At 39.7% G+C, this 261,166-nt stretch overlaps 2 protein-coding genes, 4 non-coding genes and 1 pseudogene across 11 annotated transcripts in view; 4 read left to right on the forward strand and 3 right to left on the reverse strand.

Annotated features, from left to right (window-relative positions):
- CA4 (carbonic anhydrase 4) overlaps nucleotides 1-5,100 on the forward strand; it is an 8,182-nt gene extending 3,082 nt beyond the window's left edge. The window contains exons 2-8 of the mRNA XM_053570201.1: nucleotides 1,320-1,373; nucleotides 2,366-2,521; nucleotides 3,046-3,191; nucleotides 3,308-3,406; nucleotides 3,652-3,718; nucleotides 3,885-4,048; nucleotides 4,773-5,100. Of these exons, the coding sequence (XP_053426176.1) occupies nucleotides 1,320-1,373; nucleotides 2,366-2,521; nucleotides 3,046-3,191; nucleotides 3,308-3,406; nucleotides 3,652-3,718; nucleotides 3,885-4,048; nucleotides 4,773-4,976 (890 nt within the window). The 3' untranslated portion in view covers nucleotides 4,977-5,100. The remainder of the gene's footprint in view (nucleotides 1-1,319; nucleotides 1,374-2,365; nucleotides 2,522-3,045; nucleotides 3,192-3,307; nucleotides 3,407-3,651; nucleotides 3,719-3,884; nucleotides 4,049-4,772) is intronic.
- Nucleotides 5,101-20,517: 15,417 nt separating this feature from the next.
- On the reverse strand, nucleotides 20,518-236,548 carry USP32 (ubiquitin specific peptidase 32). 6 transcript variants are annotated; one of them, XM_053570185.1, is made up of 34 exons: nucleotides 236,207-236,548; nucleotides 176,199-176,326; nucleotides 138,528-138,633; nucleotides 133,939-134,057; nucleotides 127,144-127,303; nucleotides 99,691-99,822; nucleotides 97,611-97,718; nucleotides 96,099-96,214; nucleotides 95,710-95,772; nucleotides 85,942-86,025; nucleotides 81,140-81,201; nucleotides 78,419-78,521; nucleotides 69,756-69,948; nucleotides 68,041-68,216; nucleotides 65,972-66,112; nucleotides 59,673-59,790; nucleotides 55,097-55,251; nucleotides 53,859-53,940; nucleotides 52,347-52,421; nucleotides 51,607-51,745; nucleotides 51,239-51,344; nucleotides 49,527-49,700; nucleotides 48,407-48,581; nucleotides 47,801-47,952; nucleotides 46,717-46,828; nucleotides 44,918-45,129; nucleotides 41,377-41,561; nucleotides 34,646-34,732; nucleotides 33,610-33,730; nucleotides 27,061-27,252; nucleotides 25,527-25,815; nucleotides 24,036-24,460; nucleotides 23,374-23,466; nucleotides 20,518-22,792 (listed from the first exon to the last, which is right to left on the reverse strand). In XM_053570185.1, the coding sequence occupies exons 1-34, from the start codon at nucleotides 236,262-236,264 to the stop codon at nucleotides 22,619-22,621; spliced, it is 4,815 nt and encodes a 1,604-aa protein (XP_053426160.1). In that variant the 5' UTR covers nucleotides 236,265-236,548; the 3' UTR covers nucleotides 20,518-22,618. The 6 variants fall into 6 exon arrangements, with proteins under 6 accessions (XP_053426160.1, XP_053426159.1, XP_053426161.1 ...); XM_053570184.1 differs by having other exon boundaries at nucleotides 59,631-59,790; XM_053570186.1 differs by lacking the exon at nucleotides 236,207-236,548 and adding an exon at nucleotides 193,831-193,893 and having other exon boundaries at nucleotides 59,631-59,790.
- Nucleotides 60,780-60,936, reverse strand: LOC128571485 (U1 spliceosomal RNA). The gene has a single exon (XR_008375891.1). It is a non-coding gene; the product is annotated as a U1 spliceosomal RNA (small nuclear RNA).
- LOC128571419 (small nucleolar RNA SNORD113/SNORD114 family) lies at nucleotides 70,592-70,663 on the forward strand. Its single transcript, XR_008375836.1, has one exon. It is a non-coding gene; the product is annotated as a small nucleolar RNA SNORD113/SNORD114 family (small nucleolar RNA).
- On the forward strand, nucleotides 131,238-131,787 carry LOC128570763 (60S ribosomal protein L27a-like; annotated as a pseudogene).
- LOC128571433 (small nucleolar RNA SNORD74) lies at nucleotides 212,109-212,176 on the forward strand. The gene has a single exon (XR_008375848.1). It is a non-coding gene; the product is annotated as a small nucleolar RNA SNORD74 (small nucleolar RNA).
- Nucleotides 217,315-217,472, reverse strand: LOC128571507 (U1 spliceosomal RNA). Its single transcript, XR_008375907.1, has one exon. It is a non-coding gene; the product is annotated as a U1 spliceosomal RNA (small nuclear RNA).
- Nucleotides 236,549-261,166: the final 24,618 nt, after the last annotated feature.

Here is a 261,166-nt window from a genome sequence, read left to right on the forward strand (position 1 = left end):
GACTGCCAGTGGGATTTTTAAAAGTGCCAGGCTGCCTGGAAGCTCCGTGCATCCCTCATTTAATCTTCCCCACAGCCCTATGAGGTGGGTATGTCGGTCCCATTTTAGAGATGTTACAACCGAGGCTCAGAGAGATTAAAGGCCTTGCCCTCAAACCCACTCAAGTCCCCTAAGTGTCTGGGCCAGAAATTCTAGCTCTGGATGAAATGCTCTGTTCATTCTGCTGGTGCTGCCTTTTTTTGTTTGTTTGTTTGCTTTGTTTTTTTGCCTTTTCTTTTTCTTTTTTTTTTTTAGACAGTCTCACTATGTCGCGCTTGGTAGAGTGCTGTGGCATCACAGCTCACAGCAACCTCAAACTCTTGGGCTTAAGCAATTCTCTTGCCTCAGCGTCCCTAGTAGCTGGGACTACAGGCGCCCACCACAACACCTGGCTAATTTTTTGTTGCAGTTGTCATTGTTGCAGCCCCAGGTCATGTTCAAACCCGCCACTGTCAGTGCATGTGGCTGGCGCCTTAACGACTATGCTACGGGTGCAGCGCCTGCCTTTTCAAAAATGTAATGGACTCTATTTTTAGAGAAATTTTATGTTTACAGAAATCTTGAGCAGAAAGCACAGAGGAAGGTTCCCCTATGCCCTCTCTGCCCCTACACACAGCTTCCCCCATTATTAACATCTTGCATTAGTGCCACACTTGTGGGCAGCCTCCTTTCAGAGATGCTGGGCTCTACTGTCCTGCGGCAGAGCCAAGATTAGAACCCTGAGTCTGTAGTGGTGGGGCAGGGGAAAGGCCTGGCTGTTTTCCTGACTGTGGAGCTATGAAGGTTTAGGTAGGGCGTTCTGGGGAGGGGCCAGCCTAATATGCTCCAGCAACTCAGATCTGCCAGGAAAGCTGCCAAGCTGGACCTAACTCTGTGGTCCTGGGAGGGGAGGCTGGGCCATAATGCTCCCCTTCCCCTCTCCCCAAAGCCTTCCTTCCTGGTCTGGGATGAGGGATGGAAGCAGGGAGGGGGAGGCTGATGACCAGGCTAGCCCATGTTGGAGGGGTCCCCTGGAAGGCTGGTGGCTGCTTTGCTCAGCCCTTCTGAGGAAGCCTCTCATTAGGCAAGCTGACCAGCTGATCAGCTCATGGGTTGTTTTCTTATTAACTATCCTAAGTCCCACACCCTAGGGATACCCTTTCCCAACCCAAGGGAGGGCTCCAAGCCAGGGCTATGCCAGCCCCTGATTCACTGCATACATGTGCTCACAGAGATGCCTGTGCACACAGACATGCAGACACACTGACATGTGGTCTCACGGCCTTGTTCTCTTCCTCCAGAATCACACTGGTGCTACGAGATTCAAGCCAAAGCCCCCAACCAACACTGCTTGGGTGAGTACAGGCAGTCTCGGGGACTGGCCTTTCTTCATGGTGGGAACCATCCAGGAGGACACCCAGGAGCGTGGGAGGCATGAAGGATGATGGTAGTCCCCAAGTCAGAGATCTGGGAACAGGGAACATAGAGTGACTTGGGTTTTCACCAGCATCTCCTGTCACCAAAATGGTGATTTCCCTGTGGAGTAAATCAGCAGCGGCTTTAAAAGGGGGAAGACATTTTGTTATTTCTCTTAGCAAAATGGAGAGTTGTTTCTATTCCAAGGACAGCCCTTACAGGTGGAGCTGAGAGATGCTGCTTCACATTTTCATTCAAATGCAGACCAATTTCCCTACAGTCTGCTTTCTCCCTGCCTCTGAGTTTTGGGGACTGGGCAGTGCCACCCCAGTCTTGACCCCTGACCACCTGGGGGTTGGCATTACCAGGGTGCATGGCTCCTCCATGGTTACTCCCCTGTTTCCATTCGTCAGGAAGAGAAACGTCAGTGTCCGCTACAGTTTCCACAGCTCTGTCCCATTCACCCCTAAACTTCATAGCATCCCTGGAAAGCCGGCGATCATTGTGGTCCCCATTTTGCAGTTGAGAAAATCAGGGCTCAGAGAGGTTTCCCGTGCACACCATCACCTCATTGTCCATTCCCCAGACCTCACAGCCACCAAATGGCAGCCCTGCTTCCACGCTGTTCCACATCATTGCCAGACTCACTGGCTTTGCATGTGTGTGTCTGTGGAGGAGGGACGAGGAAGGGCAGGGGGAGGAAGAGGAGGAGGGAGAGGAGGGGGAGCCAGAAAGGGCAGGGAGGCGGAGGAGGAGGAAGAGGAGAAGGAAGGCCCCGGGAGGGTGAAGACAGAGTTCTGAGTGGAGTATCCCTGAGTACAGCCTCCAGCATCCCAAGACCTTGCTGAGTGTGAGCTGGCTGTCTGGGGCTGACTTTAGGGGGATGGAGGAGGCTCTCCTGACTCTGAGGCCATCCTCCTTCCCTGCTCAGGGCCAAGTAACTGGACTGGAAGTTGCCAGAAGAACCGCCAGTCCCCCATCAACATCGTTACCCACAAGGCGAAGGAGGACCAAAACCTGGGTCACTTCCTCTTCTCTGGCTATGATAAGAAGCAAAAACGGACCGTGCAAAACAATGGACACTCAGGTGGGCTAGAGGACACCTGGGTAGGCATGGGCACCTTGAGTTCCCCAACACACCAGGCCTAGGTCCACCTTTGTCCTGAGGAGGGGCTGGAAACGCCAGTGATTTCAATACTTCCATCAGACCAGTCTCGGGGGTGGGGGAGGGGAAACATTCCCGGATGAAGGAATGGCATGTGCAAAGGCACAGCGGGGTGGAGCTGCGAGCTCAACTGTTCTGTGTGGATGGAGGACAGAGAGTGAAGGAAGGCCTGGGTCCAGCTGGGCTGGGACCCAGGGGCAGGCCACCCAGGGTGACGAGTTCCCACATTACTCCAAGGACATCAGGGCACCACAGAGTTAGAGCAGAGGAGGGACCAGGGTAGGGTTGTGGTTTGGGGCCTTGGGCACTGTACAGGAGAGGGGAGGCAGGCAGGGAAGGGGCCTAGGAAAGGCTGGGGTAGCCCAGGAAGGGTGGGAGCTGGGATGGGGGGCTGGGAGAAGCTCCGGGGAAGCTGGTTTGAGTACCTGTCCCCTCCTGTGCCCCAGTGATGGTGTCGCTGGAGAAGGAGATCACAATTACTGGAGGAGGGCTGCCTACCCAGTACCAGGCCACGCAGTTGCACCTGCACTGGTCCAGTCGGATGAATAATGGCTCAGAGCACAGCATTGATGGGGAGCATTTTGCCATGGAGGTGAGGGCCCCTCTGGATCAGTGTCCTGGCTGGACTCCCGGTGTGTACACACCTTGGGCGAGGAGACTGTTCCAGCCCCCTCACAGGACCTCTCCATCCCTCCCATCTCCTACCAGATGCACATCGTACATACGAAAGTGACAGGGACATCCAGGAATACAAAAGAGGCCCAGAACACTGGAGATGACATCGCGGTGTTGGCCTTCCTGGTGAAGGTAAGACTCCCACCATCCAACTCTTGGGGAACAGGGTCCAGAGACCTCAGGCAAGTCAGGAGGGGGCTGGAGAAGCTTTGATTTCCCCTCAGTGACTTGTACGCCCCTTGGCCAGGTGAGGAGCCCAGAGCCTTGATCCCAGAAGCTGCCTCCCCACCCTCCCCAACCCCACATCAGGAGAACAAACTGGCTGTGACAATCAGCTCCCCACAGACCTTCTCAAAGCCCCTCCCCACCCGTTCCAGGATGGACCTAACATGAATGATGGCTTCCGGCCGCTGGTGGAGGCGCTGTCTCATATCCCCAAACCCAGTGAGTTGGGATGAGGAAGAGGCCGCAGTGTGATGAGGGGGCGTCTCCCCACAAAGAAAGGGGCAAGGGTAGGGGGGCAGCTGGGCTCTTGGAAGTAGCAGTGTGAGGGTCTTATACCACTCCTTACCCCACCCCACTGACAGCATCCTCTGTCCCTCTACCCCAGACATGAATACCGTAATGGGAGAGTTCAGACTGTTGGACATGCTCCCCAAGGAGGAGAAATTGAGGCATTACTTCCGCTACCAGGGCTCACTCACCACACCAAACTGCGACGAGACGGTTGTCTGGACTGTGTTCCAGGAGCCCATTGAGCTCCACAAAGACCAGGTGTGCAGGGCCTGGGGCAGGTTGCAGCCCCCACTGCCTGGCTCCCCAAACATCATCCCTCTGGGGCCCCAAGAGGTCCCGGTTGTGGGCGGGGAGTCCCAGGGAGCTGAAGTCCATTGGTTCTATCCACAGACATTCAGGGCAGGCTGACAGAAAAGTGAGGGCTGTTTCTCTGGGGGCTGAGGTTGTTAGCATGTGGGTAGGCGTTTGGACAGGAGGTGCTCAGAGGCAGTAGAAAGTATTTCCTTCGCTCAGCAAATGGTACTCGAGCTTCTACAGTATACTAGGCGTGGGGGAAACGGCAGTAATTCCAAAGGGCCAAAATCCCTGCCCCGTGCACTTTCATTTCACAGCTGTGATTCTCGAAGTGTGGTCACTGGGCCAGTGGTGTCAACATCATCACCCGTGGGAATTTACTAGAAATGCAAATCCTCAGGCCTAACCCCAGAACTACTGAATCAGAAACTCCGGGGGTGGGACTCAAGCTTCTGGGGCCCAACAAGCCCGCTGAGGCTGATGTACTGTAGCAACAGTGACAATAGTAGCAGTCATCATGGGCCCACCGCACTGCGAGTTAAGGGAAACCCAGGGAAATTTGGGCTCACCATACAAGCACTTCACGCCCCTTATTCCCGTCATCTTCATATCGGCCTTCGGGGGGCGCTACAGAGCCCCTCTGGCCTGAGCGTCTCCTGCTGCACTGCTGAGCCTCTGCCTTCTGCAGATCCTGGCGTTCTCCCAGAAGCTGTGGTACGACGCAGAAGAAAGAATAGAGATGACAGACAATGTCCGGCCCTTGCAGAGCCTCGGGCAGCGCACAGTGTTCAAGTCGTTCAAGTCGCGGGCCCCAGGCCAGCTGCTGCCCCTGCCTCTGCCTGCCCTGCTGGTCCCCACACTCACCTACCTGGCGGCTAGCTTTCTCCGGTGACCACTCACTCCTGCACATGGGACCTCTGGCCTCAGTCCTTAGAGGCTGGGGCTTCCTTCCGCTCCTTAGGTGTCCCAGGTTGGACTTTAGGCATGATTAAAATATGTGTGTATTTTTGGAGAAACCCTTCCCAAGTCTGTTTTTAGCTGTTGCCCGACTCTGTTCCCTTCAACTCACCCCTGCTCCAGGGCAGGAGTCTCAAGGCCTGGAGGTTTCTTCCAGGCAGGTACCACCAGGTCCCCACCCCCTGCCTTTGCAAATGCCTACACTCGGAATCTTGGAGCTCCAACACAATGAAAGCCAGAAGAACGCTAACCGCATCCAGTCTCTCCTTCCATAGTGGTGGAAACTGAGGTGCTGCTGGAAGAGGTCCCATACTGAGCCTATGGCACAGCCCTGTGCTTTCTTCTCTGTAGTCGGGGTGTGACGGGGGTTGTGTGTGGGTATAGCCCAGGCAAGTGGGCAACAGAGTTCGTTTGCTCAGCTTTTTCTTTTTCTTTTCATTTCTTTTTTCTTTTCTTTTTTTTTTTTGAGACAGAGTCTCACTTTGTTGCCCTCGGTAGAATGCCGAGGTGTGATAGCTCATAGCAATCTCAAACTCTTGGGTTCCAGTGATTCTCTTGCCTTAGTCTCCCAAGTAGCTGGGACTACAGGCACCTGCCAAAGCAATGCTATTTTTACAGGCAGGGTCTCGAACCTGTGAGCTCAGGCAACACCTGCCTCAGCCTCCCAGAGTGATAGGATTACAAACATGAGCTACTGTGCCCGGCCTGCTAAGCTATTTCTAGAACATCTATGTTCTAGGCACCCAGGGTGTGGCAAGGAATAAAACAGACAAAAATGGGCTTGGTGCCTGTGGCTCAAGTGGCTAAGGCACCAGCCACATACACCTGAGATGGTGGGTTCAAATCCAGCCCAGGCTCACCAAACAACCATGATGGCTGCAACCAAAAAATAGCCGGGCGTTGTGGCAGGCACCTGTAGTACCGGCTACTTGGGAGGCAGAGATAGGAGAATCACTTCAGCCCAGGAGTTGGAGGTTGCTGTGACCTGTGATGCCACGGCACTCTACCCAGGGTGACAGCTTGAGGCTCTATCTCAAAAAAAAAAAAAAAAAAAACAGACAAAGATGCCTGCCCTCCTGGAGTTCATGATCCAGAGGAGAGACGGACTATAAATAAAATAGACACATTGTCTAATGTATCAGAAAACAATAAGTGCAAGGAAGAAGGGGGTCAGGGAGGGAAGCTGCAGTTTACGTGGGCGGTCAGGGAAGGCTGTTGAAGGGGCATCCGGAAGACAGAAGGCAGCCATGTGGGGACAGCAAGTGTTTGCAGTGAAGGAACAGCAGGGAAGCCAGCCCAGAGTGCAGAGGGAGGGAAGGAGAGAGGGAGAGCTCAGGGAGGCAGTGGGCAGTGTTGGTCTGAGCAGAGAGAGGAGATGTAAGGGCTGTCAGGGGGAGCAGAACAAGGGACAGCTTGGAAGCCACTGCAGTCATCCAGGAGCAGAGTCTGTCATGGGTCAGCAATGAGATGTCAGAGGAGGAAGAGTCAAGGGTGAATTAAGGGTCTGGGTCTGAGCCCTCTGGACTGGCCTGGGATGGTTCCCACCTCCATCATGGTTATGTCTCCAGAGGTTTTTTTCCTTTCTGGGACTAGAAGAAGAAGTAAAGAGAGAAAAATTAGGAGGCTGCAGGAGGGGAAAGGAGGGGCCAGAGCCCCATGGAGAAAGGGAAAGAAGAATCCCCCCAGCCAGTCCCCCCCAAACCAGGTCAGGCTCCTGGCGCCAGGAAAGAGGGGCCCCAAGCTCTGAGACCTCACTGACCAGGGCAGTGCTGGGTTTTGAAGGGGTGTGAGCCTTGTGAAGCAGGGAAGAGAACAGCCTTGCTGGGTGAGGCAGACCCCAGCAGCCGGGGCTGGTGCCAAGGCCAAGGCCAAGGCCAGGGTCAGTTGCTGTGGCTTGGTGTGAGGGCAACCCCTCCAACAGGCTGGAGGTGGTGAGCTTCCCCGTGGGCAAGTATAGATGCCATGAGTGCACGTGGGGGGCTCCATCACCCACTTCTGGAAGGCTCACTGCCTATTAGTTAGAGGCAGTGACCTCTAAGCTTTCTCCTACCTCTTACCTCTGGATGAGGACCAACCAGCTAAGCCTGGAGAGGGAAAAAGGCTGTTCTCCCTCCCTCCCTCCCACCCATCCCTTCCCTCCTTCCTTCTGTGACCAAAAATAAGTACCCCCCTCCCTCCCCTGGTGACCACACAGCTTGGGGGGATGTTGGTACTGCGGTTGTCATGGCGACAGCAGGCAGCCTGTGTCAGCAGGGGGTGTGTGGACGCTGGACCTGTTCTTCAGTATAATTCCCATGCAGACTGCAGGGGAGCTAAGCTACCCCCCCCTCAAGGCTCGGGGCTCTGAGGGCAGAACTCCCCAACTACTGCCCCCTCCATTCCTGCCCTCAAGGCAAACTTCAGTGAATAATGTGGCAGCAGGACCAGAAAGTCCTGGCCTTTCCTCCCCTAGGCAGAAAAACATGACCTTCCCCTGGCCCCTGGCCCCATAGTAATAAACCTGATCAGCAGAAGCCAGATTGAGCACAGCTATGCAGTAGTGCCCAGGGCTTGGGTCACCTCCCCATGTCTGGCCTGTCGTCCCTGAGGCTAGAGCAGGTGCTGTAGCAAAGTCATTTCTGGCCAGCCTTCCCAGGAGTGGTCAGTTTGGCCCTCACACCCTAGAGCAGGGGTCCTCAAACTGTGGCCCACGGGCCACATGAGGCGGTATGAATTGTATTTGTTCCCGTTTTGTTTTTTACTTCAAAATAAGATATGTGCAGTATGCATAGGAATTTGTTCATATATATATATATTTTTTTAAACTATAGTCTGGCCCTCCAATGGTCTGAGGGACAGTGAATTGGCCCCCTGTTTAAAAAGTTTGAGGACGCCTGCCCTAGAGCCTGAGGCCGGTGCCATGCCTGTGTTGAGTGCCCAGGTTCTTGAAGAACTCCCTTTTGTGAGTGAATTCTCCCCCTCTCTGCTGCCCCACGCATCCCAGAAGGCCCTGCCCTGGAGAAATTGACTGTGAGTTCCTTGTGCCCAGCCAGGCCTGGCCCCTGAGACAGTTCTCTTAGAGGCTACCAACAACCTCCTTATTCACAGAAAGGACCTAGCCGGGACCCTCTCCTCACCCCTACTTTCATTCACCTCCACTGCCCATTGGTGCTGCATAACGTGTGCACATACACGTACAAACACACACACACGCACACGTGACACTTGTTTGCAGTTGGCCAGGCCTGGGGGAGGCTCACAGGCTTACAGTTTTGGCCACAACCTGACCTTTCTGAGAGCCACTGACTCGTTCACACAGGCTCACAGCACAGAACATGAACCACATTTGTTGATTGCCTCCTCTGTGCTGGTCATGGGCCTTGCTGTGATCCTCTCAGAGTGGCGGGGTTTCTTCTACTGCATGGATGGGGAAACTGAGGCATGGGGAGTGGGGAACCTGTCAGAACCTGCGGTTACTGCTCTGCACCAGCTCCCAAGGCCAGCTTTCTTCTTCAGCAGAGTCATCTCTGCAGACTGGGGTCTGCAGCACCCTGTCCTACCCTGTCTCTGCCAGTTGTCCTCTATCCCCAGTGGGCTGTCTCTCTGGTCCCCTGTTTAGATTTCGTGTCCGGGTGGGAGCCAGTGACTAAAAATACTCCCTGTGTGTTTAGATGATTCTTGGAAAATAAACTTCCCCATCTTGGCCCTCGGTTTGCACACTTGCTGGCCCTGCTTCCTGTGGCTCTGATCTGACAATGTGGGGGGAGCCGGGGGACAGTAGAAGGGTCTACAGGGGGCCCAAAGCCAGGGGGCGTGTGTGTGTGTGATTTTGTATTTGTACAGGCTGCCGTGTCACAAAGCTCCTGGGAAGCCTGTTCAGGAACCACATTGTGAATGGCGCCACCAGTGTGGTGTGACCCTGAAGCCCTAGGCTTATGCGTGTCTTGGGTGGGAAAAGGCAGGGGAGGGGGAGGCCCTGCTGGCACAGGGGCATGGCTCCCTGCCCTGGGCCTCGATTTATCCATCTGAAAAAGGGGCTAAGCATGGTCCTTTTATCTAGCTGGGCCCTGGCTGTCCTCAGGCGCCTGCTGGTGACCTGGAGAGGAAGGCCAGGCCTATCTCCGTGGTTAAGGCACTCCTCCTGCACCTCACATTACACACGTCCTAAGGGTTCTGTTTGTTTATCTGAGTAGGGACAAAGGCATCGCTTCCTCTAGGGACGAAGGACCTTGTTCCAGGGCCCAGGGAGGGGCTTCCTTTGAAGCAGAGCTTCAGGACAGACAAGTCACAAGCTGGTTCCTTCCGCAGAGCACGAGCCTCAGCTGAATCTGGACACGTGGAGGCTGCTCAGGTTGTTCCAAGAGTGTGGCTGAAAGGCCTGGAAGAACAGGAAGAGGGGCAGAGGAGCAGGACACAGGAAAGGCATAAGGGCACATTTTGGGAACCAGATTTGGTCTTTCTACAAGATTAGTCTTTCAACAAACACTGTTGTTTCCTCTGTGCCAGTTTGGCCCCTTCCTCTAAGACTCCCAATCAGAGGGCGGCTGCTCAGGCACACGAGGGCATGTATATGACACATGGGTCTGGAGAAGGCACAGACACACTGGAGCAGGGGCCCCGGAGTCACACAGACCTGGGATTGAACTCCCTTCTACTGCTGACCAGCTAGGTAATCTTGGTAATTTAATTCACTTTCTAAGCCTCAGTTTCCTCATCTATCAAATGGGAACAATGACAGTGTTCACTTCACAGCGTTGCTGTAAAGATGAAACAAGATGCCTAGTCAAGAGGGTATGGTATTCAGTAAAGTGTAGTTATTACTGATTCTTTTTACTAGCGAGGCCATTGAAGGAGGGGGTAAGACTACAGGTGGGGAGTGGGTCACTGGGAGGAGGCTGAGACTCTGGGGAATGACACTCTGACTCAGCTCTGCAGTAAGCAGCAGATGGGGGGTTCACGGCAGTTCTCTCCTGCCCAAGGGAGAAACCACAAGACCGCTGGTGAGGCCAACTGTCTGCTAAAGACACTTCGGGACTCCTTTGGCACTCTGTCCCAACCATACACATGCAGTGGGACAGTCCACTGATCTTGCCTAAGGTCACCCAGAACAACAGAGGGAGAGAAGGGGCCCAGTGAGGCCCGGGGTCCCAGTCTTGTTCTGTGGAGGTCAGGGTTGGAGTCCAGCAGAGCCCACATCCCTAGCCCCCAGGTCCTATTTGCTTTCCTGCCATAGGGACTGGTCGGGCAGGGAACCAGTTTCCCAGTTTCCTATCTCACTTTCCTCTACCCCTTCCCAAGGAGCCACAGGATTCCTGAGCGTGCCCTCTGCTGTGCCTGCCTTTCCATCCCTGGCTCTGTCCTGGCTGTCTGCCTAGAGGCCTGTCCCCATCTATACAAAATGCAGGATGCCCAGTTAAATTGGAATTTCAGATAAATAACAAATAAATATATTTTTTAGTGTATCCCCAAAAACACATGAGACATACTAAAACATTACTCGTGGTCTTTCTGAAATTTAAATTTAGCTGGCTGTCCTGTATTTTCATCTGCTAGGTGACCTACCTATGACCATTTCACCTACCTCAGGAAACTGAGGCCAAGAGAGATGGGTGGACAAGAGCAGGGACTTGGCTGCCTGAGCCTCACCTCCCTTTCCTCCTCTGGTCGCTGTCCCCTTCCTCCAGCTGGCTACACTGACCTTTCCAGGAACCAAGAATAGGGGTTTTCCCTCCTGAGTGATTCCAGTATTGGCGTTTCTGGGGGGGGGCAGCTGGGCGTATTTCAGAGAGGGTGTCAAGGCAGGTCCGTGTGCCCACGGATATCCTGCCCACAGCTTTCCAACACTTTGGGGGAGCCCAGAGCCAAGGAAACCTCATTCCTTATCCTTTGGTGTCTGCCTGACTCCCACTTGCCTGGCTGAGTTTTCCTGCCGCCCAGTTTTCCTGGCACCCCCAGCCACCCATCGTCCCAGCCACCTCTTGCAGAAAGGACCCATCTGCAGCACCTTGTGCCATCCCCAGATGGCCTGAGAAGGGGCCTGATGCCAGAGTTTTATTTACAAACTGAAGAAAGACTCAAGAAGCAAAGGACCTTGGGGCTGGAGCTCCCTATTCAAAGCATAGCCTGGAATGCAGGAAGGGTGGGATCCAGACATCAGCAGGGAGCTGAGCCCCCTGTCCAAATTACAAGTCTTTCTTCCCATTCCTTTCCCCTCGCATCCCCCGATCTAGCTCCCTATCTTTAGCTGTCATTATTTGCACGCCCACTACGATATGCCAGGCCCTCTGCAAGGTACTTCATGCTTGTTATCTCACCCACTCCCGACAGCAAGCTTTAGAACATAGTTCCCACTGCAGCAGCCTGTCGGGGACAGCAAGGATTTTTGCCTGTTTACTGCTGTAAGGGACACTGTGACATGCTGCTCAGTGGCCCCTACAGGGATTCATTTCAGCTGCCATCAGGGTGCAGGTGCTCCCCCAAGAATGGTTCCTCTTGGGGCGGCGCCTGTGGCTCAGTCGGTAAGGCACCGGCCCCATATATGGAGGGTGGCAGGTTCAAACCCAGCCCCAGCTGAACTGCAACCAAAAAAATAGCCGGGCGTTGTGGTGGGCGCCTGTAGTCCCAGCTGCTCGGGAGGCTGAGGCAAGAGAATCGCTTAAGCCCAGGAGTTGGAGGTTGCTGTGAGCTGTGTGAGGCCACGGCACTCTACCCAGGGCCATAAATTGAGACTCTGTCTCTACAAAAGAAAAAAAAAAGAATGGTTCCTCTTGTGACTTCCACACATCAGCCAAGCCTTAGCTTTAAAGTTGCCTCCTTTGTGAAGCCTTCCCTGATCCCTGCTGCCCTTCCCCACCCCTGGCAAAACTCCCTGAGGGAAGCGGTGGGGATCAAGTCTCAGCCATCAGAGTTTGGGAGTGCGCAAAGGTTGGCCACACAGTGGGGGGCAGGCAGCAAATGTTTGCAGGATGAATGAATAAAAGGACAAATGATAGCAAAGAAAGAACCACAGTCCCCATTCTAGGGCTGGGACTAAATATTTACCTTGCCCATTGGGCAATTCTGAGATAAGCTTGGTTTCCAGCTCTCTTTATGCCAGCTTTCCTTCAATGGCTGACACGATCAACCTGGTTTTGTTACAGTTTGAACAGCTGTTTCCACATGTGAGGTCTGTGTGTACTAGGTGCTTGATCCTCAGCTTCCGCTGTTCCCCAGGGAATCTTCATCCCAGTCCTTGAGCCCTAGGTGGCTTTCACCTCCATTCTGTGGGCCTGGTCTGTCTACAGTCTCCATGAGGCTGGGGTCAAATCGAGGTCCCCCTCTGGCATAAGCTCCAAGACAAGCCACAAGATTAAGCCACATTGGAAGCTGCGTGGTTTGTAACAGGAGAGATGTGCCCGGGTCTACTGCCTGGAAGTCACCTTTCTATGTGAGTAGGGGTGGGTGTGACAAACTGGATCCAGGTGAAGATTCAGAGACAGTGGAGGGGCAGCTCGGGGCTCAGCGTGGCACCTATCACTCTGCCTCTGGGAGTCACACTGGAGTCACGCAGAGAACGGACGTTGTACAGGAAAACAAAAGAGTGACTTCACCAAAACTCTAATATGTGGGGGATAAGCAGCTCTGGCTTGGGAACACTCTAGTAAGGGACCAAGGGGTGACTCTGGACCCTGGTGTCCAGTCTGTGAGGTGAAGCCTGGAAGAGGCAGCAGTGGAGATGTTGGAAGAGGGGAACTCAGACAACAGGGCAGTCCTGTCACATGGCAGCTGAAAGGACTAGTTTAAGAGCACATTCGAGAGCCCCTCTGGAGGCTGCCATCAATACTTAGAGGGAGAGTGGGACTTCTCTGGTGGGTCAGAGTGAGACCCAGTGAAACCTGAGTCATTGCAGTGAGTGACCTTTCATTGAGCACAAGGCTGCTGTGGCCAGGACAACACAGTGGCAAAGAAGCAGATTCACGGAGACACTACTGCTTGGAATTTGGTGATGCGTCAGGTACCGGGGCTGAAGCCGGCATCAATGCAAACACAATACCCGATGGAATGTTTCATCCAAGCCTTTGCAGGCCTGGTGCCGATGCCCCTCTTCCAGAGAGGGTATTTTCTGTGCAGTGTAGCGAGCCCTGGACTCCAACATTTCTTCTCAAGTCAGTTAAGGAGTTTGGATTTTTCTCCACCTTTACACTGGCTGTTTCCCTAGAGTCCAAATTAGGCATGATTGGCTTCTCTTTTCCTCTTTTTTGGACATATATCAGTGTTGGGTGGAGGCCCAGCATTCCCATTACCATCAAAGCGGACAGATGGGAAAATCGAAGTTGGGCTCATTAACCCAGGGGAAGAGACAATGGGCTACAGGACTGAACGGACGTAGGAGAGAAGCAGGCAGCTGGGGAGTCTGCCTGTTGTGTGATGGGCCTGCCACCATGGCCGGATGGACACGTGGAGTTTGGTTCAGAGCCCACGCTACCGGGGCGCGAACACCTGGAAATAAATGGTCAGACTCAATTGTTCTCTCTCCTTTCCCAGGAAAGGCCAGGAAGGAAAAGGCTCCAGTTTAAAAGAGGAGGCATTGTCCTCGGTGGGTAAATGTAGTCAGGTAGCTGGGTTTGGCCGGGGGCCGGGGAGCAGCACAGGAGTCTCATGGTGGCTGCCTTGCCAAGAGTAGTAGTAGTCTTTCCCGTCCCGCCTAACTACCACATCCCTGTGAACTCTCTGATAAGATACTATCTATCAGACACTCCAAAGTCCGGTTTGGGGATAAAGATCTTGCTTGATCCAACCCAGAGTCCCTTCTCTCTCCCTGCGTACCTTCATCTCCCCCTTCATCCCTCTGTCCACCCTACCAGAGGCAAGGAGAACAAACCTAGGACGTTGGTCTGTGTCAGTAGTCACAGTCACTGCATGGCCATTTGCAACAGAGACTTTCTCATCTTCCAGGAACAGGAGGAGGAGCTGCTTTCAGGACACTCTCTTCCCTTCCTTAAGTAATAACACTCCGCATTTGCACAAGTGTTACTGGTTGCAAAGGGTTTCACATTCGCTTTATCGGTGCTTAACAGAACACTCTAGGGCAGTGAGGGTCATGGTGACTCCCATTCTCCCCCAAAGATGAGGTCACTAAAGCTCAGGGTGATGCCGACTTGCAGGAGGTCCTAAGTGGTGCATCACCAGACCTCAGCTCTGGGGAAGTGGGGTGGTATAGGAGCAGTTTGATTGACCTGGGTTTGAATCCAGCTCAGAAACCTTCCACCTGTGTGACACTTTGGGCAAGGGACTTAACCTAACTGCTTCCTCTATAAAAAGGCCCATACACACCCCTTACAGATCCGTGGTTTGCTTTACGTAGTGGATGACTCAGGCATGGCACGGGGTCTGGCAGATAGAAGTCCAGTAAATGTCTAAGTGCCCTCTCCAGCTTTCCCTCCAGTCCCAAGCTCAAGACTGTCCTTTACGTCACGTCGTATACATTGATGAATGAGTAATAAACTCAGCCCTTTCCCTTTCCCCATCTCTGTCAAAGTGAGAGAACGTTTATTTGCAGCTCTAAGCTGCAGGGAGCTCTGCAAACAAGGAGTGGCAGCAGGAACTTTCTCCAGCTGGCACAAAAATTAAAGGACACAGGCCCTGGGGCTGGGTCCCTACAGATGCCCAGTCCTTAGGACAGAGGTCAGGCACCCCCCCCGACCTTCACCCTAGTTGGCTGGCTTTGCTCCCCTGTCCACTGTACTGAGAGAAGCATAATGGGCTTTGCAAATTATCCACCCTGTTGCTACGATGATTTCCAGCAGACTACGAACGCTGTCCTGGGAGTGCTACTAAGTGCGCTTGCTGGGGACAGTTTGCTGGGAGCTCCTCAGGCACTGCCGGAACACCATACAACTGACTTTCCGAACGCTTACAGGTGAAAGGTGCTTTGGCAGGTGGTGTACTCAGTCAGAGCCCACAGAGGCTGCTCAGGCAGCACCCCACCCCTCCCTCACTGCAACCTGAGTGGCTCCAACCTCTGTGCTTTAGCTATGGGTCCTTCAGGTAAAATGTAGTTTGAGGAAAGGGTCTGGGTGTCCCAGAATAAAAGCTGAAGACCTCTGACCTAATGCGACCTCATTACTCACACAGGGGACTGAGGCATGGAGGAGGCAAATGACCTGCCAAAGCCATACAATTCTCCAAGGTGCAGAGCAAACACCACCAACCGGACTTCTGGTCTATTTCTTTTCATGGCATCAACTAAGATGACTGCTCTAACTTGGGGTTACAGCAGACTAAAGGTGACCATAGGCATCCACATTCCATCCTGGGAGTCCCCCTTTCCCTGCCTGATCTGTAATCCCAGTGGGCACTGGGAGTTAGCCACCAGCAACGGAGGATCCTGCTGAACTCAAGGGTGGAAAGCCACCCATCGTATCAGCAGGGAAGCCTCACCCTCTCCCTTCCAAGTGCCCTTGGAGGCACATTCTCCTTCCTGGGCCACACTCAGCTATGATTGGGTTCTTCTCTCTGGCACGGCTTCTCCCTTTCCAAAACGCTTCCAGTTTTTCTCTTCCTCCTGCCTAAACCCTTTTTCCTTTCTCCTCCACTTACTTGGGTCTTCTCGGAGCCTGGAATCCATGTGTGAGTTCCTCTTGGGCTTCTGGTAAGATCTAAATCTCATTACCAAGTGAAATTCTAGCAAAAGTAGATTGTGTGCATGAAAAAGAGAAAGTGAAGATTAAAGCAAATGAACCGTATGTTATGCTGGTGCCTGTAGTCCCAGTTACTCAGGAGGCTGAGGCAAGATTGCTTAAGAGGATTGCTTGAGCCCAGGAGTTTGCTGTGAGCTGTATTTTTATTTATTTATTTATTTTAAAGACAGAGTCTCACTCTGTCACTCTCGGTAGAATGCTGTGGCATCACAGCTCACAGCTACCTCAAACTCTTGGGCTCAAGTAACCCTCCTGCCTCAGCCTCCCGAGTAGCTGGGACTACAGGTGCCCACCACACGCCTGGCTATTTTTAGAGACAGGGGCTTGCTCTCTTGCTCAGACTGGTCTTGAACTCCTGAGCTCAAGCAATCCACCCACCTTGGCCTCCCAGAGTGCCAGGTTACTGTGACCTGTGATGCCACGGCACTCTAGCCTGGGGCAACAGAGTAAAACTCAGTCCCAGAAAAAAAAAAAAAGAAACATATGTTTACAATAAAATGTTCTAAAATCAATTCATATGTGCTGCCACATGAAAATGTTTTGCAACCACACCAAAATACTTGACAATGTGAAACACTTTTAACTGGAGGAACTTGAAAAGCCTTCAGAACATGGTTCTGGTTCTTTTTTTTTGAGATAGGGTTTTATTATGTCACCCCTCGGCAGAGTGCCAAGGTGTCACAACTCACAGTACCCTCAAACTCTTGGGCATAAGCGATTCTCTTGCCTCAGCGTCCCAAGTAGCTGGGACTACAGGCACAGGACCACAACACCCGGCTATTTTTTATTGCAGTTGTCATTGTTGTTTAGCTGGACCGGGCTGGGTTTGAACCTGCCAGCCTCGATGTATGTGGGCTGGCGCTATAACCACTGTGCTACGGTTCTGGTCTTTTTGTTATCTCCCACTATGCTCCTCATGCACTTTTTTTTTTTTTTGCAGTTTTTGGCTCAGGCTGGGTTTGAGCCCGCCACCTCCGGTATTTGGGACCGGCGCCCTCCTCATGCACTTTTAACTCAGCACAAACAGGCCTTCATTGCCTCAGGAAGGTACCACCTGGATCCTCCTTCTGTTCCCTTGTCTTTTTAGACTGTTCTCCTCACCTATGACAACATAATCCTGATCTCTGCGGTGCTCCCCACTCCTCTTTTCCACTGAGTTTCCCCTACGTACCTTATCAACAGCTCATCTAGTGTCCTCAGTCAGCACTTTACCAGGGACAATGATGTCTAGGGAGCTTTTGGTTAATGACTATCACTCCTCCTGACACATGTGCATATTCACATCATCTTTCCCTAATTAGACTGGAAATGATTCATTCCCTGGAGCAGCGGTTTCCATAAATGTCCAATCTTCAGACCAATGCAAACTGGCTGCAAAAGAACCTCTTCTAAGGAACTCATTAAAATGCAGATTCTTAGACTGCATGGGAGAGGATGATCTCATAAATCTGGATGTAAATAGGCACAAAATAGAGGTGTAATATCAGTGGGCCTCTGGAATCAGCATATTCAAAAGCTGTTAAGTTGATTCTGAGGATGGTGACATATTGCCAGGTTGGGAAGCACTGCCCCAGAGAACCTAGCACAGAGCTCTGTACACAGTAGGCGCTCACTCACATGTTAAGCTATGTGCCTGGTGGGTGGCAAACCTGAGCATAACATGACTGTTGTATTACTCCTGTAGTTTCCCTAAGTGGGAGAAGAATAATTTTAAGTGTCTAATAGATGTCAAGCTTCTGTGCCTATTTAAGCATGATCTACTCTTTTAAATAACTTTTTGAAATAAAGTATTTTCACTGGGCATGAAAAATCAGAGGGTCTGAGGAACTTGACTTTTACTTCACAGCTATTGTAACAGCAGTGGTAAAATCTGACTTCTGATACAATGGGCTCAAAGTCTATGGTGTCTCTAATACTTACCAGAAAGCATGAACTGGTGGCTTGTACCTGGCTTGCAGGTAGTTTTTGTTTGGTCAGTATAATGTTTAAAATTTTAAAAAATGACCATTTCCAAATAGCATATTTTGTATTAATATCTGGATTTCTGATTTCTCTTTAGGGGAAACAAAAAAGATTTGGTTTCCTGCATGGTCTGATGGGGCCTTCGGATGGACATGTGCCTAGAACTCACTACAGTCCCCATCACTCCCTGTTCTCATCTGTGGTTGGACCAACTCTCTTGTGTTCTATCCCCAACCCGCCCCTATAAGCCTGAGTTTGTGACTGCTGCATTCTCATCTATTGTCTTGCTTCCCACTGGTCAGGAAGCCTTTTCCTTTTCTTTTTCTGATACAGTCTTAAGCTGTTGCCCTCAGTAGAGTGCTGTGGCATCACAGCTCACAGCAACCTCCAACTCTTGGGCTTAGGCGATTCTCTTGCCTCAGCCTCCCAAGTAGCTGGGACTACAGGCGCCCATTACAACACCCAGATATTTTTTGGTTGTAGTTGTCATTGTTGTTTGGCAGGCCCAGGCTGGATTCGAACCCACCAGCTCTGGTGTATATGGCTGGCGCCTTAGCCCCTTGAGCTACAGGCACGGAGCCAGGAAGCCCTTTTTTGTTGTTCCATCCTGTATGAGATCCTAGAGGTATGTGCATTTCTGACTTTTTGCGATTTCAACACTAAGGAACACCGGGGTCCCTGCTCCCCAAGTTACAGATTCTGGCTTGTTCTAGAAACTACATATGAACAACCTTAAAAATAGCTGGGGAAGGGGCGGCACCTGTGAATCAGTCGGTAGGGCGCCGGCTCCATATGCCGAGGGTGGCGGGTTCAAACCCGGCCCTGGCCAAACCGCAACAAAAAAACAGCCGGGCTTTGTGGCAGGTGCCTGTAGTCCCAGCTACTCGGGAGGCTGAGGCAAGAGAATCGCCTAAACCCTGGAGTTGGAGGTTGCTGTGAGCTGAGACGTCACGCACTCTACTACGATAAAGTGAGACTCTGTTTCTACAAAAAAAAAAAAAAAAGCTGGGGAAAATGCTGTATATCATTAGAAAGAAGTCACAGTGAGCAATGCCACCAAGTGGTGGAGAGACACCATGTGGAATCACCGTGCTCAGCCAGAGAGGCCAGGATGCTGAAGATCTCCTATCTATGAGGGCCATTCAGGAACTAGAAACAAAATGCTTGCCAGTCTCCATAAGCTGGTCCTGCCAAGGCTTTTTTTTCTTTTTTTTGAGACAGAGTCTCAAGCTGTTGCCTTAGGTAGAGTGCCGTGGTGTCATAGCTTACAGTAACCACCAACTCTTGGGTTCAAGCAATCCTTCTGCCTCATTTTTCTATTTTTAGTAGAGATGGGGGTAGGATGGGGTGGGGTCTTGCTTTTGCTCTGACTGGTCTCGAACTCCTGAGCTCAAGCAATCCACCCACCTTGGCCTCCCAGAGTGCTAAGATTACAGGCAGGAGCCACTGCGCCCAGCCCCAAGGCTATAAGCCTTGCACTTCAAGAGCTGTGCTTCATTTATGGGCTTTTTGGATTCATGTTCTGTTTGTTCTTCCCCTTAAACAAGCTGCCACTGCCATTGATGCACCATATTTCATTTTGTACATTTTTTTTTTTGTTTGTGTGTGTGTTTTTTTTTGGCCGGGGCTGGGTTTGAACCCGCCACCTCCGGCATATGGGACTGGCGCCCTACTCCTTGAGCCACAGGCGCCGCCCATTCATTTTGTACATTTTTAACATGTCTTCCTGTTTCTGGAGAACATGAACAGAGAGCTGTTGAACTCTGTTAGCGTCAGTATAACAAGCGGGTAAAAAAGAAAACCTCTTTGTAAAACAGAGGATAGGATTTCATGTGCATTGAGCACTTAGCAAAAAACTGTGCCAGGAACTTACGTACTTTATTGACTTCTTAGAAGCCTTAGTGTTAAGTATTCTAATTTTATAGGTAAACAGAGCTGTGGGGAAAGGATCAATGGCTGTAAAATCATCTCTTCTCAATATTGCCGAATCCTTCCTTGAGACTGCCCCAAAAGTCAACCAGGGACATTCCTGTTTGGTGATGCACCCTAGAAACCTAGGGTCATTCTAAGGCATTATACATGTAAGTTTTCCTTCTCTTCACCTTACCTACCAATCTGCCATGAAAATTACTGTAGGACACTTGTACTAGACTGTTTATTGCAGCTCAATTTACAATCGCCAAAATGTGGAAACAGCCTAAATGCCCACCAACCCAGGAATGGATTAACAAGCTGTGGTATATGTATACCATGGAATACTATTCAGCCATTAAAAAAAATGGAGACTTTACATCCTTCGTATTAACCTGGATGGAAGTGGAAGACATTATTCTTAGTAAAGCATCACAAGAATGGAGAAGCATGAATCCTATGTACTCAATCTTGATATGAGGACAATTAATGACAATTAAGGTTATGGGGGGGGAAGCAGAAAGAGAGAGGGAGGGAGTGGGGTGGGGCCTTAGTGTGTGTCACACTTTATGGGGGCAGGACATGATTGCAAGAGGGACTTTACCTAGCAATTGCAATCAGTGTAACTGGCTTATTGTACCCTCAATGAATCCCCAACAATAAAAAAAAAAAGAAAAAAAAAAAAAAAAAAAGAAAATTACTGTAGGACCTCCTCCACCAGATCTCCAATTCACCACTGGCTCACTAGCCTTTTCCCCACCCACCCTGTGAATAATTTTCTAAAAGGGATATGAGCCACATTTAAACAAAATTCACCTGGTCAATGCAGATACCTTATTCCATCCTCAACACAATTTCCATTCCCTCATAGATGAAGCATCTCCTCTATGAGTCAGATAAACTTTATTTGGGTAGGAGAATTAAAACAAGATCAGAGAGAAAGGCTGAAGAATTTGACTTTTTGTGTTTACTTGTCTGAGGAAAAACAGCACATAGAGGCATCCACAGTATTTAATTTTTTTGGATAATAGTTACAGATAAACAGGTACACTCCATATACAATTACCAATACTTTTTATACAGTTCATATTTCAGTACATCAACACTATTTTATTTACACTCTATTTATGTACATTAACATCTTTCTAAAGTCAGTGCATTGTCAACAAGTTTTATACAGTAATTTACAAGGTGAATGTAGTTAATAGTTAATTTAATAAATTTTCTGCTAGTTCATGAATTTAAAAAATTAATTACAACCAATATAACAAACACAGATCAAACAACATTAGTAGATTGGCTACCTGCTTAAATAAAATATATGTAAGGAAATTATTTAAAATCTTCCATTTTTAATGAGACATGTCTAGGTAGAAATGGACAGATTTCATATACTGAAAATCTCGAAACTATAAAGTATATATTTTATCTGACTTCACTACATTATACAATTTAGGCCTCTCCTTCCTACTTGCAATTATATTCTTCTGAAGAGAATTTCAGCTTAGGTAGCCATTTTAGATACCTTTCCAAATCCTCTAAGAAAAACTAGATAGTTACTGGCCTCAGATATCAGAACATAAATGCTTCATTACATTGGTAATTATTACCTATGATGAAGGAAGGATAATGAAATCTGACAACTAATGAGAATCAACTTGCAGTGCCTAAATGAATAAACAGAGACCCCAAATAAGATGAAACATTGCTTTCCAATATATGTTTAAAAACACAGGAAAAAAAATGCTACCTGAAATAAATAACATTTATACTTTTGTTCCAGTCTTGAATAATTGGAGGAAAAAAATGAAGCAAAGAAACTTACTTTTTGCGACTACTGTAAAATTTAACAAAAAAGACAAATATCAAATAAAAAAGTTAATAGACATGCAAACAAAACAAAAGTTTACTTCTTAAAATCTTCGATTTTATTAAAAATACTATTAATGTTTGGGATGTGTTTTGTTTTCAAATTTAATATGATGAGGGAAAATACCCCAATTGAGTTATTTTATAGCCCTTAGAGCCGTCAAATACAAACAGTAAATTTTTTTACATGTACTCTCTCGTTTTAAAAGTGCAAAACAAACACAGAAAAAAACAACCACTAATTGTGAAACACTATCTAGCTTTGATGCCGATCACCTTCCCAGAAGCTCTTTGTGCAACATGTGCATGTGAAGATGGTGCAATTATTGGCAACTACCACGCCCCATTCAGCAGTATGGGAGTACACATTTTAGAGGACACTTAAGTATCCTAAAAGCAACATGCCTCTATCGGGAGGGCCATGTCAGCTGGATTTCCCAGGATGCTTATTCTTTCCACAGGGTATACCAACCACAGCCCTGGGTAGAAGGCACATAGCTAAGAGATTCTCCATTTCAGACTGACCACTATATATATGCCTCAGCTACCAATGACTGGCTGTGTCTCAAACACAAACACAACAACAAAAACAAGAAGGAAGAAAGACATACAAAGAGTAGGGAAATGGTTTAAAAAATAAATTAGAAAATCTGTGTCCATGCCGTAAGAATCATTTGCACGTCTTCATGATCTTGCTTTCCCATCTTGTCAATATAATGGAATAAAACTTCAGGAAAAAGGAGGTAGCATATCATGTCGTCCCTAGACAACACTACAGTTGTTTTGTTTTTTACTTTGACTCCAAGGAAATCCTTTAGTATTTTGTTATGGTTATTGGTAAACTCCATACTCACTAAATGTTTGTTCATAGCTGGACAAGCACAACTTTATTCTTATTTGGTCCCAGGTGGCTGGTGCCAAACCCTTCTGATTACAGGCCAATGGTGGGATCTGCCTGAAAGTTCTCTCCTGGAGAGCTTGTATGAGACTTCCAAACAAAATTATTACTACTCTTAAAGTTAACTGTTATTTTAATTAGGATTTTTATCTTGTGCTTCAGGGTCACAGGATAAAATAACTACATTTAGTTTGCCTTTCAGCAATGCTTTTGCCAAATGTCAGCTACACGGAGTCATCTCCCTCACCACCAGGCTGTCTAGCAGCTGGAGTGGCAGCTTTACTGCAACACACAGTACTTTTTGTAATCAGATTCAAAGTCTTCATCCATGCTGCTTGTGTCTGCCATCTTTTTGCCATCGATCTTTGGCAGAAATTGTGCATAGTCTATCTCCTGCTGCTCATAGAAAAGAATGTAGGCAGAGTCGGTGTCAATTTCATCAGGGTGAAGTTCCTGAAGGGGCAAGAAAAGCCTTTAACAAAAAGCCATCACTATGCTAGCTCTTACGCCTTGCCAGGGACGGGAAGACCAATGTTCTCTAATTACTAAAACTAACTGCTTCCAATAAGCTTATATTTCGATTGTTTCCCACTTGCCCATAAAATGAGCCCCACTATTTCCAATTTTGTTTTGAGAAAAATATTTTGACCGAAGTCAAAAGAATGACTAAAACCCCATCAAATTCTAATCATCCTAAAGATAGGAACTTTTTCTTTCTTTCTTTTTCTTTTTTTTGCAGTTTTTGGCCGTGGTCGGGTTTGAACTCGCCACCTCTGGTACTTGGGGCCGGCACCCTACTCCTTTGAGCCACAGGTGCCATCCGAGATAGGAACTTTTTCTAATTAATGTCTCTTTTTCCTAATTAGGTTTCATTCGCCACTCTGTGTACCACATTTGTTCCCTTAACACTGATAGTATCTATACACTGATTCTAAAAGAAACATTGATTTCCTATTCAGGAGATAGTCAACATATGTTTCCTAGATCTGCGGTGTTCTGTTTCTAACTTCTATTCAAAGACTGAGAATGTTTACCTTACAGCTGCTATCATTGTAACAGTACCACTTGCAATTTGGGTTTTTGGCATAAGTGACGTAGTGGCCCCCACCTAGAATTCCTGAATGGCACTGTAAGAGAGAAGAGAGTAGGGGTATGTTAGTAGCTAACTATAACCGTAGCCAGGGCATAGCACCGGGATCTGAGCAGGAGAACACTGACCATACAGTGGTTAAGAACAGATACTTTGGAACCCTTTAATTTTTTCCAAACAAAATAAACCAAAAGCAACAAAATTCAAAAGTCCTAAGTTCGAAATCTTGTGTAGATAAACACTTTATAATTTTAATCACTTTTTCAGAAAGTAACACTTTTTTAGAGCACATAATTATGAATGACTTGAAATCGTGACTTCATTTATAATAATTACATGGCTATCCCCATCCCCAATCACACTGTGAGTTCCTTGGAATCTATCCAGAAGGCCATGATTTCTATGTTAACTTTGTCTATCACCAAGTTCAATGCCTAGCAAATAAGCAGGACCTAAAAGAATTACTCGTTGATGAATAAACGAACACAAGTAAAAAAATTTTCACTGAAAAGTTGAGACCACTCTTAGAAACCCACACAATAGTCTACGGCCATACCACCACAATCATGCTCGATTCATCTGAAAACCATATAATAAACTACTTACCGAAATTGCATATAGATTATAAATAGGCTTAATACGGGTATCTTCTCTTTGGTCATCAGTGCTGTCTTCTTCACTATGGTTTCCAAGCTGACCGTTGCTATGGCCATTGCCACATGCCTCATGCTCATAGAGGAATCCATTGGCCAAAGCTACCTCCTGGTCCTGAGGGGTGACCAGCTCAGGTTGGCTGCCCCCCAGCATATGCCCTCGGCTCAAGGCATCAGCCAGCTCACACATCTGCCCAGCCCCATTTTCTTTGCTGGCATCCAAGTTCTCCTTACTATTTGACAGTTTATTTTTGCTGCCAATCTGGGGAAGCCGGAGCCTCCCTTTGCTTCTCCCCAAAGTCCGTGGGCTGCTGTTAGGGCTGCTAGTTTTGCTGGAGGGACAGCTGGTTCCACTTTTCCTCGATGAAGAAGGCGAACCTATGAAAGGGAGAGTAAGAAGATTCATAAACCCAATGCCATAGTTTAAACCAGCCACCAAATGTTGACTTTGAAGCCAGCCTCACAAATGTACACATACAGGTAAAGACAGGGATCCTGACTCACTACTACCCTTTAGTTCCTATTATGTAGCCAATGAGTTACATTTTTGTCTTTTTCAATGCCAAGTTTCTATAAGGCAACAATGTCCTGAACATGTAAAGTATTAATATGTTGCAGGGACTTTGAAAATAGCAGAAAAGTGATTTATACAAGATTCAGTTCAAATAGCATAATTATTAGACTAAGGAGTTTCACAAATACATGTTCTTGTTTGTAAAATCTGACAAAAAGAATAAGACCACCATTTGTTAAACTGCTAGGCATGATTCTGGGAACTCTCTATTTTCTCTACCTCTCACAAAAGTCCTTCAAGGCAGCGGGTCTTATTGACTTTTTGAACACAGACCCCCCCACCCAGGCTCTTTTATACCCTTAAAAATTGAGGACCTATAGAACTTTGATGTGGCTTTTATCTATCAGTATTTCTCATATTAGAAATTAAAACTGAGGAATTTAAAGTGATAATTCCATTTCATATTGTCTATGATTCCCCTCTACTTTTGTGAGAGAATAAAAGTGTAAAGGTACATATTGTCTTAGCATTTTCATGAAAATAGTTTTGATCCTCCAGACCTGAAAGGGTCTCAAAGACCCCTAAGGGTTCCCAGACTAGACTTTGAGAAACTGCTGTAAGAGAACAAAGACAACAGCTACCACTCATGCTCACCATATATACCAGGTATTATGCAAAGTGTTCATTCTTAATATATCAGATCCTCCATACCCTATAAACTTGGTATCTCCATTTTATAGATGAGAAAATATTTAGGGAGGCTACATCTCTTGTTAAAGGTCACGTACATCAAATATAGGTTAAGCCTGATTCCAGATAGGTACTTTTTACCCTACCACACTGATGGTCCAGAACAGAGGACAGATGGAGATATGCAGTCTATAGGGGCCTTAAGAAAGCCCTCCACCAGGTCTCCCCCAGCTTCCTCACCTTTCGGGCTACTGATGATGTTTGCACTGAGTGAGGAAGGGCTCTTGCTCAGAAGCACATCCTCTTCCCCAGCTGAGCTCTGAGCATCCACTTTCTTCACCTCTCCTGCCAGAACCCTTGGCTCAGAGAGGTCATCCCCCTGGGGTGTGAGTGGTTTACGTTGGCAGAGAGCTGGGTCTCTTGGTACCAAGAAAGCACTAGGGTCAAAATTTTCCCGAGGAAATTTAACAATTTTCTGTGATTTTATCCATCGGCCATTTACAAATTGAAATCGTTTAAGGTGAATAATCTGGAGAAGAGAAGGTAGAAAAACATTTGCATTGAAGAGTTTTAAAGATACAAAATTTATATTAAAAAATGTCAAATGTTTGGGAATATGTAATGTATTCTATGTAATGTAATAATATGTATTATTACATATGTAATGTATTAAATATAACCTTTACTCTTCATTATTCTTTAAAGCCCTCAAAAGAAATTTATTTTATTTTTTTGAAGACAAGGTCTCACTGTTTTTTGGATTAGAGTGCAGTGACATGATCATAGCTTGCTGCATTCTCAACTCCTCAACTCAGGGGATCCTTCTGCCTCAGCTTCCTGAGTAGCTGGGAATACAGGTGTGTGGCACCATGCCCAGGTAATAAAAATATGGTTTTCATAAAGTCCTCTAGTCCTCATAATATTTTATGTCATGAGTATACTATTTACACAAGTACATTATTATCAAAATGCATCAAATTGGGCATTTAAAATCTATGCATTTGATTAAATTATACCTCAATTTATAAAAAGCCTCCCCCCTCCGCCCCACCTACCTTGTCCCCAAGCCTGCCCCTGCCCTTTTATTCCCTTCCCCCGTTCCCATCTGTAGAAATAGCTAATCAATATTATTAATTTCTTGGGCATCATTCCTTGGGAAGCTGTTCTGGTCTACGGAAAGAAAAACCTACAGTTTCACAAGAGTAGTAGGATAAAGATACAAATAAGAAAATACACACAATGTCTGGTTCAAAAATACTAGTACCTTACAATTAGTTACATTCATCTTAAATGAATAGGAAGACTTGCCACTATAAACTCTGCTGACAATCAACAGGAAAGCCGCCTAATCTATGAATGGTAAGGGCGTAAATAAATCAAACCTAAAGGAACACACAAGCCCCAGTGTGCCTGCACACACACATTAACTCACCAGTGTGCCCTGGGCACATGACAGAGTACAGTACAGTGGGCACTTGGGGCTCCCAGTGTAGCTGCCTTCTACAGCTACCAAGGGCTAATCTAAAACTTCCTCTCTCTATAGAGCCCTGAGTGCTTCACTCTCTCCTAAAGTTCAGATTCGCCAGGCTGAATTGCAGTTACTGATCTACAAGACTTCTCTCTCCTTCTAGGCTACCTGCTCTGTAGGAACAGTAACTACCAAATATTTGTAGAGCAATTAATCTCTTCACTCAACATAAAGCTGGCTGGGAAGGGACTTATTCTCCAAAATAACATAAATTCTTGCGCTCCCAGAGACAAGGCTGTAACATACCAGGATTGGGGGAAGCCTCCAGAGATCCAGCTTCTTGGTGGCCAAGCAGTGGGTCTTACACTTGGAGCAGTAGTACATCTCATTTTCCCCCAGCTCCTCCTCACTGGTGAAAGCACGGAGACAGTTGTCCAGGTTGATGGGCTCAGCTTGTGCTCGCCGACTCTGCTCCACACTCTCATGCTCATCTACAACCTGCAGGTGGAGGGACAGAAGGAATAGGGGTTGTGGGGGCGGGGGGAGCATTTAAAGTGGTTATCTAGCTATGCATCATTCTCATGGTCACTCACCATTATCTTATTCTACATGAGGAAAAAGAAAACACAATCTTAAACTGGAGTCTTTGAACAAATACAGCATTTACACATTTATTCGCAAATATCACATCAGTCTTATAAAATTTCTATTTACATGACTATAGCTATTCTTTTTTTTTTTGCAGTTTTGGCAGGGGCCGGGCTTGTACCTGCTACCACTGGAATATGGAGCCGGCACCCTACTCCTTGAGCCACAGGCGCCACCCCCTGACTATAGCTATTCTTAAAAACATTCTGAATGCTTCAAAATGACAAAATCAAAACAAACAAGGAATTGACTATTTCACAATTTTGGAATCCTAAAATGGTTTACATGTGAGATGGCCCTCAAGCTAGGGATACTGAGAGTATGCCATTTATTTTAAATCAGAAAGACAAAGCATTATTAGTATGTTGCAGAATTTACAGAGGCTAAGGGAAATAATATCACTGAAACACAGATGCAGAGCTGGATGAAATAAAAGGGTACAGAAAAGCTCATCATGAGAAGACAACACCAGAGCATTAAACCCTACAGGATACAACTAATTTGCATATCGACATGGGTAACACAGTTATCAGAATACCACGTGTGTTATTATCTGTCTTCTGCCTCATGGGGCCTTTTTATTATATCTGAAATAGAACAAAAGAAAGAGCAGGCTGCTTTTGTTGAAAAATATCCACCCAAATCTTTGGAGTCCTGTTGACCAGCATGCTAGGCTTTGGAGTAAGGAGGAGAAAGGAGAGAGAGCAAAGGAGGAGTAGGCTGTAGAGATATGTGTTGGGGGGTGGTGAAAGATGAGGGGGAGAGGGAGAGGGAAAGATCTAGAATGCAACAGAAAAGGAAGACTTTTCCCATTCCCATTCCTGGCTGCCACCTGACAAGCAATCAAAGAGCACAGAGCTGGAACCTTCTATTTGTCTTTGATGGGAAGGTGGGTGAGGTACACAATCAGGACTATATGCTGCCATGAGACTTCCACAATAGATATTTGTGTCCCAAAGCAGAGCCCAGACACATATGTCCCCGACCCCACTTATTGCTCCTGGATCTCTTTGCCTATGGCTATTAACTCTATGTTTCCCTTAGTGAAATTCATGATGGGAACACTGTGCTGCCTGGATTATTACCAATTGGCAGAGCTCAGGACATTCTGTTTACAACAGATTTTCTGGTGAGTTTTTTTTCCCCTATAGCAAAAGATGGTTGAGTCATAGGCTATTTAATGCCCCTATAAACTATTAAGGTTGATGTTGATCATGCAATTAAGGTTTTAGCACTGTACCACCATCCAGTTTAAAGAACTCATTTGAAAAGGTGAACTTGAAGGAATTTTCTTTTCCTTTTTCTTTCTTTTTTTTTGAGACAGTCTCACTTTGTCACCCTTGGTAGAGTGCCATTGCATCATAGCTCATAGCAACCTCAAACTCTTAGGCTTAAGCGATTCTCTTGTCCCAGCCTCCCAAGTAGCTGGGACTACAGGCACCTGTCACAATGTCCGGCTATTTTTAGAGATGAGGTCTCAATCTAGCTCAGGCTAGTCTTGAACCTGTGAACTCAGACAATCCACCACTTCTGCCTCCCAAGTGCTGGGATTACAGGCAAGAGTCACTGTGCCTGGCCCTGAATTTTCTTTTCATTTCTTTTCTTTTAAAAGGAAGTCTGGTTTGACCTTGGGTCACTGACTTCTTTTTTGAGCATAAATTCTGTAGTACCAAGATACAAACTAACTCTCATCTCTTGAGCTGGTCACTCAAGGAAAAACTAACAAGCTTCCAAAGGAAACATGCTGTATCTTGGTTGTTGGAATGAGTAGAAAAAGAAGAGTATCAAATACAGCAGGGTTTCTTTTCTTATAGTCAAATATTCTATTATCACTACCAGGGATGCTATACAGTCAATCACAAATTACAGTAAGATAATAAAGACTGTTTATTTTATTTTATATATATAATTTTTTTTAAAAAACAAGATCTTGCTCTGTTGCCCAGGCTAGAGTGCAATAGCACGATCACTGCAACCTTGAACTCCTAGGCTCAAGAAATCCTCTTGCTCCAGCCTCCTATAGCTAGGACTACAAGCACATGCCACTATGCCTGGATAATTTTTCTACTTTCTGTAAAGATGAGGTCTTGCTTTGTTGCTCAGGCTGGTTTGGAACTCTTGGCCTCAAGTGAGCCTCCCTCCTCTCAGCCTCCCAAAATGCGAGGTGCCTAGCTTTATTGACTATATTTTACTGTGGAACACAGGCTATAGAACTAAATGGAGACAGGAGAAAAGAAGGCTGATTACATAAATATGTTTGTGGACTAATAGTAAGTTCTACTTATCAATATAATTTCCCTAAATGACAAAGACTCCCTCAACCTCTTGGGATGCATGCTCAGTACCTCTATTTTTGTTCAAAAAAGTTTTAATTACTTGTAGACACTATTTTCTTTTTTTTTCTTCCTAGGTTGCTTTAAAGCTCATCTTTAGGAGAGGAAGGGGAAAATGGGTGGAGGGAGGGTAATTGGTGGGACCACATCTATGGTGCATCTTACAAGGGTACATGTGAAACTTACTAAATGTAGAATATAAATGTCTTAACACAATAACTTAGAAAAAGCCAGGAAGGCAATGTTAACCAGTATGATGAAAATTTGTCAAATGATATATAAAACCAGTATATGGTGAAAAAAAAATAAAAAATAAAAAATAAAGCTCATCTTTAATACAAAACACAGGAAATGAAATAATAGCCGTTATACATTATAAGATTTAAAAATGAGATCAATCCAAGAAATTATCTAGTTTAATTTTCTGTTGAGGAATATGAGGTCCAAACTGGGGAAAAATACAAAAAAGTACACTTGCCTCTCTGTTTTTTCTGATTACCAAATACAATATTTATGTAGAACTTTTAGAAAACAGAGAAAAATATAAAGTGACAGAGAAACTTCTTGTATTCTTTTTTTTTTTTGCAGTTTTTGGCCGGGGCTGGGTTTGAATCCACCACCTCTGGCATATGGGGCCAGCGCCCTACTCCTTTGAGCCACAGGTGCCACCCTTCTTTTTTTTTTTGACAGAATTTTAAGCTGTTGCCCTAGGTAGAATGCTATTGAGTCATAGATCACAGAAACCTCCAACTCTTGGGCTCAAGTGATCCTCTTGCCTCAATTTTTCTATTTTTAGTAGAGACGGGATTTCGCTCTTGCTTAGGCTGGTCTGGAACTTGTGTGCCCAAGGCTATCCACCTGCCCTTAGCCTCCCAGAGTGCTGGGATTACAGGTGTGAGCCACCGTGCCTAGCCTTACATTCTTTTTTTTTTTTTTTTTTTGGCCTGGGCTGGGTTTGAACCCACCACCTCTGGCATATGGGACCAGTGCCTTACCCTTTTGAGCCACAGGCGCTGCCCCTAGCCTTACATTCTTAAAGTAAAGGCATATGATGTCAAAGTATGGGCTGATTTTCTTTTGTCCTTTTCCTAAACAGTATATATTTTTTAATACTGAAGAGATTTTTTATTGTATATGTAATTTTATATCTTGCTTCTTTTTTTGCAGTTTTTGGCCGGGGCTGGGTTTGAACCCACCACCTCCGGCATATGGGGCTGAAGCCCTTACTCCTTTGAGCCACAGGTGCTGCCCTATATCTTGCTTTGTTAAAAAATATAATATTATACCATAAGTATCTTTCTATAAATGTCAGTAACAATTCCTGGTAAATATCATTTTCAGTGATTACCTTATACACATATATATTCCAGATATATTTTTTAGACAGTCTCACTCTGTTGCCCTGAGTAGAGTACAGTAGCACCATCATAACTTACTGCAACCTCAAACTCCTGGGCTTAAGTGATTCTCCTGCCCTAGCCTCCCAAGTATCTAGGACTATAAAATTTTACAAAGAGGTGGTGACCAAATGTAGAGAATATTTTGTAGATATTCTGTAAAATTCTGTAATGAGTATTTTGTAAATAAAGGTACATTCAGGTACAAGTTCCCCTTTTCCCTATGTATGATGACTTTAGGGCAATTTTTGGAATACCCCCCTTTTTTTACAACAAATATAACATGTTTTCCTAAAATGTGAGACAAATACTGAGTTGCTTCTAATTTTTTCTATCCTGAACAATGCTATAACGAATATTTTTCTGCAAATTACCAAGTAATTGCAGAGTATCCTATTTCCCTAGGATAAATTCCTAGAAGGGAGATCATTGGAATGAAAAATATAAAGTATACAGGCAATAATCTCAATTTTGAACCATGGCATCTTCTTTGTCTACATGATTTCCTAAGTACATGTGGAAACCACATGTGGGAAGAGTCCAGATTAGTCATAAGGCTCCACTCCCCGGCAAGACAGGGTATCTCAATAGCTCCTCGTTACCATGGTATCCTAAGTGCATCACTGAAAGTGGAAGTAGGGTGAAATTTAACAGGTCACGTAGGTCCATCTTCCTGTAAGTGGGATGTCTTCCAGAGTTTTTAAGAGTGAACACTGGGCTTGTTAAAAGGAGAAGAGATTTACAGAGCTAAATAATTTATCATCATTGACAGAAGTATCTTTTTAGAATAATATCCTGCCATATTTTGTACTGACAAAGATTTAGGTATCTTTCTATCAATTACTAAAATTATCTCTCTTCAAAAGAATCATGACTGAGGTTATTGAATTACCTTGTTACAATGAGCATGATCTAGAACATCAGCTTCATTTCAGCTTTCTTTAAAGCCCAATGACCTTTTATACAGCAAGTATTCATAAATTATACTTACCCTTGGCTAGAAAGAGCTTGCAGGGCCTCGGAATGTGTAAGAGAATATTTAGGGATCCATATAGGGAAGTGGGTCAAGACTTGGTAGTTTCCCTATTCCTCAACAGCATAAGAAGTCAGAAAAGTCAATTTCCATTACTAACTTATCCAAAGGGAATGCTTCAAGAAATAGTGAAGAAAATACTCTGAACAATCAAGAGCCATAAACATGCAAAAGCCACTACAGTTCCTCAGGTGACTTTGGAAATTCCTTTGATTCTGTTGCTTTTATCACTCCCAGCAAACAGTACGTAGTTGATTAAAAGTATGGAGTTAGAATTCTTTCTGAAGTAACATTTTCAAAGTTTAAAAATTGTTCTGGCCAGAGAATGGCAACACAAAAATGCAAAGTGTGAAGAAGAGCTACTGGGTTGTGTATCCAATCCTGAAACATTTCATCCTTTCTCTATTTTTTTCCTGATCACTATGCCCATTAAAGGGAGCAGCTATAACCCTGAGTTGCATTTGAGCTAAGTAACTGTGGTTATCAAATGCTGCAGCTTCAATAATATATATATATTTTTTTTTTGTGGGTTTTGGCCAGGGCTGGGTGTGAACCTGCCGCCTTTGGCATATGGGACCGGCGCCCTACCACTTTGAGCCACAGGGGCCGCCCTTCAATAATATTTAACAAAAAAAATTTTTTTTGAGACAGAGTCTTACTCTGTTACCCAGGCTAGAGTGCTGTGTGGCCTTGCCCTAGCTCACAGCAACCTCAAACTCAAATGATTCTCTTGTCTCAGCCTCCTGAGTAGGTAGGACTACAGGCGCCTGCAGTAATGCCTGGCTAGTTACTTTTCTAGAGATGGGATTTCGCTATTGCCCAGCCTGGTCTCAAATGCCTGAGCTCAAGGGATCTGGGGATCTGCCTGCCTTGGCCTCCCAGAATGCTAGAATTATAGTTGTGAGCCACCATGCCTGGCTTTAACACTGCATCCCTCATGAATAGCTTGGTGCTGTTCTAATGGTAGTTCTAATGGTATCCTTCTGATAATTTCATTCCCACAAGAGTGGGTTGTTTAAAGTGAGGTTCCTCCTCTTGCTTGGCCCTCCCTCTTCACACGTGTCTGCTTCTCCTTTGCCCTTGTTTACAATATTATGATGCAGCACAGAAGCCCTCACCAGAAACCAGGGCCATGCCCTTCAACTTCCTAGCCTGCAGAACTGTGAGCTAAATAAAAAACTTTTTTCTTTATAAATTACCCAGCCTTAAGTATTCTGTAATAGCAACACAAAAATAGACTAAGACCATGCCCTGATACACTTCACTCTAGAAGTTGAAAAATGAAAAAACCCAATCGTATCAATATTAAGTGCCATACAGAATGCCAATAAGTGTTATCCTGGTTGTATTTGAATTGTTTAAGACAGAAATGGTATAACTCAGTCAGACTAGGGAAATTTCCCCATACAAAAACCACCACCTTATGGTGGCCCTAAGTACTTACCCTTTCCTGTGATGTTTGATAGCGAAGGTGAAGGGCTGTGGGGTCCCAATCCACAGCAATATAGGCATTCCCAATGAAAGCTTTGTCTTCCCCACAATCAATTTTACAGCCTCTACAAAATCTAATGTGGGAAAAAGAATCCACAGAAGAAGAATTAACTATGAAGGAATCTAAATTTTCTTAATCACAAATATTCCCTGTTTTTCTATTTTCTTCTTAGGCTTCACAATTTGTCATGACTTTAATTTCAGACTCCAATAAATGTAGGACTATTTACTAATAATAATTCAGCAAATTATTATTATTGTGTTTATTACTTCTCAAGCCTTTGGTTTTACAGAGCCCTGGAAAACCATTTGTTAATACACAGGAGATGTGAGCTTGATGGCAAATAAGTGATATGGGAATTGACTATTTGAGATAATACAGCTCTCAAGAAATTCTGAATTCTGTTATCTAATGCTCTGAAGACAATTTATCTGGTATAACAATACCTATCACTTTATTTGTAAAATGGCATGTTAAATAAATGTTTATAAAAATTTACAAAGTTGACAGGGGAGGTGGGAGGACGTTGTAAAGCCTAAATTGGACTCAGTATGCTAAGTCTATTACAGTTCTCTAAAGGCTGACTTCAGGATTGTCAGGCACTTTCTCTTCTGTCACAGCAATGATCAATCAATCTCCATAACTCTTTAAAAACCCCAAACAGACTTTCAGCAAGACCTAGTAAGCGTACTATGTTCTACTGGCTCAGAATTGCCAAAGTAATTTACAGTTAGGGAGCAGAAGGCATAGAATAATAAATTTTGACCATAAGCTGTGAATTTTGTGTGGACTGTAGAGTTTATAAAACCAGTTAAATCTCAAAAGCAAACTTAGCTATCGATCTCACAAAGAAGAGATGAGTGAACAATCATCATTTTAAGCTTCTTATTATTTACTAGTATTTCTCAAAACTGGCAATTTTATGAAAATGGGATAGTTTCTAAAGGTGAAATGCTATTAAAATTTTTCTTTTGGCAGGTTACTTTACCTATACCATGGGCACCAAGCACAGGAGTTCCCATCTTTCTGCACAACTCGTAGAGTAAATGGATACTGATAGCCCATACTGTCATCACTGAAACAGAAAAGAACATAAACCAAAGAGTATAATAAGCATTTCTGATTTGAAATCCAACTCTTTTTCATTGTCCTTTGAAATAATCCTAGGAAGGGGTATTTGCCATAGCAATATAAGGGCTGTCCAGGAATTATCTAGCCATGTAATAAGAAAAATAATAACAATGGCTGAATATGTTCGGAACAGTCCTTGTATGCTCATGTCGATGGCTAAATGCAGTTTTATCCTAATCTATTACTTGCAGCCCCATACCAACTACAATCTGGACTCTTTTGCCGTATTCTTTTTTTTTAGACGGAGTCTCATTATGTTGCCCTTAGTACAGTAACATGGCGTCACAGCTCATAGCAACCTCAAACTCTTGGGCTCAAGTGATTCTCTTGCCTCAGCCTCCAAGGTAGCTGGGACTACAGGCGCGTGCCACAATGCCCGGCTATTTTTTTGTTGCAGTTGTCATTGTTGTTTAGCTGGCCTGGGCTGGGATTGAACCCACCAGCCTTGGTGTATGTGGCTGGTGCCATAACCACTGTGCTACGGGCGCCGAGCCACCTTTGCTGTATTCTTGTTTACAGAAAGGTAAGACATATTAGATTGCCAGATGTCTCCAAGAAAGTCCATGTGGTACATGAAATTTTTACAACGAGCTAATCATGAAATCAAGTGCTCATTATCCTTCAGTCCTAATTCTATTTAATTCGCATTAAACTAAAATAATTAGGTCTTTTCATGATAAGAACACTGACATATCACAGAAGGCTGTGTATATTCAGAAGTCTTCTTTAATTAGAATCCCTGATGTGGAACATGCCAGGTACTTTACCTGGTGTAGCTACTCAAATACATAAGTTATATACTATTCTTGAAGTAACTTAACTGGCAACAATAGTGTCAAGATAGCCCTGTGAGTTCTTCAACTTTTAAAAGAATCTACTCATCCTTGTCCTAACAAGAAACAATGAAACAATATATATATATATATATATATATACACACACATATATATCAAAACATGCAATTCCTCTTTGTCAATTATAATTCAGTAAAGCTAGGGGAGAGGGAGAAGCAAGGAAAGGAATATGATGTAAAAGTATCCTTTACAATTTGGCAATTGGTAGCAACTATTACATGGCTGCGGAAGGTGACGAAATCATGATAAAGTATCACTGTAAGGGCAAAAGTGACTATCATGTCTGGCACATGAGTTCCTACCTTTTGGCATAACTTGTCCAGTGAATGATTGTCAATAGCCTACACTGTCTGACACGGTGTCCAAATCAGGTCAACAGTAAGTGAGGAATCAAAAAAAGATAAAGGGACACAATAATAAAGTGACACTCTCATTGGGAACTGCGCAACACCTCTCTTCTGAAGATACTCTTCACCTTTTTGCTCTAACTGAATGAAGCCTGGCTTTCTTGAGAATCTTGCTTCCTGTACAGACTCTTTAGTGCTGTTTATTCTTATACATCCCACAACTTGGAAGTAATGTGAATTTCTTCCTCGCTCCTCTTTGCCACTTCTAGATGATTTCTCCTTTTTTCCTTTTCTTAAAAGAAGTCCAGCCTCTTCATAGCATATGAATTACATCATCTACTATTCCTCTTTGGAAGGTGCATCTCTTCTTTATTCACTAAAGATTTTAGCATCTGGTTCACTGTTTCTCTTCCACCATTTCGCTTGTTATTATTCTTGATGACAACAACATCAATATAATTAACCCAACAATACCCTGGCCTTCTATCTTCCAAGAATGATGTCTACACCATAGGATACAACCTCTCCAATTACCATAGTTTAAACTTTACTACCAATACTAACTTTACTACCTCCAAATTCTCAATCCCAAGTATCCTACTTTGCAATCACCATGCTTTTAGGTCACTTATTCAAATATTCCTACTCTAACATTTCTTTGACCCAACAGAAAGCTCCAATCACAACCCTCCAGTCCTCTTTCCACCTACTGTCCCTCAAAATAACCATTCTTCTGCTTAGGTCCTTAATTATAGGATTTGTTCATTTAATCTGATTTTTAAACTTACTGACATAAACACTGACAACAATTAGAGAACTGTACAACTGAACCCCAATGTATTTTACCACATTCATCTAGATAAGGGTTTTTCCTAGGGTTTGCAAGTGAATCAGATGTGGAGTATAAGGGAAAGAGGAGTCTAGGTAGGGTTTTTAGTCTGAACAATTGTTTGTGAATAACAGTACCATTTGAGGAAAATTGGAAGAGCAAGTTTTGGCAAGAAATGACAGGAACCCAGTTAAACTCAAGATGTATATATTTGAGTGAGAAATTCACTTGGGTGTTTTTTGCGGCAGATATATATAGATGTCCTCAACAGATAGTTAATATTTAAAACCCTGAGACCAGATGATATAACCTATAAGATGTAAGAATTAAACAGAGAAGATGCCCAGGATTTAATTCCTGATGCATTCCAACATTAATCTTACAGGTTAAAAAGGGAAAGAAAAGGCAACGAAGGAGATTGAGAAGGAGCAGCCAGTAACATTAAGGAGAAAGACAGAGTGAGCAAGTAAAGCTTGAATTAAAAAAGGACTAGGAATTGCTTGCTGGATATGGTAAAATAGCAGTCTTCAGTGACCTTTGTGAGAGCTCTTATAGTGGAGGGGTACAAAGGCATGAAGTGAGTTAAAGATAGAATGGTCTTTTAGACATTAAAAAGATAAGAACAGCTTATCTTTTCGAAATATACACTGAAATATATATGAATGAAATGAAAATATGCCTCTGAATTCCATCAAAAGAAGCTACTGGGTCACAACGGTCAAAAGATAGAAACAACCCAAGTGTCCATCAACAGAGGAATGGATAAACAAAATGTGCTATAAACATATAATGGAGTATGATTCAGCCATTAAAAAGGAATTAAGTTTTGGTATATATCACAACATGGATGCACCTGGGAAACATTACACTAAATGGAATAAGCCAGACACAAAAAGATAAGTGTTGTGTATGATTTACTTTTATGAAGTATCTACAATACGAAAATTCACAGATGCAGAAAACAGAGTAGAAACCAGTGTCTGCAGAGACATGCAGGGGGACTGCTTAGTGCTTTAGAGCTTCTGTTTGAGAAGATGAAAAAGTTCTGGAGATGATGGTTGTGATGGTTGTATACCATTGTGAATGTACTTAACAGCACTGAATTTTTAACTTAAAAATGATTAAAATGGTAAATTTAATGTTACATATATCTTACCACAATATTATAAAATGAGGGTCAGTAAGGGTATGGATGAAAGAAGAGTGGTCAAGAGTTGATGATTGTACTTCAATTCTAAATTATATCATCTGGTTTCAGGGTTTTATTTTATTTTATTTATTTATTTATTTTTTGAGACAGAGTTTCACTTTGTCCCCTCTGTAGAGTGTCATGACATCATAGCTCACAGCAACCTCAAACTCTTGGGCTCAAGAGATCCTCTTGCCTCAGCCTCCTGAGTAGCTGGGCCTATAGGTGCCCACCACAATGCCTGACTATTTTTAGAGATTGGGGGGGTCTCACTCTGGCTCAAGCAATCCATCCGCCTGGGCTTCCCAATGTGCTAGGATTACAGGTGTGAGCCCCTGTGCCTGGCCTTGGTCTCAGGGTTTTAAATACCAACTATTTTTATGTTGAGGAGATCTGTAGTTACATCTCCAGCAAAAAACACTCAAGTGAAATTTCTTACTTAAACACATTATAGATACCTCGAATTTAACTTGGTTCCTGTATTTTCTTACCAAAACTTGTCCTTCTCCAGTTTTCCTCTTTTCCTTACACGGTACTACCATTCACAAACAATTGTTCAGGCTGAAAACTCCGCCTAGACTCCTCTTTTCCTTATACTCCATATGTAATTCACTTGCAAATCCTAGAAAAAGTCCTCATCTAGAAGCCCTTTAATTAAATTAGACTTTCACTTCAAATTTACTCTTGCCCAACTGTGATTTTTACTGAACACAACATTCGTCAACTAAATTGCACATTACTGTCAGTTTTTCTTTTAACATTTATTTACCTTAAGCACTACTGCTAATCATTAAAAAAAAAATCACATAACAAATAAGCAAAGAGAAATTCTTCCCTCAGTTACTACAGAACCTTCATTTGGACCACAACAGCAAGAAAATGATCTGCAATTTAACTGAGATATAAATAAGGCATCACAATCCTATAATTATTAAAAGTAAATGCATTCACTAATTCAACAGAACAGTGGAAGGAGGAAAGGAAAGAAACCAGAAAATATTTATTATCTTTACCTAGATTTAGAAAATTATTCCATGTTAAAATGACATGGTGTGTGATATAGCTTGGACGTTTTTTTTTTTTTTTTTTTGAGACGGAGTCTCACTCTGTCACCCTTGGTAGAGTGCCATGGGGTCATAGCTCCCAGCAACTTCAAACTCTTGGGCTCTTGTCACAGTTTTTCATTTGTAGTAGTGACAGTCTCACTCTGTCTTAGTCTGGTCTCAAACCCATGAGCTCAAGTGATCTACCTGCCTCAGCCTCCCAGAGTGCTAGGATTACAGGTGTGAGCCACCATGCCAGTGGATGTTTGATCCCTCCAAATCTCATGTTACGCTGTGAATCCTAGTGTTAGAGGTGGGACCTGGTGGGAGGTATCTGGGTCACCCACCATGCCAGAGAGCACAATCCTTAAGCCTTGGCAGGTTGGCTTCCATGGTGTTAATTCTGTAGGAACACAGAATATAAGAGTGATGGAGGTAGGCTTGGCAGCTTCAGAGGATATATGGAAAACCCTGAGTGCTCAGGCAGAAGACCACTGCAGGAGTAGACCCCTGCAGAGAGACTCTACTGAGGCAGTGCAGAGGAAAATGTGAGGTTTGAACCCCTAAAGGGAGTCCCCACTGGGACACTGCCTAGTAGAACTGTGGGAATGGGGCCACTGCCCTCCAGAGTGTACCCTGAGCCTGGAAAAGCCACAGACGTCAGATTCCAACATGTGAGAGCAGTCATATATGTGGGCTTTGCCCAGAAAAGCTATGGAGTTGGGGCTGACCAAGCCCTAGGGAGCCCACCCCTCTCATAATATACTCAGGATGTGGAACAATGGAGTAAACAGAGACCACATTGGGAGTTTTAAAATATAATGTAGGCCCTGCTGGGTTTCAGTCCTACAAAGACCACATTGGGAGTTTTAAAATGTAATGGAGGCCCTGCTGGGTTTTTGCATGAGGCCTGTTGCCCCTTTCTTCTGGCCTATCTTTCTCTTTTTGAATGGGAATGTTTACCCAATGCCTGTATTACTATTACATCCTGGAAGTAAATAACTTATTTTTGATCTTACAGGCTCATAGCTAGAAGGAACTTGGCTCTGTCTATTGTCTTTCAGTCAAAATAACAATAACAAAAAAGAAAGAACTTGGTTTGAGTCTCAGAAGAGACCTTGAACATTTGTGTTGATAATGGAAAGAGTTAAGACTTTGGGATTTTGGGGATGAGATGATTATATTTTGCAGTTTGAGTACATGAGACTTAGGGTGGGGGCAGGGCAGAATAATAAGCCTCGAATGTTTGGCCTCCACAAATCACATGTTCAAATGTGAGCCCCAGTATTGGAGGTGTTTTAAGTCATGGGGATAGATTCCCTCGTGAATGGACTGGTGCCCGCCCCATGATAATGAGCGAATTCTCACTTTATTAGTTCACATAAAAGCTGGTTGTTTAAAAGAATCTGGTATTAACCTCTCCCTTTCTTGCTCTTCTCTTGCCACTGTTCCTTCTTCACTTTCTGCCTTGATTGGAAAGTCCCTGAAGGTCTTACTAGAAACAGTCCTTTACAGCGTCCTTTATAGCAAAGCAAATGGACTAACACAATATGGAAACAACCCAAGTGAATCATCTGTTATGGTGTGAGACTTTTTCAAAGTTCATGTACAGACATGCGCACTAGCACTCTCATTCTGAATTTCAAATTATACAAATGTCATGGTCAATTCATACTCTATTTTTGTAACAACAGAATACTAGGATATTACCTGAAGCATTAGCAGGACAAATTTAGGTAAGAGATTAGAGAATGGAAGAATTATCAGACACTAGAACTTTTAGGTGACAAAAGGAAGCTGCATAGTATCTCTTACATTAAATATTAAACTAAATGGTTGATAAGTCCTCTGAATGGTTCTTTTTTTTTTTTTTTTTTTAATTTGGCCGGGGCTGGGTTTGAACCCGCCACCTCCGGCATATGGGACCGGCGCCCTACCCACTGAGCCACAGGCGCCGCCCTGAATGGTTCTTTTAGGAATGATTAACCTGACATGGTAGGTCCTATAAATTACACAGAACTCACATAAATTATTATTATTATTATTGTTATTTTTTTTGCCCTGGGTAGAGTACCGTGGCATCATAGCTTATAACAACCTCCAACTCTTGGGCTCAAGCGATCCTCTTGCCTCAGTTTTTCTATTTTTAGTAGAGACAGGGTCTCAGTTTTTTGCTCAGGCTGGTCTCAAACTTGTAAGCTCAAGCTATCCACCCGCCTTGGCCTCGCGGAATGCTAGGATTACAGGCGTGAGCCACCATGCCTGGCCATAAATTATTCTTTTGTAGTTTAGAAACCAGAAGTCTAGGCTGATCCCCTGAACTCACCAATCCTGAGCATGGTTACTAGCTTCCTGAGGTGGGAGTGGGCTGGCTAATCGAGACACTTGAATCCAAACTGCATCATATAGGTCTTTCTTCCGGGTATGCACAGTACATGGAACGATCAATGGCATTCCAAAGAGGCTGGGGCGATTCTTCTGAGATGAGAGGAAATACAGTTCTGTCCTCATCTATGTGCACAAATAAGAGAATAGAGAACTGAGAAGACAAGGCTCAGGTTCCTTCCTTTCATTCTTCTATCGGCCATTATCAGGCATTACCACCATTTTCAAATGTGTCACCATCACATTATTCTCTTTATTTACTAAACCATAAAGAGAATGCTATTTAAATTGAAATTATTGAAAAACTGAAGTACTGCCAATTTCAGAATTGTTGCCCACCTATCACACTTAAATTTCAGCAATCAATATATTTGAACTACAGTTTTCTGTAATAAATATTCTTCACACATACTGAATCACATGTAAAAACTAGTAATAATGTCATAGCTCAAGGCTTTTAAACAATTAATTCTTTCTCTAGAAAATACTCCAGTAGAGCCGTGGGAAGGACACTCCAGACCCCAGTACAGCAGACACACCAGCACTTTGTTTTTTTTTTTCTTTTGAGACTGAGTCTCGCTTTGTCCCTTCATAGCTCCAATTCTTGGGTTCAAGCAATTCTGTTGCCTCAGCCTCCTTAGTAGCTGGGACTACAGGTGCCTGCCACAACATCTAGCTATTTTTACAGATGGGGTCTTGCTCTTACTGAGGCTGGTCTCAAACCTATGAGCTCAGGGAAACCACCTGCCTCGGCCTCTCAGAGTGCTAGGATTACAGGCAAGAGCCACCACACCCAGCCATCCCACCAGCACTTTGGGAGGCTAAGATAGGAGAGAATTGCTTAAGCCCAGTTGTTCAGTTCAAAATCAGCCTGGGCAATATAGCAAGAACCTGTCTCTACAAAAAATAGAAAAATTATCTTGGTGTGGTGGTGCGTGCCTGTACTCTCAGCTACTTGGGAGGCTGAGCCAGGAGGATTGTTTGAGCCCAAGTGTTTGAGGTTATAGTGAGCTGTGTTCCTACCACTGCACTCCGGCATGGGTCAGAGTGAGATACTGTCTCCAAAATAATAAAAAAAGCCATTAAGCAAAAAATCTCCCCTCAAAAATGCAATTTTTATTTCTCTCTCTCTCTTACAAACAGAAGTTATTATAGGTATAATAGGTAAATAAGTGTGCCATTCTCTCAAAATGCAATTTTTCTTATCTCTCTCTCTTACAAACAGAGGTTATTATAGGTATAATAGGTAAATAAGTGTGCTGTTCCAACTTATATACGAATTCAACTTAAGAACAAACCTATAGAACCTGTCTAGTTTGTAACCCAGGAGGACTGCCTGTATAGACATACTGCACAGAATTAGCTTGGAAATGGCTGCTCACTAAACCAAAAGTTCAGTATAATAGAATGATTGGTCGGAATTCAAGATCACTCAAAAGTTTGAACATTTAATTCTCTCTCTCTCTCTTTTTTTTTTTTTGTAGAGACAGAGTCTCACTTTATGGCCCTCGGTAGAGTGCCATGGCATCACACAGCTCACAGCAACCTCCAACTCCTGGGCTTAAGCGATTCTCTTGCCTCAGCCTCCCGAGTAGCTGGGACTACAGGCGCCCGCCACAACGCCTGGCTATTTTTTGGTTGCAGTTTGGCCGGGCCGGGTTTGAACCTGCCATCCTCGGTATATGGGGCCGGCGCCCCACCGACTGAGCCGCAGGTGCCGCCCTTTTTTTTTTTGTTTGTTTTGAGATAGAGCCTCAAGCTGTTGACCTGGGTAGAGGGCCATGGTGTCACAGCTCATAGCAACCTCAAACTCTTGGGCTTAAGTGATTCTCCTGCCTCTGCCTCCCAAGTAGCTGGGTCTATAGGCCCTCGGCACAACACCTGGCCATTTTTTTGGTTGCAGCCGTCATTGTTGTTTGGCGGGCCCAGGCTGGATTCGAACCCGCCAGCTCAGGTGTATGTGGCTGGCGCCTTAGCTGCTTGAGCCACAGGCGCTGAGCCGAACATTTACTTCTTTAAGAAGTCTAGCTGGGGGCTGGGGTTGGTGGCTCACGCCTGTAATCCCGGCACTCTGGGAGGCCATGGCTGGTAGATCGCCTGAGCTCAGGAATTCAAGACTAACCTGAGCCAGAGTGAGAGGCCCATCTCTAAAAACGGCCGGGTGTTGTGGCAGGTGCTTGTAGCCCCAGCTCCTTGGGAGGCTGAGGCAAGAGGACTGCTTGAGCCCAAGAGTATGAGGTTGCTGTGAGCTATAATGCCATGGTCTTGCTATGTTCCCAAGGCTGATTCTGAACAACTGGGCTCAGCTAGGATTACAGGCCACCAAGAGTGACAAAGTGAGACTCTGTCTCAAGAAAAAAAAAAAAAAAAAAAGGAAGTTTGGTTAGTAACTTAAAATTTAACTAAGTAACCTAAAATTTAACTAAGAAAAGCTAAATCAATAATTTATAAACTCACTAGGGGTTAGCTAGTTTCTGAGTAAAAAGGCCATTCTTTATTTCAGATTCTCAAAGCATTTTATTTTGCCATTATTTATTTAAACTTAGTTAAATACACAATTTTAAGACTCTATGTCCTGTACAGATATTTTATAAAATTTAAAAACTAAGCTAAATCTACACAAATTTTCTTTCTCTTAGTAACTTCTCCCAGTGCTCTCAGTCCCACATACCTGCTCAGTTCCTCAAGGCAAAAAAAAAAAACTCTATTCCTTATTCTGTTGCACCAGAATTCTCTTTTTGTCCTTTCCTAACAACTTTTTCTTTCATCTAAAAAAATCTCAACTTGTTCTAACTGTGCTAAGTTCTTGTCCTATTTTTTTTTTTGGACACAGTCTCACTTGGTCAGCCTTGGCAGAGTGCTGTGGCATCTTAGCTCATTATACACCTCAAACTCTTGGGCTCAGGTGATCTTCTTGCCTTAGTCTCCTGAGTAGCTGGACTATAGGCACCTGCCACAATGCCCGACTATTTTTTTTTTTTTTTAGAGACATGGGGCTACCCTGGCTCAGGCTAGTCTTGAACCTGTAAGCTCAGGCAATCCACTTGCCTCAGCTTCCCAAGTGCTAGGATTACAGGCATTGAGTCACCACATCCAGCCATTGTCCTATTTCAAAACATTGCCAAACTCTTTTCAGCTAGGGTTATAGGCCACTGTGCCTGGTGGTACTTAATTTTTTTTTTAATACTATGACAAATGATATCTGTAGTGGTTTGAATGGTGGCCCCTAAATATATCCATATTCTAACTCCTGAAACTGGTGAATGTGACCTTATTTGGCAAAAGGGTTTTTGCAAATAAAGTTGAGGATGTCAAAATTAGATTTTCCTGGATTATCTGGGTTGGCCCCAAATTCAATGAGAAGTATCCTTATAAGAGAAAAAAATGAAAAAGAGAAAAAGCATTCAATGAAGAAGTTGCAAAGACAGAAAAGAACTATGTTTCACAAATGTCACTGGCAAGTAACCTAAAATTTAACTAACCATTTTTCTGTGGATTGCAATGATGTAGCCTGCAAAGGGGTTGTCAGGAAGAGATGGCATATGACCATTCACCAATCCATTTGTGAAGTTCTTCTCAGTTCCACATGGCACAACAGTGTTTGGCATTCCATTGGGGATAAATATTGGTCGGGGCAGGTCCCCATTGGTAGTTAGGGTGAATACTCCATTTGTAGACGGGGAAGAGGAGAAATCTATAAATTCAAACATAAATAAAGCATCATAAGCTTGTAGTACCTTCATCTTTGCTCTTCTCTCATGTATTCTGAGGATCTAGACCATTGACAGTACAACCTCTTAACACAGGACAGAGAAAAATCACAATTCAAATAACAAGTCTAGATTTACTGGAAGATTTTAATTTCTTATTTTATTTCCATAACTTACAATTATGAATAAATGGTAAAGCAAGAGAAACTACTGGAACCTGTTAAGTAGAATGTTAAAAAACCCTTTATCAGCACCATACTGTGGCATACAAACTGTTCTATAATTGATTTTCTTTTTCCTCTTCTCTAAAAATGCATTTCTCTATTCCTCTAAAAATATTTTGTCCAATACAATAGCTTCTAGTCAGATATTGGTTTTTAAATTTAAATTTAAAACATTCCTACAGTCTCACATTTCAAGTGCTCAATAGCCCATGTGACTAGTAGATAACGTATTGAATGGCAAAGATCATAAAAAACTTCCGTCATTGCAGAATTCTATTGGACAAGTGATATTTTTTTTTTTTTTGTAGAGACAGAGTCTCACTGTACCGCCCTCGGGTAGAGTGCCGTGGCGTCACATGGCTCACAGCAACCTCTAACTCTTGGGCTTACGCAATTCTCTTGCCTCAGCCTCCCGAGTAGCTGGGACTACAGGCGCCTGCCACAATGCCCGGCTATTTTTTCTTTTTGTTGCAGTTTTTGGCCGGGGCCAGGTTTGAACCCGCCACCCTCGGCATATGGGGCCGGTGCCCTACTCACTGAGCCACAGGCACCGCCCAGGACAAGTGATATTGTAAACAAAAAAAGCAACATTAAATCATCTACCAATTCACCATCAGTACTGTCTTACAGGGGTCCTCAAACTTTTTAAACAGGGGGCCAGTTCACTGTCCCTCAGACCGTTAGCGGGCCAGACTATAGTTAAAAAAAAAAAACAAAAAAAAAACTATGAATAAATTCCTACACACACTGCGCATACCTTATTTTGAAGTAAAAAACAAAACGGGAACAAATACAATCACATGGTCTCATGTGGCCCGCGGGCCATAGTTTGAGGACCTCTGGTCTAGCATGTGCCAATTAGAGGAGCTTCATATAGTAGGGGAATTAACTACAGTATAAACAGTATAAAGTATTAAGTATACTTAATTAACTTAAGTATAAACAGGCAAAGCACACTAACGACCAAAAGAACTCAGTGAGTGACCATACTAAATCACATACAATATTGGATAAACAGATTCCTTTCTACCTGTATTTACAATTTATATTTTCTGGTAGTATGTTTTTCTCACACCCATCAGTTGCCATATCAATATTAGATATAAATTAAAAGAGATCTGAATTCCAAAGGTATATTAGCTAATAATTACCTAACTTAATAACTTAGGTTCTCTAAATTTTAGAGTCCTCAAATACAAAACGAGGAATCATCAGTAAGGTTTTCTTTAGGTTCCAAAATTCTCTTGCTTTAACATCCTCAGCACAAACTAATATAAAAAAGATGACAATTTATAGGCCAATATTTAAAGCTTCAGATTAAGAGAAGGGGCTCTGGCGCTACCTTACCTGTCTGTGTTGGACTAGAAGATGAAACTGGAGATGCAGGGACGGGAATTTCAAATGCACACAAAAATCCACTTACTGAAAGTCGCACTTTTTGGTTGTCCTGAGGGAAGTTCTACAGAAAAAGCAGTAAGATGAGAAGTGAGTGATGTTTCAGATAAAATGAAAAAATTATGTGTCTGATATATTTGAAGAGAATGTCTTAGATGCTTTCATCAGTAAAATAAACAAGATGATTGAATAATTTTTCTCAACTTAGTAAAGAATAAATGCTTAATAGAATAACTGAAAACTTATCTCGCTCCAAAGAAAACTGTTCTCTTTTTATAGGAAATATGTTGTGTGAGACTGATTTCTTAAGTTTCATTCTTCATTTCAAGCATTCGCCCCAAACCCTTGCTTTTACATTTCATATTAAGAAAATGTCAATGAGGTGGAAGCATGTTCAGTATCCCCACAGATAAATGTACATGATATCAATGACAGGAGCTTAAATCAGACTAGGCAATATATTTATTAGATTTATTTCCCTAACTGGTATGCAGGAATACATGACGGGTGTTAATTTGTCTTTACTCTCTAATTTCTGAATACAGTGAAAGGCCAAGTTTATGGCACCATAAATAAATATTTAAACAGGCATTCATAAATATATAAAATACTTTAACCTAGGAAGAATTCTAGTGACAGTGATAATACAGAAGAGATGTCAAGTGTATCAGCAGCAGTATCTGGAAGAAACCTATACTATAAGAACATAACTAGATCACTCCACATAAGCAACATTACATATTTCTCTTTAACAATGCCACCATAATTATCATTCCTTTATCTCTCCTTTTTCTTCTTTTGGAGACAGGGTTTCACTCTGTCATCCAGGGTTTAGTTCAGTATTTTCTCTTTTTAAGTTTCTAGGTTGAAAAACTTAATACTTTTTTTTGTTCAGTTTTTATGTTTGAGTATCTCTCTCAGCCATTTAACATAACAATTGATAATTGAGAGAGCTGTGATCTTTCAAGGATAGAATCAAAGGACAAAATAAAAAAAATGTACTCTTCCTGTAAAGAGTAGTTAGTATTTTATATACCTTTATGTTGGAACCATGTACTTCTGCGAGAAGGATTTGTTCTGAATAAAGTCCACAGAGATCACTTAGCTGTTTTTTTAAACCTGTGTATTTTTCATCCATATTCAGTCTTAGTCCATATCGTACAGGGGTAGTACCATCTAACTTGATTACTAGTAAAGAGAAAAGATCATCAGTAAAATGCAGGTTTCACTGAAAGTCTGATACGCTAAATACAGATATAGCTGACTTGCAAATAGCAAGCATTTCAGCCTATATTTTTTATTTTATATGTAAAGGCTCAAACAGATTATACTTAGGCATACTACTGAGTGAAATTAAGATTTTTTTTTTATGTTCCTCTGATACAGAAGTGTGAATGACTTTGCAAGGCTTTAAAGAGAGCTTCTGGCATGCCTGGAATTAAAAATCAACCTATAGCCACAAAATTGGGCCTATGGTCTGAACCTTTTAAATCTCAAATCATGTCAAAAGCTAGATTGTAATACGCTGACTACCAATCATGAGAACACACTATGAACAAATAACTACACTTAGAAATTTAGGCTGTTTAAATTAGGTACAAGAAAACAGAGTCAAGTAGTTTTTCAGAACTTTGCAACCCACCTGTTATTTCTAAGTGCATATAACTGTCCATTGGTAGTGGCAAAGACAAAAAATTGAAAGGGTCAAATCGAACACTTATATGCCCACATGTCTTGCATTTGACTTGAGATCTTAGCTGCCCGTGGAACAAATCCACAACAATTGATCTATTTCTTCTCAGATGGTTGTCCCAGGCCTATTAATGAAAAGGATTATGGGATAAGCATTTCTAGACAATTCCAAAAAACTGGTTAAATATATTGTATGTAAGCAAATGTCAAGAACAAAAATCTACAATCTTTATTTAAAATACAAGCTTTCTGCTTATAAATTTATAATTCATACATGTAATTTGAGAAGTACTGCCTACTGAACATAGAAAACTAGCTATTGAATAGAATGTGGTTCTTTCTGCATAACCTATAAAATATTAAGTTCAGAGGGAAAATCCTATTTTTCATTTGTTCTCACTATGTATAATGGTAACTATTAAAGTTCTTTATCCATTAAAAAGCAGATAAAACATGCCTATAGGTCACTGTATATACTATTTTAACAATTACAGGGCTTCCTTAAACTCCTAATTATTCCTACATTCAGTTGCATGAAGTTTACAATGTGAAATGGCAACAACTTTTTTATTTTCATTAAAGGGGCTTCCCCCCACCCTCACCCCCCAAAGGTGCTTTTATTTTGGTACTACTGCATAAGAATTAAGCAGAAAAAGAGAAATTTCTTTGTTTTCACAGCAAAATTCTGAATATAGAATAGTTTGCTTTGCATTTCAGTTGTGCTATATATACCTGTGGCCAGACATTTTATCTACTGCTTACGTTAGAAACTCAAAAGTGACAAACCTCAGGGTGGTGCCTGTGGCTCAGTGGGTAGGGCGCTGGCCGCCATCCCATATACCGAGGGTGGCGGGTTTCAACCCAACCCTGGCCAAACTGCAACAAAAAAATAGCCGGGTGTTGTGGTGGGCGCCTGTAGTCCCAGCTACTTGGGAGGCTGAGGCAAGAAAATCACCTGCGCCCAAGAGCTGGAGGTTGCTGTGAGCTATGATGCCATAGCACTCCACCAAGGGTGACAAAGTGAGACTGTGCCTCTTAAAAAAAAAAAAAAAAAAAAAAAAGTGACAAACCTCTGCAGCTACTTCCCAGTCTGGTCGCCCATCACTGTCCTTTAGTTCCACATATGGCTTCTCATGGACTCGGTTGAGATCTTCATGAAGACCATCCAAGAGAAATGCCAGAAGTTCTTGGGAGTCTTGTTGCTGAAACCCATTAAACCTGGGAGCATATTTTGCAATGGTCCACTATAAACACAAGGAGTCACAGTCATTATTTCCTACCTCGTAAAATTAGGAATGAACATGCCCCATAATTCAAACAGTGGTTTTATAAGAAAGTAAATAGTACGGTATTTAGCCTGCCTGTCTTTCAGCAAATATATTTGGAGAATCATAAAATCTTCATTAGTCTCAAATGAACAAAAAGAGAAGCATTTTGGCCAGTACTGTGTCCCAGTTCTGTATCACATAAGCAAACTGAGTTCTTTAAGCACATAGATGTTACTTAAGACATTAAGTAATATTAAGAGAGCATTTGCTATATTCAAAGACTTCCTGTTCTATAATGTCTTATACATTCTTATATATATATATATATATATAAAATAAGCATATTTTACAAATATATAACATAATATACCTATGCTATTTTTATAATGTTATGTTTTCTTTCACAGTTACATTTCCTGGTTTTGTTGCACCCACCCTTTATTATTAGAGGCAGAATAGCATAGAGTTTAACTATGAGGTCTTACTACTTTATAACCTCGGGCTAACTATTTTATCACCCTGAGCCTTAGTTTGCTAAGCTATAAAATGGGGATTACATTATAGGACTATTGGATCATTATTGAGTTAATACACATAAAAGTAATTACAACTGCCTGGCAAGTGGAAAGTAGTCAAATCTTCAGATATTATGCTTATTTTTAATCTAAAAGGCTTTGCCTTGTTTTATTTAAATAAAGATAATAAATAATCCTAACTTCCCTAAAATGTACTACATATGGTATAAACATAAAACTTGTATCCATTAGTTACTTTCTTACATTCTGCTACTTTTTAGATTCTACAGAGAGAACTAGTCCTATTGAAAATGTTATCCTATTATCTTAGTCCTATTGAAAATGTTATCCTATTATCTTAGTCCTATTGAAAATGTTGGTCAGGCATGTGGTGGCTCATGCCTGTAATCCCAGCACTCTGAGAGGCTGAGGCTGGCAGATGGCTTAAGCTTAGGAGTTTGAGACCAGCCTGACCAAAAGTGAGACTCCATCTTTACTAAAAATAGAAACATTAGCAGAAACATTAGCTAGGCAGTGTGGCAGGTGCCTGAAGTCCCAGCTACTCAGGAGGCTGAGGCAGGAGGAGTTTGAGGTTGCTGTCAGCTAGGCTGACATCATGACACACTAGCCTGGGGCAATAGAGTGAGACTCTGTCTCAAAAAAAAAATTGGTTATAATTAATTAGATTCTGAGATAGAATATTGCTAAGAATAACAGATTACCAAGAAAAGGTCTACTTGTCATAAAAATAAGACATTTAATACATTAGTAAAATGAATGACATTCCAAATTTAGACCGTGCCTTTGATCTTTTCCTTCCCACTACATATATAGTAGTATTGTGTACCTATTTAAACAAGCATTTAACATCTGGTTTATGCCTAGTGAAGAATCCAAAAATATTTACTAAACTAAAAAGCTAAACATATAAAGAAGTAGAGAAAAATAACTACAACTGTTTAGAGATAAAATAGTTTTATATTATTTTAACTTGCTTACCCGAAGCTTTAATGGGGCAACATTCTTCTGGGTTCCACTCCAAAGTTCCTGTACTAAATCACCATAGCATTTAGCCATATGTCCTTTCATACCAATGGGATTTGTCCTAGAAGTTTGAGAGGAAAAATTGTTGCCAAAGATTCTCATAAATCACAATCACATGAGCACAGAAATACCTAGCTTCTCACATCAAAATATCTTTTCTTTTTGAAAAAAGAGAAGCACCCCATAGCCCTTATTTCATGCTAAACAGGGCAAATAAGATATGATCTTTCTCCCGTAGGCTGAAAAAAGAGGAGATTTAGGTGATAAAGGGTTGTATCGAAATCACAGAAGGCCAGGAGGCCAATTGACTCAAGAAAAATTACCTGTTGAGTTCATAAAGATGTCTCCCTGAGATAAAATACTGCGTCAGTGGTTGTGTGTTACTAACACACTGGATGCTTGAGTTCATGAAGCATGTGTTTCCCAGGTTGCTCAGACCTGTGGCTCCCTTTTCTGTGGGAACTGGAACAAACAATATGAAAACCAAAGCTTAGTTATAGTAATATGCCGTAGGACAGTTACCTGTATTTAACAGTTATTTTTATAACTCTTTTTATCAGCTAAATTTTTCTCTAGCAAGTCTTCTAAATACTAAAGGTCAGAAGGTTTTTCATGGAGAATCTGGTAATCATGATGATCCATGCTTATTTGTAACCTAGAAACACCAATTATTTTCTTTAATCTTTAATCGTGATGATGTTTTTTAAAGAATTCAAACAATTCTTCTAGCAAGTCTTTAAAATACATAAATTATTTCATTGCAGAGTTAGAAAGAAATTTAGAAAATAATTTGATGCTGGGTTTACTAACATCAAGTGCTGGTTCAGGAAAAACAAAAGAAGTGGAGGCCTAATTTACTTTTGAACTAGAAAACCAAAAGTTATTAGCACTTTTTAGTAGTTGAGAGAAGAATAAAAAAGAATATATTTAAAATCATTTATGATGATTAAGTGATTTAATGATAAAAGGATTTAATCTAATGGTCAAGGGATATAATGATCAAATGATATGATTAAATGATTTAATCATCTCATACATTTAAAACAAGACATTGGAGACTTACCCTTGTGTCTATCTATTTTACTACTATTTGCTATAAAAGACATCTCCTCGGGCCAACTCATATCTTTGTTGCGAACTGGAAAGACAGACAGGAATGTGTTAATTTCTTACCTGTCCAATTCATACCCACTCAATTTTTTCTGCTTAAAAAATAATAATTCTTATTTTTACATGAGAAGATAAAAAAAAAAAATCAAGTCAATTTTACTATATATGTCTCTTAATGATGGAGAAACATTTTGAGAGATGCATCGTTACGTGATTTTATCTCCCTGCAAACATCACACAGTGCCCTTACAGAAACCTAGGCTATATGGTACTTATAGCTATTGCTCGTTGGCTACAAACCTGTACAGCATGTACTGTACTGAATACTGTAGGCAATTGTAACACAATGGTAGAAGTGTTTGTGTATCTCACCATACCTAAATATAGAAAAAACGTAGTAAAAAGAAATGGTATAATCTCATGGGACACTGCTGTATATGTGGTCCTTTGTTGATCAAAACATCTTTATGTGGTGCTTGACTGCAACTAGCTTTGAACCCATTCCTACACTTTATATTCTGGGGACTTCAGTCTCTTTGTTAGAATACACTATTCCTTCAATTACCTCCTTGAAGAAGAATTATACTCAATTATCTCTAGAAGTAATTAAAACTCAAAAACAATGGAATTTCTTAAAAACTTAAATAATTAGAAATACTATAATTCTTTCTTCAATTATAACAACTATCAGAGAAATCTATGCATTTTATTACAAAGGTAGCTGTCAGAATTCCCATAAATCTTAAAGGGAAAAGATACTTAAGTTTTCAATGACATGTGCATGTAAGTGTGTAAATCGATGTGTGAATATACAATTAGCTCTGCCAGTAAGCTGCCAGTTTTGATGACTAATAAAAGCCTGGGCTAATAACTAGTCAAATTCAAAGGGGTAGCCTGAAAATCTGAAAAGACTTTGTAAACTGGTAAGTGAATTCACTTGTTTTTACCCAATATTCTCACCCTATTCCAGCAAATGACTGTAAACAAAATATTTTTCTTCTGAAGTAATCTAAATATTATGGTAGAGTTACCTAGGAGGTTAATGAGTTTTCTTTACCATAAAATAACCTATGGGTGGTACCTGTAGCTTAGTAAGTAGGGTGCTGGCCCCATATACCGAGGGTGGCGGGTTCAAACCCGGCCCCGGCCAAACTGCATCAAAAACATAGCCGGGCATTGTGGCGGGCACCTGTAGTCCCAGCTACTTGGGAGGCTGAGGCAAAAGAATCGCCTAATAGCCCAAGAGCTGGAGGTTGCTGTGAGCTGTGACGCCATAGCACTCTACTGAGGGTGACAAAATGAGACTCTATCTCAAAAGAAAAAAGAAAAAATCCAACCCTTCCCCAAAACTCCTAATAGTCAAATAATACTTACCATGGGGAAAACTATGTAATGGATTATTAGTGAGTAATTCTTAAATTATTCCCCTAAAAATCTAATATAAATACATGCTCCCATCTTGTACCTTCAATTACCAGGTGCTGCTCATCCTGGATTTTCAAATATTCCAATCTATGATCTTCATCATCCAAAAGAGTAAGGTAATTCTATGTAAGAAGGAGAAAACATTTTTGTTAATTTGGTTAGTAAATTTGAGACAAATACAGAAATAAAAATGAATGACAATTTAAAACTTTCTTGTAGTTACATAATCAAGGTACAGATATTTAGCATATCATACTTATTTACAAATATTTATAATTTAAGTGCAAAATCAGGGAAAGACAATGCATACTTCATATATACTCTCTACTTCTTAAAACAAAATTATATATAATTTTTGGGGGGCCCTGGAGAAGATCTATGGCATATTATACCAAAGTTCACCAAGACCTAAATTTTCTGAGAAGTTTGCAATAAAGTAATTTTCTTTAGTACTTAGTATGAAATTCAGTAAGTGTGCTAAATGGAACTTACTTACTTACCAGGAACTGAAAATGTAAAGCCAAAAGCCATACAGTAGAATTATACATTTTTGTTTTATGTTCGTTTTGTCTAAAATGCTTACAAAATGAGTTCTTTTAATTCTTGCAACAACCCTGAGGGAGATACTATTATTTCCTGATTTCACTTATGAGAAAACTGAGAGAGTTAAGTGACTTGCCCTTAATTACACAAATAAAACATGGCAAAGCCAGGATTTAATTCTGGGCAGTGTGGCTCCAGGAGCTATGCTCTTAACTACTGTATGATACTGCCTCTCAATGGTGATCAAAGGAGGATTTAAGAAAGAACACACCAGGGAAGAGAAAACTGGTTAAAACACAGTCATGACCCACTTTCAGAGTATTCTCCATATTGACTATATCAAGAATATATATGCAATTAACAGCATTGCCTCTGAGGAAAGCAGAAGACGGGGGTCAGAGGGAAAAAAGGAATTTTCACTATATATTTCTGTATTGTTTGAAAATTTAAACATATGTATAACTTACCTTAATATAAATCTAAAATAGTTTATTTAGTAAATGAGAAGAAATAAGATATTTGCTATTAACTTTACAACAATAATCTTTCTAACATAATACTGTCCATGGGTGATCAACTGGATCTCTAGTGACAAATGCTTACATGTATGTATAATAATTTAAAAAATAAAGTTTTCACTGAGACCCTAGACATGGCTTTTAGAATAGTTACTACGGTAAAAAATTCTACATTCATGAAATATCAGACTCTTCTTGAATGTGAGATGCCTCTTACCTCGCTGTTATATAGCCACAGACGCATATCTTCCTCTTTAATGCGCAGCCTTTGAGATAGATATTCATGAATTTCCTTGATGGTTTGCATTCGACTAAAACAGCCTGTATAGGCTAATACCCGCTTTAAAGGTGCATTCGGAGAAGGTACATTTCCTATGGTTATAGTAATCACAATAAAGAAAAAGGCAGATGTAAAATAAAGCACTCTTTCCAGCAATGGGAACCATACTATTTTAAGAAATAATAAGAAATGAGAATTATAGGTTTAAGAGTTTTATAGATGGGGTGGCGCCTGTGGCACAAAGGAGTAGGGCGCTGGCCCCATATGCCAGAGGTGGCGGGTTCAAACCCAGCCCTGGCCAAAAACTGCAAAAAAAAAAAGTTTTATAGATGAAGAATACTATAAAGCTTTAAAATGAAGACTGGAGATTTAAGTGTCTTAAAGTGAATTTGAAAAAAAAAAAAAAAAGCCCTTAGGCCCAAATAATTGGCAAAATTTGGATTCTAAGAAGAGTGGGAAATGCTAAAAAAATACCTGGCAGTGGGATCTGGCTGTCCTCAGCTGAATCACTTCAATAGCAAAATGAAATAAAACTCAGTGCAAGAGTGGAGGGTATAAAATGGGACTGGATTTGAATGCCACAGATAGATAATTGGATTCACCTGATTCACTTTCTAAAACTTTTTTCCAATTTCTAATCCCATCACTCTCAGTCATTAAATAGCCCAATTACCTGACACATTGGTACAATTAAGTAAGAAAAGAAAATTTATGTACAAATTAAAAAAAAGACAATTTTACTTAAATTTCTAAATAGTTATAGACTCTATGTCTGTAAATGAAGCCAAGAAGCAAGCCCATGACCAAATAAATAAACAATTGCCCTACGTGGCTCGGCGCCTGTAGCTCATGCGGCTAAGGTGCCAGCCACATACATTAGAGCTGGCGGGTTCAAATCCAGCCCAGGCCTGCCAAACAACGACGGCTGCAACCAAAATATAGCCGGGCATTCTGGCAGGCGCCTGTAGTCCCAGCTACTTGGAAGGCTAAGGCAAGAGAATTGCTTAAGTCAGGAGTTTGAGGTTGCTGTGAGCTGTGATGCTACAGCACTCTACCCAGGGCGACAGCTTGAGGCTCTGTCTCAAAAAAATAAATAAATAAATAAAAAATAAATAAATAAAATACAAAATAAATAATAATAATAGCCCTACTGAAAAGTGGAAATCCTATCATCTGCTCATCTAATAAGATGACAGTAGACATTTACCTTGAATTGCTACAGGGCTTTAGGGAATATAGGGAAAAAGTGAAGAAAGAATATATCAAATCTAAACACATACTTCAAAAGAGGAGGGGAATGGGGCGGTGCCTGTGGCTCAGTGAGTAGGGCGCCGGCCCCATATGCCGAGGGTGGCGGGTTCAAACCCAGCCCCGGCCAAACTGCAACAAAAAAATAGCTGGGAGTTGTGGCAGGCGCCTGTAGTCCCAGCTACTCGGGAGGCTGAGGCAAGAGAATCGCGTAAGCCCAGGAGTTGGAGGTTGCTGTGAGCCGTGTGACGCCACGGCACTCTACCTGAGGGCAGTACAGTGAGACTCTGTCTCTACAAAAAAAAAAAAAAGAAGAGGGGAATGAAATGACAAGAGATTATGGAAATCAAATAAGTTGCTACAAAAACGTGCTAAACTCTTATTAACTATCAGCCCAAAATCCAGACAAAAGCTGTACCTTAAAATGGTCAAAAATGATCAGCTCTGTCTATGGGAGGCTGTATTTTATTGAGCAACTGAAAAAACAAAAATACAAATGTAACATAACTCTTCTAGAGTACCTCTGGAGTACATGTATAAATTCCAGGCAGGTTTTATTTTTGGAGACAGAGTCTTGCCCTGTTGCCAGGCTAGAGTGCCATGGTCTCAACCTAGCTAACAGCAACCTTAAATTCCTGAGCTCAAGCTATCCTCCAGCCTGGCCTCCCAGAATGCTAGGATTATGGGTGTTAGCCCCTACACCCAGACTATTCCAGGTAGTTTTTTACCCATTTAATAATGACTTAGCATTTCTTCTCCCATTAAATGTGTTTTTAGTGAGTCGTCACTGCTAAACAAAGTGAGAAAAATATTGGCATAATCTGCTTTTATTTATTTATTTTTGAGACAGAGTATCATTATGTTGCTCTCAGTAGAGTGCTGTGGCGTCACAGCTCACAGCAACCTCAAACTCTTGGGCTTAAGCGATTCTCTTGCCTCAGTCTCCCAAGTAGCTGGTCCTAAGGTGCCTGCCACAACACCTGGCTATTTTTTTGTTGCAGTTGCCATTGTTGTTTAGCTGGCCCTGGACTGGGCTTGAACCCACTAGCCTTGAGGCATGTGGCCAGGGCCATAACCACTGTACTATGGGCGCCGAGCCATCATCTGCTTTTTTAGAACTCTCAGAAAGAATTCACTCACCCAAGATATACTATAAAACCCACCTAAGAAATAATGACTTCTGTGGCCTTACTGGTAGAAAAGGCTATATTTAAAGCTACTGTTAACTGTGGCAAGGTTTGAATACTTGTCATTTTATAAGGAATAAAAAAAGACTAGAAAACAGCTATGTAGGGCAGCGCCTGTGGCTCAGTCGGTAAGGCACCGGCCCCATATACCGAGGGTGGCAGGTTCAAACCCAGCCCCAGCTGAACTGCAACCAAAAAATAGCTGGGCGTTGTGGCTGGCGCCTGTAGTCCCAGCTACTCGGGAGGCTGAGGCAAGAGAATCACTTAAGCCCAGGAGTTGGAGGTTGCTGTGAGCTGTGTGATGCCATGGCACTCTACCGAGGGCCATAAAGTGAGACTCTGTCTCTACAAAAAAAAAAAAAAAGAAAACAGCTATGTAAGTTGAGTATTTGAAAAAGGTGACTATTATGTCGTGGCAGAATAAAATCTAATGGTGATCAATTTTTAAACACATAGCAAAGCAAATCTTTTACTATTAGTGAACAAACAATAATCTCTGGAAGAAAAACAAAAGAGCAAATTTCTCCAAATATACATCAGGGGATTAGTCATAAGATTACAGCAAGAAAGCATATTTTATAAATTTCAAAATGATTAATGATTGATTTCACAGCTAATTAGTAAAGAATGCAATTTCAAATTATAAACAAATTTGGAGCATCCGAACTACGCAGTTCTAGGATTCAAAAGCATATGCAAAAGTATAGCGTCCAAGTCAATCTCTATTGTCCAAGCCACAATATGAAAATTTGAGTTCTATAAGTTTTTATAGCATAGCTCATTAAGCAGGCAGCCACTTATTAAACATAATTTTGTGTTTTTGAATAGCACCAAATCTAGGGTAATTTATAGAAGCAGCAAAAAATCTAGGATCAGCACAAGAGTTATAAAGAATACTTACTAAAAGCGTAACAACACATCTTGCCTCTCATGTTATCTTTCAAAGAGAATTGAAAAAGACATGTGCTGTGGGTGCCATGAAAGCAAGGCTAACACTTCCATTCAGCAGGAAATTAAACCAAGAATGTTTCATAATGATTCTATTTTACTGTTTCTTGATTTTGATGTTTGGTTAGGCAGAAGCCATTGCTTTGCTATAATGCTTACCAAACGATACTGAACAATTCTTCATATGTTATGTGGATATAACCTTTAATTAAGACATAAAATTAACCCTATTCAATTTCCAAGGAGAGCTAGTACTTATATAAGGTTGGTCTGGCTCTAGAGGTACTTCTTATATACTAAGTTATATCAATTATAACAAAATTCTGGTATTGTTAATACAAAGTCTGAGACTTTGTATAAATGAATGCTTATTATTTCTTTACTGCTAAAGAACAATTTAAATATTTGAAGGCACAATTTTATTTGTCCACCAATAAAATTTTAACCTCATAGAGAAGTCAAAGGAGAATTTTTTGTATGTTATACATTAAAGTATAAACTCATTTATATGTCATTTTAATAGGCTTGGTGTTTTTCAAAGTAAACATGTTACTTTCTTTTCTAAAAATATTCCCTTTGCTCTGTATTATCTGTCTCTTATAAAGCCTCTTTAGATCTACCATGGGAAATGTATTTCATTTGCCCTATAAAACAACCCCCCTGCAAAAAAACCGTAAAAAGCAAACACAAAAGATGACAGTATAAAAGAAATTACTTCTTACAAATATGAGTGGATTTAAAAAGACCAGTCAATGACTGGCAGATTACGACTAAATCTAGTAACAATTTATGAAGCCTTGTATCTCAAAGTAATAAAATACGTAAAATATTTCTATTTATTATCTCCATGTCTATAAACTAGAAAAAGAAATATTCTTCCTTCGTTTACTGCTGGGATTTTGCCTCCCCCGTCCAGTCTTGCGCATGACCATAGATCTGAACCCCACAGTGATTTACTGATTCTGTATGTATGAAAGCAGATAGGAATGTATGTTAACACAGTGGCACCAGACTCTGAGCAGCTTGGTTTTCTTTCTTTCTTTTTTTTAAAGGAAATGCATGATATTCTTGCTGCATTCTTAAGTTACCTCTCGGCAAATGCTGAGGAAACATTCTCAGGCTCATCATACCCATATTCACCCAGATGTTAGACTGCTGTGTCCGAGAAGCAGGCTGTTGTCTCAGGAAGAGAAGATAGCGAGGAAATAATTCCAGTTCTGGGATGTCTGTTTTGCTATTCTTGATCACCTGTGGTTTTGAAAGATAAAAAGTGAGCACTTAGAACAAAGAACCAGAACTTGCATTTTAATCTAACTTCTGATATATATTTTATTTATTTATTTATTTTTGAGACAGAGCCTCAAGCTGTCACCATGGGTAGAGTGCTGTGGCATCACAGTTCACAGCAACTTCCAATTCCTGGGCTTACGTGATTCTCTTGCCTCAGCCTCCCAAGTAACTAGGACCACAGGCGCCCGCCACAACGCCCAGCTATTTTTTGGTTGCAGTTGTCATTGTTGGCAGACCCGGTCTGGATTCAAACCCACCAGCTCTGGTGTTATGTGACTGGTGCCTTAGCCACTTGAGTTACAGGCGCTGAGCCCTCATATATATTTTAAAATGTTTGAAAAAAAAATCACTATTTGTATTTTAGTAGATTACTGAAACCTATATATTATAGTTATATGGGCTAAAATACTTTCAAGCTCCTGCTCCTATATCTATTTTTTAAGATTAGAACTCCTGTGCTTGTTTTCTCTCATGTAAAAGGAAGTTACAATCAAATTAAGGGAAAAACTCTTAAATATTACATGTATCCATAATTCTGCTACCCTGACACCATAATTCCTTTCATTTTTATGCTTTTCATGTATGTAAATAACATTTTAAAGACAAATTCATAAAACTGAAGCTAAAAGTCAGAAACTACGACAGTAACTGAAATCATTAACTACATGATTGCCACCTAAAGCTTAGTAACTTAAACTATTCCCAATTATCCCACAAAACTTTATCACTGGACATCATTTAAAAACCACCTCCATTTCTCTAATACATATAAAGAGTATTATAAATTACTTAAAATTATATTTTTTGTATTAGTAGTAAGGACAAAATTGTTTCCACATAAATATTTGCAATGTTCTATTTGTATAACCAGTCTGTACGTATATTTTTTGCCTATCACTTAAACAAAAAAATTGGATGTACAAAACTGAGGTTTCAAGTTATTGGAATAGGATTTTTTTTCCACCCACTACCACAAATTATGCTGTTGAGTTTCCCACATTTGGGTAAATTGCAGGGCTCAGCACATCCGGAGTGCAATGGATAAGCCTCGCCTTGGCAAAACCACCTTTTTGATCATGGTATTTCCCTGGCCAGGTTAAGTATGGAATAGTATTAGTAAGCAGCTCTAATCTGATTATCAGCCCACATACACAGGAAAACATTTATTATTAAAAATATTGTTTTATGAGGTTTCTTTAAAAAATTTTGAGACAGAGTCTCTCTTTTTTTTTTTTTTTTTTGTAGAGACAGAGTCTCACTGTACCACCCTCAGGTAGAGTGCCGTGGCGTCACACAGCTCACAGCAACCTCTAACTCTTGGGCTTACACGATTCTCTTGCCTCAGCCTCCCGAGCAGCTGGGACTACAGGCGCCCGCCACAACGCCCGGCTATTTTTTTGTTGCAGTTTGGCCGGGGCTGGGTTGAACCCGCCACCCTCGGCATATGGGACCGGCGCCCTACTCACTGAGCCACAGGTGCCGCCCCAAGTCTCTCTCTCTTATCCTGGGTAGAGTGTTAAGGTGTTATAGCTCACAGCAACCTTAAACTCTTAGACTTCAGCAATCTTCTTGCTTCAGCCTCCTGAGTACCTGGGACTACAGGGACCCACCCACAATGCCTGGCTAGTTTTATTATTTTGAGTAGAGACAGGGTCTTGCTCTTGCTCAGGCTCGTCTCAAACTTCTGATCTCAAGTGATCTATGCCTCAGCCTCAGCCTTCGGGAGAGCTAGGAGTATAGACATGAGCCACTACCCCCACCCCCACCCTGCATGTTCTATGAGTTTTAAGAGAAGCATATTATCAATTTTATGTTCTAAAAGGAACACTAGGGTAAAACTTAAAGTCTTTCAAGAAAAATATCCTATAGAATCTGTAGTTTATAGTTTCAGGTGATCAGGCTGTATTTTATTTTTCTTTATTCTAGTAACCAATACCTTATGCAATAGAACATTATTTTATTATCAAAAGGAGGCAATAAATTAAATAAAAAAAATTACAAACCAGACTTTAGGACTATTTCTTAAATGTATTCTGCATGTTATGATATGCTATAATATGGCACTTGAAAGAGTCCATTTTGGAGCTTTTCAACTCCTTTTTAAATATGTGTAGTAAGCAGTAAAAGGAGCCTTCCCTGACACTCCTCTGAGACCACCAAAAGAAATAAAACCTATCCACCTTGCCTAGACAGGCCCTGACAGCTGCAAAGCCAACCATCATTACTTATCATTTCAGTTTAAGTGTGCTTTTCAGAAAGATTAATAATTCAGCATCTGTAGTCAGACAACATAAAAATATACCTCTGGCAAAATCTTAACTAATAGTGGAGTAGTTTTTATACTATATATCTTGCTTTTCAAGGTATCAAGTGATTTTTGTGAGCAAGTTACAGTTTAACAAATTCTCACACAGATATTTACGCATTAATTTACGTTTTAATTGTCTTTACGCACTTGTTAAACTGCAGTGTCACCTAACAAATAACAAATGCAATATAATCTCTTCATCTAAAAACTAGTTGAGGTATAATCTTTAAAATAAAGGAGTACACAACTTGTATTAAAATATAAAATGTGTGTATTTTTTGATATATCAATTCTATTTATAGTAATTTAAAATTAAAGAGATCATCACCCTCAATGCAGTTAGAAAGAGAATGGTTACAGAAAATTACTTTTTATTGGAGACAGAATCTCATTTTGTTACCCTTGGTAGAGTGCTGTGGTGTCATAGCTCACGACAACCTTAAACTCCTGGGCTCAAGCGATTCTCTTGCCTCAACCTCCTGAGTAGCTGGGACTACAGGCGCCTGCCACAATGCCCACCTACTTTTAGAGACGGGGTCCCGCTCTTGCTGAGGGTGGTCTCGAACATGTGAGCTCAGGCAATCCACCTGCCTCGGCCAGAGTGCTAGGATTACATGTGTGAGCCACAACACCCAGCCCAGAAAATTAGGTTAAACAACTAAAAGCTAAAAGTAAAAAAATGTCCATCAGTAGGTAAACTGGTTAATAAATGATTTCTGTACCTATGGATGTAGGAGAACACTACGCAGTTATTAAAAATTATGGTACAAGTCTAAATTTCTTAGCATACAAAGATATCTATTGTATCTGTGTTAGCAAAAACAGATCACAAAACATAAGGTATAACATGATTCTCTCTCATAAAATTATCCACACATATCCATATATGTAGATGGACAAAAACAGAGGGATTCTGTTCAGATGCACAAGAAAATGTTTTTAGTAGTTATCGCTAGGTAGCAGGGTATGACATGATTTTTACTTTCTCTTTTTCTATATTGTTTAACTTTTTATCATTGAGTGTGTATCACATATGCAAATAAAACAAAGCTACATTTTAAAAAAATGATTTCTGTAAGTATGAAGATGAAAGCATTCATTTTTAACCTTGGCATGGCTGTAGTGTTCTCCTAACTGAGTGGTTCTCAACCTTCCTAATTCCGCGACCCTTTAATGTAGTTCTTCATGTTCTGGTGACTCCCAACCATAAAATTGTTCTTGTTGCTACTTCATAACTGTAATTTTGCTACTGTTATGAATCATATTGTAAACATCTGACATGCAGAATGTATTTTCATTGTTACAAAGGGGTTGTGACCCACAGGTTGAGAACCACTGTCTTAACTGGTAACATCATATTATGAATGGTTTTAAATCAATTCTTCCTGAAATCAGGCAAATTTATCATCTTTAGAGATGAAAAATACCACTGAGCCTGTAAATAAACCTTTAGTCCAGAAAAATTATAGCTTAAACTAATATGCATCTGACATCAATGTAAAAAACATGATCTTTTGTGAGGCTCTGAACAAACTCATTTGATAATTGCTGTCTAGCTGGGTACAGTGGCTCAAGCCTGTAATTCCAGTGCTTGGGAGGCTGAGGCAGGTGGAATGCCTGAGCCCACGGGTTCAAGACCAGCCTGAGCCAGGGCAAGACCTTGTCTCTAAAAAATAGCTGGGTATTGTGGTGGGTGCCTGTAGTCCCAGTTACTTGGGAGGCTAAGGCAAGAGGATCACTTGAACCCAAGAGTTTAAGGTTCCTATGAGCTATGATGCCATAGCACTCTACCAAGGGTGACCAAGTGAGATTCTGTCTCAAAAAAAAAAAAAAAAAAATTATTGTCTAATGATAAACAATGATAGTAACAAATAGTCAATATTTATCAGATGATGTTCTAACCTTATGTATTATTTAATTCCCAAAACAACTCTAATAAGGTAGATAAAATTTTTCCATTTTACAGATGAGAAGACCAAGATTTAGAAAATAGAACACTAGCAATCTGAATTCAGACAGGCTTTAAAAAAATTTTTTTTTATTTTAGATTGATATGAGGGTACAAATGTTTAGGTTTCAGATAGGTTTTGAAATATCAAACTATATATATAACATAAACACAGTATTCCCCCTACAGATACAGAAGATGAAGATAGATCAGGGGCCAGGTATGGTGTCTCATGCCTACAATCCTAGCATTCTGGGAGGCCGAAGCAGGTAGACTGCTTGAGCTTAGGAGTTTGAGACCAGCCTGAGCAAGAGGGAGACCCTGTCTTTTCTAAAAATAGAAAACCTGGGCGGTGCCCATGGCTCAGTGGGTAGGGGGCTGACCCCATATATCGAGGGTAGCGGTTTTGAATTCCACCCGGCCAAACTGCAACAACAAAAAAATAGCTGGGTGTTGTGGTGGGTGCCTGTAGTCCCAGCTACTCGGGAGGCTGAGGAAAGAGAAGTGCCTAAGCCCAGGAGTTGGAGGTTGCTGTGAGCTGTGACACTACGGCACTCTACTGACGATGATAAAGTGAGATTCTGTCTCCAAAAAAAAAAAAAGAAAACCTAGCTGGTGTTGTGGCAGGTACCTATAGTCCCAGCTACTCAGGAGGCTGAGGCAAGAGGATTGCTTGGGCCTAGGAGTTTGAGATTGCTGTGAGCCTCGCCACCATGGTACTCTACCCAGGAGTACAGAATGAGACTCTGTCTCCAAAAAAAAAAATCAGGTAAGTCCCAGAAATCAGGTGACTACCTCAAGTACTATTCTACCATACCCAGTAAATAAAAAAGAACATTCATATCTGTTTTATCTCTAGGCATCCTGACGCCAAATACAGCAGGAACATTTTGTGGCCAAAAAACACAAACTTTAAATTTCCAGTTTCAACTTAAATATATTTTTAATAAATAATTATGATTAACAAGTCAAAACCAATATCAAAATTATGGACTGTGGCTTTAAAAAAGACTTGGGCTCTTCTTTTGGAGATTAACTTCTCATACCCCATCTATAAAAACCCTTCAGGCATAAGTAAGTTCTAGTTTTGACTTGATACAAAGGAGAGCATTTCTTAATATTAAAAAAATCTTATTATCACTGTTCAGGATAATGAGTCTTGATGTTCACTATGTAAGCACAACAAATGATGTTACATAGGTAATTTACTAATACTTTAATATTAATACTCCAAATCTTTTAAATTATTTTAGAGCATCTTACACTGAATGACTCATCTTAGTGATGGCAACAATCAGAATTTGTTAGCTTTGAATTCTTGTTACCATATATTGTGGTTTTATCTTCTATATGCCCCTTCCTTCAAAAAGATAAACCAGAAAAGGTTACAAGAAGAACCAAATCCCTAACTGGATGCTTGTGTGATGGGAATAGTAGTTTCAGAAATAACCTCTGCACTATTCTGTACATTCACTGAACTTTTTGGCACTGGCTCTCACAGCACTCCTTACTCACCAGCCTAAGTTTCGCATTATCCTAGGAGACGTCTGCATTTATATGGATAACCCATTTAACAGCCTACCCTCATAAGTCCTTGCCTTTATTTAGTCCAGAGACTATTCCTTCCACCCTATGTTAGCCATCTACGTCCACAGGCATATCATTGTATGACTGGTTTCTAAAACAGTGCTCGATAAATGTTGAATGAATGAATGAATGTGAAGGATCCTAAAATTATTTGTTCAATTAATTTGAATAGGGTCTGATTATTCCACTACCATAATGGAAGAACTAATTATGTGGATAGTGAGATTCATAAAAAACATAATAGAAGACCCCATTTATGAGTGCTCCTTAAATAAGGTTCTATTAGGTATACTTACTGGTCTAGGTAAGGCCAGGTTTGCTCCATACCAATGATAAAGTGCTCTCCATACAGGTTCTGGGACCATTTCATAATCTCTTCCATGGATCAGCTGTGGAGTTCGTTTCAATCGTCCTCCTTCTAGTGTTAATGATGTAGCCTTAAAAAGAATAAAATGAAAATATTGATATTTTAATATTATAAAGTCTTTTGTGTTTTAACAAAACCTAGACAACAAACTTACGTGTCACTACCCAGTTTCATGTTGCTGCAAAAACTGACCTTTTTATTTTATTTTATTTTATTTTTTTTGGTTTTTGGCTGGGGCTAGGTTTGAACCCACCACCTCCGGCATATGGGACCGGCGCCCTACTCCTTGAGCCACAGGCACCACCCAAAAACTGACCTTTTTAAAAAGCAATTTTTATTTTTTATTTTCAAAACAAACTACACGAAAATCTCTCTAAGTTGACCACCCAATGTAATGTAAGGAACTGGTCAACATACAGAAGTAGTCCACATAAGGAACTAGGCCTACTGTCCTGATATGCACATGTGGTGCATGTCTGGTCTATGAAAACCAGTCAACTTAAGGAGGTGGCCAACTATGGAGTTCTACTGTATTTAAGATAGGGAACTCAAGGCAAATCATTTGGAAAAACCATCAGCACATTTAGAAATAAATACTAGTTTTTGCAGATTTCTTTCAAACAATATAAAAAACTATTTTAGAAAAAAAATGTTCATATATAGTACATGTGAAACAACATTTTCACAATAGCTGTTCTATGTATGACTAACATTTCGAAGGATCACTACTCTATATCCTCTATTAGTTCTAAATCATAAAATATTCTCACAGAAATGTACTGTATAAGCACTGGGTGTGGTGGCGTGCCTGTAATCCTAGCTACCTGGGTGGCTAAAGTGGAAGGACTGCTTAAACTCAGAAGTTGGAGGCTGTAGTGAGTTATGCTCATGCCATTGCACTCCCAGCCTGGGCAACAGAGCAAGACTCCATCTCTCTCTCTCTCTCTCTTTTTTTTTTTTTGAGACAAATCACTCTGTCGCTTTGAGTAGAGTGTCATGGTGTCATCATAGCTCACAGCAACCTCAAACTCTTGGGCTTAAGCCATCCTCCTACCTCAGTTTTTCTATTTTTAGTAGAGATGGGCTTTTTTTTTTTTTTCTTGGAGACAGAGTCTCAAGCTGTCGCCCTGGGTAGAGTGCTGTGGCATCATAGTTCACAACAACGTCGAACTCGGGCTCAAGCGATCCTCTTGCCTCAGTTTTTCTATTTTTATTGTGCTCAGGCTGGTTTTAAACTTGTGAGCTCAAGCTATCCACCTGCCTTGGCCTCCCAGAGTGCTAGGATTATGGACATGGGCCACTATGCCCTGTCCTTTTTCTTTAATTGTTAGAGATTCATTGAGGGTACTACAAAGAACCAAATTATACTCATTGCATTTGTTAGATAAATTCCCTCTAGACATGGGGTCTTGCTCTGGCTCAGGCTGGTCTTGAACTCCTGAACTTAAGCAATTCTCCCACCTTGGCCTCCCAGAGTGTTAGGATTATAGGCGTGAGCCACTGCACCCAACAAGACCCCATCTCTTAAAAGAAAGAGAAGACAAGACAAGACTAAAGAAAGACAGAGGGTGGCGCCTGTGGTTCAGTGGGTAGGGTGCCAACCCCATATACCGAGAGTGACGGGTTCGAACCCAGTCCCAGCCAGCTAGAACAGCAATGAGAATTGCAACAAAAAATAGCCAGGCATTGTGGTGGGTGCCTGTAGTCCCAGCTACTCAGGAGGCTGAGGCAGGAGAATCACTTAAGCCCAAGAGTTGGAGGTTGCTGTGAGCTGTGATGCCACAGCACTCTACTGAGGATGCCAAAGTAAGACTTTGTCTCAAAACAAAAAAAAAAAAAAAAAGAAAGAAAGACAGAAATGTACTATACAAAGAGAATTCCATCTGTATCAGAGTAATTAAATGAACCATCAGTTTTTTGCTATGTTCTAAAACCTGTACGTTGAAATTTACTGGCAACTTGAAAGAGAACTTTAATTTTAGATGTTAAGTTATTTACCTTTACTGGTTCTTGAGTTACCAGTGGCTGGTTATCAATAGCCCCTGGTTTCTGAGGATTAAGTTGCAATAGAATATTCCCATTGGCTCCTAGCAAACACTGGTTGTTATTGTCAGAACTGTTATGTTGGCGAGCAAAGCACACATCTGCCCCTGGTGTGGCAGAATACAGAAAGCCTATAAAGAAAAGGAGGATGGAATCTGTTATTTTTAGTTATTATACATGAACAGGCTTAAATTAAATATGAGCTCAATGGCCAAGTACTGAGTTAACGCTATTATTCTGTTGGTATGTCAGTAGAGTTTTAGGTTCTGATAAATCTACAGAAGACAGGAAATAAGATGTATCCCTTTCTGGACAATTCAGAGCATGTCACTAAGTAGACCAAAAGCTTTTAAAAGTATTACCAAATGAACATTTGGATACCCTCCAGAATATCTAATAATTCATCATGAGAATTATATGTCCTTTCATAGGAAGGAAAGAGGTAAGCTTAATAGCTGGGCTTTTACATAGTCTTCTTTAATTATTTTTTCTACCTTCAAACACATTTCCGATATTGTTGATAGACGATGGTGACAGGAAGTCTCTAGATTAAAAGGCTAGAGCTAAAACAACTCCAACAAGAGTGCTAGGCTGCTAGATTTTAATGTATATATTTGAAAGAAAATCATGATCTTTATAATAGGAAAATGTGCACAGAAAAATTATTAACGATGGCTTAGAGTTGTGAATCTTAAAGATATTTTAAAGTATTTCAACTATCAATTACATGTTAATCTTGGTAAATATTCTAATAATCAATCACTTTATAATCTTCCACATGTGGTACTACTTAGGCTGTGGGTAACACATAATTTGATGAGCACAAACTAAACAGCACCATGCATAAGATTACCAGCACTTCTAGGAATACTATGGGATCGTTGTATCAAGAGAAAGAAAAAGAGAAGCATAGATTCCACAAAGAGCTTAAGTAGAGTAAATGCTAGCTATGTTCAATTTGCTCACAACTTTCCCAGGGAAGGAGAAAATCCCTGAGGAAATAACTAAACAGTTAAGACTGGAGGTCTTGTTACTATTATCAGCAGAATAAAAGAAATCAACTCAATTCAGGTGGGCCACAGAAATACCAAAGCATCTTCCCTAGAAGTGTGGAAATACAGGAGGTCTTGTTACTATTATCAGCAGAATAAAAGAAATCAACTCAATTCAGGTGGGCCACAGAAATACCAAAGCATCTTCCCTAGAAGTGTGGAAATACTAAGTTTTAGGTAAGTACCAAGGACTCAAGGGGAATTACAGGAGGCATTCTGAATTCTTTCTCAGTATTTTAACAAAACAATCCCCAAATTCTGGCCTGAAATGCCAACAGAATCTGATAGGAGAGTGCACTTAATCCAGTGCAGGTATAGAGAGTCCAGGAGATAGAAAATTTAATATTCTAAAAAATAATCTTCCCAAATTTAAATGTATTGATTAAATAATTTACTAATAATATAGGGAGATGTGGCTAGATCAATGAAAACAGCAAAAATATCTTCAGAATGAGAGACTAATAAAATAGAAAATAAAAGTTTTTCTTTGTAAAATTACTAATATATTACTAATTCATTTCATTCAAAATTTATTCTGGTGAATCGAAGCCCAATACCCCATTTCCCATACCTTTGCCCAATTAGACTCCCTTAAGAACTAACAGAAAGTATACTTACTGCTGCCAGCAGTTTCTGAGGCTTCAGATGCAGTAGAAATGTTGTCTGAAAATTTCTCTTCTGTGGTGTTCACATAACTGAGGCTGCCACCAATTCTGTCCTCACCCTGCTCCATAGGATGCACTGGTGCTCCAAATGAATGTTTTCCTCCATTCATAATAGACGATGGCTCAATTACAACAGGGTTAGCATCCTAAAATCATGAAGTTAGAATATAAGAAACAAAATTTAATAATCTGACAACTATGTAGTATTGGAAAATGAATCTCATGATGATCTATTGTTTGTAATCCTATTGTGGTGAGCTGTAGCAATTTTAAAAAATTTTAATATGTAACTCAATTTTAATCTATTTAAGGGAAAAAGTATATATATAAAAAAATTGTTGAGGTAGATAGGGAACAGACTGCAAAGGACATAAAGTATGTAATTTAGACATTCTATTGAAAGCTTTTTTAATATCAAAAATTAAGTAATATTTATAAGCCTGTTATAAAGATTAACAATTGCTATAAAGATATAGAAAATAAAATAAATATCATATAAACTCAGATTCTATCATTTAGCAATAGTTTGCATTTGCTAAATGACAGAATTGTGATTTACGACTGAAAAAAAAAAGTCTATGTAAAAGGTGAGTGGTGTATGACTTAACCAGCTATGTTACCTTTCACAATAACTAAACTTGAAAGTGTCATTTTCTTCATGAGTAAAAATTAAGAAAATATTAGTATCTATTGCAATGAGTTGTTGTCAAGATTACATGAGGGATGCCCATACTGTCTGGCTTTCAATAAATACGAACTACCATTTTGGATGTAGTTAAATCGATATATTAGACTAATGATGAGTATTCTGTGGTGTCTGAATCAATGATTTTTATTAAATCCTCTAACTCTAAGGTCTATAAAATAAACTGATAAATCATATTTTAAACAAAGCATATATTTTTTTTTACCTGACATATATTTCTTCTGTGAGAAACTTTAAATAGAGGAATAGCATAATACAGTTTTTGCTTTAAAAATAACTTTAGTACAGTGTTAGAAAGGACCAGAGGCTAAAACTGAAGCTGGAACATAAGTCAAAAGATTCTTTAATAATTCACATAAGAGGTGGCGCCTGCGGCTCAGTTGGTAAGGCGCCGGCCCCATATGCCAAGGGTGGCCGGTTCAAGCCTGGCCCCGGCTGAACTGCAACCAAAAAATAGCTGGGCGTTGTGGTAGGCGCCTGTAGTCCCAGCTACTCGGGAGGCTGAGGCAAGGGAATCGCTTAGGCCCAGGAGTTGGAGGTTGCTGTGAGCTGTGTGATGCCATGGCACTCTACTGAGGGCCATAAAGTGAGACTGTCTCTGCAAAAAAAAAAAAAATAATAATAATTCACATAAGAGATACAAAGTCCTAAACCAAGGAGATGAAGATTTAGTAAACATGTAGGAAGTGAAAAAAATCTGACAACTAATTGTGTGTAAAAAAAGGAACAAGAGTAATTCCAAGGAAGAACAAGAGGTGCTGGCTTAGAAGACTGGATGGGAGTTGACACTGTTACAAAGCAGGGTATACAGATGAATGGGAATGGTTTGGAAATGAGTTCTGGTTTTAAATATCATGGCATTTAATGCTCAACATGCTGAATATAAATATATATATATGAATATGTATTTGAGGCTCATTAAACTTTCCAAAATAAAACAAAAAAAGGCGTATATAGAATGAGAAGTGAGCAATATTTATAGGATAGGTAATAAAAGAATCTTGTTGAGGAAGGACACTGAGACTGAATGGTCAGAGAGGCAAAGAAAAATTAGGAGATTATAAAGTCTCAGAAGCAGAAATCACTAGCATAAACTATTTCCACTAAGTTTACAAGTGAAAAAAGAGACAAGATTTGAGAGGTAGAGAGGAAAGGCACCATGAAAATCTTAAAAAGAGAGATCATAGTATGAGGTTAAAAGGATAGAGAAAGGCTAAGAGGAGGAACAGAACAAGATCCGACAGGCATCTGAGTAGACAGCCAATAGCAGGGGTAGAAGAACTCAGTCAAGAAACTCTGATGTGAATTATAGTTGATAAAACTGATCAATGAATGTGGGTGTTAAAGGTACTGCTTATAAAGTAACTGACATCAAATTTAACAAGCTCCAAGTCACAGTACATCAACAGCATAGTTTATGCTTTTGTTTTTTTCACAGCAATTATAGAATCCTTAATTTTATTCAACACAAGGAGACACTGATCAACATTTTATCAGCTGTTTTCCTCTCTTTGATCTATAAATCAAGTGAATACTATTAATTAATCTACAGACATCTCAGAAGTCAGGTCTGATGAAATTCCAGCGCCTTTATAATTAAAAGTGACAAGAAAAATTAGAACAAAACCTTGGCTGCTTTCTACATACCAATAATATTATTGGATGTAACTTTTTAAATAGCAACTGAACCTTAATATCAAAAGTCAAATAATTCAGAAGTTAAATATTCACATTCTATTACAGATCCAAATATTAGCATCTTCCGGTAATTATCAACTGTGTTAAAGTCAGGGGAAAGTACAGTGGAAAAAGTTATTCCATGCTCCCTTCTCTGTTGGTCTTCTGATTACTTCAAGGAAAGGGTCTTAGGTTTGATGCTAATGTGTTAATCTAACACTTTAAAATATCTCTTTCTAACAAGGAAAGAACAGTCCTCAATAGCAGAGCTTTTATTTAGCTAGAATTTATATTAATAATATTAGTGCTTTCTATTTCAGGTGACACTGATTTTCTATTTAAGATAATGATATAAAATTTCCTTTTAAAATACATTAAAATAAGGCGGCACCTGTGGCTCAAGGAGTAGGGCACCAGCTCCATATACCAGAGGTGACGGGTTCAAACCCAGCCCCAGCCAAAAACTGTAAAATACATTAAAATAAAAACTGTGAATTATTTACATATGCTTATATGAACTCATATATGTTAAGTAATAATTATATGAGCATTATATGGGAAAAATGGTGACCACAGTAAACAAATGATTAAAAATTGGAAATCTACATTAAATATGGATTTTGGATCATTAATATTTTAAAATGGACTATTCCACCAAAGAAGTCAAAATTGGATAGACAAGAGACTAGAACTAAACTGACCCATGTCAAAAAGAAATATGTAAATGTAAATTAGGTCTACGTAGTTTATTTTCTTAAAGATTAGATCAAGCATCTAATAGGCTTTCTAACATTGAATCCATACCAACACAAAATTTAGACTAGGTTTCAAAAGAAAATTTTCTGTAAACAAAGTGATTTGTTTAAATCAATTCAATCTTTTTCCTTATTTATGAATTCTTATTTACTTGGTCTAAAGCAGAGCAAAAGCATTTTTTTTAAAATTCCCTATGAGATAACCATTGCCCCAGTGAGGAATATAGTTTCATGTATTTGTTTTCATAATGTGTTCCACATGCTGAGAGTTCAGTAAATGATTTATTCTTAAATCTATTACTTTTCTGGAACTTACTTTTTAGAAAAAGATTAAGATTTTAATTAACTTTTGGGTTATTTGCTTCTTCCCCATGAAGATGGTGCAAGATATACAGTACAGCCATTTTGAAGAAGTAATAGTGCCACCGTTCAGAAAATTGGTCTTCCCCCAGGTTAATTTGTTTTCCTCCAGAAAAATCGCTTTGTTCTTGTTACCTATGTTCTTTTTTTTTTTTTTTTTTTGAGACAGAGTCTCACATTGTTGCTGTGGCATCACAGCTCACAGCAACCTCCAACTCTTGGGCTCAAACAATTCTCTTGCCTCAGCCTCCCGAGTAGCTGAAACTCCAGGAGCCTGCCACAATGACTGGCTATTTTTAGAGACGAGGTGATGCTCTGGCTCAGGCTGGTCTCAAACTCCTGAGCTCAGGCAATCCATCCATTTAGGCCTCCCAGAGTGCTAGGATTACAGACGTGAGGCACTGTCTGGCCACTGCATACGTTCTTGAACTTAAATAGTGTCTGCATAACTATCACATTGTTGGAAGGCCAAATCCTTTATAAATTTATACTCACTTTTCTATTACATTTATATTAAGTTTATGCATTATTAATTACTGTTTAAGAAATGTGTAGTAATACATTTCAAGATGATTAGATTCTCTTCAACCATACCTGAGCAAACAATTTCCGTCAAGTTTTCTCTAAGTTTGGCATTTAAGAGAATTTCAAGGAATAATATAAGAAATTGTATCTCATATTTTGAGTAGCTTTGAAAATGTTATATGATACCTATGTTTCTTTTCTTTCTTTCTTTTTTTTTTTTTTTTAAGATTTAGTGATGCTTACTCTGTGTCAGACATCATCATAAGTGCTCTTCAGGCAAAACATTGGAGTTTTACACTTTAAGGGGAAACTTTTTACTATCCTTGCTTTTTTGTCTGTTTGGTGCTTTGAGAAAGGCACTTGCTGTGTCATCCAGGCTGGAGTGCAGGGGAGCTTACTGCAGCCTCAAATATCTGGCTGCAAGTGAATCTCCTGCTTCAGCTTCCCGAGTAGCTGAGACTACAGGTATACACCATCACCAGCTAATTTTTTATTTTCTTTGTGGAGATAGGGTCTTGGTATGTAGCCCAGGACAGAAGCAGCCCTCCCACCTTGGCCTCCCAAAGTGCTGAGATTACAGGCAGGAGTCTAGGATTCTAAATAAAATCTACATGAAACCATTCCCATAATAATATTTCTTATTCTGAAGTATTCAGTCCATAGCTTGAATTTATATAAATAGTTGGCAAGAAAACAGGATGATAAAAATATTTATGTATTACCTGTCATTAAATCTGTTAGGTTGAATTTCAAATAATTTGTCAATAGAATGATTGTAACAGCTTTTCTAAGGCTGCAATCTTTGCCTCCAGAGATTGTAGACTGTACCATATGCTTTTAACATGACACAGTGAATAAAATTATAATACCCTTTTGGACTTGGAGAACATGGGCTTTTCTTTACTTCTTTCCCAAAAGCTCCAAACAAAAATGGTCTGTCTTTCTCTTCTACTATAGGAATTTATTGCTCTCAGTGTCCTCCACTGCCTGAAATGTCACCCCTCCTCAGGTTTCTTCTTTCTCCCCTTCCTCCACCCTTATTTTTCTTGTTATTCCTTCTAGTCTTTCAGTGAAACAGCTAATCTTATTACTGCTTTTTTTCTATATGTTGAGCAAACTCCTATATATCATAGAATGTTAGGGTCACTGGCTTTTTTCAACTGTGTTGTTTCTGGATGCTCTGGGAAATTTTTTTTTCTCCAAACATCAAAGGATCTTGTTTAATTTTAATTGACTTCTGTATCTGAAACTATCTGAAATTATCCTAGAAGTCTATTTGTAAAAGTTTCACCCATTGGGCGGTGCCTGTGGCTCAGTGAGTAGGGCCCCAGTCCCATATACCGGAGGTGGTAGGTTCGAACCTGACCTGGCCAAAAACAGCAAAAAAAAAAAAAAGCTGGGTTCAAAAGTTTCACCCATGGTGAGAAATTTCCTCATTTTCAGAATCAGTAACTCCTAAAAGGCCTATGGAACACCAACTTTAATAGGATAATTCTACTTTGAGAATGACTTTTTTTCCTCTCTGAATTGGATTTTCTGTTTTCTAAAAATAGGGGCCAGGATTCACCTTTTTCTCTACATAATACTTCTTTTTATGCCTTATACATATGTATGCTACATGTTTAATGATCTTAGATAATTAAGTTACTTTTTAAAAAGGTTATCTGGATCAGGCATGGTAGGTAGGATTATAGAATAATCCTAGCACTCTGGGAGACCAAGGCAGGTGGACTGCTTGAGCTCAGGAGTTTGAGACCAGCCTGGTAAGAGCAAGGCCCCATCTCTACTAAAAATAGAAAAAAATCACCCAAGCATTGTGGTAGGTGTCTGTAGTCCTAGCTACTTGGGAGGCAGAGGCAAGAGAATCTCTTGAGTCCAAGAGATTGAGGTTATGTGAGCTATGACAATGCCACAGCATTCTACCCAGAGCAACAGAGTAAGACTTTATCTCAAGAAAAATAAAAATAAAAAACCAAAAAGGTTATATGCAATTAAAAGGAAGTTTTCATATAGCAATTAATAAACACATACATATTTAATTAATATATATATTCAGAAAGGACTGCCTTCACACCACTGACATTTTTTTACTATCTTATTAATAAGATGCCACAGTTCTCTGTCTCCTTCTTCTCCAGATGAACTGATACTCTCTTCCCACATTAAGTTAAGCTTTCTTTTTTTTGAGACAGAGTCTCACTATGTTGCCCTCAGTAGAGTGCTATGGCGTCACAGTTCACAGCAATCTCAAGCTCTTGGGCTTAAGGGATTCTTTTGCCTCAGACTCCCAAGTAGCTGGGACTACAGGTGCCTGCCACAACGCCCGGATATTTTCTGTTGCAGTTGTCATGGTTGTTTACCTGGCCCCGGCCGGAATCGAACCCGCCACTCTAGGTGCATGTGGCTGATGCTGTAACCACTGTGCTATAGGCGCTGAGTCTAAGGCTTCATTTTTAAGGAGATATTAAAGTCTGCATTTGACTTATATATATATACTAGACAAAAAATAATAGAATGCCAGAGTGTAGAAAGGAATATAGAGATTCTTCCCTGTACATCTTTCCCTTACTACTCTCCCTAAATTTCTTGTATGAAAGGGTTATGGCAGATAAGAACCAACTGAGTGCATGTTCTTATCAGTGCGCTCTGTTTATAAGGGACATGCTGCTAAGAGCAAGACCTCTACCATGTTCCTACAGAAAACAAAAAGTAATACAACCAAGACAAAAACTATGTTACTGAGTCTATAACTTAGTAAGACATTAGTAACCACTCATTCTAACAAAATGTGTTTCAAAATAAATACTGAAGCTTTAACCCTCTCTTCAATGTTCTTGTTTCTCTACTTATACTCACCATCGTTTTCTATCTCAGTGTCTTTTAAGCCTGTGGTTCCCTAACCCCTGGGCCTTCGATCAGTCCAAGGCCTGTTAGAAACCAAGATACAGAGCTCTGCCTCCCTTCCCCCAAACCCTGACTCCCTGTTCATGGAAAAACTGTCTCCCATGAAACTGGTCCCTGGTGCAAAAAAGGTTGGGGACCATTGCTTTAAGTCATTTGCCTATTTTTATTCCTTCAGAGGTACCAAACTCCATGTTTCCCAATTACTATAGTTTACATGTGAAACTACACTATTAAACTCTGCAAAAGGGAAAAAGGAGGAATGACAAAGCAAAAAGTGTACAAAGTGTCTACCAATATTCTGACAATAAGCAGTGACACAAAATACAGGAAAAAATATTCATCAAATTATTACAATTTTGATTAGTGATCATTTGCCAAATGACATTGAGTCTATATATCAACTCACTCTCCAAGAATGCAAACATTTAATTCCTGGCATTATTCTTTTCATTTTCTTTCTTTCTTTTCTTTTTTTTTTTTGAGACAGAATCTCACTATGTTGCCCTGGGTAGAATGCTGTGGCGTCACAGCTCACAGCGCAATGTCAAACTCTTGGGCTTAAGCGATTCTCTTGCCTCAGCTTCCTAAGTAGCTGGGACTACAGGTGCCCGCCACAATGCCTGGCTATTTTTGTTGTAGTTGTCATTGTTGTTCGGGGGGCCCGGGCTGGATTTGAACCTGCCAGCTCCGGTGTATGTGGCTGGCACTCTAGCCGCTGAGCTACAGGCGCCAAGCCTATTCTTTTCAATTTTTAATTCTGGAAAAACAAAAACAAAAACAAAAAAAATTTAAAAATCTTTCATATTTTAAGTAAAACTCTGGAATAGTCAATAATGAAAATTTCTTCTTTAACTCTTTTAGAACAATGGTAGATTATCTTTTAGAAATTCTGAGTTCTAATGTTAGTTCTATAATAAACTTAGTTGTGTAGGAAATTTGTATTTCTTACCCAAGGGTCTTCAACTTTTTTTTTTTTTGTGTACAGACAGAGTCTTACTTTACCGCCCTCGGTAGAGTGCCATGATGTCACAGGACTCACAGCAACCTCCAGCTCTTGGGCTTATGCGATTCTCCTGCCTCAGCCTCCCGAGCAGCTGGGACTACAGGCGCCCACCATGACGCCCGGCTATTTTTTTGTTGCAGTTTGGTTGGGGCTGGGTTTGAACCTGCCACCCTCGCTTGTGGCTGAGTGAGTAGGGCGCCGGCCCCATATACCGAGGGTCTTCAACTTTTTGATGGAAAAGGTGAACTAATGAAAGACAATGTAATTGATATAGTTTAGAGGACACAAACTTTAAAGTCAGTCCTTAGGTTTGATCCCAGGTCTTCTACCTGATGAAGACATTCAGGTTATTTTTTGCTCATTCCCAGGTTCTTCACAGGTGAAATGGTTATAATATTACCTTGCTCATGGGGATGCTCTGAGAATTAAATGAGAGGTGAGGTTCATGATATATACAGGCACCTCTATGCTATATATTACCTTTCTCCAGAGTTGCTGCAAGGGAAGAAATTTATGTGGAAGTGTTAAGTACAGAGCCTAGCCCATAGCAAGTATTATATAAATATTCTTTTCCTTTCCTTTCAAATCTTCATCTAAGTTGGAGCATTTTATTACTGGCCAGTAGTCACACATCTAATGAAGCTGAAAATCCTATGAAAAATGTGAGTAACAGGAATCTAACTCACATATTTGACATATTCTTTCCACTGCTGCCACCACTGCATGGAGATGATAAACCAATTGTGTCCTGGTTGCAGACCATACCTGCTCTCTCGTTCTAACCATCCTCTGCACATACAAAAGAATTTGAAAACATGAAGTGAAGTTGTGTGAAACATATAACAATACTTACAAATTATCATAAGTTTTACAAAGAAAACACATGAAACAAATAGAAATACTTAGAAGAGACCTCCACAATTTCTATTAGTAAAACATTATTTCTATTGATAAGCTAACTTCAAAAGTCACAGAACACTATCAAGCATCATACTGATATTTTCAATAATATCCTTTAATAAATTCTCAGTATTTATTATATTTTACATAACATAAAATTATATTGTATTTTACATAATATAAAATTTACCTTTTTTAAATGTAAAACCACAATTTTAGTAAGTTTGAAGATGTGTACAACCATCTTTACAATATAGTTTTAGAACATTTTCATTAACACAAAAGATCACCTGTGCCCATCTTTAGTCAATCCCTATTACTACCCTCAGTAATAGGAAACCACTAGTCTATTTTCTGTCCCTTATAGATTTGCCTCTTCTGAATTATTCATGTAAATGGGATGATACAACACATGGGTTTTTACATTTGGCCTTGCAGACAATGTTTTTGAGGTTCATCTATTATAGAAGGTATCAGCTGTTCGTGCTTTATTCCTCAACAGTATTCTATTACACGTATATACTGCATTTTGTTTATTTATCCAATAGCTAAAGAACATTTGAAACCGGCAGACCAATATCCAAAGTGGCTGCCCCATTTAATATTCCCATTGACAATGTAGGAGAGTTCTAGTTTCCTCACATTCTTGCCCACATTTGTTATTGTCAAGTCTTTTCTACCATTCTAGTGGATATGATGTTGCATTGTGATTTATAAATAACTATCTTTGAGGTAAAAATAACATAACATGAAATTAATGGTTTTAATACATAAAAGCATACAATTCAGTGCATTTAGAACATTCAAAATGTTATGGAACCACAACCTTTTATTTATTTCTTTTTGAGTCAGAGTCTCACTTTTTCACCCTCGGTAGAGTGCTGTGGCATCACAGCTCACAGTAATCTCAAACTCTTGGGCTCAAGTAATCCTCTTGCCTCAGTTTTTCATCTTTTTTTTTAGTAGGGATGGGGTCTCACTCTTGCTCTGGCTGGTCTCAAACTACTGACTCAAGCAATCCACCTGCCTCAAACCACAACCTTTTATTAAGCTCCAAAAATTTTCATATACCTCAATTAGTCATCCATCTTTATTAGTAATAAAGAGCAGTTATTCCCTATTACCCATTTCCTCCAGCCTTGACAACTATCGATCTGCTTTCTGTATCTATCAATGTGTCTATTTTGGATGTTTCATATAAATGGAATAATTCAATATATGACCTTTTATATCTGGCTTCCTTCATTTAGCATATTCGTGAGGTTAATCCATCTTGTAGCATATATTAATACTTCATTCCTTTTCATAGCAGAATAATATTACATGGCATGTGTATTCCATGTCTTGTTTATACATTCATCTACTGATAGAAGTAAAGACTATTTCCACCTTTTGGATATTATGAATAGTAATATCCATAGGAACATTGTGTTCAAGTATTTGTTTGAGTAATTGTTTTCAATTCTTTTGGGTATATTGTGGGGTTATATGGTAATTCTATGTTGAGGAACAAATTGTTTTCCACAGTGGGCGCACCACTTTACATTTTCACCAGGAATACATAAGAGTCCCAATTTCTCCACATCCTTACCAAAACTTTTCATTTTTGTAATTATAACAATCCCAGTGGGTGAGGAGTAGAATTTCATTGTGGTTTTAATTTGTATTTCCCTACTGACTAATTATGTTGAACATCTCTGCACGTGCCTGATGACCATTTGAACATCTCTGGAGAAATGTGTATTTGAATCCATTTTTAGCTGCCTATTTTTTAACTGGTTGTTTGCTTTTTGTTATTATAGTCTTTATATATTTTGGTTATTAGACCTTTATTAGATACATGATTTGCAAATACTATCTCTCATTAATGTAGGTTTTGCCTTTTCAGTTCTTTGATAATGCCCTTTAATGCACAAAAATTTTTACTTTTGATGAAATCCAATTTACTTTTTCTTTGGTTGTTCATGCTTTTAGTGCCATATCTAAGAATCCATTGCAAAATCCAAATGACTTTTGAAGGAATAGTTTTGTATTATTATACAATCTGCATTATTTTGTATGTTCTGGAATGGAAATGAAAGCAAGGAATAAAATAGTATTTTAGAATATTTCCATTTTGTAAAATTTTAAATGTATTACAGGCATATATTTAAGTGAATGTGAATATTAAACATGTCAACAGTAATATTTGTATATACAGAGATTATAAACTTTTTTGCTTAGCACTATTTTCTAATTTTTCTACAATATGAATTTTTTTGTACTAGAGAAAACTGGCTATCTTTTATCTTAAGTCTTTTTTACTTTAAAGAATTTGATTTCTAAATTAGTCCAATCCTTTGTATAAGAAGGGTTTTTAAAAATAAAAATACATCACTATGTATCCAATTTTTTTGTGATAATTACATTAAAGTGGGACATGCTGTTACTTAGTAACTAATATATTTCGCATGTTTGAAATTTCAACTACAGAATGAAAAATACCCAGACTGAAACTGCAGATTTACCTAATGATTTGTCCTTCTTCTTCCGGAGTAGCTGGTCTTAATCCCAGAACTATGTGACACACCTGTGGGGAAAAAACATTAATCAAACTTTATTAATTGCCTAATATTTCATATTCTCTGCATGAGATCCACTTTCTAGATGGGAATCTAAATTAGCAGCAGCTTTTAACTGACAAATTACCAATGATTCACCTGAACAAATTTTGATTCTAACTGTGTAGTTTTTGTTTTTCTTTCTTAAAACAAACCACTCCGGGCGGCGCTTGTGGCTCAGTGAGTAGGGCGCCGGCCCCATATGCCGAGGGTGGTGGGTTCAAACCCAGCCCCGGCCAAACTGCAACAAAAAAATAGCCGGGCGTTGTGGTGGGCGCCTGTAGTCTCAGCTGCTCGGGAGGCTGAGGCAAGAGAATCGCGTAAGCCCAAGAGTTAGAGGTTGCTGTGAGCCGTGTGACACCACGGCACTCTACCCGAGGGCGGTATACAGTGAGACTCTGTCTCTACCAAAAAAAAAAAAAAAAAAACCACTCCAAAGGAGGCTAACATTCAAATCTCTACGTAGAAACAGAAGGGAGAAAATGGGGGAAAGGAAGAGAGACAGGGAGGGAAGAGTAAAAAGGAAGAGAAGGAGAAAAGAAAAAAAAAAAGTAATTTTCATAATATTTCATTAATATTTGGGGGGATGGAGGAGATAGGCTGTACTCTGTTGCCTGAGTTCTAACTGGTACCATCTGGTACCATCATAGCTTACCACAAACTCAAATTACCAGGCTTATGCAATCCTCCTGCATCAGCCTCCTGAGGAGGCAGGAGAACTAGCATGTACCAACACACTGGGCTAATTTTTTCTATTTTTAGCAGAGACAAGGTCTTGCTATTGCTTAGGTGATTTTGAATTCCTGATCTCAAATGATCCTCCTGCCTCGGCCTCCCAGAATACTGGGATTATAGGCATGAGCCACCACTCCCGGTCCACATATATTTTAATATAAAGTATATTTTCGGGTGGCGCCTGTGGCTCAAGGAGTAGGGCGCTGGTCCCATATGCCGGAGGTGGCGGGTTCAAACCCAGCCCCAGCTAAAAGCCCAAAAAAAAAAAAGGATATTTTCATTGTAGTAAAGTAACAACTGGATGGATGTTCCACATAAATCTGTTGACAGGTATTCAGGTCATTTTTTGGTTTGGGCTGTAATAAAGACCACTTATAAGACCATATTTGTATTTGTTTTGGTGCTCAGATATCCGTGTTTCTGCAGGGTATATACATCAGGTATAGGTGAGTTGCTAGATCACAGATATACACATGTCTATCATTTATAAATACTGCCAAACAATTTTCAAAGTGCTTATAACAATTTATATTCCCACTAGTAATGTGTGAGAGGTTCCACTTGCTTGTTATCCTCGACAATACTTTGTATCACTTAAAAACTAAACATCTGGTGGTGACTTTGAAAGTAGCACTCCAAGCGTGGCTGTAATATATTTTTCCAAGATAACTAAAAGAAGTCAGTCTCTTTCTATAGATTAAGTATTTGGATTTTTTTTATAGTAACACTACAGGTTTTTTGCATATTTTTATTCTAGAATTCTGTATTTTTCTTACTGATTTTTGGTTTTTGTATGCCCAGATAATGGTTTTTTGTTGGATAAAAAAAGTGCAAATATTTTCTCCCACTTTGTAACTTACCTTTTCATTCTCTTAATGGTATGTCTTTATAAAAATTTATAAACTTTGAAGTCAAAGTTAATCTTTTTCTTTATGGTTAATGCTTTATGTGCCCTGTAGAACTCTTTGCCACCTCAAAATCACTAAAATATTTTCCTGCAATTTTATTAAAAGTTTTAACTTTTCACATTTAGATTTGTATCTTATATGCAATTAATTTATGTGTGGTATGAGGTAGGAATACTGATGCATATTTTTTTCTACTTTGCTATCAATTGACCCAGCACCATTTATTTAAAGAACATCCTTTCCCTTACAGCATTATAGTCTTTAAATGACCACATGTGTAGGTCTACTTACAGAGTCAAGATTGTTCCACTTATCAATTTGTCTTATTTTATGCAAATATCACATTGTCTTAATTATTGTTGTTCTGTAAGTCCTAGTATCTGGTAACATAAACCCCCTAACTTTGTTTTTCAATATTATCTTAGCTATTCATGGCACTCTGCATTCTATGTATTTAAAATCATCTAACAACAATGACAATAGTCAACTTTTTAGGACTATGATAGCACCAAATGTATAAATCAAGAAGAATTAACATCTTTATAATATTGAGCCTTAAAATTTATAAATATGGATTCATTATTCCCTCTATATTGGTTTTCTATTTCTATTGCTCCTGTAACAAATCACCACAAGAACAACTCAGTCTCAGTCTCTCTTATTGGGCCCACCTGAATAATGTAGGCTACTTTCCCCATCTCTGAATCCTTAACGTGATATATCTGTAAAGTCCCTTTTGACATGTAAGATAATATATTCACAGATTCCAGGAATTGGAGCATAGATATTGGGAGGGGAACACATTATTCTACTTACCATACTCTTTAGAATTTGGTATTTTTTAACAAATATACAAAAGAGAGGACTCTGATTATGTTTGGCAAGCTTCTTGGCAAAAAAGGAGTGGAAATAATGATAGTATCTCACTATGTATTCAATCCAGGTTAAGAAAAAAAAATACTACGTACTCAGGAATGGTTTTTGGAATAATTCTATTGACACTTACACATGCAAGGTTTGAAATACTGCGGACACTCTGCCAAGTGTGAGATCTTGGTAAATGAGTATAATCCAGTATTGTATCACTAAATTTACCACCTGACTCTATCAATTTGAAGATACAAATAGAAAATAAAGCAATTTAGAATAACTGTCTACCTACTCATATATTAAATGAACATACCATATAATTGTGAAAGCATATCTGAATATGTGATAAAGCAAGTATAGTGAAATGTAATGGTAAAATTTAGGTAGTAGGTAGATTATAGTGTCCACAGAAAAACTCTTTCAGCTTTTCATAATAAAATATGCTGGAAACACAACATATAAGCAAATCTCAAGAAGATGTTTATTTAAAGTTAGAGCCATAAAAATAGTGCCACTCCATAATCCCTGATAAGAATGACAAAACAGGAAAGGCAACACCAAAAGTAAAATGCTGTAGCATGTGAAAGCCACAAGATGACTCAGACAACTTAAGTGATCAAAATGTTCATATACTGAATATGAGATACAGCAGCTTTAAAAGTAACAACAGTGAGGCTGGGCGTGATGGCTCATGCCTATAATCCTAGCACTCTGGGAGGCCGAGGCAGGTGGATTGCTTGAACTCAGGAGTTTGATACCAGCTTGAGCAAAAATGAGACCCTGTTTCTACTAAAAATAGAAAAACTGAGGCAAGAGGATCGATTGAGCCCAAATTGGAGGTTGGAGGTTGCTGTGAGCTATGATGCCACGTACTCTACCCAGGGGAACAGCTCAAGACTCTGTCTCAAAAAAAAAAAAAAAAGTAACAACAGTGAAAGAGCTTGCAGAACCTACTACTGAAGATACTTTAAAGGAGATAAAAATAGTTGATCAATTTTCATGTTACCATGTCAGTTCTGTTTGTAGTGATGATCTACATTCTTTTCTTATATATTTTATTAAGCTATCAACTTGAATCCCTGTTGATTATAAGTGACAGTTATGTAACTGGCTTAAATGGACATTATAGACTTATCGGATTGTATCTATTTTAAATAAACGAAAATTAGTTATTAGCTCTTGGAAAGAGACCAATTTCCATTTATTCCAACATAAATGTGTCACAGACAAATTATTCTTTATTGATAATGAAAGATCATGAGAGATATACCAAATCATTCTAACCTTTATAGGGATACTTCTAAAAGAAAAATAAGAAACTAATCACTATTTAATCAACTTAAATATTTATGAAGAACTATGAAAACTGGGAAAATGTAAATTATCTTTAAAAATCAGAGGAAGAGAACTATTTTAATTAGGAAAATAGTTAAAATCTGGCAAGCTCTATGACTTAATAGTCACTCCTGATAACCTGCCTTCTTTCTCTCTCAATCTTTTTTGGACCTTCTAAAAAATAAAATTGAAGAAACAGCCTTACTGTCAAGACGATCTCCTAAATCAGCGGTTCTCAACCTGTGGGTCACGACCTCTTTGTAACAATGAAAATACATCCTGCATATCAGCTATTTACATTATGATTCATAACAGTAGCAAAATTACAGTTATGAAGTAGCAATGAAAATAATTTTATGCTTGGGGGTCACCAGAACATGAGGAAATGTATTAAAGCGTTGCGGCATTAGGAAGGTTGAGAACCACTGTCCTAAATGGAAATACTGAATATTTTTAAAAATTTACAGTTACCTTCTTATGATTCATCTTTCTATTCACACTGTCTTACTTATTAGGAAGGGCCTTACAATGAAGAAAAATAGCAAATTATGATGCTTTCTGCAATTTAAATTATTCTCTATGTCTATATGCTGCTCTATCCTAAGTACGAGATAAACAAACACAATCACCTACATTCTACTTTACTATATCCAAGGGTCATGATTTTGAGAAGCTTCGGCAGGCACTCATGCTCTATTTTACCAGCTTTTAGAGAGGACAGATAATAGGATGACATAGTTCGGGCTTTTTATAACATATAGTTTTGCCGACTACATACAACAACCATAGCTATTAAAATGGAAAAGATTTAAAACTAGTGATACTACTACCCTCTATATCTGTCGTTTACCTAAAACCTACCTGGAATAAGAGATTCAAAAATTCATTGGCAAGAACATTTTTCACACTCCAGATCTGATAGTCTTCCAGAGTAAGATGACCAATCTGAAAGAAAAACGGTAAAAAAGATCTCATACTGAGAACCTTTTGTATTTTATAGTTTTTGAATAAAATTTGGTTTAATAAGCTTACATTAGTTGTTTCTGCAAGCAATACTTTACAATAGCCATTATGTGTTCACCTAAAAAGTTAGCTATACATTTAAAAGTAACAAAACTTATGCAAATCCCATTTGTACTTTTATTCAAGCAGTCAATGATAACAAGACAGCTTATTATTGATAATTTTTTCTCTAATAACACCTGGAAAATAACTTACAATATTTCTGTTTCAAGGGTTAATTATGGAAAATCACAAAAGGCCCTAGGTAGTAAATGAAATAATTACTAATTTTGAAGCCAAAAAGTAGACACTCTGGATCATGCTCTTTCATCTTAATAATGTACCTTTTTAGAAACATCTGGCAACTCTAAGAAACTTCTTGGAAATTTAAAGTAACTTTATATCATGATTAAATATCTATATTTCTGGGGCGGCGCCTGTGGCTCAGTCGGTAAGGCGCCGGCCCCATATACCGAGGGTGGCGGGTTCAAACCCGGCCCCGGCCAAACTGCAACCAAAAAATAGCCAGGCGTTGTGGCGGGCGCCTGTAGTCCCAGCTACTCGGGAGGCTGAGGCAAGAGAATCACTTAAGCCCAGGAGCTGGAGGTTGCTGTGAGCTGTGTGAGGCCACGGCACTCTACCGAGGGCGATAAAGTGAGACTCTGTCTCTACAAAAAAAACAAATCTATATTTCCTCAAAATTCAATTTAACATTTTTATAAATTGAAAATACATACAGAAGCCAATATAAATATTATTTGTCTACAAAATTAGAGCCAAATGTTTGTTACTTCGCGTGTTCAACAATTACCTAACAATCCTAAATGAACAATGCTTTTAGCTTTTATTAATGATATTGCTATATTCTCTTTTTACTATATAATATCATGTGATATGTAAGATTTTAATTCACCATGATTATAATTAGTGGCTTTTTTGATACAATTTCTATTTGGATACATTACTACTAATCTAAATGTTGGCTAAAATCAGAAAAGCAATTTTTTCCCTCTTTGCTTTCCTAACTTCTTTACAATGCAGAAGTAAACAAATGTAAGATCATTCCTGTATGTTTGCTCAAATGCATTTTATAGCAAAATTTTATATAAAGGTAATGCAACTGTATAGTTTAATTAAGATATATGGATATATTATAGATATTTAATGAATTTCACAAACAGTAAGAAATACTGCCCAATTTCTTAAAAAAATTTAGATAACTAAATCAATAAAGATGTTCCAGTAACATTATTTACCCTCATTTTCTTTTATGCCTCAAATATACTGGTGGCAATCTTCAATATTAACAAGAAAAATATATTCACATTGTTTTTAAAATAGAAAAAAAGTAGACTTGCAGATTCACTGAAGTGTATATTTCAACTATCTTATAACCAAACAACAGAATGTGAGGGATTTAATAGTTATGAAAATCTTCCAAGTCCAGGTAGAGAAATAAGCTAAATGGAAAAGAAGAAAAACAAAAACTCCTCATTTTTGTTGTTTCAAATAAGCTCATGTTCAAGAAGTAGAAGACAAGGAGGGGAGTGAGCAAACCATCAGATTATGACTAATAGTGAATCACATAATCTTTTTATTATGAACACTTTTTAAAATTTTCCTTCTCACCTATAACAATGAAGAAGTGGTCTAAAGAGACCCCCCCCAAAAAACACAGTATAGCAGGCTCTTGAATAATGTTCCTTTGAGCCACAGGCACTGCCCAGGTTCTTGAATAATGTTTGGTTCAAGGTCGTTTCAATGTAATACTGATGAGAAAAAAAAATGATTTCCTGCTTGGACCATTATCCATGTGGAGTGTACACATTCATCCCGTGTTTATGTGGGTTTTCTCCCACATCCCAAAGATATATACATTAGGTTAATTCAAGTGTTGAAATCATCCAGTAGAGTGAAAGATCTGCTGCTACAAAGGGGAGTGTTAATAGCGGCACCATGGCAACAGAAGAGCCTTGAGGGCTATGTGGGATTTGCCAATCTCCCAAAGGAAGTATATGTTAAATCAGTGAAAAGAGGGTTTACATTCACACTTATGGTAGTAGATGAATCTGGATTGGGAAAGTCAACATTAATCAACTAATTATTCCTCACAAATTTGTATTTTGCAGAGTATCTAGACCAGGGGTCCTCAAACTTTTTAAACAGGGGGCTAGTTCACTGTCCCTCAGACTGTTAGAGGGCTGGACTATAGTTAAAAAAAAACAAAACTATGAACAAATTCCTATGCACACTGCACATACCTTATTTTGAAGTAAAAAAACAAAACAGGAACAAATACAATCACACTGCCTCATGTGGCCTGCGGGCCATAGTTTGAGGACTCCTGATCTAGACCCTTCCCATAGAATAAAAAACTACCTAAAGTTTTAATCAAGAAGATGGTGTTAAATAGCCAAGTGTTGTGGTGGATGCCTGTAGTCCCAGCTACTTCAGGAGGCTGAAGCAAGAGGATCGCTGGAACCCAGGATTTTGAGGTTGTTGTGAGCTATAATCATGCTACGGCACTCTACCTAGGGTGACAAAGTGACACTCTGTCTCAAAAAAAGTTCAAAAACTGAAGGACTGAAGCTGAGCTCCAGTGGTGCCACGAGCAAATGAAACAGAAGTTTGAAAGCAAGTCACAAAGAATTAGGGATAAAAGTTACCAGTTTGAGGATAATTAAGCAAACTGCGAAGCTTAACAATGCATTTTAAAACAACAGAACTCTTCAAGAACCTTGGAAAATAAAAAGAAGAATGGTTTAAAATCTTTTAAACTGTACTGATCACCAGTTACACATTAATTCCCAAGATGAGAGCTTGGACAGCAGTGGTCATTCAATCCATTTGACCAACCTGCATTAATTTCATCGATAATGATAGGTTTAACAGAATGAAAAAAATTAATTTTTGTCATTGTTCTTGATGAAGATTAAGATGCCTTGAATTGTCTAGGGCAGTGATTTTCAACTGTGCACTGTGGCATACGGGTGTGACATGAAAAATTTTGAAGATCATTATTTTTTATAAAAGCACAGTAAGTGCATTCTTCTTATTCTTTTTTTGATGAACATAATTTAATAATAGTGTAGAAATTTAACTACAGGTTCAAGTGTGCCGTGAGATTAAAAAAAAAGGATGAAAAACACTGGTCTAGGGTGTTGTGCACTTACAAAGTATTGATAACAGCTCTAAGTCCTTTCTGATATTTCCCTTTCCTTTATTTTAATTAAATAGACATCACGCCTGTAATCCTAAGCACTCTGGGAGGCCAAGGCAGGTGGACTGTTTGAGCTCAGGAGTTCCAGACCTGCCTGAGCAAAGGCAAGACCCCATCTCTACTAAAAATAGAAAAACTGAGGCAAGAGAATAGCTTGAGCCCACGAGTTGGAGGTTGCTATGAGCTATGACACCACAGCACTCTACCTAGGGGACAGCTTGAGATTCTGTCTCCAAAAAAAAAGGTATCCTTAACGCAAGAGAACATTTTCCTGTTGTACATTCTGGAGTTTGACCGCTTACAGGATATTCCAAAATAAAAGGACCCTGAAAGGTTTTCTTTGAGGATAATTTGCAAATATGATGCAAACTATGCTTCTATTATAGTGAAAACACAAAGTTTCCATTCACACAGCCTAAACAGTAATGTAGTCTAACACAGTTGACCCTATTTCTTGACACTTTCATCAGTTAAAAATGCACATGGGGGAAAAAATTGTATGTTTACAGTGCACCTAGAGCTTTTTTACAACAACTTTTTTTGTTGTTTTTGTTTTGGATCCTTTAAATATGTATTATTCCCATTTGTTTGTGTTTGTGTCCCTATAGCTGGAATCTCATTATTACTTCATGTTTGCATTTAACATTTAATTTAGATGTAAATTAAATACACTGGCCCTGCTAAAATAGAATACTGCATATTTTATATTTTAAATGATACACAGGAACCAACAAGAAATTTCCTTTAAATCCCTTTTAATAACAAAATTTGGGCAGATATTATCTTGTTTTATTAATCTTAAATGTATGTATAGCTTACCTTTATTTCAATGTTTAATATTAAAAATGTTTTGCATCTTTATTTAGTAGTTTGTTAATGTTTTTGTGACCAGAAATATGCTACAGGAAGTTAGCTCCTGTTTATATTAATTAGCCAATGGAAAAATTGGTTCCCAAGAACTTATTGACAAAATTAAAAGAGGACTTACTGTATAAGAAGTTAAGAATATCTGTATCTATAATATAAGAAGCCCAAAAGGATCTTTGACATAGAGGCTTGTTGTTCATGATACAATTCTATCAGAACTGTCAATTACTTCCATAACCATCCACCATTTGTATTCTTTTAATCTTTGAAAATTACTTTTTGAATACAGTGATGTGGTTTTAAAACAGACAGGAATAAATCATAACATACTCATGACAGAATACTATGTAGAGGCTGAAAAGACTAAGGTTAATCTCTACATAAATAGTTTTATACGTAACATAAAAAAAGATGCTTAATAAACATTTGTGAATTTTAGGAAAAAAAGAAAAGAATTGTTGCAGAATAGTTATATAGTATTATTCAATTTTTAAAACACAAATTTTAAATACATATAAATTTACCCTATGCTTGAGAGTGGTCAGAATAGTATTATCTTCTCCTCCACCTAACGAGAGTAACCAAAATTTACTTCTTTAAAAAAAAAAAAAAAATACGCCAAAGGATCTGCAAGATCTGACACATCATAAACTTCATTTAGATGTCAAAGATAAAGATGTGTTATGTAACTTAACGGATTCCTCTAATAAATTTTAGTTCATTATGGAGTCTTACAATGAATAATCAAGGACTAAAATTCTAGGACAGAAAAATGAAGAATACCAACTGAGGGAGAAGTTATGTTAAAGAGAAACTATATTTCAAAATGTTACTTTTAATGACAAAATTAACACATAGTATATATTCATTGAAATTTTGTAGCATTTAGCATTTAGAACAGCCATGAAAACCATAGCAAAATATGAAAATGTAATTTCTATTCATTTTGTTTTGTTGCTTGAAAATCTAAGATATTAATATGAAAAATAAAAGAAATATAATTTTAAAAGTATGAATTAATTTATATGTAATAATTTACATAGGATAAGAACTTTCTGTATCAACAGAAAAATGCTTCCGATGATAAAAAACTATTTTAAAGATGATAATCTGATTCTAGTAATCACAAATATTCAATAAACAATTTACGTGTTGAAAGCACATAGACAAAGGTATGTTAATGTTGAAAAAGGAAGAAAAATCATAAAAAGAAATAACAGACACTACCATATGAATTTGTCACATGTACAGTGATGCTGAAAACCCTATTTGCTACACTGATATTTGAGTAATAATTAATATTCACTATAAGAATATATAGGTGGCGCCCGTAGCTCAGTTGGCAGGGTGCCAGCCACATACACTGAGGGTGGTGGGTTCGAACCCAGCCCCAACCAGCTAAAAACAACAATGCAACTGCAACAAAAAAACATAGCTGGGCATTGTGGAAGGCACCTGTAGTCCCACCTACTTGGGAGGCTGAGGCAAGAGAATCACTTAAGCCCGGAGGTTGCTGTGAGCTATGATGCCACAGCACTCTACCCAGGCAACAGTTTGAGACTCCGTCTCAAAAAAAAAAGAATATACAGCATTGGCTGGGTGCCCGTAGCACACTGGTTACAGTGCCAGCCACATATACCGAGGCTATCGGGTTCGAACTCAGCCTGGGCCAACTAAACAATGACAACTGCAACAAAAAATAGCCGGGCAATGTGGCAGGCGCCTGTAGTCCCAGCTACTTGGGAGGCTAAGGCAAGAGAATCACTTAAGCCCAAGAGTTTGAGGTTGCTGTGAACTGTGATGCCATAGCACTCTACCAAGGGCGACATAGTGAGAGTCTGTCTAAAAAATATATATAGCATTAGGTGGCACCCATAGCTCAGTGGGTAGGGTGCCAGCCACATACACCGGGGATGGCAGGTTTGAACCCAGCCCGGGCCAGCTAAAATAACAATGACAACTGCAACAAAAAAAATAGCCAGGCATTGTGGCATGCGCCTATAGTCCCAGCTACTTGGGAGGCTGAGGCAAGAGAACTGCTTAAGCCCAAGAGTTTGAGATTGCTATGAGCTGTGACGCTACAGCACTCTACCCAGGGTGACAGCTTGAGACTATCTAAAAAATAAATATAGATCATTATGCTTAAAAACTAGAATTGTAAATAGATTTTATTTTCTTTCAATTTAATGGAAGTTTTAATGATTACAGTTAAGTAAGAAATAATCATCTGAGTTTTTCCTTAGGCAAATTCATTGACTATATTATTTATTCGTAAATATCCTCCATTTAAATGTGGCCTTGACTTTCAAAATGGTGTCAACTGATCATGTTATTGTGCTCTACTTAAATCTTTCAAATCTTCTCTATATTTTAGTATAAAGTTCAAATCTTAAATTTTGTACTCAAGGCCCTTCACGATGTGGCCCCAATCTAGGTCTACAGCCTCAAACATACAGTATCTACTGTTCCAGCCAGCATCAAAATATTTGCATTCCAGGACCATAGTGGTTGTTTTATCCTACCACTTCTTATTCCCTCTTTTAGAAATCACTTTTTAACCTTCTACTTCTGTTAACCACAATTAACTAATTATTCAAGTATCAATCCTCGCAGAAATCATCTTGATTCTCACAGTTCAATTTATATTGCCTCTTTTCTATGCTTCCATAATACCCTGGGCTATTTTCAATATAGCCCTGATCACACTTAATATAACTTGTATTTATTTTTACCTAGAGATTACAAACTCCCCAAAGGCAACATATAGTTCTTGATCCACTAGCAGAGGTGTCCCACCTTTTTTCCCTTTGACCCACATGGGAAGAATAAGAGTTATCTTGGGCCACACATTAAATATGCAAACACTAACAAAAGCCAATCAGCCAAAAAAAACCCAAAAAGGGTCTCTGCATACTTTTCATGATATCCAACACCACAGATAAGCAAAAAAGTCCTCAAAAATTAGCATGCGGCTATCCATAGAAAGTAGGTTGGACACCCCTGCAATCCTGCAATAGAGTCTTAGTAATTTTTGAGATTGGGTCTTGCTCTGTTGCCCCAGCTACAGTACAGCGGTGTCATCATAGCTCACTGAAACCTCAAGCTCTTGGGCTTGAGCGATCCTACTGCTTCAGTCTCCGAGTAACTAGGACTAGACATGTGCTACCATACTGGCCTAATTTTTCTATGTTTTATAGAGATGGGGTCTTGCTCTTGCTTAGGTTTATCTCTAACTCTTGGCCTTAAGTGGTCCTTCCTTCTTGGCCTCTCAGAGTGCTAGGACTGTATAGCAGGCATGAGCCATCTTACCTGGCCTCAGTAAATAATTTTTGAATAAATAAATGAATCAGGTAGGATGGAGAACAGTTAGTAACTAGAAAAAGAATGGGTAATATTAGTACATTCTAGTCACCAGTCAATGTGGTTGGCTGAAAAATCCAAGTTCTATCCTAAACTTACCATTTCATTATCATGATTATAGGAGATCAAAGAGCTAAATGACCTTGGTTATTGTTCATAGCAGAGGCAGAAGTGGCAACTCTATCTTATATAAAAATATCTATATGATCATAAAACAGTCAGAAAAGTCATTAGAAATTAAATCTCTACATAAGAAATTTCTTAACAGAGACTCACCAGGGTTTCTGTTCTTATACATAATAAATAGAAGTAGATACCTTAGTTTTTGAGAGCAAGGGGTAACAAAAGGGGGAAGACTGTGTGTGAATTGCCATATAAAACTTGAGCCCTGAAAGTCATTTCTTTTATTTGTTTCTATTGAGAATCAGTTAACAGAGGTATAGTGATTTCTTCTGGAATTGTGATTGAAGGGAAAAAAACGAATGTTATATATATTTTTCTAAATATCTATTTAATAACACAATTGTAGTCTAGATCCTACCAATCTACCTCTTGGTACATGTAGTACCCAACACATGACTAAGTTATTTTCTTTCTTTCTTTTTTTTTTTTTAGAGACAAGAGTCTTCAGTTTGTTGCCCTCAGTACAGTGCCACAGGCACCGCCCCAACTAAGTTATTTTCAATTTCACAGAGACACATAGCCATCACAGTAATGCAAACTAAAGAGTAAACCTATTGTGATAACACTACTAATAAATGTTATCAAATTGAATAATTCAAGGACCTATTCTTTATAAAGTACATGTTTATTCCTGCTTTTACATGCTTATCCTGGCTGCTACTAAAGGAGAGGTGCTTACAAGTATTTTTAAAAGGATTTTTTTTTTTTTTAAATTTCAGAATATTACAAGGGTACATGTTTTGGTTACATAGTTTGCCTTTGTATACTTTAAGTCAAAGGTATAAGTGTGCCCTTCACCCAGAAATTGTTCATTGTAACTATTAAGTATGATTATAAAAAGTTTTTTAGGGCAGCACCTGTGGCTCAGTGGGCAGGGTGCCGGCTCCATATACCAAGAGTGGTGGGTTCAACCCCAGCCCCGGCCAACTGCAACAAAAAAATAGCCGGGTGTTGTGGCGCGCGCCTGTAGTCCCAGCTACTCGGGAGCCTGAGGCAAGAGAATTGCCTAAGCCCAGGAGTTGGAGGTTGCTGTGAACTGTGTGACACCACAGCACTCTACCGTGGGCGATAAAGTGAAACTCTGTCCCTACAAAAAAAAATTAATTATTTTTTAAAAAGTTTTTTTTTTTTTTTATTGTTGGGGATTCATTGAGGGTACAATAAGCCAGGTTACACTGATTGAAATTGTTAGGTAAAGTCCCTCTTGCAATCATGTCTTGCCCCCATAAAGTGTGACTTTAAAAAGTTTTTTAAAGAATATATGCACCACTCAGATTAATCTAAAAAACAGTTCTATCTTCTCAGAAATCTTTATGGCATTCCCAGTTAATCTATCCACCCTTGAAATCACTTCTATCACTATTTGTTAGTTTTGCTTCAACTTTGTAAATGAAATTATACAGTATATATTCATTTTTTTGTTTGGCTTCTTTTGCTCAATATGAGAATACTTACCATAGTAAAAATAAAGATTATAAACTATAGATATCAGGTCTGTATGTTTCTAATTCTTACAAAATGCCTAGTATAGGTTGATAATACATTTTCTTTTCTTTTCTTTCTTTTTTTTGAGACAGAGTCTCAGGCTGTCCCCTAGATAGAGTACTGTGGTGTCATAGCTCACAGCAACCTCCAACTCTTGGACTCAGTTTTTCTATTTTTAGTAGAGATGGGGTCTTACTTTTGTGCAGGCTGGTCTTGAACTCATGAGCGGAGGCAATCCACCCACTTCAGCCTTCCAGAGTGCTGGGAATACAGACACGAGCCACCATGCCTGGCCCAACATGTTTTCATATACGGTACACTTCACAGAGTTGTTTAAAGGTGATGTGGGTGATCTTTAAAGATAACTTAGAGGTATTTTAGCCACAGGTCCAGATAAACACTGGTAGGGATGATGCAGAAGGGATTCAAGCATGTATACAAGCTATACATCCTACTTTAGAGTACATGAAATTTTTAGAAAAAGATCAATTAGTCTTACTAGCTAGACTTACCTTTGTGGTGTCATGTGCATTCAATATGCCTTCTACAATGTCAGAGAGATCCGTATGTAATTCCTTTAAAAACAGCAACCCAAAGGAATAATTAGAAAAGAGTGGATATACTTTTATTTTATTATTCAGTGGCTAAAGTTTACTGTGTTGGTCAAGTATTTTTTAAATTATCATAAATATATTCTCATATTCACCTTAAAAATTAAGATAATTTTCCTATTGTTCCATTCTTACTTTACATAAATTGAATTTGTTAAGTTTCTTTTGAGTAGTATAATACAGCAAATAAAAGCAATAATAAATTCTCTTTTTCTTTTTTGTTTTAATCATTCATTCACTATTTCTGTTGGAAGTATATACATAAGAAAACATACACAATAAGAACTTACAGGGATATCGTCAGTGCGGTTGTCCTTCCAGACCTCTAAAAGTGCAACCACCATGTCTCTCAGTTCAACCCTGGAAAGAACTCCATCACGGTCAACATCAAACACCTTGAAGCAAACTAAAGAAAAGAAACTCTTACGGAAGAAAATTACTTTTTATATTCTTAAGCATGACACATTTTACTAGAAACTTCCTGGGGTGGCCCCTGTGGCTCAAAGGAGTAGGGCAACGGCCCCATATGCCGGAGGTGGTGGGTTCAAACCCAGCCCCGGCCAAAAACCTCAACAAACAAACAAACAAACAAAAAAAGAAACTTCCTTTGTATAATTATTTAGTTTCTCGAGTAAATATATGTATTCTGAGCAGTTCATACCTGGAGCGAACTATACCATTGTCATTAGTAATTGCAACTTTTAGGACTTCCTATACATCATGAATCTACTCCTCTTCAATCATTATCTAAGTTAGGGAGCCTTACTTTTCAGCTGAATCTAGAGCTAAATTCTTTATACACCAGAAAGAAAAGGTTAAGTCACCATACAATAAATATTATACTACCTTATAGGTTTTGAGGAGGTATCTAAGCCCTTAAGTTAATTTCTAATATTCAAAACTGATCATTGCAGTTGTTTCTTGAATGCTTAAAATATCTCATCTACATAGAGAATCTAGACCAGGGGTCCTCAAACTGTGGCCCGTGGACCACATGAGGCGGTGTGATTGTATTTGTTCCCGTTTTGTTTTTTTACTTCAAAATAAGATATGTGCAGTGTGCATAGGAATTTGTTCATAGTTTTGTTTTTTTTTAAACTATAGTCTGGCCCCCCAACGGTCCGAGGGACAGTGAACTGGCCCTCTGTTTAAAAAGTATGAGGACCTCTGACTAGACAATAAACTGATGCAATGATAGAATGCTTCAATTTTATCTCTCCTGTGCACTATTATATATTCAAATTTGTCATGAACAATTTTAACTCTTCAGTGTAGTTCACAAACAAAATGCTAAGAAATTATAAAATCAGTTCTTTGCTAATTAACTGCAAATAAATCACTCTAGCTTAACTTTCAGTTCATCAACAAAAAAACCCTAAAAATGTAAAGAAAAGTTTTATTGTTTTTATTTTTATTTTTTGAGACAGAGTCTCACTTTGTTACCCTTGGTAGAGAGCCGTGGCATCAAACCTCAAACTCCTGGGCTCAAGCAATTATCTTGCCTCAGTCTTCCCAGGAGCTAGGACTATGGGCGCCTGCTACAACACCCAACTATTTTTAGAGACGAGGTCTTATTCTGGCTCAGGCTGGTCTTGAACTTATAAGCATAAGTATGTGCTTATATACTAGTGAGCTCAGGCAATCCACCCGCCTCAGCCTCCCAGATTACAGGCGTGAGCTACCGCACCCTGATAAAGTTATAAAAATTCAAGCCTTAATATACAGATAATTTTACAAGAATGAAAACTGATTTTTCTCTCTACACAGTTTTTAATTTTTGTGACAATATTTGATATACTTACATTTTTGTCTTTCAGCCAAGGGTCCCCGGCAACAAGCTGATAACCCACAGGATATCTCCTTGAAATCTATGTGATTGTCACGATTTTCATCAAAAGCATTAAACAAACCTATAAAATAAAAAAAGATACCATATATCACAGACAACAAACTTCCTAATATTAATACTGACAAGTTTATGAAAGGAGGAATGAATTTTTCTAATAAATTGGCAAAATTAAAAAAAATATTTATCAGTAGTTCTCAGGGTCTCAAGATGTATTTCTTTTTCTCTTGGTAAATTATAACTGAGACTGATGACAATCCTTTCGTATTTGAGTCTATCTGTCTGTATTTGTCTTATATCAATTTTAACAACTAAAAATGCCTATTTTTTAGGTCGATTAATAAAAATCAAAAAATAAAAGAAATTACAGGAATTATCTTTATTTGAAAGATTGAGAAGAAAAAGGAAAAAAGAGAGAAACCGAAGGCTTATTAAATGAATACTCAAAGATATACTGTGGTATTATTAAGTTCCCATAAAAAGCATTCATGAAGCAAAGGAAAATATACTATATTGCAAGAAAGCAATTATCCATTGGAGTGTCCACTTTTGATTGTCTAATCTTTTTTTTTTTTTTTTGTAGAGACAGTCTCACTTTATCACCCTCGGTAGAGTGTCCTAGCATCACACAACTCAGAGCAACCTCCAACTCCTGGGCTTAGGCGATTCTCTTGCCTCAGACTCCTGAGTAGCTGGGACTACAGACGCCCGCCACAATGCCTGGCTAGATTGTCTATAATCTTTTTTTTTTTTTTTTTTTGTAGAGACAGAGTCTCACTGTACCGCCCTCGGGTAGAGTGCCGTGGCGTCACACGGCTCACAGCAACCTCTTAACTCTTGGGCTTACGTGATTCTCCTGCCTCAGCCTCCCGAGTAGCTGGGACTACAGGCGCCCGCCACAACGCCCGGCTATTTTTTGGTTGCAGTTTGGCCGGGGCTGGGTTTGAACCCGCCACCCTCGGCATATGGGGCTGGCGCCCTACTCACTGAGCCACAGGCGCCGCCCGATTGTCTATAATCTTTTAAACATGAATATTTTAAATTTGAGAAATGAAAGGGAATGTTTAATCTAATCCTTTGGTTTTCAAACATTTTGTAAAAAATCGAAATGGAATAATTTTATTTTTAAATGAAGTATCAATCTCCAGTAATAAACAGGTGAAAACTTAACTGTACTGTCGAAGTAGGTGGAAACTCAGCTGTATTTGCTCTGGCTCCCCCGGCAAGTACTTCTGAATACCCTAGGAATCTGAAGAATACAGACTGTATATTCTAAGAGTCTAATTCAGTGCCCTTAGTTTAAAGATTAACCCAAGTATTCAAATCCACGTCATTTTTATGGTGTCCTCCACAATTATTCTTTATGTTTTATTTATTTATTTATTTATTTATTTATTTTAAATAAAAGGCCATAGCAGAAGGTTTAGAGCAGTGGTTCTCAACCTGTGGCTCACGACTCATAGGAATTGTATTAAAGGGCTGCAGCATTAGGAAGGTTGGGAACCACTGGTTTAGAGCTAGAGGGGACCTCAGAGATGGTTAAGTCTAGCAGTTTCTTAATTTTTTGTATGCAGGAGTATAGGAATGGGTGTGATAGAATACAGCAATGGAATCTTCTTATGTGAAAGAAAAAAAGTGGAGATACCCTAGCTGAGGAAGAGATGGAGTCACACGTGCAAATATGGAGCTTTGTCCATTCAGTGGCCGCCACACCCTTTCCTTTACTTGCAGCTAATGTAGCTCGCTAGCACAGTTTCAAACCACTGACTTGGTCAAAATCATCCAATACATGAGGATATTTAGGTCCAGAGAGCTAAACTGATTTATGCAAGCTTACACAAGTAAAATATGAAGCTTAAGACTATAATCTTAAGTCTTATTAGTTTTTTCCTACTCTTCCCCACTATATGCAAAAAAGTTGCAAATCTGTAGGAATATGGCCTTTTAGAGTTTAAATATGTTGGTTAAAAGTAAGGGATGGCCTCAAGTATTTTTCCAATAAACATCTGCATAAAATGAAATGAAATGATTCCTACCTTCACTTAGAGATGGACGAATAGGTGGTGAAACCAATGGACCAAATGTCTCTAAATCAAATCGTCCAGTCCGGGATTGAGCCTTCAGCAACCAATAGCGTTTCTCAAGATCAATGATGTCTGATTCCTCCACTGAGAGTAAAATCACACAAGATCGTAAACCCTCAGAATTCTCTTCTGGGCAGTTAGTTCATCCTGATAATGTATCTTTCAAGGGTATATTTCAATTTCCCAATTCAATCGCTAAAAATAATCACAATCAAAACCAAAATTCTGAAAGATAAATTTATTGTATCTAAAATGGTAGAAAAATTAAACCAAAATGAATAAAAAGCAAGAAGCTTTAAAATCAGAAAAAAAGAGTTCTTTGTAGATTCTGGTTTTCAGCCCTTAATTGAATACATAACATACAAATATTTCTTCCCATTCTATAGATTGTCTGTGATAATGACTGTTTCCTACACTGTGCAGAAGCTTTTAAATTTGATCAAGTTCCATTTATTTATTTTTGTTGTTGCTGTGATTGCTTTTGGGGTCTTCTTTATTATATATATACACACACACACACACACACACATATACATATATATATATATATATATATATATATATATATATAGTCCCACTTTGTCATCATCAGTAGGGTACTGTGGCATCATTGCTCACAGCAACCTCCAACTCTTGGGTTCAAGTGATTCTCTTGCCTCAGCCTCCTGAGTAGCTGGGACTATAGATGCCCACCACAATGCCCAGCTATTTTTTTTTAGAAATGGGGTCTTACTCTTGCTCAGGGTGGTCTTGAACCTGTGAGCTCAGGGCAACCCACCCACCTCAGCCTCCATGAGTGCTAGGATTACAGGCGTGAGCCAGTGTACCTGGTCATAGAGTCTTCTTTATAAATTCATAGCTTAGGCTGATGTCTATAAATTTTTTTGAACTTCTAGAATTCTAATAGTTCCATGTTTAAGGTTTAGGTCTGTTATCCATCATGAGTTAATTCTCGTGAATGGTGAGAAGTGTGGATCTTGTTTCAGTCTTCTACATGTGGCTATCCAATTTTCCCAGTACAATTTATTGAATAGGGATTCTTTACTCCAGGCTATGTTTTTGTTTATTTTGTCAAATATCAGATAGCAATATAAGGATGGTTTTATATCTGGGTTCTCTGTTCTGCTCCTTTGGTTCATGTCTCTGTTCTTGTGCCAGTGCCATGCTGTTTTGGTTACGATAGCCTTATAGTATAGCTTGAAGTTTAAAAATTGATGCCTCTCAATTTGTTCTTTTTGTTTAAGGTTGTTTTGGTACATGTGATCCTTTCACATTCCACACAAAGCGCAAAATTGTTTTTTCTAGATTTGCAAAAAATGATATTGGCATTTTAATGGGGATGGCATCTGTACATCACTTTGGATAGTACAGATATTTAACAACATTGATTCTGCAGATCCATAAGTGTGATGTGTTTTTCCATCTGTTTATGTCCTCTGCTATTGCCTTTTTCAGTTTTTCAGAGTTCTAAGATGTGAAAACAACCCAAGTGCTCATCAATACATGAGTAGATTAATAAAATGTGATATATGTATACCATGGAGTACTACTCAGCCATAAAAGGGTGAAATAATACCTTTCATGACAGCCTAGATTAAACTAAAGGCCATTCTAAGTGAAGTATCACAAGAATGGAAAAACAAACACCACAGGTATTCACTGATAGATTGGAACTAATTAATCAATACTTAGGTGCACATGTGGAAACAACGCTCTCAAAAATCAAGTAGATGGGTGGAGCCTGTGGCTCAGAGAGTAGGGCGGGTGCTGGCCCAATATACAGAGGGTGGCAGGTTTGAACCCAGCCAGCCCCAGCCAAAATGCAACAACAAGAAAAAAAAATAGCCAGGGGTTGTGGCGGGTGCCTGTAGCTCCAGCTACTCGGGAGGATGAGGCAAGAGAATCCCCTAAGCCCAAGAGCTAAAGATTGCTGTGAGCTATGACGCCACAGCACTCTACTGAGGGCGACAAAATGAGACTCTGTCTCTAAAAAAAATAATAATAATAATAAATAAAAATGAAGTAGATGGGAGGAGGGAAAAAATCATGGGTAACTTTACCCCTAATGGGTACAACACACACTGTCTGAATGATGGATACACTCCTAACTTTGACTCAAATGGTATAAAAGCAATTTATATAACCAAATACTGGTAACCCCCATAATATTCTGAAATAAAAGTTTAAAAAATTAAAAAAGAAAAAAGAAGTCCACAGTTTTCCAGTAAGCAAGCTGCTTGGATCCAATGTGTGGAACAATATGTATACAGCTGAGCCATTTCTTTTGGGCTTCCCATATCACTTTCACTTGTACTAATTTTTTTGTTGTTATTGATGTTGTTAAGGATTTAAAGTGTCAAAGTACATCTTCTCTCTTGGCTAGTTTAAGCATCATAAGGGCGGGACACATGTCTGATTCACCCTGTCAATGACTGACTTACACATTTAATACTTACTGAATAAATGAAAAAAACTTAAGGTAAAGGATATTATAAAGAAAAAGTCAATAAATAAGAGGGAGGCTAAAGCAGGATTCAATGTGTAATAGCAAAATCATGAAGATATGAACATCTTTCTCTCCTCACTCATCAAGCTGTATATCAAAAATCATAGATAAACTCCAGCCATGGTTACATTTTATCTGTGTCTGCTTTTCCTCCAAGGAACTAGAGTAAAATTTAGAAAGCATATACAGGACATTTATTTTCACTTAAATTCAGCAACCAAAGTGATGTAATTAATATGTAAATCTGAGAATTTCAAATTCTGGCCATAATGGAATAACTAGCCCAGACTTCGCTCCTGTCACAACTGACTAGAAAACTATAAAATATATATTAAAAAACTGTTTCTAGAAATTAAACAACAGGTAGTACAGGACTCTGATCCTTAAGAGAAAGGAAAGAAATAACACGAGACTGTGGTTTTCTCCCTGTAGTCATTTCCCAAACTTAAGCAAGGCAATAGGACTCCAAGTAGAGAGATTTCACTGAGTTAAGAGACAATGGAGTTCCAACAGGTAAAGGGAGCTCAAATCTGCAGGACTTTTAGAGAGGAAATGTTATGAGAAGAAAAGAGCTCCACAAGTCCACACAGGTGTCTTATTGAGTTCTGGCAGACTATTAAAGTGTATATACATGGAGCGAAACTCACTGAGGTTGGGACTTGCAAGGTAAAAAATTCCAGGAGCTCATACAAGGCTCAGAAATGTCAGGGTTCTGAGGAGCCAAAGTGGAAACACTTTGTTCAACACTGAGAACATTCAGAGACTCCAGAGGGTCGGCTAACTCTAGAATAAAGGCTACCCCAGATTTGCTCCAACAAAGTTTAAAGGCTATCCTTAAAAATATCTAACTGATCTATAAGTAATTTAATTGCCTATCAAAATGAAACATAACTTCCTTTTTTAAAGGCATACAACAAAATTCAAATACTCGACAATGTAACAATTCACATTGTCTAGCATCCACAGAAAACATGAAAAAGCAAAATGTGACCCCAAACCAGGATAATTAGTCAATAGAAAAAGACCTAGAAATAACAGATGATAGAATAGCAGACAAGGGTTTCAAATACCCATATAAATATCTCAAGAATTAAAGAAAAACATAACCTGAACTGAGGAATGCAATGGCACTATAAAAAAGTATCAGCTGGGGCTGGGCATGGTGGCTTATGCCTATACTCCTAGCACTCTGGGAGGCTGAGGCAGGAGGATTGTTTGACTTTCTTCTTCCTTCTCCTCCATTTTTTTTTTCCCAGCTGGTTTCATGCATGGAGGCCTTGCTTCCCTGATCTCAGCTCTGGCCACCCCAGCGAGCCAGGCTCGCCTGCCCACCCAGTGCCTCATGTTTGGGGATGTCCTCTTGTAGGCCTGGGCTCCAGCTGGATCCCCAGCCTCACCCCTCTGGTGCCCTACTGTGGGCCTAGACCCCTCTGGCTGGTTAAGGTCATGTACAGATTCTCCGAAGTCGTACATGGAGAATCCTGAGTAATCTCCCATGCCAGCCTCCAGGAGCCGGGCTCGCCTGTTGCCCTATTATGGGCTAGACCGTGTTCAGTAGTTTTGTGAGTCAAGCTCACCGGTCCAGTGCTCATCTGGAGGCCTGCATCACCATTTTTTCCAGCTGGTCTGACTTTCTTCTTCCTCCTCCTACATTCTCCCTTTAATCTCATTTCTTTTCCTACCTCCATTTCTCAATATGGGCACCACTCAGTCAAAGATTTCCCCTTGTTCACCTCTAAGCTGCCTTTTACCTTCGGAGTCACACATTCCCCCTTCTTCACTTCTAAACTGCTTTCTTTTTTTTTGAGCAGAGTTTTACTATGTTGCCCTCAGTAGAGTGCTATGGCATCACAACTCACAGCAACCTCAAACTCTTGGGCTTAAGCGATTCTCTTGCCTCAGCCTCCCAAGTAGCCAGGACTATAGGTACCTGCCACAATGCCTGGCTATTTTTTGTTGCAGTTGTCATTGTTGTTTAGCTGGCCTGGGCCGGGTTCGAACCCACCAACTTCAGTGTATGTGGCTGGCACCGTAACCACTGTGCTGCAGGCACTGAGCCCTAAACTGCCTTTTGACTAATCTCAAGCCCCTAAAGCTCTACCATGACCTCAAACGAAAACGTCTCATTTTTTTTTTTTTTTGTAGTACTGCTTGGCCTATATGCAAACTTAACAGTGGCTTGTGGTGTCCTCAACATGGCACCTTCAATCTCTCAATTCTCAATGATCTCAGTAATTATTGTCAAAAACTAGGCAAAAGGTCAGCAGAGATCCCTAATATCCAGGAACTTCTCACACTCCGAAACATTCCTTCTCCGTGTTCATCCTGTGAACCCTCTCAGCTTCTCCTGACTCAGGTAACAGCTTCTCCTGATGCCCTTCCACAGCCCCTACTGCTCCTCTCCAACCCCCCTCTTACAATCCCTCCATTCTCTTGACAGAAAACCTGGGAAGTTTCTCTGTGTGGGATACCTCTCTTCTGTTTATAACCACCCATCAGCCACCCATTCTCATTGCCCTCCAACCCCCATGTCCATATCCTTTCCTTAAACAACACTCAATTTCCCACCCCCACCCCACACTCACCCTCCACTGCACATGGTAGAGAAAAAAAAAAAAATGGCAGAATTTCCCTCAGAGCCCTCAGACCTCCCATCTCACTCATCTGGCCTTCAAGGTGTGGCAGTGCCTCTCAGAGCTCCAATGTGCTCCATTAAGCAAAATCTGGCTCCTTCTTAAAACTCTGCAAGGCATCACCAAAAAATCCAAAATCTTCCTTAGGGTCATGCTTTAAATGCAGTAAACCATGTTTCTGGACAAAGCAGTGCCCAAATCCAACCCCGCCCCACAAACCCTGTCCAGCCCAGATAGGTCTTGCTGCCCAGGTCTTTCTGAAGACTATAGATAGTCTCAGAACATGGCTGAAATTCCCACCTGAGCCTCACTGCAAAAGATGGATGACCCCGGGGAAATCAGAATACCTCCTAGATGCCATCCTGGAAAACTAAAATCTTGGTATTTTTGCTTATAGAAGGTAAGCTGATCTTTTCTCTTTTCTAACAAACATGGGAGCAATGTCATCCACTCTGCCACCTTGTAAAAATCCTCTAAAAATAGGCAGAGATCTTGGTATTGGGTATTAATTAAATGTCTTCTCAGGATTACTGGCGGCCCTGGCAACTCCAACTGGTTCCCGCCTCTGACTATACAACTTCCTTTTGGTTATTTTCTGATAAGGTCCCTAATTATGATTTTTCTCATTCTCAGTTTCGAACCAGTAACCCACTGCCTCATGTCTTGATTTATTAACCAGACAGTCACCCGAAAACAACTCCTCATATCCTCGCCTTACTGGATACCAACGAGCTCAGACTGAAAAAGCCAAAGAGTTCCTGTAAACACCAATCCCTTACCCTGTTTCCCTCCCCCTCCCATTCTCTTTATAGCAAATCCATGCAGCCCCTCCCCCTACAGGAAGTAGTCAAAGAGATACCATACCCATCATCCACCTCCTTATAATAGACAAAAAAGACTGGGATGATAGATAAACCCTGCCCAAATAGGGTGGATCTGCCTAAAAGAATCAAACCCCTACCTTCTCCCACTGGATGTCCCACCTAAGAAAGGTGAATGGGTCAACCCTCAATCCTACCCCACCAAATGTCCCACCTGGGAAAGGTAAATGGGCCAACCCCCACCCTTACAACAGATGTCCTTTGTCGCCATTACCCATGTGTGGATTTCTTCCTGGCCAGGTTGGAAATCTTACGCACTTGCACCCAGGTGGAATAAAGTCATTTTAATTGTACACAAACAAAATAAATAAAGAAAGAAAGAAGCCAAAAAATGGAGGATAAAGTGGCGAAAGAAAAAACAAACTGTCAACCTCAAATTTCATATCCTTTAAAAACATTCAAAAATAAGGCCAAAATAAAGACTTTTTTGACAGACAAAACCAAGAATTCATCAATAGCAGAATAGCACCAAAAGAATACTAAAGCATATTCTTGAGACTGAAGAAAATAATACCAGATAGAAATCACTATACAAACACTGAATGAAGAAAACAGGAAATGGCCCATCCCTGACTCTCACAGAAGTTACCACCTACTGCTCCTATGTATCATAGATCTTATGGATTTAGATGGGGGTTGGTTGCAGGTTTGATTGGTATCAGTTTAGTCCAGATTCAAATGTTTGGAAGGTGAGCTCAGATTTCTATTAAGGAAAGCCCTAAAGCTGCTAGTTTTAAAAAATATGATAGGGCGGTGCCCGTAGCTCAGTTGGAAAAGGCGCTAGCCACATACACCTAGGGTGGCGGGTTCACACTTGGCCCGGGTCTGCAACTAAAAAACAGCCGGGTGTTGTGGCAGGTGCCTGTAGTCCCAGCTACTTGGGAGGCTGAGGCAAGAGAATTGCTTAAGCCCAGGAGTTGGAGGTTGCTCTACCCAGGGCGATAGCTGGAGGGTCTGTCTCAAAAAAAAAAAAAAATGATAGTACTAGACCAGGGGTCTATAAACTACAGCCTAAAGGCCATGCACCTGTTTATATAAATTAAGTTTTATTAGAGCTGGCACAGTGACTCACACCTGTAATCCTATCCCTCTGGGAGGTTTAAGTGGGAGGATCATTTGAGCTCTGGAGTTTGAGACCAGCCTGAGCAACAGCAAGACCCCACCTCCACGAAAAGTAAAAAATTAGCTGGGTGTAGGGCTGCATGCCTGTAGTCCCAGGTACTTGGGAGGCTGAGGCAGGAGGATCGCTGGAACTTAGGAGTTTGAGGTTTTGGTGAGCTATGATGATGCCATTGCATTCTAGCCAGGGTAACAGAGCAAAACTCTGTCTCCAAGAAAGAAAAATTTTATTAGAAACAGCCAAAAAAAAAAAAAGAAACAGCCATGCAACTTACTTACATATTGTTTATGACTGCTACTGTGTTATAATACAGAGTAACTGCCATAGTGTTCAAAGGCCCACATTCCTGAAATATTTAATATCTACCTTGTAAGAAAATGTTTGGTAGTTTAGCGCCTATAACTCAGTGGCTAGAGTGTTAGCCACATACACTGGAGCTGGCAGGTTTGAACCCCGCCCAGGCCTGCTAAACAACAATGACAACAACAAAAATAGCTAGGCCTTGTGGTAGGCACCTGTAGTCCCAGCTACTTGGGAAGCTGAGGCAATAGAATCACTTAAGCCCAAGAGTTGGAGGTTGCTGTGAGCTGTGATGCCACAGCACTCTACTGAGGGTAACATAGTGAGGCTCTGTCTCAAAAAACAAGGAAAAAAAAAAAGGTTTGGCCAAAATTTAAAAGAAACAAACAAACAAATAAAAAATGGACATTAAAAGAAAAGGTTTGGCAATTCCTGTATTAAATTTTAAAATTTCATGACTGCAAGACATCAAGACTATAAGATGTCACAAACAAGAAGATCTCAGAACAGGCTTGGTGTCCGTAGCACAGTGGTTACGGTCCCAGCCACATACACCGAGGGTGGCAGGTTTGAACCCAGCCTGGACCAGCTAAACAACAATGACAAATGCAACAAAAAATAGCCAGGTGTTCTGGCGGGCGCCTGTAGTCCAGCTACTTTGGAGGCTGAGACAAGAGAATCACTTAAACTCAAGGATTTGAGGTTGTTGTGAGCTGTGATGCCATGGCACTCTACCCAGGGTGACAGCTTGAGACTCTGTCTCAAAAAAAAAAAAGACGACCTCAGAACAATGGAGCCATGAGATCAGACTTCAAAACTGTGAGAGCATGAAACTTAAAGATTTCTCTTTTTCAAATACTTTGTTGTTTTATAGCAGTTTTAGGATTATAACAAAAGTGAGCAATAATTACAGAAAATTCCCACATGCCCCCACTCTTCCAAGTACATATTTTCTTCCATTATCAATACTGCCCCCATCAGAGTGGTACATTTTGTTATAACTGATATATTGGCATAAACCATTATCACCCAACATCCATAGCTTACATTTAGGTTCACTCTTGGTAGTGTACTTTCTATAGGTTTGGACAAATGTACAGTGACATGTACCACCATTGTAGTATTATACAGAACAGCTGCACTGCCCTAAGAATCCTCTGTGTTTCACCTATTCTACCTCTTTCCCTCCCTCCCCACAAACTTCTGACAACCACTGGTTTTTATACTGCTATGAGATCTCTTTTTACTTTTCAGCCTGCCCTCACTTTTATTAAAGTTCTGCATGAAGGCTAGGTGTAGTAGCTCATGCCTATAATCCTAACCCTTTGGGAGGCTGAGGTGGGTGACTGCTTGAGCTCAGGAGTTTGAGACCAGCCTGAGCAAGAGTGAGACCCCGTCTCTAAAAACAAAAACAAATATGTCTGCGTGAGAGAATTATTAGATGGAAAGGATTATCTTTGCATTTGGAATTCCTTCAGATTAAAATCACACAGAAGTTTTTCTAAAGTTTAGCCGGTTTCTCCTCACCCCCAATAAAGACTATCCTCTGCCAGCCTCCTTACCTCCAGTCCCAACATCTTACATCCTTTGATCATTTACAAAGTCCTCATCCCTCTGGAGTTTAGTTTTGCTTTGATTTTAACATATTTTTGCATCTATACATCTTTAGTGACTTTAAAAATGAGTATGATTATTTGATTTGAGTGGTGATTTCATGTTGTTATGGTGGGAGGAAAGATCTTTCATGGCTTTCTACTTCCTAACATGAAGGAGAACCTGCAGAACCCACCTCCCTCAAATTATTATTTAATATAATTCTGGACATTCTCATTAATGCAAGAAGACATAAAAATAATCTAATAAACTTAAGGAATAAATGAGTTTTTAGGAAGAAAATTTATAAGTTAATATTTAAGATTTGAATAAAAGAAGAGGGATACAATGGCCCTAAATAGAGTGGTTAAGAAGATATCACGGTGAGGATGGATGACACATAAGCAAAAACCTGAAGGAAGACACATAAGAAAAAACATTCTAGACAGTAGTAACAAGTATAGAGTCCTCAAGAAGAGAGCATGTTGGCCAAGTTCGAGGAAGAGAAAAGATCCGAGTGTCTGAAGTGTAGTTAGTGTAGAGGAGACTAATAACAAGAGAACAGTAGGAGATAAAGTCAGAGAGAAAATGGAGGTCAGATTACAAAGTCCATTATAAGGACTCTGGGGTTTTTTTTGCAGTTTTGGCCAGGGCTGGGTTTGAACCTGCTACCTCCAATATATGGGGCCAGCGCCCTACTCCGCTGAGCGCTGCCCAAGGACTCTGGTTTAAAGGGGTTAACCACTGGAGGGTCTGCTGCAAAGTAATGACATGAATAACAGAATTACTCTTCCTCTACCCTCTCCCAGAATCACTCTTGACTTTTGAGGATAGCCTGATGGGCAGCAAACAAAGAAGTAGCAGTCAAGTGCCTATTAAAGAGTTTCTTTTTTTAACAATATATGCATTCTGAAAGCATTAACACTGTAATAGTTCTCAACAAACACAAGTAGACAATTCACAAAAACACAGAGGGAAAGTTTAATTTCACTACTAATAAAAAAATCACTTCAAAAGAAAAATGTAGAATCATGGTATTTCTCTGCTTCAAAATCTTTCAAAACTCTTTTTCAAGACATCTACATGGCTCACTCTCACAACTCCTTCAGATCTTTACGCAAATGCCACATTCTCAGATATCCAAACTGCACCCTATTCAATGATGCTCCTTCATCTCTCTTGTCTGCTTTCCTCTGCTCTATAAAACTTATCAACTGAGGCGGCGCCTGTGGCTCAAAGGAGTAAGGTGCCAGCTCCATATGCCAGAGGTGGTGGGTTCAAACCCAGCCCTGGCCAAAAACTGCAAAAAAAAAAACAAAAAAAAAACTTATCAACTGATATAATTTACTTATTTGATTTATTGATCGGCTCCCTCAACATATGCTGGAGGACAGGATTTTTAGTCTCTGTTGTCTATTGTTATAGTATAACAATTAGAATAATACCTGCATATTATGCTTACTCAACAAGTAAGTTTAATAAATAATTTGTTGCACTTTTATTTATTCATATATAGACATACACACACACATACAAACATAAACACATACATATTCAAAATAACGCTAACTAACAATTACTACCAGACACGATCTTTGGTCTCCAATAGCTTTTAAGTTGCCTGAAAAGACAAAAACATTCTATAAATTTCCAGGGTGCTTCAAAGCACACAATCTTACTTTATTCCTTAGCGGTTTTAATAAAAATTTCAGGGAAAGGGCGGCGCCTGTGGCTCAGCGGGTAGGGTGCCGGCCCCATATGCCGAGGGTGGCAGGTTCAAACCCAGCCCCGGCCAAACTGCAACAAAAAAATAGCCGGGCGTTGTGGCTGGCGCCTGTAGTCCCAGCTACTTGGGAGCCTAAGCCCAAGGATTTGGAAGTTGCTGTGAGCTGTGTGATGCCATGGCACTCTACTGAGGGCAATCAGATGAGACTCTGTCTCTACAAAAAAAAAAAAAAAAAATTTCAGGGAAAAACCATTTCCCCATCACAGGACCCTAGTAATTAAGATATAATCATCTCAATATGTGAATCTGTACTGTATTTGTACAACAAATACTTTAGTCATGAAAAGTGCTGAATAAATTAAAACATATATTCCATCATCTTATATAAAATTTTTCTTTTTTTTTTTTGAGACAGAGTTTCATTTTGTCACCCTTGGTAGAGTGCCGTAGCGTCACAGTTCACAGCAACCTCCAACTGCTGGGCTTAGGCGATTCTCTTGCCTCAGCCTCCTGAGTAGTTGGGACTATTATTGGTGCCCGCCACAACACCCAGCTATTTGTTTTTGTTGCAGTTTGGCCAGAGCCAGGTTCAAACCCACCACCCCTCGGTATATGGGTCCAGCGCCCTACCCACTGAGCTACAGGCACCGCCCCTTATATAACATTTTAAGAGAAATTATTTTCCTTCTGCTTGACCTTTTAGGGGCTTCCAAGGGCTTAAAACTAGTGTTTTTCTATCTTTCCTTCCTACCCTATCCTATCTTGACACTCATTATATCTGAAACCTAAAGAGAGGTTTCTACTTAAAGGGCCTAGGAGCGTAATTCTTTTGAAACCAAAAATACAAAAATGAAAAAAAAATTCTGTACTGGGAATGCAGTCTTTTGTACACATTATCACACTTTAGTAGATGGAAGGTAGATGGAAGGACTGAGATTTTTCAGAAGGACACTGTTCTAATTTATTCTGACATAGAAGGAAAAGTCCAGGGAAAGGATCATAGTTGCAAAGGCAGAAAACAAAAATGGTCCTGACAATGTGTAACTGATTTTATCTAGTCTGCAGCAGAATATTCTCCTGGAAATTTCTTGACTTGGCAACCCCTCAGCAGTCCTCTTAAAGATTCACAAAACCTTAAAAGAGGAATTCCAAGAGTTATAAGGAAACTACCCTACAAGTCTAGCATTTAAAGGGAACTAATTACAATGCTAATCATTAAGCGTAATGTCATGGTTATAAGGCAATATAATTTTACGAAAATTTTTTTCAAAAAATTGAAATTAGGGCGGCGCCTGTGGCTCTGTTGGTAAGGTGCTGGCCCCATATGCCAAGGGTGGCGGGTTCAAACCCAGCCCCGGCCAAACTGCAACCAAAAAATAGCCAGGCATTGTGGCGGGCGCCTGTAGTCCCAGCTACTGGGGAGGCTGAGGCAAGAGAATCGCTTAAGCCCAGGAGTTGGAGGTTGCTGTGAGCTGTGTGAGGCCACGGCACTCTACTGAGGGCCATAAAGTGAGACTCTGTCTCTACAAAAAAAAAAAAAAAAAAAAATTGAAATTAACCTTCATTATCTTTATTCAGCTTCTATATTGTTAATTATTTATATCAATTTAACCTTGGAGAAGTGCAAGAAAATTAGCACCTATTATTTTTGTTTGTTTGTTTTAGCACCTACTATTTTATTAACACTTAGTAAAATCACTAAACCAAACATCTTTTCTCCATATCATGGACCATGGTTTATGAACCTTGAGACTACGGACATTCGTATAGTTCTTTTTTGCAGGAGGCTGTTCAGTGTACTAACTACAGGATGAACGGTTAGAGGAAGCATCCTGGCCTCTATTCACTAGATGCCAATAAAGGCCCTAAAGTTGTGACAACCAAAAATGTCTTCAGATACTGCCAAAATGTCCCATAGGAGACAAAATTACCCTCAGTAGAGAAATACTTCCATAGATCCTTTTATAAATAATGCTTAGCAAGTGATCAATGAAATAGTATTTTCATAAATCAAATCATAAGTATTTTCACTTATGTGCATTGAATAGCATGTTAAAATAAAAGCTGAAAAATATATTTTTCAAAACAACACTCCAATACTATACTGAGTTCTGTATCAGCTTCATTCATCTTAAGCTAAATCACTATTCAAGCAACTTAGACATACTTCTGACATCAGTGCTATTATGACCGGATCTAGAGTCAGAAAAAAAACAAAATTCTTCAGTAAACTGGTATCAGAAGTATATTGCAAATTAAATAAGAAAAAAAGTTTTAAATTAAGAAGGTAAAATCTTAAAAGACAAATATTTTAGTTGTATACTATTTTCATTTCCAACCCATACAAATTTTCCTTATATCAAAAGAGAGCTTGATATATCATGAGATTTTATGTCAGAAGTTTTTTTTTATGTCCGAAGTTTTAAACATGTTGCTTTTAGCATGCATCTGTCAATTAAGAAAATAGGAGTATAGGGCGGCGCCTGTGGCTCAGTCGCTAAGGCGCCGGTCCCATATACCGAGGGTGGCGGGTTCAAACCCGGCCCCAGCCAAACTGCAACCAAAAAATAGCTGGGCGTTGTGGCAGGCGCCTGTAGTCCAGGCTGCTCAGGAGGCTGAGGCAAGAGAATCGCTTAGGCCCAGGAGTTGGAGGTTGCTGTGAGCTGTGTGAGGCCACGGCACTCTACCAAGGGCCATAAAGTGAGACTCTGTATCTACCAAAAAAAAAAAAAAAAAAAAAGAAAATAGGAGTATAAATGTAACTTGCATATTTGAAATGCTACTTTATTACTATAAATAGAGGAGAAACAAAACAAGGGTAATGGAAATTAAGTCATTTCCAAAGCCTCTGATATATACTCCTGTGCTAATAATTTTATTATGAATTATCTTAAATTATAAAAGTAATTTTATAATTAAATATCTAGAAAACATAGAAAAGAAATTATATCACAATTCATGCTATCATACTAAAACAACCATTAACATTATAATTTTGACTTTGTCCAGTTTTTTTTTTTTTGAGACAGAGTCTTAAGCTGTCACCCTGGGCAGAGTGCCATGGCGTCATAGCTCACAGCAACCTCAAACTCTTGGGCTTAAGCAATTCTCTTGCCTCAGCCTCCCAAGTAGCTGGGACTACAGGTGCCCGCCATAATGCCCAGCTATTTTTTGGTTGTAGTTGTCATTGTTGTTTGGCGAGCCCGGGCTGGATTCGAACCTGCCAGCTCCAGTGTATGTTGCTGGCACCCTAGCTGCTTGAGCTACAGGCGCCAAGCCAAACTTTGGCCAGTTTTTAAAAATAAACTTGTGCTACTATTAATCTTAGTTTAATTTTTATACTTTCATTACTTAATTTTTTTTTTTTTTTTGAGATAAAGTCTCAAGCTGTCACCCTGGGTAGAGTGCTGTGGCGTTACAGCTCACAGCAACCTCAAACTTTTGAGCTTAAGCGATTCTCTTTCCTCAGCCTCCCAAGTAGCTGAGACAACAGGTGCCCACCACAACACCTGGCTGCCTTTTCTGTTGCTGTTACAGCTGTCACTGTTGTTTTTTTAGCTGGCCCAGGCCGGGTTCGAACCCACCAACCAGCCTTGGTGAATGTGGCCGGCGCCCTATCAACTGAGCTACAGGCGCAGCCCACTTGATGCTTTTATTACACTAATAGTACATTTTGTTACATGAAAAACACTGAAAATGCAGGTAATCAAGAGAAAAAAGAAAGAACACATAATTAGATGTTTTAAAATATGTAATTATAAACACAGTAGAATTTGTATTTAATTGAATGTTACCTGGTTATTTGGGAAGATTATTTCGAACACTTTGTATTCATTATATGATTTCTCAAATTATAAAAAATTCTAGTTTGGGTGGCGCCTGTGGCTCAGTCGGTAGGGCGCCGGCCCCATATGCCGAGGGTGGCGGGTTCAAACCCGGCCCCGGCCAAACTGCTACCAAAAAATAGCCGGGCATTGTGGTGGGTGCCTGTAGTCCCAGCTACTCGGGAGGCTGAGGCAAGAGAATCGCTTACGCCCAGGAGTTGGAGGTTGCTGTGAGCCGTGTGAGGCCACGGCACTCTACCAAGGGCCACAAAGTGAGACTCTGCCTCTACAAAAAAAAAAATAAATAAAATAAAACTTCTACTTAAGAATATTGCTTTCATTTTTAATACTGACAGATCTACTTTAAATATCCAGATAAGTGAAAAATTTTTTATTTTTTTTATTTTTTTGTAGAGACAGAGTTTCACTTTATTGCCCTCGGTAGAGTGCCGTGGCATCACAAAGCTCACAGAAACCTCCAACTCCTGGGCTTAGGCGATTCTCCTGCCTCAGCCTCCTGAGTAGCTGGGACCACAGGTTCCCGCCACAACGCCCGGCTATTTTTTTGTTGCAGTTTGGCCGGGGCCGGGTATGAACCCGCCACCCTCGGTATATGGGGCCAGGGCCCTGCTCACTGAGCCACAGGCGCTGCCCTGAAAATTTTTTTTAAAGGAGAGTATATTTAAAAATTTTAGTAATAGGAAGAATATCAAAGGCATCTGACAATGTAAATTGAGATTCCTGAATAAGATAACCATTCATTCCATTTATGATGTTAAAGAAAGAGAAAGAAACAAAGGAAGAAAAAGAAAAGAAACCTCTTCCGTTCCTCCAGAGACACATTAGCTTTCTCAAGTTCTAAACTTTCTTCCAAATAGATCAGCATATAAAAAAATCTGACCCTGAAACAAAAGGAGGAAGACAGTAGCCTTGACATATTTCTCATTTCTATACATCTAGGTTTTGATAATCTCAAGTGGTGTTCTTCTGATGAGTGTTCACATAATCCAATAAATTAGAACACACAGAAAAATCATATTAACTTTGAGTTTTTTAAATGTTGAAACCCATATTTATCAATCTCCTTAATAAATACAATTCTTTGCTAAAGCAGAAGTATGGGGGGGAAAGTGGAGCATATGTAGAATAAAAAAATGACCAGACAGGTGGTCGTGGTCACCAAAGAAAACCATGCTTTGGTACTGACTTTTAAGCTTACATATCTATTAATTTTCTGGATATGAGCCCAAATTCCTTAATCAAACATTTGTCAAAAGCAAGCTAAAGTAAATTACTTATACGACACTATTATTACCATTTTACACGAACTGGCAGCTGAATTGCTGGGAAGGGGGATCTCAACTAACTTTAATTTCACTTAAAGAAGTTAGAGGCAGTAATTTCAGTAGTTTCTCTATTCACAATCTGTAAATCAATACCAAAACTTATATTAAATTGGCTAAATAAGAAGGAATTTATCACCTACCTAGATGTATAACTTCTTCTGGGTCACAACAGCAATATACCAGGTTCTCAACATTCTAAATAATTCTTGGCCTGCACTCTGGGCCATCCTAATCAAGTCTCACCTTGCCAAAGACTCCAGCTACAAAAATAGCTCTTTAACACCAGAAGCGAATCCTCATCAAAAAAGCCAGGCACAATATCCAAATACTTTCATACAGTAACACAGTTCTTTAACATTTTTGAAAAAACAGCCTCCTCTCATAAGCAATGACCTTCTGAGATCTACTTAAAATGGCTGTAAGCCTTAGATCATTATTAACAGATAAGAGGATAATGAAGGAGAGGCACACAGATTTACTAGGCAGTTTATGGTCTAAGAATCACTGAAGTACTTTTTCCCTATTTAAAGAAGGCTTTAAAACTATAAACTAAAACATGGTAAGGGAACGTAATATATATGTCATATATTTTTAGTTGAGATAAATGCTAAAACAGGGACAATATAAATTTCTTGAGTTAGGTATGAAATGACTAAAATGAATTTAAAAACTCTAAAATTTTAAAACTCTAGAATTTAAAAACTCTAAAATTCACCAAAAATATAACACTAATTACTTCAAAATACACATTCTACCATTCAAAGAAATCATTGTGTTAGTAGGCTCAGTACATTATGATATATTTTGAGGAAACTTCAAACACTTTCTTAATTTATTTGAAAATATATTCATAAGAAAGAATAGGCACACATATTTTCTTCCAAATATAAATGAATTCTGTAGAAGACTATGATGAACATTAAGGAAAATAAGTCCGTGATAGTTTTTTTGTTTGTTTTGTTTGTTTTTGAGACAGTCTAACTCTGTCACCCGGGGTAGAGTGCCATGGCATCATTGCTCACTGCAGTCTCAAACTCTTGAGCATAAGCAATCCTCCAGCCTCAGCCTCCTGAGTAGCTGGGACTACAAGTGTGCCATGACACTCTATTTTTAGTAGAGACTGGGCTCTCACTCTTATTCAGGCTAATCTTGAACTCTAAGCTCAAAGTAATCTACCAACTTCAGCATCCCAGAGTGCTAGGATTACAGGCGTAAGCCACCATGCCTGGCCTTCAATGATAGTTTAAGCCTTCTATTACCTATCTTGCTGTTGGTAAATAGATAATCATTAAATGCTCTCTCCTGGATCAGATATAGTTAATTATTCAAGAGAAATGAAAAGCAATCATTTGTAAGTTCCCTAAGGGGGGAAAGTATGATTTGGGAATCTCCAAGATAGTCTGAAGTGAGCCTGAAGAAGATGGCTCACCACAACCACAACTACCCCGTGACAAACCTCTTTTGTCTGTAATTACAAGCTGCTCATAAAAGATTAAAGGGTAAAATCACTATGTGTTAATAAACTGTCTCTAAGCCCTAAAATAATAAGCACATATTTACAGGTTCAAATTAGCTATTTGATCTTTAGAAGTTTCTTTAACATCTCATAGCCCTAGTTTCCTCATTTTTAGAATAAACATAAAATGAGCTGCATAAATCACATGAGGATTAAATAGGATGAAGTACACGAACTATAGTGCCTCCTGTAGTAATTCCTCAAACTTAATATGTAGTAAGTTGGATTCTTTCACTAAACAAAGCATTTTTGGAAAAAAAGAAGTACAGAAGCTATAGCCAAAAGCCATATCATGTACATAATTATTAGGTGTCAATTAAAAATAAATACACACAATTTTTTTTTTTTTTTTGTAGAGACAGAGTCTCACTTTGTTGCCCTGGGTAGAGTACCGTGGTGTCACACAGCTCACAGAAACCTCCAACTCCTGGGCTTAGGCGATTCTCTGCCTCAGCCTCCAGAGTAGCTGGGACTACAGGTGCCCACCACAACACAAGGCTTTTTATTTTTTTGAGACAGAGCCTCAAGCTGTCACCCTGAGTAGAGTGCCATAGCATCACAACTCACAGCAACCTCCAACTCCTGGGCTCAAGTGAAACGCCTATCTTCACCTACCAAGTTGCTGGGACTACAGGCACCCACCACAACACCCGGCTGCCTTTTTTGTTGCTGTTGCAGTTGTCATGGTTGTTTTTGTAGCTGGCCCAGGCCAGGTTCGAACCCACCAGCCTCGCTGTATGAGGCCGGTGCACTACCCACTGAGCCACAGGAGCCACCCCAATACATACAAAATTTAAAAGACACAATATTCTGCAAACATTTAGCAAAAACATATTATTGGCCTGAAACTGTACTAAAAAATACAGATATGACTGGGAATAAGACAAAAACATTTAGAATCTAGTAGACAGGAAATTTGGTCATTTTAATCTAGTATGGAAAGTATAAGAAATACTGTTTTCTGGGAGCACATACCTGAGTAGTCCTTGGAGGTCCTGATTTTTAAAGAGGCACATGAAGAGCATCTAAGGGTTGACCAGGGAAAAGAAAGGAAGTGTGGCAGAAGAAGGATATTACAAGCAGAGGGAAAGTAGGATATTTAAAAGTCTGAAAGCAAGATAGAAATAGGACAGAAAGGGGGACAATAAGCTATTATGTTTTAACTAAAAACAAGAAAAGGGATAACCTGTATCTCTTATTTGGCCCCATAGACCCAAGATAAAAAGTAAAATATGGAAAGAATTTTACTTTCTGATAACAGAGGGTATTAAAGATGGCAGTTCAACCTAGAACCAGCAGGCGGTTCAGTCATAATTTCAAAGGGTAACATAAGCTCTCTGACTCAGAAAAGAAGAAGAGGGCCCAGTGTGGGGTTCACCCCTATAATCCTAGCACTCTGGGAGGCTGAGGTGGGTGGATTGCCTGAGCTCATGAGTTCAAGACCAGCCTGTGCCAGAGCAAGACCCCATCTCTAAAAATAGCCAGGCACGTTGTGGCAGGCGCCTATAGTCCCAGCTACTTGGGAGGCTGAGGCAAGAGAATCTTAAGCCTAAGAGTTTGAGGTTGCTGTGAGCGATCACGCCATGGCACTCTACCTAGGGCAACAAATTAAGACTCTGTCTTAAATAAATAAATAAATAATAAAAGAAGATGACTCACAAACTGTTAGCACTATGCATGTACTACAATAGAGGATGGGATACACAGATTTAAAATTGTAAAAGGCTGATAAACTAATCATTTGACACTAATTACGTTTTTTTCTTTCTTTCTTTTTTTTTTTTTTTTTTGAGACAGAGTCTCACTATGTCACCCTTGGTAGAGTGCTGTGGTGTCACAGCTCACAACAACCTCAAACTCTTGGGCTTAAGTGATTCTCTTGCCTCAGCCTCCCAAGTAGCTGAGACTACAGCACCCGCCACAACGCCCGGCTATTTTTTTGTTGCAGTTGTTTAGTTTGCCCGGGCTGGGTATGAACCTGCCACCCTTCGTGTATGTGGCTGGCGCCATAACCACTGTGCTACAGGCACCAAGCCAACACTAATTACATTTTGAGTTTATCATCTGTCCCTCCAAACTCCAATACTTAATATGGACAAAATGGACAGGGAGAGGGTTATTCAAGAAAAAGCTGAAATGACTAGGGTTATTCAAGAAAAAGCTGAAATGAAAGTAGAATCACCCCCCCCCCCGATTTTTAATTATGTAGAATAAACATTCTATACAGGCTTTCTGACTCGGATCAGATGTCAGTATCAGATGTTCCTTCCATTCAGCATCATCACACACATCAATCTAACTCCACCATCACATACATCATATCTATTTCCAGTGCCTATAGCTTTTAACTTGTCATTAAGAACCCTGTATATGGGGCGGTGCCTGTGGCTCAGTGAGTAGGGCGCCAGCCCCATATGCCGAGGGTGGCGGGTTCAAACCCAGCCCCGGCCAAACTGCAACAAAAAAATAGCTGGGCGTTGTGGCGGGCGCCTGTAGTCCCAGCTGCTCGGGAGGCTGAGGCAAGAGAATCGCGTAAGCCCAAGAGTTAGAGGTTGCTGTGAGCCGTGTGACGCCACGGCACTCTACCCGAGGGCGGTACAGTGAGACTCTGTCTCTACAAAAAAAAAAAAAAAAAAAAAGAACCCTGTATATACTTGACAAATAATTTTTTTTAATTTACCAGTCCTGATTAAAACTGGTTAAGATCTACCAAAATCATAAGAACATGAACTTTAGGCTAAAGTTCTAAACACTTTCTTAATTTAAATAAAAGGTAACATGGCCCAGTATGGTGGCTCATGCCTGTAATTCTAGCATTCTGGGAGGCTGAGGCATGTGGATCACCCTGAGCTCACAGGTTTGAGACCAGCCTGAGCCAGAGAAAGACCCAGTCTCTAAAAATAACTGGGCATTAAATAGCCGGGCATTGTGGAGGGTGCCTGTGGTCCCAGCTATTTGGGAGACCGAGGCAAGAGAATTGCTAGAGCCCAAGAGTTTGAGGCTGCTTTGAGCTATGACACCACAAAGCAAGGGTGACAAAATGAAACTCCATCTCTAAAATACATACATACATACGTACATAAATAAATAAATAAAAGGTAACAATAGTTTGGAATTTGCAATTCTGAAAAATGTACTTCCCATGACAAAATCTAAAATCTTACATAAATTAAATAATCATTCTAACTCTGTGCTGAGCACAAATAGTCTCCCAGTTTCATTTGTGATTTATATAAAACAAAATTCAACTAAATATCAAAGTGTGCTCCACTTACTGTTCTTCAAATTTCACTTTTTAATTGTGTGTGAAAAAGTAATTAAAGGCATCTGTACACTAATGTTATTTGCAAGTGAAAAATTGTAATTCTTTTTTGTTTCCTAGGTATGTTGGCTCATTACACAAATTTAAATGGAGTCATTGATGCTTTAAAATAAATAAATATTTTCTGCCTATTTATAAATTGGTTAATAATATCCCCTATTTTTTAATCACAATTTTCTACATTCTTGACATATTATTTGAAAAATTCAATGTACCAAATATTATTTGAATGAAAGAACCTGCAAAGATATCAATAGTGAATTGTTTAACAAGAAGCAGAGTGAAAATTTTTAGGTTATAAATCATAATCATCAGATTGTAAAGCTGATTTTTCTATAGAATTTCTATAAGAAATTTAGCAGTAATTCTGGCTTTGTGATAAGGCTTTCATAGTAAGGTCTCAGAAAGTGGTTGTTTGCCTGAGGCCAAAGGGTGATTCAGTTGTCTGTTGAACAAAATATTGTTGGTTCTCTGGTTCTACAGATTGTAAAATAAAAGCAAACAAACTGGTAGAAAAACACTTTCTTGGTACAGATCTGGGTAAATTAATCTTTGTACTGATCTACAGCTTTATTAGAAAACTGCTTGATGCGCCAGAACAATTACTCCCTGAAGACAGGGGTAAAAACCACTGAACTCACAAGCCAAGTGTCCACTAGTACAACAGGATTCATATTCATTATAAAACATATATTCTTGGGCGGCGCCTGTGGCTCAGTCGGTAAGGCGCCGGCCCCATAGACCAAGGGTGGCGGGTTCAAGCCCGGCCCCGGCCAAACTGCAACCAAAAAATAGCCGGGCGTTGTGGCGGGCGCCTGTAGTCCCAGCTACTCGGGAGGCTGAGGCAGGAGAATCGCTTAGGCCCAGGAGTTGGAGGTTGCTGTGAGCTGTGTGAGGCCACGGCACTCTACCGAGGGCCATAAGGTAAGACTCTGTCTCTACAAAAAAAACAAACAAAAAAAAATAAAACATATATTCTTGGCCAGGCACTCATGGTTCAACTACACTGAAATCACCCTGGATGTCTATAAAGAACAGAGTTCTAGGGCCCACTGAATTAAGTCTTTGCAGACAGAGCTAGTAACAACTTGCACTTTTAATACTCTAATTCCAATGCTCAATAAAGGAGGTAATTACTGATATACCATAGTAGCCTTTTTTTTTTTGAGATAGAGTCTGTGCGTAGTGTCACAACTCACAGCAACCTCAAACTCTTGGGCTTAAGTGATTTTCCTGCCTCAGCCTCCCAAGTAGCTTGGACTATAGGCACTTGCCACAACACCTGGCTATTTTTTTGCTGTAGCCGTCATTGTTGTTTAGCTGGCTTGGGCTGGCTTCGAACCTCCCAGCCTGGGTGTATGTGGCTGGCGCCAAAACCACTGTGCTACAGGCTCCAAGCCATAGTAGCTTTTTTTTGCTGAGACAGAGTCTCTCTCTGCTGCCCAGGCTAGAGTGCCATGCCATCAGTCTACCTCACAACAACCTCAAACTCCTGGGTTCAGTGATCCTCTTGACTTAGCCTTCCAAGTAGATGGGACTACAGGTGCCTACCACAGTATCTCGCTAATTTTTCTATTTTAGTAGAGACGGGTCTTCCTCTTGCTGATACCATAGTAGACTTAAAGGACTTATTTTTTTATTTATGGATACTCCTCTTACAAGAAACAAGGATATGGCTGGGCGTGGTGGCTCACGCCTGTAATCCTAGCACTGCGGAAGCCCAAGGCAGGTAGACTGCTTGAGCTCACAAGTTTGAGATCAGCCTGAGCAAAAGTGAGACCCCCATCTCTACTAAAAATAGAAAAACTGAGGCAAGAGGATCACTTGAGCCCAAGTTGGAGTTTGCTATGAACTATAATGCCATGGCACTCTATCCAGGGCGACAGCTTGAAACTCTGTCTCAAAAAAAAAAAAAAAGAGAAAAGAAAAGAAACAAGGATATGACAAAATTCAACTAAGATGCCAGCAAATAAAAAAGTTATAAATAACTGAACAACTAGAAAGCATAATATTTCTTCAGGTTTTTACCACATGTTATTGATTTATTTTAATGGACACCAAGGAAATCAATGGGTGCATTACTATGTATAAGACCAGAAAAAAATCATTAATTCAGACAGATAATTTCTTTGTATTTAAAGTAAAGTGATCCTTTATGTGCCTTAACTTAATCCTAATCAATTTTCTGTATCTCACATCAATTAGGTAACCAAAAGTTTTTGAAAAAAGACCTTAGAACAACTAACCTTGCAAATTTGAGCAGTTCTTTAAATTTATAAATATCATAGTTCATTCCCCCCTAAATACACGATCTACTTTTATGTTGTTAAACCTTATTCATATATGATAATTTATCTTGGTCCTTCTCCTTGGTGTATCTTTAGTCTTACAATCTCAACATATACCTTTTGCTAACTCTTGACAAAATCAAATATTTAAATCAGGAGTCAGAATGTATGTTTTACCTGGCTAAAAAATTTTCAGTCCAGTTCAGTCTGGTCAAGTGCATTTAGTCCACTAGACTGAGAAAAACTAAAAGATGAAGAGGACCTCTGCTTTATTCTCAAGGTTTGTAACTTCTGGGGGAAAACAAAACCATTTCCAACTCATTGAAAGATAAGGCAAAAAAATTTAATTGCTTTTTTTATTTTTTTGAGACAGAGTCTCACTATGTCACCCTAGGTAGTGTGCTAGGGTGCGGCATCACAGCTCACAGCACCCTCAAACACTTGGGCTAAGTGATTCTCTTGCCTCAGCCTCCCAAGTAGCTGGGACTACAGGCGCCCGCCACCACAACACCCTGGCTATTTGTTGTTGTTGCAGCTGCCACTGTCGTTTTAGCAGGCCCAGATGGGTTCGAACCTGCCAGCCCTGGTGTATGTGGCCATTGCCCTAAACACTGTGCTACGGGTGCCGAGCCCAATTTAATTGCTTTAGTTGGAAGGTGAATTGTTATAGAAATAAAAATAGTAAAATAATTAATTCAAATTAAAGAGAAATGGAGAGGCTTGAAGGAAGAGGCAACATTTAAGTTAAGCTCTGATGACAACGAAGTATCTCAATTATCAAAAGTTGAAAGGTAAGATTCATTCTTAAATGAAGGAAGATTAGGAGTGATAGTATATTGGTTAGCTACACAAGTTCATGGTATGATTATGGAACATTAACCAATGCTGTAGTTCAGGCAGAGAACACACGTAAGGAAAAATGTACATGAAAAATTAAGTCAGAGATAGGAAACGAATGGACTTTAAGCCATGCTAAGGAGTTTAAACTTTGTTTTGTAAACAACTAAGAATCCTCAAAGGTTTCTGAACAAGAAAGTGAAGCAATTAGAATAAATTTAATGTAAGCTAAAAATAAATACACCTATAATCCTATCACTTTGGGAGGCCAAGGCAGGAGGATTATTTGAGGGCAAGAGTTCAAGATCAGTCTGAGCAACACAGGGAGAACTCATCTCTACAAAAAATATAAAAATTAGTTGTACACAGTGGTATGTGCCTACAATGTCAGCTACTTAGAAGGCTGAAGAAGGAAGATCTCTTGAGCCCAGGAGTCTGAGGCTGCTATGACACTACTGCACTCTAGCCTGGACACCAAGCAAGACCAAGCGAGCACGTGTGTGTGTGTGTGTGTGTGTGTGTGTGAACAAAATTGTTTTTCATTCTTTCCCGTTATTAAGAGGCAGTAAGACAAACTACTGTAATCACAGAAAAAAAGAAAGATACAGATATAAGACTAAGTTAAAAATCTCATCAATAAGATCTAACATGAAGCTTGATAAAGAAATGCCAAAGGGGGCAGCGCCTGTGGCTCAGCGGGTAGGGCGCTGGCCCCATATACCGAGGGTGGCGGTTTCAAACCCGGCCCCGGCTGAACTGCAACAAAAAATAGCCGGGCATTGTGGCGGGTGCCTGTAGTCCCAGCTACTCGGGAGGCTGAGTCAAGAGAACCACTTAAGCCCAGGAGTTGGAGGTTGCTGTGAGCTGTGTGAAGCCACGGCACTCTACCGAGGGCCATAAAGTGAGACTCTGTCTCTACAAAAAAAAAAAATGCCAAAGGTAATCTCAAGTCAGACACTAGAATTACAGATAACTATGAACCAAGATAGGAAACACAAGAGGAAGAACATATTTGCTTCTTTTTTTTAATCTTTAGAGATGGGATGAGGTAGAGAAAGATGAATTTGGTTTTACATAAGAGATTAGGGTGCCAGAATATATACATAGTGGTATATATACAGGAGGTATTTATCAATAAGAATGAATATGCAGTTTTAGGGATACAGAAATGTTCGTGTAGGTATTAATTGCGCAAATACAAAGGATCAGTGAAGTATAGAAATGGCTGTGATGAAGCAAACCATGCACCTTAACCAAGAATAAAACAGAGCTACAGGCTGACCCATGAGAAATAACTTACATTTGAAAAGCAGGTGATAAAAGGGAACAGTGAAGAAAACTCATAAAAAATAAGAAAATTGATAAACTACAATTTTACTTTGAAAAGCCAAAAGAGCAGAGTTTCTAGAAAAGTGAACGGTCAACTGTGCTAAATGCTAAAGAGATAAATGTTAGTATGTTTATAAGCTTAAAAAAAGAATACACTTGGGTGGCGCCTGTGGCTCAAAGGAGTAGGGCGCCGGCCCCACATGCCGGAGGTGGCGGATTCAAATCCAGCGCCAGCCAAAAAAACAAGTGTTTTTGGAACAAGTTTTTCTTTAATTCAATAAGGTATTCAAGGAAGGCAGTCACACTCTAAGCCAATATTAATACAAAAATAATTCAGCATATAATCACAAATGAAAGTAAAAGTTCAACATAATATCTAATGACTGATAACTTAAATATTAAGGTAAGTTAATTAGAGCTTACAATGAGTATAAAAAGTTTCCCTTAATTTTTAATGCAAAAGTATGTTTTTGTTTTTTTTAGAGACAGAGTCTCATTTTGTCGCCCTTAGTAGAGTGCCGTGGCATCACAGCTCACAGCAACTTCCAGCTCCTGGGATTAGGTGATTCTGTTCCCTCAGCCTCCCGAGTAGCTGGGACTACAGGTGCCCACAACAACGCCTGGCTATTTTTCTGTTGCAGTTTGGCCAGGACCAGGCTTGAACTCACCACCCTTGGTATATGGGGCCAACGCCCTACTGACTGAGCCATAGGCACCGCCTGCAAAAGTATATTTTAAAAAGGCTTTCCCATCTAAACCAAAGACAAAGGTACCAAAAAGTTGCAGAAAGTAGCTCATTGGCACTACACACGGTGGTTCACACCTATAATCCTAGCACTCTGGGAGGCTGAGTCAGGTGGATTGCCTAAATTCAGAAGTTCAAGACGAGCCTGAGCAAAAGCGAGACCTCGTCTCTAAAAATAGCCATCTCTTGTGGCAGGCACCTGTAGTCCCAGCTACTTGAAAGGCTAAGGCAAGAGGATCAGTTGAGCCCAAGAGTTTGAGGTTGCTGTGCCATGGCACTCTACCAAGGGTGACAAAGTAAGACTCTGTCTTAAAAAAAAAAAAAAAAAAAAGTATCTCATTGTCTATTCATGCCAGAATTTATTGGTCAGAATTCTGGTAACAAGAGAATGAAAATGTAAGAGAGTAGCTGATGGGCATTAGCAGTCAAGTTGTAAATCATAGATATAAATAGTACTCGACACTGAAATTCCCCTAGTCATTCAACAAATACGTATTTAGGCTTAGCATTAGGAGAAGGATAGAATAATAAAACAGACTCTCTGCTTGAAAGGATCCTATGACATACGCAAATATGCAGAATGCTATAATTATAAGGATGAAAGGTATAAGTTCATTGAAGAAGATACAAATAAAATACTATGAGAGTTCAGAGGAAGGAGAAGATTTCTGATAGGAAAGCAAGAAGAAGTTTATGACTAAAAGGGGTAAATAAGTCTTCAAGGATCACTATTAGGATTTAATAAGAGTACAGAAAGGGAAAGGCATTTCAGTAATAGGAAGTAGCAAAAGGAAAAGCAGAGTATAAGTAGTTTTTTATTAACTACTGGAAAGAAGAAAAGTAGAAATTAACATGTAGACCTGTGTAGAGAGGATTGAAAACTGTCCCCCAAACATTCACAATCACCTGGAAACTTGGAATGTGACCTTTTATTGAAATAGGGTCTTTATGGATATAATAAGTTAAGAATCTTGAGGTGAAATCATTGGCCCTAAATCCAAGGACTGAGGTCCTTCTAAGAGGAAAGGGCACAGAAATGTACAGAAGAGGCCACATGACGACAGAGGCAGAGAATGGGAGACATGCTGCTGCAAGGCGAGGAATACTTGGGAGTCACCAGAAAGAGGAAGAGGCAAAGAATTCTTCAGAGGTACTTCAGAAGGAATGTGGCCCTGTAAATACTCCGCTTTCAGCTGCTAAAAATGAGAGTGAGTTTCTCATTTCAGTTTATGAATTATGGTAACTTGTTACAGCAACCCTAGGAAACTAATATGGCTTGGTCGAGAACAATTCATAGAGAGCTATGTTTTCCATGCTCCACCATTTCATTTTGTGATACTTTGGAAGAAGTAAACACTAACAAAATATTTCTTTATAAGCATATTCCCAGGCAATTATATTAAAAGGTAAACAGAAAACAATGAAGTGCCATTACTTACAATGTGTGACTCCAGCCAGAGTTTGGTAGAAAGTAGGAGTATCACTATCATCAGTGAGAGTAACATACACACCTCCAGATAGTAGCCAACGAGAAAAAGTAAAAGCATCTTTGTTTAGAAGAAGCCAATTTCTAAACTTTTCATAGTTTACCTTTTCACCCTAAAATTAAAATAAAAAACATAAGTTTAGTCAAATTTTAAGTATCGTACTTGCAACCTGCACGACCTGAAATTTGCAACTTGTTTCTACTAACTACAAAAGAAGGATTATTGAAATAACACGATAGGATATGTAAACTTGGAATGAAACTGTCTTCAAAAGTCATTATATTTCAGATCTTCCATTTGCATAAAATCTATATGCTAACTGAAAATTATTTCATCAATTCATTAAAGCAGTCCATTATCAATAAGCCACATTTTATTTGCTAAGATATGTCTTGAAATCAACAAACTGCATTTCTTTCCACATTTAATAAATCCAGTATTTTGCTTACTATATACCTCTTCTTTGGTATGCCTCTATCTTTGCTTGTTGTATATTCCCTCAATCTGTCTGAATTAGTATATGAAATTAAAATGCTCTTTTTAAATTTAATTTGTAAATTAAAAACAACTATACAGGGCAGCACCTGTGGCTCAGTGAGTAGGCGCCGGCCCCATATACCAAGGGCGGCAGGTTCGAACCCGGCCCCGCCCAAACCGTAACAAAAAAATAGCCGGATGTTGTGGCGGGTGCCTGTAGTCCCAGCTATTTGGAAGGCTGAGACAAGAGACTGACCTAAGCCCAAAAGCTGGAGGTTGCTGTGAGCTGTGATGACATAGCACTCTGCTGAGGGCGACAAAGTGAGACTCTGTCTCAAAAAAAAAAAAAAACAATCAAAAAAAAAAAAACTACACAGGAGTCCTCATAGAGAAGACAATAAGGATCTCGCAAGGCATCATTGAAAACATGTATCCACAAGTCAACTAGAATACGAAAGAGAATCAAGTTGATTTCTATTTCTTTGCCTTCTTTTCATGAATTTGTCTTGATAAATCTCTGGGGAAAAAAAAAGTATGGATCTAGGCTGAAAAAGAGCATGTGGCTAGGATCTTGCTTAGAAGACAGATCCTAGGTTTAGTGAGAGTCAGATGTTTCTAAGAGAAAAAGGGAAAAGTAATTCACATGGAAATATAATGAAGAATGACATTCAGGACCCTAACAGCTCTAATCCTAAAGAGATATTAAAGAATACAAATAATTAAGAACCTAAAAGAGATATGGTAGAAACAATTTCTATATTGCCTTGTAGCATCCTACTAACTACAGCAATATGTTTCACCTAGTGGTATCAGAACATTTAACATCATCAGTTGAATCCAAACAATCAACACAACTTTGACAGTCTTGTTTTTCTTTTTCTTGTCGTTTTTCTTTCTTTCTTTTTTTTTTTGAGACAGAGTCTCACTATGTCACTCTTGGTAGAGTGCTGTGGCAGCACAGCTTACAGCAACCTCAAACTCTTGGGCTTAAGCGATTCTCTTTGCCTCAGCCTTCCAAGTAGCTGGGACTACAGGTGCCTGCCATGACACCCGGCTAACAGTCTTATTTTTCTAAATGGAAAAATATGGTATAAAAGCTGATCATACAAATGAGGTCATTCTTGTCATATGCAACTAAATCGCTGTCAAGGGGCCAAGGGAAAAAGCACTCAAGAGTACACAGGACTGGTCTAGAAATGTAATTCTCTGTAAGACTAGCAGTTGAAATTGCCTGTTGTAATTTGAGATTAGTTTTACCTACAGTTGGCAAGAAAACCTGCTGCAACTCTACACCATGCTACTATTGTCAATGTTGCCCACCAATTCAATCTTGCTAGCTCCCAAAGCTTTAATAATACCAATGCATTTTCTCTCGGGACTACACATTAACATGAAACTTTTTATTTAATTTTTTTTCAGTTTTTGGCTGGGGCTGGGTTTGAACCCGCCACCTTTGGCATATGGGGCCGATCCCCTACTCCTTTGAGTCACAAGTGCCGCCCCACATGAAACTTTTTTATGAAACCTCCAACCTGCTCTTTGTTCTTTAGACATACTGAAGACTACCTTGTCTGCATGTATGCCCTAACTGCAGTGCTTTCTTCCTAAATAAGAACATAAATTTAAAGATTTATCTCAATATTTTTATTTTGGCTTCAACAATAGCATTCACACTTGTTGCAGGGACACATGAGGATACTGCCAACATGTTTAGATATTATACTTCCTATCCATCTTCTTTCTTCGCAGGATAAATTCCATGAGCTGGTGCACATTTTTACACATATTAACATCTCTGATATAGGGATGAGTTTTAAAATCAACAGCATTCTTGTTATGATTGATGGTTTTTTCTTACGATCTTTTTATTACAATAACTGTTCCCCTTCCTATAATTGAAATTTTAAGCTTTATACTTTCCCATTATGATATTCTCTCTTTTTTTTTTTTTTTTTGAGACAGAGTCTCAATATGTTGCCCTCGGTAGAGAGCCGTGGTGTCACAGCTCACAGCAACTTCAAACTCTTGGGCTTAAGTGATTCTCTTGCCTCAGCCTCCCAAGTAGCTGGGACGATAGATGCCAACCACAACGCCCAGCTTTTTTGTTGTTATTGCAGTTGCCATTGTTTAGCAGGCCCAGGCTGGGTTTGAACCCGCCTGCCTCTGTGTATGTGGCCAGCGCCCTAACCACTGAGTATGGGCACCAAGCCACGATATTCTCTTTATGAACACATTCTTTCTAGTATCCTGACTCTAGTGATTTTTTTTCACTCCACAGGATCTAAACCAATGACCATCTTCCATGTTACCAAATCTCAGTGATCAAAGGTCAATTCACTTGACCTTCCTGAATACTCAACATAGTTAAGCTCTCTTCCTTCTTGAAACATTTTCATCACTTGGCCTGCAGGACAATATTCTATTTAGGTAATCTCCTTATCTCATAGGCCATTTCTTAATCTCCAGTCTTGATTCCTCTTTATCCTCCCTAACTCTAAATACTGGATTATAGAACCCATTCTTCCAATCTGTTTTCTATCTAAACTCACTCATATATAATCTTTGCTACATTCTCTTTATGAAAAGTTCCTCCCTCAGTTATCTTTATGGTTTTGTCTTCTTTCCTATAAATTTTCCACTCATCTATAAGACAATAAATCCTTTCCTCTGAACAATAAACTTACATATCAAAAAGCATAGCTGACATCTCCAATTGAACATTTAAATAGAGTCTTTGAATTTATTTTATTTTTTTGAGACTGAGTCTCACTATGTCGCCCTTGGTTGAGTACCGTGGTGTCACAGCTCACAGTAATCTCAAACTCTTGGGCTTAAGCGATTCTCTTGCCTCAGCCTCCCAAATAGCTGGGACTACAGGCACCTGCCACAGCACCTGGCTATTATTTTGTTGTAGTTTTCACCATTGTCGGGCAGGCCCTGGGCTGGGTTTGAACCCTCCAGCCCTGGTGCATGTGGCCAGTGCCCTAGCTGCTGAGCTACAGGCACTGAGCCAGAATCTTTGAGTTTAATTAAATCTCTCTTGGCAACCAACACCCAAACCTCCATCTCATTTAACATCAACAACATTCTTTTACTAAATCAGGCCAAACACTTTGGTCATCTTTCTTCTACTCCTTCTATCACACTCCCCAGTCAATACAAGAAAAGGGCTGGTGGGTGTCGTGGCCCATGCCTGTAACTCAGCACTAGGAGGCTAAGGTGGGAGGGTCCCTTGAGTTCAGGAGTTTGAAACCAGCCTGAGCAAGAGCAAGACCTTGTCTCTACTAAAAATAGAAAAAAAAAAAAATTAGCCAGGTACCTATCGTCCTAGCTACTCAAGAGACTAAGGCAGGAGGATCATTTAAGCCCAGAAGTTTGAGGTTGCTGTGAGCTAAGCTGACACCATGTTACTTTAGCCTGAGCCACAGAATGAGACCCTCTCAAAAAACAGACAGAAACAACAACAAAATAAAATAAAATAAAAACAGAAAAGATTCTATTAAGTCCATTTTAAAAATAAATGCAGAATTTAAAAACTTATCACTCGCTCTTTCGTCTCGGCCGCCAACATGCCATCCAGATTGAGGAAGACCCGGAAGCTTCGGGGCCACGTGAGCCACGGCCATGGCCGTATCCGCAAACACAGGAAGCACCCAGGAGGCCAAGGTAATGCTGGTGGCATGCATCATCACAGGATTACTTCAACAAATATCACCCAGGTTACTTTGGGAAAGTTGGTATGAGGCATTACCACTTAAAGAGGAACCACAGCTACTGCCCAACTGTCAACCTTGATAAACTGTGGACATTGGTCAGTGAGCAGACACGGGTAAATGCTGCCAAAAACAAGACAGGAGTTGCTCCCATCATTGATGTAGTACGTTCGGGCTACTACAAAGTTCTGGGGAAGGGAAAACTCCCAAAGCAGCCAGTTGTTGTGAAGGCCAAATTCTTCAGCAGAAGAGCTGAAGAGAAGATTAAGGGTGTTGGAGGGGCTTGTGTCCTGGTGGCTTGAAGCCAAATGGAGAGGAGGTTCATTAAATGCTATTTCCTTGTGAAAAAAAAAAAAAAAAACTTATCACTCATTGCTATGCCATGATCTCAATGACTATCCCCTCTTACCTGAATTATTTAGATACCTCAATTGGACTAAGTTCAGCACATAAGGTCTATGTGATCTTGTTTTTCAGAAAAGCATCTCATATGATATTATTTCTCTGCTCAAAACCGTCCAGTGGTTTTCATCTCACCCAGGGTAAAAGCCAAAGGACTCAACAATGTCTTATATGGGCATATATAATCTAACCCCTACTCCCCAATAATTTCAAAAAACTTCATTTCTCACTCCATTCCAACTAAATTGGCCTTTTTATTGTTCCTTGGACATGCCACATTCACTCTTACTTCAGGGCCTTTGCTGTATTCTCTTCAGGAAAAGTTCTTCCCTCAGTTGTCTACATGGTTTCCTCTCTCACTTCCTACACATTTTCTACTCAAATTTCTCTTTATCTGACAGACTCAACCATCACCCTATTCAATAAAACAGCAAAACACAGTTGCCTCTTTCCTATCACCAACTATTCTACTTTATTTTTCCTTTAGCACTAATTATCAGTGAATACATATGCCTTCTATTGTGCTTAAATTTTAGAGAACTAGGTGACCAACCACATGTAATTCTCATCTACAAAATGGGAATATTTATATAAACCTTATTAAAATGAAATAACAGGCCGGGCATAGTGGCTCATGCCTATAATCCTAGCACTCTAGAAGGCCAAGACAGGTGGACTGCTTGAGCTCAGAAGTTCAAGACTAGTCTGAGCAAGAGTGAGACCCCATCTCTACTAAAAATAGAAAAATTAGCCAGGTGTCTGTAGTCCCAGTTACTCTGAAGGCTGAGGCAAAAGAGTTGCTTCAGCCCAAGAGTTGGAGGTAGCTGAGAACTATGATGCCACGGCACTCTCCCCAGGGCAATACAGTAAGGCTGTCTCCCCCCACCCCAACCCCCCCCAGGGCAATACAGAAAGGCTGTCTCCCCCCACCCGCAACCCCCCCCCAAAAAAAAACTGAAAAAAAAAAAAAGCAAGAGTATTATTGTATTTGTTATCTCTATAAAAACCCAATTAATAAGATCTGCAAAGATTAGATTACCTTTTCTTCTGACAAATTTCATCACGGAGAAAAAACAAACCACAGCCCAGTTTGTCCTGAAGTACTGAAATACTACCATGATAATTTCCAGTCAGTATGTCAGACTCCAAAATGTAGGCAACCCATCCTTTTGTACCCAACACACAGAAATGCTGGATAAAATGTAACACGATAACCACCACCAAAAACTGCACCGCTAAGCTCAAAGCAAGAAAAAGACATCACCTATCAACACAGAAGACAACTCAAAACCAGAGTGTTAAGAAGCTAAAGACAGCCCAAAGGGATATTACAATGTGCATATGGATGAAGTATAGACAATCAATGCCTACACAGTCAGGAAGGTGGAGCTAAACTCCCTGAATAAAACCAAAAGCAGTAAAGGACCATCATACTGCTAGAATGGAAGTGGGTCAAAGAGTGACCCATAAGAAATTCTGGGGCTTTGAGTGCTACAGGAAAGGATCAGAAACTTCTAAAGAAGTTTCTACTCTACCATCTCTAGGAACTTTTCACATATTAGCAGACCTCTAAGAAGAAAAATAAAAGAATTTTCTATTAAAAATACACATTTGCTACTATTAATTTTCTATTACTTCTTTCTATTTTAGACACTAAAAATATATTATTTTTACAAACAGAAAAAAATGATAATTTTTAACCCAAATATTTCACTATAAAAATTAACAAAGTAAAATAAATGATAAAATAGGTCACAGATAGCTGAAGGCCAATGAATGATACACTTCTGTATCCACTGATGAAAAGCAACAGCTCTACAACAAGAGCACGGTTTCAGGTTCTTGCCCTTTTGTGTATGCACATGTATGTGTCGGTATATGTGGAACAGAGGGCATAAGAGTGTGTTTCCTTATATTCTACGTATAAACATTTGCCTTTCCAGGAAAATTAAGTATTTTCCGATTCACAAATATGGCAGTAATGAGAATCATGGACCTTTGAATATACACATAAATAGTTGAAATATAAATTATTAAATACAAAAATGTCAAAAATATTCTGGATATAAACACTCATCATAGCTAAATTTATTATACAACTAAAAATTAATACTTTGTCAATAGGAAGGCATGAAATGTAGATCTTTAAATATACCTCTGAGAAACACTTCCTGAGTGTATCTGGGACTTTACCATCGACGACATGGAGCCTTCTTTCCATTTCTTCTCGTACAACATAGCTCCCAGATTCACTTGAAAAAAGACTGAAAATGTCTAAGATAAAGAAAGATAGAATAAATTAATCTTAACATAGATCAAATATACCTGGTAGAAACAGCAAGAGAGAGAAAAGTATCAATAACTGAGTGATTACTAGGGCTGAACATTTTATAAATATAATTTAATTTACTTCTCAAAATAACCTAGCAACACAATTTAAAACAGCAATGTGACATCTGTTCAAATACACCAAATTTGCAAAAATGCATATAGCAATATCAAGTGTTCGCAAAGATTGAGAGAAACAGAACCTCTTATACTGTTAATATGAGTATAAATTACTGTGACCACTTTGGAGAGTAATTTGAAAAACTCTAGTAAAAGTGAAGATGTATGCCAGAAACTCCACTTCCACACTTGAAAAACTGATACCTGTGTTCAACATACAAGGTGTTAAGTGAAGTACTGTTTGTACGAGCAAAACTAGAAGAAAAGATAAATGTCTATCAACAATAAGTAAAGGAGACTTATTTTATTGTCAGATATACACACAATAAAATACTACATAAAAGTTAAAGGAATTATATGGGTAAGTTTCAAAAAATATAACATTCAGGAAAAAGCAAATTATAAAATAATCTGTATAGTACTAGTCCCCCTTATCCACGGTTTTACTTTCCAATGTTTCAGTTACCCAGGGTTAATACAGATCCAAAAATATAAATGAAAATTTCCAGAAATAAATAATTCATAAGTTGTTGTTTTCTTTTTGTTTTTGCAGTTTTTGGCCAGGGCCAGGTTTGAACCCACTACCTCGGTATATGGGCCCAGTGCCCTGCTCCTTGAGCCACAGGCACTGCCCCCATAAGTTTTAAACTACTCATTGTTCTAAGTAACGTAATGAGACCTCTAGCCTATTGCTCCATCCCCTCTGGGACAAGAATCATCCCTTTGTCTCGCATACACACACTGTACACACTACTTGCCTTTTAGTCACTTACTTGTCTTGGTTATCAGATGGATGGATATTTTAAGCGACAAAAAGTATCCAGATTCATATAACTTTTATCATCGCGTATTGTTATAATTGTTCTACTTTATTATTGGTTATTGTTGTCGATCTTTTCCTGGGCCTAATTTATAGACTAAATTTTAACATAGGTATATTTGGATAAGAAAAAACATAGCATATATAGCATTTGGTACTACTGTAGGTTCAGGTATATAAGGCGGGGGTGTTCAGGTAGGAAGATCCCCGGAACCCTACCTTGGATGCTCTCACCCTTATATAAAGTGGCATGATATACATATGTAAGCTACATATATCCTCCTGTATACTTTAAATCATCTCTAGATTACTTATAATACCTCATATAATGTAAATGCTATATAAATAAGTATTATACTGTACTGTTTTTAATTTGTTTTTGTTTTTTTTTGACACAGAGTCTCACTTTGTCACCCCTGGTATAGTGCCATGGTGTCATGACTCACAGCAACCTCAGACTCTTGGGCTCAAGCAATTTTCTTGCCTCAGCCTCCCAAGTAGCTGGGACTACAGGCACCCGTCACAATGCCTGGCTATTTTTAGAGATGGGGTTTCATTCTAGCTCAAGCTGGTCTTGAACGCGTAAACTCAGGCGATCCGCCTGCCTTGGCCTCCTACAGTGCTGGAATTATAGGCGTGAGCCACTGCATCTGGCTGATTTGTATTATTTTTAATTGTTGTATTGGTTTTTTTATCGTTTTTTTTTCCCCCTCAAATATTTTTGATCCAGAAGTTGGCTGAATCTGCAGATAAAGAACTCATGGATAAGAAGGGATGACTATATTTTATTTTTATTCTTTATAGTAGAGGTTCTCAACCTGTGGGTCGCAACCCACAGGAACTATATTAAAGGGTTGCCGCATTAGGAAAGTTGAGAACAGGGTGGCTCAGTGGCAGGTTCGAACCTGGCCCCGGCCAAACTGCAACAAAAAATAGCTGGGTGTTGTGGCGGGTGCCTGTAGTCCCAGCTACTCGGGAGGCTGAGGCAAGAGAATCACCTAAGCACAGGAGATGGAAGTTGCTGTGTGCTGTGACGCCACATCACTCTACCAAGGGCGATAAAGTGAGACTGTCTCTAAAAAAAAAAATTTTCTTTTTTAATGAATTTCCAATGCACGAACTTTGGGTGACACCTTCAAACTGTAGCAAGGACTAAGAAGAAAGAACAGTCTAAATTCAGGAGCAAGAGAGGAGTCTAAGAGATGTGTCTTAATCTGTGAGGGCTGTTGTAACAAAATACCATAAATGGAGTGGCTTATAAACAACAGAAATTATTTCTCATACTTCTGGAGACAGGGAAGTACACAATCAAGGAGGCAGCAAATTTGGTGTCTGGTCCGGGACCACATCCTGGTTCACAGATAGCCATCTCTTCATTGTGAATAAAAATGAAAACGGTAAAGGGTCTCACTAGGACATCTTTTGGAAGGGCACTTAATCACACCTAAAAGACTTATGATTAACCTCTATGACTTAATCATCTCCCCAAAGTACCTTCTCCTAATACCACCAACATTGGAGGGTTAATGGCTCAGCTCCTGTAGCTCAGCAGTTAGGGCGCCAGCCACGTACACCGGACTGGCAGGTTCAAACCCAGCCTGGGCATGCCAAACAACAATGACAACTACAATAACAACAACAGGCATTGCGGCGGGTGCCCACAGTCCCAGCTACTTGTGAGGCTCAGGCAAGAGAGTCACCTAAGCCTGACAGATTGAGGTTACTGTGAGCTGTGATGCCAAGACACTCTACCGAGAGCGACATAGTGAGACTCTGTCTCAAAAAAAAAAAAAAAAAGACTGGAGGGCTAAGATTTCAACATATGAATTTTGAAGGAAACACACACATTCAGACTATAGCAAACAGATTAGAAAAGAAAGGAGGAAAAGCCAGGTGTGGTGGTACATGCCTATAATCCCAACTACTTAGGAGGAGACCTCTTGAGCCCAGAAGTTTGAGACTGCACTGAGCTACGACTGTGTCACTGCACTCTAGCCCGGGGGACAAAACACAACCTCATCTCAAAAAAACAAATAAATTTAAAAAGAAATAAAGTATATAATTTAGTGATTTTTTAAGTATATTTACAAGGTTATGAAACTATCATCAATATTCTAGAACATTTTCATCAATCCCAAAAGAAATTCCATACCCATTTGCAGTCTATTCTCCATTTCCCTTTCCCCTAAACCCCAGGCAACAACTAATCTGATACCACATATTTGTTTAATCTGAAATTTTCATATAAATGGAATCATATAATGTGTGGCTAATTGTGAATGGGATCTATAACTCAGCAAAATATTTTCATGTTCATTTATGCTGTGGCATGAATCAGTATTTTATTCCTTTTTATTATAGAATAACATTCCATTGTATGACTATAGCATGTTCTGTTTACCCATTTATTAGCTGGTGACTGGTTCCATTTTGTGACTATTATGAAAAAAGCCGCTATAAATATTTGCATACAGAGGCCGGGTGCAGTGGCTCACACATGTAATCCCAGCACTTGGGATGCCGAGGCAGGTGGATCACCTGAGCTCAGGAGTTCAAAACCAGCCTGAGCAAGAACAAGACCCCAGCTCTAAAATAATAGCCAGGCATTGTGACCGGTGCCTGTAGTCCCCAGCTACTTGTGAAGCTGAGACTAGAGAATGGCTTACGCTCAAGAGTGTGAGGTTGCTGTGTGCTGTGAAGCCGCAGTACTCTACCAAGGGCAACAAAGTAAGACTCTGTCTCAAAAATAAACAAATAAATAAATTTGCATACATGATTTGTTTTGGCAAATGTGTGCATTTGAACTTTCTTAGAAACAGAAATTGCTGTACTATGTGGTAACTCAATGTTTAACAGTTTGAGGAACTGCCAAACTGGTCTCCAAAGTGGCTGTACTTTCTTTTTTTGTTTTTTGTAGAGACAGAGTCTCACTTTATGGCCCTCTGTAGAGTGCCGTGGCCTCACACAGCTCACAGCAACCTCCAACTCCTGGGCTTAAGCGATTCTCTTGCCTCAGCCTCCCGAGCAGCTGGGACTACAGGCGCCCGCCACAACGCCCGGCTATTTTTTGGTTGCAGTTTGGCTGGGGCTGGGCTTGAACCCGCCACCCTCGGTATATGGGGCCGGCGCCGCCCGTGGCTGTACTTTCTTATACTCCTGTCAGCAATATATAATGTGGGCTACAATTTTTCCACATCCTCCTTAACATTTGTTATTATATGACTTTTTAACTTTAGCCACCTTAGTAGATGAGAAGTAGTAATCTCAATGTATTTTTAATTTTTATTTCTCTAATGACTAATTACATTGAGTATTTTTTTCAAGTGCTTATTGGCCACCTGTATACCTTTTTTTGAAAAATGTCATTCAAATTCTTTGCCTGTTATCAGAATTTTGAAGTAAATTTTGAAGTAAAATTTGAAGTAAATTTTGAAGATAATTATGCATTATCATTTTGAGGTAATAAAAGTACTTACATTTTGCTTTTTCTTCATCTCTGCCTCTTGTAAGAAGGACAAGTCCAACTATTAAGTTATTGAAGTGCAGCCCTTTGGATGTTCCACCAAAAGAACAGTAAATCACCTGGAAGAAAATGACAGTCAACTTCAGGAGATGTTTCTTTTCTTGAGGAATTTCAGGTTGCCATTATCTTTAACAAATTTTGTCTCTATCTCCAGAAACTGTCTCCCTCTTGTCTCCCTCTTTTACACCTTGTTATTGCGCTCAGCCAAGAATAAACTGCATCTACTCAAAGTATATCCTGATAATCCCAGACTTACCATTTTCCAGCTTTCCAATAGTACAAAAGTAATATGCATTCAGTAGAAATCATAATTTACTATAGCATTCAATAAATTACAAACATTATTTAATACAAAACAGTTTTTGTGCAGAACTTCTGCGCAACTGTATGCTAATGGAAGTTTTCTGAGCACATTTAAAGTAGTTAGGCTAAGCTATAATGTTTGGTGGGTTAGGTATATCAAATACACCTTATGATGGATTTATAGGGCTATAATGCCTTGATAAGTTGAGAAGCATCTCAACTTATCTACTATATAGACACTCAAACAACTGAAAATTTATTCTTTCTCTTTAGATTCCTTCCTTATTTATTATTCTTTCTCTTTGGATAAAGGTCTTCCTTCAATAGCCATAATAATGTGATAAGGATTTTGTCCAATTACAGAACTTCCTTCAACCTTAGTTAAACTTACACACATTTTGACTGGAAAGAAAATACATAAATGAATGTTCAGAAGTACAAAGAAATCTCATAAGACTTTTTATTAAACTCTCAGAAATATGTATTATAGGTTGGGCGCCTGTAGCTCAGTGGTTAGGGTGCCAACCACGTGCACCGGGGCTGGTGGGTTCTAGCCAGCATTGTGGCCAGCACCTGTAGTCCCAGTTACTAGGGAGGCTGAAGCAAGAGAATCGCTTTAGCCCAAGAGTTTGAGGTTGCTGTGAGCTGTGATGCCATAGCACTCTATCCAGGGTGACGTAGTGAGACTCTGTCTCAAAATAAATAAATAAATATTATAGTAATCAGAAATAAAGAATAAAACTTAGGCATAGTAGGTTCACAAGGAGCAACGTCTATTAAAAAAAAAAAACCTATGCAGGCTTGGTGCCTGTAGCTCAGCGGCTAGGGCCCCAGCCACATACACTCGAGTTGGCAGGTTCGAGCCCAGCCAGGGCCTGCCAAACAACAATGACAACTATAACCAAAAAATAGCTGGGCACTGTAGCGGGCGCCTATAGTTCCAACTACTAGAGAGGCTGAGGCAAGAGAATCGCCTAAGCCCAAGAGCTGGAGGTTGCTGTGAGCTGTGACACCACAGCACTCTACTAAGGACAACAAAGTGAGACTCTGCCTCAAACAAACAAAAAAACCCTATGCATAGGAAAAGAACAGCAATAGCAATCACAATTCATTTATTCATTCATTCACCAATTCTTTGTGAATACGTATACTATCTGCATTCAGAATTTATTTTTGTTTGTTTTATTGTTTTTAGCAGACCCAGGCTGGGTTTGAACCCAGCAGCCCTGGTGCATGTGGCCAGCACCCTACACACTGAGCTATGGGAGCCACCAGCATTCAGAATTTTTGTCAATAAAAATGTATGATTAAAGAATAATTCAAGTCAGGGCTTGGTAGCTCACACCTGTAATCCTAGCATTCTAGGAGGCTGAGGCTAGAGGATCACTTACACTCAGGATGCAACACCAGCCTGAAAAAGAGCAAGATCCTGTCTCTACTAAAAACAGCAAAATTAGCCAGGTGTGGTGGTACACGGCTATAGTCTAGCTACTTTAGAGGTTGAGGCAGGAGGATCCCTCGAACCCAGGAATTTGAAGTTGCTATGAACTAAGCTGACAAGACATCACTCTAGCCTGGAGCAACAAAGTCAGGCTCTGCCTGGAAAAAAAAGAAATTCAAGAAGTAAAACTTAAATGTTCAAGAAGAAAACTGAAAATACATATTTATGATATTTATAAACATTATTTAGTAACACCCTAGCAGCTAATGTCAAAAATTATCTATCTTTAGTGCCAGTGATAGCTCTACCTAGCAAAAACTAGCCAAGGGAGATGGCTGCTGACCAGAACTTAAGTTTAAAAAATCAGAACAAGGCGGCTCCTGTGGCTCAGTGAGCAGGGCGCCGGCCCCATATACCGAGGGTGGCGGGTTCAAACCCGGCCCCGGCCAAACTGCAACCAAAAAATAGCCAGGCGTTGTGGCAGGCGCCTGTAGTCCCAGCTACTCAGGAGGCTGAGGCAGGAGAATCGCTTAAGCCCAGGAGTTGGAGGTTGCTGTGAGCTCTGTGAGGCCACGGCACTCTACCAAGGGCCATAAAGTGAGACTGTCTCCACAAAAAAAAAAAAAAAAAAAAATCAGAACACACTCCATGGTGTAGTTGCCCCACCTCCCACCCATAAAAAAAGGAAAATAAAGGGGAAAAACACTTTATCCAGAGGGAGGGGCAGGAAAACTATTTTCCCCTATTGCTGGGGAAAGCAGGATCCCTGAGAAAGTCTTCACCCCCAAGATCCAATGTCTGCCTACAACTGAGGCAGAAACAGGACTATAGAGAATGGTCCCCTCCCTAGCACTTCCCATGTCTGTCCACCATTGTGCTAACAAGCAATGAGGAATAAATAACAATAATATATAGCTGGGGAGGAGAAGGGGGGCAATCAGGAGACCTTCTCTATGGTGCAGTAACAAAGAGAAGATCAAAAGTAGAGGGCAGAAAAGACATTAGAAAAATTCCCTAACAAAGAGACCTCAACTCTATTTAAAACAAAAACCATGGGCCTGCAAACTAATACAGCCTTTCTGGAGAGAAGTATGGAGAATTCTAAAAGTAGACCTTCTATTTGACCCTGTAATCCCAATTACTAGGTAGCTACCTAGAAGAACAAAAATCATTTTACCACAAAGACATCTGCACTACAATGTTTATTGCAGCTCAGTTCATAATTGCCAAGTTGTGGAGGCAATTTAAGTGCCCATCAACCCATGAATGGATCAACAGACTATGGTATATGTATACCATGGAATATGATTCAGCCATTAAAAAAGATGGAGACCGGCTGGAGGCCTGTGGCTCAAGCGGCTAAGGCGCCAGCCACATACACCTGAGCTGGCGGGTTCGAATGTAGCCCGGGCCCACCAAACAACAATAACAGCTGCAACCAAAAAATAGCTGGGCGTTGTGGCGGGCGCCTGTAGTACCAGCTACTTGGGGGGGCAGAAGCAGAAGAATCGCTTGAGTGCAGGAATTGGAGGTTACTGTGAGCTGTGATGCCACAGCACTGTACCCAGGGCGACAGCTTGAGGCTCTGTCTCAAAAAAAAGAAAAAGAAAATGGAGACTTTACATCTTTTACATTTACCTGGATGGAGCTGAAATACATTCTTCTTAGTAAAGTACCGCAAAGAATGAAAAAATAAATATCCAATGTACTCTAGACTAATATGAAATCAATATATAAACAAGTGCATGCTCATAAGAACAACAAAACACCAATATAGTCCAGTTCCGGGGGTTGAGGGAAGTGGGAGGGGAGAGGACATTTGGCAGGAGGTCATGAGGCCAATATCACCTAATGTGCACATTGTGGTGTATAAAATGCCCCCTGGTTTAGGAGCTCTTCTACAAATGGAACTTTACCCTACAAGTGAGAACAATGTAACCTAAAAATTATACCCTTATATTCATTTGAAAAAAATTAAAAACAAAAAAATTAATCAGTTAATTAAAAAGAAAACCAAAACTAACTTTAGAGTGGAAATTGAAATTGAAGCCTGTATTCCACTGAATGTAAAACAAGATCAAAACAAAGCTCAACTACAAACTAGACTGACTTAATATCCCTTCCCCATATGCTATTTGGCTCAGTCTCTTTTGTCTTATACTAAACATCTTTCAATCACAAATCATAACAAAGAAGCAAGGAGGTAAAACCCAGTACACTGTCAGAGACAAAGGAAAAACATGGTTAACAGAGTTGAAGAATGCTCTGGAATGGCTGAAGAGTAAACACAACAGTTAAGTAAGAGATTATCCAACATGAAACATTAAGGGGAAAATAATGAAGAACAGAAAATCCAAGACATGTGGGACAGTATCAGAGACTTAACATACATGTAATTGACATCCTAGAAGAGCAAGAGAATAGGAAAGGAAAAATATCTGGTTGAGAATTTTCAAAAACTAATAAAGACACAAAACCACATATGAAGTAATTCAGGAATAAGATAAGATAAATCATACCTCTAGCCTCCCCAAAACAACTAAAAACATCATATTCAAACTACTCAAAACTGAAGATAAAAAGAAAATCTTGGGCTGGGCTCCGTGGCTCATGCCTGTAATCCTAGCACTCTGGGAGGCTGAGGCAGTGGATTGCTTGAGCTCAGGAGTTCTAGGCAAGCTTGAGCAAGAGCCAGACTCTGTCTCTAAAAAAATAAAACCCAGCCAGGCATTGTGGTGGGCAGCTGCAGTCCCAGCTATTTGGGAGGCTGAGGCAAGAGGATCCCTTGAGTGCAGAAGTTTTAAGTTGCTTTGAGTTGTGACACCATGGTACGCTACCTAGAGAAACAGTGAGACTCTGAAAGAAAATCTTTCAGGCAGCCAGAAGAAAAAGAGAAACATTACACTAAAAGAAACAAGACATTGTAACAGATTTATGAGCAAAAATTATATAAGCCAGAAGTCAATGGAGTGAAATGTATAAAGCACTAAAAGGAAAAAAAAAAGAAAACTCAATGAAGAATCTTATACCTGGTGAAAATATCATTCAAAAAGGAAAGAAAAGTAGACTTTTTTAAGAAAACTATAAGAGAACATCATTTCCAGCAAAAAAGGATAAAAGAAAGTATCTCAGGATAAAGGAAATGTGATGCCATAGAAATATACACGCACCTCCACAAAGAAATAAGAATATCGAAAATAGCATAAATAAAAGTAAATATAAAATTATTTTTCTGGCAGCACCTGTAGCTCAGTGGGTAAGGCGCCAGCCACATACACCAAGGCTGGTGGGTTTGAACCTGGCCTGCACCAGCTAAAACAACAATGACAACTACAACAACAACAAAAAAAAAAAAAGAAGAAGAAGAAAGAAAAAGAAATAATAATCAGGCGTTGTGGCAGGCACTTGTAGTCCCAGCTATGGGAGAGGCTGAGACAAGAGAATCACTTAAGCCCAAGAGTTTGAGGTTGCTGTGAGCTGTGATGCCATAGCACTCTACCCAAGGTGACAGCTTGAGACTCTGTCTCAAAGAAAAAAAAATTATTTTTCTTATTTTCAATTGCTCTAAAAGATAACCAGTTGTATAAAGGGAAGTTAGAAGAAATGTATTTAAGGTATGTGTAAAAGTAAAACATGACAATAATAGCACAGAGGATGGGAGAAAGGAATTGGAAGTACACTGCTATAAACTACACATAAGTGTTGCTTAGTACAGCATTAAATAGTTTATTACATCAATTCACATGGAGTATATCTCAATATTTATGTTGCCAGTCAGCAAGAAATTATGATCTTAGCACTCTAGTGTTTAAACCCAACAGTAACCTGTTAATAAATTCTTATTTTTATAATAAAATAGCTAACATTTAAATGCTTATTATGCAGCCTATAACTTTTGTAAGTGCTTTACCAGTCTTAAGATGACTTCATGAGGAAAGTATCATTGATGTCTGTTCATTTTATGGTTGGGGAAAACTAGAGCCCAAAGAGATTAAGTTACTTGTCCAAAGTCATACATCAGTGAAGAAACAGAGTCAGAAAGTAAACATAGGCAAGACAGGTTCCTGAAACTGAGCTCTTAACAAACTTACAGTTCTATTATACAATTATATAACATTCATGTCTGACTAATTTTGCTAGAATTACATGAAAGACACCAGCAAGATGTATACACCATGTTGGTGAAATCTCCTAAAAATTAAGAAATCTCAAATGGGCGGCGCCTGTGGCTCAGTGAGTAGGGTGCCGGCCCCATATGCCGAGGGTGGCGGGTTCAGACCCAGCCCCGGCCAAACTGCAACAGAAAAATAGCCGGGCGTTGTGGCGGGCGCCTGTAGTCCCAGCTGCTCGGGAGGCTGAGGCAAGAGAATCGCGTAAGCCCAAGAGTTAGAGGTTGCTGTGAGCCGTGTGATGCCACGGCACTCTACCGAGGGCGGTACAGTGAGACTCTGTCTCTACAAAAAAAAAAAAAAAAAAAGAAATCTCAAATGATCCCAAATTCGATTTATAAACACTATGTCTTTGGCACTTCTTCCCCCTCAATATAATTTGATAACCCACTCTCTTCACTATTGACAATTTTATTGGCTTTAATACAAATAAAGTAAAGTAGTGAGGGTAAAATAAATGAAGAAATTTTGAGAAGGAATAGCTTTCAGGTTTGCAAGTAAGTATTTGTACATATTTTCCACCTTTTATTAATGTTCTGGAAAGCAACATGCATCTACTACATGTAATAAACTGTTTTAAAATCAAGCACTTTGGGAAGCCAAGAAAATCACTTGAGGCTTGTTAGGAGCTAGAGACCAGCCTGGGAAACACAGTGAGACCCTAATCCATCTCTGGGCAAGGTGGTGCACACCTATAGTCCTAACTACCTGGGAGTTTAAGGTGGGAGGATCATTGAGCCTAAGAATTTGAAGGTGCAGTAAGTTGTAACTGCTCCACTGCATTCCAACTTGGGTGACAGAGTCTCTGTCTCGAAAATAAATAAATAAATAGATAAATAAATAAATGCCAATGATTACTTTTAACTGATAGTCCTTCAACATTTAGGAAATAGTGTCATCCTCATTACTAACCAGCTTTGTTTTTAGGATTGAAGAGAGGGAATGTGCACAACATAGCAGAGATATTTTGATGCCATTTTTTAAAAGCACTTAATAAATGTTAATCATGATTGGGCAGCACCTACGGCTCAAGGAGTAGGATGCTGGCCCCATATACCAGAGGTGGCGTGTTCAAATCCAGCCCCGGCCAAAAAAGAAAAAATGTTAATCATGATTTATATAACTTATTGCAAGATTTTTGTCCCTTTAACAATTTTCTTCAGCTATATAAAAGGAGGAAAAAAATATTTTCTTAGACATTTGGTAACCACAAATATCAAGACAGAGATTTGGCATATTGCTATACTAATATATAAAATTGATGTTTGTGGTAATGATCTCACTAGCTTCCATTCAGAAAATGATGTCTTCCTGGTAAATAATATGATTAGTTCAGAAGAGAGAAAAATCAGTCTGTATTTTTTTTCTTTTTTTGAGACAGAGTTTTACTCTGTCACCTAGGCTAGAAGGCTAGATAGAGTGCAGTGGTGTGATCATAGCTCTCTACAACCTCACAATTAATTCCTGGGCTCAAGTTATAGTTTGACATGTATTAAATGTTTCAATGTGAACACACAACAGGGCTATATGAATACTTATGAACAAAGGGTTATGGATAAAAGTGACATACACCATGTCTAGCCCAAGCAACTAACTGCAGGCATGAGACGTCTTCCAGCATGACATCCTAAACTTTAATGAAGCTTTTGTAGAAGTTCTTTATGATATGCAAGCACCACAGAAGTTGATGATGTCTGTAAAGCTGAACCAACACACAGAGCACACAGAGAGTTGCCATGGAGTCACCCAAATCCATCAAGAGAATTTGTATGAGCGAAAAAGAACCTTTTGTTGTTTCAAGCTACTATTTTGAAGGGAGATTCTTAATATAAAAGTGTAACAATTTATCCTGACTGACAGTTAAAAAAGAAAAGGGCAGAGAAGTTAAAAAAGCATACATACTATATGCTTTCCCAAACAATTTGATGCCATCAATCTACAAGCCTAAAAAATTATCTTTAGGTAATGACAAATACAAAACATGAATATACTAAATAAACCATGCTGTATGTTGGTAAGTTTCAAAGAATAATTCAAGCAAGACATTTAAGACCCATAGTATATACACAATGAAAATACTAAGCACTTATTTGCATAAAAGGTAATACTGATTAAAATTTCAAATGCTAATATTTAAATGTAAATTTTGTTCCTACATATGTATATTGAAAAAATTTTTCCTTTTATAGCTAAAAAGTATTTCTTGCTTACGTTACTGTTTCTGCAAGGAGTCCATTACAACAACAAAATATTTCTTCTTTTTTTTTTTTTTTTTTGAGACAGAGTGTCTCTATGTTGCCCTCGATAGAGTGCGTGATGGTCACAGCTCACAGCAACCTCAAACTCTTGAGCTTAAGCGATTCTCTTGCCTCAGCCTCCCAAGTAGCTGGGGTGCCTGCCACAATGCATGGCTATTTTGTTGTAGTTGTTGTTGGTGGTGTCATTGTTATTCAGCAGGTCTGGGCCAGGTTTGAACTCACTAGCCCCAGCATATGTGTCCGGTGCCCTAACCACTGAGATACGGGTGATAAACCCGAAATGTTTCTTTTTTTCAAATGCATTTCATAACACTAATTATTTGTGTCCATTAACTATGAATTCTGTAGCTTTATAACAAAATTCTAAAGGATTAACCTATTTGTAGTTAATTTAACTGTTCTAGAATAAAATCCAACTCTTTAAATAAATTCAGATACTCAAAACATGAGATATCAAAATTAAGGTACTCAAAACATGAAGTATGCAATGTTTATCAGATACAATAATAAAAATTACTAGATATAATAGTAAGCAGGAAAATGTAACCAATTGCTCAGGCTGGTCTCAAACCTGTGAGCTCAGGCAATCCACCCACCCAGACCTCCCAGAGTGCTAGATTACAGGGGTGAGCCACCGTGCCTGGCCTGAAAAATATAATTCTGAAATACAAAGTTACTTCATAGTTTAAAAGCATACTGAACATCAGCAAATAAAAGATCAATGTACTTGAAGAATGGGGACTAGGAATGAGCCAATATGGCACGTGGCCATTTTGAATTCTTCACCGGCTAAAAAAAAAAGGAATGGGCCAATATGAAGTAAAGAAAAAGAAATGGGGAAGGGAGAAAAAATAATCAATCTCAGTTATCTGTGAAAAAGCTTATTGAGCATTTGTATACAGGCCAAGAAAAAAAAAGGGTGGACAGGAAACCTACTTGTAGTGGCCAAATATCTCCATTTGATGATAAGCCCACAGATCCTCGATGCTCAAAGAACCTCAAACAAGATAAACAAAACCAACCAAAAGTACATCATAAATTTCTGAATAAAATGGGGGGAAGGATATAATACAGAGCAAAACAAAAACAGGCATAATTACTGGCTTCTAATCAGAAAGCATACAAGCCAGAAAACAATGGAAGAAATACCTTTAACATACTGAAAGGAAGAAAGGAGGAAAAACACTCAGCCTAGGACTGTACATCCAACAACAAAATGACAAGTAACTTAATTTTTAAATGAGCAAATGATTGATATGAAATGATGTTTCAACATCCTTAGTTATTAGGGAGATGTGAATCAAAATCACAGTAAGATACAACTTCATACCTACTATAGCCACAAATACGGCTATAAGTATGTATGTGTGTGTATATATATACACACACACATACATATATATGTAAATAAGTGACAAGGATGTATAGAAATCAGAACCCTCATATACTGCTGGTGGGAATATTTAAAAGATACAACTTTTTTAGAAACGGCCTAGCAGTTTTTCATGAAGTTAAACATAGAATTAATATGTGGCCATGCCAAAAGAATTGAAAATAAATATTCAAACAGACATTTGTTTTTTGGGTTTTTTGTTTTTTTTTGAGACAGAGTCTCAATTTGTCACCCTGGGTAGAGTGCTGTGGTGTCATAGCTCACATTAACCTCAAACTCTTTGGGCTCAAGCAATCTTCTTGCCTCAGCCTCCCAAGTAGCTGGGACTACAGGTGCCCGGCTAGATTTTAGAGAAGGGATCTCTCTCTTGCACAAGCTAGTTTCAAACTTCTGAGCTCAAGGGATCCTTCCACCTCGGTCTCCCAGAGTGCTAAAGATTATAGCTGTGAGCTACTGCACCAGCCTTTATTATATGTTTTAGTTATTACATTAATAATTTGTTATAATTTGAATAATGATACCACCTCCAAAATTCATGTCGAAACTTAATCATACCACATTACTAAGAGGTGTTGCCACTGAAAGATAAAGTCATGAAGGCTCCTTCTTCACACCCTTACAAAAGTGCTGAAGGTTGAGGGGAGCACTCTCTTGCCCTGCAGGCTTCCACTTCCTGTTCCTGAGGACACAGCAACAAGGTGTCATCTTGGAAGCAAGAAGGCCCTCACCAGACACAAAATGCCAATGCCTTGATCCTGATTTCTCAGCCTCCAGAACTGTAAGAAATAATTCCTATGATTTATAAATTATCCAGTTTCTGGTGTTTTGTTATAACCACACAAATGAATTAAGACTATTTGTCTCTCCCAATTCTCAACAAAAATAGACAATCCATGAAGAGCAAGGATTTTTACCTGATTGTTTACTGCTAGGTCTTCAGCGCCCACAATGCCTCCTTGTATCAACATGTGTATAAATGATATTAGGACAATTATGTAGTTAAAGAAAATCGTAATAGACAAGTCATTTGTTTGCTTCTGAGGCCATTTAAGATCAAATTTACAGACAACACTTCTGTTTTTACTTCAAATGATTTTGTATCTAGTACCTCAGCAAAATTAATTTTAGACTTAGATTATTCTTATGATTTAGATTCTCTTCTAATGGTATGATCCTTTAGTTTTGGAAAAATAAACAGTCTGGCCAAAGGTCAACCTGATAAATCCTCCAGGTTTTACTGTAATATAGTAAACAACATAGACACCAAATGAACAAAACAATCTTTTAATCATTGAATATATCAATTCTTACCATTTTCTACTCCTCCTTTGACAAATGGCTCAATTCCAACCATTATCAAAGTGAATGCTTTATTCAAATATGTCCTTTTTCTCCAAGATATCATATACAAGTAGACCTACCCCTCATATGCCTAAGTGAAAGCTAGTTTAGGAATTACAAAAGAAATAGATTCCATTTTATGACAAAGATCATGTTCCAGAAATTTTTTAAATGGTAAAGTAACCAAATTAACTTATAAGAATTAAGGTAAATCTATGCTGACTTTTCATTTAGGTAAGCATTATTTACAAATGGTCTCATAATACTATATTTTAAATTATGTGGTGAATTATGAACTGAACAATTATAGTTAGGACCTTACAAATCTGGCTGAAGAATCATAAATACAAGAGTATTGATTAAAAATTCTGTATCTTCCGGCTCAGCACCTGTAGCACAGTGGTTACAGTGCCGGCCACATACATCGAGGCTGGTAGGTCTGAACCTGGCCCAGGCCAGCTAAACAACAACAATGACAAGTGCAACCAAAAAAATAGCTGGGCGTTGTGGCGGGCGCCTATAGTTCCAGCTACTTGGGAGGCTGAGGCAAGAGACTCACTTAAGCCCATGAGTTTGAGGTTGCTGTGAGCTGTGATGCCATAGCACCCTACCCAGAGCAACACAGTAGTCTAAAAAAAAAATCTGTATCTTCCTTAAAAAGAAGTCTCTAAAAGAATGCCAATTGGCTTTTGAGACAGTTAAACATTTTTTATTAGTAATATAGATTATGACAAAGAAATGTATATCGATTTGGTAAATGACAAGGCTGATAGAGATGGCTAATAAGCAACAAAATTAAGAATCAAATTCAGCTCAGCGCCTGTGGCTCAAGCAGCTAAGGCGCCAGCCACATACACCTGAGCTGGCGGATTCGAATCCAGCCTGGGCCCACAAAACAATAAGGACGGCTGCAAACAAACAAACAAAAAAAAGCCAGGTGTTGTGGCAGACGCCTGTACTCCCAGCTACTTGGGAGTCGGAGGCAGAAGAATAGCTTGAGCCCAGGAGTTGAAGGTTGCTGTGAGCTGTGATGCCACAGCACTCTACCCAGGGTGACAGCTTGAGGCTCTGTCTCAAAAAAAAAAAAAAAGGAATCAAATTCATCTTAGGCTATGACACTGGACTAAAGGCAATAAAATTAAATTTAATATTTTTAAAATGCAGTTTTTTTAAAACTTCAGTATACAAAAGGGTATAAGAACATGATCAATCTTGGAAATTTTATCCCACAAAGCTATGACCTTTTTGCTGTTTAAGCTAATGTAGTTTTATGCTGCATGGTAGTGATTAAACAATTAAATACTCTCCTACTGTTCACTAATCTAATTCCATCTAGTGAACAGCAAGGGATTAACCAATATGCATATTAAGCATGGTTACAGAACAGCAGGGGAAAAGGACTTGTTCACATCTCTAAAAGGGAAGGTTCCCGTTTCCTAATTCAAACAGTGAATTTGTCCAGGTGCAGTGGCTGAGGCCTATAATTCTAGCACTTTGGGAAACCAAAGCAGGAGGATTGCTAGAGTCCAAGAGCTCTAGACCAACCTAAGCAACACAGCAAGATCCCTGTTTCTATAAAAAAAAAAACAACAAAAAAATTAGCCAGGCATCATGGTAGCACGTGCCTGTAGATCTAGCTACTCAGGAGACTGACGCTGGAAGATAACTTCAGTCCAGGAATTAGATGTTGCATGCAGTGAGCTAGGATAATGTCACTGTACTCCAGCCTAGATAACAAAGCAAGACCATCTCGCACCAAAAAAAAATCATGAACACAATCTTAACCAAATGCTCGAAGTTAGTATCTCCATTAATGTGAAAGAAACATCTACATTGGGTTGTTCAAAGTACTAAATGACATTATCTGCATGCAAAGAAGCTAATAAACTAACACATATGTAATATTATTAAATAATAACCCAAATCTCTCCCAGTGATACAGTAAGTCTATGAGAAAGGTTTGTTTTCAAATAAAAAAACTTTTTATTTGCATCTCCCATATCATTTACAGCCTGTTATTACTATACATAACTATGTTATTGCCAGTCTGGGCTTCAGCTGAAAATTATCCGTAAGAGGATAAAACTAACAACCTTGGCCATTATAGCATGATGTTCTCAATTGATCTAATGAGAAACACACTAATGATAATTAAACAGTCCAGAGAGAATTTCTTTGGAGTTCTAGGATTTTAAATAAATATTTTATTATCCTTCAAATAAACAGGCTAGTAGTGAGTGTTTAATAAGGTTCCCAGGAATTATTACAAAATAATTCTGACCCTAACGAGAGAAGAAGGGGAAAAAAATGAAAATTAATAACACGGATTACTTTCTAGCCCAAAAAACTTTTCAACACATAGCCTTCAAAATATCAATACAATGAAGCTGCTGGTCCATTTTTAGAGCTGAATGAACAAACAAAAGGATCATCAAACACACCTGAAAGAAGGACTCCAATTCCCAAGAACAAAAGGCCACCATAAGCACACCAAACTGAACCCAAACTGAACCAAAGGAATGAATGAATAGGCATAACTGCACATGAATCCCATTCTGTGCCTTCTATCAACAGGAGACCTATAAACACCAGGACATAAGCTGAAAGGTTATCAATTTAAGTTTTGGTGACTGTGAAATAACCTGACCATGGAGGTGGATACGTAAACCCACATAGTTATAGAACTGTATGAAACTTAATACATACACATGCAAGGTGCGCATGTGTGCACACACACATACACACACACACACGAGTACAACTAAACCTGGAGAAAGCAAAATGAGATCAGCGGATGGTATGAGTGCTAAAATCCTAGTTGTGATATTATACATTTGCTAAATCTTACCTTTAGGGAAAACTGGGCTAAGTATAAAAGGGACATTTCTATTTTCTTTCTTATGACTGCATGTAAGTCTACATATATTTTAATAAAAATCTCAACTAAAAAAACAAATTTTGGACAAAGAAAGCTTTAGAATATTTAAGTAAACATATCACAAAAAGAATTTTTAGGAATTTTTACATTCATATTAAATGAATTATAAATAATATTGTTTCCCTATTACTACTTTTAATAGCTAGTTTTTATAAGAGCACAATTATCCCAAAGGAAAAATATTCCAAAAAGATCTACATTTTAGAATTTGAACATAACTCTTTTCCCATTAACAAAGAAACTATCCATGGGCAGCGCCTGTGGCTCAGTGAGCAGGGCGCCAGCCCCATATACCGAGGGTGGCAGGTTCAAACCCAGCCCTGGCCAAAACTACAACAAAAAAATAGCTGGGCGTTGTGGCAGGCGCCTCTAGTCCCAGCTACTCAGGAGGCTGAGGCAGGAGAATAGCCTAAGCCCAGGAGTTGGAGGTTGCTGTGAGCTGTGTGACGCTACGGCACTCTACCGAGGGCAATAAAGTGAAACTCTGTCTCTACAAAAAAAAAAAAAAAAAGGAACTATCCATAAAGACAAATAAGTAATAAAAATAATACATCATGGGCGGCACCTGTGGCTCAGTCAGTAAGGCTCCGGCCCCATATACTGAGGGTGGCAGGTTCAAACCCAGCCCCGGCTGAACTGCAACAATACCTCCCACACAATATTGGGCATTGTGGCGGCGCCTGTAGTCCCAGCTACTTGGGAGGCTGAGGCAAAAGAATGGCTTAAGCCCAGGAGTTGGAGGTTGCTGTGAGCTGTGTGATGCCATAGCACTCTATCGAGGGCGATAAAGTGAGACTCTGTCTCTACAAAAAAAAAAAAAAAAATCACATAATGAAGTAATAAACATTGTGCATCTATGGGCAAGGCATCAATGGAGTAAGGAAGAAACAGTGAGGAAGAGAGATAAACAACTTGATTGATTATTCTTTGCACATTTTATAGAACTTTAGTCAAAAACAGATGAACCCATCCTCCCTTACATGTGCTTAATTTCTTTCTTTATTATATATCTTCCTCCTCTCACTAATAACTCTCAGTTTTAAAGAAAGATTATTTTTCTTAGGTTTTCAGAAGTCCTTTGAGGTAGAGAAAGATTTGATCTAGTGGTATATTGTTCCTTTTGGGGGGTGGGGGTGGGGGACAGGGTCTCACTGTCACAAATGCATGAGGGCAGCAGCACATCATAGCTCTCTGCAACCTCCAACTCTTGGGGTCAGGCAATCCTCCTATCTCAGCCTCCCAAGTAGCTGGGACTATAAGCACATGCCACCATGCCTGGTTAATTTTTCCACTTTTGTAGAGACAGAGTCTGGCTGCTAAGGCTGGTCTCAAATTCGTCACCTCAAGCAATCCTCCCGCCTCAACCTCCCAAAGTGCTAGGATTACAGGCATGAGCCACCATACTTGGCCTTATTCCTATTTTTTAAATGTAAAACTTGTAGTAAGGTTCTTCTGAGAACTATCTTCACAGTCAAAAACTGTCTTAGGGCTGGGATAGTGGGCAGCTCGTATCTAACACTCCGGAGGAGAGATGCTAGTGGATTGAGTTCAGGAGTTCGAGACCAGCCTGAGCAAGAGTGAGACCCCCACCTGTACTGAAAATAGAGAAATTAGCCTGGTGGTGGCAGGCACCTATAGTTCCAACTACTTGAATGGTGAGGGAAAAGGATCGCTTCAGCCCAGGAGTTTGAGGTTGCTATCAGCTATGATGATGCCATGGCACTCTATCCAGAGCAACAAAGTGAGTTTCTGTCACAAAACAAAACCAACCACATAGTATTACCTAGGTAAGGAATGAGTAAAACACTACTTAAATATGGTTATTAGAATGACGTGTTGTACCAAATTAACAGGTAGCCATGCTCAGGGCAAGACCTTCCTACACTCATGGTAGCTCATGTCCTTAACTACAACCTTCGGTAGCTTATACTGACCTAGACACTGTACCATTCATTCCATTATTACATAAATACTGTGTAACACCATGCAAAATAAAAAATCCAAAAAATACTATGTAACGCTATGCAAAATCTAGTTAACCAGTTTGATGAAAATATTTCAAATTGTATATAAAACCAGCATTGTACCCCATGATTGCATTGATGTACACAGCTACGATTTAATTAAAAGAAAATCAAAATCTAACTCAGCAACTTGCATGAGACAGTGATAAACACTCTCTGAAGCTGAATTTTATTTTATTAAATCACAAGGGTACAGTCAGCCCTCTGTTATCCACTGGTTCCCACATCCACAGATTCGACCAAGTATGGATTAAAATTAATATTAAAAATTAAAAAGAAAAACAGCAATAAAAAAATACAAATTTTAATTAAATTCAAGTAGGGGGAGAAGATAGAGGGGGAGAAAGGAGAGAGGGAGAATGGTAACCTGTCACTAAATGGGCACAATATAAGAGTATATGGCAGACTTCCTGAGTAAAAAGCTCAATTACAACTCAGACTTTACCTAACAAATGCAAACAATGTAACCTAATCATTTGTACCCTCATATTAATCTGGACTATAAAAAAATACAAATTTTTAAAATACAGTACAATAACTATTCACATAGCATTTACATTGTGTTAGGTGTTAAATCTAGAGATTTAAAGTGCAGGAGTGGTATGTATAGGTTCTATGCAAATACCAAACATGTTATTTAAAGGACCTGATCATCCACAAATTTTGGTATCCTTGGGTACCCTGGACTTAATGCTCGACGAATACTCTCGACGAATACCAAGGAATGACTACATAAACAGCTTCAGTATCAGCATGAGAAAAAAAATCACCCACACAATAAATTTTCAGAATCCTCACTGAAAAAAAATCACCCACACAATAAATTTTCAGAATCCTCACTGAACACGGTATAGGTTCTTGGAAACTGCAACTATAAGTGAAACAATGTGGAACAAAAGCAGTTTTGCTGTAGACTAATTTATACAAACAAGATTAAAGTTCCTACAGCATATTTCTGGTCACAAAAACATCACCCAAACTTCTAAATAAAGACCAAAACTCTTACTGAACATGGTGGCTCATGCCCATAATCCTGGTGCTTTGAGACATGGAGGCAGGATGATCCCTTGAAACTGGGTTTTCGAGACCAGCATGAGCAACATAACCAGACTCCATCTCTTTATTTATTTATTTATTTATGTATTTTTTAGAGACAGAGTCTCACTTTGTTGCCCTCGGTAGTGTGCCGTGACGTCACAGCTCACAGCAACCTCCAACTCCTGGGCTTAGGTGATTCTCTTGCCTCAGCCTCCTGAGTAGCTGGGACTACAGGCCATCCTCGATATATGGGGCCAGTTCCTTACCCACTGAGCCACAGGCACCACCCCAGACTTCATCTCTTTAAAAGAAAAAAAAAAAAAAAAAAGGGCAGCACCTGTGGCTCAGTCGGTAGGGCGCGGCCCCATATACCGAGGGTGGCGGGTTCAAACCTGGCCCCGGCTGAACTGCAAACAAAAAATAGCTGGGCGTTGTGGTGGGCGCCTGTAGTCCCAGCTACTCGGGAGGCTGAGACAAGAGAATCGCTTAAGCCCAGGAGTTGGAGGTTGCTGTGAGCTGTGTGAGGCCACGGCACTCTACCGAGGGCCATAAAGTGAGACTCTGTCTCTACAAAAAAAAAAAAAAAAAAAATCGAAACTCTTCCAATATTAAACAATGAAATGAATGTGAACTATATGTACATTTAAGAAATTTATAAAAACAAGATAATTATTTACCCAATTATCCCAGTTCAGGATCACAGGGTAGCCACAGCCTGTCCCAACAGCTAAGGGCACAAGACAGGAACACCTGGACAAGACACCATCTCTTAGAGGGGTATACTCACACACACACTCACTCAGACAAGGACAATTAAGATATGCCAATTCACCTAACTTGCACGGCTTTGGGATGTGAGAGGAAACCAGAGTATTCAGCAGAGAAAACACACGCAGACATGGGAAGAACATGCAGACTCCATACAGACAGTGGCCAAACTGTCTCACGAAGGAATTGATATTTTTCCTCTCACGAAGAAACAACATTGAATGAAATGACATTATTCAAAGACCTGCCACATAGTCATATAAACCTAGTCCCAGTAGTCAAGGAAGCATTTCCCTAATTTAAAATATATATACATTTTTTCAGATAAAGTAATAAGCAGCAAAACTGGCATTTTAGAATATGCACATTGATTACTAGAATTCCATAGGTAAAAGCCACATTCAATTTCCAGGAATTAGGACCTAGAGATATTTGGGGGCCATCTATAGCCTACCATACTTTCCAATCAGAGTAGCTATGGTCCCCAGAAGATGGAAACCCACCCCCCATTCCTTTTTCCCTTTGCCTCTCTTCCACCTACCTCCTATGGCCTGTCTCTTGTAACAGCAAGTGTGTAGCACAGTGGGCTAACTAAAGCTCCACTTCTCTGACCAGAGAAAACTAAAAATGGGAGCACCAGGGACATAGAAAATAACATGGATACTGAAGGGAGGAAGGAGCTAAGAAAAGTTGTTTTTTGAATTCCTAGGTTTGCTTCCTACCTGCACATGCATGGAATATGACCCTAAATACCATACCAAAGTCTGACTAAAATTCAGGAGAGGCCACAGCCCAGATCCCAGACTGGCCACTGGGTGGTGCACATGTGGGACAGATCCAAACAGCACTCAAAAGGCTTTGAAAACATAACTGACACTGGAACTACAACCTACACAAGACCGTGAGAATATCTGCCCAAGCCCATCAAACCAATGATTTGGTAAAAACAAATATAACAACATCGCCATAGGATTTAAACAGGACTCCGAATCTCATAACATAATATTCCAAATATCTGGAGTATAATCCAAAAACCTCAGCATATAAAGAACCAGGAAATTATCAACTCTGTCAGGAAAAGACAATCAACAAGTACCAACAAGTAGATGGGACAGATATTGGACTTAGATAAAGATTTTAGAGCAGCTATAATAAAAATTCCTAAAGAAATGAGGGTGATAATAAATGATAATAAATTAGGGTGATAATAAATGGAACCATGAAAAGTCTAAGTATAGAAATAGAAGATGTAAAGGACTAAGTGAAAAAAAAAATTTTTTTTTTTTTTTTTTTTTAGCCAGAGCCTCAAGCTGTTGCCCTGGGTAGAGTGCTATGGTGTCACAGCTCACAGCAACCTCCAACTCCTGGGCTCAAGCGATTCTCCTGCCTCCACCTCCCAAGTAGCTGGGACTACAGGTGCCCGCCACAATGCCCGGCTATTTTTTGGTTGCAGCCATCATTGTTGTTTAGCGGGCCCAGGCTGGATTGGAACCCGCCAGCTCAGGTGTATGTGTCAGGCACCTTAGCTGCTTGAGCCACAGGCGCCATGCCGGACTAAGTGAAAATTTTACAATGAAAAATACAATAACCAAAAAATATTTTATTTTATTTTTTTCAGTGTATAGAAATCAATTTATTCACATCATTACTAGGAACAAACAGAAAATGAAATTTTAAAATGATGCCACCAAAATAAGTATCAAAACTATCTAATACACAGGAATAAATCAAACTTACTATTAATATATGCAAGTATTCTCCAAAAAATAATTTTAAAGCCACTTTCTTAAATCTACTAATTTTAAGTCTGGGAAGACAAGCTCCTCTTTTAACAGTGACCACTCCTTGCAATTGCGAACCCTATTAATCATTAATACCTCAGTGATAACTACTTGAATCACACGACTGAAAAATAAGTGTTTGAACTTTGCCACAGCATTAGTCACCCCTTTTCAATAAAGTGCTCATAGTTGGCACTCAGTGACCAGTGAATAAACTTAATAAACAGAAATAAATAGTAATAAAGCATAAGTTCTTATGAGACAGAGAAAAAATTAAGTAAAATGTGACTTACAAGGTACAAAACAGGTCTACTTGTTTTATAATACATATGTAATATATCTCTTAACACTCAACATGCTGTTTCTTTTTTTTTTTTTTATTAAATTTTTTTTTTTACTTTACTTTATTTATTTTTTTTTTTTTTTTGGCCGGGGCCGGGCTTGAACCCGCTACCTCCGGCATATGGGATCGGAGCCCTATTCCTTGAGCCACAGGCGCCGCCCAACATGCTGTTTCTTTAAAGTGAGAAGAGTAGGTACTTCTGTAGGCCTAAATCATTTTTTCCCCTCTTAAACAAACAAGTTCTCATTTTGTTGCCTAGTCTAGCTTCCAACTCCTAGGCTCAAGAAATCTTCCCACCTCAGCCTCCTGAGTATCTGGGACTTCAAGGGCATGCCACTGTGACCAGCTCCCTCAATCATACTTAAGTGTTTAAAATATTGTTCTCAGATGGATGAATAAGTATTATACTAAAACCAATAAAAAGCATGGTATATACAATTTTAAATCCACATAGAGTTCATTTTGGTTCTCTGTTACTAGTAAATCTTCACGAAAATTTATACAAAATAACTAAATGGATATTGTAAAACTGGATTTTAAGAAATTAATATAATTTCGGGCAGCGCCTGTGGCTCAGTCGGTAAGGCGCCGGCCCCATATACCGAGGGTGGCGGGTTCAAACCCGGTTCCGGCTGAACTGCAACCAAAAAAAAAAAAAAAATAGCCGGGCGTTGTGGCGGGCGCCTGTAGTCCCAGCTACTCGGGAGGCTGAGGCAAGAGAATCGCTTAAGCCCAGGAGTTGGAGGTTGCTGTGAGCTGTATGATGCCATGGCACTCTACCGAGGGCCATAAAGTAAAACTCTGTCTCTACAAAAAAAAAAAAAAAAAAAAATTAATATAATTTCAGAAAAGGGTCAAGAATGGAAACAGGAAAATTAATTGACTTAGTGTTCAAAAAAGAGGAAGTAGTCCCTAGGTTCTAGACCTGGAGTTGTATTTATATAACTACCATACAAAATATAGATTAACTCCAATATATCAATATTAAATTTTTAGACTAATAATCATTACTTTGAATATTTTTGGTTTTTTTACTTTGAATTTTTTAAGTATTTATTGCTGACATATTAAAAAAAACCTCAATTCTTCAATTCCCACATACATGTATACTAGAATAAATAAACCTTTACTATACATTTCATATTCATTAATCCATTTAAATCAAGATATCTGAGCAGGTGGAGATCAGGAAAATACAAATCAAAAACACAAGTGAGATACCACTTCACGCCCACTAAGATGGCTATAATAAAAAGCACAGACAGTTAAACTCCAAAGTTTTATAGAAATTGGAACTCCCATGTACTATTGGCAGACTATAGCAAGTTTGGAAAATAGTCTGGCAATTTCTCAAAAGGTTAAATGAAGTGTTAACATATAACGAAGAAACTCCACCCAAGATGTGTATCTCGAGAGTAATGAAAGTATCTATCCACAAATGTTTGCTGCAACATGATTTGTAATAGTCTAAAAATTGAAATAACCCAAATGGTCAATGACAACTGAATAAACAAAATATGATATATCCATACAATGGACTATTATTCAATAAAAAGGAACAAAGGTCAGATACACAATATGATACAGCATAAATGTTTTCAAGATTCTGCTAAAAGAAGTAAAAGAAGCCAGTCCCAGAAAATCATATATTCCTTTTATATGAAATTTCCAGAACAAAGAAATCTATAGACAGAAAGTAGATTAGTATATTAGTTAACCTAAAGCTGAGGTAGAAGGGGATGGAAAAAAGTGGGGTGACTATTAAAGGGTAAAAGGTTTCTTATTGGAGTGATGAAAGTGATGTGGTAATAGGTACATAACTCTATGAACATACCGACAGCCATTGAATTTTACACTTTAAATTGAATTATGTAACATGTAAAATATATCTTAGTAAAAGCCGTTAGGAAAAAGCTTTTAAGAAAAAACACAATTTCTTTAAAAGTAATAGCCTGATACAAATGGCAAAGTTGGTTAAATACACTTTTCTAAAGACTGCTCCTATAAGCCTTTTCATTTCTCATCTAAAAGTTTTAAAAGTTGCTTGGCACCCATAGCTCAATGATTAGGATACCGGCCACATGCACTGTGGCTGGCAGGTTCAAACCCAGCCCAAGCCTGCTAAAATTTTTGAAAGTCAAATGTAACAACACAAAAGAAAAGATGGGAAAAGTAATTCAAAATGAACCTTAAGACGTGAAGTATTATATGACAATATTGTCTTCTATAAAATATCTTCTATAAAACATTCCTATAGCTTCTGCCATTTGGAAATAAAAAATTGTTCTTCAGAGCTAAAATACCAGCAAAGTTACCACCCTATATAAAATAACTAAAGCAAACTACTTTACTTAGTTTGCTTTAACAGAAGTGGGGAAGGGAAGGAGAAGAAATAGTCAAAAGATGGTTTATATATACAAAGGGACAGCTAGATCAGAAAAATAAGTTCTACTTTTCTCCACCACTACAGTGACTATTATTAGCAATAATTTATTGTATATTTTTCAAATAGCTAGAAGAGCAGACTTTAAATATGCCCAACACAAAGAAATGATAAATGTGTTGAGGTAATGAATATGCTAGTTACTAGAATTTGATCATTACACATTGAATACACATATAGGAATAATACAATGTACCCTATACATATGTATATGTTAATAAAAATAATGATAAAAGCAAAAAGCAGGGCAGTGCCTGTGGCTCAAAGGAGTAGGGTGCTGGCCCATATACCGGAGGTGGCAGGTTCAAACCCAGTCCCAGCCAAAAACTGCAAAAAAAAAAAAAAAAGTAAAAAACAAACTTTAATTTAAAACAGAAAAGGTTAAATATATTTTCAAGATAAAAACATGTTAGTTGCTTCATCTTCTTGGTATATTTTATTTGTCCTACAATTCTTATTTATTTCACATAAGAATTATCCCAAGGATTCTCTAGGGCTCTGTCAGGTATATATCCCACAGAGCTATTGATTATCATATATCTAGGCATGAGCCCACAGCATAAAATGTAAGAGTTAGAAAGTAAGTTTTCATTACTTTTCTCCCTTGCCCAAATCCAAAAGCAAAGGAGCTTTGTCTAAACAAAATATCCAGAATATTTCTGAATATTACCTATTTGTACCTGACAAACTATCAGACCAGTAACTAATTCCTGGATTGAGTCCACAAACCAGATTACCACTCCTGTTTGTCTGAGGTAACTTCCTGCTGCCACCACAGAGAATAAATCCTGAGATTCAGTCTCTACCCTGAAGATACCTTATCTATTTAAACTTATTCAAATATATAACTATAAAGACAGAGCACAAACTACAATATCAGAGGGGCATACCCCCTCAATTAGCTTTACACTGGTTTAAAATAACTCCCTTTTCACTTACTAGCTTCCTTTAAAGCATATGTTTTTCCCTTCTCTCTTATTAAGAGACAGTCTTGTTCTGTTACCCAAGCTTTAGTGTAGGAGCACAATCATAGTGCACTGCAACCTCCAACTCCGCGGCTCAAGTGATCTTCTTGCCTTATATAGTAGCTGGGACTACAGGCACATTTCACCGTGCCCTTTTTTTTTTTTTTGGTAGAGATGCAGTCTTGCCCTGTTGCCCAAGCTGGTCTCAAACTCTCAGGCTCAAGAAATACTCCCACATCGGATTCCCATAGTGCTGGGATTATAGGTATGAGCCACCACACCCAGCTCTTTGTCCCTCCTTAATAGCTAATGTATTCCCATCCCCAGGTAGAAGGTGAATTCTCCTCAGACCACAATAGACCTGAAAAGGCTTCAAGTTCAAACAATAAGTTTAAAAAGGCTTCAAGTTCAAACAGTAAGTTTAAAGTCAAAATTACTCTCCTTAAAGTTAGTATCCCTGAATTCTGCATATGAAGACTTCCTGGGTAGCTCTTTCTTTGCTGTTCTATACCTTAATCCATGATCTTAAAATTGGCCTCCTTGTCCTCACAACTGGCCTCCTCTCGCCTGTCTTTATTCTACTTCCCTATCTATATTTTCTCAGAAGCTAAATTATCCGGGATCTGTTATTCTCAGTAATGCCATTGTAGTATCTCCTGGTTTTAACCTCAGTTTTCTAGAAGCTTAATTTAACCCATAACTTCAAAGCACTAGGGAGAAGGCAGAGTTCCCAATTTATCATTTGACATTCTTTTTACTATCCCAACTTTCCCAGCCTAACCCAGCCCTCCACCCTTCTCTCCAGGCAGGTCTCCAAGTCAGTAGAATATTTATCTACCTCTTCTAATTTCAGTCAAGCTGGTCATATACCCAAATTCCTACACCAATTTTGGTCAAAGTTTTAGAGGTTCTTTTGCCTCAGAACTTAACAGATTTGGAAAAGATGATAAAATAAATAATAAAGTTAGAACCAAAATACAAATATCCTAACAAAGACTGAAAAAGAAACAAATAGTCAACTTTCAAGCTCATTTTCCTCAAAAGTGGGAAGCATTCTTCCTGAAAAATTCAAAAGGTATATCTAATTTAATATTTCAGAAGTTTTTATGGAATAATTGAAGTAAATAACCTGCACATATTTAAAGTGTACAACTGATCAATTTTGTCATATGAATGTTAACAGTGAAACCATTACCACAATCAAGAAAACAAACACTTCTATCACCACAATAGTTTCGTCATGTACCTCTGTAATCTATCCCTTCCCTTTCTTCCCGCACCAACACCAGCACCAGTCTCTAGCTTCCTTTCATGATATATTAGTCTGTACTCTCTAGAATTTTGTATGAATGGAATCTTAAGCATTATGCTGTTTATGCTTCTTTCATTTAGCATAATGATTCTGAGATAAATCCATGTTGCAACATTTATCTTCCTTTTTATCACTGAGCCATCTAACATAATTCTACAAAGAAGTTAAAAAAAATCCTCATTATGAAAACACAATACAGCGGCACCTGTGGCTCAAAGGAGTAGAGTGCCGACCCCATATACCGAAGGTGGCAGGTTCAAACCCAGCCCCAGTCAAAAACTGCAAAAAAAAGAAAAAGAAAACACATTACTGTATTTATAGTGAAAGGAACATATATTTTTATTTTAAAAGAGAGCATGTCGGGCGGCACCTGTGGCTCAGTGAGTGGGGCGCCGGCCCCATATGCCGAGGGTGGTGGGTTCAAGCCCGGCCCCAGCCAAACTGCAACAAAAAAATAGCCGGGCGTTGTGGCGGGCGCCTGTAGCCCCAGCTGCTCTGGAGGCTGAGGCAAGAGAATCACGTAAGCCCAAGAGTTAGAGGTTGCTGTGAGCCATGTGACGCCATGGCACTCTACCCGAGGGCAGTACAGTGAGACTCTGTCTCTACGAAAAAAAAAAAAAGAGCATGTCAAGCTGAGCGCAGTGACTCACACCTATAATCTTAGCACTCTGGGAGGCCAAGGCAGGTAGATTGCTTAAACTCAGGAGTTCAAGAGCAGCCTGAGCAAGATGAAGACTCCATCTCTACTAAAAAGGAAAATTAGCTGGGCATAGTGGCACATGACTGTAGTCCCAGCTATGTGGGAAACTGAGGTATAAGGATCACTTGAGCCCAGGAGTTTGAGGTTGCTGTGAGCTACAAGGACACCACAGCGCTCAATCCCAGGGAGGGGCAGAGAGAGAGAGAGAGACAGACGGTCTCAAAAAATAAATAAATAAACAAATCAGTAAATAAATAAATAGCATATCATAGAAAGCCTACCCCAAGAGGTAAAAATTGTTTCGATTATTATCATTTTTGAAGAAAAATAAGAATAAAGACTTTGAGTACAGATACAATGGGCACTATGTACACTATGTGGGTGATGGTTACACTAAAAAAGCCTAGACTTTACCACTATGCAATAGGTAGGTAACAAAACTGTACTTGTTCCCCTAAATTTATACAAATAATTTAAAAAAATCAAACTAAAATTTTTAAAAATACGTTAATTACCATTATCCTTGAACAATGCAGGAGCTAGAAGTATGAACCCCCTCTACAATCAAAAATACACATATAACTTTGACTCCCAGAAGACCTAGCCTACTACTGACCAAAAGCCTTACCAACAACATAAACAGCCTATCAACAGATATTTTGTAGGTTATACGTATTATATAATGGTTAATGGTTATCTAGCTTTGTATTCTTACAACGGTTATAATGGTTAATGGTATCTAGCTTTGTATTCTTACGAAAAAGTAATTCACAACAAAGAAAATGTGGTAAAGAAAATCATAAGGAAGAAAAAATACATTTACGGTGCTATATTGCATTTAACCAAACTGTAGTTTACATTGTCTGTTTAGAAGATGAATCATTTGCTGGTAGTGGCAGGCAATCGCAGCTGCAGACCTCAATCTATTGGTACACATCAAGCAATTCAACTTTTTCTTATAATCTGATGATTTTTTTCTGCTTGTTAGGAGCACTTCCAGCATCACAAAAGACATTTCACATAGGTCCCATGGCATTTAGTACAGTATTGCACTAAACACAATAAAAATTACTTGAGGATCACGAGAAATCACTTTTTACTATGATATGCAGTTTACTAGAAAGATGAACCTCTTACACAGAAATGACTGGTGTTACATGGCATTTTAAGGCATATTCCCAACACTTGAGCTAAACAAAATAGCAGTAAGTGGCTATAAAATCATTATAGTAATACAGTTAATTGTATGCAGTTACAATTTAATATTACATATTTACATTTGTTTATATTTCTTTCAAGTGAAGAATGGTGCCATGTACAGTCAGTAAGTGTGTAAGTTTTGATAAATTTTAACTTTTCATAATAGATTTGTATATATTTTATGGTGCTAAATGATAGAACAGAATAGTACTATTTACATTTTATGCATTCGTAACATACCTAATTTTTCATAATTTTAGGCTACATGGTTTATCTGCATTTTTTCAAATTGTTGCAAACATTCAAAAGACTTTTCAATGTATTTATAGAAAAAAATCTGTGTTTAAGTGAACCCTCACAATTCAAACCCATGTTGTTAAAAGGTTAATGGTATCTAGCTTTAGCAGCTAAAAATACAGAGCAAGATTTCTTTTAATTAATACTCATAGATTAATTTTTTAAGTGCATATTGTTCAGAATTTATATGGGAGAAAATATAGTCATCAGTTTCACTGTATATGTTGGAACTCATTTATTATATGCTATTTTTTGAGGTCATTTAATTTATTCATTCACAAAAAATCATAGACATTTTACAACAAATATCCAGTTTATATAATAGGAATAAATGAATGACTTTCACTAAAGGAAAGTACTGCAAAAAAGGATAGACTATACTAAAGAATTCCTTTTTAGTTATACAACATAAACATTTTCAACAAATAATTTGCTATCCTACACTAGTTTGCATGAATATAGAAAGGAACATTGCTTTTTCTTAATGTCATTTATTTCCTAAAAAATCTCAAAATTGACTGAAATGTTCCTAAACTGTGATTATAAAATTTGGATTTACTTATATTGTATATATCTGTACTTAAAGCTATAATATAGATACTATGTAGTATTAGTCATATAATGACTGACAATTATTAAAAGACCATTATTTTTCATAATGACATATTTGGGATAATGCTTCAGATCTTCAGAAAGGGGGCTCTAGAATTTTCTTATAATTTAAAAGAGAAATGGTTAGGAAAAGGCTTACCCTAAAGCTGTAAGCATAAATGACTCTGAGTACAAATTCTTTCCTCTTCCTATTTTCAATCAGCTGCTCAGAAACAATAAAGCATCAAGGAATTACATTTAGAAGTACAATAAGAAGGATTTTCAGTTTATCACTTAAAGACAAAAATACAGTAATTCAGAAAGTACAACTATACTTTACAACTCTTCTCTCTATATTTTACTCAAATATTGAATATATAACTCATATACTCAAAGATAATAGTCCTAAAAGATAGTAATTACCATTTAAGGCACAACACAAAAACCGTTTCATTTCTACTATAAATAAAAACTTACTAGATAAGTACTCAATGAAATATAGCTACATTCATACCACTTATAAGCATGTGGCGGGGAAGGAGAAGGAAAAGGATAAAAATCCAGAAGTCTCCCCTCCAATTTCAGCAAGTATTAGTTACTTTTATATGAAATTCACAACTTCTATAGTCAAACTTAGCTAAATTTTATCAGGTAAAATTTTGGTAGAGTTTTTTTTTTGTTTTTTTTTTTGCAGTTTTTGGCCAGGGCTGGGTTTGAACCCACCACCTCTGGCACATGGGGCTCCTTTGAGCCACAGGCGCCGCCCTTTGGTAGAGTTTTTAACTGCCAATTATAAATTAAATCAACCTTATTTACCTTATAGTACCAATTAAGGGCAGATGGATGTTATTGGGACTGACCTGAAAAGGATCCCAATTATTTCTGTCATTTACTTACTACATCAGTCATGGCAGCAATTCAGCTAATACACCAAGGATTCAAAATAAGTGATTATACATAAGTTATTTTCTATAAGATAAGTGAATAACTTCTTTGGCATTTGGCATACTACTTAGAATATTCATAATTTACATAATGCTTTTAATGTAATGTTTTATACAAGGAGTTCAATAGTTTCATTATGTTTAATGATATGTCAGCTCTTATACTATAAACTCTTTCAATAGCTTATGAAGCTGTTCAAAAATCACTCCAGATCAAAACCTGGCAGTTAAGGACCATCAAGACATTTTTTTAAAAGCTCATACATGTTTACAAGAAGAATGATATACTCTGTTGTATTACTGTAATCTCACAGAACCCTTGGTATTTTTGTCCTCCCTCACAAAAAGAAATACCAAAAACAATGAAATTTAAGAACTAGCATGAGTGTTATACTGTGAACAAAAAGAGATGCAGTCAATGTAAAGACTAATTAATGTTTTATAAATTAGTTACAGAGAAACATTTCAAACCGGTATCCTCCTGGACATTTTCCTGTCAGCTATAATGTCAAAATCATGATTAAAATGTTAGCTGCTTTTCTCTACATGTTAGTTATTTTATATTACATCAGTGTTCAATAGCATCAAGAGCTAACAATGAATGACTAGAGTTATCAAGAAAGGTGTTAGTGCATAAAGCTAGTAAGTCCGACATGAAGAAACTGCATCAATAATACAGATTGGGCAGCACCTGTGGCTCAGTGAGTAGGGCGCTGGCCCCATATACTGAGAGTGGTGGGTTTGAACCGGCCCCTGTCAAACTGTGACAACAAAAAAATAGCCAGAAGTTGTGACAGGCGCCTATAGTCCCACCTACTCGGGAGGCTGAGGCAAGAGAATCACCTAAGCCCAAGAGCTGGAGGTTGTTGTGAGCTGTGACACCACAGCACTCTACCGAGGGTGACAAAGTGAGACTCTGTCTCTAAAAAAAATAATAATAATAAAATAATAACAATAATGCAGATCAACTAACATCGAAAAAAGAAAACTATCACTTTTCTGTGACAGTCTCTCTAAACCTAAACCACCTAATTAATGCAGCCCCTCCACCCTGAAGCACCTAATGTAATACAACATTACTTCAGCATAAATTGATTACATCAATGGGAAAATATCCTACTGACCAGCTATTCACTTTCACATGTTGATCACTATGTCTATAAACACTACAGGCTACTCAAGATGGTGTTTACTTAAAAATGTCCAGTTTTCAATTTAGAAGAAGATTGCAAAGTTAACTTTAGGAGTATGGTCTCCTGGTTACTGTCTTGGTAATTCTTTTAATAAGGTTTTGCAAAATAATATACTTACTAAAAAGACAGCATCACTAAATTAAATATTCACTAAATTTATACTGTATGCATAGCTCTCTGGGGCTTATTTTTCCATAAAGTCTGTCCATCAAGAATCATAATTTAAATAAGATTTCTATGAATAAATAGTGAATGGGCCATTATTTAATAAAACGTACACTACATAACTATAGATACAGGCTTCAATGCCTTGTAAGAGTTTAAGATAAGAGAAAAACAATGGGGCAGCGCCTGTGGCTCAGTGAGTAGGGCGCCGGCCCCATATGCCGAGGGTGGCGGGTTCAAACCCAGCCCCGGCCAAACTGCAACAAAAAAATAGCCGGGCGTTGTGGTGGGCGCCTGTAGTCCCAGCTACTCGGGAGGCTGAGGCAAGAGAATCGCTTAAGCCCAAGAGCTGGAGGTTGCTGTGAGCCGTGTGACGCCACGGCACTCTACCCGAGGGCGGTACAGTGAGACTCTGTCTCTACAAAAAAAAAAAAAAAAAAAAAAAAAGAGAAAAACAATGTTGGTTAAATTTGTCAGAGGCAGCTTTATAGAGGAAGGTACAGTATTATACTTCCCAGTCATCCACAATTGAAATCACTCCTGATAGGGATTTAAGACTTTCCAGTTAAAAGAAATAGCTATTAGGTAGTTACTATAAATTTACTTGTCAAACCCATTTTTTACACGGTAAAAAGCACTTTTCTTTTTATTTATTTAAGATAGAGTCTCACTCACTTTGTCACCCTTGATAGAGTACTGAGGTGTCATAGCTCACAGCAACCTCAAACTCTTGGGCTCCAGCAATCCTCTTAACCTCAGTCCCCCAAGTAGTTGGGATTACAGGTGCCTGCCACAATGCCCTGCTCTTCCTAGAGATTCCTCACTCTTGCTCAGGCTGGTCTCGATCTCGTGAACCAGTGAGCTCAAGTGATCTGCCTGCCTAAGCCTCCCAGGCACCTCCCAGGGTGCCAGGATTACAGGAGTTACCCACCACCTGGCCTTGAAAAGCACTTTAAATGAATGTGAGAAAAGAAAACAATTACGAATTAAAACCACATGGAAATATTTTGTCACAAAATTTATTTGGGGGATGTTGAGAAGAAAAAAAACACTGGATTAAGACTTAATGGCCTTGCTTCAGCAAAAGCTTACTTTTACATTTTTCATTTATTTTCTATTTGCTTTGTTTATTCAATCTCCTCAAATTCTATCCATTTAATATACTTTATACATGGGTACTATTATAAGATCAGAAGTGCATCAAAATATTAATTACAATAACAATCCTCAAAACTGTGTACTGCCATGAGTTCTTACATGTATTCCTCATCCAATATAGTCCCTGGAAAATAGAGAAATAGTCTTAGAATTTATGATGCAAGTCTTCAGATAAAGTAAAAAATAGGAGTTCAGTTCAATCCTAGATAAATTTCTGTTGCTTGAAAAATATAAAACTATCATCTTCTAGAAAATAATGTAGAAACTGACATTGCTTAATATATTCTAAAGTTATTGCCTATATAAGTTCCTGATCCTTTTGAGCTAGTCTCCAAAATAGCTTTCCTTAATCTTGAAAAATACGTTATTTTACTATAAAGAAAAACACTTATTAGCTAGAGGATAATAAAGTTCTTTCCATGTACAGTTGGCAGCTTGCATAGTCCTACAGCTTTCTTTACACAAATACTGACACTAAATGCTATTGTGCCTCAAAACATTAATTTTAGAGTTTTAAAATTAGAGTAGGTAACCCTCTTTACCCAAACTCTGTAAAATTGTAAGAACTCAGAAGTGTTCTATAGTGACCCTTCTTTAGCTTCACAATTAATTGCCTTGTTTATAAATTTCATCATTTAACTTAGATCTCCTTGCAGCTGTGGATACAGATAGATCTTCCATTCTATAAGTCTATCTACTCACTAAAACTCAATTCAGGCTTCAAAACTACCTGCCCAGAGCTATAGTTCCATTGTATTTAACCTGTACCACTTCCCCTTTAGCAAAAAACTCAGTATTCTTAAAGTATAGATCATACCCATAAATCCACTCCCTTTCACAAATATACACAAAAGCTGATAAAAGTCTTTCCACTGACATGCTTATCTTGAATAAATGCTCTAAATCCAAAATGTTCTAAATCCATCATAAACTCATTTTTTATGAATGCTGAAACTGTTCCAGAACTTAGTTTAATGGGATTCACGGATCCTTTGTGATTAGTGTATTAGAAAACTATAAAGATACCCTTTCCTGAAAAAATACCTGATATTAATTAAAGATAGAAGTACTTAATTCTTTGATACTTTACAACTCACATGATAGACTGAATATTCTTTCTTTTTAATTTATTTATTTTTATTGTTAAATCATAGCTGTGTACATTAGTGCAATCAAGGGGTACAATGTGCGGGTTTCATATACAATCTGAAATATTCTCATCAAACTGTTCAACGTAGCCTTCATGGCATTTTCTTAGTTACTATACACAGGCATTTGTATTCTGCATTTAGTAAGTTTCGCCTATACCCATTAGACTGAATATTCTAGTCAATATCCACATGCTAACAGTATCCTTCCTCACGTAAAATAAGACTATATCAATAATAGGGCAAAAGTTCATCATTATCATTAAACGCACTTATAAAAAAAATTACATTTGTATTTAATACTATACTAGAGTTTATGCAAAAAAGTGTTAACTGGGCCAGGCACAGTGGCTCACGCCTATAATCCTAGCAGTCTGGGAGGCCAAGATGGGTGGACTGCCTGAGCTCAGGATTTCAGAGACCAGCCTGCGCAAGAGCGGGACCCTACTTCTACTAAAAATACAAAAACTAGCCAGGCGTGGTAACACAGGTCTGTACTCCCAGCTACTTGGGAGGCTGAGACAAGAAGATCACTTGAGCCTAGAATTTGGGGTAGCTGTGAGCTATGATACCTTGGTAGTCTACCCTAGGTGACAGAGTGAAACTCTGTCTCAAAAAAAAAGAAAAGAAAAAGAAAAAAAAAGTGCAGTGTTTACTTAATAATCATTATTATGTTATCAGACATTATATAAATTGATTCATGTGTCCATTTTATTTTAAACAAACAGTAAGCTTTTTTCCCACTTATGAGGCCATTTCAACCTAAAAGCTCAGAATCAAAGATCAAAATAGAAGTAGGGGAAGGAAATAAGGAATAAGAAACCACACATGAGGAGACATCAACAAAAAAAACTACATGAAACCTACATGAAAAATCAGAACAGATCAATTTTCCAAAATGTAGCTACCATAGAATAAGATCCCAACAATAAAGAAATTATAGAAATGACAAAACTGAATTTTAGAGGATGGATGGGAAAAAAATGAAGAGAAATAAAGGGTAAGTGGAAAACCAATAAGAGGAAATCCAAAAATTGACCCAAGAATTTCTTGAAAGACAAGACAAAGTTTCCAAGAATATGGACAAAATTAGAAAGATGTAACAGAGTTTAAAAAAATGAAGGAGTAATTCAGGGAGTTTCAAAATGTAGTAGAAAGTTTCAGCAACAGATTAAATCAGAACTTGAAGACAAGACTCTCAAACTTATCCAGTCACTTAAAGAGGCATAAAAGATCAGAGTAATAGCAGAATAATCTCTTAAATAGGCAGTCTTCCTTCCTTTCTTTGGGATGCCACACCATTCACTTACTCCTTTTCTCTCCCCTCATCTTCCCTTCTCTTATTCCCTGCTCTCTGTTCTCTTCTCTCTCTTTCTCATCTGTTCCCCCTACTCTCTTCCCTCTCTCTAATATAAAATAAACTTAAATTTTTATATTCTAAAAACAAAACAAAAAAAGACTCTCTTAGAATTATGAGACTACATGAAGCATAAAAACATAGAAATTATAGGTATCCCTGAAGGAGAAGAAGAAAATCCTAAAGGCATGGAAGCTCTAGTTGATGATATCATAACTGAAAACCTTCCAAGCATTACTAAGGATTCAGACATTCACCTACTAGATGGATAGCAAACCCGAAGCTGGCTCAATTCAAACAAAGCATCTCCTAGACACATAGTAATTAACCTGGCCAAAGTCAAAATGAAAGAGAAAATTCTGCAACCAGCCAGGCATAAACAGCATCTTACCTACAAGGACAAACCCATCAAGTTGACATCTGACTTAGCTGAAACTTCACAACCTAGAAAGGAGTGGGCTCCCACCTTCAATCGTCTCAGACAAAACAGTTGTTAGCCTAGGATTCTGTATCTTGCAAGACTATGTTTCATGTTTGAAAGATTTGAGAAATCAAATATTTTACTGACAAGCAAGCATTGTAGAAACTGGCCACTATAAGACCAGCTCTGCAGGACCACCAGCAAAGTAAAGACAACCAGAAACTAAAGGATAAAACCTAGCTTCCACAAGGACCCAAATGATAAAACAAGGCAACAGACCTCCACCCAAGTCAAATACTAATCCACCCTGCATATCAATTCTCTCAATAAACATGAATGGCTTGAATTCTCCCCTAAAGAGGCACGGGCTACCTGACTGGATATAAAAGTACAAGCCAAGTACCTGTTGTCTTCAGAAAACACATCCAACCTATAAGGACAAAACAAGCCTTGGGGTGAAGGGTTGTAATTATTTCAGGCAAATCAGAAAAAAGCAGAAGTCACAATCCTATTTGCAGATACAACTGGCTTTAAAGCAACAAAAGAAAGACAAAGATGGACACTATTGATCAAGGAACCAATACAACAAGAATACATTTCAATCCTAAATATTTATGTACCCAACTTAAATGCTCCCAGATATATAAAAATGAACTCCACTTGGTCTGAACAATATGATAACCTACAATATGCCGTAATATCTAGGGACTTCAACACCCTACTGACAGAACAGGACAGATCATCCAAGCAGACACTAAAGAAATGATGGACTTAAACATGATTCTAGAACAAATGGGCTTAACAGGTATCCAGAACATTTCTTCTCATTGGCTCATGGCTCACTCTCCAAAACTGATTACATCCTAGGACACAAATCACACCTCAACAAATTTTTTCTTCTCTCACATCAAAGAAAACAAATTTAAAAGAATAGAAATTATACCTTGTATCTTTATGGACCACAATGGAATAAAAGTAAAACTCAATTACAACAGAAACCTTCACCCCCACACAAAATCATGGAAACTGAACAATCTTTTGCTAAACAACAGTTGGGTCAAGGAGGAGATAAAGAGGGAAATCATTATATTCCCTGCATTAAATGACAATAAAACCGCAAGCTATCAACACCTATGAATACTGCAAAAGCAGTCCTAAGAAGGAAATTTATCAAATTAAATGCCGACATCCAGAAAACAGAAAGCACAAATCAACAATCTAATAAATCATCTCAAGGAACTGGAAAAGAAAGAACAATCCAATCCCAAACCTAGCTGAGAAGTTCCAGACCAAAGATAAAAGATTATTCCGAGATGCAAGATAAAAGGAAAATGGAGTCCCAGTTCTGTGCAATCAATATGGCTTTTATTCCACCTGAGTGCATGTGGGATGAAATTCCTGATTGGGATATGCCGGGTGGGAATTTTCAAGGGTCAGAGAGGTCCATTCACTATTTCCTGGGAGGGACATATACTCAGCCCTTTCTGGGCAGGTCAGTTGTACCTGGGCCGGTGGGTGGAAAAGGGTAAGAGAGACAGGGATTGGTCCATTCACTATTTCCTGGGAGGGACATATACTTGGTCCTTCCTGGGTGGGCTAGTTTTACCTGGGTAGGTCAGTAATCTGATTCTATCGCTAGCAAAGGAAAAGAAATAACCAAAATTAGATCAGAACTAAATGAAATCAAGAACGAAAGAACTATTTAGAAGATTAATAAAACAAAAACTTTGTTCTTGGGCAGCGCCTGTGGCTCAAAGAGTAAGGCGCCGGTCCCATATGCCGGAGGTGGCGGGTTCAAACCCAGCCCCAGCCAAAAACCACAAAAAAAAAAACAAAAAACTTTGTTCTTTGAAAAGGTAAATAAAATTGATAAACTCTTGGCCAGATTAGCTAGAAACAGAAAAGCAAGATCTCTAAAAAGCTCAATTAGCAATGAAAAAGGGAATGTAACAACAGACACCACAGAGATATAAAAGATCATCACTAAATACTACAAAAATCTCTATGCCCAGAAATTTAAAAACAAGGAGGAAAATGGACCAATTTCTGGAATGACAGTACTTCCCTAGACTCTTCCAGGAAGAAACAGAACTCTTGAACAGACCAATATCAAGCACTGTAATTGTAACAACTATAAAAAAAGCTTCCAATAAAAAAAGTCCTGGACCGGGCGGTGCCTGTGGCTCAGTGAGTAGGGCGCCGGACCTATATGCCGAGGGTGTCGGGTTCAAACCTAGCCCCGGCCAAACTGCAACAAAAAAATAGCCGGGCGTTGTGGCGGGCGCCTGTAGTCCCAGCTGCTCAGGAGGCTGAGGCAAGAGAATCGCGTAAGCCCAAGAGTTAGAGGTTGCTGTGAGCCGTGTGACGCCACGGCACTCTACCCAAGGGCGGTACAGTGAGACTCAGTCACTACAAAAAAAAAAAAAAAAAAAAAAGTCCTGGACCAGATAATTTCACACCAGAATTCTACCAGACTTTCAAAGAGCTCTTACCTAGAATGCAAAACCTCTTCCAAAACATTGAAAAGGATGGAATTCTCCCCAACTCTTCCTATGAAGCAACTATCACCCTGATACCAAAACCAGAAAAGAACACAACAACAACAACAAAAAGAAAACTACAGACCAATTTCATTCATGAATATTGATGCAAAAGTACTCAACAAAATCTTACCAAACAGAATTTAGCTACACATCAAAAAAATAATTCCTCATGACCAAGTGGTCTTAATCCCTGGGATGCAATTTGCACAAATCCATAAATATAATACACCACATAAACAAAAGTAAAATCAAGGAGCATATGATCCTCTCAATAGAGGCAGGAAAAGCATTTGACAAAATTCACCAAGCTTTTTTGATAAGAACATTAAGAAAATTGGCACAGATGGGTCATTTCTTAAATTGATAGAAGCCATCTAAGACAAACCCACAGTCAATGTCATATTAAATGGAGAAAAACTGAAAGCATTTCTGCTTAGAACTAGAACCAAACAAGGAGGGCCGCTGCTATTCAACATAGTGCTGGAAGTTCTAGCCAATGCATTCGGGTAATACAAGGAAATCAAGTGTATCCAAATGAGGATAGAGGAGATCAAATTATCATTCTTTCCTAATAATATGATCTTATACTTAGAAAATGCCAAGGACTCAACCATGAGACTCCTAGAAGTCAAGATATATAGCAATATCTCAGGATATAAAATCAATGTTCACAAATCAGTAGCCTTTATATATGCTGATAGCAAACAAGCTGAAAATCAAATCCAAGATATAATACCCTTCACAGTAGCACAGAAAATGGAAAACCTTGGGATATACTTAATGAAGGAGGTAAAGGATCTCTACGGAGAGAACTATGAACACCGAAAAAAAGAAATAACAGAGGATATTAACAGATGGAAGAACATACCATGCTCATGACTGGGAAGAATAAATGTTGTTAAAATATCTATACTACTCAAAGTAATCTATAGATTCAATGCAATCCCCATTAAGATTCCAATATCATGCACTGAAAATCTTGAAAAATATTGAGAATCTTAAAGAATACATTTTACTTTAGAAAATTAATTAGGTTTTACTATATAGAAAGTTTTTCTTTAACATAAAATTTATAAAACATAATTGCAAGATAAAAATTTTATGTCAGAGAGATGAAGTTTGTAAGAAGAAATCAATCATACAAATGGTCCCATGATTATAATCAGTAACAGTTAAAGCTCAAAAGTACCAAAGAACAGTTACAGCACTGTGGTACTCCCATTTGGCCTCTAAGAATACAGCCATGTTAACATCTAAAACAAGACCTGTTTACCTACTCAGCAAGAAAAGTAACTGCCGGGAAAATTAAACCTGTTAATTTTAGGAGACCTCTCAAGAATTTAGGCTGGTAGATAACTATCTCAAAGGAAAATCAAGGAATAAAGATTACCTCAGCAACTTTTGGAGGCACTCCATCCCCAAGCACTTCTCTGATAAAGCAGTGCTGGCCCATGTAATATGAGAGTCCACATGTCCTCTTGAAAGCATCCTTTAGTCGTTTCAGCTCTATATCTGTAACTGCAATTCAAAAATAGAAGATAAGTAAGAAATCAGAAGAAAAGGAATTTTTCCTAAGAAAAATTGGCAAATATTACTTCTCTTTCAGATAAGTAAAACAAATATAATGAAATGTGGTCATAATTCTAATATTTTTATATCTAATTTAGAAAGCATGAAAATTCTTGACCTTCTATTTTCAAAAGACAAAACATTAAAATATGCATGCAAATTTTAGGCAGGAGCAAGGAGCAATAAATGTTTCAAATCAGCAGGTAAGCGAAATATCACTGGATTCCGGCATTAATGTTTTCAGCAACAATACATTTTTTTTCCTTTTTTTAAACTTTTTTTTTTGTGGGGGGGGGATTCATTGAGAATAGCAATACATTTTCTTTGTAATAAAAATTACATTATTTGTGGCTAGGGCACCAGTCACATACACCAGGCTGGCAGGTTCGAATCCGGCCTGGGCCTGTGAAACAACAATGACAACTGAAACAACAATAACAACAAAAAGATAGCTGGGCATTGTGCCAGGGGCCTATAGTCCCAGCTACTTGGGGAGGCTAAGGCAAGAAAATTACTTCAGTCCTAGAGTTTGAGGTTGCTGTGAGCTGCAACACCACAGCACCCTACTGAGGACAACATAGTGAAATAGTGAAGCTCTACCTCCCCTGCCCACCCCCCCAAATTATATTATTTGTATTTCTTAAAAATGTATCTATCCTGGCTCGGCACCTGTAGCTCAAGTGACTAGAGTGCCAGCAACATACACTGGAGATGGTGGGTTCAAACCCAGCCTGAGCCTGCCAAACAACAATGACAACTATAACCAAAAAATGGCTGGGCGTTGTGGCGGGCACCTATAATCCCAGCTACTCTCTCTCTCTATATATATATATATAGATATATATATAGAGAGAGAGAAATATAAAATCCATGTGGAAGATAGTCCCCAAGTTTAGCTTATATTTTGTCATCATTTACAAATAAAATAGTTTATAAACAGATGATACTAAAACCTAAAATTTTAGATAGCCATTATCAAAAACAAAAACATTACTGAGCCATTACTTTATTTTAGGCATTGAAGACTTTTCTTTTTTCACTATATAGAACAATTGCTATCTACAAGGACAGAGAAATAAATACCCTTTAATGTGATCAGTACAATCACAAAGGAAGCACATAAACTGTTGATATATGCTGGAACAAACAGAGAAGGCTTCTGGATGGAGAGAAGTTTTACATTAAATTTTAAAGGCCAAACCAAGTAAAATCAATAATGGTATGCCTGGCAGAGGTTATACTTTGTTTCAGAGTACAATGATGGAAAGAGATGTACGGTATGTTACTAGAGCAAAATAAGCAATGCAGGAAGTAGTAAAGGATAAACTCAGAAGCAGTGAGACCAAGTTACAGTGACTATTCTGTTCTAAGGAAGGGATACAGTAAGATCCAATTCAGATATAAACTCTAGGCAGACATGAAACAAGACATAGATATAATTCATATAGCTCACTCTACCAATAATGCAGAAAACACATCAAACCTGGACGCAGAAATTACTACTACAAATCAAAGGGAGCTAAATTTGGGGAATATACAGAAGGAAACATCAATGGAACCTGAAGCCTGAGAGCAGAAGCAATCTACAATAATGTTCAAGTTTCTATACTGGAAAACCTGAAGGATGGTATTTATCATGTAGACAAGGAATATGAGAAAGAGAGTAAGTCAGGAGAAAAAGATGAAAAACTCTTTTAAGGACATATTAAATGTAAGAAATCTTGGGATGATGCATTAGGTTTTTATACTACATCCTAATGAGTATAAAGCTTAAGAGAGGTTTTATAAGAGTCATCAGTATATAGCTAATTAAATTGTAAGAAGCACAATGACATGTACAAAACTGGATGAAACCAATGTTTGCAGTGCCTAAAAAGCAGGGAAATAAAGAAAATAAAGAGGAAAAAAATTGATAATAGCCAGAAGGAGAAATAGAAGCGTATAGTCACCAAAGGCCAGGAAGAAGGGACTGATCAACTTAAGGCAGAAAGGACTAGCAAGATAAAGAGTAAACAGCGCATGTCACATATCTAATCATTCAATGGTTGTGGTAAGGAGGATGCATGGTCCAACAACATGTACAGCACTGATAAAACAAACTAATTCTTAAATAAGTAGGTAGAGACCAAGTGTGAATATTAGGTGCTTCATTCGCTAAAAATTGGACTCACAGTATTAAGATCACCAATAAATAATTTTATTTTCTTTTAGAATGTGAAAGTGAACAATAGGCAAAAACATGATCTCATAAATTATAGTCACAGAGGAGACAACTTAAACTGCTGAAACATCTATTTCTTCAAGATCCCTAATTTTGATTAATGCCTTTACTAAAAAGTTACGTTGCTCATGGTCTAGTGGAAGAGACAAGAAAATCAACCATTAGAATGTAACATGGTAATCTATACTATTGGTTACAGATTATTTAAAGGATTGATTGGTTATGTTTTCAAAAATAGTAAACTAATGAATAATGAACTTACGTATAATGGAGGGAAATTTAAATATGAAATAAGCTTTTTAAAAGCATTTTTATGAGCAATGTCCATCAACAGAGTACAGATTAAATAAGTTACTGTATGTACTGAAAACAGAATATCAGACTCACACTAAAATATTGTCACAGATGCACGTTTACTGAAAATAAATGGCATATTTTATTCAAAATAAACAGACTAACACTGACTAACATTTAGTTAATTTATAGATAAGGAGTAAATACAAATGTTCATTGTATAGTGAAACTCTGAAAATTTTTTAAATAAAAAGTTGGGCAAAACAGAAAATAGAATAGAATCAAAGCTAGTAAGTAAGTTTTCAAGTAGGAAAGCATAATATTAATGTAGTTATTTCAGTATTATAAAGAAAAGGTGATTTCACAAAAAAAAAAGGAAAACTGAACTCTTTTCTTATAGTCTCTTCTCTCTCTCTCTTTCACCCCCTCCCCTCAAAAAGTCACAGTGAGAACAAAAGAGGATATAAACTCACAAGAACAAAGAGAATAGATAGGAGAGAAATGAGATCCTAAAAGGCAGTCAGAATTTTTTTCAGGTAAACATTTAGTATGTGGAAGAGTGGTCACTGGCCTAAGAAATCAAAGAAACTTGAAACTAAGCACCAGCAGTTGAGAAATGCAAATAAGAAGCAAACTAACTTACCCTATCCATACCCTCAAAAAGGCTCAGGAATCAATAGTACCAATTAAAAAGGCAAGTAGGGGAGGCGGAGCAAGATGGCAGCCGAGTAACAGCTTCCTTGCATCTGGGCACCGTGAGTCTGGGGACATAGGACTCCAGGCATCTCTGGCTGGTGGGATGTGCCTATCATCACCCCTGAGAGGATAAGGGAGTCAGCGAGAGACTTCTGGACCCCAAGAGGAGGATTAAAACAGTGGAAAAACGGCAAGTGGTCGCGTGTGTTCAATCCGTCTAAACCCGCCCGCAACTGTAAGTTCAGTAGCAGCGAGACTGCAAACCAGAAAGGCCTTACTTGTGAACTGTTTTGGTGTCTTTGGACTTGGCACTCAGCTGAACTGCCTTGGGGAGAGCCTGAGCGGGAGTGCAGAGAACTTTGGCCTTTGTCTAGGGCCCCAGTCTGAGCCGCTGAGCCAGACAGAGCTAATAGTGTTTGGCTCTGGGTCACAGGCAGACATTGTGAGCGAATAGCCCCGGCAAGCTCCGCCCTCAGGGTCGCAGAGCTGGAATTGGGTGGGAGCTGGTAACCCAGCGACCAAGCAGCCTAACGGCGGGGTCTGAGCCGCCTTGCAGCCCTAACCCTCGGGCAGAGGGAGACCAGTTTTGACATACAGGTCCACAGGCACGAGAACTTAAAAGAGCAAGAGGAAGTGAAAGGAAAATTAGGGCAAGGAAACAGATAAAAGAAATCACCCATGAGGAAGAATCAGCAGAAAACTCCAGGCAACATGAAGAACCAGTCCAGAACAACCCCGCAAAGGGACCATGAGGTAGCTACTGCAGAGGATTCCACCTATACAGAAATGTTAGGAATGACAGAAAGGGAATTTAGAATACACATGTTGAAAACAATGAAAGAAATGATGGAAACAATGAAGGAAACTGCTAATAAAGTGGAAAATAACCAAAAGGAAATCCAAAAACAGAATCAAATAAGAGATGAACGATATGAAGAATATAAAAAGGACATAGCAGAGCTGAAGGAAATTAAACAGTCAATCAGGGAACTTAAAGATGCAATGGAAAGTATCAGCAACAGGTTAGACCATGCAGAAGAAAGAATTTCAGAGGTAGAAGACAAAGTTTTTGAGATAACTCAGATAGTAAAAGAGGCAGAAAAGAAGAGAGAGAAAGCAGAACGTTCACTGTCAGAATTATGGGACTTTATGAAGCGTTCCAACATACGAGTTATAGGAATTCCAGAAGGGGAAGAAGAATGCCCCAGAGGAATGAAAGCCATACTAGAGAATATTATAAAAGAAAATTTCCCACATATCACCAAAGATTCTGACACACTGCTTTCAGAGGGCTATCGGACCCCAGGTCGCCTCAACTCTAACCGAGCTTCTCCAAGACACATTGTGATGAACCTGTCCAAAGTCAAGACAAAGAAAAGATTCTGCAAGTTGCCAGGAGTAAGCGCCAGTTGACCTACAGGGGCAAATCCATCAGAGTGACCGCAGACTTCTCTAATGAAACTTTCCAAGCAAGAAGACAATGGTCATCTACCTTTAATCTATTTAAACAGAACAATTTCCAGCCCAGAATTCTGTACCCTGCTAAGCTAAGCTTCAAAATTGACGGAGAAATCAAATCATTTACGGATATACAAACATTGAGGAAATTCGCCACAACAAGACCAGCTCTACAGGAAATACTTCAACCTGTTCTGCACACTGACCACCACAATGGATCAGCAGCAAAGTAAGAACTCAGAAATTAAAGGACAGAACCTAACCTCCACACTGATGCAAAAGATAAAACTAAGCAATGGACTCTCACAAAATAAGACGAATAGAATACTACCGCACTTATCAATTATCTCAAAGACAATTTTTCAGGCAAGTGGAATTCAGAAGAAAAGAGGAGTTGCAATCTTATTTTCAGATACATGTGGATTTAAAGCAACTAAAGTCAAAAAAGACAAAGATGGTCACTTTATATTGGTCAAGGGAAAAATACAACAAGAAGACATTTCAATTCTAAATATCTATGCACCCAATTTAAATGCTCCCAGATTCTTGAAACAGACCTTACTCAGTCTGAGCAATATGATATCTGATAATACCATAATAACAGGGGACCTTAACACTCCTCTTACAGAGCTGGACAGATCCTCTAAACAGAAATTAAACAAGGATATAAGAGACTTAAATGAGACCCTAGAACAACTGTGCTTGACAGACGCATATAGAACACTCCATCCCAAAGATAAAGAATATACATTCTTCTCATCACCCCATGGAACATTCTCCAAAATTGATCATATCCTGGGACACAAAACAAATATCAACAGAATCAAAAGAATTGAAATTTTACCTTGTATCTTCTCAGACCATAAGGCACTAAAGGTGGAACTCAAGTCTAACAAAAATGCTCGACCCCACCCAAAGGCATGGAAATTAAACAATCTTCTGTTGAATAACAGATGGGTGCAGGAAGAAATAAAACAGGAAATCATTAACTTTCTTGAGCATAACAACAATGAAGACACAAGCTACCAAAACCTGTGGGATACTGCAAAAGCAGTTTTGAGAGGAAAATTCATCGCTTTAGATGCCTACATTCGAAAAACAGAAAGAGAGCACATCAACAATCTCACAAGAGATCTTATGGAATTGGAAAAAGAAGAACAATCTAAGCCTAAACTCAGTAGAAGAAAAGAAATATCCAAAATCAAATCAGAGATCAATGAAATTGAAAACAAAAGAATCATTCAGAAAATTAATGAAACAAGGAGTTGGTTTTTTGAAAAAATAAATAAAATAGATAAACCATTGGCCAGACTAACTAGAAATAGAAAAGTAAAATCTCTAGTAACCTCAATCAGAAACGATAAAGGGGAAATAACAACTGATCCCACAGAGATACAAGAGATCATCTCTGAATACTACCAGAAACTCTATGCCCAGAAATTTGACAATGTGAAGGAAATGGATCAATATTTGGAATCACACCCTCTCCCTAGACTCAGCCAGGAAGAAATAGAGCTCCTGAACAGACCAATTTCAAGCACTGAGATCAAAGAAACAATAAAAAATCTTCCAACCAAAAAATGCCCTGGTCCAGATGGCTTCACTCCAGAATTCTATCAAACCTTCAAGGAAGAGCTTATTCCTGTACTGCAGAAATTATTCCAAAAAATTGAGGAAGGAGGAATCTTCCCCAACACATTCTATGAAGCAAACATCACCCTGATACCAAAACCAGGAAAAGACCCAAACAAAAAGGAGAATTTCAGACCAATCTCACTCATGAATATAGACGCAAAAATTCTCAACAAAATCCTAGCCAATAGATTACAGCTTATCATCAAAAAAGTCATTCATCATGATCAAGTAGGCTTCATCCCAGGGATGCAAGGCTGGTTTAACATACGCAAGTCTATAAACGTTACCCACCATATTAACAGAGGCAAAAATAAAGATCACATGATCCTCTCAATAGATGCAGAAAGAGCATTTGATAAAATCCAGCATCCTTTTCTAATTAGAACACTGAAGAGTATAGGCATAGGTGGCACATTTCTAAAACTGATTGAAGCTATCTATGACAAACCCACAGCCAATATTTTACTGAATGGAGTAAAACTGAAAGCTTTTCCTCTTAGAACTGGAAACAGACAAGGTTGTCCTCTGTCACCTTTACTATTCAACGTAGTGCTGGAAGTTCTAGCCAATACAATTAGGCAAGACAAGGAAATAAAGGGAATCCAAATGGGAGCAGAGGAGGTCAAACTCTTCCTCTTTGTTGACATGATCTTATACTTAGAGAACCCCAAAGACTCAACCACAAGACTCCTAGAAGTCATCAAAAAATACAGTAATGTTTCAGGATATAAAATCAATGTCCACAAGTCAGTAGCCTTTGTGTACACCAATAACAGTCAAGATGAGAAGCTAATTAAGGACACAACTCCCTTCACCATAGTTTCAAAGGAAATGAAATACCTAGGGGTATACCTGACGAAGGAGGTGAAGGACCTCTATAAAGAAAACTATGAAATCCTCAGAAAGGAAATAGCAGAGGATATTAACAAATGGAAGAACATACCATGCTCATGGATGGGAAGAATCAACATTGTTAAAATGTCTATACTTCCCAAAGCAATCTACCTATTCAATGCCATTCCTATCAAAATACCAACATCATACTTTCAAGATTTGGAAAAAATGATTCTGCGTTTTGTGTGGAACCGGAAAAAACCCCGTATAGCTAAGGCAGTTCTCTGTAACAAAAATAAAGCTGGGGGCATCAGCATACCAGATTTTAGTCTGTACTACAAAGCCATAGTGCTCAAGACAGCATGGTACTGGCACAAAAACAGAGACATAGACACTTGGAATCGAATTGAACACCAAGAAATGAAACTAACATCTTACAACCACCTAATCTTCGATAAACCAAACAAGAACTTACCTTGGGGGAAAGACTCCCTATTCAATAAATGGTGTTGGGAGAACTGGATGTCTACATGTAAAAGACTGAAACTGGACCCACACCTTTCCCCACTCACAAAAATTGATTCAAGATGGATAAAGGACTTAAACTTAAGGCATGAAACAATAAAAATCCTCCAAGAAAGCATAGGAAAAACACTGGAAGATATTGGCCTGGGGAAAGACTTCATGAAGAAGACTGCCATGGCAATTGCAACAACAACAACAAAAATAAACAAATGGGACTTCATTAAACTGAAAAGCTTCTGTACAGCTAAGGAGACAATAACCAAAGCAAAGAGACAACCTACACAATGGGAAAGGATATTTGCATATTTTCAATCAGACAAAAGCTTGATAACTAGGATCTATAGAGAACTCAAATTAATCCACATGAAAAAAGCCAACAATCCCTTATATCAATGGGCAAGAGACATGAATAGAACTTTCTCTAAAGATGACAGACAAATGGCTAACAAACACATGAAAAGATGTTCATCATCTCTATATATTAGAGAAATGCAAATCAAAACAACCCTGAGATATCATCTAACCCCAGCAAGAATGGCCCACATCACAAAATCTCAAAACTGCAGATGCTGGCGTGGATGTGGAGAGAAGGGAACACTTTTACACTGCTGGTGGGACTGCAAACTAGTACAACCTTTCTGGAAGGAAGTATGGAGAAACCTCAAAGCACTCAAGCTAGACCTCCCATTTGATCCTGCAATCCCATTACTGGGCATCTACCCAGAAGGAAAGAAATCCTTTTATCATAAGGACACTTGTACTAGACTGTTTATTGCAGCTCAATTTACAATCGCCAAAATGTGGAAACAGCCTAAATGCCCACCAACCCAGGAATGGATTAACAAGCTGTGGTATATGTATACCATGGAATACTATTCAGCCATTAAAAAAAATGGAGACTTTACATCCTTCGTATTAACCTGGATGGATGTGGAAGACATTATTCTTAGTAAAGCATCACAAGAATGGAGAAGCATGAATCCTATGTACTCAATTTTGATATGAGGACAATTAATGACAATTATGGTTATGGGGGGGAAAACAGAAAGAGGGAGGGAGGGAGGTGGGTGGGGCCTTGGTGTGTGTCACACTTTATGGGGGCAAGACATGATTGCAAGAGGGACTTTACCTAACAATTGCAACCAGTGTAACCTGGCTTATTGTACCCTCAATGAATCCCCAACAATAAAAAAAAAAAAAAAAGAAATCATCCTGAGCAACATAGCAAGACATCTCGACAATAATTTATTTTAAAAAAACTAATCAGATGTGATATTCACAGGTAGCTTCCAAGCCTAAAACAGGAGGATCTCTTGTACCCAGGAATTTGAGGTTGCAGTGAGGTATAATGATGCTAGGGTACTCTAACCCGGGCAACAGAGTAAGCCCCTGTCAATCAATTAATAAAATCTAAGGATGGGTACGCAGGGTAATTATACATATTCATTATCTATAGTTCTGATAACTTTGGGAGGTCAAAGCTAGAGAATCACTTGAGCCAGGAGTTCAAGACCACACTGGGCAACAAAGCAAGACCTCAACTCAAGAAAAAATGCTATAAGACTACTAGAAAACACAATGCAGAAAATCTTTCTGACTTTGACCTTGGAGCAGGCAACAATTTCTTAGGTCACAAAAAGTAGGTGGCAGGTTCGAACCCAGCTCAGGCCAGCTAAACAATGACAACTGCAACAAAAAAAATAGCTGGGTGTTGTGGTGGCACCTGTAGTTGTAATAATAACTAGCACAGAAAGCAGAACCTGGAATTTACTCAAAGTGATAATTTTCCCAGAAAGTGTTAAGTATATACTTTTTGTTTCCCTTGCGATCAGAAATAGCCAATGAAATGTAAAACCTAGACTTAGAGAAAAAAAGGCGAGGAGAGGGGATTGTGACCTACTTCTTCACAAAGAACTTCAGTTATCTGAGATTTATCCAAAAAAAAAAATTAAAAAGGAAGGAAGGATAAGAGGAAGAGAAGGTGAAAGGAAGAAAAAAGAGTAGAGGGACAGAAGAAGGAATGGGAAAGGTACTCCAGGCAAAAGAATAAAAATTAAGGCAGCATTGAGTGACTCCCTGATCTGAAATTATCTAGACTAGGCTATTCTTCCTGAGAGTTAAATGAAAAATTTCTCCTTTCCCATAGACAATCTGACTTCCATAACGAAGAATGACTTAACAAGGGAATGAACATGCTGTCCCTGGGAAAGAAATCAAAGATAAAACAGACCTAATGTTATTGTTTTACCATTGGTTTTTACAAAAAGGAGAAGAGAGGGCGGCGCCTGTGGATCAGTCAGTAGGGCGCCGGCCCCATATACCGAGGGTGGCGGGTTCAAACCCGACCCCGGCCAAACTGCAACCAAAAAATAGCCGGGCGTTGTGGCGGGCGCCTGTAGTCCCAGCTACTCGGGAGGCTGAGACAGGAGAATCGCTTAGGCCCAGGAGTTGGAGGTTGCTGTGAGCTGCGTGAGGGCACGGCACTCTACCGAGGGCCATAAAGTGAGACTCTGTCTCTACAAAAAAAAAAAGGAGAGAAGGCATAATCTACAAAAAAAAAAAAAAAAATCCAATTACAAAAATCCTTTTCCTTTTTTTTTTTCAATCTTGTCATTGTAGTCACACCTCAAACTCCTAAGCTAAAGCAATCAAGAGTAGCTGAGACTACAGGCATGTGCCACTAAACCTGGCTAGTTTTTCTATTTTTAGTAGAGACTAGGTCTCACTCTTGCTCAGGCTGGTCTCCAATTCCTGAGCTCAAACAATCCACACACCTTGTCCTCAAAAATCCATTTTCAAGGAAGACCTATCAAGACTAATTTCTGTTCAAACTATATAAAATATATTTGATATAATTTAAATTCAAAGCATTCAATTTTGGATTACAGAACTTTCTCTAATTTCATCGTTTCAATGTTGTAGTCTATATATTATACATATTCATTATCTATAGTTCTGAGAGGCAGTTCCTAATATCGTGTGGCCTATAAAGCATAACATTCCTCCTAGCTATTTTTAAATTGTACTTTCAGCTTATTTTTTTCAACAAGAATTTATTAAATGTCTACTATATGTCAAACATAGTCAAGATGAGCAAGACAGTTCTTGCATTCTAATGCTTCAAAATGTGTTAGAAAAGATAGACAACAAAAATAACTGTAATACCAGGTAGGAAATATTAAAGCAAAGGCATTACAATGGAGGTATTACAATGGTGATCAAGAACAGCTTCCAAGAGGTGATGTTCTTGAAGTGTAGGGGGGCAAAAGGGTATTCAATGCCGGGAAAACACAAGTAAAAAAATGAAGTAGCATGGATCAACAAAGAATTGCAAGTAGTACAATACATGGAATAAAGAGTGTAAGTAATAACTGGCACACAAAGCAGAACCTGGAATTTATTCAAGGTGATAATTTTCCCAGAAAGTATGAGTATATACTTTCTGTTTCCCTTGCGATCAGAAATAGCCAATGAAACGTAAAAGAAATTGCTGGGGGTGGGGGAACCCCAAGAATGCTCCTTGAAAGGTGACAGTTGGCAAATGTCCTTTTGCCCTTGTCTCTTCTTCCCACATGGGACTCAGAAGCAATGACTACCTCTCCAGCAGCCATTTTACACTACAAGTGAACGTCAGTTATAAGCCATGGTGCAAAGATGTTAAGGTTGAAAAGATTTGTTTGGGGCAGCACCTGTGGCTCAAAGGAGTAGGGCACTGGCCCACATACCAGAAGTGGCAGGTTCAAACCTGGCCCCGGCCAAAAAAAATAAAAAACGATTTGTTTTTAAAAAGCCTAGATGATTATGAAAGTGCCATGCAACCCCTGTACATCCTATCTCCAGATTTATGTGTGAGAAAAATAAACCCTTATATCTTAATACCCTTATTTTGACTTTTTGGTGTTTGTTTTTAGAGAGACAGAGTTTTGCTCTGTTACAGTGGCATAATCATAGCTCACTGCAGTTTAAAACTCCTGGGCTCAAAGGATCCTCTTGTCATAGCCTCCCAAGTAGCTCGGACTATGGGCGTATTCCACCACACCCCACTAATTTTTTCTATTTTCTGTCAAGACAAGGTCTCACTGTTTTGCTCTGACTAGTCTTGAACTCCTGAGCTCAACTGATCCTCCCACCTTGGCCTCCCAATGTCCTAGGATGACAGGCATGAGCCACCAAGCCTGGCCAATTATTGTGTTTAATATACTTCCAAAAGTAACTGATAGAACTTATCAGGTGTACGTTTATGGAAGGACACTCCATGCTAGAAATCCTTTCCTAGTTGTTTTTTGGCTTTTTTATGCAGTCTCACTTTGTAGTCCCCAGTAAGAGTGCCATGGCGTCATATCTTACAACAACCTCAGACTTCTGGGCTCAAGTAATTCTCTTGCCTCAGCTACCAGAGTAGCTAGGATTACAGGCGCCCACCAAAACGCCTGTCTTTTTTTAAGAGTCAGGGTCTCACTCTAGCTCAAACTGGTCTCAAAATCGTGAGCTCAAGCGATCCACCCACCTCGGCCTCCCAGAGTGCTGGGATTACAGGCATGAGCCACCATGCCTGGCCTCCTTTCCTAGTTTTTTTCTTTTTGTAGAGACAGAGTCTAACTGTACCGCCCTCGGGTAGAGTGCCATGGCGTCACACGGGTCACAGCAACCTCTAACTCTTTGGGCTTACGCGATTCTCTTGTTCAGCCTCCCGAGCAGCTGGGATCACAGGCGCCCGCCACAACGCCCGGCTATTTTTTTTGTTGTTGCAGTTTGGCCAGGGCTGGGTTTGAACCCGCCACCCTCGGCATATGGGGCCGGTGCCCTACTCACTGAACCACAGGCGCCGCCCTCCTTTCCTAGTTTTAAACAAGGACGTAATAATCAGATTTATATTCACATCAATGTCAGTATATTAAACAGAGTGGAAAGGGACCAAACTAAAGGTACAAAGACCAACTGAAAGGCTATTGCATTAGTTCAGAAAAGAGATAAAGGCATAAACTAAAAAGGGAGATAAGGTGGGACAAATACAAGAGATAATAAAGTTAACTAAATAGGGTTCATTGAATTATTAGCTGTCAAAAGACAAGAAAAAAAATAATCTTTGATGATTTCTAGGTGTCTGCTTGGTTCTAAGGTACTGGCTAAAGGAGCTAGGAACTCTAGCCTGGGGCAACAAAGTGAGACTCTTAAAAAAATTATGACACAAAATAGCCGGCGTTGTGGCGGGCGCCTGTAGTCCCAGCTGCTCGGGAGGCTGAGGCAAGAGAATCGCGTAAGCCCAAGAGTTAGAGGTTGCTGTGAGCCGTGTGACGTCACGGCACTTAGCTGGGCATTGTGGTGGGTGCCTGTAGTCCCAGCTACTTGGGAGGCTGAGGCAAGAGAATTGCTTAAGCCCAAGAGTTTGAGGTTGCTGTGAGCTGTGAAGTCACGGCATTCTACTGAGGGCAACATAGTGAAACCCGCTCTAAAAAAAAACAAAAAAATTTATGATACATTTTTATTCTGCAATAAAAAAGGAAAAAACTACTGATGCATTTCACAACATGGACAAAGTTCACAGATATTAGACTAAGTAAAATAAGAATGATTTTAAAAAGACTAGGTATTCTGAGCCATTCTACAAGTTCTAGAACAGAAAGAACTAAATGGTGACAGAAGTCTGAACATCACTGTCTCTGAGACCCATGGATGATAGAAATGTTGTACATCTTGTCAAAGCTCATTGACATTTACATTTTATGACAGTGGTTCTCAACTATTGGGTGCAACCCCTTTCGGGGTCAAACGACCCTTTCCCCTTTCATAGGGGTTGCCTAAGACCATCAGAAAAAAACACATATTTCCAATGTTCTTAGGAATCGAGACACCACTCCTCATATGTGGGGGTCACCACAACACAAGGAACTATATTAAAGGGTTGCGGCATTAGGAAGGTTGAGAACCCTGTTTTATGATATAAAAATATTTCCTCCCAGAAAAGAAAATAAAAAGTCTGTCAGGAGGCTCACTACCGGAATGGCAAATAAAAACTTCTGAAAATCCATTCCTCTATAAAAGCAACAAGAACACTATCAAAAACTGTGTCAAATCCTAGGCTGAGTGTGGTGGCTCACACTTGTAATTCTACTACTCTGGGAGGCCAAGGTGGGTGGGTTGCTTGAGATCAGGAGTTCGAGACCAGCCTGAGCAAAGAGCGAGAACCCATCTCTATTAAAAATAGAAAAACTAAGGTAAGACGATGGCTTGACCCCAAGAGCTTGAGGTTGCTGTGAGCTATGATGCCTCAGGAATCTATTCTTGGGTGCCAGAGTGAGATCCTGTCTCAAAACAAAGAAACAAACTAACACCACCAACAACAAAAACACTCAAAATCCAGTTTTTTTCAGAACTCGAGAAATCAACCAAAAATAGTTTGAGCCTAGGAGTTCAAGACCAGCCTAGGCAACACAGCCAGAGGAAGGAAAGGTTAAGGGGAAGGGAAAGAGAAAAATGGCTACATCTCTGGTAAGAACAGCAAGATTTGTGGTTTTTAAACAATGTTTTATTCTCATTGCCTTCTCTCTGGCCATGCAATAGCCTTGAAAACCAATAATCTCCCAACTTGAAGCTGTAAAAACTAACAACTAAACAGACACTGAATCCGGCAAAATGGCTTTAGAGCTTCCCAAAAGAAGTATCAATATTTGACTTATCTGGTAACTCACTAAAAAAAGTTCCACTCTTAAGGCCTATCTTTATTTGTTCTGGCTCAGAGCTCACTCTGCAAATAACACTTTCCTCACAGCATTTGTCTTAAAAAAAAAAAAAAAAACTCAGTGGCAACTGTATAACTTTGCAGCTCCCTGAGATAGCATTACCAACCAGAGCTAACAAGAGGCTGACCAAAAAACTTACAAGGAAAAACTGGAAAATAGGATATCCACAAGGGGATTTGAAAAGCTGACATATTCCTGGAAATCCAGAAGGCTAGCCCATATGCAGAGCTGTGTACATGCTCTGAAATTCCCATATCTCTCATCTCTGGCTGACACTGAAGCTCTACACAAGCAGGAATTGAAGGCTAACATGGAGTTGTAAACTGTCTACAGAAAAATATTTTTTAGAAATAATGGCCCAAATTTCCCAAATTTGATAGAAAGCATTACTCTGCACAAGCTTGAAAATTTGAAGGCATACCACAACAATATAGAACCTCTTAGCAAATGCTGAATTTATTGGTTCAAGGAAATTTAAAGAAATCTCTGTCCAATCATTAGCTGACCACAAGGCTAAGCACACACAATAAAGAATACACACTTTACAAAATCAGCCCAGAAAGCAAAAAAAAGAAAACATGGATTACACACCTGGAATCCTAGCACTCTAGGAGGCCTAGGCTAGTGGACTGCCTGAGCTCATGGGTTCGAGACCAGCATGAGCCAGAGCAAGACCCCATCTCTAAAAATAGCCAGGCATTGTGGTGGGCACCTGTAGTCCCAGCTACTTGGGAGGCTGAGGCAAGAGAATCACTTGAGCCCAAGAATTTGAGGTTGCTGTGAACTGTGACATCATGATACTCTATCAAGGGAGACAAAGTGAGACCCTGTCTCAAAAAACAAACAAGCAGGCTCAGCGCCTGTGGCTCAAGCAGCTAAGGCACCAGCCACATACACCTGAGCTGGAGGGTTTGAATCCAGCCTGGGCCTGCCAAACAACAATGATGGCTGCAACCAAAAAATAGCTGGGTGTTGTGGCAGGCACCTGTAGTCCCAGCTAATTGGGAGGTGGAGGCAGGATAATCGCTTGAGCCCAGAAGTTGGAGGTTGCTATAAGCTGTGATGCCATGGCACTCTACCTAGGGTAACAGCTTGAGGTAGACAGAGACAGCTCTGTCTCAAAAAAAAAAAAAAAAACCACAACAACAACAAAAAACAGCAGGAACAACAAATAGCAATAACAACCTCTGCAGAGGGAGAAAATACAATTTCCAGAGTTGCCACATTACAGTACCTAAATGTCTAGTTATCAACAAAAAATTGGAAGGCATGAAAAAAAATGGCATAGGAAAAATGACAGTAAACAGAAATTGCCAGAAATTGAGAAAGTCCAGATACGTGACTTATATTTATATAAGTATGTTCAAAGAACAAAAGAAAATCATGTCTAAAGAATTAAAGTCACTGTCTCACCAAATAGAGAAGATCAGTAGAGAAACAGAAATTATAAAAAGAAACCAATTAGAACTTCTGGACTTCAAAGTACAACTGGCCAGGCTTGGTGGCTCACACTTGTAATCCCAGCACTCTGGGAGACCAAAACAGGTGGATTACTTGAGCTCCAGAATTCAAAACCAGCCTGAGTGAGCAAGAACAAGACTTCATCTCTACTAAAAAACAGAAAAACTGGCCAGGCATTGTGGCAGGACCTGTAGTCCCTGCTACTCAGGAAGCATGAGGATCATGTGAGCCCAGAGTTTTAGGATGCTCTGAGGTATGATGCCATTGACACTTGGACACTCAATCCTAGGGTGACAGAGTGAGACTCCAAATATAACAACTAAAATGGAAAAGTTTACATGAAGAAGCTCAACACAGATTTGAACAGAAGAAAAAAAATCACAGACCTTGAAGACAGTCAATTGAAATTATCTAGTCTGATGAAAAGAAAGAATAAAAAATGAAGAAAATGAATAGTCTCAGAGACCTGTGAGACAGCTTCAAGAATAAAAATGTATACATAATAGAAATTCCAAAAACAAAAAGAAAAAATATTTTTAGAAATAAGGGCCCAAATTTGATAGAAAGCATTACTCTGCACAATTAAGAAGCTCAATAAAGTACAAGGAAGATAAATTCAAAGAGATCTACACTTAGACACTGAGCTCATAGTCAAAATGTCTATTGTTAAAAAGACACTCTTGAAAGCAGCAAGAGAAAGCAACTCATTATGTATACTATGCACATCACATAAGATGGCAGTGGGATGACATTCAAATTGCTGAAAGGAACGTCAATCCCCCAAAGAGGTGATCAAAACAAAGGATAATCTAAACAAGAACTGTATTTTAGTATTTTAAATATTTAGACAGCTACTTGTCAGCTGCTTTCTAATTAAATCGGTTGTCTAATTAACAATGCTGCAATCGTGTCATCACCTATATGTTATTTAAATGTATTTAACTGTTAAATGCACTAGCTACCAATAGTGAAACAGACCTTTAAAAAAAACTGTCAACCAAAAATTTATTACTATATATCCAGTGAAAAAATAAAAGAAAAATTAAAACAGTCTGAGCTAACTAAAAACTAAGAGAATTCACTGCTAGCCTGTAAGAAATACTAAAGGGACTCCTGAGATTAACAGATAAAAGACAGTAACTTGAATCTACACAAAGAAATAAAGAGCACTGGTAATGGCACCTACATAAATAAATTAAAAAGACAGTATAAATTTGTTTGTAACTATTTGTTTTTCTGCTTCAAAAAAACCACATAAAACCACAACTATAAAACTGTGGACCAAGATTAAATTAAAATTTATAGTTTATCATTTTAAATTAGGAATTTAATACAAATTATTTAACAACAGAAGTACATCTTTTCCCCTCAAAGCATCCAAAACTTACTTAAATTTGTGTGATGTAAAGTCAATTTAACATTATATGAAACTGGGCTGAGTGCAGTGGCTCATAACTATAATCTCAGTATTGTGAGAGGCCTAGGCAGGAGGATGGCTTGAGGACAGGAGTTCAAAACCAGCCTAGGTAATACAGGGAAAACTCATTTCTAAACAAACAAAAATATTAGTTGGGCGTGGCGGCACATACCTGTTGTCCCAGCTACTTGGAAGGCTGAGGCAAGAGGATGTTTAAGCCCAGGAATCCAAGGCTGCAGTAACCTCTGATCATAAAAACAACAAAATTATATGAAACTGTAAATCCTTAATTTAAAAAGTAGATACAGCTTTAAGGACAATAATATATCTAACTTCTTTTTATCCAAAAGCCTTAATAAAAGTTCAGGATTATATTCTATGACTTTGTTTTTCTTTGATAAGAGCTCTCCCTCTCTTGTCCAGGCTGGAAGGCAGCAGTGGTATCATAGCTCACTACAGCCTCCAACTCCTGGGCTCAAGCAATCCTCCCACCTCAGTCAAATAGTTATAGTTGGGACTATCGGCACACAATACCACATCCAGGTACTTTAAAAAAATAAATGTTTTCCTGTGTACATCATGGCACTCTACTGAAGGCGGTAAGGTGAGACTCTGTCTCTACAAAAAAAAAAAAAAAAAAAAAAAAAATAAATGTTTTGTAGACACGGGGTCTTTCACTTTATGTTGCCCAACTTGTTCTCTTAACTCTAGATCTCAAATTATCCTCCCACATCATCCTCCAATTTTGGCCTCCCGAAGTGCTAGGATGACAGGCGCTCCATGCCTGGCTGTACTATTTGTGGCTTTTATCTCTAAAAAAAATTTTTTTGAGACAGAATCTTACCCTGTGGCCCTGGGCTAGAATGCCAGGGAGTCACAGCTCACAGCAACTTCAAACTCCTGGGCTCAAGTAATCCTCTTGCCTCAGCCTCCCGAGTAGCTGGAACTATAGGCTTGTGCCACTACACCTGACTTGTTTTTGTTTCTTTTTTTTTTTTTTTTTTAAGTAGAGATGGGTCTCGCTCTTGCTCAAGCTGATCCTCTCACCTCAGCCTCCAAGAGTGCTACAATTAAAGGCATGAACCTTAGCTATTAATGTACTAAATTATACATGATCAAAATATTATCACCCAAATAACAAAATCCTTTAAAATCTCAAAACTGATTTATATTACTCCCTAATGCATGAAAATTCTTCAATGTGTCCCTATTACTCTTAGAATGAAGCCCAGAATGTTCACTGTGGCTTTCAGTTCCTACAGCTCCTCCTGCTATACTGCCTTTCACCCTGCTGTTCTCACAGCCTGGAACACTTTTACCCCTCAACACACCCCACTCCCCCTAAAATCCTCTTATCTTTCAGATCTCAGCTCAAATGCCACCTTTTCTGAAGAATCTTCCCTATAAGACGAGATCAGGTACTGTTACCATATACCTTTCACTGCATTTTTCACAGATGTAATTTCAAATGTATTTAGTTGGATTAGATTAGTATTTGTTTGATCCACAAGAGTTCAAGTTTCATGAATGCAGGCAGCATGTTCACAAATCTATCCCCAGCATCTAGCACACTACCAATCACATAATTTGTTGTATGAATGAGAGAGTTTTATATAATAGCCTAAGCAATGAAGCAGATACCTCCTAAAAAAATAAATAAATAACATTCCAGCTCATCACTTTGGCTCAAGTGACAAAGGCGCCAGCCACATACACCTGAGCTGGCAGGTTCAAATCCATCCCAGGCCCGCCAAACAACAAGGACGACTGCAACCAAAAAAATAGCCAGGCGTTGTGGCAGGCAGGCACTTGCAGTCCCAGCTACTTGGGAAGCAGAGGCAGGAGAATCACTTGAGCCCAGGAGTTGGTAGTTGCTATGAGCTGTGATGTCACAGCACTCTACCCAGGGCAACAGCTTGAGGCTCTGTCTCGAAAAAAAAAAAAAAAAAAAGATCAAGTAATAAAACTACAGAATGCCACCAATTTTAAAAAAAGATACATAAAAACTTCTAAAAAACATCATGCCAGATTTCCCATGACAGGAAGTAACTAATTAAGCCAACAAACTCTACCTGAGGCCATAAAAGATCCATTTATAAAAACAAATAAACACATCCCAGATATATGTAGTACATGGACTGCCCTACAGATACAAATATCTGACTTACTATCCACTCCCCAATTCCTTACAAATGGACAAAAATTCTCCAAGAATAGTTTTATCTCTCCAAGTGATTAATAGTAGATAATGTCAATAAATACTCCTAAGCTGTACCTGAATTAATCTCTGAAAAAGGTCAGCTGATCTAGCAAAGAAGTATATTCCATATCTTCAAGTATTAGCACTTAGATACATTTTTAAATGACTTTTCTCATGTGCTTCATCTAGCATTCCCATAGTAGTGCTTCGACTACTTTTTTTATTGTAAATATACTTCAACTACCTTTTTATCATAAATATATACTATCTCAGCTAAATTATAACATCTGTAAGCCACCCTCTATAAACCTAATCATTTTAACACAGTTTCTATGGAAAATAAATTTTAAATTCCACACAAATGTGGCTTTTAGTTTTAGTTTTATGTTGAGACAAGGTCTTGCTCTGTCCCGGGCCAGAATGCAATGGTGCCATCATAGTTCCATGCAACCTCTAACTCAGGTGTTGAGGGGGCCTCAAATTATCCTCCTCCCTCTGTCTCCCAAGAGCTGGGACTAGAGGCAGGCATGAGCCACCATGCCCTTCTAATTTTTCTATTTTTTTGTAGAGACAGGTTCTTGCTTTTGCTCAGGCTGTTCTCTAGTTCTTGACTTCAAGAGTTCTTTGTGCCTTGGCCTCCCAAAGTGTTAGGATTACAAGCATGGGCCACTATGCCCAGCCTAAATTCCAGACTTTTGAATACAATCTATACAGCACTTTAAAACTAGACCTACTCTCGAGCGGCGCCTGTGGCTCAGTGGGTAAGGCGCCGGCCCCATATACTGAGGGTGGTGGGTTCAAACCCGGCCCCAGTTGAACTGCAACCAAAAAATAGCCGGGCGTTGTGGCGGGCGCCTGTAGTCCCAGCTACTCGGGAGGCTGAGGCAAGAAAATCTCTTAAGCCCAGGAGTTGGAGGTTGCTGTGAGCTGTGTGATGCCATGGCACTCTACCGAGGGCCATAAAGTGAGACTCTGTCTCTACAAAAAAAAAAAAAAAACTAGACCTACTCTCTTGGGCGGCACCTGTGGCTCAAGTGGGTAGGGTGCCAGCCCCATACGCCAGAGGTAACAGGTTCAAACCCAGCCCCGGCCAAAAACAAAAAAAGAATAAAAGAAAACTAGACCTACTTTCAGAAGACAATGTTATAATACCTTAGTTAATCCAATGTTTTTCTAACTTCATTAAATTACTTAATATATCTTTTTTTTTTTTTTTTTTTTTTTGTGGCTCAGTGAGTAGGGCGCAGGCCCCATATGCCAAGGGTGGCGGGTTCAAACCCAGCCCCAGCCAAACTGCAACCAAAAATAGCCGGGCCTTGTGGCGGGCACCTGTAGTCCCAGCTGCTCGGGAGGCTGAGGCAAGAGAATCGCGTAAGCCCAAGAATTAGAGGTTGCTGTGAGCTGTGTGACGCCACGGCACTCTACCGAGGGCAGTACAGTGAGACTCGGTCTCTACAAAAAAAAAAAATATATATATATCTAATCTTGAAATAGCAAGTGTACCAAAGTGACATTTTCACAAGTCCCTTTAAGTAGTCAACAATTTTTTTTTTGAGACAGAATCTCACTTTGACCCTCTTAATGCAGTGCTGTGGTGTCATAGCTCACAGTAACCTCAAGCTCGTATACTCAAACAATCCTCCTGCCTCAGTTATTATATTTTTAGTAGAAAAGGGGTCTCACTCTTCCTCAGGCTAGTCTCGGACTCATGAGCTCAAGCAATCTATCTGCTCGGCCTCCCAGAATGCGAGGATTGTCACAGGCGTGAGCTACCATGCCCGGCCTACTCACAATATTTTGTTGGTTTTGACTCCAAACTAAAATATAAAAATACAGCATTTTAAAGGTAAAGCCAAAAATAGGTATTTCTCCAAAGTTCTCAAAATACCTATTAGAGAGAACAAAATGGCAAAATTTGCACATTTTGAATAAAAGAATAAAAGTTAATAAAAGTAGAATATATAATAATACAATACAAACAAAAGAAATTTCTACAAATATGACACAAGAAAATCAAAAATAGCAAATTAATGACAAATAATAGTTGGTATGGGTAGACTAAATACATGCAAAGATAAGTACTAGATACATTAATCTAATAGAAAAGAATGATTTCTAGACTAGATCTGGAGATCTAATAAAAACAGAATATTTAAAAGCAAGCAATGGCTACTTGAAACATATAAAAATGTATAGGAAACTAGAAGACATCAGACCAGAGCTCAGAGAACCTGAGAAGTAGTACTAGAAAAATTTAAGTAATGCAAAATCCAAAAGAACAGAATATCAGTAATAAAAGGCAAGGTGTAATAAAGGTTAATGTTCTTCTGTTCATCAAGAATGGCAGAAAGCAGCTCGGCCACATATACCAGGGCTGGCAGGTTCGCACCCTGCCTGGGCCTGCTAAACAATGACAATTACAAAAAAAAAAAAAATAGCCGGGCATTGTGGCAGGTGCCTATAGTCCCAGCTACTTGGGCAGCTGAGGCAAGAGAATCGCTTAAGCCCAAGAGTTTGAGGTTGCTGTGAGCTGTGACACCATGGCATTCTACCAAAGGCGACATAGTGAGACTTTGTCTCAAAAAAAAGAATGGTAAAAAGCACTCTAAAACAAGAAGGCCAAGTAAGAGTTTTTATGTCTAAAAATTAGATTTTAAAATGAAAGTAATTCCCACAGAGGAGATTATTATAAATCTAATTCTGAGAAACTAGGTGAGGCCAGGATATTGATGATGAAAATGCTTCACAAGCCTTTTGATAATGCATTATGGGGCAGCATCAACAATGAGAAAATGCAGTTTATTGTATGATTACAGGGCCAAGAAGGAATCACTCGCAAAGACTGAGAATCCCCGGTTTAGACCAAAAAGATCTAAAAAGTTCTAATAGGCAGTAAATAGAAAAAAAAATTAAATATAAACCATAAATGTAGAACTATGAGGTAGAAACACACATCCAACATTCCAGCTATTCCGAACAACTTACTCTTCCCCAACCACACTGTGTTCATAGCCATTGTCCTTGCAGTATCCTCTGCCTATGAGACCCAATTACTCTTGAACAGCCCAACATCCTTCAAGACTCAAAAGCCTATTCTAAATGCTTCCATGCCTTACCACCTGAAGTTAGATGTCCCCTTATAGAATGACTTTCTTTATAATCATTTATTCAGTATCATCAAACTTTCAATGCTTTAAAATAACACAGCACATCTTGTATTTAATTGCGTATCTCCCTTCTACTCTTTGAGAACAAATGACCTTATATACGTGTATCCCCAACACCTATCAAAGAACATTAGGTGTTACTGATACTTTTCATAAAGATGAAGAAATTTTAAATGATCAAATCGGCAGGGTTCAGTGGCTCACACCTATAATCCTAGCACTCTGGGAGGCCAAGACTGCAGGATCACTTGAACTCAAGAGTTGGAGACCAGCCTGAGCAAGATCAAGACCCCAACTCTACTAAAAATAGAAAACTTAGCCTAGCTTGGTAGCTAGTGCCTATAGTCCCAGCTACTCGGGAGGCTGAAGCAGAAGGATCACTTGAGCCCAAGAGTTTGAGGTTGCTGGGAGCTACAATTATGCCATGGCACTCTAGCCTGGGAAATAAAGTGAGTCTACGTCAAAAAAAAAAAATCAAATGACTCTGCTATCTGTTCTCTTATGCAAAGTCATAAGCTTATCACTGAACCCCAGAATCTAGAAAATATGACTCACAGTCAGAACTCAATAAAATATTTTTTCATTATCTTATACCTGATGTTTATCATCACTAAATCTATCTCCTCACTCATGTTTTTCCTTAGCCTGACATCCAATTTGGAATCTGGTTAATTTAATAACCTATTAAATGAAACCCAGATGGGAAATATGGTATGTTAATTCTAAAGTGCTGAATAGGTATAATGTAGACATTTACATGCCCAAAGAGAGAAAAACAATGCCTTTCTCAAAACCTCTTACCTCTGATAAATGTATCGTTTTCCTTGTAACCTAAAGCAGACAGAATAACTTGTACTCAAAATACGTATTTATTCATTTATGAAGTAGGATTTTGCTTCAAAAAACAAAAATACCAACTGTATGTACCCTGTTTCCCCAAAAATGTCTTATTTTAAGGTGTGCTCCCAAAGATGCACTAGGTCTTATTTTCAGGGGACATCTTATCTTTCCTGTAAGTAGGTCTTATTTTCGGAGGATGTCTTATTTTGGGGGGAACAGGGTAGTACAGTCTTGCTTCAATACTCCTCTAAATTACATTGTTTAAAAACTTTATCACGGGTGGTGCCTGTAGCTCAACGAGTAGGGCGCCGGCCCCATATGCCGGAGGTAGTGAGCTCAAACCCAGCCCCGGCCAAAAACTGCAACAAAACAAAAAACAAACAAACAAAACAAAAACTTTATCACACACTTACTCCATGCCAGGCACTATTCTAGGTGTTTTAGAAATATTTAATCCTTGTATAAACCCTAAAGGGTAGCTTTGTAATTATTCCCATATTACAGATAAGGAAATTGAAACACAAAAATTAAGTCACTTGCGCAAGGTCATAGTTAATGAGTGGCAAAACTAAAATTTGCATCCAAGGAGTCAGATTCTCAAGTTCATACTCCTAATCTCTCTGTTGTGCTTTTAAAAACAAAAATTCATGCCAGAGTCTAGTGGCTCATGCCTATAATCCCACTAGAGGCCAAAGTGGGAGGATCACTTGAGGCTATAGCATTTGAGACAAGTGTGGGCACATAAGAGAGATCTGGACTCTACAAAAAATAAAAAATCAGAAGAAATTCTAATAATAAGATTGTAACGAAGTTAGTGTACTATATCATCACAAAATTACAATATACATTGATATAATGCTTTTGTAGCGTAATACGGCAGTATGTAAGAAGTCTTGGAAATATTCATATCCTTTGATCTTGTTCATTCCTGGGAATTTATCTTAAGGAAATAATTTATGAGTACTATGAAATATGGCACTAAAGACTTCATAGAAACATGAAAACATGTAAGATAACAGATACCAGGGCGGCGCTTGCGTCTCAGTGGGTAGGGCGCCGGACCCATATACTAAAGGTGGCAGTTCAAACCTGACCCCAGCCCAACTGCAACAAAAAAATAGCTGGGCATTCTGGCGGGCACCTGTAGTCCCAGCTACTCGGGAGGCTGAGGCAAGAGAATCGCCTAAGCCCAGGAATCGGAGGTTGCTATGAGCTGTGATGCCACAGCACTCTTCCGAAGGCGATAAAGTGAGACTCTGTCTCTAAAAATAAAAAATAAAAATAACAGATAAACAAATATTAACACTAAATACAAGAGGATGATAATGTGGGGGGAAAATGTATTGGGTGGTAACTGGTATTAATTTTTTAAATTAGTTTTCTAATACAAAAGTAGTAAGTAAACTTATTCTTCTTTTAAATTCAAACAATACACACAGATAAAGCTAAAGATACCACCACCACCAAATCCTAGTCACTTCTCTCCAGTCCTAATCTCTCCCACCCCCACTCAGTCTTCCCCAAAAGACAATGCCTGGTGTATTTCCTTTCAGATCTTCTTTCCTGTTCTAGTAAACTCTACCCCCATAGAAACTTAAAAGCGGTATCACAATATACATATTACAATGCAACTTACCTTTATTACATATAGCTTATTCCTTTATGTGCTACATAGTATTCTATTACATAATACAGATTATAGTTAATACAGATTATAGCTAATAATTTATGTTGAATAGTCTATTTACCATTTTTCCCTTCATACAACACTTGTCACAAAAAAACATCCACATACCTCCTTGGATATATATTCAGAGTGCTTCTCTAGTAAGCATTAAGACCATTCACATTTTTTGGTTTAAAAAATATTGCTAGGGGTGGCACCTGTGGCTCAGAAGAGTAAGGTTCCGGCCCCATATGCCGGAGGTGGAGGGTTCAAACCCAGCCCCAGCCAAAAACTGCAAAAAAAAAAAAAAAAAAGTCTTAAATGTAATACCTTGTATGTCTTGAACAATAAAATCAATTTTTTAAAAAAATTGCTACATTTCCTTTGAAGTAGCTCTGCCAATTTATGTTCCCACAATTGTGCTTTTCCTATCCTTTCCTTTTATTCACTACTCGTTCTTGAGTCTCTGCAATTCAAATTTTTAAAAATTCTAAAAGAATGCATCCTAGCCCATCAAAGAGTAGCTGCTCAAACCAATGAAGAAAAATAAATATTCACTTCTCCTATTAAGAAGGTATAAATATGGCTCCCTGGTATTTTATCCTAGTTTATATCCCTGAGCAGATCATCTCTAATTCAAAATTGAAAACTGTAGCTATATATACATATACACACACACCATTTGGCCTCAATGCTCAAAGATAAAGGATTAACAGTACTGCTATGTGCGGGTGTTTGCCTGGCAACTAAAAAAGAAGATCCAGTCATCTCTTCTACTATGTTCATACGAAGTTGTTCTGGGCTCTACCATAATACAAATGATTAGTACAGTCTGTAGAATGGATTGTGGTTCCATATCTTCACTACACAGACTGCCAGTGTCTACAATCAAAATGAACCACCCGGTCTTTGCCAAGTATCAGGTTGCCCATCTGCCACTACTTCTGTTCCCCCATATCCCTACGTTTAGATGCATTACATAAAAAATTGAAGTAGTCTAAGAGAAAATGCTGCTTCCTCCTATTAGATGGTTCTTATTAATAGGCATAAAAATGTAAAGAAAAATTAATACAGAATGAAATCTGCATGTTGGGCAACAAAGCTACTTTGTCAATGAATGAAGCAATAATATATAAATTTTATATATTGAGTGCACAGAGAAACATTGAAGTTGTACAAGCTTTCTTCTACTAAGAATGATGGTTCCCATTCTGAAAGAAGTCAAATATGCCACTACAAAGTTAACGATTTCAAATAATTTGTGGGGAAGACTGTCTTTGCAAACTGTCCATATGATTAGAATATAAATCAAAATAGATATCACTTCGTTTATAGTCACAGGAAATCTGTTGTATACTTAAATGCTGCAGGAGAGTCTTAAAAATATCCTGGAGAGAATGCCCTTAAGTATTAATTAGCTTTTTAAATTTTCCATAACATAACAAAATGACTACTTAACATATGTTGATAACTAGTTTTCTATTTTATTCACTTGCTTTCAACAGTTTCTCAAATCAAACACATAATTTATCATTCCTCTGAATAAACTTCATAAACTTCAGAAGCTATTAGCAACATAGTACTCATCAGTTCAACCATATTAAAATATATGTTTCTAAGAATCACCCTTTTCCCCATGGGAGAAAAAAAATTACCCCGTAGTCAAAAGACATCTGAGAGCCTCTTCTTGCAAATCTAACCAAAATGTAATAGCAGGTTGTTTTCACTACCTTTAATCTATTAAATAAAATAAGATGAATAATAAATTAACCTAGCCTAGCATTTTATTCTTTAAAAAGCATTTTTAGCCAGGCACAATGGCTCTTGCCTGTAATTCTAACACTTAGGAGACAGAGGCAGGAGGATCCCTTTAGGTCAGGAGTTCAAGACCAGTGTGAGCAAGAGTGAGACCAATCCTGTCTACAAAAATTAGAAAATATATCCAGGTGCACAGTGGCATGTGCCTGTAGTCCCAGCCATTCAGGAAGCTAAAGTGGGAGAAACACTTGACCCCAGGAGTGTGAGATTGCAGAGAGTTATAATGATGGAACTGCACTCTAGTCCAGGCAACAAAGTGAGACCCAGCCACACACCCACAAAAAAAGCATAGCATTTCACAGATACCATCCTACAAAGCTTCTTAAAATAGTTTTAAGAGATTAAGGAAAACATTTATCAGGGTTAAGTTCTTCTTTTTAGTGAAGGGTACTGCCCCAAACACAAAGTTACAAGTTTTCAGGTTCCCTAAAGGCAAGCAGTTATATTTCTTTCACTGTCAACCCACAAAGCATGCTGTCTTAGTCTGTTTGGGCTACTACAGAAAATACCTTAAATTGAATAATTTCATAAATCACATAAATTTACTGCTCACAGTTTTGGAGGCTAGAAAGTCCAAGACAGAAGTACCAATATCAGTGTCTGGTGAGAGCGTTCCTCACAGATGGTGCCTTCCATGTGTCCTCATGTGGTAGGAGAAAATCAAGTTCCCCTGGGCCTCTTTTGTAAGGGCACTAATCCCATTCAAAAGGGCTTGGCCCTCATTACCTAATCACCTCCCAAAGCCCCCATTCCTCAGTACCATCATATTGTGAATTAGGTTTCAACATATGAATTCTAGGGGAAGAAACAAACATTAAGACCATACCACCTGGGCAGGCAGGGTGGCTCACACCTATAATCCTAGCACTCTGGGAGGCTGAAGGATTGCTTGAGCTCAGGAGTTCAAGGCCAGCCTGAGTAAGACCCTGTCTCAACTAAACACAGAAAAATTAGCTAGGCATTGTGGTGGGCACTTGTAGTCCCAGCTACTTGGGAGGCTGAAGCAAGAGCCTCATTTGAGCCCACAAGCTTGAGGTTACTGTGAGCTAGACCAGAGATTCTCAACCTGTGGGTCATGACGCCTTTGGACTGTATTAAAGGTTCACAAACTTAGAAACGTTGAGAACCACTGAGCTAGACTGATGCATGGCACTCTAGCCAGGGCAAGAGTGAGACTCTGCCTCAAAAAAAAAATTGCACCCGCTAAGCAAATCACATTTAATATCCATGAATTTACAATTATTTATTATCTCTATTCTATTTCACTCTTAAGATCAGTCTTTTAAAACTAATAAAGACCAACATAATTTATCCTAAATTTCCCTTTCCCATAAATTTGCAAAACAAAGTCTAATCCTCCAATGAGATTCATCTTCCTTGGCTGGTCCTGATGGTTCACACCTGTAATCCCAACACTCTGGAAGGCCATTCGTTAGAGACTAGCATGGGCAACACAAAGATGCCATCTCTATAAAAACTAAAATTAATTAGCCACATGTGCTGACAGCACCTGTAGTTCCAGCTACTTGGAAAGCTGAGACAGGGCAATCCCTTGAGCCTAGGAATTTGAGGCTGCAGCGAGTTATGACGACATCAATTTGGAGCAAAACTTTGTCTCCAAAAAAAAGAATTGTATTTTAGGCTCCCAATTGTAAGGAAAGCCACAAATAAAAACAAAGATTTACATTTTCTACAACTAATTATAGAAAGTTAGATCTTCTACTACATTCTACTAGTAGTACTGGCTAAACCCATAACATCCAAGTTGAAAGACAATTTCGAATGCCTTTTAGTTAAGAAATCATAAAATGGGCTCAGTACCCATAGCACAATGGTTATGACGCCAACCACATACAAAGAGGGTGGCAGGTTCAAACCCAGCCCAGGCCAGCTAAACAACAATGACAACTGCAACAAAAAATAGCTGGGCTTTGTGGTAGGTGCCTGTAGTCCCAGCTACTTGGGAGCCTGAGGCAAAAGAGTAGCTTAAGCCCAAGAGTTTGAGGTTGCTGTGAGCTGTGATTCCACGCACTCTACCAAGGGCGACATAATGAGACTGTCTCAAATAAGGAAAAAAAGAAATCATAAAATGCTTCCTATAATTCTATGAAAATTTGCCCATATTTATGAGTCACTACCAAAAAACACCTTCGATGACAACAAATACATGAAATTTAGAATCAAAAAAAATTTCAGTCAAAAGAAAACATATTAATGAAATGTGGGATTGTTTTCTTTCTATACAGAGTGGAAATAATTGGTATTTTTAAACATTTTTCTTGGCAAAATGATGAAAAAACACTTAAGTGTCTCACTTCTCAATGCTGTTGTCATTTGGGAAGAAATACTATTGAAAACTAACATCCTGGCAACTAGTACATCTAAGTAAAGACTGGAAAAATGTCATTTTCACTGCTATTTATGGTAACAGCATCTTTTGTGTGTGTGTGTGTGTATAGAGACAAAGTCTCACGTTATTGCCCTTGGTAGAGTGCTGTGGCGTCACACAGCTCACAGCAACCTCCAATTCCTGAACTTAGGTGATTCTCTTACCTCAGCCTCCCAAGTAGCTGGGACTTGGAGGCACCCACCACACAGGCACCCACCACAATGCCCAACTATTTTTAGAGATGGGGTCTCGCTCTTGCTCATGCTGGGTCTTGAACCCCTGAGCTCAGGCAATCCACTAGCCTAGGCCTCCTACAGTGCTAGGATCCCAGGTGTGTAATCCTTGGTGGTTTTTGTTTTTTTTTTTTTTTTTTGCTTTCTGGGCTGATTTTGTAAAGTGTGTATTCTTTGTTGTGTGTGCTTAGCTTAGTGGTCAGCCAATGATTGGACAGAGATTTCTTTAAATTCCTTGAACCAATAATTTCAGCATTGGCTAAATTTTTTTTCTTGCAGTTTCTCCAGGGCTGGGTTTGAGCCCACCACCCTCAGTATATGGGGCCAGCGCCCTACCCACTGAACCACAGGCACCACCCTATGGTAACAGCATCTAACAAACCTTCACATATTATTCCTTTTGATATCAAAAGCAACTCTGAAAGATTTACATAAATGGATAAGAATCAAGTGTAAACAATTTTGAAATCTTCAAAGAAATTCACATATTTACACTGCCAAACTGAGTGCTTAGTATTTTCTCAAGAAGGTTATTTCAATAGTTTATGGTTAGAAAGTACACACCAGCCAGGTACAGTGGCTCAAGTCTATAATCCTAACACTCTGGGAGGCCAAGACAGGTGGATTGCTTGAGCTCAGGAGTTTGAGAACAGCCTGAGTAAGAGGGAGATCACGTCTCTACTTAAAAAAAAAAAAGGAAAATGAGCCCGGCATTGTGGTACGTGCCTGTAGTCCCAGTTACTTGGGAGGCTGAGGCATGAGGATCACTTGAGCCCAGGAGTTTAAGGTTGTTATGAGCTATGATGATGCCACGGTACTATACCCAGGGCAAGAATGAGACTGTCTAAAAAAAAAAGTATGCCAATCCAGGTAATTAACAACTGTTTTAATCTGAAAACATTTTAATTAAAATTATCAAAGAATTTAATAGCTTCAAGTGCTTATAGAAAGGTCTTGTGTATGTGCACAGACAATTCTTGTGACTATTTAAGATATTGTTGCTTCCTAGTTTCCTGCTCTCAGAATTTCTAATATTAAAGATATGTATTTTGTTCTATCCTAAACTCTTAGTCCTAATTTTCAAACAGGTGACTATAAAATGACACAGATGGCAACATACTAAAAGTTCACTCACAAGCACTGGAAAAAGTCACTACTTTACTACCAAAAGTTCAGGTAAAAGATCAGACAACAGCATTATCAGCTTAAAGTATACAGAAGTGAAAATAATTTGAATAAGTAATAAGTTGTTTACAACTTTTTTTTTTTTTGTAGTTTTTGGCTAGGGCTGGGTTTGAACCCGCCACCTCCGGCATATGGGGCCGGCGCCCTACCTCTTTGAGCCACAGGTGATGCCCAATAGTAAGTTATTTAAATGAAGAAAATATTCATTGTTTTCTAGTCTTCCATGCCAACTAAACTATTCAGTTATCCTAATTTCACAAATGAATTTATTTCTTTAAAAATGAATGTGTTTCACAGCTGAATTTAACATTCAAGGCAATTAATCTGTAACTAAAAACTTACCTTCCCTGTAATCATTCACTTAATATTTCCCCGAGGAATTTTTGTCCTAGTTAAGTACAAAATTTTTATTACTTTTTTCATTACTCTATCATGTGACTTCAAGATAATGGTTATGAAGTCATCAGGAAACAAAGTAATTACTAAAAAGAATTCATTCAAAGAAGGGATTATTTTTATTTCAAAAAATTTATTTTGATACATAAGAAAAAATAAATACATTTCATAGCTGTGGATAGAAGCAAGGGGAAAAGAGGGAAAAGCAAGAGTAGATCCAAGGATGCAAGGTGAATGCCTTGTTCACCTCCTGAGCTTTTTCATGAACTGTCAATGTTGGCTGCCATCACATACTTCTCCTTCATGGATATCCTTGAAACGATGGTCTCCTTTTCGTTCCTTCAATAAGTTGCAAATATGGGGCTTTAGTTCTCCTTTTCATCACATCATCACCATCTTGTATCACATCAAGAGACAGGAAGATCCTGGTAAGACTTCTGTCCACAACACCAATTGGAGCTATACCAGGACTCCTAAGACCCATTTACTGGAAGTGCACTCAAAATGCTGAGCTGGCCTCCTGGGTGGTTTGTGCTTGGGTGCACCCGCTGCACCAGAATTTGGAACTGAAAATCAAACACCTGGCTTTAGGTGGCTCCTCAAGCCTATATAAAGTGTGATGCTCCATGTATGTTTTCCACAACCTTTTTGCTGCCTGGCAGTTAGGTGGTTTGAATCCATCTCAAAGTGTTCCATCTGAAGGAGCCACACCAGAATTCTGTTTGAACAGGTATCAGAGACCAGGCACAGTGGCTCATACCTGTATTCCTAGCACTCTGGGAAGCGTAGGTGGGAGGACTGCTTGAGTTCAGGAGTTTCAGTGACCTTTTCAGTTCTGCAAGGGAAAGCTAGTCATCCAAGTTAAGGTCTTTATGAAAAAGGTGAGTTGGCTTATCTAGGCAGAATTAATCCAAGTCAGATTTGGTACTTGGATTACCAAAAAGATTAGGCTTCAAGGCAGCTACCTTTCTACTAAAATATTAGGGTCCGTAGTTCTTGGAACACTCTTGCTCAAAAATGACCAGACACCCCAAAGTAAGGCAAGCATTAAACGAAGTTTTTTTGCTTCTTTGTTTGTGTTGTTTTGAAACAGAGTCTCAGTTACCCTGGGTAGAGTGCCATGGCGTCACAGCTCAAACTCTTGGGTTTGAGTAATCCTCTTGCCTCAGCCTCCCCAGTAGCTGGGACTACAGGCTTGTGCCACCATGCCTGGCTAGTTTTTCTATTTTTAGTAGAGATGGGGGTCTCGCTCTTGCTCAGCCTGGTCTCAAACTCCTGAAATCAAGCAATCCATCCACCTCGGCCTCCCAGTGTGCTAGGATTACAGGCCTGGGCCACCATACTTGGCAGAAACAAACTTAAGGAAGAAAAAGATAGGCTCTCAAAGTAACAAAGTTTACAAAGCACAATACATTCACCATAGACAGCCAATGGGCCTCCATTTCCAGGGCAAGTAGGAAAGAGGCAAAGAGGCCCACAGAAGGTATCTGTATAAATAAAATCTTTTTTATAATACATAATTTTTTTAAACTACTAAAAATAAGTCCCAGCTACTCAGGAGGCTGAGGCAAGAGAATCACTTGAACCCAAGAGTTTGAGTTTGCTATGAGCTATGACAACACAGCACTCTACCAAGGGTGACAAAATGAGACTGTCTCCAAAAAAAAAGTGCTACTGAACAAATACACAGGAGAAAAACTAGAACAAAAGGTACCAGAAAGTTTGGCCTTGAATCCAAATTTCTATAAAGTGTCAGCTTCAAAATGACTTAAAAAATTATTTCATTTTAATAGTAATAGTTCTAGGACTCTTGACATCTAAAAACCAAAATGATTACTTCACTATACTTTTAGGAAAAATACAATTTAGTTAAACTTGGTAACAATCTCCTATTGATTCCTGATTTCCGTAATTGTAAAAACAGTATATAATATTTTCATCAAGTCTATTGTTTTAAAATTCTGGCACTGGTTTTCTCCCAGAAATAGAAAAACACTGCTATTATTAAAATTGGTAAGCCCACTTTTTAAAAGAATCTCGCATACACTTGACCTTCTGTATCTGTAGATTCCACATCTGTGGATTAAATCAACCAAGGATCAAAAATATTCAGGGAAAAAAATGAGTGGTTGTATCTTCACTGAAAACATACACACTTTTTTTCCCTTTTCATTATTCCTTAAACAATACGGTATAACAACTGTTTACACAGGACTTATACTATATTAGGCATTATGAAAAATCTAGAGATGACTACAAGTATACAGGACAATATGCACAGATTACATACAAATACTACAACACTTTATACAAGGGACTTGAGCATCCTTGGATTTTTGTTTTTGCAGGGGAATCCTGGAACCAATCACATACAGATACAAGAGATTACTGTACTTCAAAGAACCAAGCTAACCAGTAACAGAAAACAAACAAAAACACACTTGAAAAGAAAATTCAAGTGATCAATAAGTAAAAATTCTACCTAATCAAATGCACCCTGTTTCTTTTTTTTTTTTGGTGGTTTTCAGCCGGGGCTGGGTTTGAACCCGCCACCTCCAGCATATGGGACCAGCGCCCTACTCCTTGAGCCACAGGCACCGCCTGCACCCTGTTTCCTGAAAGACAAGTCCATCCTTCTTGCTGTAAGAGAAACTTTTAGAGAAAATGAAACATTTCATATTGTACTACAGTAACAGATAGCGTACTACTTCCTGTTTTATTTTAGTGTAAAAAAAAAAAAAAATTTTTTTTTTTTTTTTGAGACAGAGCCTCAAGCTGTCGCCCTGGATAGTTGCCGTGGCATTACAGCTCAGAGCAACCTCCAACTCCTGGGCTCAAGTGATTCTCCTGCCTCTGCCTCCCAAGTAGTTGGGACTACAGGTGCCCACCACAACGCCCGGCTATTTTTTGGTCGTTGCTCATTGTTTTTTGGCAGGCCCGGGCTGGATTTGAACCCGCCAGCTCAGGTGTATGTGGCTGGCACCTCAGCCGCTTGAGCCACAGGTGCCAAGCTTAGTGTAAATTTTTAATAGAATTCAGAGTTATATAACTTTTCACTTCAATATGTAACAATTTTTTTTCATTTCAACAGAGAGAGGGTATCTATTGTTATAGTTAGCAAGAAATCCTGAAATAAAGACCTAAAGGAGCTTGTTTATTAGAGGAAATGTTTTCACTAAAATGCTCTGGTTCAAACAAGACAAGGCTACTACTTGTAGAGACATTAAGGAAAAAAAAAGAGAAAGTATATTTTAACCTGACATTCTAGTGAAAAAAACAAAACAAGCCAAGCCAGGTGATTTACACCTGTAATCCCAGGACTTTGGGATACCAAGGCTGGAGGATCCTTTGAGGCCAGAAGTTAAGAAAACAGACTGCCAGGAGGTGGCTCACCACTGTAATCCCTAGCACTCTGGGAGGCTAAGGTCAGAGGATTGCTAGACCAGCCTGAGCAAAGCCAGACTCTGTCTCTACTAAAACCAGGAAAATTAGCCAGGTATGGTAGCCTGAAAACTATAGGTTCAGGAGGCTACTTAGGAGGATGAGGCAGGAGGATTGCTTGAACCCAGGAGGTTGAGGTTGCTGTGAGTTATGTTTAGGCCATGGCACTCTAGCCTGCGTGGCAGAGCAAGACTCTGACAGAAAAAAAAAAGAAGAAAGAGGGCTAAGGGTAAGTTGGTAGAGAGGGAGAGAAGAGGAGAAGGAAACCAGCCTGGATAACATAGCAGGATCCCATCCCTAAAAAACAAAAACATATTAGCCAGGTTAGTGGCACAAGCCTGTATGCCCAGCTACTTGGGAGGCTGAGGCAAGAGGATCACTTGAGCCCAGGAGTTTGAGGTGGTAGTGAGCTATGATTATACCACTGCACTCCAGGCACAGGCAACAGAGCAAGACACTTTCTCAAAACCAAACAAAAGCACATACACACAAAAATTATTAAAACTGAGAACGGTATCTGGCCATCTAAAAATAAATGTAAACATAAGTCTAAGCATTTTATTTTATTTACTACATATACTGAGCATTTCATAGTTGCTAGCAATTTCCTGATACCCACATCTAGAGATGACAACATTCTGAAGTTTTATTACATAAAAACAAAAGTGTACAAACACTTCCTAACCAACCAAAGCGGAACAAACTAATTAAAAAAAAGAAAGTCTTGTACTTCATATGATGCAATGCAAATTTTTCTGAGAAAACACACAAGTGTGGGATGTAAGATTACATGGAAAAATAATGAGGTAGAATAGAATTTAAGAGGTAGAATATTTTATTTTTAAAATATTTTTTAAAACTAAGAATGGAAAAAATTCCCTGGCTCATACTGAATTAGCAAAAACAAATAGATGTAAATTTGGTGTTTTTTTAATAAATGTAAATTTAGATCCTAATTTTTTGCTACATTCTAAAATAAATCTCAGTGAATAAAAAAGGTTGAATACTAGAAATATGAAGTCATAAATTATTATTCATACATATATAATAGTAAAAATGTGAAATTTCAGAAGTGAAACAAAGATAAGAGTTGGCAGATCTGACTATATACAATATTCTTACTTATACATGAAGACCATGTTGGCAGGCACATCTGAGATTATTGATGAAGGCCAACTAAGAAACACTAGGACAACCTCTATGGAAAGTTATATGGAGATACTTCAAAGAACTTAAAGTAGACCTATCCAAAAGTCATTACATTAAAAGGACATCTGTACTCGAATGTTTATAACAGCACAATTCACAATTACAAAGAAATGGAAACAACCCAAGTGTCCACCAATACATAAATGGATTAATAAAATGTGGTATATGTATATCATCAAGTACTACCCAGCCATAAAAAAAACCGACAATCTTGTGCAACAACCTGGATGGAACTAGAAACCATTCTTCTAAGTGAAACATCACAAGAATGGAGAAACAAACACATGTATTCAATACTAAATTCTAACTAATCCATCAACATTTAAGTGCACATATTGAAGTAAATCTCAAAGAAAATCAAGCTGGGGGAAGGAAGTAGGTGGGATGAGTAAACTCAGACCTATTAGGTATAGTGAGAACTTTCTGGGAGGACAACATGCCTATAACTTTGACTCAGTCTGTACAAAAACAAAGTAGGTAAACAAAATGTGTACCTCCTAATATTCTGAAATAATACTTACAACCTTAAAAAAACAAAAATAGGAAAAGAAAAATAGCAACAATATAGTAAACTAATTGGAGAAAATATTTGCAGCAAATTTGTAAAATTGGTTAACATCCAAAGTGTCATAAAAAGTTTTATTTTATTTATTTATTTATTTTTGGAGACAGAGTCTCACTTTGTCACCCTCAGTAGAATACCGACTCTTGGGCTTAAGTGATTGTCTTCCCTTAGCCTCCCAAGTAGCTGGGACTACAGGTACCCGCCACAACACCTGGCTATATAAAAAGTTTTAAAAATTGGGCGGCACCTGTGGCTCAAGGAGTAGGGCGCCGGTCCCATATGCCGGAGGTGGTGGGTTCAAACCCAGCCCCGGCCAAAAACCACAAAAAAAAAAAAAAAAAAAGTTTTAAAAATTGACATTTAAAAAAAATTCTAAGAACTAAAATTGATGGCCAGGCACGGTGGCTCAGGCCTGTAATCCTAGCACTCTGGGAGGCAGATGGATTGCTTCAGCTCAGGAGTTCAAGACCAGCCTGAGCAAGAGCGAGACCTTTATCTCTACTAAAAATAGAAAAACTAGACAGGCAGAGTGACACAGCTACTGTAGTCCCCAGCTACTCAGGAGGCTGAGGCAAGAGGATTGCTCAAACCCAAGAGTTTGAGGTTGCTATAAGCTATGATTCCATGGCAGTCTACCCAAGGGGACAGAGTAAGACTCTGTCTTAAAAAATAAAAAAGAACTAAAAATGATAATAAACCACAATAACAAAGGACAAAAAGACAGTGAAATAATGAGGAAATACAACTACCAAAAATGTGGAGAAAGGGTTCTACCCTGACATTAACCACATCCCCCACAGAAATCAATTAAAACTGCTATTTTACATTATTTAACAAGCAAAGATTTTTGCAAATTATAATAGCAAATGCTGACAAATGTTTAGTAAAACCAACACTCAGATTCTATATTCAAAAACTTGTTTTCTTCAAAAAAGCTTCCTTTGTAGGAACCTGTTTTAAGGAAATATTCCTTTAAGAGGAGAGAACTCTATAAATGGGGATATTCGCTTCAACCTAACAGAGTAAATAAAAAATAAGAAGAAATTTAAATATCTAGCATTATGGCCAACCCAGTAAATGGAGTATTAAGCAACTAAGAAAAATTAATTATGAAAACACGGCAATTTTGAAAAAAATATCTAACGCAATGTGACAAAAACTATAATTCAGACAAAAATACACAGAATAAAAATACATTTGGGGCGGTGCCTGTGGCTCAAGGAGTAGGGCGCTGGTCCCATATGCCAGAGGTGGCAGGTTCAAACCTAGCCCTGGCCAAAATAAAAAAAAAAAAAAAAAAAATACATTTGACTCCCTTCATAAACCCCAATAAAACTCAACCAAGGAATTGTTTTCTTCTTTAAAGGCATAAACACAAAGAAAAAGAAAGGATAGGACATAAAACTAAGAAAATGTTAGAGGTTAGAAATCAATGGACACATATTAAAGGAATTAATAGACACGAGAAAGCTAAATCCTAAACTGGTAGAGGGAAAGGTGAGCTTTTTATATGGCAGAACCCCATAAAGGCTCAAAATCAAAGGCATCAGGGTACTTTTAGAAAGGGAAGAATAGGAATAAACAAAGTGTGTTATTGGCTAAAAGCTATCTAAGAAGCAGGGACATTCCAGAGATCTCGTCTCCCATCACACACAGCTGGCTACTAAGTCTCCCCAACCATGGCAAAAGAGTAGAAGTTTATTGTCTAGAAGGCATGCAACCATTCTCTGGACACCAGAATACCTAAGAGATATAAATGAAGTTAGCTCATTAAAATAAACATATGCTATTAATGTTATGTATACCCATAATTAAAAATAATTTTAAAAAATAAAGAAAATAAGGGAAAATTTTTTTAAAGGAGTCAGCAAAAAAAAAAAATAATAATAATAATAAATACATGATGAAGAACAGAGACTTCTATTCCCTCCTTCTCTGAGAGTCCACAGTCAGGCAGCCAGAATGTTAGTCTCCAGACAGAACCTGAGGAGACATCTCCGAGAAATCTGAAAGAAGACCTAAGAATACTGACTTGCAGTTTGGCGCCTGTCGCCCAGTGGTTAGAGTCCTGGCCACATACACCGAGGCTGGCAGGTTGGAACCCAGCCAGGGCCTGCTAAACAATGACAACTGTAACAACAACAACAAAAAGAATATCCGGGCCTTGTGGTGGGCACCTGTAGTCCCAACTACTTGGGAGGCTGAGGCAAGAGAATAGCTTAAGCCCAAAAGTTTGAGGTTGCTGTGAGCTGTGACACCACAGCACTCTATTGAGGGTGACACAATAAGACTCTGCCTTAAAAAAAAAAAAAAGAATACTGACTTGGATTGGAGGAGGAGTGCAGGGAAGAGGTGGGAAGAGAGAGTTCCATGATAAAAATGCTCAGCAGTATCATCCCACAGAAAAACCCAAGTAACAAGTCCTACACACAAATACAGTACTTCTTTTATTTTGTGTTGTTTTTGAGACACGGTCTCATTCTGTCACCCCAGCTAGAGATCACAGTTCACTACAACTTCAAACTCCTGGGATCAAGCAATCCTCCTGCCTCAATACACTGAGTAGCTGGGACTACAGCTGTGCACTACCACTTAATTTTTCTATTTTTTTTTTTTTTTTTAATAGAGAAGGTTTCTCCCTCTTGCTTAGACTGATCTCAAACTCCTGGCTTCAAGCCAGGGCTCCCTAGGGTTACAGGCGTGAGCCACCTCACCCAGCCAAATACAGTACTACTAATTAGCATTACAAACAGAGAAACAACATTACTAAGCATTTAATAAAGGTCTATTAAGAATGAACAAAAAGAAACAAAAAAATACACTTTTTGAGGAAAAAAATCCATGCAAGAGGAAAAACAATTCTTTTCTTTTTGGTCTTGCTTTGTCGCCCTCAGTAAAGTGCCACATGGCATCACAGCTCTCTTGCCTCAGCCTCCCAAATAGCTGGGACTACAGGAGTCTGCAACAACGCTGGGCTGTTTTTAGAAATCAAGTCTCGCTCTGGCTCAGGCTGGTCTTGAACTCGTGAGCACAAATCACCCGCCTCAAGGCCGGGTGCAGTGACTCACATCTGTAATCCTAGCACTTGGGAGGCTGAGGCAGGTGGACTGCCTGAGCTTACAGGCTATAGCCTAAGCCAGAGTGAGACCTCCTCTCTAAAAACAGCTTTGTGGCCAGTGCTTGTAGTCCCAGCTACTTGGGAGGCTGAGGCAAGAGAATCATTCAAGCTAGTGGTTCTCAACCTACCTAATGCTGCAACCCTTTAATACAGTTCCTGTGGGTCGCGACCCACAGGTTGAGAACCGCTGGCTTAAATCCAAGAGTTTGAGGTTGCTGTGAGCTAGGATGCCACAGCACACTACCAAGGGCGACAAAGTGAGACTCTGTCTCAAAAAAAAAGAAAAAAGAAAAAATCCACACACCTCAGCATCCCAGAGTGCTAGGATTACAAGCATGAGCCACCATGCCCAGCTTGGGAAAATGAATTTTTAAAAATAGATTATTAATATGCTCAAGGAGATAAGATACTACAAAGATTAAAAAACGAACAAGATGCTATTTAACAAATATCACAGAATAAAGGGCTCTGGCCAATAAGCACATGTAAAGGTGTTCAACATCGCTTAATCATCAAAGAAACGCAAATGAAACCACACTGAGAAACTACTTCCCACAAATTAGAATGGTTAAAATTAAATAATATCAAGCACAAGTCCTACAAGCACCATTGATAAGTGCCCTATATATTGATTTATCATTTCTTTTATATATTTTTACTGTACCTTTTCTATGTTTATATACACAATACTTACCACTGTGTTACATACAACTGCCCACAGTATTCAGTAACAAACTATACAGGTTTACAGCACAGCAGCAATGAGCTATAACTTATAGTGTAATTGTATAGTATGCTATATCATCTAGGTTTGTGTATGTACACTATGATGGTTCACATAACAACAAAATAGCCTAGGGCGGCACCTTTGGCTCAAAGGAGCAGGGCGCCGGCCCCATATGCTGGAAGTGGTGGGTTCAATCCCAGCCCCAGCCATGAACTGCAAAAACAAACAAACAAACAAAAAACAACAAAACAGCATAAAGATACATTTCTCACAATGTATCCTCATAGTTAAGAAACCTTGACAAGCAACATGAGAAGCTAGACTAAAATGAAATAGTCTTTTTATTTATTTTTGAGACAGTCAAGCTTTGTTGCCCTGGATAGAGTGCCATGGCATCTTAGCTCACAGCAACTTCAAAGTCAAGTGATCCTCTTGCCTCAGCCTCCCAAGTAGCTAGGACTACTGGCACCCACCAAAATGCCTGGCTAGTTTTCTTCTATTTTAGGGGTCTTGCTCTTGCTCAGGCTGGTCTCAAATTCCAGAGCTCAAGCAATCCACAGGGTCTTGCTCTTGCTCAGGCTGGCCTCAAATTCCCGAGCTCAAGCAATCCACCAACCTTGGTCTCCCAAAGTGCTAGGATTATAAGCGTAAGCTACCACATCCAGCCTTTCAAAAATTCTGAAGAAAAATTAACTTTTTTCCCAGAGAAAAAACCACAAATACCCTAGTACCACAAATTACACAGCTGGGTTTCCCACATTTGGGGAAATCACAGGGGTCAGCACATCCAGAATGCAATGGATAAGCCTTGCCTAGGGAAAACTGTCATGATTATGGTATCTCCCTTGCCAGGTAAATGTAGAAAAATTATTTCTTTTTTCCTTTTCTTATGGAGACAGAATCTCAAATCTGTTGTCCAGCCTACAGTGCCTGATGTGTCAGCCTAGCTCACAGCAACCTCAGTTGGGACTATAGGTGCTCACCATAACTCCTGGCCAATTTTTTCTATGTTCAGTAGAGACTGGAGTCTCCCTCTTGCTCAGACTGGTCTTGAACTCCTGAGCTCAAGGGATCCACCTGCCTCAGCCTCCCAGAGTGCTAGGATTACTAGCGTAATCCACCACACACAGCCTAGAAAAATGATTTGTAACATCAAATTTTAACATAAACTTTCAGTCAGTTGTGAGAATAGATTTAAGATATTTCCAGACTTATGAAGACTATGTTACCCAGTTTGATGAAAATATTTCAAATGGTATATAAAACCAGCACATTGTACCCCATAATTGTATTAATGTACACAGCTATAATTTAATTCAAAAAAAAGATATTTCCAGACTTAACGAATCTCAAATAAAATACCTCATACAAACTCTCAAAAAGTTCCTGGAGAAAGTGATCCACCAAATGAGATAAAAGATATGATATACAGATAATACAGGAGAATCTCCAGGATAAAGGTAAGGGAATTCACAGGGACATAACTACAGTACAGGTTCAAAGAATAACCAGTCCAATTTGAAGGCAGTAAGACCACTTGAGACATTAGAACAAACCATCTGATAGTATTAAGAGGCAGCTTAGGCAACTGACAGACTTTAGTTTTGAATTAGTAATACGGATTTAGAATACTAGGCAAACACTGTAATTATTAGCTCCAAGGAAAATAAAAGTTGTACCAGAAAAGTAATCAAAGCTTACTATGTAACTTCAGCTGTGCATCCTATGTATGTGGACATAAGGTAAACCTTAACATTTATCTAACCAAAATTACTATATAACTATGTGGTAAGATGAAGTAACAGGAAAAGGAGAAGGGGAAGTGGCTAAGGGGGAAGAAGGGGAAAGAAAGCTAAATTCTCAGGCTAAGAAGCGGGAAGTCAAACAAACAATGCTAAAATTCAAAAATCAATACCAAATAACAAAGACCAACTAAAAGAATATAAAGTGGGCATCTCTCAAGAGGAGAAAATGCCAAGGAAGATTACGGCTCAGCTTTCCATTTAACCAATCTTATTCAAACTATTTAACACTTTGAACTACAGTCAGTCATACATCACATAACAATGTGGACATGTTTGAGAAATGCATTATGCGATTTTGCCTCCGTGAAAACATCATAGTGTGCTTACACAAACAAATGGTATAGCCTACTACACACCTCAGCTATACAGAACAGCTAGCTACTGCTCCTAGGTTACAAACCTGTACAGTATGTTACTGTATTGAATACTGGAGGCAACTGTAACACAATGGTTAAGTATTGGTGTATTTAAACATCTAAATATAGAAAAGGTACAGTAAAAAAATGATATAAAGATAAAAAATGGTACATCTAGCCAAGTGCTATGGTTCACGCCTATAATTCTAGCACTTTTGAGAGCCCAAGACTAGAGGATCACTTGAGGCTAACAGTCCTGAGACCAGCCTGAACAACACAGCAAGACCCTGTCTCTACAAAAAGTAAAAACAAAACAAAATAAACTTAGACATGGTGACACCAATCTGTTGTCCTAGCTACTTGGAAGGCTGAGCCAGGAGGATCACTTACTGTAACATTTTTACTTTATAAACTTTTTAATTTGTTTCTTTTGTAACATTATCTCTTAGCTTAAAACACAAACATGGCACACTGGCACATGTCTGCAGTCCCAGCTATTCAGGAGGTTGAGCTGAGGACTTTGTGCCTGGGCAACATAGCAAAACGCACCTCTTTAAATAAAATTAGAAATAAAAAACCACAAATACATTATACAACTGTACAAAAGTATTTTTTTAATATCCTTCTTCTATAAACTTTTCTCTATTTTAAAACTGTTTTTGTACATACTGAATCTCAGAGTCAAAGCATTCTATGATAGACATACTCTTATCTGACAATGTGAATGTTACTTTTTTCACATTATTATTATTGCTCAATATTTCGTTGCAGCAATCCTCTGATTTCTTTTCTGAATGTATTTATTTTCATTCATTCTTCACAGGTTTTTGTTTCTAGTCCTTACCTTAAACATTGTTATTAAATTTTAAGCCTTTGTAATTTTGTGAAGGCAAAAAGTAGAAACCAAATAAACATGTATATACATAAAGAAAATTAAAAAAAAATAAAGAGAAAAAAATAAAAATATATTGTTTTTGTGCTTTTTTCTTTTCTTGCAGGTCTTAGCCAGGGCTGGGTTCGAATCCACCACCTCCGGCATACGGGGCCAGCGCCCTTTGAGCCACAAGCGCCGCCCTTTTGTACTTTTTTTTTGTTAAAAATTGAGACACAAGACTTGGCGCCTGCAGCTCAGCAACTAGGGTGCCAGCCACATACACCGGAGCTGGCGGGTTTGAATCCAGCCCAGGCCTGCCAAACAACGACAGCTACAACCATAAAATAGCCAGGCGTTGTGCGGGCACCTGTAGTCCCAGCTACTTGGGAGGCTGAGGCAGGAGAATCGCCTAAGCCCAAGGGTTGGAGGCTGCTGTGAGCTGTGATGCCACTGGCACTCTACCGAGTGCGACAAAGTGAAACTCAGTCTCCAAAAAAAAAAAAAAAAAACCTGAGACACAAAAACACATCATAGCCTAAGCCTACGTAGCATTAGGATCATTAATATCACTGTCTTTCACCACATCTTGTCCCATAGGAAGGTCTTCAGGGGCAATAATACACATGGAACTGTCACCTCTTATGGTAACAATGTCTTCTGAAATATCTCAAGGACCTGGCTGAAGCTACAGTTAACTTTTCTTTATTAGTCAGGGTATAATCGAAAATAATGATAAAAAGTATAATACGATAAATGGCTAAAACATCACTAGGCAATAGAAATTATTCAGCTCCATTCAAGTTTTGTAGGCTGTAATATATGCAGTCCATTTTGGACTCGATACACACCTCATATCGACAGTATTGGCATGTATAACACCAATAAGAATAGATAACTTGGGCGGCGCCTGTGGCTCAATGGGTAGGGCGCCAGCCCCATATACCAAGGGTGACGGGTTCGAACCCGGCCCCAGACAGCTAAGATAGCAGCAGCAACTGCAACAAAAATAGCCGGGTGTTGTGGTAGGCGCCTGTAGTCTCAGGTACTCAGGAGGCTGAGGCAAGAGAATCACACTAGACCAAGAGCTGGAGGTTGCTGTGAGCTGTGACACCATAGCACTCTACTGAGGGCGACAAAGAAAAAAAAAATAAGAATAGCCGAGATATTGGCTATTGAGCTGAGATATCTCAAAGCTGGTGAGTTCAAGCCCAGCCTGGGCCTGCTAAACAACAATAACAACTGCAACCAAAAAATAGCCGGGGCCTTGTGGCAGGTGCCTGTAGTTCCAGCTACTCAGGAGGCTGAGGCAAGAGAATCATTTAAACCCAAGAGTCTGAGGTTGCTGTGAACTATGACGCTACAGTACTCTACCGAGGGTGACATAGTGAAACTCTGTCTCAAAAAAAAAAAAAAAGAGTAGATATCTCAGAAAAACCAAGACATAAAAATTGTATTTACATTTTGGTGAAAACAATATAAAATGTTAATGTGAAAAAGAGTAAAAACAGGTGGCGCCTGTGGCTTAGTGAGTAGGGCGCCGGCCCCATATGATGAGGGTGGCGGGTTCAAACCCAGCCCCGGCCAAACTGCAACAAGAAAATAGCCGGGCGTTGTGGCGGGCGCCTGTAGTCCCAGCTGCTCGGGAGGCTGAGGCAAGAGAATCGCGTAAGCCCAAGAGTTAGAGGTTGCTGTGAGCCGTGTGACGACGCAGCACTCTACCTGAGGGCGGTACAGTGAGATTCTGTCTCTACAAAAAAAAAAAAAAAAAAGAGTAAAAACAAATAATTAGCTATGATAGGTGACAGGATCATTTGTGAAATTTTTCCCTTTTCTAATCTCAATAATATTGTAATATTGGTTTTCTAATCCTTAAATAAATTTTACAAATATGCTGTTGATTGGTGGTTCATATTCCCCTTTGTCTTTCTTTATAATGCCCCTTCCCTAGCCCCTTCTCTATCTCTGAATACCACCCTATTTCCTATCAAGGTCACCTGAACAACATTTAATTCTCTTAAGTCTTGGTTAAAATGTCACCTCCTCTTTCCCTTCATTCCCAGACTACCTTCTCTTGCATGACCCTTCTGTATCTTATCATATATGGATAATAAGATCCTTATCCACATCCTTGTAAGGATAGTATTAATATCTTCTTTTTTAACTTTTCTAAGAACATGCACAAGTACTAGTCTCTTATTAGTCTTGGTATCCCCAGCATTCAGCACAGAGCCTAGAACAACATAGGCACTTGATAAATATTTAATTCATCTTTAATTCAATTATTTATTCCAACCATAAGAAAGCTAAGTGCTTTTGTCAAATCAAAACATGAACAAAAATTTTTTTTCTTTTCTTGAGACAGAGTCTCACTATGTCACCCTGGGTAGAGTGCTGTGACACTCACAGCAACCTCAAACTCTTGGGTTTAAGTGATTCTCTTGCCTCAGCCTCCCAAGTAGCTGGGACTATAAGCACCTGCCACAACACCCAGCTATTTTTTTTTTATAGTTGTTTTTGTTGTTTGGCAGGCCCAGGCTGGGTTTGAACCTACCAGCCCCAGTGTATGTGGCTGGCACCCTAGCCAGTAAGCTACAGGCACCAAGCCCATAAATTTTTTAAGAGGAGAAATAAAGAAAGAAAAGGAACTAATAAATACACCCAAAAAAGACACTTCTAAAAGGGAAATGTGACTTATTAGATTTCATTTTTTTCTATTTAACAATTTAAAATGTCTCAACATAAATGACAAAAAAGTGGTGTGACAAAAAGAATCAAGACCGAAGATGTCCAAAGGAAGTGACAGTGGCTAAAAAAAAAAAAGCTTTACATTAACCACTAATGCAACTCTCAGAGGTATTTCACAACACAAAGCACATATTGGAAGCTGATCTAAAGCTGGCAACGAGTACAGCATTCAGCGTAGAAAAGATTCTCAGTACATTTTTTTATTTTTTTGAGACAGAGTCTCACTGTGTCACCCTCGGTAGAGTGCGTGGCGTCACAGCTCACAGCAACCTCCAACTCTTAAGCAATTCTCTTGCCTCAGCCTCCCAAGTAGCTGGGACTACAGGCACCCGCCACAATGCCCGGCTATTTTTTGGTTGCAATTGTCACTATTGTTTTAGCAGGCCCAGGCCAGGCTCAAACCCGCCAGCTTCAGTGTATGTGGATGGCGCTCTACTTCCTGAGCTACACGCAGAGCCATATACAATTTTTTTTAATAGGAAGTCTCACTCTGTTGTTAGGGTAGAACACCGTGGCATCATCATAGCTACAGCAACCTCAAACTCCTGGACTCAAGTGATTCTCTTGCCTCAGTTTCCATCTTAGTAATTTTAATTTTTTATCATTGAGCACTTAAAGGAACATCTATAATGCAGCAAAACCATACAGCTCAATGTTAGAATCTGTGTTATAGAACCAGACATCACACGTGCATACTCAAGAAGTATATAAACAGTATATACTAAGCTATCTCTTTGGTGAACATGTTTTCCTTTTTCTGTTTTAAATGTAGAAAAGCTAATGAATAAGGCCTTTATCTGATCAACCTTGGTAGAAGCAATCTATCAAAAAACTTCAGAAATAAGTCTAATATGTCAATTAGATAGTCACAGATATGTGACATATAAGCAAAAAATGACATCAGGAAAAAAACTGAAAAATTTGGGTGTGGTGGCTCACATCTATAATCCCAGCACTCTGGGAGGCAAGGCCAAAGGATTGCTTGAGCTCAGGAGTTCAATATCAACCTGAGCAAGAGCAAGACCCTATCTCTACTAAAAATAGAAAAATTAGCTATCATGGTGGCCCTTGTCTAAAGTCCCAGCTACTTAAGAGGCTGAGGCAATAGAATAGCTTCAGCCCAGCAGTTGGAGGTTACTGTGAGCTCAGCTGATGTCATGGCACTCTAGCCTGGGCAACAGAATGAGACTGTCTCAAAAAAAAAAAAAAAAAAAAAAAAAAATTAATTTTCACCTGTTCTTTAAATTTTTCCAACAAATCTTTAATTTCTAACCTAATTTGCAAAAACAGGATAATCCCTATCTTGCAATATGTAATCAACATATAGTAAATCAGAACATGCATTGCATTTTTATTCTCACCCAATTTTTGGCTAATTATAATCTAATTTTTTTATTTTATGAAAAGTAACAACTTCTAAGGGATGAAGAAAATCGAAATTTTTAAGAGTACCTTATTATAACTCCACTAAGTTACATAGCTCAATATTAAACATTTAACTGTTTCATGTTTCTTTTGTTGAGATAGTCTCATTCTGTCACCCAGGCTGTGGTGCAATGGTCCAATCATAGCTCACTACAACCCCAAACTGCTAGACTCAATCAATCCTCCCATCTCAGCCTTCCAAGTAACTAGGAATACAGACAGGCACACATTACCATTCTCAGTTAATTTTTTTAATTTATATTTTGTAGAGTAAATGTCTCACTATGTTATACAGGCTGGTCTCAAACTCCAGACCTCAAGCAATCCTCTTGTCCAGATCTCCCAAAATGCTGAAATTATAGGTGTAAACCAATACACCCAAACAACATTAATTTTTTTTTGCAGTTTTTGGCTAGGGCTGGGTTTGAACCCACCACCTTCCACATATGGGGCCGGCACCCTACTCCTTTGAACCACAGGCGCCACCTCAACATTAATTTTTAACACATTATTAGAGCACTAATCATCAAGTCAAACTCAATTACAGTGTTCAAAATTTGAAAAAAAATTATTTTCACTAAAACATTGTGTATATCAGCCTTCAGTCTAGAATAAAAGTTTTCTCTAATAAGTTATAAAAAGTCATTGCCAAGAAATAAAAACCTCTAGAAGAGGTGGATGAAAGCTAAAAACCTCTAATAAAAATGCACAAAGATGTCACACACAGTGGCTCACTGTCATCCTAGCACTCAGGGAGGTCAAGGTGGGAGGATTTCTTGAGCTTAGCAGTTTAAAACCAGCCTGAACAAGAATAAGACCCCACCTCTACAAAAATAGAAAAAATTAGCCAGGTATTATAGCAGGTGCCTGCAGTCCCTCAGCTACTCGGGAAGAGGAGGCAGGAGGATTTCTTGAACCCAGTAGGAGTCTGAGGTTGCTATGAGCTAGGCTGATGCTAGGACACTCTAGCCTGGACAATAAAGTGAGACTCTGATTCAAAAAAAAACAAAAAACACACACACACAGAGAACATTGCCATAATAAATTTTTGATACGCAAAGGGCTGTATTTGAGAGATTACATATTTTAAAAAACCTCTGTCAGTATTTACCATTCCCTTAAACTCACCTATTAATATATAGATATACCTATTTTTAAGAATTTCACTTTGGAGCTACTCGGGAGGCTGAGGCAAGAGAATCGCTTAAGCCCAGGAGTTGGAGGTTGCTGTGAGCTGTGTGAGGCCACGGCACTCTACCGAGGGCCATAAAGTGAGACTCTGTCTCTACAAAAAAAAAAAAAACAAAAAAAAAGAATTTCACTTTGGGCGGCGCCTGTGGCTCAGCGGGTAGGGCACCAGCCCCATATGCTGAGGGTGGCGGGTTCAAACCCAGCCCCGGCCAAACTGCAACAAAAAAAAAAAGCCAGGCGTTGTGGCAGGCGCCTGTAGTCCCAGCTACTTGGGAGGCTGAGTCAAGAGAATCACCTAAGTCCAAGGATTTGGAGGTTGCTGTGAGCTGTGTGACGCCACGGCACTCTACCGAAGGCGATGTCTCTACAAAAAAAAAAAAAAAAAAGAATTTCACTTTGTCACCCTCAGTAGAGTGTGCTAGCGTCATAGACTACAATAACCTCAAACTCTGGTGCTTAAGTGATCCTCTTGCTTCGGCCTCCCAAGTAGCTAGGATTTACAGGCACCCGCCACAACACCCAGCCACAATGCCCAGAAAGTTTTAGAGACAAGGGGTCTTGTTCTTGCTTAGGCTGCTCTTGAACTCCTGAGCTCAAGCAATCTCAGCCTCCCAGAGTGCTAGGATTACAGGTGTGAGCCATCCTTGCATTTAAGGCAGTGTTTCTTTTTCCTTTGCATTTACTACTGAGTACTTCATGGATTTTAGTTCAGAGCCAGCAGACATTATTTACAACTCAAATTTTCAATGTTTACATTCCTGGAACATTTGAATATTTGCATAAATGTCATGAAACAAACAATTTGCTCTGTAAAAAGCAGCTTACCAGATTATTACTACCAGTTGTATTATCAGCCTTCTTTATTTACACAACACTAAACTGTCCTATTCATTCAGACAACATTTTAATAAGCCAGATAGATACCTTCTAGGTCCTGAATACTTATTTGTCACCAACTTCAGAGCTCTCAAGAAACAGAGACAGCCAGTTCAACTAGCAGCTATAATACAGTGGGATAACTACTATTAAAAGTTTGTTACAGCAAAACAGGAGAAAGAAAGTAAGAGCAATGTCAGGGAAGGCTTCTGTGAGAATTTGACTTCTAGGCTTAGTTTTGACAGATAAGGATTTAGCAAACCAGATAATTCAGGGGGAAAGACCCATGCCAATTCATTGATGAACAAGTACTTCATGTCAGCCAATAAGCCAGCATCTGGAAATAAAAAATAATACAGTGGCCCTAATTTCAAGAGTAATAAACTTGTCATGGTTTTGCTTCACAGAGAAGATGCTTAAAATTTGGTCTTATAAATGAGTTCATCAGCGGTGCCCAGAGCTCAGTGGGTAGGGCACCAGTCACATACACCAAGGCTGGTGGGTTTGAACCCAGCCTGAACCAACTAAAACGATGACAACTGCAACAAAAAAAAAGGCCTTGTGGTGGGTGCCTATAGTCCCAGCTACTTGGGAGGATGAGACAAGAGAATTGCTTAACCTCAAGAGTTGGAGGTTGCTATGAGCTGTGACGCCACAGCACTCTACCCAGGACAACAGCTTGAGCCTCTGCCTCAAAAAAAAAAAAAAAAAAAAAAAAGAGTTTACCATGTATACATACACACGAAAAAAGTAAATAAATATTGTATGATTATATTTATACGAGGTTCAAAAATAGGCAAAACTAATCTATAGTGATAGAAGTCAGAATATGCCTGGCACAGTGGCTCATGTCTATAATCCCAGTAATTTGGGAGGCCAGGTGTTTGACCACTGCACTCCAGTCTGGGTGACAGAGCAACCCTATCTCTTTAAAAAAAAAAAAAAGAGGCTTGGTGCCTGTCGCTCAAGCAGCTAAGGTGCCAGCCACTTACACGGGAGTAGGCAGGTTTGAATCCAGCCCGGGCCTGACAAACAATGACAACTACAACCAAAAAATAGCCAGGCGTTGTAGCAGGTGCCTGTAGTCCCAGCTACTCAGGAAGCTGAGGCAGAAGGCTGACTTGAAACCTAGGAGTCTGAAGTTGCTATGAGCTGGCATGATACTTCGGCACTCTAGCGTGGGCAACAGAGTAAAACTATGTCTCAAAAAAACAAAAAATCAGGCAGCGCCTGTGGCTCAGTCGGTAAGGTGCCGGCCCCATATACTGAGGGTGGCGGGTTCAAACCCAGCCCCGGCCAAACTGCAACCAAAAAATAGCCGGGTGTTGTGGCGGGCGCCTGTAGTCCCAGCTACTCGGGAGGCTGAGGCAAGAGAATCGCTTAAGCCCAGGAGTTGGAGGTTGCTGTGAGCTGTGTGAGGCCACGGCACTCTACCGAGGGCCATAAAGTGAGACTCTGTCTCTACAAAAAAAAAAAAAAAAAATCATTTCATAAGCAAAATTATTAAATTTCATACACAGGGCCACGCACAGTGGCTCACACCTGTACACCCAGCACTATGGGAAGCCGAGGCAGGTGGATTGCTTGAGCTCAGGAATTTGAGACCAGGCTGAGCCAAGAGTGAGACCCTATCTCTAATAATAAACTAGCCGTGGACTCCCTATAGTCCCAGCTACTTGGGAGGCTAAGACAAGAGGATCACTTTGACGTTGCTATGAACTTTTGACAGCATGGCACTCTACTGCAGGCACACAGTGAGACTCTGACTCTAAATAAATCAATTAATTAATTATTTTAATTAAATAAAAACAGATTTTACACACAACCAAAAGGCATTCTCAAGTGTTAATAAACACAATACTTACTCTCATATTAGTCTCTCCTTGGGTTTTACATTAGTTATCAATTTTATGTATTTATACTAAACAGACAAAATTACAAATTACATTTAAGACTGTTAGATTTTTAACCAGCATCCAAAATTTTTATCACAAACTTTCTCAGTTCCAGAAAAAGAAATTTTTAGATGGATACAGTTCTTAGTATATTCAATCCCTGTCCACATTGCATTTTTTACCCTCAAACCTTACAAATTTTATGCAAGTTCTCCACATCTTCTCTCCATCATTTATAGATTCACCCAGACATCCACTAGTTACTGACCACTTAAAACAGGCCCAGCACTGAACCAATCCTGGCACTGGGTATTCAGCAACAGGCCTGACAATATACATTATAATTACATAGCATGGTAAAAGCTACAAACTATTCAGAATATTGCAAGAGTAACAAAAGAATACCACTTCATATAAAGTGATAAAGGAAGGCCTCCATGAAGCCATCCAAACTGGGGATATGAGGTGTTAGGATGAGCCAGACACAGTAAATATTTGTTAAAAAGCCTTTCCCAAATTAAAGAAAATAGCAAATGCTCGAGGCAGCACCTGTGGCTCAATGGGTAGGGCGCTGGCCCCATATACCAAAGGTGGAGGGTTCAAACCCAGTCCCAGTCAAACTGCAATAAATAAATAAATAAATAAAATTGAAATCATTAAAAAAGAAAATAGCAAATGCAAAGGCTGCAAGCCAAAAAGGTGTTCCAAAAACAAAACCAAGAGGGAAATTTCTGTGAGGTTGGAGTGTTGAGTAGGAACTTTTAGAGCCTTGTAGACCACTGTAAGGACTTTTTTTTTCCTAAAGTAATTATAGGCTGAAGAAAGGAATGTCAAGATCTGATTTAGACTTTAAGAGTATACTGGCTGCTGTGTGAAACTAGGAAATAACTGCACAGTGTCTTTCAGCAAGTGATGATGGCAGCTGGGACTAGAGTGGAGGCATGAAGATAAGCAGAAGTTAACAGAATGCACTGGATGCCAAACTCACTGGACTGATAACAGACTCAACTGGAAATAAAAGGATAGGTCAGATACATGTACAGAAAATGAAAGGAACTGAGGAGTCTCTAGACTTTTGGCTAATTGGGTTGGATAGTGGTGACATTTACTGTCAAGATTCCCATGACTAGTGACAGAAAGATCCTTTTCATAATGGAATCTCTCCAGACCCTTTCATGAGTCATTACCAAAAGGCAACCACAGCAAATGTTAAAAGGCTTTTTCCACAGGGGTAAGATGCTGGGACAAGCTAACTTCTTCACAAAAATGAAAGCAATGCTGGAGAACTTCCTCCATAAAACCTCACTTTAGCACAATTTTCCTTTTAATGCAGTCCAATATCAAGGACTCCAAGAAACGTGTTATGCAAGATTTCAAAATATCAGTTTTCCTGAAACTTATTCACAAGACAGTGATGAGCTTGAGAATTTCCTAAAGTAAAGAGCCTTCTGTTAGTGATATTAAATCCCTGAAAATGAGAGATATTAAGGAAAGGCCTTGAATACTGGTCATCTTTGAATAAATAGGTGTTAGAATAAATAAGTCTGACTATAAAAGTAAATACTCAAAAAGCTAGTTTTATCAGGTTTTTGTGTCAGTAATTATCCATCCTACCTCCAAGAGGTCTTTACTATTAAATGAGAGGACTTGTTAGCATGTAGAAAGAGACGAAAAGGTTCAACTTAAACACAAGTATCAAGAGGCCTCAAAGGCAAACAAAAGCAGAAGCATAAACAAGTCTGAAAAGAGAAACTATGCTTGCTGGATACAATATGAAAAGAACTGTCTGTCTCACCTTAGTCTTCTCAGCACTACTATCAAACCAATTTCTAATTTATGAAATTTTTATAGAATCCCTGAAAACTGCAGCTGTTTAACATTAAAGCTTCTAATTCAAACTCTCAGCATTGTTCTAACTCTAGTACTCCAAAAACAGATTTTCTATAATCACAGCAAGAATAATAATCATGGGCAGCGCCTGTGGCTCAGTGAGCAGGGCGCCGGCCCCATATGCCGAGGGTGGCGGGTTCGGACCCAGCCCCGGCCAAACTGCAACAGAAAAATAGCCGGGCGTTGTGGCAGGCGCCTGTAGTCCCAGCTGCTCGGGAGGCTGAGGCAAGAGAATCGTGTAAGCCCAAGAGTTAGAGGTTGCTGTGAGCTGTGTGAGGCCATGGCACTCTACCCGAGGGCGGTACAGTGAGACTCTGTCTCTACAAAAAAAAAAAAAGAAGAATAATAATCATTTCCCCAACTTTTCCTATAACCTAGCATATAATAGCACCAAAAATCTTCCTTTTCTCTTTCTTCTAGCTATTGATAGGGAATTACTATTTCAGCCCTAAGTTACTTACATATCTTTCTGGAAGGAAATACCGAATGCTATCACTGTAAAGTCTCACTAAACACAAAGACACAATGAATAAGCAAACTCAAATGAAAGCCGCCTAGTTTGTTAAATGGTGAGCTCACTAACCAGAAAGTGATGTCACCTCATTCCACTCACTCTCCCAAATCCATAGTTCATCTCCCCTTTGCTACTGACCTGCCATATGAACTGAAGAAAGAACAGCATCTTTGTAACTATTTATGCATTTACATATAAGCAGACTCGGGCGGCACCTGTGGCTCAGTGAATAGGGGGCCGGCCCCATATACCAAGGGTGATAGATTCAAGCCCGGCCCTGGCCAAACTGCAACAAAAAAATAGCCGGGCATTATGGCGGGCGCCTATAGTCCCAGCTACTCGGGAGGCTAAGACAAGAGAATCACTTAAGCCCAAGAGTTTGAGGTTGCTGTGAGCTGTGATGCCACAGCACTCTACCGAGGGTGACAAAGTAAGACTCTCTCTATATATTTTTATATATATATGCAGACTCATTTAAAACTGGCCTATTTTTCTCCTTTACAAGTAGTAAGACCTGGCTAGGTAAACTTACAAAAGGCTTAACTAAAACTGACAGTTCCACACTAATGCTAGAGAGTTGACTGGTGAATTTAACAAATTCATATGAAAGCAAATAAGTGGTTTAATAAAGGAGAATAAATAGTGCATCTCAGAAGGTACCAACTGTGAAATTCAATTTTCATGAATAAAATGATATAGTAACCAGCTAACATCACATCATAGGTAATGTAATTCTAATGAAATTTTTTTTTTTTTTTTGTAGAGACAGAGTCTCACTTTATGGCCCTCGGTAGAGTGCCGTGGCCTCACACAGCCCACAGCAACCTCCAACTCCTGGGCTAAAGCGATTCTCCTGCCTCAGCCTCCCGAGTAGCTGGGACTACAGGGGCCCGCCACAACGCCCGGCTATTTTTTGGTTGCAGTTTGGCCGGGGCCGGGCTTGAACCCGCCACCCTCGGTATATGGGGCCGGCGCCCCACCAACTGAGCCACAGGCACCGCCCGAAATTTTAATATTGAGAAAATGGTGAACAAAATCTTGGTTGGGGAGTCAATGTTTTAGAGCATCTCAAAGCTGGTGGATAAGCAAAATGAAAAGTACTGGAACCATCACCTATTATATACTTAATTATTCCACTAGCAAACAACCACCTATAACTAACTAGGAAATTAAATTCCTTAACACACAATTGTTGAGCATCTACCATGAAATAAATACAGTGCAAGGGATACTTCCAGGCCTCCACAGACACCCACTACACACTGCATTCCTATGGCACTTCCTTCTATAACACTGTAGCACATAACATATATTGATCATTTATAAATGATATACATGCATGCTACTTGTGAAGAGACTATGTACATTATTAAACATACACGAATTACTATTACAAACACAAGTTCTAATATTTTATTCCCGTCCCCATGGATAGTCTCACATACACCTTAATACATACAAACATTTCCCCTTGACTTACAATGAGGGTTACCTCAAAAAAAAAAAATCATTGTAAACTGATAAATCAAAATGCATTTAAAGGCTGGGCATGGTGATTCATATGTGTAATCCTAGCACTTTGGAAAGCCAAGGTGGGAAGATCACTTGAGGGGCAGGAATTTGAGACCAGCCTGAGCAAGAGTAAGACTCTTATCTCTACACACACACACACAAAATAAATAAATAAATAAATAGAAAAACAGCCAGGCATCATGGCACACACATAGTCCCAGCTACTTGGGAGACTAGAGGCCGAAAGACAACTCAAGCCCAGGAGTTTGAGACTGCACTGAGCTATGACGATGCCACTGCACTCCCAGCCAGGTCAACAGAGCAAGACCCTACCTCAAAAAAAAAAAAAAAAAAAGCCATTTAATCATTTAATCCCCTACCCTAAAAGTGCTTAGAGAGAGGGACCTGTGGCTCAAAGGAGTGGTGTGTCAGCCCCATATACCGGAGGTGGTGGGTTCGAACCCAGCCCCAGCCAAAAACTTACAAAAAATAAAAATAAAAAATAAAAGTGCTTAGGGCTCGGTGCCTGTGGCTCAAGCACCTTAAGCGCCAGCCACATACACCTTAGCTAGCAGGTTCAAATCCAGCCCTGGGCCCACCAAACAACAAAGACTGCTGCAAACAAAAAAAAAAATAGCCGGGCATTGTGGCAGGCATCTGTAGTCCCAGCTACTTGGGAAGCGGAGGCAAAAGAATCACTTGAACCCAGGAGTTGGAGGTTGCTATGAGCTATGATGCCACGGCACTCTACCCAGGGCAACAGCTTGAGGCTCTATCTCAAAAAATAAATAAATAAATAAATAAATATGCTTAGAATACTTACATTAGCATACAATTGAACAAAATCATCTAACACAAAGCCTATTTTATAATAAAGTGTTCAAGGTCTCATTTATTGAATACTGTACTAAAATATGGTTTCTACTGAACACATATGGCTTTTGCACCATCATAAATTTAAAAAATAGGTTAAGTCAAACCACTCTAAGTCAAGGACATCTCTCAATTCAGTGGAGATCAGTGACACTGACCCTTGCTATATGAGCCTAGGAGAGAGGGTCATGTTTATCCATTCCTCAGAGCCTAATCCATAGCTAGCATTTAGTAAACATCTGTTGAATGAATGAGCAAAGGGGTACTTGAAAATATGAAACCACAATATAACTTTGTATCACACTATATACAGTTCGTCACCCAGCTAGGTAATCCAATGTAAGTACCAAATTCTAATTAAAGAAAGGGTTCTTTTAATAACCACCCACTACGTTTTATTATCACAATTTCAAAGTTAAGAACTATTTTAATTCAGACAATTCTGGCACAAAAAAAAAAGTCTTACAATCCTCAATTTCCAGAAGGATGAAAAAAAGAGGAGAAGAAGAAATATGAAAGAAGTGGTGGACACAGTAAGGTTTCTTGGAGTTCTAAACTGCTCTAAACCACAACTCATCTGATTTCATTCAACATTTTTTTGAACATTGTGTTCTAAGTATTTAGAATACATTTTTAAGAATACACAACCCATGAACTGATGCAAGGAGATGAAATAAACAGATGAACAGAACTGGTAAAATTCTCAGTATCCATGAAATACAACAGGCATACTTCCTTAGAAAACACATGCAATATAAACAGAGTCAAGCTTTTCCTTGTGTTCTATCAAGATATTTAAGAAAGACAGACAGAAGCCAAAAATAAAAGCTACCACTAGTACATCCCTCTAAAAATGTTTAAAGTACACTTTCAGAAAACCATTAAGGTTAATACAATTGACATGCAATCTAGCTAACATGCAAAACCATCTTCTACATCTCCTAAAATGTAAGTGAATTCAGGAGACTGCCCTTCCACTCAGGTCCAGTAAGTGTTATCTGTCAATAACACAACACTTCATTTCCAAGGCCCCACTTTGCAAGATAAACTGCCTTCAACTCCCGTTCATCTGTGGTAATATATACCTATTTTTTTTAATACTACCTAAGAATAGTTAGGCATTTTTTTTTTTTTTTGTAGAGACAGAGTCTCACTTTATCGCCCTCAGTAGAGTGCCGGGGCGTCACACAGTTCACAGCAACCTCCAACTCCTCGGCTTTGGCGATTCTCTTACCTCAGCCTCCGGAGTACAGGAGCCCGCCACAACTCCCGGCTATTTTTTTGTTGCAGTTTGGCTGGGTCACATTTGAACCCGCCACCCTTAGTATATGGGGCTGTTGCCCTACCCACTGAGCCAGGGGACCGCCCCCAGGTTAGATATTCTTTAGATATTCAATAATTTTAAGTGAAAACAACAGGACAAGTATTTCAGTAGTTTTATGGAGTTTTTCATTTGTACAATGATTCATACAAAATGTGTGAGTCAAAGTCTATCTACTCCCTCCCCCACTCACATCATACAATATAAACAAGCAGATAAAACCATGGATGGATGGAGGTGTTAGTACCTATTTATATTATTCAAGTGCCAAAAAAAGGTTCTCAAACCATTTTTCAGCTCTATCTTTATAAACTTCCTGAAACCTTACTGAAAGATATTTTATATGAAAATCTGACATTTACTACAGCAAACAATATCACATTTAAATGAGTTACCCATTTAAAAATAAAAGGTTCTTGGTTTACATTTAGAAATGCCAGTTTATCAACTTGCTTCTCTCTTCTGCTTTAATTTTTCTCTGAAGCAAAATTGATAAGACGAGTTCATTCAAAGGATAGTTATAAATAAGGTGTTAACAAATATTTTGCTGCCTCTACAAATACATGCTTTAGAACTCAACAAGCAGACACCTCATAACAAAATGATCAAAAACCTTCAGACATCAGTTTATAATGCACAGTTAAACTACATTTACAAACATACAATCTTAGTTTGATGTAAGATTAATCAGGTTAGAGTTGAACAAAGGTTTAATTTAGAATTTCTCAAAGCCAAGTACATCACTGGCATTCACACCCTAAAACTTAAGAAACACTTCTGAACCTTTCAGTTGTAATTCAGTTTGGCTAATGTCCTCCTTCATGCCAAGTAAGTCATTGCCTAATTGAGGCCAGATCTGTCAGGCTCAACAGCATCCCGGAAATGACTAGCCTACTAGGGCTGGAAACACATCAAGAATTTGGAATATTTCTCATATTGGATAAGGGGAAGAAAGTTCAAATGAGATTGTCCACAAGAACAATCATTATACTGTTCCACAGGAAAAAAGACATAAAAAGCTTTTTTGTTATTGTTATTCTGATAAATCCACACCAATACATGTAAATTCTGCATCTTGTCAGGTGATGGCCCACTGAACTTACCCCTCTTCTTCCTATATACGAACAAGAGTTCACTTCTAAAGTCTGATTTTGAATGCCTGTCCTTTAACCTAATTTTCATTTTATAGCCTTAGCTACTAAAACTACCTGGAGCGTGGCTGGTTTCCTGACTTAGAAACCTGTAAACAATAATGCTTGACGCCTAATCTTAATGTTTTTCACTTCTAACCAAGACTATCCATTGAACGTCGAAAAGAAACGCAAACACACAGACACACACATGCAAATCCCAGCCATAACATTCCAGCCATCGACAGTGAACAGACACTTGCAGCCAGCCCGTGAGTTAGTGCTCAGGGACAGCAGGTCCAGGGTGAGTGGTAGGGGGTTGGGGCTGGGAATAATATACTGTGCATGACGGCCACCAAGCAAGAGGCCGGGATTGACAGCGAGGCCAGTCTCCGAAGGGGGCTATAACACAGTACCAGAACGCCGGACCCCGGAATGCCATTTTATAGGAGAGGTTAAGAACTGGGAATCAAACGCAGTAAAAGGCCCTCTGGTCAACCACAGAGGAGATGAAACCTAAGACAAGGTCTTGTGGCAGCGCCAGTTGGCAAGTCACATCTCACCTCAAACACAACTCGATTTCAGGTCGTTCTTATCAAAGTCAGCCGCTCAAAGGGTGAGGGGTGGCAGGAGAAGACGGTTAAAGCCCCCAAGGGAGTGGCAAAGGCCCTTGGAAAAGGCACAGACTCCCCCACAAGCAGGGGCTCCAGGGTAGCAGAGAGAAGAGCGCTTTGTAGCCGCCTCCTCTCTCCCTTCCAGCTGAGGCTGTTAGGAACCAGGTTAGGGTGTTGGGAGGTTTTTATGAAGGAGTGATAGAAGAAAATGGCTGTGAAGGATGAGGGGTACTGGAAGGGCTGGAGTCACCCAAGAAAGGGGGGAGAGGAAGACTTCCTGGACACATCCAGGACAACAATGCCACCAGAGAACACGGGCATGGATTAATCTGGCAGAGCCTGATGCCCCTCTCTCGGGGAAAGCTTCGTACCCCTCCATACGGTCCCAATTCCCAAACACAGCTTCCCACCTGACCTCACTCCTCCACAATATTCCCCAGCGCCAGCTACCTGTCCCTTCCAGTTCAGGCGCCCCACGCCCTCAACCTCCCCTCTTCTTCTGCCGGTCACCCACCCTCCGGCCAGCCCGTCGCGGGCCTCCCCGGCAGCTCGCCCGGACCCCTCCCCCCTCACCTCTCCTCAGCGCCTCCTCGTAGCTGAGGAATCCGATCCGTGACTCCTTGGCGCCCATGCTCCCCTCATCCCCTCGGCCGGGGGTCGGAGCCTGATCTCGCCCCCACCCCCCTCCCGCCTTCTCCTCGGCGTCCCTGGGTGACGGTGTCGGCGTCCCCCGCCCCCACCACCCCCCACACTAACAAGTGCGGCTTCTGCCCCGGCGGCTCCTCCCGGCCGCCGCCACCGCCCCCATGCCGAATCACGTGACCCGCTTCCACCCCGCCCCCTTCCCCTCCCTTCTACTCCGCCCTTCTTCTCTCGCCTCCTTTCCCTTCCCTCCTCACGCCCTCTTCCCACCCCCGCCCCCTTCCCGCCAACCCCGCCGAGGGTCACCTGACCCCAGGCCGCGGATTGTTCCGGGTAATGGCCGCCCAGGGCCACACACTCCGCCCCTCCCCACGCTAACCGCGCAGAAGCGGAGGGGAGGGGCCGCATCGGCGCACGTAACGCGTCACCCGCACCTTCCCGCCAATCCCGAGCCGCAAGGGCAGTGACTTCCGGGGCGCTCGAGGACTGCCCCGCCCGTCCACGGGCCCTGGCGCTCGGCGGGCGGGGGCCGGACGAGTGACGGTTAGTGTGGCAGCGGCGCGAGATACATCTTGGAGGACAAGTGGAATCTTGGGGAAGTGGGGTTGGAGGGGTACGGTTTGTGAGAGAAAGCAGTGGAGAGGCGAGAAATTTGCTCACGTCGAGGAAGTTTTTGACTGGGAGGGAGTTGGGAAAGGAAAGAAGAATCTCAGGGCTTTCCTGTGACGAAAGAATTCTTATCCTAGCGGGGAGATCCCTAAGGAAAGTGAACCTTGTAACGAAGTTGGGCGTATCTTGGTTTTCGCGTCTCTTCCATCCCCCCACTCCCCCACCCTTCCCGGCGAAGGACTGTCCTTTCGCAGCCCCCAGCGCGGCTGGACCCGGCCCGCCCCTCCGCTCGGGGCCCGCCTCTTGGCAGACTGGAAACCTCTCTGCCAGGCTTTTCTTGCCTCATTCCCAGAGTTGCTCTCCGCCGGAAATGTCAGAGTGACAAGGCTTAGAAGGAAGTGCCTTGCTTTTTGTTAAAGAAATACATAACAAAACTTTTTCAGTATACGTAACAATTTATCATTATAAATGTCATTAAGAACCTTTACCTTATTGTGTAGCCACTGCCACTACCCATCTCCAGAAGCTTTTTCATCTTGCAGAACTGAAACTGCCCATTAAACAGTACCTCCTCGTCCCCTATCCCACCAGCCACTATTCTACTTTTTGTCAAATGGGCTAATTTTAAGTATTTCGTTAATACTGGGACTCTACAGTCGTTCTCTTTTGTGACCGACTTCGCTTAGAATAGTGTCTCCCAGGTTCATTGTCTTGGAGCATGTGTCAGAATTTCCCAGATCTGCCTCTGGGTATACATACCCCAAAGAATTGAAAGCAGGGTTGTGAACAGCTGTTGTGCACCCATGGCTTATCGCAGGATTATTCGCAATAGCCAAAAGGTGGAAACAACCCAAATGTCATGAATGGATAAACAAAATGTGGTATCTGTATGTGTGTAATAGAATTAATTTATTCAGTTTTTTGCTTCTTAATTCCGTTTACTTTCGTCTTCAACATGAAAGTTGCAATTATAAAATTTCTGGATAAGGAAGCAACATTGAAAAATAACCCATGTAGATTAAACTCAAGGTGTTAGATAATTTAGGGCCAGCAAAGGATTTTAGTTCCAAAAACCTACAGATTTCTAACATGCCCCCCTAGAGAAAAAGGAAAAAGGGTAATATGCTGAGTTTCTCTACTCACCTTTCTTGGCAGACCAGATTAGCAGGATAGCATTAGTCACAGCACTGGCCTTTCCTGTTCAATGTGAAGCAGTTAATTGTAAGACCTCAGATTGGTTGCATTACTAAAAGGCCATGAATGGGGGTTGAGAATGTATTTCAAAGCCTTTAATTTCCAATTCATTAGTTTGGTGTAGACATCTTCAGACAAAACAATTCAGTCATCTTCAGCCTGCAGAGCACGAGTTCTGAGTTAGGTTATTGTGATTAATGGGAAGTGAATCTTAAGAAAGGGCTCAGCTGTGAGGGAAAGAAACCTTCAAGAGTTCAATTGCGACATACCCTAGGCATTATTACTGTCCTAAACCAGGGGTGGAGACTTGCCGCTTTAAGGCCACACATGTGGCTTTCTAGGCCCTTACGTGTGACCTTTGGCTGAATCCAAATTTTACAGAAGAACTTTTATTTTTGTTGATACGTTTTTGTTCTTTCTTTTTTTTTTTTTTTTTTTTTTGAGACAGTCTTGTTTTATCTTCCTCATCACAGCTCACAGCAACCTCCAACTCCTGGGCTTAAGCAATTCTCTTGCCTCAGCCTCCCAAGTAGCTGGGACTACAGGCACCTGCCACCATACCGGCTATTTTTTTGTTGCAGTTTGGCCAGGGCCAGGTTTGAACCCACCATCCTCGGTATATGGGACTAGCACCCTACTCACTGAGCTACAGGCGCCGCCGTGTCCTATTTTTACTTAATTTTTATATGATGTATTTAAAATACTACAGAATAAAATAAGTTTCAATGAAATAATCCTCCTAGATTGGCACAATTAGAATTTACACTCATGATTTAGGTCTAACTTCTGCTGCCTGACCCCACTACTGCACAAGGTTTGTTGGCCAGACTTTATGGGGGTCGAGTATGCCAGTCTGCCATCAGCTTTTGACACTGTTCACTGTATTTTGTTTGAAGTGGAATTTGTGAATAGAATTTGCACAGCTTGATGATATTTTTTAATTGTCTACTTAACAGCCCATTATGTCAGAGAAGACTAAGAACCCTGAAAGAACACAGATTTTTTGATTGAGAATTGTAATATTATCTTGTTTCTGCTAAAGATAAATGATTTGCTTGCTTTGTGATACTACAATACCAATATTAAAGAAATTCAATGCTCATCAGTGTTACAACACTCATAAGGATCATAGATATTTTAAATGGGAATGGGGAGGAAGGTCATATGCATATTGCAGAAATTAAAAGATGAAAAACAAAAGCAAAAACGATTCTTTCAAGTGGCAATAAGACCTGGAAATGGGGTGGCGCTTGTGGCTCAAAGGAGTAGGGCGCCAGCCCCATATACCTGAGGTAACCGGTTCAAACCCGCCCCGGCCAAAAAAAAAGACCCTAGAAATAATGCCACTGAAGCAGGTTATGAAGTACCTTATATACTTGGGGAAAAAGGGAAGCTAGTGATACAGAAATTGTGAAGAAATGGATTATCAATGTTGTAGGATGCTTAGAACTCCCCCTCCCCTGTAACATTTACTCCCTCCCCATAACATTTCAAAATACTATATAATACCACTTCCTCTTTCAAGGAGAACCATAACTGATTAGGCAGAATGAATTACCCTTCAACTTAACAGAACAACTTCATGCAACAAAAGGGGCCAAGCACCATGGCTCACACCTGTAATCCTAGCACTCTTGGGGATCAAAGCAAGAGGAATGTTGAGTTCAGGAGGTCAAGTCTAGCCTAACCAAGAGTGAGACCCAGTTTCTACTAAAAAATATAGAAAAATTAGCTGGACGTTGTGGTAGGTGCCTATAGTCCCAGCTACTTGGGTGGCTGAGGCAGGAGGATCACTTGAACCTAAGAGTTTGAGATTACTGTGAGTTGGGCTAATGCCATGGCACTCTAGCCTGGAGCAATAGAGTAAGGCTGACTAAATAAAAAAGAAAAAATACTACAAAAGGAAAATAGGGGCTCAGAACCTGTAGCTCAGCAGCGAGGGCACCAGCCACATACACTGGAGCTGGCAGGTTTGAACCCAGCCCGGGCCTGCTAAACAACAATGACAACTACAACCAAAAAATACCCTGGCTTTGTGGTGGGCACTTACAGTCCCAGCTTTGGGAGACTGAGGCAAGAGAATCGCTTAAGCCAAAGAGTTTGAGGTTGCTGTGAGCTGTGACATCACTGCACTCTACCAAGAGCGACATAGTGAGACTCTGTCTCAAGAAGAAAGAGAATATGGTGAACCTCTGTAAGTTGACCATCTAAGGACTATAACAAATTGCTCAACATATGAAACTAGGCCTACTGTACTGATAGTACATGTGCTGCATGTACAGTCTGTGAAAATTAGGTCTACTTAAGGAGGCAGTCAACGTAAGGAGGTCAACTATGGAGGTTCTGCTATGCATATTATTCAATCACTTTGGATGAATCAATGGAGACTTGGCACAGGTTTTTTTGTTTTTTAAAGACAGAGTCTTACTTTATCACTCTGGGTAGAGTGCTATGGCGTCAACAGCTCACAGCAACCTCCAACTCCTGGGCTTAGGCAATTCTCTTGCCTCAGCCTCCCAAGTAGCAGGGACTACAGGCACCCGCCACAATGCCTGGCTATTTTTTTGTTGCAGTTTGGCCAGGGCCGAGTTTGAACCCACTACCCTCAGTATATGGGGCTGGTGCCCTACCCACTGAGCCACAGGCACCGGCCTTGGCACAGGTTTTATATCTCATTCAGGTCATAACAGAAGATTTTTCCAGGGAAATCCAAAACAAAACCACTTCGAGATACCACCTACCCCAGTTAGAATGGCATCACAAAGTCTCAAAAGCAACAGTTGCTAGTGTGGATGGGCAGAGAAGAAAACCATGCATGCACTGTTAGACTGAAAACTACTACAGCCTCTATAGAAAGAAATATGGCTATCCCTCAAAGAACTAAAAGTAGACCTACCATTTGACCCTGCAATTCCACTGCTAGGCATTTATCCAAACAAAAAGACATTTTACCACAGGGATATTTGTATTAGAATGTTCATAGCCACTCTGAAATTCCAAAGATGTGGGAACAACCCAACTACCCCTCAACACACATGAATGGACCAATAAACTGGTATATGTATGCCATGGAATAATATTTAGCCATAAAAAGGTCAAAATTTTGCATCCTTTGAAATAATATGGATGGATTTGGAGAATATTCTCCTAAGTATCACAAGATTGGGAAAACAAGCATCACGTGCATGCAATAGCGATTTTAAACTAGGAGTTAACAATCACAGACCCACATGAGAGAAAATCTCAAACTCAAGAAGGAGGGAGGAGAATAAGGGTTTCAGTAACCTCTCACCCAGTGGGTATAATGCATAGATATGTGGCATACTTCCTGGGTATAGGACATAATTACAACCTTGATTTTTACCTGTCATGTGTGGATTATATAACCTAATGGTTTGTATCCTCATATTAATCTGAAATTTAAAATAAATAACAAAATATTTTCTTTGCTCTGTGTAGTTACTTCTTTTGGACACTTGGAAACAGCATGGGGAATAACTATCTTCAACAATTTTCTAGATAAATGTCATAAGGTTGATAAATTTAGTGAGTGTATGTACAGATGATGCACCTTCCATGATAGGAAAACATGAAGGGTTTATGGCACAGATTTTAAAAAGTATTAATAGATCCAGATGTTCTCATTTTGTTCATTGTACCTGGCATGGTTAAAAATCTCTGTGCTAAAGCTACTATTAATATTTAAATGGCTTTTTGCAATGAGCTTTATAAGTATTGTTAACTAAAACATATTCACACTAATGCAACGCAATAACATTGGTTGCATGCCATGCTAAAGTTGAAAGAGAAAGTATTCAGTGTGGATTTCCCACATCGCCAGGACAGATGTTAGCCAAAATTTTATCTGTAAGATAAAATATAGTTAAATTTCATAAAGAACAGAATCAGCAATGTCAATTATTTTATTTATTTATTATTATTTTTTATTTATTTTATTTATTTTTTTGTTGAGACAGAGTCTTACTTTGTTGCCCTCGGTAGAGTGCTGTGGCATCACAGCTCACAGCAACCTCCAGCTCTTGGGCTTAGGCGATTCTCTTCCCTCAGCCTCCCGAGTAGCTGGGACCACAGGCGCCCACCACAACGCCTGGCTCTTTTTTTGTTGCAGTTCGGCCAGGGCCGGGTTTGAACCCACCACCCTCGGTGTATGGGCCAGCGCCCTATTTTTTATTTTTTTGAGACAGAGTCTCACTGTCTCAGTAGAGTGCAATGGCATCACATCTCACAGCAACCTCAAACTCTTGGGCCCAAGCAACTCTCCTGCTTCAGCCTCCCAACGAGCTGGGACTATAGGGGTCCAACACAATACCTGGCTATTTTTTTTTTTTTTGCAGTTGTCGTTGTTTAGCAGGCCTGGACTGTGTTGGAACCCACCAGCCTCCATGCATATGGCCAGCGCCCCACTCACTCACTGAGCTATGGGCGCCAAGCCAAGCAATGTCAATTATTGAAAGAAGATTTCTAGAGAAATGCAGTATTTCTGTATGATATCATGCCAAATCAAAATGATTTGAATATTTCTTTGCAAGGTAAAAGTTAAGTCTATAATATGGAGCAAGAAATCCAAGCATCCTATAGTCACAGCTATTTGGGAGGCTAAGGCAAGAGAATCTCTTAAGCCCAAGAGTTTGAGGTTGCCACAAGCCATGATGTCACTGCACTCTACTGAGGGCAACATAGTGAGATTCTGTCTCAAAAAAAAATAAAATTCAAGCATTTCAAAAAAAGCTTTTTTCCAAAAATCTTTTTTCTAAAGGAAACTTCAGATGAACATTTTCCTCACTTAGCAAAGGTCATCGATGAGGAAGACGATATATGTGAATCATGTAAAGAATAAGCAGCTGTTATACACCTATTAATTGGAGAATGCAATGAAAGATTCACTGATGGCTTGGTGCCCATAGCTCAGTGGTTAGGGTGCTGGCCACATACACCAGGGCTAACAGGTTCGAACAGGCCAGGGCCTGCTAAACAACAATGACAACTACAACAAAAAAATATCCAGGCATTGTGGTGGCTGCCTGTAGTCCCAGCTACTTGAGAGGCTGAGGCAAGAGAATCACTTGAGCCAAAGAGCTGTGACGCCACAGCACTGTACCTAGGGCAACATAGTGAGACTGTCTCAAAAAAAAGATTCACTGACTTTGAGAATCATGAAATCACCCTCAAACTAGCATTTCAGCCTCATCTAATTGATCTCACCAAGACACCTAAAGAAATATGGATAGCCAGGTATTGCAGCAGGCACCTGTAGTGACAGCTACTCTGGAGGCTGAGGCAAGAGAATCGCCTAAGCCCAAGAGCTGGAGGTTGCTGTGAGCTGTGACAGCACAGCACTCTACCAAGGGTGACAAAGTGAGACTCTGTCTCTAAAAAAAAAGAAAGAAAGAAAGAAATATGAATGGGGGTGGCGCCTGTGGCTCAACGGAGTACGGCACCGGCCCCATATGCTGGAGGTGGCGGGTTAAAACCCAGCCCAGCCAAAAACTGCAAAAAAAAAAAAAAAAAAGAAATATGGATGGAATTGATTAAGTACTCAGTATAAGACCTTTCTAAAGTCACTGTTTGATACTAAGAAAGACACAGCTGAAATATGGAAAAATGCAGTAGAATATTCATGTCTTTGGCAATATGCTAGAAAAATGCTTTCTTGCTTTTCAACCACTTATTGCTGTTAATCCACATTCTCCTACCTAACACAAATCAAGATGTCCTTAAAGTTGCAAACATGACCCTCTAGAGGAGGATGAACTGAAACTGCAGACCTCCATGCTGCAACCAAATATTCAAATGCTTTTCAACAAAAAGCAGACACCACTTCAGAGGCTAAGGCAAGAGAATTGCTTAAGCCCAAGAGTTTGAGGTTGCTGTGAGCTGTGACACCATGGCACTCTATCCAGGACGACAGCTTGAGACTCTATCTCAAAAAAAGAAGCAGACACCACAAAGTTATTGAAAAGTTAGTTAACTTTAAAATTCTTTAAAATTAACAAATAGTTTTCAATTTTTCAAATTATTAAGTACATAGTAGATTTTTACAAAATCAGTACATTTTTCAATACAGTAGAACCTCCATAGTTGACCACTTCCTTACATCGACCACTTCTTTAAGTTGACCTAATTTTCATAGACTGAACATGCTTGGTATCAGTGCAGTAGGCCTTGTTCCATATTTTGACCACCTTTGCATGTAGACCAGTTTGTTACAGTGCCTTAACTGGTCAACTTATGAAGGTTTTATTGCATATCTAATTGAAATTTTTTGAATGTGGCCTTATTTGATTACAGCTAAATTTTTTTGTGTGTGTCGCCCTTGGTAGAGTGCTGTGGTTTCACAGCTCACAGCAAACTCAAACTCTTGGGCTCAAGCGATTCTCTTGTCTCAGCCTCCCGAGTTTCTGGGACTACAGGTGCTTGCCACAACACCTGGCTATTTTTAGAGACAGGGTCTCACTCTTGCTCAGGCTGGTGATTATAGCTAAATTAGTGCGCTTTACAACATGAAAAGTTTCCTTGCCCCTGTCCTAAAGGTAACTTTGCTATACAGAGGATGTACCTACAGGTAACTTTGCTATACAGAGGATAGGATGTTTACCTGGATGTTTATCCTCTCCATTTACACTGGTGTGGGGGACAAATTAATTTGTCTCTTTGAGACATTTGCCCCACTTAAAATATGGGAATAGAGTTGGCATTTATCTCATAAGATAGTAAGTGATTACAAATTACTTAGGAAAAGCTAGAATACAATTATGTGTTATTTACCGATGGGGATACATTCTAAGATATGCATTGTTAGGTGACTTTGTAATGAACATCATGAAGTGCACTTACATAAACCTAAATGGTATAGCCCACTAGATACACCTAGGCTATATGGTATAACCCATTGCTCCTAGGGTACAGACTTGTATAGCATGTTGCCAAAATGGTATTTATGGTATTTATAAATGGTATTTATGAATGTAAACACAGAAAACATACAGTAAAAATACAGTGTTATAATCTTATGTGATCATCACCATGTAGGTACCTATATAGCACTTGACTGTATAAACTCTATAATGTAAGATTTAGAGCACAGGAACTTCTAAAATTTCCTTCTTAAGTTTCAGGTTTGTCTTCTGCTAGGGCCATAAAATTTTTCACTCCATCACAAAATGTATTACGGATTAAACATGTCTAAAAAATTTAAAGTTGAGATAGCAAACTAAAAAATACAATTTCTCCTTTGTCTTAAAGTAAGCTTATTATTGAAGGCAGTGAAGCAGATAGTTATAGCTGATGGGAATTCTAAATGTTAAACTTGAATTAAAATCTGCCTTTTAGTTTGTATTACATAGTAGCAGGCTGTCAAATATTAAACATCCCTCTATAACTTGAAATTGATACAGTACTTAAGCTTGACAATGTAGAAAATCTAAAGTCTACTTGTCTTGCTGAAAGGAATTCTATTAATCATTTAGCTTGTTCAATTCCAGTATAATTCACTTAAAACATTGAAGACTTGGCCAGCCACCTCACTTTAAGTATTCAGTTGTACTTAGTAGATGATTACTTTAACTATAATTACATGCCTGTGAAAGGATTGTCCATATGAAGATTTAAAGCATGGGAGATTGGTATGTAATTTCTACTTCCAGCTGGGCAAACTAAATGACAGTGTTCCTGTTTGTACTTCCAGAGAAATGATATAAGAACAGGGTAGAGTCATTTTAGTACCTCCCAAAGAGGCTTAGAGAAGCTAGAGATGAGGAGACCAATACAATCAAGAGGCACAGAAGAGGACCTGATTCATGTATAACTCATCGACACAGTGTCAGATCAACACTCTATGAGGTGTGACCATACAGTAAAAGAACCGAGTTTCCAGTATGATGGATTTGTTGCCTTTTAGTGACATGATATGAGGATGTGGTCATGTGTATTATATTTTTATTTACACTAAACCCCCCTCCCTTTTCTGAGAGACAGATTCTTGCTCTATCACCCAGGCTGGAGCACAGGGGCCTGATCATAGCTTACTGTAACCTCTAACTTTGGGCTCAAGCGATCTTCCTGTCTCAGCCTCTAGAGTAGCCTGAGACCACAGGCCAGCACCACCATGCCAGCTAATTATTTTTTAAGATGGTGTCTCACTATATTGCCCAGGCTGGTCTTGAACTTCTGGCCTGAAGTAATCCTCCCACTTCTGCCTCCCACTGCACTTGGCCTAAGCAGATTTTTTTTGGGGGGGGGGCAGTTTTTTGGCCAAGGCCAGGCTTGAACCCGCCACCACCAGTATATGGGGCTGACGCCCTAGTCCTTGAGCCACAGGTGCCACCCGGCCTAAGCAGATTTTTTTATATCACCCTTTACTCATTACAAATTCTACCAACAAAAAAAATGAATCCCTGCTTTTTTAGACAGGAAGTTCATTTTCACTTTAAACCTGGACAAGATACAGTATTGGAAGAAAGACTAAAAATAACATTCTCTAGTCTGCAATTAAAGTTATTTTTCTTTCTGTTTACCATTCTTTAAAAAGTGGCTAAAACTACAAACCTGAGCAAAGCAAGACCCTGTCTCTGCAAATAGAAAAAAAAAAAAACCTAGCCAGGCATTGTGGCAGGCACTTGTAGTCCCGATTTCTTGGGAGGCTGAGCCAGGAGGATTGCTTGAGCCCAAGAGGATGAGGTTGCTGTAAGCTATGATACCAGGGCACTCTACCAAAGGTGACAGAGTGAGACTCTGTCTCAAAAAAAAAAGTGCCTAAAATTGGCAAAATTTCAGCAGGACCCATCCCTTAAGAGCTTAAGATTCACAAAATACCTAAGCTAAAACTAAGAATGGGAAAGAAATAGAACATTCGAAATAAGGATCTCTAATTTAGACCTACCTTAGAGGTTCTCTTTTTCTGTTTTACCACAATCCATTGCAGTAAATGGATTGCTTGGCAAACAATTTACACTGCCTACTGACCCTGTGAGTAACTGTTTATATAATACTCCTATATTGATGGCCTTTCTCCACCCCAACTGCTGGGAAATTGTATTTGTGTCTCCTTCAAATTAATAGTTTACAAAGGTTAGGGGATGGGTCGTTATGGAGAATACCACCATGGTTGCTTTTTTTCTTCTTAGCTCCTGAAAAGTCAAGTAGTTCCTTTTAGTCCTCCTCTGATCTCCTTATTCCTTCTCATGTGGCAGCTGGAGTGTACTCTTAGGCCAGTCATTTCCAGCAAAATACAAACTACAAGTTTGAGAATAAGTACATCAGTCCTATGCTAGTCAGCAATGAAAATGCATAGAATGATATTGAATCCAATTTTAATTTTTTTTTGTAGAGACAAAGTCTCACTTTACCGCCCTCGGTAGAGTGCCATGATGTCACAGGACTCACGGCAACCTCCAGCTCTTGGGCTTCCGCGATTCTCTTGCCTCAGCCTCCAGAGCAGCTGGGACTACAGGCGCCCACCACAAGGCCCGGAGATTTTTTTGTTGCAGTTTGGCTGGGGCTGGGTATGAACCCGCCACCTTCGGTATATGGGGCCAGCGCCCTACTCACTGAGCCACAGGCGCCACCCTTGAATCCAATTTTAAACACATAGGCTACACCTTACTTCAATCGTTAGTTCATAAATAACTTGTCAAGTCACCTGAAGTCCAGCTTATCTTTCTAATACTCTTGTATGCTTTCTTAGGTATTTGAAAAATGCTAATTCTAGCTGTGTATCTTTGATTTCTTCATCTTGTATGTGAGAGGTTTATTTATTTATTTTTTATTTTTTTATTTTTTTTTGGCCGGGGCTGGGTTTGAACCCGCCACCTCCGGCATATGGGACTGGCGCCCTACTCCTTGAGCCACAGGCACCACCCTATGTGAGAGGTTTAAACTCAATCAGACTTTCTCCAGTTCTTAAATTCTCTCATTATTTCTTGCCAGTCCAATCCATTTTCACTTTTAATTCAAGATCAGTTTTTTTCACCTGGATATTAGTACAATGCTTCTATTCTGTTTTTCAACTTTTACTGAAATCCTAATCTACTGTTTTTCTAGTTGTTCTCCCTTTCTTTACTCCAGGCCTCCTTTTGATCAATAAGTATTATTCCAATACTCAAAAGTATTCTTATAATCAAAAATTCTGAGGCAGGGTGGCGTCCATAGCTCAGTGGGTAGGGCGCTGGCCATATACACTGAGGCTAGTAGATTAGTACCGGGCGTAGGCCAGCCTAAACAACAATGACAAGTGCAACAACAACAAAATACCGGGTATTGTGGCAGGCACCCATAGTCCCAGCTACTTGGGAGGCTGAGGCAAGAGAATCGCTTAAAACCAAGAGTTTGAGGTTGCTGTGAGCTGTGACACCACAGCACTCTACCCAGGGCAACAGCTTGAGACTCTGTCTCAAAAAAAAGTAAAATAAATCTGAGGCAGAGTTCAGGCACAGTGGCTTATACCTGTAATTCCAGCACTTCAGGGGGCTGAGGCGGGAGGATCTTTAAGGTCAGGAGTTCAAGACCAGCCTGAGCAACATAGGAAAACCCCAGCTCTAAAACAAACAAACAAAAAAAAAAAATAGAAAAACTAGCCAACCATACTGGCACACACATGTGGTCCCAGCTACTTGGGAGGCTAAGGCAGGGGAATCCCTTGAGCCCAGGAGTCTGAGGCTGTAGTAGGCTGCAATCATGCCACTGTCTTCATGCCCAAGTCAACAAAGCAAGACTCTATATCAAAAAAAAAAAAAATGGCTTGGCACCCGTAGGACAGTGGTTACAGCACCGGCCACATGCATTGAGGGTGGCGGGCTCGACCTTGGCCCACCACCAAACTTGTTGTTTAGGCCAGCTAAACAACAATGACAACCGCAACAAAAAAAACCACCAGGTGGCTGGGTAGTGCCTGTGGCTCAGTGAGTAGGGCACCGGCCCCATATACCAAGGGTAGCGGGTTCAAACTCAGCCCTGGCTGAACTGCAACCAAAAAACAGCCGGTCGTTGTGGCGGGCGCCTATAGTCCCAGCTGCTCGGGAGGCTGAGGCAGGAGAATCACGGAAGCCCAAGAGCTAGAGGTTGCTGTGAGTCCTGGGACATCATGGCACTCTACTGAAGGCGGTAAAGTGAGACTCTGTCTCTACAAAAAAAAAAAATAGCTGGGCGGGCTCAGCACCCATAGCACAGTGGTTACAGCGCCAGCCACATACGCCAAAGCTATCAGATTGGAACCTGGCCGGGCCAGCTAAACAACAATGACAACTGCAACAAAAAATAGTGAGGTTGTGGTGGGCCCTTGTAGTCCCAGCTGCTTGGGAGGCTGAGGCAAGAGAATTGCTTAAGCTCAAGAGTTGGAGGTTGCTATGAGCTGTGATGCTATGACACTCTACTGAGGGCAACATAGTGATTCTGTCTCAAAAAATAAAAATAAAATAAAAAATAGAAAACACCCGGGCAGAGCAGCGCCTGTGGCTCAGTGAGCAGGGCGCCAGCCCCATATGCCGAGGGTGGCGGGTTCAAACCCAGCCCCAGCCAAACTGCAACAAAAAAATAGCCAGGCGTTGTGGCGTGCCTGTAGTCCCAGCTACTCGGGAGGCTGAGGCAGGAGAATTGCCTAAGCCCAGGAGTTGGAGGTTGCGTGAGCTGTGTGATTCCACGGCACTCTACCGAGGGCAATAAAGTGAAACTCTGTCTCTACAAAAAAAAAAAAGAAAGAAAGAAAACACCCGGGCACTGTGGCAGGTGCCTGTAGTTCAAGTTACTTGGGAAGCTGAGGCAAGACAATTGCTTGAGCTGAAGAGATTGAGGTTGCTGTGAGCTATGATGCCAGGGCACAGTACCAAGGGTAACAAAGTGAGACTCTATCTCAAAAAGTAATAGTAACAACAATAAGACTCTGTCTCTAAAAAAGAAAAGGAAAAAGAAAAAAAAAAATCTGAGCCAGAGATGTGGTGTAATCTGAACTCTCATGGATTTCCAGCAGGAATGACCATGGCGTTCATCATCCCAATCTTAAAAGGAGTTAGGTAATGAAGCATGTGATTGGTGGTTCTAGGCCTAGGTAAGGCTGGGTGCTTGTTGGTATAGATCTCACAATTAACACCTTTATAAATCCGAATGTTTTCTTCCAAAGGGATTTGAAAGCTATAAAATAGCATTTGGTCAAAAGTTTTTTGGCAACTATGTTTAGTCACTGATATTCTGATGGGAGCAAGGAGGAAGAGAACCAAATCTGGGCTTCTCAGAAAGAGGAAGTTGGTAAGTCCCTCACTCATGCCTATTTAACATCTTCCTGCTGCTCTAACATGTAGTATGAATGTTGCAAATACTTCATTTTATTATTTATAAAGCACTTTCTATGTGCTAAACCCTAAGCAGGGGTCCTCAAACTTTTTAAACAGGCAGCCAGTTCACTGTCCCTCAGACCATTGGAGGGCCGGACTATAGTTTAAAAAAAAACTACGAACAAATTCCTATGCACACTGCACATATCTTATTTTGAAGTAAAAAATACAAAACGGGAACAAATACAATCACACTGCTGCATGAGGCCCACGGGCCATAGTTTGAGGACCCCTGCAAGGAATTCAAAATGACTTTTTAAAAACAATCTCTGGGAAGTACTACGATTAAGATAAATATAGGATGTTATGGGAACCTACAGGAGGGAGAGATGATGGTCCAGACTGAAGGAGCAAGAAGAGGGAGGGAAGCCTGTGGGATGTGAATCTTAAAGGATAAATAAGTAGTCAGCCATTCATTTACTCCAACAAATCCAGCATGCCTCTCATGTGGCAAGCTTGTTTTAGGCACTGAAGACAGAATTGAGCAAAGTAAAAATTCCTGCTCTCATGGAATTTACATTCCAGTAAGACAAGAAAGATAAAATAAATATAAAAACAGCAAAGTCGGGCGGCGCCTGTGGCTCAGTCGGTGGGGCGCCGGCCCCATATACCGAGAGTGGCGGGTTCAATCCCGGCCCCGGCCGAACTGCAACAAAAAAATAGCCGGGTGTTGTGGCGGGCGCCTGTAGTCCCAGCTGCTCAGGAGGCTGAGGCAAGAGAATCGCTTAAGCCCAGGAGTTGGAGGTTGCTGTGAGCTGTGTGAGGCCACGGCACTCTACCGAGGGCGGTACAGTGAAACTCTGTCTCTACAAAAAAAAAAAAAAAAAAAAAAAAAAAACAGCAAAGTCTCGGTTGTTAACAAGTTCTGTGGAGAAAAATTACAGAGGAGGGAGACGGGATGTGCTGACACAAAGGTTGCAGTTTAAAATGGAATAGTCAGGCTGGGCACAGTGGCCAAGGCAGGTGGATTGTTTGAACTCAAAGATTCAAGAGACCAGCCTGACAGCTAAGGTGCCAGCCACATACATTTGAACTGGTGGGTTCAAATCCAGCCCGGGTCCGCCAAACAGCAATGATGGCTGCAACCAAAAAATAGCCAGGCGTTGTGGCGGGTGCCTTGTAGTCCCAGCTACTTGGGAGGTGGAGGCAAGAGAATCCTTGAGCCTAGGAGCTGGAGGTTGCTGTGAACTGTGATGTCATAGCACTCCACCCAGGGTGACAGCTTGAGGCTCTGTCTCTACAAAAAAAAAAAAAACAAGACCAGCCTGAGCAAGAGTGAGACCCTGTCTCTACTAAAAATACTGAAAACTGAGGCAAGAGGATCACTTGAGCCCAAGAGTTGGAGGTTGCTGTGAACTATGATGAGGCCATGGCACTCCACCCAGGGCCACAACTTTGAGTCTAGCTGGGCATTATGGCTAGTCCCACTTACTAGTGAGGCTGAGGCAAAAGGATTGCTTGAGCCCAAGAGTTTGAGGTTGCTGTGAGCTAAGAGGCTATGGCACTCTACCCAGCGCAATAGAGTGAGACTGTGTCTAAAAAGGAAAAAAAAAAAAAAAGAAGAAGAAGCTATGTTGAAAATGGACTGTAGTGAGGGGAAAGGGGACAGAACAACAAACATAGGGAGACCAATTTGAAGGCCACTGCAATATTCAAGGCGGTGAGGGTTAAGGGGTGAGAGGTGGGGTCCCAGAAATTACTATGAAAAAAGAACCAACAAGATTTGTTGACAGACTAAATTTGGATAGAGAGTATTCAAGGATGAATCCAAACTTGGTGGCCCAACTGACTAGAAGCATAAAATTGTTACTGAAATGAGAAAGACCGTAGCAGAAGAAGGCTTATAAAACAAGATCAGAAGCTTAGTTTGGGGCCTCGTATATCTGAGATGCCTGTTAAGACAGACAAGTGTAGTTGTTGGAAAGAAAAATATTTGTCTGAAGTTTTTAAAAAGTCCAGGCTAGAGATTTAAGTTGAGGGGTTTGATATGGTATTTAAAAGCCGTGAGACTGGATGAGGTCTTCAAGGGCATGACTCATTCCCAAGGTAGTTAGGGTTTCCAACACGGGAAGTTCAAGGAGATAGGGAACTACCAGTGACTGAGAAGGCAAAGCCAGAGAGGTAGGAAAGCAAACAAGGGGAGGGCATGACAAGAAAAGTGTGAGTAAAGGCACAGAAATATAAAGCAGAACTCAAAAAGACATGCATTTCTGTACCAGCAAAATCAAAGCTAGGTCCTAAAACAAATGAAAAATCAAAATCTATTATTAACTATCAAGGTAATATTTCTCACTTTTAACACTTGTTAGGAATTATAAGCAGTTCAAGAATGCTTTCAGGTAGATTTTTTTTTTTTTTTTGAGACAGAGTCTCACTTTGTTACCCTTGGTAGAGTGCCTTGGCATCAGAGCTCACCACAACCTCAAACTCCTGGGTTTAAGTGATTCTTTCACCTCAGCCTACCAAGTAGCTGGGACTACAAGCACCAGCCATAACACCGGCTATTGTTTTTTTTGTTTTGTTTTGTTTTTTAAGAGATGAAGCCTTGCTCTGGCTCAGGTTGGTCTTGAACCTGTGAGCTCAAGCAATCCACCCACCTTGGCCTCCCAAATGCTGGGATTACAGGCATGAGCCACAGTGCCCAGCCCCTCAGGTAGATTTTTAAGAGCTTTTTTGGGTTTTGTCAGATTTCTGCTTTGCTGCAATCACTTTGAGCTATCAATGGGGCAGTATTGACAAGATGTTTGGGGGACAATAAGCACTCTCAAATATTTTCTAAAAGAAATAATTAAGCCAAAGTATGACAGTTAAAGACAATTAAGGATTGCAAATAGGTCTGCCTGTGCATGAACTTTCAGCCTGTATGTCACTCAAAAGAAATTGAGGAGACCCAAACTTTTGTGTGCATTAGTAGATAATATTAACAACCCAATCAATTCATGCAAAAATCTAACAGAGTATTCAGTAGATAAAAAGATTTTCCTCCAGAAAAATCCATATAGAAAGGGTTCAAATTTTCTTCAGTGAGTCAAAATCTCCCCTAATTAGTAGCTCAGATGACCTATTAGCCTCATAGGCAATTTTTTGGAAAAAAGGTGCTAAATTACCCCCATATATTCTAGTTTCTGTGGGAATGAAACAGAGATGAAAGTGGGAAAAGTGGAATTTTTGTTAATAGGTCATTGTGTGCATTTATTAACTGCACCCAATCTTACATTGTATAAACATTAATGTAAGGATTTTCCAGTCTAACAATTGTCTCCTCAAAAGGAGAAGTCTGGCAGGGTAAGGGTATTTCCTCTATCCAGTCTCTCATTGATCTCTTGCTTTTAGTTTTCTGAAATTCTAAAGCAATCAGCAGAATCACATTCTTGCATATATCTTTGTTTACACAAGTAAATGTACCTATATGACTGAGTGTGGTTCTGGGTTGTCACTGCTACACAAGAAATTGCCAAAAAAAATTTAATAATGTAAAACAATAACATTTATTTTCCTTACAAATCTGCCTTTTGGGTAAAGCTCAGTGGGGATAGCCACCTGCTCCATTTAATGTCAGCTGCAATGACTTGATGGCTTGAAAGCTAGGGACTGGAATCTTCTGAAGGCTTGCTTACAAACATGTATACCAGCTGATGCTGGTTGTTAGCTGAGACCTTAGCTGGAGCTGTCAATTATACTTACTGTAATCCTTCTTCCCTCACAACAGTGTAAGTAGGATCCAAAGGTGAGCATAGTGAAAGAGAGAGGGGGATACAGCCAGGTGGGGTGAAGGGAGCATAATCTGTATCTCCTTTTATGACCTAGCCTCAGGTGTAATACAGTGTCACTTCCCCTGTACTCTAGTTATTGAAGCAGCACAGAGTTCTGTCCAAGTTCAAGGGGAGGGTAAATAATCTCCAGAAATATTGTTTTTACACAGCATTAATATATACATATATATAGAGAGACTATAAAAAAATACATATATATTGAGACAGAATGTCACTTTGTCACCCTCAATAGAGTGCGATGGTGTCACAGCTCATGGCAACCTCAAACTCTTGGGCTCAAGTGATTCTCTTGCCTCAGCCTCCCAAGTAGCTGGGATTACAGGCACCTGCCAAGATACCTGGCTATTTCTAGAGACAGGCTCTCATTCTTGCTCAAGCTGGTCTCCAACTCCTGACCTCAAGTAATCCACCTTCCTCGGCCTCCCAGAGTGTTAGAATTACAGGTGTGAGCCACCACACCCAGCCCAAAATATATATATTTTTTGAGACACAGTTTCACTTTGTCATCGTTGGTAGAGTACTGTGGCTTCATAGCTCACAGAAACCTCAAACTCTTGGGCTTAAGTGATTCTCTTGCCTCAGCCTCCAAAGTAAGTGAGACTATAGGCACCTGCCACAATGTCTGGCTATTTTTATTTGTTTGTTTTTGTTTTTGCAGTTTTTGGCCAGGGCTGGGTTTGAACCCACCACCTCTGGCATATGGGGCCAGCACCTTACTCCTTTGAGCCACAGATGCTGCCCAGTCTGGCTATTTTTAGAGAGGAGATCTTGAACCTGTGAGCTTAGGCAATCCACCCGCCTCGGCCTCCCGGAGTGCTAGGATTACAGGTGTGAGCCACTGTGCCAGGCCCGGCCCAATATTTTTATAATTTTAATTCCAGGGCAAATCCTGATTTGACTTTTGTACCTTTGAGGCCTGTGGAAGTACTTTAGTTCTAATTTTGCCCAGATGTCTATAAGAAAATGCATGTCATTTCATTAAATAGGTAGTTCCAGGAGAAATCCTCTTTAAGAGGAGAGATTTGGCCAAATGGAAACTCAGCTTCTCATTGGCTTTTTTTTTTTTTTTTGGTTTTTGGCCGGGGCTAGGGTTGAACCCGCCACCTCTGGCATATGGCACCGGCGCCCTACTCCTTGAGCCACAGGTGCTGCCCTTTTTTTTTTTTTTTTTTTATAGTTTTGGGCAGGGCCACGCTTGAACCTGCCACCCTCACCCCAGTGTATGGGACCGGCACCCTACTCCTTGAGCCACAGGAGCCGCCCTACCTTCTCACTGGCTTTTGAATTACCTATCACACTGAAGGCATCTTAAAGCTTCCTTCGGTTCATGGAGAAATTGTAACATAAGAATGCACATCATCCTGGCAACAAAAGATACTGGGATTAGCTCCCTTGAAGAAACATCATTGTGCTCCCAGAGCACAAATTCTAAAAATAGTGGCTGCTAAGAAACAACTGTCTCATCTTTCCAATATGAAAAAAGCACTTAAATAGAAGGCAGGTGTTTTTATATACAATCCCCAAACACACAGGGAATAATCATTTCTAAAAGTAATGATTTAGGTGGCGCCTGTGGCTCAGTGAGTAGGGCGCCAGCCCCATATGCCAAGGGTGGCGGGTTCAAACCCAGCCCCGGCCAAACTGCAACAAAACAAAAAATAGCCGGGTGCTATGGCGGGCATCTGTAGTCCCAGCTACTCGGGAGGCTGAGGCAAGGGAATCGCTTAAGCCCAGGAGCTGGAGGTTGCTGTGAGCTGTGTGATGCCACGGCACTCTACCAAGGGCCATAAAGTGAGACTCTGTCTCTAAAAAAAATAAAATAAAATAAAATAAAAATAAAAGTAATGATGTAGAGACTTAGTACCTATAATAGGCAAATGCTAGCCTGAGCAAGAGGGAGACCCTGTCTCTACTAAAAAATAGAAAAATTAGTTGGGTGTTATGGCAGGGCTTGTAGTCCCAGCTACTGGGGAGACTGAGGCAGGAAGGTTGCTTGAATCTAGGAGTTTGAGGTTGCTGTAGGCTGATGCCACGGCACTCTTAGCCCAGGCAACAGAGTGAGACTCGGTCTCAAAAAACAAAAAGTGCTGGGTGGTGCCTGTGGCTCAAGGAGTAGGACGCTGATCCCACATGCCGGAAGTGGCAGGTTCAAACCTAGCCCCAGCCAAAAAACAAAAAGTGCTAGCACTTATTGAATTCTTACATAGGTCAGATGCTGGTTTAGGGCTTTTTATGTATATTGTTATTTAACCTTCACAATGGTCCTATGAAGTTTATGAGGGCTGTCCAGAAAGTATTCAACCATGTGATATGAAAAAATAGTATTAGCCATGGCTGGATACTTTCTGGACAACCCTTGTATATTATTATTACCTCCATTTTACAGATGAAGAAAATTAAGTTCCAACAAGTTTAAATAACTTCCCCAAAGTTATATCATATAATTAGTTAATGATAGAACTAGAACTTGAACCCAAGCAATCTAGATCCAGAATCATTCTCAAAATCTATACTTAGGCTATGGATTAGAAAATAAAGTATGACATGAAACATGTTATTACTTTGAGTTATTTTTCCTTACTGAGAACATTACCAACTTTCACCACACATATGATGAATATCCATTCTCTGACAAATTCATCTTGTTTCTCATGATGAGTCTGATTAGATAATTTCTTTTTTTCTTTTTCTTTTTTGGTTTTTGGCCGGGGCTAGGTTTGAACCCGCCACCTCCGGCATATGGGACCGGCACCCTACTCCTTGAGCCAGATTAGATAACTTCTTAGCCAACAGATTCATGGATCAAAGAGTTAGTAAATTCTTTCTTTCTTTTTTTGTTTTAGAGACAGAGTCTCACTTTGTCACCCTCAGTAGAGTGCCATGGCATCACAGCTCACAGCAACCTCCAGTGCTTGGGCTTAGGCGATTCTCTTGCCTCAGCCTCCCAGGTAGCTGGGACTACAGGTGCCCACCACAACACCTGGCTATGTTTTTATTGTTGTTGTTGCAATTTGGCCAGGGCTGGGTTTGAACCCGCCACCCTCGGTATATGAGGCTGGCGCCCTACTCATTGAGCCACAGGCACCGCCCAAGAGTTAGTAAATTTTTAAGATAAAGCATATCCAGGAGGCCTTTCTTTTTCCTTTTTTTTTTTTTTTTTTTTTTTGCAGTTTTTTAGCTGGGGCTGGATTCGAACCCACCACCCTCAGCATGTGGGGCCAGCACCCTACTCCGTGAGCCACAGGTGCTGCCCAGAGGCCTTTCTTTTGAGTCCTAGAAAGACAATGCTTAAATTTAATTATATTCATTCAATGATTCATTCACTCAACAACAGTAACCATTTTGTGTAAGGAATTGGGATGTGAGACAAGCCTATTGGCTGCCCACCAACATCCTCTCAGACTGACACTATTCTTAGCACGATGCCCCAGTGCTAGACCAGCCTGAGCAAGAGTGAGATCCTGTTCTGAAAAATTAGCCAGGCATGGTGGCTGGGGCCTATAGTCCCAGCTACTTTGGAAGTGGAGGCAGGAGGATCACTAGAACCCAGAAAGTTTGAGGCTTGCAGTGAGCTAGCCTGATTGACACAGTGGCACTCTAGCCAGAGCAATCGAGACTCTGTCTCAAAAAAAAAAAAACAAGAGTGTGTTTGTTAAAACTCACTGAACTTTATACTTAAAATGGGTTAATTTGGCTCAACGCCTGTGGCTAAGGCACTAGTCACATACACCATACACCTGAGCTGGCGGGTTCGAATCCTGCCGGGCTCGCCAAAACAATGACAGCTGCAACCAAAAAATAGTTGGTGTTGTGGCTGGTGCCTATAGTCCCAGCTACTTGGGAGGCGGAGGCAGGAGAATCACTTGAGCCCAGGGGTTTGAGATTGCTGTGAGCTGTGATGCCACAGCACTCTACCCAGGGCAACAGCTTGAGGCTCTGTGTCAAAAATAAAATAAAATGGGTTAATTTATTTAAAATTCACCAAGATAAAGTTTAGTTTTAAAAAATTGAAAAAAAATCCCATGAAACAAACATGCATACAAGAATATTTTTGCTTTTTATGTAGGAGAAATTTCTTCCAGGATATAGGATTATCTTGATCCCTATTAGGGAAATTCCTCCTCCAGTCTCAGGGGAACCTAGGAAACTAGAGCAATCTGAAGATTTCTTGGTCAGCAGCTACCGTTGTCATAGTTCTTATTACATCTGATGTCACATCTTGTCACTATAATTACAAGTTACTGAGATTGCTTACTGATGTCCTTAAGCTCCCCAAGAGTGGAAACTGGGCCTGTTAAGCTCACTTTTACGTCCCATCCCCAGGGTCTAGCGTATTGGCTGGCACAGAGCATGCACTCAATATATAATCGTTAAATGAATTCTCTACTTCAAGTTCCACAGACTAATGACATAAACACAAAGTCTGGCTCTTTTTCTTGCGTAAGGAATAGCTTTCCTTGAACCTAGTAGATGCAGAAATTCTGCCCCAAACACCTCACTCCGCCTTGCCCTTTCTGAGTTCTCCCTCTCCTTTCCTTTTCTCTTCCCTCTCCTCTTCCCTAGTCCATCTCTCTTCTCTAACCCATGTGACTCACTTCACTACCATTTCAGTGGTTCTCAACCTGTGGGTCACGACCCCTTTCACAGGGGTCGCCTAAGACCATCGGAAAACACATGTTTTTCCGAGAACCAAGACACCGCTCCTCATGTGTGGGGGTCACCACAACATGAGGAACTGTATTGAAGGGTCACGGCAGTAGGAAACTTGAGAATTACTGCTAGATGATATCAGAGATGGCTATCCTAGGTGGCTGTGTTCCTTAACATTCTCTCTTTTTTTTTTTTGCAGTTTTTGGCTGGGGCTGGGTTTGAACCCACCACCTCCAGGACATGGGGCCTGTGCCCTACTCCTTTGAGTCACAGGCACCGTCCCATTTTTTGTAGAGACAGAGTCTCACTTTGTCACCCTCAGTAGAGCGCCGTGGTGTCACAGCTCACAGCAACCTCCAACTCCTGGGCTTAGGCGATTCTCTTGCCTCAGCCTCCTGAGTAGCTGGGACTACAGGCACCTGCCACAATGCTGGGCTATTTCTTTGTTGCAGTTTGGCTGGGCCCAGGTTTGAACCCGCCACCCTCAGTATATGGAGCCGGTGTCCTACCCACTGAACCACAGGCACTGCCCAGCATTCTCGTATCTTTTCTCTAATCTGGTTTTTCCACTTTGGTGAAACTAATGTGACTCCTTCCCCCCCACACAATTCTTCCTTCTTCCCATGCCACTCCCATGTCTTTGCCCATACTGTTCTTTCCACTAAGAGAAATGCTAATTTCTCCTTGCCAATCCATTGAACATGGCCTATAAATTATTTATTTTTAGAAATCATTCCTGCCTAAACACCTTTCTTTCTTTCTTTTTTTTTTTTTTGAGACAGTCTTACTATGTCGCCCTGTGGAGTGCTGTGGCATCACAGCTCACAGCAACATCAAACTGTTGGGCTTAAGTGATTCTCTTGCCTCAGCCTCCCAAGTAGCTGGGACTACAGGTGCCTGCCACAACATCCAGCTATTTTTTTTGTTGCAGTTGTTTAGCTGGCCCAGACCAGGTTCGAACCCACCAGCCTCAGAGCACGTGGCTGGCGCCCTACCCACTGAGCTGTGGACACTGCCCCCTAAACACCTTCAACCTCCCTGCCATACTTCTTTCCAGTCCTTTGTATTTAACCTAAAGCATGGGATTTTGTGCTTATGGAGACGTCACTCATTTGTTCCATCATAATGGATTTATATATAGTTACTATACTTTCCACTAACTATAAACTCTTTCCAAATGGAGCCTACTTGCCTCTCTTCCTTGTATCTCTTTTTCTTTTCTTTTCTTTTCCTTCCTTCCTTCCATTCTTTCTTCCCTTCTTTCTTTCTTTTTTTGAGACAAGAGTCTCACTCTGTTGCCCAGGCTAGAGTACCATAGCATCATCCTAGCTCACAGCAACCTCAAACTCCTGGCCTCAAGTGATCCTCCTGCCCCTAAGCCCCCTGAGTGGCTGGGACTACAGGTGTTCATTATAATGCCCAGCTAATGTCTTTATTTTTAGTAGAGACAGGGTCTTACTCTTGCTTAGGTTGGTCTTGAACCCCTGAGCTCAAGGGATCCACCCACTTTGGCCTCCCAGAGTGCTACATTGCAAGAGTGAGCTACCACATCCAGCCCCTCTTTGAATCTTTTTCTTTCTTGCACAACTATCCAGGACAGAGTTCTGCACAGATCTGCGCAGCACCTCAATATATGCATCCATGAGTCATTCATCCCACAGTACAGGCTGGAAAGGAAGTTGGGTTTGATTCCACAAAAAGAGCTTAAGTGAGAATGTCTTTCCTGGGACCAGTTTCTCAAATACACCTAGAAAAAAGGTGTTATTGTTTCTTTGCCAATGGGGTTCCTTGAAACATGCTCAATGAAGATTCCTTGAAATATACTCTGCCATGTAGCACAAATAAACTATAATTACATTCTTCTTTTTTTTGAGACAGAGCCTCAAGCTGTAGCCCTGGGTAGAATGCCATGGCATCTCAGCTCACAGCAACCTCCAACTCCTGGGCTCAAGAGATTCTCCTGCCTCCGCCTCCCAAGTAGCTGGGACTACAGGCACCCGCCACAATGCCCAACCATTTTTTGGTTGTAGTTGTCATTGTTTGGCAGGCCCTGGTTGAATCCGAACCTGCCAGCTCCAGTGTATGTGGCTGGCACCCTGGCCACTTGAGCTATAGGCGCCAAGCCTAATTATATTCTCTTTTTTTTATTTTTATTTTTATTTTTTTTTATTTTACATATATATTTTTTTTAGAGACAGAGTCTCACTTTATGGCCCTCGGTAGAGTGCCGTGGCCTCACACAGCTCACAGCAACCTCCAACTCCTGGGCCCAAGCGATTCTCTTGCCTCAGCCTCCCGAGTAGCTGGGACTACAGGCGCCCGCC

The sequence above is a fragment of the Nycticebus coucang genome, chromosome 18 (genome assembly GCF_027406575.1).
Source record: "Nycticebus coucang isolate mNycCou1 chromosome 18, mNycCou1.pri, whole genome shotgun sequence".
In the NCBI taxonomy this organism is placed as follows: Eukaryota; Metazoa; Chordata; class Mammalia; order Primates; family Lorisidae; genus Nycticebus; species Nycticebus coucang.

Excerpts from the sequence above, each read along its gene's own strand:
- USP32 (XM_053570184.1), bottom strand. The coding sequence starts at position 236,264 with ATGGGCGCCAAGGAGTCACGGATCGGATTCCTCAGCTACGAGGAGGCG. Across the intron at positions 81,202-85,941 it reads TTTTGAATCTCTTATTCCAG|GTGTGTCACATAGTTCTGGG; the intron begins GTAGGTTTTAGG and ends TTTTCCCCACAG. Across the intron at positions 51,345-51,606 it reads CATCTTTATGAACTCAACAG|GACAAATCCCATTGGTATGA; the intron begins GTAATTTTTCTT and ends TCAAACTTCTAG.